The sequence below is a fragment of the Pseudorca crassidens genome, chromosome 9 (assembly GCF_039906515.1).
Source record: "Pseudorca crassidens isolate mPseCra1 chromosome 9, mPseCra1.hap1, whole genome shotgun sequence".
Lineage (NCBI taxonomy): Eukaryota > Metazoa > Chordata > Mammalia > Artiodactyla > Delphinidae > Pseudorca > Pseudorca crassidens.
In genome coordinates this window covers 2,543,477-2,804,795 of record NC_090304.1, presented here as the reverse complement: position 1 = coordinate 2,804,795, position 261,319 = coordinate 2,543,477, and the positions used below count along the sequence as shown (strand labels likewise).

The following is a 261,319-nucleotide window of genomic DNA, read 5'->3' as shown; positions in this document are numbered from 1 at the left end:
ACTACTATATATAAACCCTCTTCTTGACGCGAGCGCTTTCCCCAGCCCCTCTGGCCCTTGCGCAGCATCTCCTCTGAGTGTCACCTGAGCTGAAGGAGGATTTTCCAGGTGGGGATGGAGGAGGCCCTGGGGGGTGGAGGGTGGTTCTAGAAGGACCGTCCCCACCCGTCACCCACCCTTGCAATCTCTGTAGTTTTGCAAAGCAGCCCTGTCTCCTTTTCTGCCTCTGTCCTTGTGTATGATTCTTCTCACTATAAACGGGCCCATTTCCCAGATTTCTCTTTCCTGGTCACCGTCATTGTCATTCCGAGGACCTAAACCTGCAGGGATGCAGATTCGCCTCCATCCTGTGCCACCAGGGAAGGCTTCACATGCTCTCGGGGCAGTCTGCGCGGTCACCATCCCTGCCCCCCCATGTGCTGCCCTAAGGAAAGACCCCCCTGGGGGGCTGGCTGCCTGCTCCCCCCCATGTGCTGCCCTAAGGAAAGACCCCCCCTGGCGGGCCGGCTGCCTGCCATCCTTGCCAGCCTTCTCCTCCCATTTCGGTCTCACCATCCTGGGTCAGCACCCAGGTTAAGTGGGACGATGCCAGTGTGGGCGGGAGGAGAGAGCTGGGCTCTGGTTGCGGGCCTTGCGGAAGGTCCAGCCTTGGGCCCGAGCAAGACAGCTCAGCCCCCGTGCTGCTGGAGCACCAGGAATTCCTAAGAATCCCCAGGAGTATTTACAAACTGCATCAGCTTGGACTTCCTGCGCGTGTGTTACCAAAAGCCTTACCCAAGAAAAGAACCTGGGGAACAAGGAAAGGAATTTATTGATGGACGTGCTGAGCGGTCCGGGGGAGTGACGGCTTCAGGCCTGGCTGGACCCAGGGTTTGTGCCATGTCGTTGGAACTTGTTTCTCTCTTCCCCTGACCCTGTCTCTGTGCGCTGGCTTCCTCTTGTGACTGCAGTCTTGCCAACTCCCAAGTTCAGATCCAGCAGGAGATTAGCACATGTGCCTTCCCCGTTTCTTCAGTACAGGCCCTGGATTAGCTCAGTTGGGTCATATGCCCATTTCTGAACCAGTTAGCTACTGCCCCGAGGTCCTCCAAAGAGGACCACGGATGTTATCAGAATCAGGAAGAATAGATGGTGAGTTCTCCAAACAGGAACGGCCGCTGCACACACCCTCGGGCCCTGGTCCGGGCCCCGGCTCTGGACGATGGCTCCTTGGGTCTAAGCCCACGTTTGCTGGCAATGCTACTGCAGGCCCTGGGCCTGCAAAGCACGTGCACAGACCTTTCCTCGACTTCCCACAGTGACAGCAGCACCCAGGGACGTATTAATAAGACGCCAGGCTTGGGCCGAGGGAAGGGAACAAGGGCACACGCCCTCTTTCCCCGAAGGCTGCCGCCACCTTTGTATCTCCCACCCCCGGAATCCAGAAACTCTCCCGCAGGCTCGGGGACAGAATAACCCCCTCTCCCTCACCCCACCGAGGGCCACTTTTCTGTGACGTAAAGTCACTCGACATAAAGACAACCTTTTAACCACGATGCAAAGCCACATCCTGCTTGCCGTCCGGGGTCCTTCCAGAAGAGAGTCTTGGCCTTGTGGACCCAAATCCCAGTGCTATGGTCTGAATGTTTGCATCCCCCCAAAATTCATATGGGAAATTCTAACCCCCCCATGTGATGGTGTCAGGGGGTGTGGCCTCTGGGAGGTCATGGGGGCCTGAGGGTGGAGCCCCATGAATGGGATCGCTGTCCTTATAACGGAGGCCCCAGGCAGCCCCTGGCCCCTGTGCCACGTGAGGACCCAGCAAGAAGTCTCTGACCCGACGTGGAAGAGGCCCCTCCCCCGGCCCTGCCCGCACCTGGTCTTGACTTCCGGCCTCCAGAGCTGTGAGCAGTGCCCTTTTGCTTATGTGTCACCAGGTCTGTGGCATCAATATTTTGTTACAGCAGCCCGCACGTACGTACTAAGACCCCCGTGAGGGTGTTTCTCCTAAAGCAAAGGAAAAGTTTACGCTTCAAGGAGAATTCAGTCCTTCACCTTCGGGAGAATCTGGAAAGAAAACAGAACAGCAGTAGAAGCTGTTCTTCGAGCCGATGTGGCCCAGGTATGCTGATGAGGACAGTTTTGAGGACGGCCGGCGAGTGGATGGGTGCATCCCGTGCGGGCAGCCCTCCCTGAACCTGTGGGTCTCATCCCAGCGTTTGGCCCTCGTGGGTGGTGACACGGATGAGCTCAAGAGGACGTGGCCGTGGGTTCTGCAGCCTAGGGGTGACAGTGCTGTCACCTTCTGGGATGGCTGCCACCCAGGGTGATGGCCAGGCCCCTCGGTGCAGGTGTCGGCACCCCACGGGTGTCCCCCGGGGGGACGTGCACCTTGCTGACACCCTGGGGAGGAGACATCCTCCTGTCTGCCGCCCCCCTCCCCAGCCACATGCACATTCCTGAGGCCGCGGCTCCTGCACCATGTGTGCTGGGAGTGGGGTGGAGGGCTTCTGCTCCAGGGAAGGGAGGTGGAGGGAGCGTGGACACTCAGGACGGCCAGTCGTGGGGTCAGTGGCAGGGTCCTGAGCATTGTCCTGCGAGAGCCTCCTGCACTCAGGGACCCCAGGACCCTGGCCACTGGTCATCCAGGTATAGGGTAGCGTCCCCCACTTAAAAGGTAGTGTCCCCCAGCTGTAGGAAGTGTCCCCCCTGCTATAGGGTAGTGTCCCCCCAGTTAAAAGGTAGTCACCAGAGCTTGGCTGGTGAGGGGCTGTGGGTTCCTGTCTGCAGCTCCAGCTCGTCGTGGGGGATCCTGGCTCTTTTCTGAGACCCAAACATAGACAAGCCCGCCCACCCCAGCTCCTGGAGAGGGCAGTGAAGCCTCATGTCAAACCCAGAGCTAACTCGGAATCTCCTGGGGTCGCTCCTGAGAGCAAAGACTCCCCAGCACCTTCCTCTCGGTTGGACGGTCGTACACGCTTCAGCTGAAACATTTCCCTCAACAGTCAAAGCAGCCTGGGGGCCACACGGAGACCTGAGCGTCACTGCAGCGTGAGCCGCTGACGCAGCCGAACCGCACCAGCTGGACGGTGCCCACCCGCCCACCCCGGACAGCACTGGTCAACAAACCTTTATTTCACTGGAATTCTAAAGACAGAAGGAGAGAGTTTTGAGAGAGAGAGTACATTCCACGAGGTCAATCCATTAAAAGTCAAGGAAGAAAAAAATAAAACACTGTATTCAGACCCTAGAACATGCCGGAAAAATGGACGAAGGACAAGGGTGCATCATTTCCAAGGACCAGTCTACATCCGAAAGGAGTTTAGCAGCGTTTGTTATCCAAAACTGAAAATAAGCAGAATTTTAACAGTAAGTCAGAGGTTAAAATCGACTTTCTGAGGTTGGTGAGTGTGAGTTCACAAACTTTCTGAAGGATAATTTAACAGGTTTCAAAAGGCTCAGATGTGTGCATTTGGTTTCATATACACACACACAAAAAAATTCTGCTTCTGGGGCTTCCCTGGTGGCGCAGTGGTTGAGAGTCCGCCTGCCGATGCAAGGGACGCAGGTTCGTGCCCCGGTCTGGGAAGTTCCCACGTGCCGCAGAGCGGCTGGGCCCGTGAGCCATGGCCGCTGAGCCTGCGCGTCCGGAGCCTGTGCTCCGCAACGGGAGAGGCCGCCAACAGTGAGAGGCCCGCGTACCACAAAAAAACAAACAAACAAAAAAACATTCTGCTTGTGGCTATTTGTCCTCGTTTTTCACAAAGAGGAGGCTGGGAAGGGAACTATTTGGGGGTGCTGACTTGGGGAGCTCTGTGCCGCTGGCAGCGAGGCATAGGTACCACCAGGAGATGGTAGGGACAGTGCCCCAGGGACACGGATCCACTGGGAGCCCCCCATCCTTCAGAGGTCCACCCTCTCCACCTTGCCAGTCAGGGGCACCTTCCCACCCTCACCATCCTCTGTTTCCTCGCCCAGGGCTCTGTGGAGGACCAGCTTGAGGGGCTCCCTCAGCCGCTGTCTCTGAAGGCCCCCAGTGAAAAAGTAAAGAGCAGCGTTAGCCGTGCTGTTGATGCAGGATGGGAGGACGCAGGCGTCGCTGAGGGTGTGGTTTTGCACGTCAGCTACGAGGAACCTGATGACGCAGAGGCGCAGGCCGAAGAGAAAGAAGCCCGGGGCCGAGAACAGAAGGACCAGGGCCAGTGCTGCTGGGAGCTCGCCTGGACTTGGGGAGCAACAGCTCACTGGACACGCCCAGGATGGAGAAGGAAGCCCCACGTGGTGGTGGCGGTCATACGTGCAGGACAGAGCTTTGTCCTTGGGATGAATAACTGACCACAGGCACGACCTCTCAGTATATTAACCGGAAAGATCAGAGCCCCGAGCAGGGCGCTCACGTTGCCTCACGTTGCCTGACAGGTGACGTTGCCTGACGTCACCGATACCAAATAGGGAAGAAGGAGGAGAGACAGCGCTGGAAGCTATGGCAGTCATGATGCCCAGGCCAGTGAAATAGAAGAACCGCAGGACCGTAAAGGTGTCATGCAGGTGAAAGGAATAGTGAAGGAAAAGCTTCCGGATTTGGAAGTCTCTAGTTGCAAATTTGTACCATTACACAATGTACACCCAATTCCTCCAGCCCCTGGTAGACACCATTGTACTGTTTTCTGAGTTTAATCTGAGGCTTTATTGAGCCGTGGCTGCTGCAGCGGCCCACCCACCGTCTCCCAACCTTGCTCCCTCCAAGGCCCTGGCAACCAGCCACACTGTTTGCTCAAGAGCTCACATACCTCCTGATTTCAGATCACTTCTCCCTCCGTGCTTGCAGTTCCGTCCTCCCCACTGTCCTTTAGGTGTACTCCTTAGTGGGACCACGGGGTGGCAGCAGCTCATTTGGGGCCTGGACCAGTATATCAACCTATCTGTGAACAAAACCCAAATCTCCTTCTCCTCCACCAGCTGGTCTAGGTGACCCCTTCGAGAGTGAGCTAAAGCAGGGGCTTTGGTGACATGAAATGGTTCACATGTACAGAAAAGCTTTTTTTTTTTAATGGACATCCACATACCCACCACCAGGCTGAGTCACATTTTAGCATTTTAAAAATACCTATTTCACATTTTAGCATTTAAAAATACCTATTTCACATCTTTTTTTTAAAATTTTTGGCCATACCTCGCGGCCTGTGGGATCTTAGTTCCCCGACCAGGGATCGAACCCATGCCCTTGGCAGTGAGAGTGCAGAGTCCTAACCCCTGGACCACCAGGGAAGTCCCCCACATCTTTTATTTTTACCAGCGACCTTACAGGTACCCACGAAGCTTCCTGTGTCATCTCCCCAGGCCCGGGCACCTCCTTTGTTCTTCATATTTCATTGCAGGATTGTTTCTTACAGTGAAACACAGTAAAGCAGAATATATAACAAAGATGGATAAATTACAGAAGCGTCCATACTACAGAATTCTACACCACTGTTAAAATGAGTAGACATTTGGAATGGCAAATACCAAAGACGAAAAGCTGAAAACATCAAGTTCTGCAGAATGATGTATAGACCATGATAATATTCACACCTTTTTTTTTTTTTTTTTTTGACGGAGCCATGAGGGGTGTGGGATTTCAGATCCCTGACCAGGGTTCAAACCCATGTCCCCTGCATTGGCAGGCAGACTCTCAACCACTGCGCCACCAGGGAAGCCCCGGGTCTGTTGTTATAATCAATCCATTGTTCAAGGCCATGAGACTCGATTCACTGGCAGATCCCCACCGCCCGCCCTGCCCCGCTCAAGGGTCCCTCGGGACCCCCACCCACCCATACTCTTCCCCAGGCCTGAGATGCAAGCTTCGCCCAGAGCTTCAGAAAAGCTAGTCGCCACTGGTATCCCTCAGTGTCAAGGGGGTAGGCAGAGAAACCACACTTCCTGGGCCCTTCAAAAACAACCGAAAGCAAAGAAGACGAGAAGGAGAAAATTCACGAGCTCATATGGTGGTAGATTAGCTTCGCGTGCATACGAACGTAATCTTTGTCACAACCCTGTGAAAGGAATACTCCATCTTTTTTTTTTTTTTTTGCGGTACGTGGGCCTCTCACTGTTGTGGCCTCTCCCGCTGCGGAGCACAGGCTCCGGACGCGCAGGCTCAGCGGCCATGGCTCACGGGCCCAGCCGCTCCGCGGCATGTGGGATCTTCCCGGACCGGGGCACGAACCCGCGTCCCCTGCATCGGCAGGCGGACTCTCAGCCACTGCGCCACCCGGGAAGCCCTGGAACACTCCATCTTGAACGTGAGCACACCGAGGCTCAGAGGGGTGAAGCGAGACGGAGCAGAAAGACAGGCAAGTAGTGACGCCCCCCCTCCCCAGACCACAGTCCCTCCACCAGCGGGACCACAGCCGGCTCAGGTGCCCCCAGCCCCATTCGGGCTGCCCCGACCCTCCCTCAGCCCCCAGACCCCTTTGCCGTGTCTGGGACAGACACAGCTCAGCAGCCCTCAGGAGCTCCCTCCCTCCCGGAGACCACACCCCATGTGCAGAGGTTCGGGGGGCTCTAGATTCCTCCTTCTCGGGCTCCATGGACAGGTGCGCCTTCCCCGAGGAGCCCCAGAAATGCCGCATCCTCTGGGGTCTCTATGGACCCCCGGCCTTGGGTGTGGAAGCAGGTCACACAGCGGGTGTGCGGTCCGCTGGCCGGCGCTGCTCTCCAGGCTGGACCTGCCTGCCTGGCTCCCGTCCGGTGGTCCGAGAGACCTTGAGGAGGTCTGTGGGCTCAGGGCCTGGCGGCCTCACTTGGACACCCACCTACCAAGTCCCTGGAGAGCCCGGCGCTGTGATGGAGGCCCCGGTGCGTCCTCACCTGTCCTCACTAACGCTCCCGGGTCGCTGGGAGGGAGAAAGCTGCCTTGCCGAGTCTGCCAGGCTCCCAGGGGTCCAGCTGGAGCCCATGGCTGCCCGGCGCTGCTCAGGGGAGTCTGGCACCCCAAGTCCCACCTTCCAGGCACACGGCCCCGCCACCTGAAGAAGTTTGAGGGGGCAGTGGGTCTTCCTTACAGCCCCCCAAGTGCTGGCGGCAGGCTGGGCGAGCAGGGGCTTGGGCACGGGGGTCTCAGCCCTGAGCCCTGGGGACTCCAGGGGCCTGTCCCAGTGTGTGGACTCGGGCACAATGCAGGGCCACCACCGGTGCCACTGGAGAAGCAGACACTGCTGGTCTGACCCAGGACTGGAGGCAGAGCAGGGGGTGATGGAGAAGACTTCCCCCTCCTCAAAGGCCTTGACTCTCCCACCTCGGCCTCCAGGGCCTCAGCCTTGGCCCTTCCCCACCTGCTGCTCGAGCCGGGCCACCCTTTGCACTGAAGCGTCTGCAGGGCGCGGCTCCCCTCCGGGACAGCCCAGGGTCAGGCTGGCCACAGTGCAGACGGGACGAGCTCCCACGCATCTTCAGCCAGGGGTGGACGCCACTCGTTCTCCCCCGCCCAGCCTGGGTCCACCCTCGCTCACCTGCATCCCTCCTCAGGGTGCGGTTCAAGTCCCATCATTCTGGCTGAGTTCACACTGCCCCTGCCTTGGGGCACTGACCTTTGGGTCCTGGGGAGAGGTTGACACTGGACTTTAACTCCAGAGGACACTGGGGCCGGGGCGGCCATCCTCCCAGCTGGAGCCCCAGGCCGAGCGGGCAGGTGAGACTCCAGTCTCCCCCCAGGCAAGGACACCTTCATTTCTCACCTCCCTGCCCCGCCTGCACCCCTCTGCCCTCAAGCAAAGCCAGACCTCAGCCTGTCCTGAGTCAGGCTGGGAGGGGAGGCAGCTCCGGGTCCAAGGAGGCCGGACTCCCAGAGCCAGAGCCAGTGCCCACCCTAGCCCCACCTCCAGGACCCCAGGACCCCCGGGGCTTATCTGGCCAGGACAGCGCTCCCGGCGACAGGCACGTCCCTGCTTGTCTTGAGCAGCCAGACGTTCCCGGGAAGGGTGTGGGACGCTGCCCCCTCCTCGGGGACCTGAGGGGAGGCTGCTCGGGCCCGAGGCAACCTGTCAGCCCGGGGCCAAGGGAGAGGCCCCCTCACCAGGCCCCACCCCCGACTTGGATGAAAGTTTTCAAATATCGTTTGTTTTCCTCGTGTTGAGGCCACGCTCCCTCCTCAGCGACTTAATTACATCCGAAGTTGGGAAAACACCACAAAAATATTCAACCTAAACTAGGAAATCCACTCGGGTTTTATCTTGTTTTCATGAATGGCACCATTCTTCCGGAACCCCTGCGCCCCAGTCTGGCCGGGGGGAGGGAGGGACCAGCTGGAGGGGCTGTTCCGCTCTGGGGGCTTCCGCTCGTGTGATCGTGGGCTTGGTGATTTTATGAAGGAGTGTCTTGAGAGGAAAGGCCCAATTCTTCAAAACCCTTTTTCCGGTCATTGGAGCAGTGCAAAAGGCAAGAAAGGCAACACATGCTACGTCTGCGCTGCGCGTTGTACGTGTGACAACGGCGCCAAACACGCAACACGCGTCATGTCGTGCAAACTTCCCGACCAGATCCACACGGGAGGCAACAGAGCTGAGCGCCGACCGAGGGGGCCCGGTTCCCGGGCACGGCAAGCTCCCAGTCCGGGATCTTCTGCCCCCTCCCCCCGGGGCAGCCCCTTGGGAGCCCCTCGCCATGCAAGTCCCCAGAGCAGGAACGAGAAGGGAGAAAGGAAGCAGAAGGCGCAGCCTCAGACCCGAGCCCACTCGCCCCCAGCAGTTCACAGCACCTACCTATACAAGCCCCTCTTTTATTTTCTGTGCTCCTGTGCTCTAACTTCTGGGGCCTCCTGAGCCCCCAGGGGCTGCCCCTCCCACGGTTAGCCAATTCCTAGATAGCAAACCACTGCCCGCAGCCTGCTTTGCAGATGCAAACCCCTCAAAGCCCAGCCCACACCTCCCCACCTCCCCTATGGGGCTCTAGCACTCAGGGCCACTAGCTCCTGCCCCGATGAGCCAGGGACCGCGCCTGTGCCACAGAGCCCCCGAGATGATGCGAAACAGCCAACCCTAAGCCTGCTCAGCCTGACTCACCGTTCCTTCCCGCGGAAACCACCATAAAGGCTCCTGACCACACAGCCCCCTGCTGCTGCGCCCCGACCCGACAGCGCTTCCCTGAGCGGTGGCCCCCGGTGGCGCACCCCCTCCGCTGGAGAAGTGTGAGTAACACTCTATCCACTGAATGACAGCTGTCTCCTGAGGTGCTGGCCTGGCCATTCCTGCTAATGATAATGCCTCCGTTAAGACACGCCTTCCGCAGACAGGCCCTCGGCCTGGGACACCCCGCTGCTGGGGAGTGGGGAGACCCTCCTCTGGTCCCCACTCCCCATCTGCCCCCGGGGGGGGCTGGGCAACACTGGGTTCCTTCTCTGGGTCCCAGAGTCGGACAATTGTGTCCTGAGCCTCGGATGGCATGGTGGCCACGGGAACCACAGGAACAGGAACAGTTCATGACAGGACCTCCCGTATCCCCCCACCCCCGATCCCCGCCCCGCTCCCTTTTCGTCCCAATGTGTACTCCTCACCGAGTCCCCGTGACGCGCCCGAGATGTGACAAAACCAGGTTCCAGCCTGCAGACATGGGCACTGAGAGACAGAGACACGCCGGCCTGCCCAGGGCCACAGGGCTGGGTTGAGGCTGCACTGTGTGAAGCTGCCCACTTCGTAGGGCAGAAACGGCTGAGTAGCGGCCACTTGGTGTAGTCAAGGCTCCCGCTAGCACGGTCGGGCTTGGACACAGGCCACCAGCTGTGAACAGGCTCAGGAAGGATTCGTCCAAACAAACGCACTCGGTGTTTCGGGTGGTGGCACAGGCTTCAGACAACAGACATTTCCTTTCTCGCAGTCTGGAGGCCAGAGTCTGGAATCAAGGTGTCCCAGGGCTCCAGGGGAGGGTCCTTCCTTCCTCTTCCAGCTTCTAGGGGCTCCAGGCATCCCTGGGCTTGTGGCCACGTCCCTCCAGTCTCTGTCTTCGTGGTCACGTGGCAGTCCCTCTGTGTGTCTCTCCTCTCCTGTCTCTTATAAGGACACTTGTAATTGTGTTTAGGGTCCACCTGGATAATCCAGGATGGCCTCATCTCAAAACCGTCACTTCTTCTCAGTAAGGTTCCAGGGATTGGACGAGGACGTGTCTTTGGGGGCCCCATTCAGTCCAGGACACGCACCACCCTGGTGTTTGCTGCTGTCGTTGCCAACACACCGAGAGCAGACGCTCCTCTCGAAGCTGTGCTGAGAGCCTGGCGTGCGCGAGGCCCCACTGGCAGCAGTGGGCAGAGAACCCGGGGACTGGCATGGGACATGGCGGGGAGAAAACGAAAGGGGGCAGGAGGGCAGGGCAAGCTGGGGTGTGGTGTCAAGTATCCAGGCCAGGGACAGCTCACAGGGAAGGTGGCCTTTGAGGAAAGGGGGAGGGGCAGCGGGCGAGCGTCCCAAGACCCAGCAGGCAGAGCGGGCAGGGCGGCAACAGGGCCCTGCAGGTGGAAACCTTGTCCCTGGGCCTGGAGGCCAGGCAACTCTTCACTCCTTAAAGCCACGTGCAGAAGCGCAGAGAAGCCGGGGGACCTTGGCTGGGAACCACAGGCTGCGCGGAACACTTATTCCACGGGCGGCACTTGTTACGCAAATGAATTCGAAGCTAAATCCACTTGAAAAATGTTAGAACAAACAGCATCTCTACACATAACTTCTGCCTTGCACTCTGAGTCCCCAGGGCCACAGAGCAGCCCACAGAAGAGGCGAGTCCTCGGCAGGACCAGCTCAGAGCACGTAGCTCTGCGGAATAGAGTTTAGAAAAGTATTTTAACCCCTAAGAATCTGTCAGCAGCTGGGGCCCCAGGGTTTGAGGCCGGCAGGTGGACGGTTGGGGTGGGTCCTTGGGAAAGGGACCAACATCTGCGGCCCCAGACATCCCCCAGCGGCACCGTCCAGTGACCCACCGTGTGGGATCCAGCGCCAGGCCGGGCACGAGCTGTCCAGGAATGACGACGGCCCGCTGGACACCGGCCCCCAGGCTGCTGCCCCACCCACATCCCTCAGGTGCTGAGGAAGAGAAGGGCTGGACCACATGGAGGATATTATCTCCACCTGAGCTCATCCCGTGACCAGGAGGGGCCCTCCCACTTCCAGCGACCTGGCTAAGCGCCCAGGTCCAGCCAGCCGGGCCCCGGGGACACGAGAGGTTTCAGACCCGGGGGGAGCCCTGGGCGGCAGCGTGCAGGCGAGAAGGCTTGGGGCCCCTGCACCAGACACCCCTGAGGACTTTCAGGCTCCCGTCGGACTGGGAGTTGGGGGCAAGGATGGGGAAGCAGGCTGGCGGGGTCAGCATTTAAAAGCCGGCGCTCTGGGTCCTCGTTTGAATGTACAGGCAGGTGTGCCTGTCCTGAGAGCTGTGAGGACGGCCTTCCTCCAGCCCTCCCTCCACCTCCACCTAACTCGGCCCCTCCACGTACCTCGGGGAGACTGAGGCTGGGGCACGGGGGGGCGGTCAATGCAGGGCCCCCGGGACGCCAGAGTCCAGCTCGGCTCTCTGGGGCCCGAGACACCGTCACTGCGTGCCTGGCGAGGGGAAAGCCTGGAGGGGGTAAAGGCGAGAGACCTGCCCCCGCACCTCCCACCGGGGCACAAGGACAACCACAGAGAAGGGTGTCAGCAGGGGCGCGCAGGCACAAGGCAGGGAGGCCCCAGGGGTCTGTGGGAGGCTCCAGGGTCTTAAAGGACCCTGGAGGACCTGGGTGAGTGGGGAGGGGGCGAGGGCGGTCCCGGCAGGGGCACAGCCCAGCGAAGGGGTGACTATGGGAAAAACTCAAGGTGTGCAGGTGGGCTCCCCGCCTCCACCGTGTCTCTGTGTCTCTATCTCTGTCTCTGTCTCCCCTGACTCCTCACCCCAGAGACAGGGCCCTGATGGCCCCCCCACTGCATCTCTGAGGCTAAGAACAAAAGCCATGTGGACCCCGGGGAGAGGGGCCCAGGGGAGGGAGAGGCGGCTCTGAGACCCTCCACTGCCTCTGCTTCCCTGTGACGGCGTCTCTCCCCTCGGACCAGAGCAGGGCTTGGCTTCTCGCAGGCAGCAAACACCTGTGTCAGTTTCTCCCCCAGAGGACCGGGGCCCCGCCACCATGTCCACACACCTGCTGCAGCTTCAGAGCCGCACTCGGCACCACCCGCTGGCAGCGGGAGCCCCGGGTCGCATCCCTGCCCAGGCGGGAGAGCAGGGGAGGCTGGGCACGTCCCCCAGCCTTCCCTCATCCGCCCAACCGCCTACTGCCCCCACCAGGACATCTGCACCCACCCTTGTCCACGGCAAGTGCAGGACAGAGCGTGCTCAGCAGACCCTCTGGGGCGGGGACCCAGCAGGAGTGTGGTCCTGGCCCTCCAGGGTGGGAGGGCCCCCGCGGAGTCCCTGAGTCGTGTCCTCATGAGAGCCCCCTTTGCCTGCAGAGACCTGTCCAGCCATCACTGACCTCTGCGACACGGCTGCCGCGGTGTAGCCGTGTCAATCGATCTTGGCGCATTTAATCTAAACATCCAGCCGGGGGCAGGCCTGCCCACCTGCTCGGCCATCCTCATCTCCCTGTGTTGGGTGCATCCTACCTAATCCTCCTTTTACAAAGAGGTGATGAGGCCTGAAGGGTTGGGCACTGGCCGGGAAGGCTCCCCGGGCTGGCTGCATCTGTGCAGCTGCGCCGCGATGCCACCCGCCTTCCCGGGCGGTGATAATAACGGCAACGTCTGTGGCCTCCCTCCAGGGTCCTTCCCACCGGCCGCGGAGCCGGCCAGCATGTTCGGGCTCTGGAGGACCTTCACCGGCGTGGTTTTCTACCTCACTCTGGCTGTGGGCCTCGAGGGGCTGGTGGGGAACAGGCTGGTCCTCTGGCACCTGGGCTTCCACATCAAGAAGGGCCCCTTCTCTGTCTACATCCTCCATGTGGCCACCGCGGACTTCCTCTTCCTGGGCTGCCAGCTGGACTTCTCGGCCATCCAGGCGGCCCTGGGCTCCAAGGACAGCCTCTACTTCGCCGTCACCTTTGTTGCCTTCTCTGCGGGGCTCTGGCTGCTGGCCGCCTTCAGTGCCGAGCGCTGCCTCTCCGACATCTTCCCCGCCTGCTACCAGGGCTGCCACCCCAGACACACGTCGGGCACCGTCTGCGGCCTGATCTGGGCCCTGACCCTGCCGGCCGTGCTGCTGCCCGCCAATGCCTGCGGCCTGCTGCGCGAGGGCGTGCGCCTGTCCACCTGCCCACGGTACCACGTGGCTAGCGTCACGTGGCTGCTGTCCGTGGCCTGCGTGGCCCGCGTGGCTGGGCTTGCGCTCTTCGTCTGGGTGACGTGCTGCTCCCAGCGCCCGCGCCCTCGGTTCTATGGCATCTTCCTGGGCTCCGTATTCCTGCTCTTCTTCTGCGGCCTCCCCTACATCCTCTACTGGACCCCGCACCCCATCCTGAACCTCCTGCTGCCTGTGTTCCTCCCGCTGGCCACCCTCCTGGCCTGTGTCCCCTGCAGCGCAAGGCCGCTCATCTACTTCGCGACGGGCCGGCAGCCGGGCAAGCGGGAGCCACTCCGGGTGGTCCTCCAGAGGGTCCTGGGGGAGGGGGCCCAGCTGGGGGCCGGGAGGCTGTCCCTGCCCATGGGCCGCATGTCAGGGCCGGCCAGGGTCCCCCCAACCCTTCCAGACCCTCCAGGACCATGTGTCATCCCAGCCCCCCCCAGCTCACTGGCCCTGGGGACCCAAGGGCCGGGGGCATCAGGAGAGCCGTGGTCTTGACTCCCACATGCCCAGCCTGTGGAGTACAAGGAAGGCCTGAGGAGAAGGCCAGAGGCACAGTAGCTAAGCGGGGAGTCCCCAGGACTGGGGCGAGGATGGGCACCCCAGCTCCCGCCTCCTTCCCCCCCTGCCACCAGCTGAGGGCTGGGGTGGAGGGGAGGCCGCCCCCCAAGGCCCACGTGGGCAGCTGGGCGGGGCCTGTCCTCGCTGAGGCCGTGCTGTGATCCTTCCACTATAGAGTTCTCCGGCTGCCTCACCCGCAGGCTCCCAGCGCCCAGGTGACCCCAGCAGTCTCCCCACCGGCCACCAGATGGCGCTGCTTCCTCACCAAACGCACCCATAAGTGTGCCCGCCAAAGCAGGGTCACTGCAGAGCCTGGCGCCAGCTGGGCCCTCCCCTGCCCCTTCCAGCCCTGTCGCCCGGAACGGGGGTCTTGGACACCTGCTGCCTAGAGGGTGCTCTTGCCCCCAACCCCCATCTCCACCTTCCCCTCCTCCCAGGAATCCTTTGCTCACTCATCACCCCCACCCATCCCTGCCCACTCCTTGCAGACCCTGCCCAGCCAGTGTTTGCACCACCCTCCTCCCACTCCCCTGGGCTTCCCTTGGGAAGGAAGGAAGGAAGGGTGGGAGGAAGGGAGGGAGGGAACTGCAGCCATTCCTTTTAGCTTTCAAAGAACAAATCATTGTATGTGTCTCTGATTTTTTAAAATAAATTTATTTATTTTTACTTTTCGCTGTGTTAGGTCTTCGTTGCCGCACACGGGTTTTCTCTAGCTGTGGCGAGCGGGGACTACTCTTCACCAGGGTGCGCGGGCTTCTCATTGCAGTGGCTTCTCTTGCTGCAGAGCATGGGCTCTAGGCGCGCGGGCTTCAATAGATGTGGCACGTGGGCTCAGTAGTTGTGGCATACGGGCTTAGTTGTTCCGCAGCATGTGGGATCTTCCAGGACCAGGGCTCAATCCCGTGTCCCCTGCATTGGCAGGCAGATTCTTAACCACTACGCCACCAGGGAAGCCCTCTGATGATTTTTTTTTAAATGACAGTTCATAGTCATTGTCAAGACTTTCAAGTCCTACAGAAAATATTGAAAAGATAAATCAAAACTCTTTGGACCTAGAGGGAGACACTTTGGGCATAGAACCCTCCAGCTGTGTTTATTTTTCTAATAGAGACCCACAGAAATTTCCATTTTTACCAAAAAGAAAACATTCTATATATCCTATGTGAAACCTGTTATAATAAAGCATTTTATAACTCCAGGAGAATTGTTTTAAAAAGTCCTTTTTTCACTAGAAAATGTATGTGTTGCTCATTATGGGAACTTCAGAGAACATTAAGAAATAGAAAGAAGAAAGACTTACCTATAGCCCCCCAACCCGAGACACCTTTGCAGGTTGTCCATCCTTCCCTGGGATGGGCAAGGTTCTGGCCAGTCCTGGTTGCCCTGCCTGGTCTCCCCAGACTGCCCTTACGACTGGATGACTCCAGCCCAGGGATGCCAGGGCTCTGGCAGCCTAAAGGCCATCCCGTTCGGCAGGTTCAGGAAGGTGGGTGAGGACCCCAGCCTTGGCTTTGGGGGGTAGGGTGCCGAGGGGCCATCCATTCGTGGGACCACTTCCTGCTGGACCCCAAGGAGGGGTGTGGCCTTCTCCCTGGAACGCCTGGAAATGGGATGAGGGTGAGGGCAGCTTCAGAGGGGCCCCAGCATAAGCCCCGCCCTCCCAGCCCCAGGAAATAGCTGTGAGGCCCCCTGAGGGGCCATCCATCTGTGTGCTGCCACCGGGGACAGACGGTCAGCTGCCCCTGGGGCGCGTGATAAACAGCCCAGTCTAGACAGATGGGGAGAGCGGGACCTCTGGCCCTGGAACCCGCCGCTGGGGCGAGCGGCGGCAGCCTGGGCCCAAAGAGCCAGCGTGTTCCCAGTCCTGGAGGAGTGATGGCCACCTGGAGGGACGGGGCTGTCGCAGGGCTGGGCTCCCATCCCACTGGCACCTCTCCAGCTTGGTGACCTCCAGCGAGTCACCGAATAGCGGGGAGCCGTGTCTGCAAAAGGAGAGGGAACAGCATCTCCTTCCCGGGACGCAGAGGTAGGAGGCAGGCAGCCAGGCTGGCAGAGGGCGGTCAGTGCTGGGGCCCGTCCCCACCTTCAAGGCCAACCGCGTTGCGTCCCCCGTCTCTGCCTCCGTCTCAGGGCAGTCCTCCGGATGGCCCCAGCCCAGCCTCACCTCACCACCTACGCTGCCTGCTGGCGTCACTGCTCCTGGCACATCCTGCTCGGCCATCAGGACCCGTCCTTGGGCCGGTCTGTTCTGTGACACCGGGAGCTCCCTGGCAGCAGGCGCCCTGCCCTCAGCTCCTCTGGTGCTCACCTGCCCTGGCTGAGCACCCAAGGGGACCCCCTTGCCCAGAGCGGCCTCCCACCCACCACGCACTGCATTTCCTGCACTCATGTTTGCACCCCTGTTAGTGTCCGTGTGTCTCACGGGAAGGTGGGCTCCTGGGGGGAGCTGTCTCCCTGGGCCGAGAACCGGAGGCCTGGGTGGAGGGTCCTGACAAGTATTTGTGGAATGGATGGACCTGTGATTGGGTGAACGGGTGATGGCGCGAAAGATGGGGTCAAGTGAATCAAGGGCATGGCCGAAGTGGAGCACCACCAAATGGACTCGGACCAGGTCTGTCCTGGGTCCTGGGACATTCCAGGCCAGCAGAGCCCTGACTACTGACCCGACACCTGAGAGGGGGGTGAAGAAGGGAGGGGATCTGCTCTCACGGCCGAGTCCAGCCACCACAGCCTGTCACCTACTCTCGGCCACACTCTCCCCCTTTCAGCCAGCAAACCCCAACGGAGCCAACTCGGGGCCAGGCACTAGGCGGGAGCTCGAGGGAGGGTCGTGCCATGGTGTGGCCCCGGTCCCCAAGGAGCTCAGCGTCTGGAGAAGGGACAGACACATTGACACAATCCAAGGACGGCATGTGAAGAGGTTTAGGGAGGCACCTTCTGTCCTGACTCACCCTTGACAATCATTACCTGCCCCTTTTTACCCACACGTGTCCCAGTGTGGGTGACAAATCATCACATCACCTTAGTGTTAGGGAAGCACAGAAGAGGGAGGGTCTCATGTCCCTCACTCGGAAAGCAGAGGAGGCTTCCTGGAGGAGGGGGTGGCTGCGCTGAGCCTTACAGAGTAGTGTAAGGGAAGGACTGCCATCCGTTGGGGGCGGCCTGAAAGGCCCCAAACACGGGCACTTGCTGAGAAGAAAAGAAAGACGGGGGTCCCCAGAGGAGGCTGTGGCAGCTAGATCCCGGGATGGGAACAGGTGTGCACCAACACGGGACAGAGGACACCCCAGGGGGGCATGGGGCATGAGACACACATGTGACCTTCCTCCCAGGTCTGTATTTCCTGTGATTCATCACAAATAAAATGTAGACGGTGTGGACTTCCCTGGTGCCACAGTGGGTACGAATCCGCCTGCCAGTACAGGGGACACGGGTTCAAGCCCTGGTCCGGGAAGATCCCACATGCCTCGGAGGAGCTAAACCCATGCACCACAACTACTGAGCCCACATGCCACAACTACTGAAGCCCACGCGCCTAAAGCCCGTGCTCCGCAACAAGAGAAGCCACTGCGATGGAAGCCCACGCGCCACAACTACTGAGCCCACACACCACATCTACAGAAGCCCAAGCGCTCTAGGGCCCATGTGCCACAACTACTGAGCCCATGTGCTGCAACTACTGAAGCCTGCACGCCTAGAGCCGGTGCTCCACAAGAGAAGCCACTGCAATGAGAAGCCCGCACGCCACAACGAAGAGTGGCCCCCGCTCACCGCAACTAGAGAAAGCCCACGTGCAGCAACAAAGACTCAATGAAGCCAAATAAATAAATAAATAAATAATTATTTTTTTAAAATGTAGATGGTGTGAAACAGAGGTCAAGTTTCAGCTGGTTTTTGTTTTCTTTTATTTTTTTTTTCCACGTGGCTAACCAGTCATTCTAGTAACATTTGTTGAAAAGACTTCCCTTTTCCCATGAATAACATGGACGCCTTTACTTTAAATCAGTTGATTGTATGTGGTGGGTCTATTTCTGGACTCTGTTCTGTGTTGGTCTATTTGTCTGTCCTTATACCAGCATCACACTGTCTTAATTACCAGCATTAAAGTATATCATGAAGTCAGGTGGTCTAAGTCCTACAATTTTTTATCTCTTCTTCAAGATTTGCATTTCTATATAAATTTTAGAATCAGCTTGACAATTTTTTCAAAAATCTACTGAAAATCTGACTCGGATTGCATTGAATCTATTCAGTTATTCTATAAAAAATTCATAGGGAACTGACATCTTAACAGTATGGAGTTTTTCCGTTGATAAGCATGTTTAACCCCTATTTATTTCAGTCTCTGACTTCTGTCAGGTATTTTTTGTAGTTTTCAGCATAGGTATCTTGTTCATATTTCGGAAAGTTTACCCCTGGGTATTTGAGGTGTCTTGATGCTATGCAAAATTATCTTTTAACTTCATTTTCCAGTTGTTTGATCTTGCCTTTATATAGGATTGAATAAGTCTCCTGTCAACTTACTAAATTCGTTCTAATAGTCTTTTTGAAGTCTACTTAGTTCGTGTACTATGTACACAAACATGTCATTTGTAAATAGAGATCATTTTACTACTTCCTTTTATTTCCTTTTCTTCCTTTATTGCACAGGCTAAGACCGCTCATACAATGTTGAATAGAAATGGTAAAAATGGGGACTTTCCTGATGGTCCAGTGGTTAAGACTTCACCTTCCAGTGCAGGGGATGCAGGTTCTATCCCTGGTCGAGAGCTAAGATCCCTCATACCTTGGGGCCAAAAAACCAAAACATAAAACAGAAGCAATATTGTAACAAATTCAGTAAAGACTTTACAAATGGTCCACATAAAAAATAAATAAATAAATGGTAAAAATGGGCATCCCTGCCTTATTCCCAGTCTTACAGGGAAAAGTGTTCAATATTTCACCATTAAATATGATGTTATATGTAGGCTTTTTGTATATGCCCGTTATCATATTGACATAATTTCCATCTATTCCTAGTTTTCTTAGAGTTGGTTCTTTTTTTATTCATGCATGGGTATTGAACATTATCAAATCTTTTTCTTCACTTATTAAGATGACATATGGTTTTTCTCCTTTGGTCTGTTACTTTGTTGAATTACATTGATTCATTTTCCAGTGCTGACTTTGTAGTCCTTGGATAAACCTTGCTTGGCCATAGTAGATTAATTATCCTTTTTATAAATTGATGGGTTTGATTTGCTAATCTTTTGATAATGGCATTTGCAGTTATATTCATGGGAGATGCTGTTCTCTAGCTTATTTTCTCACAATGCCCTTGTCAGTTTGGAGTATCAGGTATCCCCTGTTACTCTGTAAGAATTTGGAAAAGACCAGTACTCTTTCACCAGAGAAACCATCTTTTGTGGGAGGAGTGTAAAATACAATTTCAGTTTCTTTAAAAAATACAGGGCTACCTAGACTCTCTTTTTCTTCTTGCATCAGTTTTAGAAAGTCTCATTTCTCAGGGAATTTTTCCACTTCACCATTTGAATTTAACTTAAATGTGAGTGAGCCATCTTGGAGGTAGACCCTCCAGCCCCCGTCAAGACAGCAGATGACCACAGCTGTGATCAAAATCTTGATTTCAAGACCCTGAGCAGAACTACCCCAGATAGGTCACTCCCCAATTCTTGACTTACAGAAGCTATGAGATAATAAAAGTTTATTGTTTAAGTTGCTAAATGTTAGAGTAATTAGTTATGAAGCGATAGATTAGTAATACAATCATGAAATGTTCCTCTTTGTCTCTGGTGATAGTTCATGCCTTGAGGTCTACTTTATCCGAAGGTAATAGTTAGCTGCACTGACTATCTTGCGATTATTGTTTACATGTCATATTTTTTCATTCTTTTCTTTCAGTCCATTTGCATCTTTAAAGTGTGTCTCTTGTAAACAGCATATTATTGGGTAGTATTTTTTTTTTAATCCAATGGGAGCTCCCAAGGAATTGAGGGGTATTTGCACACAGAATTGGGGGGGCTCTCCTCTCTGTGTATCTCTCTGTTCTCGGAGTTTCTCCTTCAATTTCCAGTCCCTCTGGCAGCCCCAAATTCCAAACTCTGTCTTCCATCTCAGTAAGACTGACCACTTTCTGCTTGCCCCCAATCTTCAAAGCACCACCGGAGAAAAGCTGGATAGATGTGGAGCTCACCAATTTGTCTCCTTCCCCCCAGAATCATGTGGTAGGCTGAATAATGCCCCCAAAGATGTCTACACCCTTTGTCATAATAGCACTCCATATGAAAGCGTAGGTTGCCAGACAGATTTTTTTTTTTGAATGATACGACCATAAGCTGCCTACAAGAGACACACTTTAGATTCAAAGGCACAAATAGTCTAAATGTAAAATGATATAAAATGCAAACAATAGCCAGAAGAGAGCAGGGGTGGCTACACTAATACCAGACAACACAGACTTTAAGTAAAAAATTGTTACAAGAGATAAACCAGGACATTTTTTTTGGATGACGAAAGGATCAGCCCATCAAAAAGACACAACACCTATAAACACCTGTGCTTGTGGTATGCTGAAAATGCCCCGTAAAAGATATCCGTGCCCTAATCCATGCGACCTGTGAGTGTTCCCTTGTATGACAAAAGGGACTTTGTAGGTGTTATTAAGTGAAACATCTTGAGGTGAGGAGATTGCCCTGGATTGTCCAGGTAGGCCCAATGGAATCAGAAGGGTCCTTATAAAAGGGAGACAGGAAGACCAGAGAAGGTATAGCGAGCAGAAGGAAGACACAGGGAAGCAAAGTCAGAGAAAGAGAAGATGCTACACCAGTGGCTGTGAGTATGGAGGAGCGGACCACAGGCCAAGGAACACAGGTGCCCCTAGAAGCTGGAAAAGGTAGGAACAGATTCCCCCTGGAGCCCACAGACGAGTACAGCCCAGCATTTTAGACTTCCACCCTCCAGAACTATAGGCTCTATGATTCATAGTAAAGTTATTAATTAACTAATTCATTAATTGCCCCCAAATTGTAAGAAGTTCTGTTCCTTTAAGCCACCAAGGTCATGCTCATTTGTCAGAGCGGTGAAGAGAAACTGATCCCGATTGCGTCCCTCCAATTTCTGCCTGCACTTACCTACTCTCCTGTGTCTTCCTACAGTCGCTTTTGGGTTTTAAATTTATTTATTTAATTTATTTTTATTTTTGGCTGCGTTGGGTCTTCATTGCTGCACGTGGGCTTTTCCCTAATCATGGCGAGCGGGGTCTTCTCTTGTTGCAGAGTATGGGCTCTAGGCGCGCGGGCTCAGTAGTTGTGGTGCGTGGGCTCAGTAGTTGTGGTGCATGGGCTTAGTTGCTCCGTGGCACGTGGGATCTTCCCAGCTCAAGGATCAAACCTGTATCCTCTGCATTGGCAGTTTCTGATTATTGAAAGCAGTAGGGTTCGTCTGATTTCAGCTACTCTTCCAGCTCTCTCATTGTACGCACTTTTTTTAATGAAAAGAATAAGGATAGTTCTGAGTTCCAAAACATGTATGTCCCCAAGGGTTGGGGGCCCATACCCATCTCCTGGGGCTGCATGAGGATTAAATGAGGTGACTCACTGCACAGAGAGCACGTTACATGAGGTTTGGCATAAATCATGCCTCCAGCGATGTTAATGTCTTTGTAGGTTCAGACGGCCATAACAAGAACACCCCACACTGGGCGGCTTATATAACAGAAATGCATTTTTCACAGTCTGGAGATCAAGGTGCTGACATGGTAGGGCGAGGCTGAGAGCCCTCTTCCTGGTTTGCAGATGGTGCCTTCTCTCTGTCCTCACACAGCAGAGAGAGATGTCTCTCCCTGCCCCTTCTCATACGGACACTAATCCCATCACGGGGCCCCACCCCCATGACCTAATCACCTCCCAAAGGCCTACCTCCCAATACCATCCCATTGGGGGTCAGAGCTTCAAAGTATGAATCCAGTTCAGAGGAGCTGGTTATGGTCAGAAGAATGAAAAAGGGCAGGACCCGGACCCATGACTTACGGGTGAATCAGCTGGACTTAGCAACAGACTGAACAGGGCTGCAGCGTCGGTTTCTTCCTCCCATGGGACGCTCGTGGGTGAGCATACAGTTCTCCCAGGGAAGGAGTCTCCCGGGGCTGTCATCACCCCCCAGCAGGGCTTTTGTCCCTTCAGGCATGGAGTCTGCCACCCTCAGCTCTGTGCCCCCTCAGCCTGCAGGCCGCAGGGGCTGAGAGTTTGCAGAGTGAGTGGATGCTTCCTGGACCTCCAGGAAAACTGCTCTGAAGTCCAGGGAGGCCCTCAGCCTGTCTGCCTTCCCTCTCTGCCCTCGTGCAGTGCCCTGACATCCCACTTGCAGGCTGACCTTTGCTAGCCAGAGCTTCCGGGGGCCCGTCTGTCCGCATGATCACCCTCCAGCAGCCCCCGGTGCCAAGGCGGGGGCTTTGAGGAGAGACCAAACTCACAGTGTGGAGCTGCTGACAAGGATGCTTCAGAGCCTCAGACGGCCCTGCGCCTCTAGCGGGCATCAGGGCCCTGCTTGACCTGAGAGCTCATCAGACACCACACAGGGCAGGCCCTCAGCGGTCATCCCTGGGCCAGAGGTCAGCCACTGGGGACCCAAGAGCCTGAGGTCAGGTACCTTTGCTGGCATTCACAAGGGTTAAGTCTGAATTAGTTTCCAGCACTTAACAATTGGGAAATTTCTCATCAAAATACAGATTTCTAGCCTCTCCTAAATGTCAGAGACTGGCAAACCTCACCCACATTGCCCCTGGCCCACAAGGGAGGGGTGGGGAGGGGCCAGCCTCCTGGAGTCCCCTTCTCCACTGTCACCCTGAGACCAGGCCACACCGCTACATCACACTGTTGTTTCCTAGGTTGAAGAGGAAAGTGAATGGGTCTTTTTGCTCCCGTTTTTAGTGAAATGTGGGGAAAGACAGACCCAGGGAGCCCCCCTTTTTGAGAAAAATGGGAGGGAGCTCGTTTCCTTGTGGACGCGACGAACAATCTTTTGTGTATAATGTGCAACAAAACGTGTGTGTCATTGAACCCCCTGCAAGGGTAAGATTCCCCCCTCCCCCGCCCAGATGGGACCCCGTCATTCTGCTGATGGAGAGAGGGAGGCCCAGGCAAAGGGGGGCTGTCCCCAGTCCCCCAACTGGGCCACGGCAGAGCCGGGCCTCCTCTGACAGGTGGGTGGGCACATCTGCGACGCTGGTGCCCAGGCCCTGGGAGCCGCGATGAGGACCCTCGTGTCTCAGCCCCGCAGGTCCTGCGGACGGGGCGGGCGCAGGCCTGTGAGAGATGATGTCCCAGGCCCCCAGCCCACCCTCCTGCAGACAGGCGTGCGCACCCTCCAGCAAGGGGGCGGCAGGTGGCCTGCGCCAGGCTAATGTCCTGGAAGGATGGGCTGCAGGCGGAGGGGAGGTGGCTGCAGAGACACTGATGAAGGACATTTGGTGGCTTCCCGGGGGGAGCCAGGCCCCGTCTGGACAGAGAGACCAGGGAGCCGGGAGCAGACAGACGGAGAGGTCCCCGTGCAGCCAGCAAGGCCGCAGGGCAGTCGTCCTCCTCATTAGCTTCTCAGTAGGAGATCTCTCAATACCTGTGCGCAGAGTGAAGGCCAACCCCTCACAGGGCAGTCTTTCTGGAGAGGATCTGAGGGGTTAACTCCCTGCTCCAAAATATTGCCTCCACCTTCCCCACAGGGCCTGAAATTCCACCCTTAGCATCACAATTTGGGGGTAAAGGGGGATAAACTGATTTGCCGAATTAGAGAGGGAAACAGCAGAGTGGAGATCGACTCCCAGGGCAGGGCAGGGACCACGGCTGGCCAGAAAACGTGGAGTGGAGAGAGCAGCTTTTCAAGGTTACATATGGCCCCCACTGTCAGGCTGAGAGGAAGTAGGAGACCCACTAGGCCTCCAGGAGAGCCCAGGGTCAGAGATGCCACCTCATGTCAGGTGCCTGGCACAGCACTTGTTTCTATTGTTTTATTATGTCATCATCACCACCATCACCATCAACATCACCATCATCACCACCACCATCACCACCATCACCACCACCATCACCACCATCACCACCATTAGCATCGTCACCATCATCACTGCCATCACCACCACCACCATTACCTTCATCACCATCATCACCATCACCAGCATCATCATCACCACCATCACCACCATCACCATCATCACCACCAACATCACCATCATCACCACCACCACCATTATCATCATCATCATTGCCACCAACATCACCATCATCGCCATAATCACCACCATCACCACTACCACCATTATCATCATCACCATCATCGCCATCACTCCTCCTCCTCCTCCTCCTCCTCAAGGCACCCCCAGCTCCCTACCAAGGACAGAGGAAGGCAGGAGGAAGAGAGCCAGCCCTCACCTCCTCCATGCTCCACATCTCAGTTCACAGCCTGCCCTACACCCACCTCCACACTCCTCGCTCCCTCCCCAGCCCCATGCACACTCAGCCTCCTCCATCGGACAGGTCCCCAGGTTCCCCTGATGTGACCTCATCAGTCTCTAAATTGTAGCCTGAAACCAGCCTCCTCTGCAGGTATATGCACCTGTTTGCAAGCTCGGGTGAGCATGGGCGTCAGGAGCTGTGTTTCTCACTCGGCACTGCCTGTATTGGGCCCGGGCCTGGTAGGTGCTTGGTAAACACTGAATAGAAGAGACTGGGGAGGGCATGTGAGAGGAGGGAGGGAGGGAGAGAGGAACTGATACTTGAAGAACAGATCAAATTTTCACCGGGTCGCAAAAAGATCTGGGTCCTAGGGAAAGCCTTGGATAATCTGCAAAATTCTGATGGTTCGTGTGAGCTTGGACACGGACGTGGCTGCTCTGCTCTGGTCCAGCCCAGGGGCAGTGGTCCCATTCCAGCCCCTCAAACCTGCTCGGGCTGCACCCCCTCCCTTGGGAGGGTGATGTCGGTGATGGTCCCATACCCCACTTTGTGACTGTGACACCTGAAAATGGACAGGACGAGCATCTCTGAGGAGGGACAGTGCTGCCTCGTGTCTGTCTGGGAGTCGAGTTGTCACGGGGCTGGGTAGGGCATGGGCTGCCCACCCCTGCTCCTGTGATGCCAGGGATCCTGCAGACCAGCCTGGAGCAGCCCCCCTGCCCCCCGCTGCACCAGCATCCACCAGAGAATCTTCCCCTGGGGTCCCAGCATGCACCAGGGCCTGGAGGCTGAGGGCGGGGCAGCTCGCAGAGCCCTGCCTTGACCGGAAGCTGTCCTGGGTCCTGAGAGGCCACTTTGCAGCCAGAGAGGTTGAGGGACTTGCCTGGCAGGTGGTGGGTGTGCCAACAAAACCCAGGCCATGGACCTGCAGGGTATCCAGCCTCCACCTCCACGTGATACGCTGGGGCACAGGAGGGGTCCGAGGGTCATGTTTATAAGACCGCTCAGGGCAGAGGCAGGAGGGGCCGCTCTAGCTGCCCAGGCCGCCCCTCTGAGCCCACGACCTGAATCCTGCAGCCCATGGGGCACTCGGGGCCAGCCGCAGAGCTGAGCATGTTAAGGAGAGGCTGGCATCTCGGCGGCAGAGACCAGCCGAGGGCCAGGGATGGCATTACCAACACATCCCAGTGTCTGTCCCACTGCCCTCCCCCCCAGCCCCCCAGGAGTCGCCTGCGTCCCACTGCCCTCCCCCCCAGCCCCCCAGGAGTCGCCTGCGTCCCACTGCCCTCCCCCCCAGCCCCCAGGAGTCACCTGCATCCCACTGCCCTCCTCCCCAGCCCCCCAGGAGTCACCTGCATCCCACTTTTCTCCCCCCCAGCCCCCCAGGAATCGCCTGCATCCCACTGCCCTCCTCCCAGCCCCCCCAGGAGTCACCTGCATCCCACTGCCCTCCCCCCCAGCCCCCCAGGAGTCACCTGCATCCCACTGCCCTCTCCCCCAGCCACGCCCCCGCCCAGGAGTCACCTGTATGTTGGGGACCTGCAACTCTCCCAACCCAGCTTCCAAAAAAAGGCTTGTCAGCTGTTGCTCCTGCAGTGCTGCAGGCATTCTGTTCTGTTGGGCAGAGCCAGGCAGGGGAGGGGTGAGCAAACCTGTGCTGGGTTGAGGAGGGGGCCGGGGGGTGCAAAGCAGGGATGAGCATGGCTGGGCTGGGCTGGGCTGGGTGCTGGGAGGGAGCTGGGCGCCCAAGAGGACGGAGGATGACACTAGAATACAGGAAGACGGGGCTGAATTCCTGGTGCCCCTAACTTGCTGTGTGACCCCAGGCTGTCGTTCACCCTCTCTGTGCCTCAGGCGCTGCCCCACCTCTCCCCGGAGGAACAGAGCACACGAGGTCAGGGCAGTGTCGGGAGGATTTTCTGGTGTTTAATGATGAACCGTCTGTTTCCCACTGTAATCCCTAAACAAACCTGCCAAGGAGGAGGCGTGGCTGCCTCGGGATGTTAGGTAACACCCCAGCCTGCACCTCAGACCACAGCAGAGGCTGGAACCAGACCTCCCTGGCGCCCGGATGCAGCTGCCGCAGCTAGTCCTGCTGGTGGCGGCTCGGGGTTGGAGGGGACAGCTGCAGTCTCCAGAGGAGCGCGCTGGGGGCAGCTGGGATGCCGGTCCCCTGCACACCTCCTGGGAGTCGCCGGTCCCCACAGTGACCCCCTGGCCCTCGCTGCACAGCCTGCCACACCTGTCCGTGGCCCAATCCCGGCCACCACTCAGACACTCCCCTCACGACTCTGCCAGCTCCGGTGCTCCAGGGTGCCCACCAAGAAGAGCCTGGGCTGGGGGCGGCCAGCGTCCGTGGCATCGGCTGAGCCGTCTGCTGGGCGAGCATAGCACCCCACCCCGTCCCCACCCACCCCCCGCGGGGGCAGCAGAGCGCAGTGGAGACTCCGGAGGACCAGCCTGGAGGAGGCAGCGAGCCCACGCCCTCATGCCCTGCTGCAGGGTGAGTGCTGCCCGCCTGGGGAGGGACTGGGCCCCAGAGGAAGGGCTGCCTTGGATGCTGAAGGAGGCGTCTGGAGCCGCGAGGGGAGGGGCCGGAGAGCGGCAGGTGGCCGAGTGCAGCGGTTTTCTGCTGACTTCCTCCAAGTTCCCCGGGAACTGACACACAGGCCGGGTGGGGGCCGGCTCTGGCCCCCCTCCCGGCCCCCAGCTGTGCCCCCCAGTGGGAGCGCTGGTGGGTCCCAGGGCACAGCGGGCAGTGCTGCATTGCACCCACGTCCGGGCTCCCGCGTCCCTCCCCGGGCAGCTCCGGCCAGCACCTCCTGGAGGGGAAGTCCGGCAGGGCAGGAGCGTTGGGACGGCCGCGTGTGAAGAAGCTTCTGTCCCGTCAGGGCCTTGGACATCTGGCCTCTTTGCCCACAGCAATTTCTTTTTTATAAACCAGACTTGAAAAGGGGTATGTCTGAATTTCTGACCTAACGTTGCGTTGGCAGAATGGAGGACAAAGCTGAGAGGTCCTCTGGGTAGTGATGGAGGACTTGACCAGAACTTTGGGTGCAGATGGGGTCCTGGGAGCAGAAGGTGGGGTCCGCAGGGCTCGGCTTCCCCAGTCCCCGCCTGTGCGCACCAGGTGCCTGGGACGGTCGGCGCCTTCGCCCCCATGGGGATCGGAGGCCAGGAGGGGCGTGGCCACCGCTGCATTCTGTCTTCCAGCATTTGCATAACGAGGCTGCAGCCCTGGGCCTGTTGTTTCAGAACGTGTTTGAGGAAGGCTCTGTCAGTGCAGCGGGGGCAGTAGCGGCGGCTCAGGGCCTTGGGGAGAGCCCCGGAGCTGGATGAAGGCAGCCCTAGACCGGGCTAGCTGACCAGGGAGGCCTGTGCGGAGGCACGGTGGGCCGAAGGTGATGTTCACGGTGCCTGGTTCGAGTCCCTGGTTCTCCCCAGCTGCATGTCCCTAGGCCTGTGTCTTTCCTCTGCCTCGCCTTCCCCGTCTGTGGTATTAACAAAGCCCGCCTCACCGCCGCGTTTATGAGAATTAGATGAGCTCCCAGGCGTGGGGCGGCTGGCGCAGCATAACGTGATGCTGTAGGTGTGTTGCTCGCCACCAGAAATTAATGGAACACTCATTAATTTTGACGTTACATTTTTCTACTCATCTTTGAGAGCCAACAGATGTACTTGAAGTCTCAGATAAGTAGGTGCCTCTTGAAAGGCTGTGCCCACAGGCCAGGCAGCAAAAAGCCCCCTGGCTCGGGGCATAAGGGGGCCCCCGGCAGAGCTCAGTAAGCACAGAGCTGCGCTGGCGTCTGTCCCGCTGGGCTCTGCCACAGGGTGCGAACCACCAGGGTTTGCAGCAGCCCGCCCTGGATCTGAGGCTCCCACCGGGGCAGGTAGGACACCACCCCCCCAGGCCAGCAGGGGAGGCACCCAGACCTCCTACGGACCAGCCCCCCACCCCTTGCAGCCAGGGGACCGCAGCTCTGCTCTGCCCCCCTGCCCCCCAAGGAGCCCTGGGCTGGACAGCGCCCTCCCAAGGGATGCCGCCCGCTGCCCCTCGGGGGCCTGGGCAACCAGGTCCTGGACATTCCCACTGCCTCTGGCTGACTCCTAGTGGGCGGCAGAGGAAGTAAGGAGAGGAATACTAATTGGGCCGAGGGAAATAGTGAAACATTCATGACTCAAGCTCTCCTCCCGAAGCCAGGGGGGGGGGCAATGCTGAGCACACACTCCGGGGGCCCCAAGGCAGGGGCTGCGGGTCGTGGGTCCCTCCAGGCCTCCCCCGGGGCCCCCCACATGCTGGGCCTCTCGCTGCAAGGAGGGATCACAGAACCACAAGAGATGCCCTTCCAGAGCTTTGGCTGAAGTCACTGGCTGGTGATTTTTGGTGAAAGACCCTCTTTTCCTAAAGGGAAACCCGAGGTGATAAGCAGGGGTGGGGGGCCTGGGAGCTGACAGGAGCTGGGAGAGGGTGGTGACCACGTACCAGATACTTTGGGGGTGCAGATGGGCTGGTGGGGGGAAGGAGCAGGGCTACTGGGGGATGGGACAGTGAAGGGGGCTGGGCAGCCCCAAACCAAGCCCCCCTGGCTAAGCTCCTGCCTTCCTTCCCAAGGAGCGCCCATGGGGCCCCCAGGTCCCACACGGGTCCCTGGGCCCGGACAGTCTGAGTGCAATGTCCCGAATTGCTTGACCTCACCAGCCCCGGGGGTTCCCTCCCCTCCCCCAGACCAGACCCTCCCCGCCTCCTGCTCTCCAGCCCTGCGACACACCAAGGGTCAAGCAGGGCTCGCCCCTCCTCACACCGCCCTGGGGGAGGCCGGGCCAGGGACAAGGATGCGCCAGACCCCGCCAGCCAGTGCCCAGGGCCGGGGTGACCCAGGTGTGTCCTGGAGCCCTTCTGGGCCTTCGTTTCCAGCTGGCAACGTTTGCATCTCAGCTGTCTGGCTGAGTCAGGAGCCAGCGTTCCCTGGCTGGCAGCCCTCGGCTGGCCCGTAATTTGTCCTTGTCACAGACTTGTCGTCCTCCAGACCCCTGTCCAGCCCGGGAGCCCACGGACCTGGAGGGGCCCCGAGGACCAGCTCAGCGGGAGGGCAGCTCGCGTGCCAGGGAAGGCGGCCCCACCTCAGTAAGAGAACCGTCGCAGGTCTGCACTGTCTTCCTCAGGCTGGGGCCGCGCATTAATGCACGGGGCGCACCAGACCCCACGAGGGACCCAAACCCCTGCTCTGACCAAAGCTCACTTGTCCAGCCATGAGTATTTTCACCAAACATTTACAGGCTTCACTCTGTGTTAAACCTCCTTGGGGGCCCAGGAGATACAGGAAGAGCTGGACACCCCCAGCCGTAGGCCTGGAGGAGGAAAGACTCAAAGCCAGTCATTAACGGAGGCATGAAGTGAGCAGGTTCAACGGCTGCAGCCATCGTGAGCTGCGCGCGAGGTGCTGTGATCATCAGAGTAGACCCCCCGACCTCCACCTCCTGAGTGCAGCTGTCCTAGGGACTTCGTGTCCTCACCCTCTTAATCCCTACACCCCCCTGTAAAGACCGTGACGACCCTGTCATAGCTGGGGAAACTGAGGCATGGGAGGTTATGCAGCTACTGCCACCTAGCAGCTTAAAGTGGCTCCTGCCACCGCTGTTATGTCCTGGAGCCAGCGGCCCACGCTCAGCTGGGGCCTCTGTTCAGGGCCTCACAGACAGAAATCAGGGCACCTGCCAGCCGGTGCCTTCTGCAGCCCTGGGGAAAAGCTTGCGCCCACGCTCGTTCAGGCCGTTGACCGAACCTGGTTCCTTGCAGCTGTGGGACTAAGGTCCCTGTTTCCTAGCTGGCCAGCAGCAGGGCCACCCAAGTTTCCTACCACGTGGCCTCCTCCATCTCCGATCCGGCCATGGAAGCCTGCCTCCTGCCCCAGCCTCCCCAGTCCCTGACCTCTGCACCCAATAGGCAGACCTACCACACTCATCATTTGACTGACCGAAGTCGATGGACCGGGGGCCTCAGTGACGTCCACAAAGATCCCCGTTGCCGGGTCACGTGACGTCATCACGGTACAATCTCGCTCGCTTGTAATCACAGGTGCCACCCACACTCAAGGGCAGGTTATTATGGGAGGGAGCGTTGGGTCGACCTGCAATTCTGCCCATCCCAGGGGTTCAGTAACGTTCAAGGTCAAACAGCCAGTAAGTGGCGGAGCTGAGGTCGCCCCCAGGGGGTCTGGCTCCAGGAATCGTGCCATCAGGGACGGGAGGGCTTCTTCCCAGGTAAGAGGGCACCTGAACTAGGGCTGATGACACGTGTGTGACAGAACCCCGGGGGCAGCATCGGAGCAGGAGAGGGCGCCGGGCCCTGCCACAGGACGGGGGCATCCAGGGCCTTCCCCTCTCCCCCATCTCAGACCCAACAGGAGGCTGCACAGTGAGGGGCCGGCCAGACACCCCCGGGGGCTGAGCAGGGGAGAGGCCCCCGTCCTGGGCCGAATCCCCGGGGGTCTACAGTGGTCACAAAGAGCACAGCTGCAGCTGCTGCTGCCCCTGAAGTTTGGGAGCAAGCAGGATTCCCAAGGTCCACCGGGCAGCCTGGTAATGCCACTGCCCTGCAATGCCACAGCCTGGTGGACTGACCGACTGCCAGGCCACCGCCCCGCAGCCCACCTGCAGAGCGGGCGGGGCTCCCAGGGGCCCCTCCAAGGCAAAGGAAAGCCAGCAGCCTGGCCGTTCCCCGCGGGTCTGACGGCCCGCACACCCTGGGACAGCAGAGGCCACCGTCACAGGGCTCAGCGCCTCCTGCCCGGGCCTGGGGGCTGTCCCCGCCGCTGGCGCCGGTGCCCTGCAGCCCTCTGCAGCCGCAGGCCTGCTCTTAGCCGTCCTTGTGGCTGTGTGAAGGGGAAAGGAGGTCGGGCGGCCTCCTGGCACAGATGCGGCCTGTCAGCTGCCTTAAATTACAGCTCACCCCACCCAGCCGGCCAGACCTGGCCCCTCCTCCTCTTCCTGCAGGGACTCTCACTCATTCCTCTCTGCCCTGACGGGGTTCCCTGCGGTGTCCCGAGGGCACGGGGCACAAGGTGTGGACCATTCCCCACTCCTTGGAAGCCAGCCCCCTCCCCTTCTCGAGCAGGGGTGCGTGCGGGGAACACCCACCAGGTGGAGGTCAGCGCATCAACGTGGAAGTCACGAGTGTCCCAGGCCCCCGGCCCAGGGCTTCCCACACGCGCCGCGCCGAACGTGTGGTTGACCGGCCCTTGCAAGCCACATTACAAGGCAGTGGGAGGAGGACTGCAGAACCGCAAGGGCAGCATGCCAGCCTGGAGCGCCGCTCCCCCCCGCCCCAGTCAAGACAGAAAACCAGCAAAACCACCACAGAGGGCTGGGGGGGTTGGAAGGCAGGCCAAACAGGAGGCTGCCAGGAGGCCTCCCTGGAGGAGGCGGGCGGCCCAAGGCCAGCAGATCCCAATAAGCCCCCACCCCTTTTCTCCTGCACCTGAGACGATTCCGCTTTCCTCCAAGACAGAAAAGGGGCCAATCACAGGCCACGGGGTCAAAGGCCAGAGTCACTCCTGTGCCACCAGCATCAGTGCCCTTGGGACACCTGCTTGCCACCTGAGACCCCTGTCAGAGCCCTGGGATGCCTCGATCTCCCCACCTGCACGATGGGTATGTATCAGTTTCCAGGGGCTACCGTAGCCAAGCACCACAGATGGGAGCTTAAACAATAGATATCTATCCTCGTGCTGTCTGGGGGCTGGAAGTCCAAGACCAAGGCATCTGCAGGGTTGGGTCCTCTGGTCCAGGCCCCTCCCCCAGCTCCCGGTGGTCTGCTGGTGATCTCTGCGGTTTGGTGGTTTGTAGAGGGATCACCTGATCTCCACCTGGTGTCCCAGGCTGGCTGCTTCCTGCGGGTGAGCTGAGCCGGCAGGTGTTAGTTGCCTCCTGGTCTTTCAGTGGGGCTCCCCTCTACCAGACCCAGACCCATACACCTACAGGGAGACTTCCGGCCGGTTGTCACAAAACCGAAAGACGCGAGCCCTTTGAGAAGTCTCTGGGTGGTCCAGGCTCGGGCCACCGTAGCCCTGGACACCCAGGCAGGACCAGCCTTCCTTGTTCTTGGCCCAGGGGATGTGCCACGAGTTTTCCCTGGTTCCCCATCTCTCCCCAGAGCATCTTCCTTTCTTCCCAGCAGGGGTCACCGTGGAGCGAGGGTTTTGTCGCATCTCCACGTTTTTGGCGCCAGCACAGGGAGAGGTGGACAGACGGAAGGATGCGAGGACAGGTGTGGGGAGAGCTGAGACCCGAGCTGTCCCCGCTGGAGCCAGTGGCTACCATGTCCACGATGTGACCGCCCGTGGACGTGGAGCTGGTGATCATACATTGCTTTTGGATCAAAATGATTCAGCTTTTGTTCCCCAGTAAGAATGCAAAGCTTCTTAATGAAAGATTTGAGATACGCCACTAGCAATCACTCACACCCTAGGATGAATTAGGAGGACGTGCTGTTAGGACCGGTTTGCAGCAGAATAGGAATCAGAGCAGTGGCTATCCAGAGGCCCTTCAGCATAAACAGGGAACCCCATCCTGGATTTCAGAGGGGGCTTTCTAGGTAAAGGGTACCCCCTGCAAGACAGCCCCAGGAAGCAGCAAAAGCCCAGCCGGCTGGCGCAGCAGAGAGAGGAATGTCCACCCGCAACCCTGCCCACCATGAGACAACGAGTACCTGGCATGGCCGCCGAGCTGGACCCCTGGTGCTGCCCTAAGCATTCCCTACACCCCTGTCTCCAAGGGGCCTGGGCCACTCTGGTCCTCACAGACACACATGCCCTCCAAGGAGGCCGTCTCCATCCCCCAAGGCCCTGCACCGGGGCTGGGGTGCAGGTGACCTACGGGAGGGCCCCCTTCCTGCCGCCCCTCTCGCTCACCAGGAATGCAGAGGCCTAACCTCCAGTGGGGGGCGGGCAGGGCTAACAGTTCCAAGAAGATCTCTGCCCACCTTTCCTTCAGCCTCCTGTTTGTCAGAAAGGATCTCACCAAGGGTCCGCACAGACCTACCCTAGTCAGAAAGTGCTGGAGAGACCGCATGGGCGGGTGGGAAAGGGTGGAGCTGGCCGCAGGCCTGGGGGCCTCCCTCCCAGTTGCCTGGTCGGGGGCCCCAGCCGTGCCCCCTTGTCCACACGGCACCGGGGCCGTGTGGCCCCCGGAGATTCCAGGGCAGTGACCTTCTGGGACAACAGACCCCCGATGGGTCTCTTGACTCCTCCAGGAATCCCTCCCCGCCTCGGTCTGGAGCTGAAATCCCAGTGGCCCCAGGGGTGGCAGAGATCACTACGCAAGTGTTTTGCTCCACGTGACCTATTTATCTGGTAGACAGGCAGGCGTTGGTGCATGTGTTAGGGACAGGGGCCGCGTGCCCTCACCCACGGGACTTCCTGCTTCTGTGAAAGGAGAGCCACCGGGCCACCCCCTTCCCCTGCTCCTTCCATTCTGGGACCCGACCCTCTAGGGGTCGGGGAGACTTCTCAGCCCAGAACCTGAGTGTCCAGCGCTCGGTCCCCTGGGCTACGGCCCCGGCTCAGCAGAGGAGCCCACCACGTGAGCCGAGTCACTGGGGCCCTACCTGCCACGTCTGGGGGTTGGGGGCTGCCCCAAGGGACCCAATTCATCCTCGCAAGTCCTCCACCCCACTGTGCAGTGGCCTCACCTGGGGCGCTTGTAAAACTCCTGAGGCCTGGACCCTGCCTGCCCCACGGCCAATTAAACAGGAATCCCCAGGGATGGGAGGGAGGCCCTCTCCCTCTGCAGCCCCAGGAGGGGCGGGGGTGGGGGGGGGTGGGGTCTGGGCCCTGCCTGTAGAAGGGGCTGAGCCTGTTGAGGGGAGGGGCTTTATGGAAGGAGGCAGGGGCTCCCAGAGCACAGGAGGACTATGATCCGACTTGGAAAACAGGCCGAAAATAAGGAGGAGGGGGCAGAAGCAACCATGGGGGTTGGGGGGCTCTAGGGAACAGCCGGTCTTCCCCACACAGGCCACCACCCTGCCACATCCCACCTCCTCTCGAGACCCAGGGGGGAGGCAGGTGCTGGGGGGATGCTGCACAGCTAAGATGTGCAGAGGTCCCCCTCCCCGCCCCACGTGATCCCCGTGCACGTGGGTGCTGGTGCCTGCCCACCCATGGAGGGCAGATTCATATTTACACAACAGGCGTGGACAAATGGAACAAAACCTCCCCAACCAGAGCAGGAGGGTAAAAACTCCCAAGGACACTGGGGTCCCCTCTGCTCTTCCCCATGCCTGCTGGACGCGGAGCCATTCGGACCCTGACAGACAGACCCAGACAGACAGGCAGCTGCCTCCCTGGGGCTCACAGCCACATCCGCTCAGCTCCAGGCTTGGGGGAAGTGACTGAGCTGCGGGATGTCCAGGAGGGCTTCCAGGAGGAGGCGAGGCTGGAGCAGAGTGGGCTGAAGGAGGAGTGGGCTTACTAGTAGAAGCGGTGCAGGCTGGGAATTGTGTGGCCCCGTGGAGGGGGGCACCAGGTGCCAGCAGGGCTGAGGGGCGCGCCCTTCCAGTTGTATAATTCATTTTCCCTGTGTGTTCTTGGCTCACGGGCAAACCAGCCCTGGCGTTTAAGTTCCACACTCACACCTCTTGGCTTCATTCTAGGAGCGGCAGGTTCCCAAACAGCTCTGCCCGTTCCCTTCCTCTCCCAGAGCCCCGCATGGTGCTTCCTTCCAGAACCTTCCCTCTCTGGTCAGCTGCCCTCTGCAGCCCTGGATCTTAGGTTGACTAAGCATAGGATACTGACACCCTGGTCCCCTCCAGAAACTGGTGGGTCTCCCCAGGGACCCTGGAATCTGCATTCTGTGGCTCTGTGTTGGTGGGCCCCCAGATCCTTATCACCGAGGCCGCATCTCTGCAGCCCCACGTGGGAGCGTGTCTGGTTACCAATGGGCATCAGCCCTTCTGAGGAAGCCAGACCGGTGGATGGACACAGCTGCCCCACCAGGCCTCTGCCCATGTGCAAATATTTACCAAGGTGGATATGCAAAGACCCCCAATACTGCCCCCGCCGCTGATCACAGATGCTTGTAATAGAGCCTAGGGCCTCAACACACCTCCCCAAGGTACGGAAAATTTCCGCTACTTACAGTGAATAAAACTGGAGTTCTTATGGTTAAAACAAGGGAGCAGACCCTAAGCTGGCCCACCTGGCCCAGCCCAGCCCCCTCTTTATTCCGGGGGACATCCACAGTCTTCAAACACTAACGTAGCAGACGAGCTAATTTTTCTGTATGATTTGCCCATTATGTTATAAAATTTCCGTCTACTCCAAAAATTGCATTTCACCGCACAGGATGCTGCCTGTAAGTGGCCGGTCCTTCCTGCCTCCCAGGCAGTGTCACTCCCGTAGACTTGACCACTCATCACCTCTCGGCAGCAGCGGTTGCCAGGGACGACCCAGCAGCCCAAGGCAGCTGTCACCCACTCCTCTGTGGGGAAGGGGGTTCAAGAGAGAGACCCCGGGCAGCTAGGCACAGATGCTGGGGTCACGGTGTCTCCAGCAGCTGATCTAACTGGGGATTTCAGCTGTGCTGTCACGTTCGCCTGGGCCAGACGTAGCTGGCGCTTTAGCTGAATTCTGAAGCCCACTGCACCGCCACCAAGATGCGTGGCACTGCCTGGGCCAGCAGTCCTTGCCCAGTGACAGGGCAGAACCGCTTCCCCCCGGAGCTAAAAGCGATTGACCAGGCAGGACGACAGCAAAGGAGGCCACAGCAGACGCACAGGGTGTCATCATCAGACAGCTGCAGGGAGGCGGCGACGGGGCCCAACCAGGTTCCCAGTCTCCTCCGTGTGCCCTCAAAGGACCTTGCCGAGGACCACCCTGCTGGACCCGCCACCCCTACCCAGACCTGAGATCCACACCCGGAGGCGCACGGCTCCGAGTGACCTCCTCCCAGGGAGCTTCTCCCCCTCACCCCGCAGGAAGGCCCTGATGGGCCCCCTCCAGGCTCACCCGCACGCTTACTGTGTTGCGGGTTCTCCAGAGAAACAGAAGCAGTGGGATGTGTGTAGGTCCGCGTAAGAGGACACGGAGTGTAGGAATCTGCTCACGCGGTTAGGGAAGCCCAGTCTTGCACCATCCATTGCAGTGATGTAATTCAGCCCGAGCCTGAAAGCCCGCAAACCAGGAGGTCCAGTGTCCGAGGGCAGAAGATGACCATCCCAGCTCTAGAAGAGGGCGACTCCACCCGTCCTCCGCCTTTTTGTTTCATTCGCCCCGATGGATTGAATGACGCCCGCCTCCATCGGTCAGGGTGATCTTCCCTCAGCGTACAGAATCAAATGCTAGTCTCTTCCAGAAACACCTCCCAGACACACTAGAAGTCATGTCTCACATCACATATGTACACACATTCATCCAGCCAGGGGTCCCCAGCCCCGCGGTAGCAGCCCGTGGCCTGCTAGGAACTGGGCCACACAGCAGGAGGTGAGCGAGCAAAGCTTCATTTGCGTCTCCCCACCGCTCGCATCACCGCCTGAACCGTCCCTCCCCCGCCCCTCCCACCCCCCCGCAGTGGAAAAACCGTCTTCCACAAAACCGGTCCCTGGTGACAAAATGGTTGGGGACGGCTGCATCGCGCTATCTGAGCAGCCCTTAGCCCAGCCAAGCTGACACAGAAAATCAGTCATCAGGGTGGGCATTCGTGACAGCTTTCCTTCCCCACCTCCCCCAGCCTAAGAGCACCTTGAGGACGCAGCTGCGTCTCGCTCCTAAGTGCGTATAGAACAAAGAGCTCATGAACAAAGGAACGGACGAACACGTGAGTGCGTGAAGGTGTGGTCACAATGTTAAACCCACCACGCGCTCCACGGCGTCGCGCATGGCCTCCATTTGCATTTCTCTGATCACTAGTGGTGTTGAGCATCTTTTCACGTGCTCATTCGCCATTTGTATATCTTTTTTGGAGCGATATCTATTCAAATCCTTGGCCCGCTTTTTTTAAATAAATTTATTTATTTTATTTATTTACTATTTGGCTGCATTGGGTCTTCGTGGCTGTGCACAGGCTTTCTCTAGCTGCAGCGAGCGGAGGCTACTCTTCGTTGAGGTGCGCGGGCTTCTCATTGCAGCGGCTTCTCTTGTTGCAGAGCATGAGCTCTAGGCGCGTGGGCTTCGGTAGTTGTGGCACGAGGGCTCAGTAGGTGTGGCTCGCAGGCTCTAGAGCGCAGGCTCAGTAGCTGTGGCGCCCGGGCTTAGTTGCTCCGCGGCATGTGGGATCTTCCCAGACCAGGGATCGAACCTGTGTCCCCTGCATTGGCAGGCGGATTCTTAACCACTGAGCCACCAGGGAAGTCCCCTTTGCCCATTTTTGAATCAGGTTTTTCCTGCAGAGTTGTAAGAGGATTTTTTTTGTTTCTTTAATCTATTCTGAATATTAATTCCTTCTCTAATTTGCAAATATTTTCTCCCGTTCCATGGATTGCCTTTTCACTCTGTTGGCAGTGTCCTTTGATGCACAAAAGTTTTTAATTTGATGAAGTCCAGTTTATTTTTTTCCTTTCATGCCTGTGCCTTTGGTGTCATATCCAAGAAATCATTGCCAAATCCAGTGTCATGAAGTTTTCCCCGTTTTCTTCCAAGACTATTACAGCTTTAACTTTTACACTTAAGTCTTTAATCCATTTTGTGTTAATTTTGTATATGGTGTGAGGTAAGGGTCCAGCTTCGCTCTTTCACATGTGGAGATCCAGTTTGCCAGCACCCTTTGTTGAAAAGACTGCCCTTTTGCCTTTCATTTATTTCTTTTAAAAATTTTTATCGAAGTCTAGTTGACTTACGATGTTGTATTAGTTTTAGGTGTACAGCAAAGTGATTCAGTTATACACACATACGTATATATATTCTTTCTCATATTCTTTTCCACTTTGGTTTATTATAGGAAATTGAATATAGTTCCCTGTGCTCTACAGTAGGAACTTGTTGCTCATCTGTTTTATATATAGTAGTTTGTATCTGCTAATCCCAAACCCCTAATTTATCCCTTCCCCACCCCCTTTCCCTTTCGGTAATAAGTTTGTTTTCTATGGAAAAGACTGTCCTTTCCCCCTTGAACAGTCTTGGCACTCTTGGTGAAAGTTTTTGGACCATAAACGTGAGGGTTTATTTCTGGGCTCTCTATTCTAGCATGTTGGTCTATGTGTCTGTCAGTACCGCAGTATTTTGATGACTGTAGCTCAGTAGCGAGTTTTGAAATCAAGAAGTGTGAGGCCTCCGTTTTGTTCCTTTTCAACATTGCTTTGGCTATCCTGGGTCACTTGAGATTTCATATGAATTTTTGGATGGATTTCTCTATTTCTGGAAAAAAGCATTTTGATAGCGTTGCGTTGAATCTGTGGACTGCTTTAGGTAGCATTCACATCTCAGTGGGTAATTCCGGACCCCTTCCACCTGCTAACCGGGCACAGAGTCTGAAGGCAGACAGGTCACCGCAGAAAAGCAGATAAAGTACTTTTCAGAGTCCAGACCTGCACTGTCCATCAGAGCAGCCACTGACCACACAGGGCTGTGTAAACTGACACCTTCACGAGGTAAACTTCAGATACCCAGAGGCACAAGCCACTCTAAGCACCCGGCAGCCCCTGTGGCCAGTGGCTCCCACCTAGGTCACATAGCGTATCAACATTTCCCTCATTTCAGAAAATTCGGTTGAACGGTGCCACCCTAGATGTCTTTAAGGGGCAAGAGGCCTAAAGCAGAAACGTAAAGGTCCCGAATCTGAACGAGCTGGGATTGTTCCCACAAAATATGGCCACAGATAGAAACCAAGGCCATTGTGGGAAGGCAGAGCCGCAGTGCTGGATGGGTGTGGACTGCAGGGAACACGTTACAGGGAGTGGAAAGGAGAGGGTGTGATGGGGGCTGGTGGTGTCCGGGCAGGGCTTCCTCCCCAGCCCCCTCCCACCCCAAGTCCATCAAGGCCAAGACAGCAGCTGCAGGCCCAGCGCAGCCCCTCGTGCAGCCAGGTCAGGAGACCCGGGCCCTGCCCGCCCCCCGCCCGAGTAAACACCGTCCTCGAAGGCCCCACCTTTTTCTTCAGCAAATGAATTGGTGAGGAGCCCCCCTTTCCTCCTGTGCCCCTGCCAGGCCACCACACGCCCCTCCTCCTGGCCAGCAGCAGCAGGTGTTGACAGAGCTGGCCTGTCCTAGGACCCTCCCCTCCCCTCACCCCTGGCCCCACAGCTCCGGGGAACAGGGCCTGGGCAGGGCCTGGGCAGGGCCTGGCCACCGGCCTCAGCTGCTTACACCTGCCCCTGGGAACGGAGCCAGAGCCCGAGCCAGGAGCCTCCGGGGGGACAGCCCCACGCACACACGGGGCCAGAGTCCTCTGGACAGGGCCAGACAGGGGGCCCCTCGGGCCTGTGGTGACAGGGGCAGCTCCCCTCCCAGCCCAGCATGAGGCCATGGTCATTTCCCTGCCAGGCACCCTCTCTCCAAGTTCCAGGGACCCTGAAGACACCCAGCACCCGTGCTCATCCAGCTCCCGCCCTGCCCTCTAGAGGCCACTGGCAGCCCCCCAGGCCTGCTGGCATCGGCAGGCACCCTTGTCCTGAGCTGGCCCGACAGCAGGTCGCACCAGCCTCGGCTGCTAACCGACGTCTCTGGGTCTCACCCCCAAGTCCTGGGAGCCCTACCTTCGAGGGCTTGGATTGCCAGCCCCACCCTGGCAACGAGGCCCCAGGCACACCAGGAACAGAAGCGTCTTTTGACAGGGCCAGGTCTAACCCTGCCCACACTGAGCCACTGCCCGCCTCTGTGCACACCAAGCCCATTCACACACACGTCCCTTTAGTGTACAGGTTGCCTTTCTTTACTTTCAAGTTGGTGCTTACCACATATATATACCTTTTTCAATGCCCCATTGATATGTTTTTTTGAGGTGTGATTATATTCTGTAAAGCTCCACATTTTCAGTGTGGGTTTTGATAAATGAATACAGTTGTGTATCCACCACCACAGTCAAGATAGAGAACAGTTCCAGCACCCCCAAAATTTCCTGGCGTCTCTTCGTGGTCAGTCCACCCCCACGCCCAGCCCCTGGCAGAACTGATGGGTTTTCTATCCCTAGACTTTTGCCTTTTCCAGAATGTCACATGGATCCTACAGTGTGTAGACCTCTACATCTGGCTTCGTTCACCAAGCAGAAGGTTTAGAGATTCATCCACGTTGTTGGTATATCCGTAGTTTGTTCCTTTGACTGTTGAGTACGTTTCCACTGAATGGACGTACCACATTTTTTTTTTACCCATTCGCGTTAAAGAACATTTGGGTTGTATTAGTCCTGGGCGATCATGAATGAAGCCAGTATAACATTTACGTGCAGGGTTTGGGTGCATGTAAGTTCTCATTTCACTTGGGGAAACACCCACGGGTGGAACGGCCTGGTCCCACGGTCAGTGTATGTTTTCCTTTACAAGCAATGACCAAACTCCCAGCCAAAGTGGCTCTACCGTTTTGCATTCTCTCCAGCAATGCGTGAGGGTCCTGCTGCTGCACGTGCTGGCCGGCAGCGGGGACTTATTGTCTGTGGTGCTGGTGGCGGCTGTAGTGGTAGTTGTTGTAGCCATTCTCACGCGAGGGACGTGGTATCTCATCGTGGTTTTCATCTGCAGTCCCTAATGATCGGTGACGTTGAGTGTTGTGCCACCTGCTTATATTATTGGCAAAGTGATTGTTCAGATCTTTTGCTCATGCTTTATTGGGATGTGTGTTTTCTTAGTATTACATTTTGAGAGTTCTTTATGTAATCTGGATACCAGCCCTTTGTCAGGTATGTGTTTTGCAAACGCGTTCTCCCTGTCTGTGGCTTGTCTTTGGGTTCCTTTAACACTGTCTTTGAAAGAGGAGAAGATTTTCACTTCGAGGAGGTCCAGTGTATCATTGTATTCTGGTATGGCTTATGCTAACCCAAAGTCACAAAGATTTTCTCCTGTGTTTTTTCTAGAAGTTTTATACTTTCACATTTTACATATAGGTCTATGATCCATTTTGAGTTCATTTTTGTTTAGGGTGCGAGGTATGAGCCAAGGTGTGTGTATGTTTGCATATGGACATCCAATTGCTCCAACACCATTCGTTAAACAAATTATCTTCCCTCCGTTGAGTTGCCTTTGCATCTTTGTCAAACATCAATTGACCGTATATGTGTGGGTCTGTTTCTGGACTCTCTACCCTGTTCCGTTGATCTCTGTGTCTATTCTTTTGCCAATACTGTACAATCTTGATTTCTGTAACTTTAGAGTGAGCTTGAAATCAAGTAGTATGAATCCTCCGATTTTATTCTTTTTCGAAGTTGTTTTGGCTCTTCTAGTTACTTTGCCTTTCCATATAAATTTTAGAATCAGCTTGTCAATTTCTACACCAAAAAATCCTGCTGGGATTTTGATTGAGATTGCAAAATACTGAGTGTTCAAACTCGTGAACATGAAACGGAGCAGGACCCTATGGTCCTCACCCGCCCCGCACCCCATGTCCTTAGCCTGTCTTTTGTCTATGGAAAAACTTCAGCCAAAGAATAAGTTTGTTTCTGCATGTAGCCCCCTCCCTCCGCCTACAAAAGCTCTTGCCCACTGATTGTCTGCGGGGGGAGTCGGCCTTTGGACAGGAGTCCACCCTCGCCTCCCCTGCCCCCCGGTCGCCAGCCTCCAAAACAAAGCAAACTTTCCTTTCCACCAGCCTTGTCTCTCTATTGGCTTTTGAGCGGCGAGCAGCTGGACCCCCCTTTTGGTTACATAGTATGTCTGTCCATTTATTTAGGTCTTATTTTATTCCTCTCATCAGCGTTTTGTGTCTTCAGCAGATTCTTTGCATATCTTATTACATTAAATTTAAGTATTTCATGTATTTTAGTGTTATTTTAATGGTATTATAGTACTGAGTTTTTATTTATTTTATTTTACTTCCAAGTATTCATTGCTAATACATAGAAATACAGTTCCTCTTTGTGTATTGACCTTGTATCCTGACATCTTGTACGACTCACTTACAGGTTTTTTATCTGTCCTGTAGAATTTCCTACACAGACAAATGTGTCATTTGTGAACACAAACAATTTTATTTCTTCCTTCCCACGCTGTATACCTTGTGTTTCCTTTTATTGTCTTATTGCACTGGCTAGGACTTCAGTCTGCTCTTGAATAGGAGTGGATAGAGTGGAGATCTTTACTTTGTTCCCAGTCTGAGGGGGGAAGCACCAAGTCTGTCACCATTAAGTATGATGGTAGCTGTGGGTTTTTCACAGATGCCCTTTATCAAGTTGAGGAAGTTTCTAATACGAATTTTCTTAGACTTTTTATCATGAATGTATGTTGAATTTTGTCAAATGCTTTTCCTGCCTCCACTGAGATGATCATTTGGTCTGTTGCTGTGGCCAAGTACACTGATTGATTTTCAAATGCTGAAGCAGCCTTGCGTTCCTGCGATGAGCTCCAGTTGGCGGTGCTAGGTTTTCCTTTTTATACGTTGCTGGATTGGATCTGCTAATAGTGTGTTGAGGATTGTTGCATCTATATGCATTAGAGTTCATAGTTTCACTCACGTGTGAAGCACCTACCTTGAGCAAGGTGTGGGGAGACCCACTGGAGAGGAGGTCAACTCTGACCTCAAAGAGCTCATGCTTGACCCCCAGGGTCACACGGATTGTCTGACCTCATTGCAGAAGATGATGTGGTTCAAAAAGAAAAAAATGTGCTTCCCATCGGCTATCTCTTTGGAGTCTCAGTACTCCCTTGAGAGCTGAGAGGTACATTATCATCTAAGGACAAGGTGGGGGTGGGGGGAACTGAGCCACCAAAAGATCGAAGACATCTAGCTGTGGGCGGAGCCAGCGAGAACCCCAACTCCTATCCCAGCCCCTGCTGACTTAACTGCCTTTGACCGGAAACCTCTGCTGTGAACTGAATGTTTATGTCCTCCCAAGTTCACATGTTGAAATCTTACCCCCCATGTGATGGTTTTAGGAGGAAAAGAGGTCGTGAGGGTGGAGCCCATATGAGTGAGATTAGTGTCCTTATAAAAATGACCTCAGAGAGCTCTCTCTCTCGGCTGTGTGAGGATACAAAGAGAAGGCGGCAGTCTGCAACCCAGGAAGAGAGCCCTCACTTGACCCTGACCATGCTGGTACCCTGATCTCATTCTTCCAGCCTCCAGACTGTAGTAAGTACATTTGTTCAGAAGCCACCTCATCTGTGGTGTATTGTTACAGCACCCTGAGTTGGCTAAGACACCTTCCCACCCCATCCCTAAGGCCATAGGCTTGGGTGGATAACTGTTTTACTTACTTTCAAAATATACCTGAATCTACCCACCTCTCCCAACCTCCCCTTCTACCATCCTAAAGTAAGACTGGACGACACAAAATCTTTCTAAAAGACACCCGGCCTCCATTCTTGAACCTCTATATCCAGAGACATATTTTTTTTAAATCAGATCGTCACATTCCCTTCTCAGAACGCCCCCTGCAATGTCGCTTCCATCACAATCAGACTAAAATAAAACTCCACACGTGGCACAGAAAGCCATGCATGGGGGCCCCCGCCAGTCTGCATGGCCGCACCTGGTACCCCTCCTCCATCACTCTACCCCCTGGCACACTGGCGTCTGGCCATTATGTGAACACACCAAGCCCTTGTCTGGGCACCTGCTATTCCTCTGTCTGGAAGATGCTCAGCCCCGAGGTGCCAGGGTTCAGTCCTTCACTCCACACAGGTCTCCCGCTCAAAGGTCCTGTTCTCAGAAAGTCCTCCCTAGCCATCCTCTCCAGAGAGCCCCCAACATCGCATGCCTCCTACCAGCCCCTTACATGACTACCTGTCCTTCATAGCATGGGTAAGAGCAGGGGCTGCCTTGCTAGGGGCTGCCTTCACGCACTTGTTTTCCATCTTTGTTTGTGAGCTACACGCAGGCAGGTGCCTTGCTTTCCCATTCACAGTGGACTCCCCTGTGCCTGGAACACTATTTAACACTTAAGAGATGTGCTATCAATATTCAGTGAGGGAGAGGAAGGATGGAGGGGCCCACTGGGAGCGTCCCGAGTCCAAGAGACAGAGCTGAGCGGTGGTAGAGGCCACGCCCACCTCTGCCGTCTCCTGCACAGGTCTGGCTCATCCCCCCACCTCCGCCGCCAAGTCTCAGTCCCAGCAGCCTCGGGCCCACACGGAGGAGGGGGCCATGCTGATGGGGGCAAGCATTCATCTGGTGGCCCTCTTGCAGGCACTGGGGCAATGTTTTCACATGCAACTCACCTGCACCAAGATGGGCGTTATTTCAACGCTTGCTCTACATGACTGAGAGGATTAAGAGAGTGCGGACAGGCACCTCTCCCCGTGCCTGGGGCTTAGTGGGTGGTCAGTAATCATAACTAGTATCGTTACAAATATTCGCAACTAACAACTGGGGACTAAGCAAGCTTGAGCAACTTCCCGGGATGTCCACGGAGACAAATAGATTGGAGTTCGGAGCCCGCTCCGTCAGGGGATTTTGTTTACCTTGTATAAGCCTCAGTTTCCTCTCTTGTAAATATGGATAATGATACCGACTTCATAGAGGTCTCTGGCAAGTGGAGATAATGACTATAAATCACTTACTACAGTGTCCGGCACATAGCAGATGCTCAACTAAGGGTAGACGCGATCGTGATGATAATGATGGTGATGGTGGTGGCGACACTGGTGGCGTTTGTGGTTCGGTGGTGATAATGATGGTGATGGTGGTGGTGACCGTGGAGGTGGTGGTGATGGTGGCCGTGGTGATAAAGATGTGACAGTAGTAGACGAATAGGTGAGGATGGCAAAGCCTACATTCACACCCTGTTCTGACTCCACTCCCGTTCCAGCTTTTTCCGGAATCGTTTTACTCCACCTCCTGGCACGCTCTACATCAGTGGTTTTCAAAACTTTTCGTCTCAGGATCCTTTCCATTAATAACAAAAATTATTGGGGACCACAAAGGTTATTTGTTTCTGTTGCTTAGTCTATCAATATTTACTCCGAGTTTTAAAAAATATTTATTTACTTATTCCTTTAAAAAGAACAACGATAAGCCCATTATGTTGTTAACACAAATAACACATTATTTATGAAAACCAACTCTCTATTCCAAAGTAAAACTATTTAGTGAAAAGAGTAGTATTGTTTTACATTTTTGGAGTCTTTTTAACGTCTGGCTTCACAGAAGCCAGTTGGATTCTCACATCTGTTTCTGTATTCCATCTATTGCAATATCACACATATGTAGTCTCCAGAAAGCTCCACTGTTAAGTTGTGAAAAAATAAAGGTGGAAAAGGAAAAAAGCATCCTAGTATTTTGATAGCAGGAGGTTTCACGTCTTGGCCCCTAGCAGGGTTTTAAGCTCCCACTTTGAGAAGTGCTGCTCTAAGACCCTCCAAATGAAGTGGAGGCGTTCTCAGCTTCAGGTTTCCCGGTGTCCCTGCAGGGCGACAGAAGCACCCCGGGGCCCATGCACGCTCCAGTGCAGACTTGCCACGTGGCCTGGGTGATGCGCTTCCCACCTCGAGCTCTCGGTCACCTTTGCATAACATTGCTGGGTTTCTCTGAGTTCTGCCTGCTAACCAAACCCAGCTCACGAAAGAGGGACAGTTGGTGGTGGCCGGTGAGTGGGAGCAGGGTCTGAGACCACCGCCAGACCCAGCCCTGCGAATCTGCAGAGCATCCCTCCGGGACGAGTTTCCACATCTTGAGAAGAAAGGGCAGCGTGGCCGCCCCGCATGCAGGTTCCCGAAAGCAGATCCTGCCGTGGAATCTTTTCCTTTTCCTCGGTTTCCGTGGCATCAGGCAGCAGCCCCGGACCCTCCCCCAGATACTGGGAGAATGTGCCAGAGTCCTCATGGACCTCCCAAAGTTAGGCTGGAGAAAGCCAGCCCTCAGCCCCAGTGTGGGTTTGCCAAAACCCTGCGCTTCAGGGTGCTCCAGCCTGGCCGGAAAGTCAGCCCCCAGCCAACGCTCAGGGCATCGGTGCCGGGGGAAAGCCCTCACCGCCCTTCCATCCTCTGTAACTGAGGGCAGGGGACAGGCTTCTGGCTTGGGGCTCAGAGACAGGAAGGGGCAGAGCCTGGATCAGCTCCAGTCCACAGCTTGCAGGACCCCGAGGCCGTGTCCTCAAATGAAGACTCAGAACAAAAGCACTTAGAACAGGGAAGACGTTCAACAGACTTCGGTCTGGCTCAGCAAAGCAGACCGCAGGTCTTCAAAGGGAAAGCAGATGCAGGATGCCCGAGGGCCCCTGTTGCAGTGGGCGAGTCGTGTCCCCCAAAGATACATCAGTGTCCAAACCCAGCACCTGTGCGTGTGACCTTATTTGGACATACGGTCTTTGCAGGTGTCATTAAGTTAAGGACTTCCATACGAAATCCTGGATGATCCTGGTGGGCCCTAAATCCAATGACTGTATCCTTTTAAGAGAAAGGAAAGGAACACTCGAGACAGGGACACACAGCAGTAGAGGAAGTGTGTCAGTGAGCCAGAGAAGGGGGTTGGGTGTAGAGGGGCCGGCGTCAACCGAAAAGAAATGCACAACCTAGAAGGAGAGAATTGTGTTTTATTTGGCGAACTTGCTGAGGACTTAAGCCCAGGAGACAGCCCCTCAGATGGCTCCGAGGAGCTGCTCTGAAGAGGCAAGGGAGGAACGAGGATATACAGGGGTTTTTGCAACAAAAGCCAGGCGGCAGGAACATCAAAAGATGGCTGTTAATGAAAGAAAAACCAGACACCTCAAGTAATGAATTTAGCGCTTTTCTATGTATGGGAAGATGCAAGAGCCTGGGCTCATTGGAACTGTTCCCCTGACGTGCACCTCAGCCACCTGGGGCCAGCATCCCGCTTTTCTCCATCCTGAGTCCCCGCAGGGTGCACAGTCGGGCGGCTGCAGTGGCTGACAGCTTGGGGGCTGCGACACCCTTTGTTTGCTGATATAGCAAGTGACATTCTCTGTCCACACCACGGGAGCGAGCTGCACCTGCTCTCTGGGGAATGTCTACCTCATTGGACCTCAGGGCACCCCAGGCACGTCACCCCCACTCACGGCAGTGCCCACCACGGCCCACGCAGGAGGGCTAGAAGCAGAGGCTGATGGCCCGCATCTCACCTCCGTGAGCACGGGGAGGTCTGGGTGCGGGCACAGTGGCATGTCCAACGGCATCCGGCACCATGCGCTCCCCATGGCCGCTTCAGTGCTTCCTGTAAAGTCCCTGGAGGACTTGCCCTGTAGATAACACCTTCCTGTCCCTCTAGGTAGGAGAACAAGTATTGGGACCAAGAGAGAGGGAAATTCCATGCCTTTATCTTTATTTACTATCAGGGGTTTGCCTGAATCAGGGGTTTGGATGTGACCTTCTGGAGGACAGGTGTGTGTGTGCGTGCATGTCTGTGTGTGTGACACAGAGAGACAGAGAAGCAAAGAGACAGGGAGAGAAAGAGACAGAGACAGAGAGATGGAGCCCTCCAGGCAGCCGGGTGCCCACGTGACTCAGAATTCCAAAGAGAGACTCTCCAGCTGAATTTCATCACAGGTTCCTCTGAGAAAGGACAGAAAACAGCCACTGCTTGGTCCCCACACCTGGCTTGGTGACTCAGCCCGGGAAGACATCACCAGACAGCGTCTCCCCAGCCAGAGGCGGAGGGACAGGTCTGGGGATGCGATGCTTCCCTGTGGGAGCTGAAGCCACAGGGACAGGGCTGGAGGACGGCTCTTCCCCATGTGCCCAGCCCCAAGTGTGGGGAGGTTACAACTCCAGGCGTTTAGTCCTGCCTTGGCCACTCCCTAGCGGCCTGGCCTGGAGCCGGTCACTTAACCTCCATGGGGCGGGGAATGGTGACCCCGCCACCAGGCGGAGGAGGGGATGGAATCCCGCAGGCGCGGAAAGTGGGGACGTGGTGCCCGGCACAGGACGAGCGATGGATAAATGCCGTGATTGTTTTTACGATTAGCTGTTGTGCTCTGGACACCTCCACATACCCCTCGTGGGGAAGTTACCTCAGCCCTGCTGCACAGGTAAGGAAACTGGGACCCGGGCGCCGAGATGTTCTGGAGTTGTCCCTGAGTCTAGTCACACCGTTAGGATGGATTTGCCCTCGGGCCAGCAGGGGACAGCGGGCCCAGGTTCCCCTGCCCTGGCTGAACCCCTGGGCCGTCCTGCTGCCACCCTGGGCCCAACTAGGAGTCAGGGGTTCGGCTGCACCCCTTACTACTTGGGGCTCAGTTTCCTCATCTGAGAAACGGGAGAAATAGTCACTGCTGCTTCCGTTGGCTCGGCAGGTGTGAAAGCACCTGGCACCTGCCTGGCTCGGGCCCCCCACCCCGGTGGACCGGCCCAGCCAGCGCTGGCCCTGCAGGGGTCCGAGCCCCCGCAGCCCACCCGGGAGGCGCCCTCTCTGAGACGGGCGTGTGTGTTCCAGCGTGTTCTGGCTACCCACCCTTCCCAGTGGGGCAGCCGGTGCAGCAGAAGGGGCAGGGCCCCCCAGGGGTTCCCCTCTGAGCCTGTGGGTCGGAGCACAGCTCTGGAGCAGGCTGCCGGGGGATGCTTACTTTCCGCTCTGTGCCTCTGTTTCCCCGCCTGTAAAATGGAGCCTATCAGGACCTGCCCTCTGGGACTGCGGGAAGGATTCGAGTCCATATGTCTAGAGCCCCTTGCCATGGAATCGGGGACAGGGTGGGGGATCCATCAACAGGAGGCTGTGGGTCTCCCGCGATCCCCACGGACCGACCGCCCAGAAGGCGCGACCCTAACGGTGACAAGTGCACTCGCTCTAGAGCGGGGTCTCTCGGCCTCGGCACTGCTGACGTTTGGGGCCTGATCCTTCCCCCTGTGGGCCACCGTCCTGGGTGTGGATGGGTGTTCAGTGGCCTCCCTGGCCTCCACCCACCAGATGCCAGTAGGACCCCCAGCTGTGACAACCAAGGATGTCCCTGGACAGCACATGATGTCACCTCCAGAGGGGAGGCAAAACTCGCCCCGCTGAGAACCACCGTTCTCCAGACTTGGATGGAAACAGTCTTAACTTTAATTACATCCCGCCTGAGAAAGAGTAAAGTTCTCCGTATTTGTAAAGGCACTTTAAAAAAAACTTACCTCTCACAGACAGATCATATGAATTAGCATAAATTCAGAACCGAGTGAGAAGCCAGTGGCTATACTTCAGAGACGGTACCAGCCACTTCTTCCCCTGGGTTCACTAGGGGAGTCCTCTCACCCCGGGGACTCGCGGCAGCCTGCAGGGTGAGATGCTCTTGTGCCCCGCCCCCCTTGACAGGTGGGGAAACCTGAGCACGGAGCTTCACGAACTTGCCCAAGCCCCGACAGCTCCTAGACGGCGAAGCCCACCCAGTGCGTCCCCAGAGCCATCACCAACAGCCCCCAGCTCTGCCCATCTCTGTGTCTTTTCTGTCCCATCCCTGCACTTGGCCACGTGTCCATTTGACCTCAGCAGTGTCATTGCATAAACTCAAGCTCGCTTCAAACAGCCAGCATCAACAATGACTGAGACTTTCCCTAGTTGGGCCCTGAAACCTCCACCCCAGCGGACAGAGGCTTTGTTTTCTTCCCCAAATTCCCTGTGGATTGGCCCTGACAACCAGCCATGGGCCAGGCTGCCAGCAGCCGCATCTAGCTCCACGCAGAGGCTTCAAAGAGCATCCGGGCGGGTCTCGTTGGCCCCGCGCTGCACAGACCCTCCCCTGAAGAGGCAGAGGGCTCCCACCCTGGCCCTGAGCATCTTGTCTGAGCGGTTCTGCATCCAAAGGCCTTGCAAGGTGACTGTGGGGCGGGACCGGTCCCGGGGGTGAGCCCAGGGCTGCCGAGGCAGCACACCACACCCCTTAACCCGGGGTGCTTTGGTGCCCTGGAGGAACCACCACCTGGCCCAACGGGGTGGGCACGATGCTGAGGCTGCGGGCAGTGTGGGCCGGGGCCACCACTCGGCCGGCTGGGGCAGAGCTAAGGTAGGACTTCCTGCAGCCGCTCCCCTGAGAGCCTGCTCCAGCTCGAGGGTCTGGAAGGGGCCTCCCTGCGTGGCTCCGTGCCCCGCCTGGTGGTCAAGCTGCACCCCGCTGACCACCAGTCTCCAGGGCTGCCCTTAAGGTACGCTCCACCCAACATAAGTGCTGGGGTTCTGCGGAGGGTCAGTCCTGTCCCTTGGAAGGGAGCAACTGACAGATTCCGTTTGGAAAAGTCCCCGCACCCTACCTGGTCTGGGGTGGCTGGCAGTGGGTGGACCCAGCTTCAGCTGGAGCGGGGGCTGGCATTAGAGTGTCTCATCTATACAGGAAGGCTTCAGGGGTCTAAAAAGCTCCCTGGGGGCAGAAGGGGTGAGGGGAACTCACACAGGAGGAAATCCACAAGAAGGTGGGCTCCTGGCCCAAAAAAATCATCCTCAGAAAGAGATGCACTGAGAAACATGGGTATGAGGCAGGGGTCCACACGTGGGACAAGGACAAAGGGCTCGGGTGTCTGGGTTTCCTCTTGTGTTCCGGTGGCTTCCGCCTGGGGGAGAAATGGTGACAGTTTCTCGGGGTCGGAAAGAGAGGGGGTCCCCCCCCACTCTGGCTAGGGTGGGCTGGAGGCCTGCAAGAAGCTGTGATCATGTGCCCTCCCGCACCCCTAACCCATGGAGGCTGACCCCACTCACCAGCGCTCGCTCACCCCGTTTCGGGAGGGACGTCCGAGCGCCGGGCGCGCCAGGCAGAGGGCGGCGAGGCAAGGCCGCGCCAGGCAGGGACTGGGGTCGCGGCGCGCCCGCTCCGCTCGCCGATCCCGCCCGGGTTTTGCGGCCGCCGCGCCCTCCGTCCCTCTCCCCGCCTCCTCTCCTCCCTCCTCCGCTCCCTCCCTCTGCTCCCGGGGTTGGATCAGTCTTCTGGCATTTCCTGCAGCCGGGCCGCGCCGCCAGCTGAGCCCCCGCGCGCCCGGCCCGGCCCGGCCCGGCCCGGCCCAGCTTCTCACGGTAGGAGCGCGGCGGGGGACGAGGAGGGGACGAGGAGGGACCGAGGAGGGGGCGGGGAGGAGGCCGCGGCCCAGAGGGCCGGGAGCGTCCAGGGGGCCGCCGGGGGGGAGAGGGGGCTGCTGAGGGGGCTGGGGGAGCCCCGCGCCGGAGCCCGCAGACCCCGGGGACTGGGGCGTAGCCCGGCCGACCCCGACAGTGGCCGGAGCTGGGGAGCCCCGACCCGGGCCGTCGCTCGGGGAGCCCGGGGTGATGCGGCTACGATCCCAGACACGGGCGGGCGGGTTGGAGCGCGGGTGGGGCCGGAGTGTGGGAAGCGGCGGGCAACCGGGCTCCCCAGTTTCGGGGCTTGAAGGAGCGGGGAGGGGAGGGAGGGTGGCTGGGTCCATCTGCGCGGAGTGGCCGGGTCTGTGTCCCCAGCTCAGCCCAGACCCAGGGGATCTTGAAGGGGCAGGGTCTGCGGGAAGGGGACCTGCCGCCTCTGGATGGGGTCTGGGATTAGCGTCTGGCCTTCCAGCGTGGGGCTTGGTCTGTGTCCACAGAGTGAGGGGCTGCGTGAGCTGAGGGGGAGGACCTCTGCTGTCACCCACCCCCCGGGCCCTCCATCTCTAGGCCACTGAGCCCCTGAGACAGGGAGCCTTGGAAATTGTTCAGGGGACATGAGTCTACACGAGGGTGCCGTGCACTTGACGATTCCCGCGGGCCAAGGGAGGGTGGGACGTGGGGGTAGGGGGCTGTCAGCAGCTGGGGGGGCCAGCCACTGCCACTTGGAGCCCCCAAGCTGGGCCGAGTGCCGTCGGAAGACCCTGGAATTGGGATTCTGAATGGCTCCTGGGGGTGTGGACAGGGCCCACCACGGGGAGGTGGGCTTCTCTGCCCCCGCTCATCCTTGGTCTGAGCCAGGCCCAGCCCAAGCAGCTGGTTGGATTTCTGCGCTTTTGCCATTTGGGGGTCCGTCTACACCAGAGATCTTTTATATGTGTGTCTGCCCGTCTGCCTGAGCCTTCAAGGTACCTTTCACAGGCCGACCCCTGTGGTGTTCCCCCAGGCCAGGTCCAGAGGCAGGACCGGGCTGTCACAGCCTGGGCCGTGGGCACAGCCTTTGGGCTGGATGTGGACGCCCTTGCAGATGTGGGCGCCAGGTGGATCCGGGCCCCGGACAGCAGGAGCCCTCCCCTCGAGTGGTTTGTCGGGTGGCTTTTACGCACTTTCTTGGCTGCGAGGCCTTGCCGCTCCTTGAACTTGACAGGCTTCGCAGGCAGCTGGCAGCCCAGGGGCGTCAGGCTTCAAGCTCCAGGTCCGCGATCCCATTGTCTGCTTGCGTGCGTGTGGGGCAGGGCCCGGGGCGCCAGGAGGGTAGGCACTGAGTGTGTCTGTCTGGTCTGTCCTGCCAGCTGTGTTTAGAGATGGTGACAAAGCAGATGGGCCCGGCCAAGGCCCTCGAGTCCAGGCCTCGTCCTGTGGAGGCTGCTGTGCAGATGTGGACCCGTGGGCGGTGCTTCCTGGACGCCAGATGGAAGCCCCTCCTTCCTGGGCCCAGGGGTCAGGCTGGCCTGAGTTGGGCCGGGGATCAGCTAAGTCTCCAGAGGTTTGCTCCCGGCTCTTTTCAGAACGCCGGCTGCAGCCCCTCCCCTAGAATGGTCGTTACTGTGCTCAGAAGTTCGGGGATCAGTTTCTCTCCTGAAATCTTTCTTCCTGGAAGCTCCCTGAGCTGTGATAGTCATCTGACAAGCTGCACCTGGGGGTGGGAAGAAAGACTGCGTGACAGGCCAGTGGTTTGAAGGTTGTGGTGTGTCTTCGGCAGCTGTGTTTGGGGGACTTGCACTTTCTGATGATTCTGTGCTTAAGTCAGCGTGGGCGCGCATGCACGCGTGCGTGCATACACACACACAATGCACAGGTGGACGAGAACGCACCCAAGGTGATGGGAGCGTGCTTGCCCCCTCCCCATTCATTCAGGGGACAGGTGTGCAGCCACAGCTGGGAAGCAGTGTAGCTCACGGTTGCACGGGTGAGACCTGAACCCCAGGACTGGGGACTGTTCAGGGGTGCACGGTGTGCGTCAAAAGGACCCCCGTCGTCTGGACTTGAAGGGAGGTGCCACGTGCAGGGCCCACCGTGGGGTCCACGGGTCGGAGGGAACCACCTGGCGGCTCTCAGGAGGCAGAAGCCCAGGTGGGCACTGTCGGGTCGGGGGCCAGGGGTTGGGAGGCGCAGAAGGACGGTCACCAGGCGTGCCGCTCGCAGCTGTCACCAAGGAACAGAGTATTGCTGTCCGTGCCGGATTTGCCCCACGACGAGGGGCAAACCTCCTCCCCAGGACGAGGCCCGGACTCGAGGGCCTTGGCCGGGCCCATCTGCTTTGTCACCATCTCTAAACACAGCTGGCAGGACAGACCAGACAGACACACTCAGTGCCCACCCTCCTGGCGCCCTGGGCCCTGCCCCACACGCGCGCAAGCAGACAATGGGATCGCGGACCTGGCGCTTGAAGCCTGACGCCCCTGAGCTGCCAGCTGCCTGCAGGTTGAGGAAGCAGAACTTACAACGGGGGATGAGCTCTCTGTGGGTTTATGGCTGGCCTTGGTGGCTCGGTAACCTGCACCAGCTCCCCAGCCGTGTGAGCAGATAAACTTCTCCAGGGATGGTAATGGTGATCGAGGACAAAGGACTTGGACTTTGGATTATGTGTCCTCTTAGCATCACAGTTGCTCCAGGCCAGGGCTCCTGTGTGCCCGTGGGTGTGAAGTTGGCATATATTGGCGTCTGTGCTGAGGGCAGTGGGCACCCGCTGTGTGGTCAGGACCTGCCCCATTGAAGGCCAGGCTTGGATGGGACTGCGTCTGGGACACGAGGTCTCTGGCTTAGAGTTCTCTGTCCGGTGAGGTAGCTGGGGAATGAGCCGTCAAGGTTAAGAAATGCTGCAGGACCGAGACGTGGGGCTGCCGGGAAGTGCCCCAGGGATACCCAAGAAGGGAATCCCTGCGCCAGCATCACACACCCTTGGGATTCAGAGAGGGAGGCTCGAGGACCATTGGGAAGGGCCTCGGAACCACCGGGCCAGGCCCCTGGGGAGGTGAGAGAATTGCCAAGGTTATCTGGGTCATCCAGCCAGTGAGAGACCGTCCCCACCACTCAGGACAGGAGCCTGGTTGGCCCGCGCCAGGGGACTCACAGGACCTTTGTCGAAAACCTCAGAGCTAGTACTTTGCTGAACTCCCAAGCCCACCTCACACCCACTCTTCTCTCCAGACTGGCCTCTGCTCCTGACTGAAGCCTCCATTCGAAGGTGCTGGGTTTCATTTTCTCAGCGCCGTGATCCATGCATTTCTGGAACCATCTCCATCCTGTATCTGTTCAGTCGAGCGGGCGGGCACTGTTGGCACCTGGGTCACCCTTCACTCATTGCCTGGATGTCTGCTCGGGGCTCTGCCCCCGGGCCTGGCACACAGTGGGTGCTCATGGGAAGCTGTAGAATCGTCTTCGCCCAGGGATGCCCCATCCTGCATCTACCTCGGGTCTGTGGACCTCACCGGCGTTGACAGGCAGGACACCTGACCAGCCCGTGCCCTCTGTCCTAGGAGGGATGGACCCAGCTTGCCCGCCTTCCCAAGGGTCCTGCCATTTCTGGATTAGAAGTATCGTGTGCAGAGTTCACTGGGCGAATGGAGGTGGCCTGGACTGTCCGGGCCCTCCCTGGCCCTGGCTGGGATGAAGGGCTGCAGGGGGGTGTTCAGGCCTCACAACGGAGCAGTGCTGCCCCAATCCCAATGAGAGGGATATCTCACAGGCTTAATGAGCACATCAGGAGGGGATCTGGGGCCGCCCCGTCCCACAGGCTGCTGACCCTTGTGACCAGCTGGGGGTCACTTTCTCTTGTCCAAGGCCGAGGAGGGGCGGAGACCGGGAGTAGGCAAACGCCCAGGAAGGCAGAGGGAGGGGATGGCCCAGCAGGGACGGGCCAGGCTTCTGAACCAGGAGGGAGGGAGGCCGCCCGATCCTCGGCCAACAGTGGGCAGGGGCGGTGGCTGGCTTGGCCACAGCCACCATGAACCCGTTTTCAGTGGCTTCCACTCGAGGAAAGGCAGTCCGCCAAGGGGAGGGATCACGCGGCCGTATTGATGTGCCCGCCTATTGGGGTGAATGCGGCGCAGGGGAGGTGGCTTAAAGGGCCAGGCCTGCGCAGCGGCGCAGGAGTGGGGAGGATGGGGCGGTGGGGGATTCGGTGCCCGCCTATTGGGGTGAATACGGCAGAGGCCATTAAAGGGCTGGGGGTCTCCCCGGGGTCTGTCACCGGGGCGGCGCCGAGGCTGCTAGGGCGGCTCCAGGTGGCTGTGTCCTCTCCCGCTTCCCCAGGAGGCCAGAGGGAGGGGCCGGAGGGTGAGCAGCTGGGACAGGAAGGCCGACTGCCTGCCCTGTAGGATGAACCTCATCCCCACCCACCCCACTCAGGAGTCACCCAAATCCAGCGGGATCGGGGTGGGGGGCGGGGAGTGCGCACTGTGTCTGAGGTCTGCAGACCTGAGGACCGAACGTTCTGGGTCCGAGAGACCAGGGACAGGCTTTTTGTTATTTACCGACACGTTTACCGAATGTGTTTTTATCCCTTTGCTGCTTTTAGAGACAAGAAGGGTCTCTGGACCGGGGGTGGGGCGGGCTTCATGGTCAGTCCTCAGCCGCCCTTGGGGTGACACCCAGGGGTCGGGGGCCCTTGCAGGTCCTCCCATGGACCCTGGGCTTGTGGGCTTCTCACCCCAGCCCCAGGAGACAGGGGATGGGGGGAACCCCACGCCTCCCAGTTGGAACCTAAAGGCCAGTGTGGCACCTGGCGCAGGGCTCTGAGAACGTGGTCAGGGGTGGCCGTGCACGGAGCCCCCGCCCGTTCAGGACGCCTCTGCGTCCACCTCTGCAGTGGCCCTGACCGGGGCCCTCTCCGGGTCAGCACTCAGCCAACCCAGAGCGACAGGACAGGCTCTCCTGCACAACCCTGTTCCCGAGGGGAGCCTGGATGCCCGCCGCCTCCTCTGCCGGCCCGGCCTGGGCTGAACTGAGCAGGCCCCTGGAGCCCTGGTACAGGCCTGGGGCTGGAGGACGGCGCAGAGGCTGGCCAGGGTCCCAGGGGTTGATGGTGTCAGGGATCACGGTGGATGTGGAGGCCAGGCCAAGGAAGCGGCTCAGGGATTCTTAACCCCAAGTCCTGGGGCCAGCAGTTTCTACCCCCTAAAGCTCTGTTTCCCTATCTGTAATCCGGGCCCACAGCAGTCCCATGAGAAGTCATGAGACGGGTGACCATTGGCCCCGTGTTGGTTCTCTGCCTTAGCTCCTTGTGGGTTAGGAACCAGACCTCCTTGTAGGCCGGAGGCCAGGGGCACGGTAGGGCCTGGGGGTGCTGGGGGTGGGGAGGGAGAGCTGGAGCTTCACATTAATGCCCAAAGATGAGCTCAGGTGGAGTGAGAACCCCACCCCCAGGACTGAGAGCTCCAGTCCCCAGCTGACCTTTAGCATGTGCCCATCTCCTGCGCGGAAACTGACCCACAGAAAGGGGCCTCGGTCCTAATGCTTTGTTCTCTGGCTTCAGAGTGAGTGCAAAGCTCTCACCTGAGCCCTCTTGTCTCCCCTCCCCAAACAAAGCTGAGGTTGAGGTCCAGGGGCTCACAGGGTCCACCCAGCTTCTATTAGAGAGGCAAGGAGACCGCAGCCCAGAACATGGCAAGATCGCCGTGCTGTCCTCACCGGGCCTCCGTTTCCCCGTCCGTAAGGCTCCCCGATCCCTGACATCCTGTGTTCCACATTCCTGTGTCCCCCAGACAGGTGGTGATGGGGCAGGAGCTGGGAGGGAAGGGGCGCCCTGAGCCCCAGCTCACTGCCCGAGGCCCAGGTTCTCTGGACGGCTCAGGTCCCCAGCACCTGCCCTTCCAGCTGTTTTAGCCTGAAGTTACACAGCAAGTTTTTGGTGTGTTTTTTTTTTTTTGAATTTTATTTTATTTATTTTTTATGCAGCAGGTTCTTATTAGTTATCTATTTTATACACATCAATGTATACATGTCAATCCCGATCTCCCAATTCATCCCACCCCACCACTTCCCCCCCTTGGTGTCCATACGTTTGTTCTCTACATCTGTGTGTCTGTTTCTGCCCTGCAAACCGATTCATCTGTACCATTTTTCTAGGTTCCACATATATGCGTTTATTTACGATAGTTTTCTCTTTCTAACTTACTTCACTCTGTATGACAGTCTCTAGCTCCATCCACGTCTCACAGCAAGTTTTATATGGAAAAAAGTTTCCACCAGTTTTTAAAAGTGTGAAAGCCACAGGAATTCTCTGGCGGTCCAGTGGTTAGGACTCCACGCTCTCACTGCTGGGGCCACAGTTCAGTCCCTTTTCGGGGAACAAAGATCCTGCAGGCCATGCAGTGCGGCCAAAAAAAAAAAAAAAAAAAAAACAGGGTGAAAGCCACAAGACCGATGGTTGGAAAACTCTCCTCCTCTCCCTCGGGCACCACACATGACTTCCGGTCACCAAAGCGGCTGCCTGCTGCTGGCCCCTCACCCCTGCCTCCCTGCAGTCCGCCCACGTGGGCCACCCGGCGTGAGCCCTTTGTAGAACCTGCTGCCGCTTCTGTCATCCTCCACCCCCTTCTCCTGGAGCAGAGAGAGAGCAGCCCACTTTGAAGGAGCCCTCGCCCACTCCAGCCCACCCACGCTGTTTCCGCTTTGCGCTCCTGCGACAGAGCACAGGTGGCCCCTGCTCTGAGGCCTCCATGCTGCCTCTGGACTGCAGCCGCCCCTGAAGGGCAGGACCCCTGGAAGGGCAGAACCCAAAGGGTAGGACCCCAAAGGCTGCCAGGAAGAGACCCAGCCCTTGGTCCCGGGAGGCTGGGTTAGTTTGGGTCTGCAAGAAGATGACACCTTGACTCAGAATGTAAGACTGCAGCCCCACGGTGCGATCCTGAGCGTGAGGCCGCCCGGGGACAGGGCCTGGTTGCTTTCCAGCGGCCACTGTGGGTCATCCTTGCTGGTCAGCAGGCTGGCTCCGGAGGCTCCCAGGGAGGGGGGTAGAGGCGTTCCCCTCCGAGGGGCAGTCTCAGTGCTGGGCCTGACCATTGGGACCCCCTCCATGCCCTGCATGCAGCCGTGCAGCGCTCTCTCCCTGGCAGTGGGCATCCACCACCAGCCACTGCAAGGCCCGTCCTGCAGGAGAACCTTCCAGCTGCCCAGAGCTGGCCAGGCTGGGCCAGCTTTTCTTCGCCTGATCAGAGGGGAGAGTTTCTCAGTCTTGGGGCAGGGCCCCGCCCTCTGCTCTGCTCTCGCAGATCGCCAGGCGTTCGCTCTGATGTGACTTAGCACCTCTGTGCCTTAGCGTACGCTGATCCCTTGCCTGGAAAGCCCTCCCTCGGCTCCGTCTCGGGCGCTGACTCTCGGGCACAGTGGGGTCGGCGTCCAGGCTGTCGTGCAGGGAACACCAGGTGCCTGGCCAGCGCAGCCCTGGCCAGCACTTTGTCTGTGGGCCCTGCATGGGTCCACCTCACCCCTTATCTGCCCTTCTTTTTTTTTGCTAGAAAATACTATATGTAATATTTTAAAGATTTTTTTAAATTGAGGTAACATTGGTTTAAAGCAGCACGTAAGTTTCGTGTGTATATATAGTGTGTACACTGTGTTTCGAGCTCTGGATACAGTACCACATGCTCACCACCAAAATGGTCTCCATCCGGTCCCATACTGCTGGTCCCCTTTACCCGCTTTGCACCCCCGTGCCCCTCCCCCCTACCAACCACTGCTCTGTTCTCTGTATCTACTCGTTTGTTTGGGTTTGGTTTGCTTTATCGTTCATTTTGGGTTTTTTGTTTGTTGGATTCCACATGAATGAGACCCTACAGCCTTCGTCTTTATCTGTCTGACTTGTTTCACGTAGCATAGTGCCCTCGAGGTCCCTCCGTGTGGTCTCAAATGGGCAGGATTTCGTCTTTTCTGGTGGCTGAGTAGCATTCCGTTGTGGACACACCACTTCTTTGTCCTCTCAGCCTTCTTCTCACGGGCTGGGGGTTGGGTCTCCAGCCGGAGCCCCAGGCCAAGCCCTCGCCTCCTTCCACTTGCTGGGGAAATGTCACTTGTTTTCCTGGCAAGTCAGCGAGCTGCTGCTTCTGTTCGTTGGTTTGGGTGTTTCGTTTTCAGGCGGAGGCAGGGAGCGCGGTTAAGCCAGATGCCCGAGTCTGTAAACAGCACCCCTGGAAAAGCGCTCCTGACCTGCCGTGGGGGCTCTGGAGCCCCCCGTCTGACCACGTGGACGCCGAGTGGCGTGGTGGTTAGAGCGTGGGCTCCGTGGGAGTCCCCCCCACTCGGACACGTCACTAGCCAGGGAGCCCTGGACAAGTCCCTTAAGCTCCAGGCCTCAGTTTTCCCGTCTGTGAAATGGGCATGGCAACGCCGGCCTCGGAGGCAGGGGGAGGATGTGCTCGAAGCCCAGAGCCGGCCCCCAGAGATGCTGCAGCCACCGGCCCTCATCTGGCCGAGGCTCTGCCAGCAGGGAGGGACCATCTCCTTATCACTGATTAAAGCTTTGATTAATGAGTGGGAAAGATTTACACCTAGAAACCACAGAAAAGAGTAAAACCGATCCCGCCTCATCAAGGTCCTGTTCTCTGGCTCTGCCTGCTTCAGGCTGGGAGCCCAAAGTTCCAGCGCAGGACGGGCCCCTGACCGCCCTCCCCCTGGGGGTTGCCAAGCTGACATCGCAGAGTGCTTTTGTGCTGTTGCTATATATGGATGAATCCACAAACAAATACAGGACCCTCTGGCTCCTTGACAGATGTCGCATGACTGCCGCTCTCCCTTCACGCCCCTGCTTATTTCCCATAACTTCAGAGTCACGGAGAAGTTGCAAAAACCCATATACACAGCCTTTTGCAACGTCTTTTGAGCCGTGCAGTTATGAGTGCCTCTGCCTCGTTCCCTATCCTTATTTTCTATGTATAAGTCAGGACTTATTTCCACTCCTCTGTCGAAGGACTTTGGGTAGTTTCCGTCTTATCCCTGGAGCGTGTCCTGCGTTGGGTCTCCTGGGGCACGTAGACGGGTGCTTCTCTGGGATATTGGCCTGCGGTGGCGTCTCGGGGTCCCAGGGTGAGCACGTGAGCAGCCCACTGGGTGTGGCCAAGTGGCTGCCACTGATGCCCCAGCACACGTGGGGGGAGCCGGCCTTTCCCCTGCAGCAGATGGAGAAGGAGGACAGCCAGTGAGCGAGAAGTCACAAAGCTCCCAGCACCGGCGTGGGGTGGGGGGCTCTTCCCAGGGCCTGGCCCAGGTGGGTGGGCAGGGGCTGCGTCTCCCGGTAGGGCGGGGTCCTTGGCTCACCGTTCTGGGGTTGAGACAATCTTTCTAAGCCAGTCCGTAGACTCTCCTGGCCTTGGGGACCCGCCTGCTGTGTCACCTCTTGAATCCCACTGGACGGAGTTCTTTCTCCCCACCTCTGCCTGGGCTGCCGGCTGAACATCGACTCCCAAGGGCCCGCGGAACAAGATGTTTGCCAGGGTCTCCCAAGGGGTCGCTCAGCGACCAGCACATTCTGTTCATTAAAAACAAGAACTATATGTAACATGATGCCCGTAGTTGATGACTCTATTGTATAATTGAAATTCACTAGGAGAGTAGAATTGAAATGTTCTCACCAAGAAAAAGTAAATAACGGGTGAGCTGATAGATGTGCTAATTAACTAGGTGGGAGGAAGCCTTTCTCAGTGGAACGTGTATCAAATCAGTGTGACGTACACTTTCAATATTTTACCGTTTTATTTGCTGATTATACCTCAATTAAGCTGGAAAAGAAATAGGCTGAACCTGAGACGGCAAGGGTCCGGGGAGGGCGGGTCTGGCTGAGGCTCTGCGGGCCCTGCCTGGAGCTGGTTAGAGCACACAGGTGCCCAGCTTGAAACACAGCCCCACCCCCCCCATGCCAAAAATGGGGCACAGATGGCGGCCAAGTCCCAGACCACGGTATTTCCACGTGGCTGTTACGCAGAAGCAGATCACTGGCGGGAGGGCTGCTGCCTGGTTGTCTGGTCTCCTGGGGCCTGGGTGCAGAGACCATTGGTGATGCTGGTGCACCAGCGCTTTGGGTGCTCGGGGCCACTCTGGTCCACAGCCACCAGCTGGAAAGTGGCCCAGGCAGGATTTGGGCCCTTCTGCGGCATCCATCCTGGGAGAGAAGCTTCATCTCCTCCATCCCCCAGGTATGGCCAGGGAGATGCCCCTTTTCCCAAGGGTGCTGGCTGCCGACCCATCCATCTCGGGGAAGCCTGCTTGTGTGTGTGTATAGGTCGGCCAGGGTTGCTATAGTAAACACCATAGCTGGGGCGGCTTAAACAACAGACATTCATTGTCTCCAGCCCTGGAGGGTGGAATCCCAGATCCAGGCGTGGGTGGGGCTGAGTCCTCCTGAGGCCTCTCTCCTCGGCGTATAGATGGCTGTCTCCTCCCTGTGTCCTTACGAGGTTGTCCTTCTGTGTGTGTCTGTGTCCTGATCTCCTCTTTTTATTTGTTTATTTATTTATTTGGTTGCGCCGGGTCTTAGTTGCGGCTCTCTGGCTCCTTAGTTGCGGCAGGCAGGCTCCTTAGTTGCGGCGTGTGAACTCTTAGTTGCGGCATGTGTGTGGGATCTAGTCCACTGACCAGGGATCGAACCCGGGCCCCCCGCATTGGGAGCGCAGAGTCTTATCCACTGCACCACCAGGGAAGTCCCCTGACCTCCTCTTCTTATAAGGACCCCAGTCCTGTGGGATTAGGACCCACCCTAGTGACCTCATTTTACCTTAATCACCTCTTTAAAGACCCATCTCCAGAAACAGTCACATCTGAGAGACGGAGGGTTAGGCCTCCAGCAAATGAATTTGGAGGACACAATTCAGCCCTGACCGTGGGTAGTGGGGTGGCCATAACCTTGGGTGCCCAGCACAGTGGGAGGGCTCATTAGCAGATTCCTGGGCTGCGATTCTATTTTTATTTCCTGTGCAGCCCACATGTTTGCAGGGAGTAGGATTTTGAGGCCATCAGAACCTTTAACACCCATAAATGTGCAGAAATGTTTTCAGATTTCACTCCCTTGGATCTCGACTGTTTTGTAGCTGCCCGGGTGCCCTTGGCCAGCATTTTCAGCGCGTGCACCGGGGATGGAGCCAGAGGCCCACACCACACGGTACGAGGTTCACACACACATGGACCCGGTTGCGCTTCCCTGGGTCTGAGCTCCACCTGTGGGCGTTCGTAGGGTCGGCACGCCTGTGGCCGTCAGGTCCTGCTGCCCTCTGGCCTTCCCACCTGCCAGGCCATCCTCTCCCGGCCACAGCATCCCAGGCCCGGGTCAGCTTCCCCATCACCACTGCCCGCTGTCCAGTTCAGCAGACACCTTCTGCAGTGGCCCTTGGGAAACCAAATGTGGCCTTTCCTTTGGGCCAGGTGGACAAGGGGACGCTGCAGCAGTGGGCCATCCGTTCTGACACTCACAGACCTTCCTGTACCAGCAGCTGTGTGCAGAGTCCTGAGAGCTGGCCGAGTGTGCTCTCCTGCCCTGTTCTCTGCAGTGCTGGCGGGGGTCCCCAGGGGCCCCCTGCCCCTCCCTGTTACCAGACCTGATGGGTGCCCTCTGGGCGCCGCGTAGGGCCTGTGGAGACCTCCACCCAGAACTCAGGAGGGGGAGCAGGTGCTCAGCTGTTGGTAGCAGATGCTGTTTCAGGAGGTGGTCCCGGGGGTGCCCACTAGGCCTGACCTTACGGGCTTCCTACTGAAGCTCCAGATACAGCAGAAAAGGGAAGAACGGCTTCTTCCACGCCAGGTGGGTCCCTGAGGGGCTTCCCCCACGTGCGGCCACCACCAGCCCCGCTGAGCGCCCGCCAGCTCGTGCTTCCCCCCCACCCCGGCCCCGGCCACCGGAGCTGCAGGCTGGGCTGGCGGTCAGTTTTTAAACTGCGGTTTAACAAATAATGGGAGGAAGACACACAGGCAAATGACTGCCCTCCTGCCTGTTCATTATTTTTAAACTGTGTCTGCTTTTCAGTTTATTTTTAAATCTCAAAGGCACAAGGAACATGCTGTTTATCTCCGGCAAGCCTGCTCTCTCCGACGTGACCGTTCACCACTTCCCGGCCAAGCCTGGAGCATCCCGCCTCTGGCCGGGCCCCAGTTGGCCTGATGGGCAGGAATAACCCCGCAGAACCCATGGATCCCGGACACCCGCTCCTTCAGGCCGTGGGGGCCTCTCCCCGACCAGGGCCGCTTACCCGGCTCAGCTGCCGGGTATCGTGGGCTTCCCCGGTGCGCAGTGGTTGAGAGTCCGCCTGCCGATGCAGGGGACACGGGTTCGTGCCCCGGTCCGGGAAGATCCCACATGCCGCGGAGCGGCTGGACCCGTGAGCCGTGGCCACTGAGCCTGCGCGTCCGGAGCCTGTGCTCCACAACGGGAGAGGCCGCAACGGTGAGAGGCCCGCGTACCGCAAAAAAATAAAAAAAAAAAACCTTATCGTGTTCAGGGGAAATCTTTCTATACTGCTTTACCCACGTGATGCCTTGCAGGCTTAAGGTATAAACGAGAAATAATTTAACCCTTTTCCTGGTGACTTGGGTCATTACAACGATTAATTTTTTTCTAATGCTTAACATTTTGCTGAGGGCCCTTGACATGGTCTAGCTCCTTTAATCTTTAAAACCACCGTATGTGGTGAGTTGTGTTACCACCCCCAGTTCACAGGTGGGAACGCTGAGGCTCAGAGAGGTGAGGAAGCCTGCCAGAGTCACCCCCCGCCCTCACCGTGGTACATGACAGGCCGGGATTAGGCCAGCTCACCTGATGACGCTGCCGTGACACCGAAGCCCTGGAGGGATGCCGCCTCGTGCGGGGCTGTTTGTCCCTGTGCTAAAAGGCCCCAGACACCTTTTCTTAAACGTCTTGTCGGAGGGGTTGTCAGTTATTTCCTTCCTTAAAACACAACTTGTTTCGGCTTCTGGTCCACCCGTGTCTGGGATGGACTTGATGAAGGAGGTTGTTCGAAGTGTGTGCAAGCCAAGAGCGAGCAGGAGCTGAAGGAGGGCCGAGATGTGCCGGGGAGTCGTGAGCAGAACCGCAGCCGGGGTGTTCTGTGATGTGACGCCTCCCTTCACCGCTGCTGAGAGACTTGCTTCTGTCCGTGTTCTGCATCTCGTTCAAAACCCAGTAGGGCTCTTCCGGGTTGTTCGCAATAACCGATGGGTATCCAGTGCCCACTGGAACCCAGAATTTCGGGGTACAGTACAGGCACCCCCTCTGTTCAAACTCAGGACCAGCTGTGAGGTGCCTGGCAGCGCCAGCTTCGGGTGTGAAACCAGGGCTCAGAGACGGTCCGTGCCTTTGCCCGCGCCGCCAGCTGGTGAGTCCAGGAGCCCCTCGCAGGTCGGACACCGGGTGCCCCAGATCAACTGAAAGGCAAAGGAAGGGAACGAGGGGGACCGCAGATTAAGAGACTTAGAAGGGGGCCTCACAGTTGGACGATGAAATCGTAAAGGTGAAGGTGAGGGTCTGGGAGGACCGGCGGCGGGGCCGTGGCCAGGACTCGTGCCGGATGGGCTCCTGGGGTGACTGGGCAGCGCTGACTTCTGACCTGGGTGGTGGTTGCAGAGTGCTTGTCTAGAGGAGCTCGTGAGGCCGAACGTCTGTGTGGTTTTCTGTATTTACATTTTATTTTATAATAAATGGAGCTTAGAAAAGAAGCTGCTCTGGGTGGAGCCCTGGGAACGGGACCCGTGACAACCCAGGCCGGGTCCCTGCTCTGGGTGAAGGGACCACGGGGGCCTCCTGACCAGGAGGGGCCACTCGGAGCAGCTCCCAGCATTTTCGGAACAGCTTCCCGAGTTCCACCTCTGTGGTCCAAAACCACCTATGCTGGTATTTTAGAACATGGTTAAGTCCACCCACTTATTTTTACTTAAATAAGTGTGTATCTAAGGGAAACTTTAAGCCGTTGCTGCAGTTAGAAAGGCTTCCTCCCACGTAATAAACAGCAGGTAATATAAAAATGCACAAGCGAGCGTGAAACACCAGACTGTACCGGCGGTCGCTCTCCTCGTTTTGTCTGCCGTAGCTTTGTGCCCGAGGCTGCCCTGCTTCTGTTAAGTAGAGAGATTCGCGATGATGGAGCTGCAGTAAAGACCCAGACTTCTCTCCCTTGACACCCTCAGGAGGCTGGAAAGAGAAATGAAAAAAGAGACGCTTTCGCACTGAGACCAGTGATGACTAATGCGCCCCGGCGTCACCTGGCTGCATCCGGTGTCTGCCCACGTTTTAGAAACGCGTGACGTGCTTATTTCGGGTCTGGCTCAGGACGCAGAGGGGGCTTCGGTGGCCGATTCGAGGGGCTTTGAGAGCTGGCTTTTTCCTAGGGGTGGACAGGGTGGGACGGAGACCCTGCTGCTCGGAGACTGGGAGGTGACCTCAGCGACGGGGCCACCAGGGTGCCCAGCACAGTGTCGCCGCGTCGCCTGGAGACCCCTCCCCAGGGATGGGCTGGCATCTGCTGAGTCGTGGGCCCTTCTCCAGGGAACACCGGCTTCCTCTGTTGGGTTCGTGCCGGGATGGTGTGCTCCCCCTCAGCCTCGCTTCTCGTGCGGGACGGACAAGGCAGGGGCTGGCGTGGACGTGCCCCCGATGGGGAACAGGGAAGAGGCGCCCAGGTCAGCTTCACTCGAGGTCTGCACATCTGCTGCATGGAGCAGTGACTCTCCTGCAGTCTCAGCAGCGCCCAGGGGCACAGGGTCCCTCGGCGGCGTCCTTTCAGTGTCCACACACTCACCTTTGGTTCAGGCCAGTTTTGAACCCCTAGTGTGAGTGTCCGGGGCGGCTGTAACAAAGGACCACTCGTGGGGCAGCTTTTTCCAAAAAATATTTATTTATTTATTTGGCTGCATCGGGTCTCTAGTTGCGGCACATAGGATCTTCATTGCCGCGTGGAGGTCGTGCTCGCGGGGCGGCTTTAAAACCACAGAAACTTGTTCTCTCCTGGTTCTGGAAGCCAGATTCTGAAATCAAGGTGTGGGCAGGTGTGCCGCTCCTTCTGAAGACTCTGGGGGAGGAAGCTTCCTGCCTCTCCCAGCTTCTGGGGAACCCGGGCATCCCTGGACTTGTGGCCGCGTCCCTCCAGCCTCTGCCTCTGTGGTCACCTGGCCTCCTCCTGTGTCTCTGTGTCCTGTTCTCCTCTTATAAGGATACAGTCATTGGACCAGGACCCACTCTGCTCCAATGCAGCCTCATCTTCACTCGGTCACATCTGCAGAGACCCTATTTCCAAAGAAGGTCACCTTCACAGGTCCCAGGGGTTGGGATGTCGACATACCTTTTGGGGGGGCCTCATCCCACCCGCCGCACCAAGGAGTGGGTGGCCACAGTGGGCAGTGGCCAGGAGCTTGCTGGGACTCCTGGAGACGTGGTGGTTAAGAGCTGGGCTCTGACTGACCGAACGGTGGGAAGGAGAGGGGATGGCACTCTGGAGACAGGGGTGACATCACGGATGTGGCCACATTGTTCTCCCAGCGATCCTGGATGCGGGGTCAGGGGGCTGCCTTATTATACAGACGAGATCGTTTGGGCCTCCGGAGAGGCAAGGACCGCTCGGGCGCCTGGCTGAGCTGGGTGTGACCGCTGGGGAGGCCTCCCCGCCAAGGGATGGGATGTGTCCTGCTGCCCCTGGACCAGCGTTCGTCCAGTGAGCTCTCACAGCACCCACACCCGCGGGGCACAGGTCGCTGGCCCCGGCATCTGGAGGTGGGACATCGTGGTCCTTGGCCTCCTGGCTGCTGACCTGCGCCTGAGATGTGAACCCCTCCAGGTCCACAATTCCCTGTGTCCTGCTAAAGCGATCGGCCTGGGGGCACCAGGCATGCTCACCCCCGGGCCAGGTCCTCGCTTCGCGCTCAAGGGCCCCTGGTTCCTCCCCTCCTGCGAGACTCTCAGCGGGTCCCAGGCCCTGGGGAGTGAACCGGGGGAGAGTAGCTGTGCTTGTGTCACCTGTGTTTACCTGGGAACCGAAAAACACTCTTTCAAAAGAGCCTCTTAGAAGGCAAGAAACATGCCAGCTCCTCCCCTGGGGCCCTGGGACTCTGGTTCCTGAGGGCAACTCCTGGCTGCCTGGTTGCGGTAGGAGCTGCCCTGGGCACGCCTCTCCCTGGTCCTGCAGCCCTTTCTTCCCAGACCTGGGGCGCTGGCTCCCGGGCCGCAGGGACCACTCGGGAGGCTGCGGTGACACGAGCGGGGGAAGTGGCAGCAGATCGGGTTCAGAGGCCTGCGTCATCACGTAGGGGCGCGGGGGTGAGCGCTCAGGGTGGAAAAGGGAGACAAGGACCTTGCACAGCTGTGTACCAGCACCCGGCACTTGGGGCACCCTCGGCAGGGTCCAGTGGCCAGGCTGGCGGTACCCCAAGCTGCCTGGAGCCTGGCCAGGGCAGTGATTGCCCGCTGACACGTCGGCGAGAGTCGGGTCGTTTTGATGATCAAAGAGGAAGAAAGGGAGCAGGGCTGGGGGCTGCCCTCACCTTGGGGGCACACAGGCGTGTGCCAGCGCGGGGGCCGAGGGCTCGAGCCACCCGACCCGCTGGCCGTCGGCTCTGGTCAGCGCCTGGCCTCACCTCTTGGTGGTGGGGTTGCCTCCTAGGAGGTCCTGGAGGACGTAAACCCGGGAGCCTGGGAGAGGCTGCGGTGGGCGCCCGACCACAGTGGGCACAAGCGTGCTGTTGGCCGTGAACCATCCGTACAGGCTGCGCGGGCCCCGGGCCCGCTGACCGGCCGCACGGCAGCCCCGCGGGCGGGGCCGAGGAGCGGGGTCCCGGCGGCGGTGGTGGTGGGGAGGGAAGGGACGAGGGGCTCGCTGCCAGAGTCCCCTGCCCCGGCACGTGTCGCAGCGCTGTCTGGGCCGCCCGGCAGGGCAGCCTGCTGGAGAGGTGGCCTCCGAGGGGTGACCGCCCCCAGCCCAGGCCGGTGGGTGCTGAGGGCAGCACCCGGGCCCCCGCTCCCAGCCTCTGCCAGGTTCCCGGCTCGGGGCCTCTGGTGGGTGTTGCTGATCTTGGGGGGCTGTTGTGAATCAGGGGATACGTCCTGGACAGCCGGGAGACCCACACAATCAGGCCGGAGCCTGTGAAAGGCCTAGGGCAGGGCCGGAGGGCCCCAGGCCGCTCTGCAGTGGGCGAGGCGGGGGCCCAGCCGCTGGGGTCCACGCTCTCGGGACGCTGCAGCCCACCGAGCGGCTCTTCTTCCCACTCGTTACCTGGCTGACCCCGAATCTGGATCGCCTCGTGGCTCTAACCTCCCCCGTTTTGGGGAGGGAGCACTGGCGTTTCCCCGGGGTGCAGCCTCTGATCGCCTGGCTGTCACCTTTCCAGTGTCCTCAGAGGCACCTGGCTTGTTTTTAGTCTTTTAAACTCTGAGCCTTGTTTGGGGGGTGGGGTGAGGACAGGACTGTAATGTTATGTGAATTTCTTCTCTCGTTTCAAGGCTTTTATTAAATTCTCCCTTTAAGCTTTCAAGAGAGAGCTTTTGAGCCTCTCCTTTTTGCCTCTGTATCACGGAAAATGTGAAATACGAAGGCGGAGACGACGGTGTAACAGAGGCTCCCTCGACGCCCCGCGGTCCCCAGAGCCGACCCCCGACGGACGCAGCTGCACCTCATCTCCATGAACTCGGGTTTAAAATAGAGCTTCGTGCTCACCTCCTGACCTTTAGCCCCCGCTTCCTCCTTCTTTTGTCGCCGGCCTTCATAACTGCCGTCAGAGCGCGTGTTCAGGGTGGAGGTGTCCCAGGTTCCCCTCCAGGTCTGTCTGTGCGGGGTTTCCAGGGCAGGGCCCCGTGGCCATCCACACACAGTGCTGGGGAGCAGAAGGCAGTGGGGAAGGTTCTGGAAGGTCACACCCCGGACAGCCCCCGTGACCTCGAGGAGCTCCTGGAGAGGTCAAGCCCACCCTCCCCGAAGACCCTCAGGAGAGACTCCAGGTGCTGTTTCCTCCCTGCCTGGCGGAGTCCCGGGATGGGCCTCTGGGCCGTGCGTCCCCAGCCTCTGTCTCTGCTGTGCTCCCCCATGTCCCCCCTGCCTCCTGTCTGTTCACGGCCCCTTGGAGCAGCTCTGAAGGTGGAGAGGTTCCTTCCTTAGTCAGCCGAGTCTGGTTCCTGAGCGCCTAATGGATACACATCCCACTCGGTCAGATCACCCCCACCTCCATCCCCCCCCCCAGGAGCATCACCGTTAGTACCTGCTACTTGCTGAATGCTCCCTGGGCACTGGGGCTGCAGGGACAAGCCGGGTGCCCCACCTGGGGTACTGCTCCCAGGAATGGAGGAGATGCCGCAGCAGAGGTTCTGAGACCTGGTGTGGGGTGGGGGGTGGGGGCGTGTGAAGAACAGGAGACGAAGAGCTAGGATCGGGGGAACAGCCCAGGGGAGTGGCCCTGGGCCAGACACCGGCCCTGCCAGGTGCTAGGAGCTGAGGGCCTCTCGGTGAGGCTGGGGCGGCCGTGGGCATCTGGAGAGCAGGCTCCGGTCCACTCCGGCCTGGAGGTGGAGGGGCCGTGCAAGTGGGGGGAGTATGGGGTTGTTGGCTCCCAGAGAGGGGGTCCAGCTGGGCGAGAGGGACCCCAGGCTTCCCCACGCTCCTCCAAGGCCCTCGGGCCACCTGCCTTTGCAAGACCACGGTCTCCCGAGTCTGGGGCAAGAGCTCCTCCCGTCCCCCTGGAGGCCCGGCATCTCTTGCTGCTTCTTGTTTGCTTTCGGGCTGCTGACAGCTCTGCTGGGGGCGTGCTCCGCAGTAAAACGGGCGCGCGCTCTTCGTGGAGAGCAGACAAGACGGAGAAAGTCGTATGGACCGATGTACACACTCACGGGCTGATGGCTTCCGTCACTGCGCCCTGGAGTCGCCGAGGCACAGCCCACTCCTTGGTGTATCCCTTCCGAGTCCGCAGCGTGGTCTCCGTGGCCACGTTTAGCATCCGCTGCACCCACATCCCTTCGTTTACTCACCACCTACCGTCAATGGGTATTTTCACTCCTGAAAATAGCAAATCCTCCCACACGTGTCTCTTGGAACAGATATTGATTATTTGGATTTCACGCCCCATAGTAAATTTCTGGAAGTCGGATCATTGGCTCGAGGGACGCTCGTGCTTGACACTTTGATTCACGCTCACAAACGACCCTCCAAAGAGGCTGTGCGCCTTCCCCTCCCTCCGTCCCTCCTCAGGGCTGTGTGCTTATGGGGTGTCCGCTGGGCTGACCCATAGGGCACAAAGGAGCAGCCTGAAAGCAGGGGGCTTCCCGCAGAGCAGCAGGCCATAGTCTGTCGCCCTGGGCCGGCCTCGGTCTGTGACTGGCCCTGCCTGAGCGCTCAAGGTCGGGTCAGGTTGACCAGCAGAGGCAGGTGCTGTGCTCAGCCCTTGGGGACACAGAGTGTAAAACACATCCGACCCCGAGGGCTGTAGCCGAGCGCCCCCTCCTCCTGGGACCTCTGCCAGGATCACCTGGACCCCTCCAGACCGCTGTCCAGCCCAGCCCCTGGAGCGGGCCTGACCAGGCTGGCCAGACCTCTGCCACTGGAGAAGGAGGGGCTCGCTGAAGCTACACGAGGGCAGGCTGCCTGAGGCTCGGCTGCAGGACGACACCCGCCCCCGTGCCCTGGGGACCCAGCGAGTCGTACACCTGGTCACACACGCCCGGTCTGCGCAGAAGCCACCTTTCCAGTGACCGCGACTCATCATTCTCACTTTGGAGCTGGGGGGAGGGCTGAGCCCGTGGAGTCCTTCTCCCTGAAAACTGAAGCCTGGGCAGGATCCCCGGGGGCAGAGCTGGGGCCTGGACCCGCCCCACCCCCTGGCCTCCCCCAGCCGTGCCCGTCCCCTCTCTGAGGAGCACGGTCCTTACTCATCACCGGGCTTTGGGGGGCACTGGGGCAACAAGACCCCTCTGTCCCCAGCCGAGCCACGTCTAAACTCTCAGCTCCCCCTGCAAACCAGGGGCGCGGGGGACGCGTGAGCAATAGAGGCGCCAGGCCCCCTCAGTTTATGGGCTCCACGCCCCTGATACTCTCGTGGTCCGTGCTTCTCTGTGCCAGGCCCTGCAAAGGCCAACGCCATCCTCTCCCGGGCCTTGGAGGGACCCCAAGATCAGCCCCCTTCCCGAGGAGAAACCTACCTGCTCCCCAGCACCACGTGCCGGCGGCTCAGCGGTCCTGCCGAAGACACGTAACCCAAAGTGCAGCGGAAACCCAGGGCCCAAACCAGCCGGACGGTGGGAACCAGCCAGACGCCCTGCCCCCGGGTCCAGCAGCCATGCCCACCGGGGGCCCCGGCCACCACGTTGCTGCAGCCCAGCCCCCTCTCAGGCTGGGGTCTCCACATATATCTTCTCTCCCCCTCCCTTGCGAGGGCCCTCAGGTCTTTAGGGACCCCTTTCCACCCTCCCACAGAGCACACTGCTCACCTCCCGGGCCTCCACCAGCTCCAGATGTCCGTCCGGGTTTCCCCGATGTAAGCGTCAGTTAGAAATGATCATCGGTTGCTCTGGGCTCTGGGGCCGATGCTGCTGGGGCTGGCGTGACCCAGGGGGGCAGCGGGCAGCCCGCTCCACTGTTCTCTAACGGGGACTCCCCAGACAGCCCCCTCAGCCCACCCGAATCATCGGGGAGCACCGCTGGGCAGTGTGGCTTTCCTCCAGTGATGACACAAAGAAAGCACGTGATGGACCACTGCTCGTCCCAGAAGGGCCACAGGCCTGGGTTCCATTCAGACCCCGTCAGCCTCGGGCCCCCTCCCTGCCCAGGCCTCGCCTGTAAAATGATACTCGATTCTTGCTGGGTCGGAGTGGGGGGCTCGAGTCTGTGATAGCACCTTGAGAAGTCGGCCCCCGAGAACACACCCCTGGGAGGCTCGGGCCCCAGGGGACACAGCCCTTCCCAGCCTCGGGGTCCCCAGCCGGTGCTGGGCCGGAGCCAGAACAGATCTTCGCAACCCTCGAGAACCCTGGTGGACCAGTGGTTGGGATTCCGCGCTCCCAGTGCAGGGGGCCCGGGTTCGATCCCTGGTCAGGGAACTAGATCCCACAGGCCGCAACTAAGACCCGGCACAGCCAAATAAATAAATACTTAAAAAAAAAAAAAAAGGAAGCGGCAGCTGGCGGGCGGGACCAGCTTGTTGGAAGGCTCAGGGTCGGGGTGACACTAAGCTGAGTGCTGGGGCCGGTCCCAGCTCTGGAGCGGGGTGTCGGGCAGCGGGGAGGCACCGCTGGCCCAGGGACCCGGGCGGCCAAAGGCAGGGATGCGTGAAGCTGCCTGGCATTTGGGACCTGGTACCAGGGCCGCCTGCATGGCAGGAGAGCTGCCACCTCCCAGGAGCTCCCCGGGGGCTCCATGTGGAGGGGCGGGGGCGGGAGGGTCTGAGGCTTCATCCGGGGATGGAGCCCCAGGAGGTTAGCCAAGGGGTGACAGGGTAAAAGGTGGCTCTGCTGAGGGTGATGGGACAGTGGGAGGAGCTGATGGGTGTCGGCCTGACCCAGGTGAGCGGGAGGGGCAGGTGCAAGCGGAGGGGACAAGGGGCCGAGAGCCGCCGGGACTCCTGCAGGCCGAGGGGGGCACTGCGTACCTTCCCGTGGGTGGCGAGGTGCTGTTACGCCTCATCCCCACCCCAGGTCTCTGCTGGGCTGGGTGCCCCTGAAACTCCCTGCAGTGAGTTGAATGGTGACCCCCAAAAGATATGTCGAAGTCCTAACCCCAAAAGCCGTGAATGCATCCTTACTTGGATTCAGGAATTTGCAGGGGTAGTTAAGGGAAAGGTCTTGGCCGAGGTCATCCTGGATTATCTCGTGGACCTTAAATCCCGTGGTTTAGGAGAAAGGGAAGGAGAGGGAGGTTTGAGACATGGACATGCAGGGGAGGCCACGGGAAGACAGAGGCAGAGACTGAGGGATGTTTCTGTAAGTCACAGAGTTCTTGGGGCCCCCAGAAGCTGGAAGAGGCAGGAGGGAGCCTCTGAGGGTGTGGCCCTGCCGACACCTTGATTTCAGACTCTGACCTCCAGAACTGGGAGAGAATCCGTTTCTGTTGTTTATAAACTGCCCAGCGTGTGGTCCTCTGTTCCGGCCGCCCCAGGACACTGATACAGCCCCTCTCTGTGGAAACCTGTTAATTCTCTCCAAAAAGCCTCAGGACGCAGTGAAGCTGCCGCTGTCACCGGCCACCTCTACAGTCAGCAGGTGACAGGGGACACTGGCTGCTGTGACCTCTAACCTCCAGAAGGAGAAGGCCCTTCTGGGTCAGGCCCTGATGTGTGAAGCCACCAGTCCCTCTGTCTCCTTGGACTGGCCTTCACTGGCTGGGGGGCAGAGGGGAGATGTCAAACCTCCTCCCCAGTCAGAAAGGACAGACTGGAGGGGGTGGCCCTGTGGTCTCAGCATGTAGGCGCCTCCCACACATCAGATGATCCAGGAGCCTGACCTCTCATGGGGCCAGAGAGGGCGCCGCCCCGGGCGCTGGGATGGGGCTGTCTCTCGAAACCAAGGGAAGGTATTTTAGGGCGAATGATGGGGCCCGGAGGGAGCGCCGACTGGCAGGCTGGGTTCCCTGGGGCGTCCCCAAAGGCAGGCATAGACGAAGGGGCAGCAGGCTGTCTGGGCAGGTATCTGTAAAGCTCATCTTGAGCCAGAGGGACACGGCTGACCCCGAGCCGGCCTCCAAGCGGTCGCTGTGTCCCCGTCACTCGCGGGCTCATTTATAGCTGTCACTTTCTGCTCACGAGGCGCCGATGCAGTGTCACGCTTTAGAACTTGTCATTTCATGGCGTGACCAACGTGTCAGGGGACAGACCCAGATTTAGGTCTCCGAGCTTGGAGGACAAGCCCTGCCTTCTCACCTCTCCCACGGGGCCATTTCTCAGCCCCAGGGGCCTCAGGGAGCCCTGACCTCGGGGGTCGTCGGGGGTCTCTGGACCCTTCTCCAAACCTCAGTATCTCCACTGGACAAGGCACGGTGGCGGGACTTGGGCTGGGCGGCCGCCGCTTCAGTGTCTGGAGAACGGGTCAGGTGTGCTGACTACACACCTGGTGAGAGGGCCATGGGTCCACTCCTCGGAGCTCAGGATTGGCCAGAGGCTGGCAGGGCCACTGGCCACTGTGATTATGATCAATGGAAGTGTGATAAGTCCTGCAATTTTGACTTTTTTTTAAAGAAACAGCATCCATCATCACTTCTGCATAGTGCCTTCTAGACGGCTCCTCTTAATGAATTCAGCGTGAATTCCTTTCCATGTTGAATAATATTCCGTGGCATGGATGGACCACAGTTTGGTTAGCCGTCGATCAGCTGATGGAAGTCTGGGCTGCTTCTGCTTTTTGGACACGTGTGTGCACGCTGCTTGTGGATAGAGGTTTTCATTTCTTCCTTGTTTCTCTTTTGGTCTCTTTGTGAGCCCTTGGCATGCCCCCCCCAATGTCTCGTGGTTCAGGCCGATGTCACACTGACACTTTGGCACCAGGAAGCCGGACGCCCTCAAGTGGGGTTTGCTTGGCCCCTGACGGTGGGCTGGAGGGTCCAGTGAGCAAAAGGGTCTGGAGGCAGGGCTGGGGGTCCGCAAGCTTGGTGACCACATCCCTGCTGAGATGTCAGGTCACCTTCCTGGACTGTTCCTACCGTGGCAGGACAAGGAGGGGCCCTCGGCCCGGTGCCAGTTTGGTCCTACCTGACCGGCAAGGCCACTTTCTCTGCCAGGCGCATGACAGCTGACAGAACGGGTTTCCCCAGAAACCACCAGGGAGTGGCAGGTGGAGGCTGTGACCGGGCGCCCACAGCCTGACTTGGGGGGTCACTGGGTCGGGGGGCTGCCTCTACTGGTTATCCCAGAAGGGCCTGGAAGGCAGGGCTTCCATTCCCACCCAGCAGCTGCCCGCCCAGCGGGTCAGTGCTGAACAAGGCCTTGAACTGGACGCTGAAGGGGCGCCAGGAGCCATGCAGGAAGACCCCGTGAGCTCCAGCCGGAAGTGCAGACAGCCCCTCCCCGAGTTAAAACCTGCGGGCTGGGCTGCAGGAGGGCCAGGGCGGCGGAACAGCGCACAGTAGGTGCTCACGGATCGGGCTGCAGGGGAAGTGGCTGGAGGAGCACGGGACGTGGGGGAGAGAAGGGAGGCCATCCACCCAGAGGGGTCCTGGGCTCTTGCAGGCGGCGGGGCCGGGAAAGCTGGGGACATGGCAAGGAGGCAGTGGGCTTCCCTGCCGTACGGACCTGCAGCCCAATAAACGTTCTCTCCCTGGAGTTCCTGTTCTGGCTCTCAGGACAGTCCCGGCAGATGTGGGCAGCCCTTCCCCTGGGATTGACGCCGAGCGGGGGGTCGGGGGGCAAGCACGCCTGCCCCGGGTGAGCTGGGAGTCGAGGGGGCGGTGCCACCTGGCCACATGTCCCCGGGTGAGTCAGCTCACCCTTGGGGCCTCAGTTACTGCATCTGTAAAATGCAGAAAAGGCGGGAAAACAGAGCACTGCAATGCTTGTGGTCATTTTTGCTTCCAAGACCTAGGATCCTCCCAGCCCCTGGACAGGGTGGGAGGCCGGCAGGAGGGGAGGAGGGGCATGGTGCTTGCAGGATGTGATGCAGGGGGGCGTGCGCCCCGGGGGGAGCTGCCGCTGTGTGAGGATTGGGACCGTCCAGCAAGAGGGAGTTTTCAGTTTATGCAAGGATTCGCCCTGGACGTCAGAGAAGCTGGGCCCCCTCCTGCCCTCTCCACGCACTCAAGTTATGACGAAACCCCCCAGAACCCAACTCCTGGAAACCTCGGTGAGCCCTGCACCCCAGGGCTATGTAAGAATGAGCTCCAGCCCTACTGGAAACCCCACTGGCCCAGTGCTGGGTGGGAGGGTGTCGGGGGTCCATGTCCTCCCCCAGTGCAGATGCTCCTGGAGGAAGCTGGGTGCCGGCCATTCCCAGGTGAGCAGGGAACCCGGGGTCTTCGCCTTCTGGTACTTGGGTCCTGAGAGCCATGTCCCGTCCTCGCCAGGAGCAGTCATGACAGGGGCGGTGAGTCCCACTCAGTGAGTCCCCCGGGGCTCCCCGTGAGCGGGGAACCCGCTCGTCTGAAGGCTCAAGGGGAAGCAGTTTCCCCTAAGCGAGCAGGTTGGGTGCACAGGAATGGGACCAAGGCTCTCAAGGGTCCCGAGAGACTGGTCATTCCCAGTGAGGCTCTGTTTCCCCCTCCGGCCTCGAGGAGCAGAGGGGGTGGCCCGAGGATGCTCCGCTGCATCTGGGGCAGAGAGGGGGCCCCAGCCCTGGATCTGGAGCTCGTTTCCTTCAGAGAAGAGATTCGGGGGGGAACAGTTAGGAAAGGAGGTTTCACCCTCCACTCAGACAAGGCCAGGGAGGGGTTTTGTGGAGTCCGAAGCCAGCTGGGCATTAAAAAGAGGAAGCAATAGAATTGTATGTTAAGCCAGGTGGCCTGGCTTCTATAGTAAGTGTTGTTTGGTTTTTTTGTAAATTTCAGACCGTCTTTTTAAATTGAAGTATAGTTGATTTACAATGTTGTGTTAGTTTCAGGTGTACAGCAAAGTGATTCAGTTATACACATATATACTCTTTTTCAGACTCTTGTGCTATAGGTTATTGCAAGATATTGAGTGGAGTTCCCCGTGCTGTGCAGTAGGACCTTGTTGGTTATCTGTTTTATACAGAGTGGTGTGTATCTGTTAATCCTAAATTCCTAATTTATCCCTCCCCGCCCTTTCCCCTTTGGTGACCATAAGTTTGTTTTCTCTCTGTGAGTTACAGTGTGTGTTGTAATTAGTTGGTCCTTGGCCTCAGTTCAGTTATTTTAACCCAGACCGTGATCACGCTTCTCTGTCTCAGCCCTCCGGGGGCTACAACGTCGACACCAAATAAAGGGCTGGCAGCCGCGTGCCGGGCTGCACGTCCTATGGGGTGTGGGGAGCAGGGAGGCGGGTCCGCTTCCCTGAGATCACGTGCTCGGTTTTCCCACACGTTGTGCAAAGTGTTTTCCACCTGCAGTGTGGCCGAGGCTGGTTTGGGACAAGACTGGAGTATAATTACTGCACGGCGTCTGCCCACCCGGATCCCCGGGGCCAGCAAGCAAACCAGCTGGGGAGCCGGCCACGGGCCCACGCGTGCATGCCTGACCCTCATGTTTGTGTTCCGTGGCCCCGTGGCGGTGTCTTCCCAGCTCTGTCGGGAGCCCACCTCTCAGCCTCAGTCCCCCAGAGGGCTTTGGTTTCCCCATGGACGGCTCCCCGGAGAGGGGCCTGTGCTGTCTCCGTCCGGCCGCATGCCAAGCCTGCCTCGGCCCCGGCCATCGCTGCACTCCTGACGCCAGGCTTGTCTCTTCAGGGCTTGGTGCTGCAAACGGTAGTACTTCACGTTTGTTGGTGCTGCTGTTCTAAACCCTCTGCGAGCCTTGACTCCACAATAACCCTACGACGGGTGCTGCCATCAGCCTGTTACAGACGAGGAAACCGAGGCACTGAGTAGGTGCGTGGCTGGTCTCCCCACCCCGTGGTGCTGCCTCCCCGCCGGCTACACCTGTGCTCTTATCACGGGCCCCTGTGCCGTGTTGTCAGTGATCATAGCAGGAGGAGAGGGCAGCCTGACGTCCGGGTGTGTCGGTCAGGGTTCTCTGGTGTGTGTATCTGTAGACGTATAATCTATACGTAATAAACACATATATATAGAGAGAGAGAGAAAGAGACTTATGATAAGGAATTGGTTCGGGGCTTCCCCGGTGCGCAGTGGTTGAGAGTCTGCCTGCCGATGCAGGGGACACGGGTTCGTGCCCCGGTCCGGGAAGATCCCACATGCCGCGGAGCGGCTGGGCCCGGGAGCCATGGCCACTGAGCCTGCGCGTCCGGAGCCTGTGCTCCGCAGCGGGAGAGGCCACAGCAGTGAGAGGCCCGCGTACCGCAAAAAAAAAAGGAATCGGTTCGTACCGTCACGCAGGCTGCACAGCCTGAAGATCTGCGGGTGGTCGCAAGCTGGAGACCCGGGGGCACTGGTGGTTTAGTTCCGCTCCAAACGCCAGCGGGCTCGAGACCGAGGAAACGAGCGGATGCTTCAGTTCAGGTCTGAAGGCAGAAAAAATCCAACACCCCAGTTCGAAGGCACCAGGCAGGAGAAATGCCCTTAGTCGGGGAGGCTCAGCCTTCTGTGCTATTTAAGCCTTCAAGTGATTGGACAAGGCCCGCCCACACTGCGGAGAACCACGTGCTTTACCGAGTCCACCGATTCGGATGTTCAGCCTCATCCAGAAACACCTTCCCAGACACACCCAGTATCGTGTTTGACCAAATGTCTGAGCCCCCATGTGGCCCAGTCAAGTGGATGCATAAAATTAACCAGGTGCCCTCCTTGGGACCTCCTTGGTCTCAGAAACGAGGTGCCCACAGCCAACCCTGGGCTGCCGCGAGCCTGGGCATCAGGGAGCCTGGACGCCCCAGCCAGGCCCCCAGTCTCCGGCTCGATGCTGTACAGCATGGTGGGTGGGGAGACGTTGCCCGTCCCCGGGGGTCCAGGCTTTCTGGGTCCTCGGTGCCCCTCTCTCTGGTGGGGGAGGGCCCCGAGGCCAGGCCGAGCTGGTGGACACCGTGCGGGGATTACGCTCTGTCGATGTCCCAGAACCAGCCTTGGGCACAGTCCGGCTGGGGTGTGCTTTGCACGACTTGTGGGAAAAGCGGGCGTTGGATTTCCGTGGACCTCACGCACCCAAGAGCACAGGACCAGGGGCTGTTGAGAGTGGGTCCTGCGAGATCAGGCCCTCATCTCCCCTGAGCGAGCCAGCGTGCACCCCCGACCCAGCGCTGAGCAGCCGGGGGCCAGGCTGGCTGGCATTTAAGGTGACCCACCAGCGAGCCTGTGAAGGTGGCACGTGAGTGAGGGCGCCTCTTCTTGGCAAGAGGCAGGGTTTCTCCGCACTCAGAACCAGCCCGGGTCAGCCGGGCTGGGGTAGGAAGGAGGAGACGGAGGCTGCACCCCCCCACCCGATGAGGCTGAGATCCTGGTGTTCGTGTGGGGTCCTGAGCAGGTTTGGGGGCGCCCTGCCGCGCCGTGCTTCAGCGTTCTCAGCCAGCAGGCGGGGCGGCCACCTCCCTGCAGGAGCTACAGTGATGCCTGCTCAGGTGTGGCCAAGGTGCTGGATGAGGGGCGCCCGACCCAATTCCAGGGACGCTGCAGGGCTGGGGCATGGGCAGGGGCTGGGGGAGAGGAAGACTTTGCTGCACCCACACCTCTGGATCCCACCACCATGACCTCTGTGGGAGACCTGAGCCTTTTCGGGGGCGGGGGCCCCCCACCCAAGTTGGGGGGCCACATTGCTGAGTCTCTTAGGGAGCTTCTAGGTGCTTTCAGGAGCCCACCCACCTCCGCACACGCTTTGCCTTTTCCTGGGCTGTGGGCGCCACAACTCCCCTTCCCCAGAGGGCGGTTGTCTGAGCCCCGCATGAGCCCGGCCCTGCCTGGAGCTCACACCATCGATCACCCGAGGGACACAGAGGAGAGCTGGGCTGTGTGTGCCCTTCCCAGGTGGCACCGCTCCCCGGTGGCACGGCCCTGGCCCTTCACAGAGCATTCCTTTGGGCCACCCCTTGCTGAGACGCGCAGGGCAGAGCCCAGCAGTCTGACCAAGGAGGGCCCGCTGGAATCATCCCCTCCCTTTTTCTGGGGGCCTCACTCTGGGTTAACACAGTCCGAGATGGTGGGTGTTGCTTAGGGAACCTGGGCCAGATTCTCCCCTGCGGAGGGAGATCCTTGACAGAGATGCCCTGAGGTAGAGCCCTGGCTGTGCCCATTCCCGCCCTGCACCGCCGAGGGCCAGTGCCCCCCTCCGGGGACCCCCAGCAGGCTTCGGCCCCACCCATCCGCTGGCAGCCCTCCTGGCCTGTCTCCTTCTGTTTACTGGACGACTGCGCCTCCAGGGGCCGCGGCTCCTACCTACCTAGTTTTCAGGCCCGCTCAGCGCCCGCCCCAGGGCCACCAGGACAGGAGCAGCTGCGGAAGGTCCCATGGGGGGAGCACGGGTGGGCAGGGGGAGAGGCTGAGGCTGGAGGGGTCTGGAGGAGAGTGCAGGCTCACTCGAGCCCCCAGAATCCTCTCAGGGTCGGCGATGACCCACCACTTCCCCTCTTCTCCCAACCCCCTCCATGCCCCTCCCTGCCTGCTGGGAGGGAGGCTGGGCCACAGCAGCCCCTGGCCCACTTTGTTCTCCTTTTCTTATTGGAATTTCTTATTGGAATTTCCCTCCCAGGCTCGGCCCTGCAATGAGGGAAGATGGGCGGGTGGCCATCTGTGGCCGAGTGACCCCCAGGGCAGCCGCCTAACTGCTGTCCGTCAGCCACCACCACCCAGGCAGGCAGCGGCCTGGGGGGTGTCTCCCGGGGGAGGGGGCACGCAGAGCAGAAGCCCCGCTGGGAGAGCCAGGCCACAGGGGATGTCCGGGAGACATCAGCACCCCTGGGAGAGCCCCGCAGTGTGCGGAGGGCTTCATGTCAGCAGCCAGCCCCGCGGCACGGGCAGTGCCTCGGGCGTGAGGTCGCCCCGGGGGCCCAGATCCAGCTGCCTGGTTCAGATGCTGGACCTGAGGGTGGGCAGCCCCGACCCTTGACCCTCGGCAAGCCCCTCTCCTGGGGGGCTCCTGCCTCCCCTCCCCGTCGTCCTCCCCGCTGCCCTGCACTCCCGCCTGGTTGCACAGCACCCGTCCTCTCACCGCCCCCTCCCCGTCCCAGAGCACTGCGACCAGGATGCAGTTTGCATCAGAAACTCAAACTCTCATTTGGGACAGGTGGGCGGGCAGGGTCTGGGTAGGACAGGGTGGGGTCAGGCCTGCAGCGGGGACCACATCCGATCAGGCCACAGTGGCCCGGGCTTCCCAGAACTGGGCGGCAGTGGCCTGATGCAGAGGAAGTGGCAAGTGGGCGGTGCCCAGGCCAGCCGATCGTGGTACTGAGTGTGCCAGTTGGCCCCGTGTCGGTCAGGAAGCCAGGTGGGCGGGCGCCAGGGCCTGGCCCTACCCGCGGCCATGTGATCTGGCTGAGTCAGCCGAGAACACCCAGGCAAGGCCTCGAGCAGGGCAGGCCGCTTCCTGCCCCTCTCCGCAGGGCTCAGGCACCCCGAGGTGGCCTGTCTGGGAACTGTCTCTCTAGGGGAGACCCGGCTCCCACCACCTCCCCCAGGATCCTGTACCCCGCTTCCTTTCTGCCCCTGCCCTCAGCCATCTTCAAGGTGCACGGGGACTGGGGGCGTAAAGCTCTGCCACCTCGCGGGGACCCGGGCACGGTTCAAGCCACTGGACCTCAGGCTGGTCTTTTCTGCTCTCGGGGCCTCTTTAAAATGAGATCTGCTACCCTCAGCTCTCCGATATCATAAGAATCACATCAGGTGGAATAATACCTATGAAAGGGCCTGGGACGCGTCAGGGGTCCATCAGCACAGGTCCGAAGTTCTGAACACCGGTCTGGACCCGTCAGGGATGCTCCCACATGCCACGGTGCGCTGAAGGGGCTGCTGCTCCCATGGGGGCTGCTCAGGCTGCCCAGTTTGAGCCCAGATGCTAGGTCCAGCTGGGGGACGGTAGCCAGGACATGTTTCTGGACCCTCATGAGGGGCCTCCTGGCAGGGACTTCATGGCCACTAGCCTTGGGACCTTAGCGAGTTTCTGGAAGGCAAACGTGTGGTGTTGACATGATGGCTGCTGTACTTTAACTGATGGCTGCTGTCCTTCCCTGGGATCTGCTGACCTGTCCACTGGGTGTGCAGACAGAGAGCCAAGCGGGTGGGTTCACGAGGCTTCATCCCTGAGCTTATCTGTGATTTCAGAGCATTTTTCCCCTCGCCTTTTACGATCCGTTTTGTTCAAGCAGAAGTGAGTGCACTGTGAGTGCAGGCACGTTGGCGGTGGCCGGGCTGCCAGTGCCTGCTACTCCTGCACCCACCAATTAACAGAGGAGCCCCCCGTGGCCCGAGCCGCACCTCCCCTGCCCAGGAACTCTTGCCCTCCTGCCCTCTAGCACAGTTAGGCCAGTTGTGACACTCAGCCACTGGTGAGAAAGCTAACCAGGCAGCCAGGAACTCACACTGGGTTCACCGTCTCGGCCTCTGCAGGGGACTTTGCCACCCCCACTCAGAGGAACCCCCCCCCCTTTACAAATAGGGGCTCAGAGACGAGCATGGCCAGCTGAGGCCACACAGCCAGTCCCACAGGCAGGACTGGACCTTTTCCCAGGCTCAGAATTGTCCCCCCCACCTCCGCGCCTGCAGGTGGGATGCGAAGTGAGTCCAGGATTCTGTTGGATTCCTTCTCAGAGCCTCAGCCCTTCCCACCGAGAGCTGCAGGCGGCTTCGCGGATTCTGGCCCCAGATAAGCGGGCTGGGCATCCTGTCTGTGCTCGCAGATAAGGCACAGAAGACCTTTCCTTACAAAGATCACATTGTTCTGGCCCGAAGGTGGGCCTCTGGTGGTGGAGGGAGGGGACAGTGTTTAGAGGCAAATAACTGCTCGGAAGGCAGCTTCCAGTGGGGGAGGGGAGGGGCAGGGTGCAGGCACCCAGGTGGGGCAGGGTGGGCTCTGTGCAGCTCTCCAGGCCTTGATGTTGGCCAGGCGGCCTTGTTTAGGGACAGAGAGCTTGTCACCTACCAGGTGCCCGAGCAAGTGCTGGAGCTCAGGGACATGGGGCTGGCCCGGGCGGGGCCGAGCCTGACCTATACCCCGTCTACTCTGGGCCAGCACCACGTGGGACCCGTCTGCCCCCGACGCTGGGGGGCCTTCGTGCCCCAGAAGGGAAACGGAAGCCGAGGAGCCAGCTCAGGCCGTGCGGGGTGAGGGCGGCCAAGCCGGAAGTCGGAGCTGCCTCCCGTCCTGGGCTCCCCTATCTGTCCCCCTCATCTCCCAGGTGGCCCGGGAGTGGCAGTGGGGCAGGAGGAAGTGGGGAGCCCTAAGGAAGCAGACCAGGAGGCTCCTGCGGTTGACAGGAAGACTCCTGAGCCGGGGTAGAGCTTGAAGTTCAGCTTGTCCGGCCCCTGCTGCCGGGCAGGGCTGCACCCAGACACCACCCGTGGATATGTCCCGCCTGCGGCTGCAGGACCCTGATGGCTCCTGGCAGTGATGTTTCACTCGAGGCCCCCATGGCGCCCATCAGCCCGGGCCTTCTGCATCCTTGGGGTGCAGGCGGGGCACAGGAGTCTGGGGCAGGCTGCAAGGAGGCTGCTGGGACGCAGAGGACGCCGGGGAGGCGGGTCCATCCCTGGATGCCTGGACAGCCACTACCTTGCCCAGAGCAGGGCTGCAGGAGGGGCCCCTGCCCTCCTTGCTCTGGGCCCCCAGGGCTACTCCCTGGACCCGCGACAGCCCTGACCCCTCGCAAGCCCCCTTGCCAGCGTGAGCTGATTCATTCTGGAAATGCTGCATCGGCCCTACGGGTGCCCGGCCTGAGTGGGTACCCAGGGGTTCAGGCAGTCGAGGAATCAGCTGGGATGTGCCCCACGGCGGAAGCCCAGCCCGGCGGGGAGTTAACGCATGGACCGAACTAAGACACGAGGGGTGTGTGCCTCGGGCCCCAAGACGGGCAGACGTGCTGCCCCCGAGAGGGCTAGGGTCAGGGTTCCTTCCCTCTGCGGGGACCAGCCGGGAGGAGGAGTGGTGGGAGGCCAGCCCTGCCTGTCCTGGAGCTTCTCGGGCCAAGGGGTGGGCCCGCCTAGACGCCTGCCTCCATGGGAAGGAGCTTGCTCAGACGGACAAACCTGGCGGTCCCAGGGGCGGGGGGCTTGTCCCCAGGGGCACGTGTGCCTCCAGGGCTGGGATTCCTGCTTGCTGGGTGGGCCGCGAGGGCTCCGGCAGCAAACCACAGCCCGCCGTCCCCCAGAGGTGCCACCACTGCCAGGGCCTGCAGGAAGCTGACCACACCTGCGCCCTCAACCCTGCAGGTCAGCGTGGGAAACGCTGCCACGCCTTCCCAAGCCCCGAGGCTGGCTTGGTCTTGGGTCTGAGCAGGGGCTGCAGCGGCTTCCCTGCTGAGCTCAGGCCTGCAAAGCCCTCCCCCGAGGCTTGGCCAGGGCTGGGCAGTCCCAGGCCACAGACCTTCTCCCCAGCCGCCGCCCCTCCTCCCGATTCCTGAGCTCCCCCTTAGGGGGCCCGGGGGCCTCTGGGCTGGGGGCCCCCTCTTGCTGAAACACCCGAGGCTCCCGCACAGGGATGCCAGGGCCCCTCACGCTCAGGCCCCCTCACGTGCTGTGTCAGGGGCCGTCTCACCGTGTCAGGGTGCCCTTGGGCTCCTTCCTCCAGACCCTACGGTGTCCCCTCAGACACCTGGACTTCATAATAACGAGGGCCAGGTGAAGCCACGGCAGCCTCATTTCTGGCAGCGGGGGAAGAATTTAGGCAACTGTAGGCCGAGGGCGAGCTGTGTACGGGCAAGCGTCACCCCAGTAACCAAGTGTAACGGAGCCCCGGTAACCAAGGGTAACGGAGGGCTGTTACTGTGGTCGGGGCACAGGCCAGCCGTCAGAGGTTGGGGAGGCCAGTGAGGGCAAGGCACATGGTGGCCCGAGATGTCTCAGGCGGGCAGAATCCAGGCTCCAAGGGCCCAGGGCTGGGCCCAGAGACAGCGTGCCCTGAGCCCTTGGGCAGCTGGAGCCCAGGCCAGGACAGAGGGAGATAGCTGCCCGCCGCGGGTGTGGTCCCTGGTTGCTGGCTCAGCCTGGCAGTCTACTTCCTCATCCGCCTCCCTCCCTCCTCTCTCCATCCTCATGGACTGGCTCCCATCCTCACGGGTCTGTGCTCCCTGGGCTACGAGCCTTCAGCTTTCCCTGTGAGGTGCAGAGCAGCAGACAAGGTCATGGTCAGCCCAGCATCGGGCTGACGGTCCTCCCAGCTTGGAGCCTCCAAGGGTCCGCAGACCCGCCAGGTGCCGGATTCCTCCTGCCTCCTGCCAGTGCCTGGAGGGCAGGGCCTCAGTCCTCGGCCGCACCAGGCATGGCAGGAGGCCTGGGACAGGAACCTCACCAGGGTTACCGTGAAAATCGGCCCCCAAGCTGACGCTGGCCAGAGGTTCCTCCCCTAACCCGCAGAGGAGGGACGAAGCCCAGGGGCGTTTGCTCCGCTGCCTTCATTCACCCCAGGCTCTGGGGTCCCCAAGCCCTGGAGCGGAGTGGCGCCCACGCCCGCTGCAAGTCCCTGCTCCCGGCCCTGGGGAGACTCAGCAAACGGGAGGGACAGTGCTGTCCCCTTTCCTGGAACTTGCATCCTGGGGTGGAAGAAAGTTGACACAGAAGAAGGAATGTAGGAGCAACGGTCCAGCGACTTGGACTGTTCCCCGGGGATGTGGCATTGTGCGAGACAGAGGGGTGGCAACCTTCTGGGAAGGGACATTTGAGCGGAGAGTGGAATTTGAGAAGGACCCAGCCACACGGACGGACGGAGATGTGGGCGAGGGCGTTCGGTGGCGGGGGACGTCAGAGCAGAGGCCCCAGTGGGCACGGGCTTAGCGTGTTCAAGGAACATAACGGGGGCCAGTGTGTCTGGGGCAAGTGGGTGACAGAGCCAGGCAGGGAATGAGGTGGGAGGAGCGGGCAGGGGTCCTGACGGCCTGGAAAACAGGGACAAGGAGACAGAGGCCGGACTGTGTTCTAAACACAGTGTGGAGCCTCTGGCGAGACGGGCCCTGGATTTAGCTCTGAAATGAACGAAGCAGCATCTCTCCCTCCTTGACCCCAAACGAGATCAGAGACAGCAGCCAGGGGTGGGCATTGGGAAGGCCGAGGGGCTGCGTGTACACCCTGAGGCCTTGCCGAAGGAGAGGGGCCACCTCGCTGTCCGAGTGGGTCAGAGGGGGGCCTTTGGGGGCCCGCGCCTGCTCTGGGGTGTCAGGACACAGAGGGGGTATCCACGGGTGCCCGCCGGCACTGCACTCGGATCTGTGGGGGTCTGTTCTGGACCAGCTGTTCAGCCATTTGGATGTCACCTCTGATGTACCTGATTATTGGGCAAATAGGAAGGAAGGGGGGAAGGGAAATCAGGCTGCTCTTCTGAGAAGAGAGATTCACGGAGGAGGGAGGGGAGAGAGTTTGGACGGATGGATCGATGGATCGATGGATGGTTAAATGATTGGATGTTTGGATGGATGGATGGGTGGCTAGGCAGTTAGATGGATGGACAGATAGGCAGGTGGGAAGATGGGTGGCTGGCTAGCTGGATGGATGGATGGATGGAAAGGAGGGAGGGAAGGTGGAACGGAGGATGGTATATATGAGCAGATGGTGGGGCTCACAGACTAATGAGTCCCACTGGCCGCTGGTGGTTAGCTGTGCTGGGGGAGGAGAAAGGCAGCCAGTGACCTCTGTGCCCTCCCCACCCTGCCCTGGTAGAGCCGGGGTGCATGGCCAGATGGGGGAGCTGAGATGTGTGGGCAGGAGCCCCTCTCCCTGCCCCAAGTTTGCAAGACTCAACCCCTAAGAGACATGCAGCTCCAGGTGAGGAAGGCCTACCTGTGTCATCCCTCCTCACGCGTCCTGGGGCCTCCAGGGCAGGAGCGGGTCTGACTCACCGCGGCTGCCAGCCAGGTGCTTGGAAGATCTCAGCTACATGAGGAAGACGCGGCGGACCTCCTCTCAGGTGCTGGCTCCCTGGCCTGAGACACGCCTGGGGAGTCAGTGAGCGAGCACTGAGACTCTGCAAGCAGGGGCTGGGCTTCCAGACTCCCGCCCGCTCCTCCCCACAGTGGGTTTGCTAGAAGCTAAGCTGAACTGGTGAGAGGGGGGGACTCGGGCCAGGATTGAGAGTCAGCCTACTTGACTCAAACACAGCCGTTGCCAATGAACAACTGTGCGACCTGGGGCCCCAAATCCCAACCTCTCTGAAACCAGTTTCCCCCTCTGTGAAATGGCAGAGGTGACAAGCTTAGCCAGGTGACACGGTAGTGATTAGGAAGGGTGGGGCCCCTGGGCCCACTGCAGCCTTGGAGCCCCCCCACTCTGACCCCTGGGCAGGGAACACAGAGGAGTTTCCGGGGCTGCCGACGGAACCCTGGGCCACCCTGCCTACTCCTGAAGCCCTGCCCGGGTCCACTCGCCCACCTGTCACAGCAGGAAAGGCTCTGTGTTTCTGCCGCCCCGCCCAGGAAGGCCCAGGGCCAGGGGAGAAAGCGGGAACTTTGTCCTGGGCTTGGCAGGAGGCCACCGGCCCACCCGGGAGGCGGCAGGAGGCACCCCTGGGCCTTTAGAAATCGGTCACTGGGCCTTTACGCAGCACGTCCTCAGGGAGTGGAAAGAACCCAGGATTCCGAGCCGGAGTTCCTGCTCTGCCAACATCGGCCAGGCCGTGACCACAAGGCGAGGTCATCAGCTCTTGGAGCCATGATTTTCTCATCCATAAAATGGGCCGACGTCGGTGGCGGGGTGCCGTCCACTGGGAACTGCTTGCCCCAGCCCCACGCAGGGCGGGGCTGCGAGGGGGCAGGAGACAGAGGGAGCTGCCTCTTTCCTGATCTGGGCAGACCGGGGCAGCGGCAGGGCTTGGGAGGGCGCGGCAGGCACCTGAAGGACTGGCCGTCGGGCTCCCCGGGGGCCGCTGCTTCCTTTGGGACCGGACGCTGGTTTGGGCAGTGCTGTGGGGCAGGAAGGTGATGTCTTGGGTGGAGCGTGGGTTCGGGTGCACCTCACCGTAAGCACGCCTGCACTGCCTCTCCGAGTTAAGGCGCTTTGGGTGCAGGGATCAGAAACCCAGCCGGGAGCTGAAGCCGGGGAGGGCAGGAGGCGGGGTCTCGAGGCGCCCTTAGGTGGGATGGGCAGGCCAGGTTCAGGGACGGCCCCAGCCCCATGCCAGCTCCCCCGAGGGCTCTGTGGCCGCCTGTCTGGCCCGCCTGCATCCCCCTCTCTGGGCAGCCCTTGGCCCCCTCCCCTGCGTGCACCGGTCACTGTCTTCCCACCACGGAGCTCCATCCCCTAGCGGGGGAAGTCTGGTGGCCTGGCATGGGTCAGGGGCCCACCTCAGCTCCACTTCACCGTGTCCAAGGTCCTACAGAGCTGACTTAGTGCCGGGCCTGGGGGGCAGGGGGTCCTGCCACAGCTGTGACAGCCAAACTTCCAGCGGGGCCGGTCCGGGCCTGGCTTCTGCCATGGGCCCTGGAAAGCCTGAGCTTGGCCGTGAAGCCTTCCCTGGGTGACCCGCAGGCCCCTCGGGCCCTTGTCCCATTTCTGAGACGTACCCTGAGTGGGGACCTGACTATAAGACACGGTGGCCCCGGCCACTAGGCCCTGGCTCTCTGGCGGGTCTCTGGTCCCCTTGCCAGGGCGGGTGGAGGATGCCCCCTCCAGGCCCCAGGCTGCCCCAGCCTCAGCGTGAGGCGTGACCAGTACTCTCCCCTCCTTCCTTCCAGAAGCCCCCCAGTGCCCACGCCATGAAGGAGGAGGCCTTTCTGCGACGACGCTTCTCACTGTGTCCGCCCTCCTCCACCCCTCAGAAAGTCGACCCCCGGAAACTCAGCCGCAACCTGCTCTTGGGTGGAGAGAATGAGCTCGACTCTCTGGGTCCAGGTCAGCGTCCACATGGGAACCCGGTCACCTGGCACGTGGGCCACGGGTGGGAACAGGTGCCAAGCCTGGGCCCTCCTCAGCTTCGAAGCCCAGCTGTGTGGCCTCAGGCAGGTCCCTTTCCCTCTCTGTGCTGTCCGGGTTGGGGAGGGAGGGCGTCGGCCTTGCTGTGCTCACACCCCAGCCCCTGGTGCCTCCCGGTCAGGATGGCTCTCCCCTAGTCATTGCTTCTCCACTTCCTGCAAGGACCTGGCAATAAACCACCAGCCACAGGGAGCGGGCGGGAGTGGCCCGTCAGGCGGCCTCAGGCCTCCTCTGAGACCATGGCCTCTTCTTCCTGCCCGTGAACCTGAGTTTTAGAAACCCGCTTCAAAACAAACGGAGCTATATGGGATCTAAAAAAAAAAAAATGGTTCTGAAGAACCTAGGGGCAGGACAGGAATAAAGACGCAGACGTAGACAATGGACTTGAGGACACCGGGAGGGGGAAGGGTAAGCTGGGACAAAGTGAGAGAGTGGCATGGACATATATACACTGCCAAATGTAAAATAGATAGCTAGTGGGAAGCAGCCTCATGGCACAGGGAGAGCAGCTCAGTGCTTTGTGACCACCTAGAGGGGTGGGATAGGGAGGGTGGGAGGGAGAGGCAAGAGGGAGGAGATACGGGGATGTATGTATACGTATAGCTGATTCACTTTGTGATACAGCAGAAATTAATACTCCATTGTAAAGCAATTATACTCCAATAACGATGTTTTAAAAAAAAAAAAACGGAGCCGGGCACGGGCAGCCGCTCCCCCCAGGGTCGAATCCAGACACCTCACGCCCCCGTCCCTCCCCTCAAGGGAGCTGGAGAGGAAGCCTGCTGGGAGGGGCGCGGGGACAGTGTCCGGCCACCTCCCTCCGAGAGCCCAGCACTGGGGAGCAGTGGAATTCCAGCCAGCGGATTTGGGGCGTGGGGGGAAGCCAGGCGAGGTCTGGGTACCCTGAACTGAAAACAGGGGGCCTGTCTTACAGACCCCAGAGGGTGTGCCACACCAGCGCCCAGGGGACCCGGGCTTCTCCCAGCGGTGACACCCCCTCATGACGCTGACTGGTGCTCATTAGCTCTCTGGTCCCGCAGCCACCGCCTGGGCTGGCTTCCTGCCCCGCCCAGGCCACCCGTGCCGGTGCCCGTGCCTCGCCTGCCACACACTGGGCAGCGGCGGAGGGGCTGCCCGGCAGCCATGCCCCGGTCCTCATGCCGGCCACTCTCTTGCAGGGAAGGACATGGAGCCCAACAGCCCATCGCCGCCCAGAGATGAAGGGCCCCCGACCCCAGGCTCTGCCACGAAGGTGCCACCGGTAGGAGCCCGGCTGTGGGAGGACCCAAGGCAGGGAGCCTGCCCTGGGGACGATGGGAAGTGGCTGGAGGGAGGGGACAGCAGGGCTGCCGGCCGAACCCACCGTTGCCAGCCCTTGGCTCTGAATCAGGGAGGCTGCTGGAGCCGGGGACGGAGTCACAGAGCTTGTGAGTTGTTTATCAAAGCCATCTTCTTGAGTAACACAGGTCGGGGATGCAGGGCCCGGAGGAGGCTGGGGCTGCCAGGGGGCCTCAGGGACAGAAAATCATGGTAAAAGGAGGCCCCGGGCTCTTCTGTCATAGGGAACCTACCCAGGTGTGAGCGCATCCTCCCTCTGCCTGTGTCTGTGCTGCGCCCTCCACCCGTGCACCCTCTTCAGGGCAACGCCGAGTTCGGGGAAAGGGCACGCGCACACACAGATACACACACAAATGCACATACAGATACACAGATATACACACACACAGATACACATATACACACAGATACACACAAATGCACATACAGACACACACAGATATACATACACACAGATGTACACACACACACATGCACGTACAGACACACAGATACACATACACACATAGATACACACACACATGCACATACAGGCACAGAGATATAGACACACACACATATAAATGCACATACAGATACACACACAGATACACACAGAGGCACACACACAGACACAAACATACACACAAATGCACATACAGATACACAGATGCACACACACGGGTGCATACCATACATGCACACATGTACACATGCATACACACAGATGCACATACACACAGATACACATACACAGATGCGCATACACACAGATGCACACATATACGCACAGATATACACACACAGATGCACACACAGATACACACACGCACACACACACACACACCACGTGCTCCCCAGCCCAGCGCCTCTCAGCTGGGGCCCAGCTGTGTACCTCCAGGCAGAAGCTCTGGTCCAGGGAGGGTGTGGGGCCCCAAGTACAGGTGCCAGGTTGTAGACACGCCCTTCCTTCCCCCAAGGGCCTCAGGCCAGGGGAGCCACGGCCCCCAGTTCTGGCGGTGCGGCTGGGGGGCTGGGGGCACATAGAAGCCAGTTCTCCCCACCCTGGCTGCCCCGTGAGACCCAGAGTGACAACCGCCTGCTCCTCTGGGACCCCACGCCCTCCTCTGTCCAACAAGGAGTGTGTGGTGGTCCTCCCTGTGTCCACTTCCGGCAGGGAAGAAACCGGACCTTTCGTGGGTCCCCCCTCAGCCAGCGTTTCCCCGCCTCGGTCCCCAGGGCTGCCAGCTGCTGGGAGTGCAGTTGGAGCGCCTGCATTTGTGTGTGTGGAATTTTTTTAATTAAAAATCTTTTTTAGATTACAGTAAAATACTCATAACAAAATGTACCATCCTAACCATTTTTAAGTCTACAGTTTAAGTACGTTCACATTATTATGTCACCATCACCACCATCCACCCCGAGAACTTTTTCATCTTATAAAACTGACAGTCTGTCCCCATTAAACACTCACGTCCCACCCCTTCCCCAGCTCTGGGCCCCGCCGTCCTACTTTCTGTCTCTATCAATGTGACTCCTCTAGGGACCTCCCGTGAGTGGATCGCACAGTATTTGTCCTTTTGTGTCTGGCTTATTTCACTTACTATAATGTCCTCATGTTCATCCAGGTTGTAGCTGGGTCAGAATTTTCTTCCTTTTTAAGGCTGAATAATATTCCACTGTGTGGCTGGACCATACTTTGTTTATTCAGTCATCTGTGTACGGACACATATATTTTTTTAAGACACAGATTTATTTCATGAAAACATGGCTCTTCCTTCTACAACCCAATAAAACATTAAACCCGATAAAACCACATCAAATGCTATCAGGAACACTCGGTTCAAATTTCAGATTTCACCCATTCAGAAATGATGTCTGGGCATCCTCTCTGGGCAAGGCCCACACCGCGGTAGGTGCTGGGGATGGAGTCATTGGTAAAAGAAAGTCCGTCTCTCCTGGAGCTTGTGTTCTAGAGGGAAGACAGGCACCAGACAAAACAAGTAAGGTCTAGAACATGTCAGAGGCTGAGGGAGGAAAGAAAGGACAGCTCTGGACACCCCCAGGTTCTTTTCTTTTTTAACAATTTTTTTAAATGTATTTATTTATTTATTTTTGGCTGCGTTGGGTCTTCGTTGCTGCGCGCGGGCTTTCTCTAGTTGTGGCGAACGGCGGCTCCTCTACGCTGCGGTGCGCGGGCTTCTCACTGCGGTGGCTTCTCTTGTCGTGGAGCACGGGCTCTAGGCGCGCGGGCTTCAGTAGTTGTGGCTCGTGGGCTCTAGAGCGCAGGCTCAGTAGTTGTGGCACACGGGCTCCGTTGCTCCGCGGCATGTGGGATCTTCCCAGACCAGGGCTCGAACCTGTGTCCCCTGCACTGGCAGGCGGATTCTTAACCACTGCGCCACCAGGGAAGCCCACCCCCCCCCCCCGAGACTCTTAAGAGCGACTTGAGACTGTTCTAAAAGTCACAGCTTGGGGAAAGATACAAACTCTAATATATATATGATAAATATAAAGTATTTAATATATTAATATTAGATATCATATAAATAGAATATAGCATAACACAGTATAATATCACGTATAGTAACATATCAGATATGTAATATACCAGCAGTTCTTTATGTATACACACACATATGTGTATATATATTATATAGTTTTTCCATGAGATAAAATTCAAATAACACAAAATTAACCATTTTTGATGAACGATTCAGTGACACTTAGTGCATGCACAGTACTGTGCAACCGTCACCTCTGTCTAGTTTCCGTGACCCCAAACAGACACCCTCGCGGCAGTCATCCCTGCAGCCAGCCCTGTGCTTTCCCTCTCTATGGATTTGCCTCTTCCGGACATTCCATATAAACGGAGCCCTGCGATGTGTGGGGTTTTGTGCCGCGCTCCTCTCCCTGAGCCTCATCCAGGCTGTGGCAGGTGTCCGTGCCCCTGGAGGGTTGGACCACAGGCGGCTCGTCCGCTCGTCAGCGGGAGGACATTTGCACCGTTTCCACTTTTCCGCTGTTGGGAACAGAGCTGCTACGAACACGCATGTACAAGTATCTGAGTCCCTGTTTTCAATTCTTTGGGTTTATATCTCAGAGTGGAATTTCTGGGCCATCATGGTAACTCTGTGGCAAGATGGAATTCTAGAAAGTTCTATAGTTGACTTTTGGGGGAAGTGCCGAAATGTTTTCCACAGCGGCTGCCCATTTTACTTTACAGCCCCACTGGGGGAGAGTAAGGGTTGCCGTTTCTCACCTCCTCAACAACACTTGTTTCTGTTCTTTTTTAAACCCAGTAGGTGTGAAGTGATGTCTCACTGTGCTCGTTTGTTTGTTTGTTTTGCGGTATGCGGGCCTCTCACTGCTGTGGCCTCTCCCCCTGCGGAGCACAGGCTCCGGACACGCAGGCTCAGTGGCCATGGCTCACGGGCCCAGCCGCTCCGCGGCATGTGGGATCTTCCCGGACCGGGGCTCGAACCCGCGTCCCCTGCATCGGCAGGCGGAGTCCCAACCACTGCGCCACCAGGGAAGCTTCCTAAATCACTCTTTTAAAGGCATTTTTAGGTTTTTGGTCAGACTCCCGCGTTCATGGTTCTGAGCAGCATGTCTCACTCCTGGGGGTGCTGCATTATCGCCCCACTGTGCCTTGAGGTTCAGTGGCCCTCGGGAACGAGCAGAGGGGTCTGGTGGGCCTTGGCGGGGTCCCCAGCATGGCTCTAGGATGGAGGAGTAGGGGCACTGTCTGCAGTGACCCAGCCCGGTGGGGCTTGGGGGGCCCAGGAGCAGAGGGTTGCAGGGCACAGACGCCCCATCCCGTCCACCCCCCAGCCCCGCTGTCCCCAATCGCACCTCTCTCTTCCTCTGTTGCCCCCAACAAGCTCCTTTCAGCCGCATCTGGTGGAAAGCTGGGCGGCAGGGAATCGGCAGAGGGTTCATTCACTCATTCACTCATTCATCCATTCATCCAAGATGCTCACCGAGCTCCCAGCCGCTGGTGCCAAGGGGATGCTGGGATGAAGCCGAGCCCAGTGGAGCTCTCGACAGTAAGCAGAACCGTCTGTGTGGCTGTCACTGCAGGAGATGCCCAGCCGGCCAGGGGTGGCTGGTGTCATCAGCGTCTGATGCCAGCAGGGTGGGCAGAGCCGTCTTCCTCCCGGGGAAGCAGCTCAGCGGGGCCTGAGGAAGGCGCACGGGTTGCTCAGCAACAGGGAAGAGCATTCAGGCTGGGGGAACAGCACGTGCTAAGGAAGCTGAGGGCACCAGGCATAAGAATCCCAGCTCCCCGGGAGCTGGAGGGTCAGCCCGGCCCCCAGAGGCCTGTCACTCAGCTCCTTCTCACCACTCCTGCTTCAACACAGAGGGTGCTTCTAGAGCAGAGTCCCCCAGGTGCCTCGTCCCATGTCCCTGTCTTCCTGGGATCCCTGCCTGAGTTCAGCCCCAGCTCGGCCCCTCGCGAGCTGTGTGACGTCTGGCAGGTTCTGAGCCTCTCTGTGCCACAGCCTCCTCACCTGCAGGGCGTGGGTAGTAAGAATGCCTGAAGCTGCGCTGGTTCCCGTGCACACACATGCTCTCCAACCCCCTCTCTCAGCCCCTGCTCCCTGGGGGCGGCCTGTCCCTCTGTTCTAACCCCAGCACCCCAGCACCCGAAGCCATGCCTGGCACGTAGTGCCGTGGGGACAGCCGGTCCCCGGGACAGTTCCGGCTGCAGCCCTGCCCCTGGCTCTGCAGCCTCGGGGGTCACTGCACCTCTCTGTGCCTCAGTTTCCTCATCCATCGGATGGGGGTAGTAACTGGGCCCGCCTCCTGGGTGGTCGTGAGAAGTAGGTGAGCAAAGGCAGTAAAGACCTGAGAGGACCTGGCAACGGCAGAGCGGTCAAGAGCATTGCCTTGCGCAGGGAGGAAGCTGAGGGCCGTTGGCCTCTGGTCCTCCGGGCCTCCCTCCCTTGCCTGGAGGCTCGGGGTGGAGGCACTCAGCCCAGAGGACGAGCAGGGCAGGCAAATTTCTGCAAAGGACCAGAAAGGGAACGTTTTAAGCTCGGCAGCCACACGAGCTCCATCGCAAGAACTTGCTGTGGCCGTTAGAGCCAATGCAGCCACGACAGCAGGCCAACAATGGGCGCGTCCGGTGGCCACGATCACCTGATTGGTGGATGCGGAAATCTGAATTTCATCATTTTCACATCTCACGTTGATTTTTTCCCCCCCATCCCCTTAAAAATGTAAAACCCGGGACTTCCCTGGCAGTCCAGTGGTTAGGACTGTGGGCTTCCACTGCAGGGGGCGTGGGTTCAATCCCCAGTCCGGGAACTAAGATCCCGCAAGCCGTGCAGCATGGCCAAAAAAAACCCAAACAAACTGTGAACCCCATTCTGGGCTCGCAGGCCCACAGAAGCAGGCCCATAGCCTTTAGTCCTGGCTTCTTCTCCCCACTCCCCCACCCCGGCTGCCATTTCCCCGTCTGTTAAAGGACCGAGGCCCCACCCGCTCCCAGATCCCTGGATGCAGCTGCCTGGTGGGTGTGGCCGGCTGCACCTCCTCCCTGCAAGCGTCGGGAGAGGGCCTGGGCGTTGCCCCACCCAGCAGCTGCTGTCAGGGCACTAGGGATGGGGGTCCCCACTGCATACGTGCGCCCTCCCTGACCAGAGGCTGGGCGCCAGGTGATGGCTAAGATGGACGCCTCCTGGGCACCACGGGGAGGGTCATTGCTGTGTGCCCAATGCGGGCCCCCAGGGAGGGGTTCCACAGACACGCCCCCGGTGACCCACCCCAGCTCGTGTTCACATGCCCACCTCCTGAGGCCTGTTCACGGCCCCCACCCCCGCGCCCCGGGGCAGGGAGGGGGAGGGACGCCTTTCTCCCACCTCCTGCTTCCTGCGCCCGGCACCACCCCTCACCGCCGCACACCTGTCCTCTTCTCCCCTCCCTCCAGCAACCCGAGTCTCTCTTGCAGGCGGAATACAGGCTGTGCAATGGGTCCGACAGGGAATGTGTATCCCCGACAGCCAAGGTCACCAAGAAGGAAGCTCTCAAGGTGGGCCCAGGCCTGGGGAAGGGGCACGGTGTGTCGTTTGTTGGATGAATGGGCACCCCAGCCAGTGAGGCCACACCTCCACCCCAGCCTGCCAAAGGGAGGGGGACAGAGTGCACCCTGGCCACCTCCACACCCCCTCTTCCTGTCCTCTCCCTGCCCCCCTCTTCGCCCCTGGCTAGACGTGGAGGCCCTCGCGAGTAGAAGGCCCCCCGGGAGGGCCAGCCCAGGGCCTTCTCCCCTGACCCACCTGCGGGTGCCCTGGGCCCAGGCACAGAAGGAGAGCTACCGCCAGGAGAAGAAGCGCGCCACCAAGCAGCTGCTCAGCGCCTTGACAGACCCCAGCGTAGTCATCATGGCCGACAGCCTGAAGGTGAGCGCGTGTGTGTTCCAGCACTGGCCAGGCTCCCGCGGGAGGCCTCCCCCAGGGACAGTGCAGGGTCACCAGCCACTCGGGAGACGGTGCGGCATGCTGGCTGCTGCAAACTGTATGTGTCCTGGGGCTGCCCTGACAAATGACCACAGGCTGGTGGCTTATGACAACCGAAGATGATTCCCAGGTCCAGAGGCCAAAGTCCAAACTCAAGGTCCTGGCAGGGCCAGGCTCCTTCCCGAGGCTCTAAAGGGGGGTTCTTCCTGCCTCTCCCAGCTTCTGAGGGCCCCAGGCATCCCTGGACTTGTGGCCGCGTCCCTCCAGCCTCTGCCTCTGTGGTCACCTGGCCTCCTCCTGTGTCTGTGTCCTCTTCTCCTCTTATAAGGACACGGTCATTGGACCAGGGCCCGCCCTGCTCCAGTGCAGCCTCATCTTCACTTGGTCACATCTGCAGAAACCCTATTTCTAATTAAGGTGGGGGGCCCTGACCTGCTGGCGGGGGTCCCAGAGTGCCCATAGAGCCCCCTGCTGGGATACAGGAGGGAGGTGAAACTCGGACTTTGGGAGAAAGGACCAGGGTTGTGTTCAGACCTCACTGAGGCAGCGAGAGAGTCCCTCAGCTCCCAAGCTTCGGTTTCCCCCTCCGTACAGAGGGGGTAAAGCTGCTGTATCCCGGGGCTGCCACGAGGGGCAGAGGAGACAAGGGGACCAGGGAGCCTGGGTTTCTACAGAGCCCTGGGCCCGCGTGGCTCCTTTTCTCTGCTCCACGAATAAAAAATTAAGTACAAAAGTGAATATTTAGGATGAGAAAAGAAATGATCACAGGTTTCAAAATCACACAGCGGACAATTGCAACAGTCACATCCGATTCCCAGTTCCCCCAGGGCCCTGGCAGGGCCTTGAACTTGAGCTCCATGGACTTCACCAGTAAATCTGGCTACAGCATCCTCCTTTGGATTCACCGTCATTCAGAGTTCCTGTTAAATCCTAAAAGAGAACTCTGCCCGGAGCGCAAAGCCCTGTGTATCTGCCCCTCCCCGAGCCGTCCAGATGCCCCTGGGTCCCGGGCAGGCATGGACGGCAGCGCCCCTCCCCCCAGATCCGTGGGACCCTGAAGAGTTGGACCAAACTGTGGTGCGTGCTGAAGCCGGGGGTGCTGCTCATCTACAAGACGCCCAAGGTGGGCCAGTGGGTGGGCACGGTCCTGCTGCACTGCTGCGAACTCATTGAGAGGCCCTCTAAGAAGGACGGCTTCTGCTTCAAGCTCTTCCACCCGCTGGACCAGTCCGTCTGGGCCGTGAAGGTACCGCAGTGCGAGCCCTGGGGCTCGGGAGGGCCAGGCGAGGAGAGAGCCCCCGGGGGCAGGTGGCTGTGTGGGAGGAGAGCACAGATGGGCAGTCAGGAGGCTCACCCTGGGGCCCCAGCGGCACGGAGTCCAGAAATGGGCGGACAGTTCCAAGGGTTAAGTCACTCAGTGGCCAGGGGATCAGATGTGGTCACTGGAGGTTGGGGGCGCTCAGGGCCTGGGGGCCCCATGGGATGAGATCACACCTCGAGCCGTGTCCAGAGGCTGAGGAACGCGGCCATGTGAGGGCAGCTTCTCTGAACCCAGACCTCACCCTCATAACCTGGGGGCTGCCCAGCCCAGGACCAAAGGGGGTCAGGTTGCCAAGTGAAATCCTGAATGCCCAGTTAAATTTGGATTTCAGAGGAAGATCAGAAAGTTTTTTTAGGGACTTTCCTGGTGGTCCAGTGGTAAAGAATCCGCCTTCCAATGCAGGGGACGCGGGTTCAATCCCTGGTCAGGGAACTAAGATCCCCCATGCCGCAGGGCAACCGAGCCCGCGCGCCACAACTACTGAGCTCACGTGCCTCAACTAGAGAGCCTCCATGCCGCAAACTACAGAGCCCACGCGCCCTGGAGCCTGCGCGCCACAACTAGAGAAGAGAAAACCCGCATGCCACAACTAGAGAGAAGCCAGCGCGCTGCAATGAAAGATCCCGCGTGCCTCAACGAAGATCGTGCGTGCCACAACTAAGACCCGACGCAACCAAAAATAAATTAAAATAAATAAATCTTTTTTTTAAAAAAAGTTTTTTTAGGATAAGTATGTCCCAAAAAGAAATGAAATGGAGTTATTTGTAGTGAGGTGGATGGACCTAGAGACTGTCGTACAGAGTGAAGTAAGTCAGAAAGAGAAAAACAAGTACTGTATGCTAACACATATATATGGAATCTAAAAAAAAACCACACTATGTCCCAAATCTTTCATGGGGTATACTTATACTATGTATGTAATTTTTCTGAGATTCAGATTTAACTGGGTGTCCTGGATCTGTACAATGCTAATTCTGGCCACCCTAAAGTGGGGGGCTCAGAGCTGGAAAGCCAAGGGTGGGACCACCAGCTAAGAAGGGGGACCGAGCACCGCGCCCGTTCACCTCTCTTGCCGCCTGCCACGTCTGCGTGGTCAGGTGCCTGACCCTGCCTAGGGGTCCTGAGGCCCCGGAAGCGTCCACGCGTGTCTGAGTGTGGGTCCACATGACCGCACAACCTGTGTTTCCACCCATCCCTGGCCCATCCCTTGGGTGACGCCGGGTCTCTGCCTCTCCAGGGCCCCAAAGGTGAGAGCGTGGGCTCCATCACACAGCCCCTCCCCAGCAGCTACCTGATCTTCAGGGCCGCCTCCGAGTCGGACGGTGAGTACCTTCCTGCCCTGCTGGTCTCCATGGTGACCCCACCTGAAGCACCCCTCCCCTTGGTGGGATTTAGGCCGGGTGTATGGGACCCCGGTTCGGACCCCTTCACCGCCATCCAAGGAGGCAGCCTGGTGTCAGGGGACGAGCCCGCTATTCACCAGCCCCCTCTCTGGAGCCTCAGTCTTCCCCGTGGGCAAAAGATGAACAGTAGCACTGTCTCCCCCGTTGCTATGCGAATCTGATGACCTTATTTAAAAGCAACCAGATAACAGTTACTGGGTGCCAACCACGTGCCAGGCACCACTGAATCAGCAGATGCTACTGTTACCATCCACGTTTGACACATGCGGAGACAGGTTGGGTGAACTGCAGGTGAGAAAGTGCTGGAGCCGGGACGAAGCCAGGTTCCCAAATCAGCGCACGTGTTTGGAGCGCCCTCTAGTGGCTGCCCCGAGTAAACGCGGCTGCCCCCACACACACACCCCGACCCATCGCCGAGCCCTGAGGGCCGGCGCCTCCCAGGGATCTGGTGGAAGACTCCCACCCCACCAGCAGTTCAGGGCAGGCAAGGTCCTGCCCGAGGCAGCCTGGCCTGACCACTGGGCTCCGGCCCTCCCGGCTGGGAGTCTGGGGCAGGCGGCCGTCCCTAAGGTGCCATGCCACCCCCTGGTGGCCAGACGCTGCATCCACGCTCCAGGGGGCCGTCCTGAGTCCCTTGAATGCCACCCTCATTTCCCCAGCCCGCCACTCGGTGCCAGGCCCCTCGTGGGCCCTGGGACGGGATGGGCAGCTAGTGCTCCCATGGAGCCTGCAATCTAGTGCGAGAGAACACCAGCAAACCAGCAGACGAGGCCAACTGGGCTGAAGCATGAACTGAGTCCCTGATGGGGTCGGGGGCCGTGGTCAGGGAGGAAGGGCATCCACAGCCCCTGTGGGTATCAGGGTGGGCTTCCTGGAGGAGGAGGAGGAATGGACTCGAAGGATGCGTGCTATTCAGGATGTCTAGTCCCTTGGGGCAACCACAAAAAACGCACGTCAGGGCCCCGGGCCCCACTCAGCAGGTGTGGGTTTCCCAGCTCTCGCCTGCGGGTTCTGCTCCCATGAGCACCCCACCTTCCACCACCATGACCTTTCAGCCCTGGCTGAAAGTTGGAAGGTTGGTATCCAGCCAAGCCTGCAGTGAAGCCCCCCCCCGCAGGGTGCCGGGTGTCCTCCTGATGACCAGGAGCCACCCCCCCTGCAGGCCCCTCCTCCACGATCCCCTGCAGGCCCCTCCCCCACGATCCCCAGCGCCCCTCCCAACGCCAGGCCCCGGGATGCACCACGGAGAGTTAGGGAGGGAAATTCACTGTCTCCAGGAGGGAGACACTGAGGCTTTGGAGAAGGAAAGAACTGAGTTCAAGGTCCTTCAATCCCAGGTCCAGCCCGCGGGCGGCCTCTACCAGCAGGGCTGCAGGGGGCTGAGGATAAGGGCTGGGGGCTGGAGGCGGCTGGCTCTGGCCACCCCACCCCGCCTCCCCGCCCGCCTGGCCCTCCCCTCCCCCCGGAGCTGTTCCAACACCAGGGGCTGCCTGTCTGCGGCCTTGGCTCCGCAGCCCCTCCCCAGCCTGCCAGCCCCCCTCCCGCCCTGTGCTCCAGGCCAGGAAAGCCCTCAGCGCAGAGACGCCCTCCTGCCCCGACCCGTGGGGGCCAGTCTCCATCAGGAAGGGCCCTCACCCTGACGCCACAGGTGGGAGCTCGCAGGGCCAGTTTCCATCAGGAAGGGCCCTCACCCTGACGCCACAGGTGGGAGCTCGCAGGGCCAGTTTCCATCAGGAAGGGCCCTCACCCTGACGCCACAGGTGGGAGCTCACAGGGCCTCTGTGCAGAGTGGCCTGAGCTTGCTACACGTATGACCTTGGGGGGGTCACTTACCCATCCTGGCCTTAGCCCTTGTCTGTGACGTGGGTGACTGACAGTGTGCTGGGAGTGGGGTGCTCCTTGTTGAAGAACGGAGGGATGGGGGCGGGCAGGCTCCCTGACAGAGGGACAGGAAGCTCCCCAGTGTGCAGTGGGTGCCTCCCCAGCTGGGGGCTGCTCATCGCCCCTGACCCCCCCCCCCCACTACAGGCCGCTGCTGGCTGGACGCCCTGGAGCTGGCACTGCGCTGCTCCAGCCTCCTGCGACTCAGCACATGCAGGCAGGGCCGCGACGGGGAGCCTGGGTCCTCGCCAGATGCATCACCCTCCTCGCTCTGCGGGCTGCCCGCCTCGGCCGCCGTCCACGACCAGGACCTGTTCCCGTGAGCAGGGGCGTGGCGGGCAGGGACCAGCCTCTCCCGGGAGCCTGCTGGGGACTCCTGGGCCCGGGCCCTCCCTGGCACCACCGCACGGGGTCTCCTTGTACGTGGGGAGAAGATGGGGGGCAAACGCCACCGAGGTCTGGCTGCCCAAACCCCAGGCCAGGAGGCAGGCCTCCTCCACTCGAGGTGGACCGGGGAGCCTCAGGGTGTTCGCCTGTGAACTGGGGCTTATTGTGTCAAATGCCCATCGCTGAGGCTCTTCAGCACAGGGATGGGGCTGAGGCGCCCGGCAGCGAAGGGTGCCCCGGGTGAGGGTACTGGGGGGTGTGCCCAGAGGTGGGCGTGACCAGCAACCCACGGGCGCCGTCCACCTTCCAGACTGAACGGGTCTTCCCTGGAGAACGATGCTTTCTCAGACAAGTCAGAGAGAGAGAACGCTGAGGACTCAGATAAGGAGACCCACGACCGCAGGCGGAAGGCCGAGAGCGGGGGCGAGCCGTCGGAGGCCCCGGGGCGCCCCGCGCGCAGAGGGACCACGTACGTGGTACAGGAACACGAGGACCTGGGGGAGGTGAGAGCCCGCCCTGCCTGGAGCTCGGGCGCCGCCCAGCACCCTGCATCCCTGAAGCGATGGAGGCGACGCCTGGCCGTCCCCTCGGGGAGAGCCCGCAGGGTCTGCTACACCCAGAGGGCCGGGGCACGGGAAGGCCAGGATGGCGGGACTCAGGGAGAGCCGGGAGGGCCGCGGGGCTCTAGTGAGGGTGCTGGGGGGGCCACAGGGCAGGTTCAGGTGGCGGCCTGCCAGGGTCCAGGTGAGACCTTCAGAAGGTCAAGGGGCAGAGGTGGAGCCTGGGACCCGCTAAGGAGGAGCTGTTGTCTGGACAAAGCTGACGGTGCCCTGGACCCGGGTTGGGGTGGGGAAGGGAGAAGGGGTTCAGGGCGCGTCCAGAGGCAGACGGGCAGGACCCAGCCTGACGGCGATGCCACCTGTGAGACCGGTGCTCTGGAAGAAAGAGCTGGCGGCTGGGGGTGGGACCCGACTGTGTCCCAGGCTTGGACGTGCAAGGGAGACGCTGCTGCACGGGAGGGTCTGGGGCTCAGGGGGCCGTCTGGACATAGGGCAGCCCAAGGGGCCCAGGCACCCCAGCCTTCAGAGGCTGAGCACAGGCGGGGCTCCGCAGAGGAACCCTGGGAGGCGTGGCAGGGAGGGGAGGGGTGGCCTCAGGGGCAGCTGTGCTGGGAGCTGGAGGAGAGACAGGGTGACACGGGGGTGGTGGTGACTTTCACCAGGGCACTTTTGGTGGAGAGGAGGGGCAGAAGCCAGAGGGAGAGGGTTAGAGGGAGTGTGGGTGGGATAGGGGGTGCAGGGGATTCCCACCTGCGGCAGCTGCCACGCGCGCCCCGAAGCTGGCCTGGACATCAAAGCCAGGGAGCCACAGCCTCATGGGGGTCAGACATGACCGTGCCTCTGGGGGCTTCCCCTCCCCTCGGTGCCCAGGCGAGCTGTCCAAGCGAGTGCCACTAGGCCTCCGCCACAGCTGTGCAGACACAGAGAGGCAGAGTGGCTGCCTGAGGTGGCCCAGCAGGGTGGTGATGGGCCCTGGCGCAGGGCTGGCTGCTGGCACACCATTCTGCTGCCTCCCTGGGGTCAGGAGATGGGGGTCCATGGGGAGGGGAGGGGGGCTTGGCGTTGGCCCGAGAACTGCAGCTCGATGGCAATTCCCGAGACGGGAGGGTCCCCGATGCACAGCCCTGCCTGGGAGCACCTGCCCCGCCAGCCAGCTGTCTGTACACAGCTGCATGACCCTTTCTGAGATCACTCTGCCCACCTGAGGGTTTGCTGGTTGGTGCGGCCTGGGAGATGGAGCCCCCCACCCCCCTACCCTGCCCCCTCGCCCCCTGCCCAGACAAAGCCCAAAGCTCCGGGGCTCAGTCTCTCTGTGGCACAGTCTCAGGGAAGAGAGGAGGGGCCCAGGGCGGCCCCCTCTAGCCGTGCGATCCTGGACAGGTGAAGACCCCCTTCTGAAGGGGGTGCAGGCCTGAAGCACCTGTGTCACCCCATGAAGACAAGATGGGCTGGGGGTGGGAGGAGGTCTCCTCGAGCACGTGGCACCTGCTGCCGCGGCACAGGTCATGCAAAGTCCACAGACAGGTGTCAGCAGCCACGGTGGACGTGCACCAGCCGCGGGGAGGGCCCAGGCTGGCCAGGAACCAACCGCGGGGAGGGCCCAGGCTGGCCAGGAGCAGAGGCAGACGGGAGCCGGCCTGGGCCAGCAGCTGCCCCTCGGGTCTGCTGGAAAACGCAGGGCTCAGCTGGGGCTGGGACAGGCCCTCTGGGTGTGGCGGCCCGGCCAGGGGGTACGCGTGGCCGCCCTACCCCCCATCCCGCCCCCTCCAGGCTCCCCGCCCAGCTCTGGCTGCAGCCTGACCGCGGTCCCTCTGCCGGCAGCTGGGCGAGGCATCGCAGGTAGAGACGGTGTCTGACGAGAACAAGAGTCTGATGTGGGTCCTGCTGAAGCAGCTGCGGCCGGGCATGGACCTGTCCCGCGTGGTGCTGCCCACCTTCGTCCTGGAGCCCCGCTCCTTCCTCAACAAGCTCTCCGACTACTACTACCACGCCGACCTGCTCTCCAGGTGAGCGACGGGGAGGTGCCCAGAGACACCCCCCCCCAGGCTCCCTCAGCCCCTGCCTGCCCCACAGAGAGTCCTAAGGGTCCCCAGGAAACTGTCCCTGAAGCCTCTGCCTCCAAGGGGCCCGGCCTCCATGGGAGGAGCTGGTAGACAGGGAGGACGGGGCAGCCCCACGTCCGGTCAGGGCCACCATCACAGGTGAGCCCAGCACCTTCTGTGCACCTGAGCCCTGGCATTGGCTCCCTCAAGCTGAAGAAGGCAGAGGTTGGAAGGGGGGCTGCAGGCTCAGCAGCCCACGCAGAGGGAGCTGGGTGAGGGCGAGAGCATCCCGGGGGCTTCCTGGAGGCGGCACCCTGCCGGCCTCGAGCCAGCAGCACCCTCTCTGCCCCAGCACTGGAGCCACCCTGACATTTTCCAGTTCCGTGGAAAACCCGATTCCCTGGAGTGTCGGGGGAGGGTGGGAACCTCCTTTTTGGGGGCTGGGCAGCCGGGGAGGGGCCTGGGTTTTCAGCAAGTGGATGGAGGTTGAAACGGAAGGAGAGAGGGCGCCGGGAAAGGGCAGAGGGCGGCCCAGGTCCCCCAATCTGGAGTGAGGGCATTCCCCCACCCCATCGCAGGGCCGCACTGGAGGAGGACGCCTACAGCCGGATCAAGCTTGTGCTGCAGTGGTACCTGTCCGGCTTCTACAAGAAGCCCAAGGTGAGAAGCACCGTCCGGGGAGGGCGCAACTACAGCCCAGCCCTGCGCCCTGGCACCCAACCCCACCCAGAGTCCAAGGCCATCCCCTACCCCGCGTGACCCTGAAGGATCCTGGTCGTCCCCACAGTGGTCCCGGGTCCTCCGAGATGGGGGACTAAGCCCTGACTTCCCACCCAGGGAAGCGACTGAAATAGCAGGGCTGGAGAATTGGGGCTTTAACTTGAGAGGTCATTAGAAGCCACAGGGGGCTTTGAGTGGGCTGTGCACTGGCTTCCCCTGAGGTCCGGGGAGAGCTTGATGTGGTTAGGGTCTCACGTGCCCCTCAGAGCCAAGAAGTGGACAGGGCACCTCGTAGGCCGTCCGCCCAGAGCGTAAACCAAGGGTAAAGCATAGTCTCCCCAGACCGGGAGTGGGGCGCTGTTCCCAGATACTGGTGGGAAACTAGACATCCCTTCTAGAGACCTCCTCCCTGCAGGTGCCCGGGGCTGTGGGCAGCAGGCAGCCCCTCTTGTTGTCCCTCGGTCCACACCCCGTCCCAACTGGCATCTGTGCCCCACCCACAGCTTCTCACACAAGCCTCTTTGTTCACTGCCTGCAGGGGATCAAGAAGCCCTACAACCCCATTCTGGGGGAGACCTTCCGCTGCTGCTGGTTCCACCCCCAGAACCACAGCCACACCTTCTACATAGCTGAGCAGGCAAGGGCCCGGCCACCCTGGGCTGGCTGCTGGGCTCTGCAGCGGACGGGGCCCTGGCAGGGGGCAGGGGGCGTCTGACCCCCAGGCACGTTTCTGGGTGGCTCCACCTGCGACCACTGGAAGAGCTCTGGCCTCACTGCGGCCAGCGGGGATTCTCCCAGGAGGCACAGGCACCATCTCGGCTGTGACAGCAGAAAGTGTTTCCTTAGGGAGGGGGACAGCGCATCCCGTTTTCCTGGGGGGACGCGGGGATGGCATTCAGCTCCCCCCCGGGCCCCAGGACTCAGGCCCGGCTTCCCTGGACATTGGGGCTGAGAGATGGGGACTGCCCTCGCGCCTGCGCCTGGCACTGGGAGGGATGTGGTGGGGGACCGGGCCTGCCTGCTCTTGGGGCTGCCGCAGGAGCCACCTCTCCACCCACAGGTGTCCCACCACCCCCCCGTGTCCGCCTTCCACGTCAGCAACCGAAAGGACGGCTTCTGCATCAGCGGCAGTATCACAGCCAAGTCCCGGTTCTACGGTGAGGGGGGCTCCCCTGGGCCTCGAGGAAATGGGGGGAGGACTGACCTGCCGCACTCGGTGGTCACCGAGACCTCCCCCGGTGGCCATGTTCGTGTCCCTCTCCGCCTCTCCTAGCCAGGGACTACGAGGGGTAAAGTGCTCAGAGCCTGGGGTCAGGCAGAGCCCCCTCCCCCCGGCCTCTCATCCCTCAGCCGTAGAGCTGCACTGATGCTGGGAGGATTACGGGAAGAGCCATGTGAAGGTACCATCTCGAGCTGGCTGTCCAATTCAGCACCACTGGCCACACGTGGCTGTTTGAATTGATCCAAACGAAATACAACCTAAAAGGCAGCTCCGCGGTTGCTCTGGCCGCAGTGCAAGTATCCGCGTGCTGCGTGGGATAGAACAGTGTCATCATCACAGGACAGGCTATCGGGCAGCACCCCTCGAGAGCCTGGCACCGTGGGTCTGTCTGCATTTTTACGTCCTGTCGACCTTCCTGTTGTTCTCACTGGTGGGCAGGTGCTCTGAGTGCCTCTGCGTGCCCAGCAGACTGCAGAGGGCGTACAGGCTCGGCCCACCTTTTCCACCCCTGTGCTCCCGTCACCGACTGTGGCTGTGACTCTCAGCCCTGAGCGGGCCGTACCCCCTCTCCGCTGGTGTTTAAAATCAGAGCAGAGGCCCTAGTTTGAAAAGGTTTGAAGGCTCCACCCTAAGAATCCCTGCTTTAGTAAGGGAAATAAACATGAACACATGGCGACTTAGGTAACTCCTCAGGATGAATGACTTGTACGACCTGGATGGGGCCTTTACAGAATCCGAGGCTCAGAGAGGTTAAGCAACCCGCCCAAGTCACACAGCTGGAGGTGCCTGGGACTCTTTCCACCTGTTGGAAGGGAGCTCAGGTCCTGTGACTTGGGGTGGAGGTGGGGGCCCAGGTCCCGAGGATTGGTCTCATCTCACTGGTCCCACTGCCCCGTCTCTGCAGGGAACTCACTGTCAGCTCTGCTGGATGGCAAGGCCACCCTCACCTTCCTGAACCGGGTGGAGGATTACACCCTTACCATGCCCTACGCCCACTGCAAAGGTGAGAGGCCATGGTACTCCCACCCTGGAGGGCAGAGCCCAGGCCGGCTCCCTCAGGGAGAGCACCCTGGTTCTTGTCTATTTGAAGGTGTCTTATTTGACCCTCACTCTTCCATGACTTTTTAGCTGGGTATGGAATTCCAGGCAGATTGTCCTTCTGTCCTCTTTGGAAGCTTGTTACCACCTTCTAATTTCCATTGTGGTTGGTGATCAATCATCTGTTGGCCTGTTTGTTACATGTTCCGCTTTTCTCTGTAGCTGCTTTTAAGATCGTCTCTTGTCTGTGGTTTTCTGCAATTTCACTGTAGTAGTTCAAGGTTTGGATTTCTTTTTTTTTCCTCTACAGTGTTGTGTTAATTTCTGGTATACAGCAAAGTGATTCAGTTATAGGATTTCTTTTTTATTTTTTAATTAACAGACTTTCTTTTTTACAGTGCTTTTAGGTTTACAAAAACTTTAGCAGAAAGTGCAGAGAGTTCCATATACCCCACCCATCCCAACATGCACACAGACAGGCGCACACACACACACACACACACTCGGATCCCCTAGTGTTAACACCTTGCATTGGTGTGCTACATTTGCTACAATTGGTTAGTTGATATTAACACATTATTATTAACTTAAGTCTATAGTTTACATTAGGGTTCACACTTTGTGTTGTATAATTATATGGATTTGGACAAATGCATGTTTCTACCGTTACAGTATCACAATAGTTTCACCACCCTAAAAAATCTGAATAGATGAATTCCCCTATTCATCCCTCCCCCCTTCCCCTCCCCCCTCCCCCCTCTCCCTCCCCTCCCCCTCCCCTCCCCCTCCCCTCCCCCTCCCCTCCCCCCTCCCCCTCCCCCTCCCCTCCCCTCCCCCCCCTCCCCCCTCCCCCCTCCCCCCTCCCCCCTCCCCCCCTCCCCCCTCCCCCCTCCCCCCTCCCCCCTCCCCCCTCCCCCTCCCCCCCCTCCCCCCTCCCCCCTCCCCCCTCCCCCCCCCTCCCCCCTCCCCCCTCCCCCCTCCCCCCCCTCCCTCCCCGCGATGGCTGAAGGCAGCGTGGGCTGTGATGTCTGTGCTTCTTGTCCTGAGTGGATCCCTCTGGGATCTGTAAGGTCATCAGATATACCCCTCTGGGATCACGCCCACTCTGGTCTTTTGTTTCATTTCACTTTGGATTTTTAGGAATTGCTCTTTTAACTTCGTTTTTTAAATAATTTTGTAAATGAAATATGTACCCGGTTCCAAAGTCAAAACTACATAACAAGGTATAGACAGTTCTAGGGTCTCTCAGACCTCCTCCCCCACCCCCCGCAGTAGAGAATCGGGCCCTGCACACGCGGCCCTGCAGCTGCTTCTCTGACTCTGCGTTAGTGTGTCCTGGAGAGACACCAGAGCAGCTCAGAGGCCCGACTCCCTTCCATGTAGCTTTTCCACCCTGTGCACAGGGGAATTTGGGGGTGATTCCAGCCTTTTTGCGATTTCAATTAGCTTGTCTTTTTAAATTTTTTTTTAATTAGTGCTAAATCTTTTTTTTTTTTAAATAAAGTTATTTATTTATTTATTTTTGGCTGCGTTGGGTCCTCGTTGCTGCGTGCTGGCTTTCTTTAGTTGCGGCACGCTGGCTTTCTCTAGTTGCGGTGAGCGGGGGCTACTCTTGGTTACGGTGCATGGGCTTCTCACTGCGGTGGCTTCTCTTGTTGTGGAGCACGACCTCTAGGCACGCGGGCTTCAGTAGTTGTGGCTCATGGGCTCTAGAGCGCAGGCTCAGTAGTTGTGGCACATGGGCTTCGTTGCTCCGCAGCATCTGGGATCTTCCCGGACCAGGGCTCGAACCCATGTCCCCTGCATTGGCAGGCGGATTCTTAACCACTGAGCCACCAGGGAAGTCTGTTTTTTTAATTTTTGGAAGACTTATTTTATCCCACATCTCTAAGTGTTTTCAAGTGAGAATGATCCTTTCTTTCTTCCTTCTCCTTCCTTCCTTCCTTCCCTCATTTCTTTTTTTCTTTTAGAGTAAGCCCTCCGTAAGACCAGAAATAGAAGACTCATGCTTTCCTTCAGTAATTAAAAAATATATGTATTAAGTTAAAAAAAAAAGAAAACCACGTGGGCCCGTCCTGGGCGCAGCAGTGAGCAGGGAAGATGCAGCCACCTACATCGGGGCAGGATCTGCGGAACGGAGTGACAGGCCTTGACAAGGGTCTCCCGGGGGCAGTGGGGCTCCTGGGAGCCTGGAACAGGGGCTGCTGGAGGAGGTGACCTAGTAAAGGGTGGGGATGTCTCCCAGACTTAGCAACTCGCATGAGCAAAGGCCCTGGGGCCAGAGACCCCGTTCGCTGCAGGGAGCTGGTCACTGCGGAATCAGGCCCGGTCACGGGCTCTGCTCACCTAACGAGATTCTCCCCCTCCTGGCAGCACTGCCCCCAGAGCGCCTGCCCCCTCCCTGCTCCCGTCTCGCCCTCCGAGCCCTGACAGGGGCCTCCCCGGCTCAGTGTTGCTGGGTCAGGACTCAGCAGAGGTCTGGGGACTCGGCTGGCCAGGGGGTGGCCCTGACCCCTCAGTGCGGCTGTGTTCCAGGCATTCTCTACGGCACCATGACCATGGAGCTGGGCGGCAGAGTGACCGTCGAGTGTGAGAAGAACAACTTCCAGGCTGAGCTGGAATTCAAGCTCAAGGTAGCACTGGCCTCAGCACCTCGGCCACCCAGGGGCCTTGGGGGGCGTGGGGCTTGGGCCGGGGAGAGGCGAGGCCTTGGGTGGCCCCCTCTTGCCCTCTCAGTGCCCCAGGGATGGTTTCCTCACAGGTGCACATGGACGAGCAGCTCCTGGCTTCCCTGTAGCACAGCGAGGCTCGGAGAGGGGAAGGGGCTGCCCACAGGCCACACAGCAGAGCTAGGACAGGCCCAGGCCCCTTCCCCACCACGGGGCACAAAGCCCTGGCAGGGACCCAGCACCCTTGAGCTCAGGCTGGACCGTGGGCGAGCATGGCCACCTCCAGCTTCAGTCCCGTCCCAGCCAGCCCCCCATGCACTGGGGCTGGGAGCTCACCTCCCACCCACCCATGAGGAAGGGGCCCCTCCTCCCCAGCTCCACGAGGGGGCCGTGGCTGCCGCCCTCACCAGCGTCGTAAGGGCATCGTCTCGGGTGTGTCCCCACAGCCCTTCTTCGGGGGCAGCACGAGCATCAACCAGATCTCCGGGAAGATCACATCGGGCGAGGAGGTCCTGGCGCGGCTCACGGGACACTGGGTGAGAGGCCGCCTCCGGGCAGGCGCGGGTGGGCCCGGGGGCAGCAGAGGCCACGGCCGGTACCTCTGACCTGCCCGGCTGTCTGGGGCAGGACAGGGAAGTGTTCATCAAGGAGGAGGGCAGAGGAGGCGCCGAGCTCTTCTGGAACCCGAGCGAGGAGGTCCGCGGGCAGCGGCTGAAGCGGCACACGGTGCCTTTGGAGGAGCAGACAGAGCTGGAGTCGGAGCGGTAAGGCCCGGGCGCCGCAGGACCCCTGACCACGGCTGGGGTGGCCGGGCCGGCAGCTGCTGTCTCCTGGGTGCACGTCCCCTGGATGTCTGTGGCAGGGAGGATGGACCTGAGTGGACCTTTCTGGGCAGAGGACACATCCAGCTGTGGGCAGCTGGAGAGAGAGCAGGGGAGGCCTGGGGAAGAGCAGGCTCCAGGGCAGATGACCTGCAGTCCACAGGGAGGGCCCTGCTGGTGGCAGGTGTGCGTCCAGCATAAGAAAGAACCATCTCAGGGTAAATCAACAGTGCCCAGGAGACCCGGGCACCCTGAGAGGCAGTGAGCTCCCTGTCACTGGAGGCAATCAAGCGGAGGTTGCTCTGAGGCTCCCCTCTAGTGTGAGGGGACGGGACTGCCCAGGTCCCCCAGCTCAGAACGTGTGCTCCGCTCGCAGGCTCTGGCAGCACGTCACCAGGGCCATCAGCGAGGGTGACCAGCACAAAGCCACACAGGAGAAGTTTGCCCTGGAGGAGGCACAGCGGCATCAGGCCCGAGAGCGCCAGCAGAACCTGGTGCCCTGGACGCCGCAGCTGTTCCACCTGGACCCCACCACCCAGGAGTGGCGCTACCGATACGAGGAGTGAGCGCTGGCAGACAGCGGCCTGGGCCCCGCGGTGGGCTGGGTAGCAGACCCCCACCATCCTGGCCCTGGGTGATGGGGAGGGAGGGTCACACAGGGGCTGCACACAGGTGCAGGCAACGGTCACTCCCCTGGGGATCTCCGGTCCTGCTGGGAGGCTGAGGGCTGGGCCGGGCTGGGGCCCCCTCACTCCGAGGGCCACCGCCCCTGCCAACAGACACTCTCTGGACCCTCCAGCCACAGCCCCTGGGACCCCCTGAAGGACATTGCCCAGTTTGAGCAAGACGGGGTCCTGCACACCCTGCAGCGGGAGACCATGGCCGGCCAGACCACCTTCCTGGGCAGCCCGGGGCCCAGGCACCAGGTCAGCACCACCCCCAGGGCCCCTGCTGGGTCCCTCCAGGTGTGGCCCCATGCCCACCCTCACACCCACCTGCCTGGCCCCCCTCCTCTGGGTCCCCCACCCTGGCACACTCTGACCCACGTCCTAGCAGCGTCTCCTCTGGCATCCCCCTGCCTCCCTGTCCTGCCCTTCCCTGCCCAGCATGGGGCCTGGACGCCTGGATTTGCAGGACGCTCAGTTCCCAGGGCACCCTGGTGTTCAGGGCACTGTGCCAGGGTGTATGGTCCTGGCCCATCAACCCCCAGAGCCGCCCTCTGCGGTGCGGGCAGCATGCTATCCCATTCCACAGATGAAAAAACGGAGGCTCTGGGCAGTCCAGGGACTCGCCCAAGTAGGAGCAGGAGACGGCACATTTACCCAGATGCCTGGGCCTCAAAAGTGTGGGAGAGAGGGTGGGAGGCGCGGGCGAGGGCAGGTGGGAGGTTCTAGGAGACACGAGGAAGGAGAGCTCCAGACAGAGATGCCTTTTGAGGGAAGCCTGGAGTGGCCCCCACCACGTGGGCAGGTTCCACGTGTGGAACAGCACACGCTACACCAGCTAGGCACCCACTGTGCACACGGCCGGGGGGCACGGCCCACCCGGGGCAGGGAGGGGAGGACTCCCCATCTTGCCCAGGGGCCCCAATTTTCCCAGCAAACAGGGGCCACAATATCTCACTAGCCACGTGTGTCCCACCCACCCTTCCGCCACATTCCGCGGCCCCTCGACCTCGACCAGATGGCCCCGGCCCCTCGCACACGTGTCCACCTGATGCCCCTCTGTATCGTCCTCCTTCACTTAAGCCTTTCCAGTCGGCTCAGGCCCCACCAAACCCCAAAACCTGTCCCTGCAGCAAAGTCCACCTGGGTGGACTGCCCCACCCTCCATCTCTGTCTGCACCTCCCATCGCTGACCCCACCCCCCAGCACTGACCCCACCCCCATCGCTGATACACATCAGAGCCACAGGGCCCTGATGCAGAGCGTCCAGGCACCATCCTGGGCCCGTCTGTTGGACACAGGCCTGCTGTCACCTGGCCACTCCTGTACTCAGGGGGTTTGTTTGAGGCCGGCCAGCCTGGGGGTCCCTCCATGATGGGGGAGCCCTCAGCTCACACACTGAGCGGGTCCCTGGCCCCACCCCCATCATCTCCGCATGTACTGGGCAGGACCTCGTGACGGTCCCCAGGCCGCCGCAGAGGGGCCAGCAGTCTGCATTACCCCTGAGGACCCTGAGGCCCGGGGGGAGTGAGGCTCCAGTCCAGGCAGGGCCAGACCTCCTCTGTGCACCCAGAGCCAGCAGTTCCCTCCTCCGCCGGCCACCTCCTCCGGAGCTGCCCTGGCATAAGCCCACCACCACGTCCCCAAGGCCAGCGACACCCCAGCAGGTCCCCGAGGGCACGGCGGGCGCACGAGGGTGCGGTGGGTGTGGGTGAGCTCCCGGCCACAGCCGCTCCATCTCCCTCCAGGGGTCTGGCCCCGACCGGCGGCTCCGCAAGGCCAGCGACCAGCCGTCTGGCCACAGCCAGGCCACCGAGAGCAGCGGCTCCACGCCCGAGTCCTGCCCAGAGCTCTCTGACGAGGAGGAGGACCGTGACTTCGCTCCCGGTGAGCCCTCCTGGGCCAGGCCCTCTTCAGGGCGGGAGGACAGAGAAGCCGAAGGGCAGAGGGGGGTGTGGGAGGGGGCAGGGCTCCCGCGTCTGCACTCAGGGGGCGGGGCCAGAGCGAGGGGCGGGGCTGTGACCTGTCCATCTGTCTGTGACTCTCCGGATTGGCTCCTGCCTCTCTGCCCCCTGCCCTCAAGGGCGTGCCTGTCTCCCCAGCTTGGTCCCCGCCTCTGGGCGAATCAGAGGCCAGCGGAGCCCGGGGTTCCCTCTGGAAACATCCCTCGGCACCACCTCCCTGTGTTATTAGCTTCACCTGAAGGCTCCTGTGAGGTGGGACACGGCCCCACGACCCCACCTGCCGGCTCCCCAGACATCCCCGCTCATCCTCACTTCTCCCCCCCACCCCGTGTTCCCTTGTCCCCCGGGTCCTGCGTCCCAGGCTGCAAGAGCCTGTGCCCTCGGTGTGGGAAGGAAGCGTGGCGGCTGCAGTTGCTGCACGAGGGGATCCTGTCCATCCGGGAGGCCCAGCAGGAGCTACATAGGTGGGCCATGCTCGGGGGTCCAGCCGGGGCTCCGGGTCAGAGAGCAGGAGAGCCAGAGCCGGCGGGGGGTGAGGGCAGGCGTTCACCTGCACTGTCACTTGGGCTAGAACCCTCAGGACTTCAGCCAGTCTGGCTACTGGGCGAGGACAGGGGACCTCCTGGGTTCTGCCCTCTGCGAGGGGCGGGCAGGGCAGAACGCGGCGTGTGAACAGGCTGAGCTGGCAAGGAGGATGCTGGGTCTGGCGGGGGCTTGATGGAGTCCAGGTGAACCAGGGCAGGGCTGCCCGTGCTTGTGGCGGGTGGAGCAGACAGAAGCTGGAAGGAGGTGCTGCCAGCACCGGCTCCCCCGAGGATGCCTCCTACCGCCCCGCGGTGGCCCCAGCTCCAAGAATAGTGGGTCCTCGGGAACAGCTGGGTGAGTCATCGCGGGGAAGACTGGGAACACACTCTATTTGCCGGCACCAGGAGGCAGAGCCCTGCTTGCCAGCTCTGCCCCAGAGCCAGGCTCCCGGCTCCAGCAGGGCTGCAGGACTCCCGGCCTGTGGGACCTCGGGCTGTCCCTGCCTCAGTCTCCCCATCTGAGAACTGGGGTGACAGCAGTGGCCCTGGGGCGGGAAGAGGATGGAGCAGAGGGATGAGCTCTGTGCCTGGCACCCAGCGAGCACTTAACCAGCTGTTAGCATCGGAGCCACCCTCGGAAGCCTAGAATTTCATGCCTGTGACCCACCCCTATGCGGCATAGAGGCGTTTCACACCGTTTTAGCACCCCACTCCCCTGCAGGCTGTGTGGGGCTGAGAGAGGGAGAGGAATGCTGTCTCCATGGTCAGGGAGGGCTTCCTGGAGGAGGATGCAGGTGGGCAGGGAGGAGCTGCAAAGGGGGAGAGCAGAGGCCAGCACTGAGAGCAGAGGGCACCACAGGTGGGCCGCTGTCGGGAGAAGGGCGAGTCAGGTGAGGGGGCGGAGATGGTGGAGCTGAGCCCAGAGGCCGTGGGAGCCGGGGTGGGGGGGGGGGTGTCGGGGTGGCCATCTAGCACCACAGGAGGAGACTAGCTGCGAGGCGGGTGGCTGGGAGAACCGCCGGAAGCTTCTGCTGAGGTCCAGACACACACTGACGTCAGAGTCCAGGGCGGGGCTGTGGGTTTCCTGGGCTGCCATACAGAGTACCACAGGGAAGCAGCTTCAGCCACAGACATTTACCTCTCCCAATCCTGGAGGCTGGCAGTCCAAGATCAGTGCAGGGCTGGTTCCTCCTGAGGCCTCTCCTCGGCGTGTAGACGGCCGTCTTCTCCCTGGTCCTCACGGGGTCGTCCCTCTGTGTGTGTCTGTGTCCTGACCTCCTCTTCTTATAAGGACAGCAGTCCTACGGGATTAGGGCCCATCCTAGTGGCCGCATTTTACTTTATTCACCTCTTTAAAGGTCACATCTCCAAATACAGTTGCATTCTGGGGCGCTGGGGGTCAGGATTCCAACAGAGGATTTTGGGGGACACAGTTCAGCCCATAACAATGGAGGTGGGAGGGAGGATGTAAGAGGCCCAGCTCCCCCAGGCTTGACCCCCCCCCCCGGAATGTGTGCCCAGGAAGCGCAGTGCAGCCACTGGGCCCTGGGTCCCTCCCCCCCTTGCACCCCGGGGCAGGGACGTGCCACCCTGCCTGGGCTGGCCCCAGCTGAACTGCGGTGCCCTATCATTCCAGGCATCTCTCGGCCGTGCTGAGCTCCACGGCACAGGCCAGGCAGGCACCAGCCCCAGGCCTCTTGCACAGTCCCCGCTCGTGGTTCCTGCTCTGCATGTTCCTGGCGTGTCAGCTGCTCATTAACTACATCCTCAAATAAGAGCCCTTCGGGGACGGCGTGGGCATCGCCTGCAGAACTCGGGCAGCCCCAGCCTCCCTCCCAGGCACCTAGCACTTTAAGCCAGCCCCGTGGAGGCAGAGACCCAGCGAGCACGGCCTCTGTGGACAGAGGGGCCCAGGGCGGCACAACAGCAGGAGGGACCTGGGGGGCCACACGGGGTCCTCCCGGGGAGGCGCTGGCCTTAATGCTGAAGCCAAATGCCACATTCGTCGTGCACTGCACCCCCTGGTGACCTCGTCCCATCCTCCCTGGTCAGCCTCAGGGGATTGATGGCGGAGGGGCAGGAGAGCCTGCAGGTCTCTGGATGTCGTTCCCCAGCAGGGGTGAGTGGGGGCGTTGAGGAGCAAGCCGGGACCCCAGGCCCTCCTTGGGCCTGACACACAGGCCAGCCCTTCCTGAGACCCTGCCCACATTGCCCTGGAGGGGCCACGGGTGGGCTGCTTCGGAGAGGGCGCTTGGGGCTTTATTCTGCCTTTGTGCTGTCTGGACAGAGCCCAGTTCCTATACCTACAGGACCCGCCCCACCTCCCTCAGCCAGGACGTGCCAAGCTGGGGCGGGCACACGTGAGCACGGCGTGCCTGGGGACAGCGTCCCCGGCCCGGAGCCTGAGTTGGACACTTTGCTCAGACTGATGCACGGTCTTCTCCTCCCACACGTTTTTAATAAACGCAATCGCAATATTTTAGGCAGGCTGCAAACAGCGCCTGGCGTCTGGCCTCCATTCCTGTGTCAAATGCCAGGGTGTGTGTGTGTGTGTGTGTGTGTGTGTGTGTGTGTGTGTGTGTGAGCATCTGCACATATAGATACACACGGAGCCTTAAACTATGTTGTGACGGTGTCATCTGAGCTGATTGTCCAGTTTATGTACCCATGTTCTTATCCTCCCCCAGTTTGGGGACATGTCTTTGCTCCATCCCTTGAAATAAACAAGACACACATATTGTGTGTGTTGTCTTCTTGGGGAACTTCTGGAAACTGGTGGGGGTGGGATGTCTTTCAGGGGAGAAGCTCAATGCCAGCAGAAGCTGTCTGGGGCTGGAGGGGCCCAGGGAAGGGTCCGAGGCCCTGAGGATGGAGGGAGGAGGTCCGTGAAGGATGGGGGTGCAGTTTGCAGGGAGCAGTTAGAAGCTGCCCACCCTGCTGAGCCAGCGCCAGGAAGCTGGGGTCCTGTCAAACAGCCGCTGAGCCAGCTGAGGACACGGGAGGGGCGCTGCCCACCGGGGCCTCCAGGGTGGCCCTCAAGCCCATTTGGCCTGGTCCCTTCTCCACAGTAACAGCCCCCTCCCTGCCCTGCTGCCCCCAGCCCAGCCCTTCAGTTCCACTGTGGCCACCATTGCCAGTACTCACAAACACCAGGGCCAGGTGAGTGGGCCTCCCTTTTCTGGGACAGCCCAGGATACCCCTGAAGGGGAGGGTGGGGACAGCTGACCGCAGACCCCATGCACCACAGTACAGGGAGACTGCAGCCCAGCCCTGACAGTACATGAAGGAGGAAAGACACAGAGGGAGAGGCCACAGGACAGGATGGACTTGGACTGGAGCCGAGGAAGGGGCAGGTGGGCACTGCCATCCCAGCCCTCACGCCTGCACCAAGCAGACGGGACTCCCAGGATCCCGCATCGAGGGCAGTCCCCCTAGACTGGCTCTGGATCCCACGTGGCTGTCCCTCCCTGCTGAGGGTGGGTGCTTTCCAGGTGGAAGTATTCTGCACCTTGTTACTGAGGCAGGCTGCTCTGGACCCAAAGCCCTGGGCCACCTATCTTGCACCCTGACCCCTTCAGAGCCAGACGGGGCCACCCTGCTGCAGCCTGATCCACCAGCCCCTCCAACCCCTGACCCCTGCAGCCTCGGAATCTCCTCCAGAATTCTCTTTATGTCCTTGGTAGGCCAAGAACTACTCTAAATAACGAGGAAAAGAAAGCTGGGTGGGCATCGTCCCAGGGGAACAGGTGGCCAATGCCCAGAGGGGTGGCTGCAAGGGCATCACGCAGCCCCTCCGTGCAGTAAAAACCTGGACGTGGTTTCAGGGTCCATCAGCCAACTCTTGGGTGTCCAGATGCTGGTGGTTAAATCTAGAATGATGTAGGGTCCAGAGCTGGGCCTCCCACCCTCACGTCCACTCAGTACCCATTTCCCCGCCCCACTGACAGTGTGCCTGGCTTGGCTCCCAGGGCATGTGGGCGGGAAGAGGATGTTGCAGCTGGACTAGGAGAGTGGAAGCTCAGGAGGGCCTGTGCGGGGGCCCCACCTCACCCTCTAGGAGACTCAGAGCAGCAAAGAGAGAGGCTGAGGAGATGCACTTCCTGGGGACACAGTGACAGTCACCTCACCTTGTCACCTCCTTGGGTGAACAGCCAGCAACCTCTAGTAGGAAGAACTTCTAGCAGAAGCGACCTGGGTCCCAGACAGGGCAGAGAGACTCAAGCAGCTGAGCGGGTCCCCTGGAGTACGGGATTCCGGGTGGGGGCGGGGGACGTTGGAGGAGGTTGAGGAGATGAAGGGGCGCGAAGCTCCCTGTGGATGTGCCTGGGCTGCATCCTGCTCTCCCCACGAAGGAAGGGTCTCCTCCCCTTGAATCCCTCTCATCCACCTCACCCGCCTCCCTCATCAACGTCGCTCCCGCGGGCAGCTCAAAAGATGCTGTGGGCTGAGGCGGGGAGGGAGAGACAGACGCTCGGTGTGCGGCGTCCACCTGAGCCCAGGTCGGAGCCCCTGGGGCATCTGGGGCCGAGGGCGCAGGAGGGGCGGGTGAGGGGGGACCGGCGGTCGGCAGCGTGCTCGCCCAGGAGGGGCTGGGGAGGGGGGCGCGGCAAGCGAGGCGCTCCGTCCTTTCCTTTGCAGCGGGGTCTGTGCATACACCCTGCCCTCCCCCGCCCCCTCGGAAGCGACTGGGCAACAAGTTAAACTTGGGGGGAGGGCCGGGAATGGCCGTCCCGGGGGCACCGAAGCCCGAAGCCCATCGGTGGCCCCGGCGCGGCGACGGCCTGGGCTGAAGACCTCGGCATCTGAGGCGGGAGGCGCGGGGTCCAGGGACGGGCAGGGCCGAAACGCGAGTCTAGGACCACCGGTCCTAGGCGTCTCCTCCGCGTGGCCGACCTACGAGAATTCGGAGAAGCGAAAAGTACCGCTTCCAGCTGGGAGGCGCGGCAACTGGGAGGCGGAGCCCGTGGGTGGGGCGAGGGGAAGGCCGTCCGCTCCGATTGGGTACTTTGGTCAGAAGATCCCCTCCGATTGGCTGTGACGTCAGAAACTCCTCAGTGAATGGGGCCCGGGGGGTCGACGGGTAGCCAGGCTTGGAAGTGTGACCGCAGTTGTCAGCTCATCCGGAGAGGCGTCGCGATGGAGGCCCGGGCGCGCGCTGTCCTGGCGGTGCTGCTGCTGCTCGCGGCGCAGGTGGGACGGCGGCGGAGGGGCTCGGGGGAGGGAGGACTCTGAGAACGGGAAGGGGGCTGTGGCCTGGGCGCGCGTCCGGAGCGAGGATGACGCGGGCGGCGGGACATCCCGCACCCGGGTTCCCATCCGGAGCAGGTCTCAACGGGAAGTTTCCTGCACCCAAAGGCCCAGGCGGGGCCGAGCCCGCTGCACATCCTTGGTGACTGAGCGCGGGGAGCCCCAGTGGAAGGGGGGGGGGGCATGCGAGGGACGGGACTACGGAGGGCCGGGGCTGCGGGGGGCTGAGTGTGTGTGTGTGTGTGTGTGTGTGTACATTCAAATATATAATACAAAGATGTACACATACACACTCAGATCCCCGTTCCCAACCCATAGACAATATCCTTTCTTAACACAGTCTATATGCAACAGGTGAAGCAATTAACTATAGACTAGAAAAAATCAAATACTAAATTCCAAAGGTTTACTACCACAAAGGGTCTAGTTCTGGCCATGCAAATAAAATAGGCTCCTACCATCTAAGTAGTCAGCAAATCCACATGCATTTGGGAACTGAAGAACATATTCCCCCCAAATAATACTGCTCTGTATCGCGAGTGGAGCAGCACGGAGATGCTCCCCCGAGGAAGCCCACTTCCACGAGGGAGGCAGTGCTCCAGGTTGGGGGGTGACTGCCACTCCTTGCTCAGGGGCTTCGGTGTCTGCTTCCATCAGCAGCAGAGGCATCTTTTGATAATGTCAATATCCTCTTTCTGATTGAAGGTGACCATGGCAACCGGGGAGACCCGGTGTAACCCGCGCGAGTATGAGGTTACCAGCCTTCGCCGCTGCAGCAAACTCTGCCCGGCTGGTGAGTCTGGGACCACTTCCAGAGCCTTCCGGGGCAGACCCTGCCTGGGAGGAGGGAGGCAGCAGTCCCTTCGAGCAGAGCTGGGGGCTACCTGTGGGGAGTACCTGGCTGTCTGTGGGTGGGAGGGCCTCTCCTGGGCAGCTGCCCAGTGCCCCACCTCTGCACCCACCTTGGGGGCTCTCGTGTGAACAGAGTGGTGTGTGCTTGTTTTGAGATGGGTGAGGTGAGTTCAGCAGGGCTTGGAGGACAGAAGTGAGGACCCATGCCCAGGCTGGACACGCCCACCTTCCCACCCGCACCCCATCCACACTCAGACAGGTGTGCCCACGTGATCAATGAAAGTCCCTTCATGGCCTCCTCTTGTAAGGGTCCAGCCACACACCTGTACCATCACCATGGGCATCGTCCACTCACACACACCTGCACACGTGCCTCATTTTATCCGGGAAAGTGTGCCTTCCGGGGCTCCTGGTTCAGAGACCAAACACCCAAAACCTGGACACTCAGCCCCGTATCCTCCCCACACACACACGTGCACACCCACCAGTACACACACTACATACCTCTATACACACACATCCATGCATTCACACGCACACCTACATGAACCACATGTAGGAAAGAAAGGGACACAGTTGGTCCAACATGAAATCTTGTGACCTCTGCCCAGCACCCACATACTGCATGTCATCAGTAAAAGCCAAGGGGCAATTCAGGTCCCCGGTTTCTGGGACACCTGTGGCCTCGGATCAGTCCAGAATGTTCCAAGGAGACGGGAGGAGAGGGGTGGGTACTGTGCAGGGCGTCTGGCCTCCAGGTGCCTTGGGACCTCCTCATGCAGAGGCCTCAGAGACCAGGCGGGGTCTGCGGCAGAGCAGGACAGCCCTGGACACCCACCTCCCCTCCGTGTACCACCTGCCACAGGCTACTACGTCAGCAAATACATAGACCAGGACCACAGCGTTGGAGAATGCAGGAAGTGCGAGTCTGGAACCTTCCGGGCCCACCCCAGTAAGGAGAGCAGCTGCGTGCCGTGTTCCCAGTGCCGGGAGGGTGAGTGGGCTGCCGTCCAGGCAACGTGCCCCTGTCGACTGGCCCTGTGGGAACCTCCCCAAAGGAAATTATCACAGAGGAACACGGGGATGGGGCTGCTAGAGCAGACATCACAAAGTGCTTGTTTTTTTTTTGGTTTTGTTTTTTGCGATACGCGGGCCTCTCACTGTTGTGGCCTCTCCCGTCACGGAGCACAGGCTCCGGACGCGCAGGCTCAGTGGCCATGGCTCATGGGCCCAGCCGCTCTGCGGCATGTGGGATCTTCCCGGACCGGGGCACGAACCCGCGTCCCCTGCATCGGCAGGCGGACTCTCAACCACTGCACCACCAGGGAAGCCCCAAAGTGCTTGTTTTTATCATGATGCTGTATGTATTGGCTAAAGAATCAACCTACAGGTCATTAGGATTTCAGAGTTGCTGTGTATAAGGATGATATACAGAAGTTCTTCCAAATCTCTGTATATCAGTGACATTGTTTTTTAAAATGTAATTGAAAAATGCCACTTCCATTAGCAAAAAAACCCCAAACAAACAAGATTCTTTGGAATAAATCTAGCAAAGCATGTATAAATGTGTAAGTGAACAAACAACATTTAAGGACATCTAAATACGGCGAGGAGTACCACAAGGTAGTAAGCAGGAAGGCTCAACGTTTTGTTGGGGGGTTTTTTGGGCCGCACGGTGTAACTTGCAGAATCTTAGTTCCTGACCAGGAACCGAACCTGGGCCACAGCAGTGACAGCGCTGCGTCCTAACCACTGGACAGATAGGGAACTCCCTCAGTGTTTTAAAAGTATCAGTTTTCCCAGGAATGGTTCTTAGGTTTAGTGCATTCCCAATGAAAATCCCAACAGAATGTATCAACTTATCATGCCATACACCTTAAGTAGATACAATTTTTATTTTTAAAAAGTAAACTATCCCAATAGGAGATTTCATAAAACTGGCTATGCTGACAGTTGCCAAAACAACTTCCTTCTTTCCTAAAGGAGGAAAACAAGATAGCACACTGGCCCCCCCAAGTACTAGGACTCTGTACAGAGAGACAGTTCAGCAGTGTGATATTCCCGTGGGGGTGGACAGTGGGCCCCGTGGAAATAGCCCCGTAGATGTGAAGTGTGGGGTGTGGCCCCATGAGCGAGCCCGTCACAGGCGAAAGGCGGAATCCCCCAGTGATGCTGGGAGAGACCGTTCAGTGTCCACACTGAGTAGTGCTCTTCTGATCTTTGTGGGGCAAACGAGATGGACAGAATGATTTGGGGGTGTTTCTGAGCAGTTGGCCCTGTGCCCCAGCCCAGATTGCAGGGGCACCCACGGGCCCCTCCACAGACACTCCGGATGCAGGGGATGAGGTCTGGCTGGTCCCTGTCTCCATCCCTGCTGGGGAAGGAGGGGGGTGACGATTCTGAGGCTTTGACTACGAACCTGGACGTGGCCGGCGTGGGCAGGACAGAGTCCAGGCCCCTGTGACTGACCCTCGGCCTTCCCTCCAGCAGATCAGGAGGTGGTGACTGAATGCTTCCCAACTAGCGACCGGCTATGCCAGTGCAAGCAGGGCCACTTCTACTGCGACTCCATGGACTGCACAGAGAGCTGCTTCCGGTGCAAAAGGTGTTGGCCTGGGGTGTGTGAGCTGATCAAACAGGCCTGGGCGTGGGTTCCCTTCCTCCATTTACTGCCTGTTTGGCTTTGGGTCACTTATTCTTCCGTCCCCTTCCCGGAGCCTCCGTTTTCCCATGTGTAAAATGGGGCTAATGGTAGCACCTGCCCCACAGAGGTGTCCTGAAATTAAGTCAGACAAGTCACCTGGATGTTTCCACCTGGTGACGGACTGGAGTCAATGCTCCTTCCTTCCTTCCTTCCTTCCTTCAGGTGTGATCATGAGCCCCGCTGTGGCCTGCAGGTCTTATGGCAGGCCTGGCGCCCCCAGCCATGGTGGAGACCATCCCAACACCTATACAGTGACAAGCCCATGAGGGACAGAGGGGATGCTAGAGACAGCTCTCTAGAGCAGATGCCCCATGAGGGAGGGAGGGAGGAAGCTCCAGGCAAAGGAAACCACAGGCAGAGAGGACGGCAGTACCACGCCCTGAGGCAGGGTGGGATGCCCACTGTCATGGTAAGAGTCTCCTGGGGCTGCTGTAACAAAGCACAAGTGGGTGGCTTTTAATCAACAGCAGAAATGTATTCTTTCACGGTTCTGGAGACCGGAAGTCCGAAATCAAGGTGTCAGCAGCCGTGCTCCCTCCGAAGACTCCCAGGGAGGAATTTCCCTCGCTCCCTCAGCTTTCCGTGTTGCCGGCAGTCCTTGGCGCTCCTTGGCTTGTAGACACATCACTTCAATCTCTGCTTCCACCTCCAGGTGGTCTTCTCCCTGTGTGCTTTTGTGCATCTGCATCTCCACGTGGCCTTCTCTCTGCCTGCGTACAATTTCCTTCTTCTAAGGACGCCGGTCATGGATTCAGGTCCACCCTGATCCAGTATGACCTCATCTTAACACGATGACATCTGCAGAGACCGCATTTCCAAATAAGGTCCCATTCTGTGGTTGCGAGTGGGCACAGATTTTGGGGGGGCTTTGGGGAAGACACTTACAGCGGTAAAGCCACTTGTAAAATCGTTCACGTTTGTAGACTACTAAATACAACTCAGACCATGTTGAACTGTTGGCTTGGGAACCGGACAAGTCCAGAGTAAGGACTGCCCTCGGGTCTGGTCTGATCAGGGCTCTGGCTTCTCTGGACTTGCTTGCCTGTCCCCTTCTCCATGAGCTTCGTCTTTAGGCTGAGTTCCCTCTTGGTAGAGATATGGCTACAGCAGGTCCAGTCCTCATAGCCACGCACATCTCTATCCGGGAACAGAGCCAGAGGGAGGCCCCTCCCCTATATATCAGAGAATCCTCAAGCTTTATTCTCATTGAGCCAATTTGGGCCAGGTAGCCCAGGAAATGCCAGACACTGATGGCCTGAAGCCTGGTGGGGCAGCACAGGACCCGGGGCTGGTCCCTCGAACCCCTGACGGGTGGGTTTTAAGAAGGATGCTTTGGGCTGGGCCTGGGCGGGGAGAAGTAATGCTCAGGGTTTCTTTATTCTTCCTCTCAGGTGTGAAGACAGCACCATCCTTCAACCCTGCAACGCCACAAGGGATACAGTTTGTGCCGTAAAAATTCATCCAGAGGCTGGTAAGTTCTGATTCTGTCTCTTAAATCCATAAAAGTAAAAAGTTGAGGCTCTGTGGGCCCTAAGGTCCCTGTTGTCACAATTTAACTCTGCTGATGTTGCTTGGCTGTGTGTGAATAAAACTTTATTTATAGCAGTGGACAGGACTTGGCCCATGGGTCACCGTTCATACACTCCTGTCTTGAGTAAGCAAATAGAATCCTTGGGGACAAGCGGTGGCTCTGCCATCCTTGTCCCCATGTTGGGGCCGTGTCGGCTCAGGCACTATTTTTTTTTTTTTTTTTTTTTGCGGTACGCGGGCCTCTCACTGTTGTGGCCTCTCCCGTTGCGGAGCACAGGCTCCGGACGCGCAGGCTCAGCGGCCATGGCTCACGGGCCCAGCCGCTCTGCGGCACGTGGGATCCTCCCGGACCGGGGCACGAACCCGCGTCCCCTGCATCGGCAGGCAGACTCTCAACCACTGCACCACCAGGGAAGCCCCATTCTTTTTTTTATTATTGAAGTATAGTTGATTTACAATATTGTGTTAGTTTCTGGTGTACAGCAGTGATTCAGTTTTATATATATATATACATACACATATTCCTTTTCAGATTCTTTTCCATTATGGTTTATCCCAGGATACTGAATATAGTTCCCTGTGCTATACGGTAGGACCTTGTTGTTGGTCTATTTTATATATAGTAGTGTGTATCTGTTAATCCCAAACTCCTAATTTATCCCCCCCTCATCCCCCCTTACCCTTTGGTAATCATCAGTTTGTTTTCTACGTCTGTGAGTCTGCCTCTGTTTACTAAACATGTTCATTTGTGTCATATTTTTAGATTCCACACATAAGAGATTTCATGCGGTATTTGTCTTTCTCTGCCTGCCTGACTTCACTTCATGTGATCATCTCTAGGTCCATCCAGGTCCCTGAAGATGTCTTGCCCATTCTTATACTCGGTTGTCTGGGGTTTTCATTTTCTTATTTTTGATGATTATTTATAAACGTTGGTAATTATTTATAAGCTTGGGTTACAAGCCCTTTGTATCGGATATCTGCAGCCACCTCTGCCCCCACCTCTGCCCCCGAGGGTGCCTTTTTACTCGCTTTATGGGGTCTCTTGTGGACAGAGGTCCTTCATTTTAATGAGGTCAAGTTTGTGGCTGTTTTCCACTATGTTTGGTACTCTTCCTCTCCCGGGTGAGAAATCTTTGCTCACCCGGAGAAAGTATTCTGCTCTGTGATCTGCCAGCAGCTTCGTGGTCTTACCTTTCTCTTTTTCACTCTACACGACCCTGGAATTGGTGTTTTGCGAGGTGTGAGGCAGGGGTCTAGGTTCAGTGTATGTTTTCCCACTGCACATATCGACTACCCCGTTTTGTGTTTTGAAGACGATCCCTTCCCCGCCCTCAGTGTTACTTGGTCATAACTGAGCGCCGTGTCCATCTGGGCTTCCTGTTTGTCTGTTCTGGGGCCAGTGCCACTTTCCTGCCAGCCTTGCCATTGGAGCTGAAGTCCCCCTTGCCTCCTTCCACAGGGTCGTCAGGCCACCCTTGGACTCAGCACATCCACTGAGACTTAAAAATCAGCTTGTCAGTTTCCTTCTGTTTTAAATAACATGCAAGGACCTTTTTTCTTTAAATTTTTACTGGAGTACAGTTGGTTTACAATGTGTTAGTTTCAGGTGTACAGCAGAGTGAATCAGTTATACGTACACATATATCCACTCTTTTTTCCCATATAGGGCATTACAGGGTATTGAGTAGAGTTCCCTGTGCTATACAGTAGGTCCTTGTTAGTTATCTGTTTTATGTATAGTAGTGTGTATGTGTCAATCCCAATCTTCCAGTTTATCCCTCCCCCCCTTACCCCTGGTAACCATAAGTTTGATTTCTGCATCTGTAACTCTGTTTCTGTTTTGTACATAAGTTCATTTGTACCCTTTTTTTAGATTCCACATATGAGTGATATCATATGATATTTGTCTTTCTCTGTCTGACTTACTTCACTCAGTATGACAATCTCTAAATCCATCCATGTTGCTGCAAGTGGCATTATTTCGTTCTCTTTTATGGCTGAGTAATGTTCCATTGTATATATACCACATCTTCTTTATCCATTCATCTGCTGATGGACATTTAGGTTGCTTCCATGCCCTGGCTATTGTAACTAGTGCTGCAGCGAACACTGGGGTGCATGTATCTTTTTGAATTATGGTTTTCTTCAGATATATGCCCAGGAATGAGTTTGCTGGATCGTATGGTAGTTCTATTTTTAGTTTTTTAAGGAACCTCCATACTGTTCTCCAATATGGCTGTACCAGTTTACGTTCCCACCAACAGTGTAGGAGGGTTCCCTCTTCTCCACACCCTCTCCAGCACTTGTTGTTTGTAGATTTTCTGATGATGCCCATTCTAACTGGTGTGAGGTGATACCCCACTGTAGTTCTGATTTGCATTACTCTAATAATTAGTGATGTTGAGCATCTTTTCATATGCTTTTTAGCCACCTGTATGCCTTCTTTGGAGAAATGTCTGTTTAGATCTTCCACCCATTTTTCGACTGGGCTGTTTGTTTTTTTAATATTGAGCTGCATGGGCTGTTTATATATTTTGGAGATTAATCCTTTGTCTGATGAGTCATTTACAAATATTTTCTCCCATTCTGAGGGTTGTCTTCTTGTTATGTTTATGGTTTCCTTTGCTGGGCAAAAGCTTTTCAGTTTAAGTAGGTCCCATTTGTTTATTTTTGTTTTTATTTTCATTACTGTAGGAGGTGGCTCAAAAAAGATCTTACGTCAAGGAGTGTTCTGCCTGTGTTTTCCTCTAAGGGTTTTATAGTATCTGGCATTACATTTAGGTCTTTAATCCATTTTGAGTTTATTTTTGTGTATGGTGTTAGAGAGTTTTCTACTTTCATTCTTTTACGTGTAGCTGTCCAGTTTTCCCAGCACCCCTTATTGAAGAGGCTGTCTTTTCTCCATTGCATATTCTTGACTCCTCTGCCATAGATTAGGTGACCATGGGTGCGTGGGTTTTTCTCTGCACTTTCAATCCTGTTCCATTGATCTATAATTCTGTTTTTGTGCCAGTACCATACTGTCTTGATTACTGTAGCTTTGTGGTATAGTCTGAAGTCAGGGAGCCTGATTCCTCCACCTCCGTTTTTCTTTCTCAAGGTTGCTTTGGCTCTTTGGGGTCTTTTGTGTTTCCATACAAATTGTGAAATTTTTTGTTCTAGTTCTGTGAAAAATGCCATTGGTAATTTGATAGGGATTGCATTGAATCTGTAGATTGCTTTGGGTAGTATAATCATTTTCACAATATTGATTCTTCCAATCCAAGAACATGTTGTGTCTGTCCATCTGTTTGTGTCGTCTTTGATTTCTTTCATCAGCATCTTATAGTTTTCTGAATACAGGTCTTTTGCCTCCTTATCCCTAGGTACTTTATTCTTTTAGATGTGATGGTAAATGGGATTGTTTCCTTGATTTCTCTTTCTGATCTTTCATTGTTGGTGTATAGGAATGCAAGAGATTTCGGTATATTTATTTTGTATCCTGCAACTTTACCAAATTCATTGATGAGCTCTAGTAGTTTTCTGGTGGCATCTTTAAGGTTTTCTATGTATAGTATCGTGTCACCTGCAAACAGTGACAGTTTTATTTCTTCTTTTCCAATTTTTATTTCCTTTTCTTCTCTGATTGCCGTGGTGAGGACTTCCAAGACTCTGTTGAATAATAGTGGCGAGAGTGGGCATCCTTGTCGCCTTCCTGATCTTAGAGGAAGTGCTCTCAGCTTTTCAGCGTTGAGTATGATGTTTGCTGTGGGTTTCTCATATATGGCCTTTATTATGTTGAGGTAGGTTCCCTCTATAACCCGCAAACACTTTTAAAGGCTATTATAACACCAAAACAGAAGGCAGAATGAGGAAGGGCCTGATCAGAGAGTAAAGAAGAGCCTTTAAGCAGAACAGTGGCACCACGGGAAAGACTCGCTCCTTCCTCCTCTGTCCTTGGTGACAGATGGCATCAGGGTGGCTGAGCGTCCACGGCTCTGATGGCCCGCCCCGCCCCCCGTGTCTGTGTGTCCACGGCTCCTGTCGGCGCTGGGAGCTCAGCAGGGTGAGACGGAGACACCCCAGTGGTCACGCCAGAGGTCTCCCCAGGGTGGACCCTGCCCTGTCCCTTGGGCCAGCGTGGCCCGGCCCTACTGCCATGAGGACTGGCCATCCCCTCCGTCCTCCCAGCCTCCTCCAGGCTCTGCCTGCTGCTGACCCGGTAGTAGATCCTGCAGCTGCGACCACTCACACCTGAGCCCCATCCCGGGATGCCAGGGCCTCTTGCTGCTCTGCTGGCCGGTCAGACCTCCTGCTGCTTCCAAGGATGTGAGCAACAGCCCAGGGCCTCTGAGCCCAGGTCCTGTCTGAGCAGGAAGGAGGAGCCTGTCGTGCCTCCTGCCGGGGAGGTTCGTGGCGACAGTCGTCAAGAGAGCACTTCGGGGCCTGGAGAATGGCGGTGCTGCCACCACGCCCAAGAGCTGCACGTCACTTGGATGGGGTAAGCGTGCCTGACACTGCGACAGCATTCTCTGTTTCGCCTCCTTGCAGGGAACCGAACGTGGCTGTGGATCCTCCTTGCTGTGATTGTGTTCCTTTGCATCGCCGTGCCCATCATCTTCGCCATCACTCGCCTCTATAGAAGAAGAGGTAAAGCAGAGTCATGTTGATCCTTGAGGAAACCAGGTCAGCAAGGGCACCAGGAGCTCAGAAGTGGGGGCCTGGGGTCAGTGGTTCCTGACGGGAGCCTGTCGTTTGAACACAGCTCTGCTCACTTTCCATCTCGGGGGCCCTGCATGTGTCTGGGCTCGGAGCCGCCCATGGCGTGCTCCCCGATGTGCAGGGCTTGAGACCAAAATTGCAGGGCAGCTGCTGGGGACAGGCGTCCAGGGCACCGGGGGCCGGGAAGCCAGGAGAGATGGGTGCAGCTCCAGCCAGGGGGTCTTGGAGGAGGCGGTCCCTGGGTGCTGGGGAAGCTTACCAAGTAAGTGCCCCTCCTGTGTTTTCCCAGCTGCGTGGTTTTTCCAGTCGGTTGTGGTTTTGGGAAACATAAGTCCACTTTCTTGACTGTGAATTCGAGGCATTTCCTCTCCTCACAGAAGTCGCTGTAATAGTTAATATCAATTGTTTTCTGTTCTCTCTCTTCTTTTTGATTTGCAGAAAATCCAAAGCAGCCAGGCAGCCCTGTAAGTATCACCCTGGGATTTGTCCAGTGAAGCCCCAGGGGGTGGAGGGGTGGGGGACAGCCCCAGGCCTTCCCCGCTGCGTCCACATTTAGCCTGTGCAGTGGTGTCTGCGCCCACCTTAGCAGAGCCCTGGGACATCTGTGCTGGAAGATTTAAATTCTGCTGAGGCACAGGGGACAAAAGGCTTTCTTTGGTATCCCAGGGCTGCTGAGACAGATCCCCATAGACGGGGGGCTTCAAACATTACGAGCTTACTGTCCCACAGTTCTGGAGGCCAGAGATCCGAAATCAAGGGGTTGGCGGGTTTGGTCCCCTCGGGGCTCTAGGGGCAGGTGCTTCCTCGCTTCCCCTGGTTGGGGCTGGACGTGCTTGGCGCTCCTTGGCTTTTGGGCGCGTCACTCCGATTTCTGCTGTCTTCACACAGCCTCTCCCCGTGTGTCTCTGAATCTCTCTCCTTTTAAGGGCACTAGTCATAGGATACCGGTCCCACCCTTATCCAGTATGACCTCGGCTGAAGAGACCCTATTTCTAAATAGGTCCCATCCACAAGTACTGTGGATTAGGATGTGGGTCTCTCCTTGGGTGCCCACCATTCAACCCACCACAGGCTTCTCTTGGGATCCCCCGAGGAGTCGGTGGCAGAGCAGGGACCTGACCCCGTGCAGTGTTCCTCTCGAAAATTGCACAGGCCTTGCTTACCTATCAGACAGTTGGCATTTCTTTCCCTGAAAGTGGCTTGGGAAGGGCCTGTCCTGCAGGCTCCTGTCACCAGAAGAAATGACTTTGTTCTTTAGTCGCCTAGAAGCAGCCAGCCCAAGGAGATGCAGATGCCCATGGACCTTGAGAGGGGCCAACCAGCCCCTGGTGTGGAGACCAGGCCGATTTTGGAGGTAGAGGACTCAGCCCTGGAGCCCGAGGCCAGGACTCACCCGGGACCCTCCAAGGACGCTGGGGAAATCCTAGAGCTACAGGAGCTGGGGGCCAAAGGAAGTCCAGCAGCCCCAGAGCAGACACTACAACAGACTCAAGCTCCCGAGGCCCCCAGGCCCCCAGGCCAAGCAGAGGTGTCCCCTCCCCTCCACAGCCTGGAGCAGGTAAGTGGACCGTTGGGAGGGTCTGATGACCAAGCCCCTGCTCGCTGAGTGCTGAGTGCAGGGCTGTGTGTGGCGCTCTTGCAGAGTTCTTGTCTGCGTTTCCTGAGGCTGATATAACGAAGTCCCACAGCCCAGGGGCAGGGAGGAGGGTGTTTAAACATCAGACTTTTATTGTCTCATGGTTCTGGAGGCTGGAAGTCGGAGATCAAGGTGTCGGCAGGGTCACTTCCCGCCGAGGGCTGTGAGGGAGAATCTGGTCCAGGCCTCTCCCAGCTTCTGGTGGTTTCCGGCAATCTGAGGTTCCTTGGCTTGAAGGAGCATCCCCCCATCTCTGCCTTCATCTTCACGTGGCCTTCTCCCTGTGTGTGAGTCCCTCTCCAAATTTCCCCTTTTTATAAGGACCCCAGTCATATTGGATTAGAGGCCACCCTAGTGACCTCATCTTAACTTGATCGTGAGCAACAATGCTGTTTCCAAATACGGTCACAGTCACAGGTACTGGGAGGACTTCAGAACCTTTGCGGGGACACAGTTCAACCCATAACCTTCCCCAACCCTACCTGCTGTCTGCGGGTGTAGCAGGGAAGAGCCAATTCTGGCTCCACGTTGCATCTGCTTCTTTGACTTTAGCCTTCGCTTTTCATTGCTTTTGTTACTATAATCATCGATAACGGCCTGCCTCGGGGAACCCTGCCCCCCTGCCTGAATATTAAACTAAAGTGCCTCTGTTCAGCTCACAGGGAGACAATCTGACCCTGCCCACCTGTGAATGGCTGCAAGAAAGAAGAAATTCATGCATCCCCTCCTCAATTCCAGGAGATGATTTGCAAGACCGACGGCCGTCTTTACTTTACTTCCCCACCGCCTCTCCCTCTCTATTCTGCCTTTTTACTTTACTTCCCTGATTCTATAGAAGAAAATGGCACCCAGACTCCGATAAGGTGGTTATTTTGAGACATAAGTCTGCCATCTTCTCGGTCTGCCGGCTTTCCGAATAAAGTATTCCTTGTCTCAACACCTCATGTCTGACTTATTGGCCTGTGTGCGGTGAGCAGCACGAGCTTGGACTCGGTAACCAGGGGACCATGGCACCCGGGGGGGGCAGAGGCTCAGCGTGTGTCCTCGCTGGGCCCCAGGGCTGGGAAGCAGCAGGACCGACGAGGCACAGCCCGCTGGTGCTGGACCTGAAGCCTCCTGCGCTGTCAGCAGAGCTGGGCCAAGCACCCCCTGGGTGCCGGGCTTGGCATCTGGAGAACACGGGGCTGCAGGGGCAGGGTGTGGGATGGATCCCGAGATGGGTGGGATTGTCCCCGGTGGGCCGTGTCCAGACGTGCACAGCAGGAAGCGACGGTTCCTATCCTCCGCTGGGGGGCTGCTGGGGGCTTTCCCGAGTGGGTGACACCTGAATGGGGTTTGACAAATGATCAAACACCCACTAAGTGGCCCTGCGGGGGAGGGCCAGGGTTGCTGAGTGATGAGCAACCCTAAGGCAGGGCAAGGTCAGGGGCTGAAGAAAGGGGAGACTGGGAGGAGATCATGGACCCCTGGGCCACGCTCGCACAGACACGGGGCTTGAGAAGTCCAGAGACTGTAGGTTCCATGGGTCGTGTGCCATTATGCATCATTTCAGGGAGCCGGCCTGTGACTTTTGTCGGATTCTCCAGGGCTCCTGAGACGAATAAAATGCAGAAGTTGGGGCCCCTGCCGAGGGTCAGGTCAGGGTGACATGCTGGTCCCTGGGTGTCCCTCTGGGGCTGTGCTGTAACAGGGCAGCTGTTCTTACCCTTTTTACCAGCCATGGGACAGAGTGGTGAGTCCTTGCCGGCCGTGGGCAGAGGCAGAGCTGAGATTTGAACCACGTGGTCAGGCTCCTGGCCTCAGGCCCGGGCATCTCAAGGAACGCCTGGCCTCATCCAGGGAGAAGCCCGTGCTCGTGGCAGCTCCTTCAGACGGGTGGTCAGCTTTCATCTGTCTGGTGTCCCGTCCACGCTCGGATTTCCCTGAACTAGGAGGCTGTGTGGATAAGTCCCTAATATTTGTCCACAGTGCATGTCTGTAGACCTGTGTCCTCTCCATTGTCTTATCCAGAGAGCAGGTCACCGACAGGTGACATCGTTCAGCTGTTACCCGCACCCCCCGGGGGGGAAGGAGCAGGGCCTGGGTCTGGGAAGAGTCAGGAGCACATGCAGAGCAGCAGGGACCCCCGCCCGCCCAAGCAGGGGCAGCCGTGACGGCACGGTGTCACCCGCACGCCCAGGCCGTGTCCCGGGGGAGCGTGACCCAGAGGACACGCTGGGCTGTGAGCTCTCTGCTACCCGTGGGGGGATGGAGTGGGGGTGACTCCCCACGGGCTGACTCAGGGGTCTTATCATGTTGATAGAGGCCCACCGGCCCCACCCACAGCTCCCACAAGAAACCAGGTTCTGGTTCTATTTCCGTAGAATTCCTCTAAGAGGCCGCACAGGTTTCTGCTCCTGGAACCATTTCATTCTCTTCTCTCTGCAGGAATATGAACAAAAGTAGTTTTTGAAGGATGTTTCCTGTGTTGGTAAGCAGTCTAAATTCCTCATTTTCTTTTTTTATTTGTTAACATTTTTTTTGGTTTTTTTGTTAACAAATTTTTCTCGTTTATTTGTTTAGGCTAAATCTTCCTTGTTGGGACTTCCCTGATAGTCCAGTGGCTCCCAATGCAGGGGGCCTGGGTTCGATCCCTTACTGGGGATATAGATCCCACATGCCACAACTAAAGATCTCGCATGCTGCAACAGAGATCCCGTGTGCCGCAACTAAGACCTGGTGCGGCCAAATAAATAAATATATGTTTTTTAAAAGTCTTCCTTCTTTGACATGAATGCTAAGGCCTAACGTCTTTATTTTTGAGACGGGGGACCACCTGCCTACCCGAAGCTTAGGGAACTTTCCTGTGGACTTGAGATCCACTTTTTCACATTCACCAATGACAGTAGAGAAACAGATATTTGCCAGATATAAGTTTTGTGGGGTTCATAAAGAAGGATTGGATGTTGTTTTTATTTTATTATACATTCTTGTTTTTAAGAGAAAGTATGAGTGGGTGATGGGAATACTTATCTAACCCTAGATCAGTGGGTCCCCATGGCTGGGATGCTATGGGCTTAGGGGCAAAAAAGGCAAGATTTATCGAGCACATGCTGCCTGCCAGGTGCTTTTTATAATCTTATTCTAACAGCTCTGGGAGACTGCCCCATTTTACAGATTTAAAACACGACAATCCGAAGCTCAGAGAGGCTACAAAACTTGCCCCAGCTCTCAAGGCCTAACCTGGTCCCCCCGCTGACGCCAGGAGGCCTACCCATCCGGAGCACCTCACAGCCCATGGCTGCGTGGCATGTGAGAGGGGCAGGGCAGGGCGGACGTCAGCAGATGCTTTATCCACAGGGCTTCTGACTTGCCTGGGGTTCCTTCTCCCAGGTTCATTGGCACCAGTAATGAATGAGCAACAGACGTGTCAAGAGACACAGCAGGTCATGGCCAGACCTTGGCCTCCTGGCCCCTGGGCCTGATTCCTTCTGTGGGATCATCTGGGCTGGCGCAGGGCTTCCCAGGTCGTGGGCTCAGGGCAGGTGGAAGCACCTCTAGGGCCACACTCCCGGGAGCCGAGTTACAGAGGATGCTCCACGGGCCTCCCAGGAATGTAAACAAACTCTCCCTTTTTGCTTTTATTTTTTTCATCCATCAATAAGATCTATTGTGAATTCAGACATGAGGTTCCAGAAAGTAACTGGAAGATGTTATGGGGTTTACTGGACTTGAAGAAAATGATGAGATATGGGAACCCCAACATCCAGGAAATTTGGAAGAGCTCCTCAGGCGGAGGAATGGGCTAGGGAGGGACATTTCTGTATTTAACTCATGGCTGCCCTCCATAACACGGAGCTACAGATATGTTCGCAAATTATAAACAAATTGCTTGCAGAAGGTATCTTAGGTAGGCATGCAGAGAGCTCCCAATAAACTCTTTTCTGACACAGGGCTGTTACTTTACGCAGTGTCCTGGGTGGGTAGGGTCTGAGCTTCTTTTTTTTTATTTGCGGTACGTGGGTCTCTCCCGTTGTGGAGTACAGGCTCCGGACGCGCAGGCCCAGCGGCCATGGCTCACGGGCCCAGCCGCTCCGCGGCATGTGGGATCTTCCCGGACCGGGGCACAAACCTGTGTCCCCTGCATCGGCAGGCGGACTCTCAGCCACTGCACCACCAGGGAAGCCCAGATCTGAACTTCTTTTCCAGTTCTGATCCCACCAGAAACTTCATGAATCCCAGATGGAACTGCGGTCCTTATCCAAATGGATTCTGTATAAACTTCCAATGGGGACAACAGCTCTGCCCACAAGCAAAGGTGCTTCTCTGTCAGGGGCACTGCCTGTGGCCAGTGTGGCAGAGATGGGATCCCAGGGGACTGCTGATTGCACTGGATGGGCTCACGTTCCTCGGAGCATTTCCCTAGGCTCTGCGGCCAGGAGAGTTTGGTGGTTGTCCTTCTGCCCCCACCAACTCCTTGATCTCAGAGTCACCATGACGTCTGCATGACCTGGGACAGGGCGTGGCATTGAGCAGGTGCTCCATGAATAGGCACAAGGAAGTTGGTGACAGGCAACCCACAGGCCACTCTGAGTAGTCAGAGACGCTGGTCCATACCTGGCCCTGGGACCAGACTATCCCTATCAAAAAGGGGCAGAAGGCTCTGCTCAGTATTCTGTGATAACCTCTATGGGAAAAGAATCTGAAAAAGAATGCTTATATGTATATGTATAACTGCATCACTTAGCTGTATACCTGAAACGAACACAGCGTTGTATATCAACTACACTCCAATATAAAAAATAAATTAAATTTTTTAAACTGGGCAGAAGAAACAACAAAACAAAGCAAAAAATGGGCAGAAGACCTAAACAGACATTTCTCCAAAGAATACAAACAGATGGCCAATAGGCACAGGGAAAGATGCTCAACATCACTAATTATCAGAGAAATGCAAATCAGAACTACAACGACGTATCACCTCCCACCGGTCAGAATGGTTGTCATCAAGAAGTCTACAAATAACAAATGCTTGAGAGGGTGTAGATAAAAGGGAATCCTCTTACACTGTTGGTGAGAATGTAAATTGATGCAGCCACTATGGAGAATAGTATGGAGGTTCCTTAAGAAACTAAAAATAGAGTTACCATATGATCCAGCAATCCCACTCCTGGGCATACATCTGGAGAAAACTCTAATTCCAAAAGATACATGCACCCCAATGTTCACAGCAGCACTATTCACAATAGCCAAGACATGGAAGCAACCTAAGTGTCCATCGACAGAGGAACGAACGAAGAAGATGTGGTATACATACAATGGAATATTAACTCAGCCATAAAAAAGAATGCCATTTGCAGCTACGTGGATGGACCTAGAGATTGTCATACTGAGTGAAGTAAGACAGAGAAAGAGAAATATCATATGATATCGCTCATATGTGCTATCTAAAATATAATAGAAATGAACTTATTTACAAGACGGAAACAGACCCACAGACACAGAGAACAAACTTGTGGTTGGCAAAGGGGAAAGAGGGGAGGGATCAATTAGGAGTATGGGATTAACAGATACACACCACTATATATAAAATAGATAAACAAGGGCCTACTCTATAGCACAGGGAGCTATATTCAGTATCCTGTAATAACCTATAATGGAAAAGAATCTGAAAAAGAATATATATATGTATGTATAATTGAATCACTTTTCTGTACACCTGAAACTAACACAAAGTTGTAAATCGACTATACTTCAATTAAAAGAAAAACAAAAAAAAAACCCTAAGACTATCCCTCTGCTCTTGTATCTGAGGATCAGATTGGAATGTGACCAGCTTTAGGCCCCAGCTTCCTAAACCAGAACTAGCCAGGGTGGGGCATGGTGACAGTCACAGAGACCTTTTTTAAGTACCTGAAACTATTTTTTTAAGGAATGGATATCATTATAAACTTTTTGAGATAATCATAGATTTACATGCAGCTGGAAGAAATAACATGGAGAGATCTCCTCACCCTTCACCCAGTTTCCTAAAATGCTAACATTTTGCACAATTATGGTACAATATTAAAGCCGGGATAATGACACTGACACAGTGAATATACGCAACCTTTCCATCATCACAAGGACCACTCATGTTGCCCTTTTTTTTTTAATGTTGCATCTTTTTTTTTTAACTTTATTTTATATTGGAGTACAGTTGATTGACAATGTTGTGTTTGTTTCAGGTGTAGCCGCATCCACCTTCTTCCCGCATTAACTTCTGGTATTCACTTGTCTTTATTTCTATGATTTTTGCCATTTCAAAATGTCAAATAACTAGAATCACACGGTATGTAATGTTATGAGATTTTTTTCTTTGCATTTAGCATAATTCTTTAGAAAAGTAGCTTAAACTGTTGAAGTTTTAATGCCAAAGATACGCTTTTGCCAAAAAGTTGTACAATTTAGCAATACTTGCTTTTATACTTTTTCTTTACCTAATAAAATTTCCATCCTAAGTGTTTCTTTTCATTCCCTGTGTGTGCAGAAGCTTGAGTGTGATGTCCTTGGGAGATGGTATCTTACACAGAGGAAGGGACAGGCCCTGAGGATGTGATCTGTGGGCTGAGGGACTCTAGAATGGGGATTAAACGCCAGAGAAGCCTCTTCTCCTCGTTTGTGTTATTCCCCCCGGGGCCTCTGTCTCTGGGAATGACAACCCTGTCCATACAGAGTGTGTGCTCCACCCTGCCCCCCTTTCTCACTCACCCCAAACATCATCAGTCCTTGGAAATGCTGACAAACCAGCTGCTTTCTTCCACCCAGCACCAAGTGTCTTCAAGTTCATTATTAAAGGAAATGCCATAACCACCAGTCTCTCTCAGGACTGAAACGTGGGTGTCATCCCCGGCCCTCACCTCGCTCACCCGCCCCACCCCATCCCAGCATCTGCTGCCCCTCATGGCTCTCCCAGATCTGCCTGCTCACCCTGCTGGTCCAGGGCACCGTCTCCTCTCCTACAGACTATCGAAAAGGCTTCCTGCCAAGTCTTGCTTTCCTCCTGGCTTTCCCTAATCCACTCCACCGCCACACAGCAGCTGGAATGAGAGGTCTACAGCACAAATCCAGTCAAGCCTGCTGGGTCTCTGCCATTCCTGACTTTGCTTACAAGATGCTTCAAGAAGCGCCAGCCCTAGCCTTTGCCCCAGGCCCCAACTCTCGCCAGGGCTGCTCCAGCCTGCCCTGCGGTCAGGCTGAATTTCTCAGTGGCATGCTCTCTGTTGGTATCACTTGCAGGACAGTACCCTCTGCATGGAATGCACTTCCCACCCATTCCCAATCCCCTCCTCTAAGCCTCCTTCCAACTGGTCCTCCCTCCCCGGACCCTGGGAGACAATTTTTCCACGGAAGTGGGTGGGTGGGCGGATGGTTCAGGCGGTAATGCGAGAGATGGGGAGCGGGAGATGAAGCTTCGCCCTCCCGCCTCTCACTTCCTGCTGTGCGGCCCGGTTCCTAACAGGCCGCGGACCGCTACCGGTCCGCAACCCGGGAGCTGGGAACCCCTGCTCAAGGGCACTGGCCGCAGCGCAGTAGGAACTACAACTCCCAGCATGCCCCGGCCTGCGGCGTCTCGAGCCCGCGGCGGTTGCCTAGCGACTGGGCGTGTCCCGGAAGGTGCACCGCCTCCGGCGGGACTTCCGGGGCGGTGGTTGCGTCAGATTCTGGGAAGCTGTCGGCGCGGTCGCGAGTGCGGCGTTCCAACGATGGCAGGTTCCTCCGCGGAGCACGGTGAGTGCGCGCGGCGGGCGGGCCAGCGGGGGCGACCCCGGGCCGAGGGGCGGAGGGGCCACCGGGGATCTGAGGGGGCGCCAGGTCCCTGAGGAGCGGGTCTGAGGGCGCGCAGAGGGCGGGGCGCGACCCCCGGGCGCCCCCGGCAGGCCCCGCTCCTCCAACCTCGCGGGGACCCGACTCCGGACCCGGAACTGCCGAGGCCACCCCGTCCCCAGACTCGGTCCCCTCCTTGGGTCCTCCAGGTTCCATTGCGCCTTGACCCCAGGACGTGGCCCTGCGTTTCCCCCGCCGGTCCCTGGGCCGGACCTCGCCCCTCCTGTCCCCTGGACTTTGGAGGACAGGCACAGCCCTAGGGTGGTTTTCGTTTCCGCCCAGCCCGGGCAGCACCCGGGTTGGCACTTAGGAAAATGAGGCCGAGGAAACAGGGTACGCGGACATACAGGAAAGGGCTTGGGGTTTTACGAAGGCTTTCATCTGCGGCTGCAGACAGTGGCCATTGGGACCTGCGTGGTCACAGCGTTATTGCCGCCTCCGAGGTTCCGTGAGCAGCGCTGGATCTGCCCACCAGAGTCACTCGTGTCGCCAGCCGGTAGACACGCCGCCCACAGGCAGACTCCAGGGAGCGCTGGGCCCTTGCTCCCCTCCCTCAGGCGAGATTGTAGGTGCCAGACAGACCGGAGGTTGTCCCTGGATTCCCTCGTCTGGAGCAGACTTTCTTCAGGAAGAACTCTGAGTGTGTAGTATTTATTCCCCGGGCTGCCGGGTTTAGGCTGTGCAGGCTTCCTGGAGCCCTGTGATCCCTCTTGCTCCTGGGGTTCCAGGCGGGAGCTCTGACCACCTGGGTAACCCAGTGACGTGGGCGGCCCCTGCTGACAGGGCTGCTGTGGTACCCACCTTCCGGGCGCCCCGCATTCCACCCGACAGGTGCGCCTGGATTCCAGCGCCATCTCTACCCACCTGGAGCCTCGGCCCTCGGCCCTCAGAAGTGCACCCGGACTCCTGTAACATATCAGCGTGGTTGACACCCCAGTCTTCTGAGCGAGCCGGGCTGGGGGCCCACCTCTGCCCCTTCCTCACGTGCAGCAGGGTAACACGTCCCCGCTCGGAGGATGTAGTGGGCATTAAAGGGGCTGGTAGAGGTTAAGGGTTGAGAAGAACACTTGGCATGAAATGGGGGCTGTGTCCGGGTTGAGAGCCCGAGCTTGTTTCTTTTCTGTCTTCCTTCCTTCTTTCCTTCCTTCTTCATTTGTGAACACAACTGACGTATTTGATTTTGGGGTTTTGGTTTTTTAATCGCTTCGGAACTTGAGGTTTCCAGAGCCTTGGTTAAGAACTGGCCTGTTTCTGGAGATTGGTACCAGAGTTCTAGACATTCTTGGTTTCCGGGTTCTGAATGCTTTTCATTCTCAAGGTTGGATTTATCGAAAGTGACCATCTTTCTGGACTTTTTAAGGAGACCCTCGTCTAGAATATTCTTCCCATTTCTGGTCATCTTCCTTAAGTTGGCTCAGAATGTCCATTTGGTTCCCTGCCACTGGGGTTAAAGCTTTTCCTTTGTAGCTTGAACGTGCAGCCTGTTCCAGGGCCCAGTGTTGTTAGAAAGACGAGTCTCATCCCCGAGGACCCCGGGGTGGATGGAGCACGTGTCAGAGGCTTTGCCCTGCAGATCGGGCCACTTTGGTGGCTGTGTGTTAGGTCAGATTTGCAGTTTATTTTTTTATGCAGTTTAATTCAAAGGTTCTTCGTAATAACAATGCAGCTAGCTTTTTTTCTTAGCATGAGTCTGTGCTAAATGCATCTGCGGGGGGCCTGTAATCCTCAGAGCAGCCCTTTGTGGTCGATACTGCCCTTATCTTCCTGTGCAGGCGAGAATCCTGAGGTTCAGAGAAGCTAAGTGATTGTCCAAGGCCACACAGCTAGCCAGGGCCTGTGTGACTGCAGCAGGGATGTTGACTACGCTGCCTTGCTGCCTTTGATGACTCTATTCAGATGAACAGCAAGCACCCCAATTCCAGAGGGCGTCAAGGCAGACCAGAGGAGGAAACACTTTCCTGTGTTTCCCAGAGAAAAAATGAAACGTACATGTTTATAGACTACAGACATTTGCTCATCCCTGAACCCACAGTCTCCTGGTATTTACGCCTTAAGAGTTGTGAGAGATAGTGTCCTCGGGGGGAGATTAAACCGTTCCCAGTGTCCACACTGCTGTCCCCGGGCAGTGGTGCCGTCTGATCACCTGTGTGTCCTCAGGGCATCAGGTCATGATGCTTCTCATGACCTAAAAATCCCACGTGAAAGATTCACATCTGCTGTTTCTGTGGGAAATTGCCCGAGTGGTTCAAAATAATTTCCTTAAATAGATCTGTCACTTTATTTATTCAGTAGATCTGCTTCAGGCACCGGCTCTGCCGGACGCTGCTGGGCGTGGAGATGCAGCATGCCTGGAGGAGCGTCTCGGCCTTCCTGGGCCTTCCGTCCAGCGGGGCAGGGTGGCCGGAGCCCAGAAGCCCAATGCCTCCCCAGGTTGCATGGGCCATTCCTCTCTTGGTCACTCCCCAGTGCGTGTGCTGCCGGGTGGCCTGAGTCTATGGAGGTGGTTCAGGGCCCACAATCTGCCAGAAACTTGGCCGGGTCCTCCTCTGCCAGCTGCCCTGTGGGCAGGGCGGAGTGCAGGGAATCACGCCGGAGGCCCTGCTGGGGCAGGTCCGGACGCTGCTGTGGGCATTAGCCTCCTGGCCAAGCCCAGCCCCGGAGCCCCGAGACAGAGAGCCTGGGTCTGGGGAGCCCCCTGTGCTCTGCTCCTGAGGGAGGGCCTGGCTGCAGGGCAGGTAGGGAGCCTCCCGAGAGAGGCTGGAAGCTGATCCTAGAGAAAAAAGAGGAGCGGGAGTCCTGGCAGAGAGCACCTCGTGCACTAAGACCTGAGGGCCAGCAGCACTGCTTTCCGGCAAGTTCCTGAGGCCAGAGGGGGAAGGGGGCTGGAGATGGGCCACAGGACCAGGTCTGCAAGGGCCTTGCGCACATTTGCGGAATTTGGGTCTTGTCTTTGCGTTCTGGCAAGATATCTGCCCCCTCCCCCGCGTGTACCAAGGCAGGGAGAGCAGGAAGAACCCAAGACGGTGGTAACCGGCGGCCTGGGCCCGTGGCGGTGGTGGGTGTGAGAAGTGGACAGTCTGGGGAGGACCGGGGCAGGTGCTGGGTTTGCTGTGGGATGAAAGAAACAGCCACCCAGCTTCAGACCCAGTGGGGAAGGTGGCTGTACCGTTCCCGGACTTGTCCCCAGTTGGAGGGCGAGACATGATGCTTGGGAGCACCCTGTGGACACGTGACCGCTGGGCCTCCAGGGCTGGTGCTCAGGACGGAAGGGGGCGCTAGAGAGGGCCTGTGGGAGGAGGTCCTGGGTGCCGGGAGTGGGTGGCATTGCCGCCAGGTGCATGCACCTCTCTCCTTTATGAGATTCGTGTGAGGAGGGGATGCATTCGTTTGAGAAGGCTTTTCCAGTCCCCGTTCTGAGAGCCACCTGGGCAGGCTGGGAAGCCCCACAGGAAAGAAAAGTGGGCCTGAAGAGGGACCCAGGGGGAGGGGCAGCTGCAGAGGCGGGCCAGGGAAGCTGGAGGAGCCTTTGCAGAAAGGATCTGATCCACAGGGCCGGGTGCCGCCGGGGCCTTGCAAGGTATGGACCCGAGAGGCCTTCAGCAAGTGCGGGAGGGGTGCAGACCCCCGCTGCGCTGGGCCTGGGAGCTTAGGAGGAGGGCAGACCTGCAGTGAAGGGGCCTGCGCTTCAGCAAGCCGCCTGGGGGCTCCTGGCAGCTGAGCTCTGCACCCGCCCCACCCAGGTTCCGATTCCAAAGGTCTCAGGTGGGCCTGGAACGGGTGCTTCCAGGAGCTGGCCCTGCTGCCACTGCGCTGGAGCCTCACTGAGCGGGAGCCTGGCTGGAGCGGAGGAGGGGGTGGGAGAAAGCAGGCCGCGGACTGCTGTCCAGCAGGTGTGAATGCTGACGGGAAGGGGCCAGGGGAGGTGACGGCTTGGTGTGAATTCGGTTCCTTAGCTGGTTCTTGCGTTTGTGCGAGTTCAGTAAGCGTCTTCTAAACTGTGAAGACCACGGTCCACGTTTAGGGCCTTCCCACAGTCAGAAGGTGTGTGTCCTGCGATGCATTTCTGGATGGACCTGCGGTGGACCTGGCGGTGGGTGTGGCGCGTGCGTGGGGCTCCCTGGGGAGGGCCAGCGTGGCCAGTGGGCGCCCTGCTCGGGAACCATCTCCTCTCATCTTGGCATCACGGGCTGATAGCCAGACCGCAGTCTGGCCCAAACCCAGGGCCACTTGAAAGCTGACCAATTTTTAAATTTGTTTCCTCAAGTCACGCTTAGCCACAGCTGCCACGGTGACCCCATGACTGTCCCGCTCTGCCCTGCGGGCTCCCTGCTCCAGACGGGGCTTTTTAAATGCGTGTGTGACCCCTGGGTAAACGCCTCCAGGCAGTTTCAATAGTAGTAACACAGGAGCGATTAAAATAAGAGTAATGGCAACTGCCGGGCGCCGGCTGTGTGCCCGGCATATTTCAAACAGTTTACAAGTGTGATTTCACTAACGCTCACCAGCTTTACCAGGCGTGTGTTGTGTGAGCCTGATTTGCCCTTGAGAGGAGCCCGCCGGGTGAGGGAGGGGTGCAGACCCCGCTGAGCCCTTGTCCCCTGAACTGCTTCATTAGTGCTTCAAAGCCATCGTGTTGGTAGAATGGTTGACATGTTTCTCATTGTAAAAATAACATGTGCTTATTGTAGAAAATGTGCGCAGCGAAGAAAAGAGAGGGAAATAACATGCCCTGTGAGCGTACTCCTCCAGGGTAGCCAACGTCAAGGCCAGGCAAGTTCCCGGGGGTCTGTGTTCCCTGGAGTAGTTCCGGAGTGAGGGAAGTCTGTCTGTCCAGTGCTGTCCTGGGGGTAAAGGGGCAGGGGGAGCTGGGAGACCACACAGCTTCTCAGAGAGGGGCTGTCACCTCTGCTTCCTTCCCCTCCCTCCTGTGTCCTGGCATAGATGGCTGCACCAGAGGGATGCTCGGAGACGGGCAGAGGGAGCTTGGAGGGTCGGTGTCGGGTGACCAGCTGCCGAAGGATGGCCTGGCCCGCTCCGGGATGCGTCCCCCCACCCACTGCCCCGGCTCTGTCCACCCTCTGGCAGGTCCTCTGACCTAGCTTTCGTGAACTGAACTTTCTCCATCACGAGAAAGGAGCACGCTTGCCGACTCCTGACGGGCTGGCAGGGCTGCCAGGGAACCGTGCCAGGTGCAGTAAAGTTCCCTGGAAGGAAGACTCCGTGCCAAGGAATTTCTGTAGCGTTAGGTTTCCCGGTGCCCAGGGCCGCCCCGGCAGGTGCTGCTTCCTTCTCCCTGGGTGGGACAGAGCGGTCCTGTCAGAGAGGGGTGGGGGGCACGGGCCCGCCTGGCCTTCCTTCACTGTCTCAGAGGGGATCTGAGCCCTCAGGCTGGGTCCCTAGAGCCAGCCACCTGCTCCCGGGAAGGAAGGCGAGCTGGCTGGCGCTGCTCCAGGGCCCTCGTGGGTTCCCCAGGCTTCCCACTGGCACCTTGGGCGGGAGGGGCCGCCTCTGTGTCTCTCTTTGCTTCCTCCGACACTTCCAGGAACTGGAGTGGAAAGCAGCTGCTTCTCCTGCTAGGTCAGGTGTGGAACAAAAGCAGCGCCCCCTGTAGGTGTGCGCCCTCGGGCAGCAGGGCCCCAGCGCAGCCCGCCACGGGTCAGAAGCCTTCTTACACTCAGCCGGGTCCCCACCCTGGTGTCTGGGTACCGGGTGCTTCCCGGGAGAGGGCTTACGAGGCCCTGGAGTGACAGGTGATGCCGGCCTCCCGCGGGCAGGCCTGCACTTCGAGGTGCATCTGCCGCCCATCCACTCGTTCAGCAAATTCACTGAGTGTCTTCAGAACGTTCCAGGCTTGGTTCTAGAGGCTGAGCATATGCTGAGTGCATGAATCGGATAAAATCCCGGGGGGTGGGGCAGACAGTAAAGGAAAGAAAGCAGGGAAGTGTGTGTGTTAGAAATAAGCGCTATGGAGAAATAAAGCAGGAAGGGGTCGGGGCCCCGGGGGGCGGGGGGCTCACTTGGAACAGTGCCCGGGAGGACCCAACGGAAAAGGGGACACCCGTGGAACCCCGAGGAAGGGAGGGAGGCTGGCTGTGTCTGGGGGAGGCTTCCAGGCAGGCAGGGCAGGGGGCATGAGGGGCGGGGGCGGGAGCTGAGGTCAGAAGGGTGTGGTGGCCCTCCTGGCCGGCGCGAGGACCACTCTTGGTGGGACGGGGGGTCTAGAGAAGGAGCATGGGCCACTCTGGCCACGGTGTCCTGTGAAGCCCGGATACCAGCAGGGGCGCCTGCATCCCAGGGGCCAGGCGAGAGGAGGGCTGGACCTGCCATGGCAGTTGGGGTGAGAGGGCTGGGTTCCGGGTACGTTTAAAGGTGGAGGCCTGCAGTACCCAAGGGCGTGGCGCTGGGTGCTCTGACGGTATTCTGTAACGGGCAGAAGGGTATTCCTAGCCGTGCGCCTCAGGGCCACCCTGGGCTGGCGCCCCCGCGGTGCGGTGGGCAGGCAAGCATGCCGGTCTTCCTGGAAAGCCTGGGCTTGAGAGCCCAGGGAAGACGTTTCCCTGGTGCCCATGCCTGTCCTGGGGATGAAGAGGTCGGGGTTCAGGAGGTCCCCGAGAAGCCAGCCTCCGGGAGGCTGGGCCCTGGATGGTCGCAGCCCCTCCGTGGGGCACCTGAGGACGTCCGGAGATGCTGCCGGCTTTGGCCCTTCTGTTGGCTCCTTCCGTCTCACCCCCGTGCCCAGGAAGGCAGCTCCAGGTAGGCCCTGACGGAAGGGTTTCCCGCGGTGGAGACGGTGCAGGAGGGTCTCGTGTGCACAGCTGCTTCCCCACACGTGTGCTCTGCTGTCTGTTTGCAGGCGTCCTGTGGGCTTGGTCGGGGCGAAGTTCCTGTTTCTGTGCCAGGCCTGGCCGGTGTCGGCCCATATCTCCTCCCCGCTCGGAGCCGTCCCACTCTGGGTCCAGCACGGTGACCCAGGGATCTCGTGGTGTCAGGCAGCTGGCCGCGAAGGGCTGCGGTGTCAGGGTGTCTGCCCCGTTCCCAGGGAGAGTGAGAAACCGGGCTTGTGCTCTCCCACTCGGAGCCGACTCCGGGGCTCAGGGTGTGTCTGTGTGGAAGGGAACAGGCGCTGGGCCCTGTTCACACTCGTGGACTAGGGGACCAGGCTCCCTCTTGCAGCTTCAGGGACTGGTCTGCGCCCCTCCCCCCGATCTCCTACTGCGCCCCCCCAGCCAGCAGGTGATGAACGCATCCGCAGGGTAGTTGGAGCAGTGATCGGGGACGTAGGGAGGAGGTGAGGGTCTCAGAGGCAGCAGGGGGGGAGGAGGGGCTCAGTGGAGTCAGTGCCGTCTGCCGGCTGTGCTTGCTGCCTGGTCCTCGCTCGGGCTGGACTTCTGTCCTCCCACATCCTTCCTGAGGATTCCAAGGCAGAGGAGTGGCCTCAGGTCCCTGCAGGGGGGCAGGCTTGTGCCAGGTGCTGGCTGGACGGTTGGCCCCCTCTGGCAGGCATTTCCGGGGGCGGGGCCGTGGTCCTCCCAGGAGCTGGGCCTTGGCTGCTAGAAGCCTCACCGGTGCCAGGTTTGGAGAGCTCTGCAGTTCTTAGGCGCCACCCATCGCCCACCCAGGGACGGGTCAGCACCTGCCCTCCCAGCACCCAGTGCACAAAAGGGTGTGTGCGTGTGCGTTTCTCTTTAATTGAGGTGAAAATCACCAACGACGAAACTAACCATTTTAAAGTGCACAGTTCAGTGCGTTTAGAACCTTCACAATGTTGTGCGACCACCCGCTCTTTCTAGTTCTAAAACATTTTCGTCCCCAGATGGGAACCCACTGGCAGTCACTCCCCACTCCATCCCCCAGCCCTGGGCACCCGCCCGTTCTGGACATTTCCCAGCCAGAAGGGTGACCCTGGGACCCCATTCTCTGGACTCACCCAGGCCTCCAGCCCCACTGACGCGTGTGCCTCTGTCTTTGCAGCTCCCGACTACAGGTCCGTCCTGAGCATTAGTGACGAGGCAGCCAGGGTGCAGGCCCTGAACGAGCACCTGAGCACGCGTAGCTATGTCCAGGGCTTCTCCCTGTCCCAGGCGGACGTGGACGCGTTCAGGCAGCTCTCAGGCCCTCCTGCCGACGCGCAGCTCTTCCACGTGGCTCGGTGGTTCAGGCACGTGGCCGCGATCCTGGGCAGCCCCCGCGCCCCAGCCCCGCCCTGTGGGCTCCAAGCAAGTGAGTAGCAGAGCGGCTCCCCGGCCGTGAAAACCTCCCCTCGAAGTTCTGTTCACACTCGTGGGCTAGGGGAGCCCACGAGTGTGACCTCCCTCTGAGGTCAGGGCCCTGAGGGTGCGAGGCGCCCGCGGGGGAGCCCGCGGGGCTGGCACTTGTCCCCGCACTCAAGCAAGCAGACTGGGGGGCCTGCCGGCGCCCCCCGAGGGGAGATGAGGACAAAACGCCGAGAGGTCAGCCCCCAAGGATCACGACTCCGGCAGCTGCTGTAGCAGAGCCTCTGGGAGGGCGGAAGGCCTGTGCCCCTCTCAGGGCCGCCTTGGCCGTCAGCTCACTCCCGACCTGGCTCGGATTTGATTGGCTTCTTTTCCTTTATTCTTTCCCTAAGATTGCAGGGTGTGTGTCCACCAGATTTAGAATTATTGGATCTTAAGGAAGTATTCATGGACATGAACTCTTTGGAGACCAGAGAGAAGGCGTTTCTGGGCTTTGAGATAAGACCAGTCTTGCAGCTCTGGCCCCCACCTGTCGGTGTGATGTGTCTGGACCCTGTCATTTCAGGGGCGATTCTGGAAAGTCTCTGGGGCGCATGGTTCCTGGGTGGTCTCTCTCCTCCGGTGAATCGAGGTGCTTCTCCCATAATCGCCAGTGCCCTCAAGCGGCTCGGCCCCCCCGGGGGGGCTTCGAGCACGCACCCAAGCAGCGAGAGGGGTCCAGTGCCGTCTGAGTCGTCCCTGCTGGGCTGGGCAGCCTGCGGGGGCCTTTTCCAGATCCCTTCAGCTGGGACATTTGGACCGTTTCCCAGCTTCTGCACCTCTGCCTGGTCTCTGCTGGGTTCCCCTCTGTAACGGGGCAGAGGTGGGATGTCGTTTCTCCAAGCGTGGGGTGTGTTTTGGTTTTCTCGGTGATCCTGCAGCAGACACCCCTTCCCCGGCATAGGTGGGAGCCTTGCTGTGTAGAGCGTCTCCTCCCCGTGCTTCCAGGCGGTGACCCAGGGGTGTCTGCGGTGGCAGGGCTCAGTTGTCAGCTTGTCCCCCAGGTCCCCCCTCCCGAGGCACGGCCTCTGGGGGTGGAAGTCAGGGTGGGTTGGGGGCACGGCCTCGGCACGGCCTGTCTGGTGTTCCGTCCGGGGAACTTGTGGGGAGAGTGACGCAGACACACGTGAAGGAAAGGCGGGTCTCTGCCCTGCCAGTCGGGGGGCCTGCAGGTTCACCAGGGCGGTGAGGGAGGCACCTGGACAGCGCCAACAGGACTATTCACCTCCTTCCATTTCCAAGTCCCCCGTCACCAATGCCTCCCGGGGGCCGGCAGGGACCCTGAGTGGCCGGGGACGGCGGATGGGCTGGTGCCCAGAACCCCCAGAGCCGGTGTCCTAGGCCGCGTCCTGGATGCCAGTGGCCGAGCGTCCGCCTCCCCGCATTGCTGGCCCGTCTCAAACATCTCTCCAGCCTGTCCTGGGCGGGAGTGCCCCCTCTCCCAGCCCCTCGATCCACAGTGCCCCGCCGGCCTTCCCTCCATGTCCCACTCCTGCTTGAGACCCCCAGCTGGACATCTCAGCACCGACATGCCCACAACTGGCTTGTCACCGTCCTCTGCGCTGGCCCAGCCTAGGTCCCTGTGCCTCTTGCCGTGGCCACGGGCCTCAGCAGCCCCGGGGAGCCACTCAGACACAGGAGGTGGACCAGGGCTCTGCCTAAGCCCCTTCCCCACCTCTCTGTTCCTTGTCTCACCCCCTCCCCATCTTGTCGCCTCCTCTCTGCGGCCCCAGCAGGGAGGGTCCACTGTGCTCAGGGTTTCAGCCCTGCTGTGCTCTGTGTCTGGAGTGCCCCTCGCCCAGAGCGGGGCTCAGTCCAGACGGCTCCTCCTCCCGGGGTGCCCTCTGCCACTGGGCCCCCCTCACCCCCCTACCCGCCCTCCTGGGAAGGATCTTCAGGGCCTGCCCTTCACTGAGGAAGGCGTGTTAAGTCCCCCGGAGCGTGGGTCTGTCTGCGGCTGGGTGGGGTCTTCAGGGATGTGAACCTCCCTGCTGCCCCTCCTCCGAGGCTGAGGTGCGCCCTGCGCCCAGGGGACTGGGGGCCTGGCTGATGCATCTCCCTCCATCTCCCCTCGGCACCCTCCCTGCCTAGAGCCTCGTGCTCAGGGCGTCCCTGAGCGGCACGTGCAGGTTATGTTGTCAAAGGTCAGGAGTGTATTTCCCCACAGCAGCCACGTGCCTGGGGCAGAGCCAGGGCAGGACTGGGGGTGCTAGCGAGCAAAGGCATGCACAGTGTTTCGCACAAACCAGAGGAAGGGCAGCCGCCTCAGGAGTCTGTGTCGGGGTGGGGAGGGTGCTGTCAGTGCCGTTGTCGGGCAGGGAACCGCGGAGGGACTCTGGTGAAGCGTCCTTCTTGGTAAACCGAGGTAACCTCCCGATTTTCCCCTTTGGCAGATGGGGGTCGTGTGTGCTGGTTGCCTTGAACTGTCACCGGCTGTGTGGCTGTAGCCACGCTTCGGGGAGCAAGAAAACCCAGGTGTGACCCGGTGTCCTGGACAGTGTCCCGCTGGCCGGGCTCCCTGGCTGCACCCTCAGCTGTGTCCTGTCACTGCCGTCTTTTCAGATGAGCCTTCGTTCCCCCAGACCCCGAGCCCCCCACCCCGGCCCCTGGCTCAGGGCAAGCACGGTGGTCGTCAGGCTCACATCAGTGTGTGGGCAGCTCTCGCCGGCGTCCCCTGTTGTCCCAGGTGGCAGCTCTGTCTTTGTGTTGGGAGCCGCAGCATCTAAGCAAGGGGAGGGGTTGATGGAGTCATAAAGGGGCAGGTGGAGCGTCATCGAATCGTTTGCTGCGTTTACAGTGAACCCTTAGACCACGCCTGACCTCAGGAGGCATTCAAAGTGTCAGGGGGACTTGGGCTTGGCCACCTGGGGGTTTGCTGGCGCTCCCTGGGGTCAGGAGCTGCTGGATAGCGCTGTCTGTCCCCCTCCCCGTCTGCCGCTCTCTGCCCGCCTGTACACATGTACACACACACACACAGCCACCTCCCACCCCCTTCACCGGTCAGTTACGTGCATCCTCTGGGTGGCACGTGGCCAGGCCCAGGGCTGAGTGCTCCGTGACCCGCAGTAGGGAGCAGCAGGTGGTTGCCTGGTGGCCACGCTGGACGTGGATTCTGTGCCGGGAGGAGGGAGAATCGCTTTGCAGACACAGAGGCAGGGGTCGGGGTTGGGGGTGGTGCCGAGAGTGGGCACCTGTGCCCTCAGGTGTGCAGGCGGTGTGCAGCCCGCGCTGGCGCCAGGAGAGGGCTGCAGAGCACAGCTGGGTTCTGGGTGCAGGAGCAGTGCCTTGGGGGTAGCTGGAAGGTCACCAGATGCCCAGGGCCTGTGAAGACTCAGCTTGGTGGCTCTTTCCGGCCCAGGGACGGAGCTGCACCCCGCCAGGCTCTTGGGGCGCAGGCTGTGTAAGGCCTGCCCTTCACCCAGCGGGAGGCGTGTGCGCATGAGCAGCAGGGGCAGGGGGTGGGGCTGGAGGAGGAGGAGGTGGGGCTGCCGGGGGACTGTGATTGGAGAGGCTCAGCTCCGTGAGGGCGTGGGGAGGACCCGGAGCTGCTCCCAAAGGCCTCCGGGGCCCACGTGGAGCCATGAGTGCCGGCATCAGCACCGTGTCCGGGAGCCTACATGTCGTCCGGGTCGGGGACAGGAACTGCGCAGGGAGCCGGCCACTGGCCCGCAGCTGTTTCCGTCCTGACCTGGCTTCTGCGCCCGGAGGTGGCCCACGTCCTGGGAAGCCTCCACGGAGCCCGTCCTCCTGAGGGGGTGGCCAGCTGCGTTGCGGTCCAGGCATGCGGCCGGCCCGTGTGCAGGGCCCGCGCCTCCCGTGCGCCCTCAGGCTGGGTCGGGCGCCTCATGCTTGGAGCCGGTGGAGGGGAGGCTGGGTGTAATGGGCCTTCTCCCGCCCCGTGGGGTTGGGACTGTGGGATGCGCCGCCACTCAGACGTGAGCAGGCAGAGAGGGGGCACGAGCGCTGGACGCGGGTGACGCTCTCAGGGTCCACTTTCCCCTTGTCCCGCGGGTGACCCAGCTGTGCTCTCTCCCTGGCAGGCAGAGGCCGGCGCACGCAGCCCCCGTGGTCTCCTCCAGCCGGGTCCGAGCCGTGCCAGCTCCGCCTGTACAACAGCCTGACCCGGAGGAAGGTAGGGGGGCCCTGGGGGCAGGGGCGGCAGCTCTTAGCTAGCGAGCGTCCTCTGTGTGGCCGGGGCAGGACTGTCCTCAGAAGCACACCTGGCACGCCTCAAGGGGCCTGCCCGTTGGCGCTCTGGCTCTGGCTGTGCTCGGGGCCAGGCCCGAGTGTAGATGCTCGTGGCTGCTCTGAGCCAGGCCAGGAGCCAGCGTGCTCTTGCAGGGGACCTGTGGTGGCAGCTGGTGTCCCAGTGCCAGCCAAGCAGGGCCTGTTGCTGTCGGGGGCCCAGCAGGTGTGGGGACGAGGGCAGTATCGGCCGGGGCCGCTCAGCAGGGCCAGTGGCTCCAGAGATTTTGAAAAGGACTCCGGCCGAGGGCTCATTGGATTGCCATCAGCAAGCACCCTGAGCAGATGGGAGACGGGGTCCCCCTCATGGACTTAATTGGTGACAGCGGCCCCTGAACTGGTCTGAGACCATCGGGCTGTCGGCGGGAGGCCTTGCTCTCTAGGCCGGCTCCTCTGGGATTGCGGACCCCTGGGCATCTGAAAGGAAGCATCCCTGCTCACGTCGTTCCTGGGGGCAAAGGCAGGGCAGTCCCTGCGCTCAGCACGGGGCCTGGCTCGCAGCAGTGCTTGATGAACGGAAGAGCAGCAAAAGCAGGAGCGTCCGTCTCCTTGACCCCCAGCTTGCGTCCCCGAGTGGGATCCCAGGGAGGAAGGGGCCTGCCCCCATCCCAGATGACTGTGACTTTCCCGTAAAGCTAAGCAGTCCTCGTGGAATGTGTATGAACCATTTGTCTCTGGCGGCTGTGGTCCTGCACGGTGCCTCCTGCATCCTTTGTGACGGTCATTCCTTCATTTCCAACCAAGGACGTGTTTGTACCTCAAGACGGGCGGAGGGTGACGTGGTACTGCTGCGGGCCCACCGTCTACGACGCCTCCCACATGGGGCACGCCAGGTAGGGCTGCACCTGGGCGCCGCTACAGGGACCCAAGCTCTGAGAGGAAGCTCAACGCCCAGCCTTTCCTCTTATTTTTAAGAAGAAAAATTTTCATTCCATCAGTACTACATATTCACTGTAGAAAAACTAGAGAGACCAGATAACCAGAAAGAAAAAGCCCACAGCCCCGATGTTATCACTCTCCTGGACTCTGACCAGATACTTTCCTCCGTGTGCCTGGCAGTTCCTCCTCATCCGAGGCTCTGGAGGTGGGGGTGGGGGGTGCCCGGTGCTGGGATCCCTGACACCCACACCCGTGGCCAGTGTGCAGTGCCCCCTGCCCCGCAGTCACGAGTGGGGTGGGCATGAGAGTAGCGGTTTTGGGGGGAAATGCGGGGGATCTTTTTCCTTGTACGTGTTTTAACTGCAGAGCCAAGGTGATGTGCGTGATGTGCTGTGTGGAAAGGTTTGTCTTTTTATTGTCCTAGGTCCTACATCTCCTTCGATATCTTGAGAAGAGTGCTGAGAGATTACTTCAAATTTGACGTCTTTTATTGCATGAACATCACAGACATTGATGATAAGGTAAAGGGAGTTTTCAAGGTTAAATTTTAAATACAGTGGACGGTACGAGGGAAGAAATGACTTTGGGTAAGTTAATAAAGTAACGTGGGCTTGAGTGCCCTCAGCCCAACACATGCTGTTTGAATCCCCTCTGGGACTTGTATCACGGTTTATGCAGATGATGATGTCCTGTGTTCAGCTGTTTGGATGCTGTTGGGAAACCTGGGGAAATGTAATAACACGCGGTGCCCCAGGGAAGGCGCGTGCTATAGTGTCTGGCGCTGCGGGGAGGCCGGGCCTGGCTCAACATGCTCGGACAGTTCCAGCGTCGGTGGCGGGGCGGTGTGTGTGGGTGTGAGCTCAGGCGCCGCCCGGCACTCTGCACAGGGACCCGGCAGGTGCCGAGCTGACCCCATTGCCCTCCTCTGCTCGCAGATCATCAAGAGGGCCCGGCAGAACTACTTGTTTGAGCGGTATCGGGAGAAGCAGCCCCAGGCAGTGCAGCTCCTGGAGGACGTGCACGCTGCCCTGCAGGTGGGCCCCCGGCCGCTCCTGGGTCCCTACGTCCCCACGTCCCCACGTCCCCGTCCCAAGCGCAGGGGTCGTCCTCAGCGCGCTTCATAACGTGTAGGGTCATGATGTCTCGGTCGCAGTGCTCCCCTGGCCCACGGGGGAAGCCACCAGGACGGACGCACACGGGTGGGGCGGGGGGTGGGGGTGGGTGACCGTTGCTGCCGCTTACGGGAGAACCTCAGAACCGGTCGCGGCGATCTGCGCCGACTTGTGAATCTTCCACGTGGAGCTCACGAGCAGATGACACGCGTGTGACCAAGACGCAGAAGCTGTGCTAAGCTTCTCAAATGGGTGGTGCTGGAAATTTCTGGAATTATTTGAAGAAATTAGTTCTTTCCAATTTAATATTTTTGTTTTGAATAAACAGTATTACAACTGATGGTGTCAGACAGTGAGGTCAGGAAAAGGCATTTTCTTCTGTTCCATAATTGTTATCTTTAGTAATTGCAGTAACGATTGTTGTTGTGCTTTTCATGTATCTCTGGAAGAAAAATGTAGGAATAAAATTAGGGCTTAGCAATCCTCTAGGCGGACGAGGGGGGCCCACTGGGCGGTGGTGCCTTCGTGGTGGCAGGTGACACCCGCGTGGCCCCGGGCACAGCCTTAGGACGCTGCCACGCCCGGCTCACTCAGACGAGGCAGCGCAGGACAGCCTGGGCCGCAGGCCAGGGTCCCTCTGGGGTGACACTCCACAGACACAGACCTCTGGGTCGCCACGGGCAGTGGGCAGAACTGGCCTCGTGCGTGGAGTCACCTCTGCACACGGGGTTCTGCTGAGCGGGCATAACAGCTGTGGCCTCTCCTCACGCTCGCAGCCGTTTTCAGCAAAGTTACGCGAGACCTCGGATCCCGACAAGAGGCAGATGCTGGAGCGCCTGGAGCGCGCCGTGAGGCTGGCGGCGGAGCCGCTGGAGGAGCCGGCGCGGCGCGGCCTGGCGGGGGAGGAGCTGGACGGCCGCGTGCAGGTGAGGCTGAGGTGGGTCCCGCCGGCCCCTCGCCTTTGCCCCACTGCCTTCAGGGAAACAGCAGGCGCTCTCGGGGCGGAGCGGGCTCCTCAAGGTGCTTCCCACTCGCCGGGGACTCTGTCCAGCGTTGGCACTGGCAGCACCTGGGGCAGGCGGAGCGACAGATGCCGGTGGGCCTGAGCTCCGGGGCCGCGGGGACCCGCTGGGCTTGAGCCTTCCCCGCGGCGGCCTTCCGCCCCTGAGGGCGGGCTCCGGGTGCCCGGCCTTCCTCCGGTCCCGACGGCCCTTCTCCTCTGCGCCGGCGCCCCCTGCTGGCCGCTTGCAGAACCGCGGGAAGGACGCAGCCAGGGAGGCTGCGGCCGAGGGCGCGGACGTGTAAGGGGGTGGCCGCCTGCAGGGCCCCCCTCTTCTGGGGCCTCGCGGGGCAGGATGCTTGGTGTGCTTGTCCTGAGCTTCGTGAGGAGTCAGGCGCACGGGGTCTTGGGGACGAGGGCTATCCCGCTGGCGTGCTTCTGAGACGGGCCACACGAGGTCCCGCCCTCCCTGCAGTGGCCGCCTCGGGCCCAGCCGTTTCTTTCTTGTTTCTTTCTTCTCCTGAGAAGCTGGTTACGTTTCCGTGTTACCAGCAGTGACGCTGGGCATTCTCTTCCCAACGATTCCAGTGAGGTCCTTTTTGTTAAAATTGTGGTGAAGTACGCATAACATACAGTTCACCACTTGAACCATTTTTAAGTACATGTGTTCACATGGTTGCGTAAACGTCACCACCGTCCATCTCCAGAAGTTCTTTCGTCTTCCGAAACGGATGCTCTGTCCCCATGGAACGCTCACTCCCCTCCCCTCCCCCAGCCTGGGCCCCACGTCTGCTTCCTGCCCCCATGAATCTGGCTCCTCCAGGGACCTCACACAAGTGGGGTCACACCGTGTTTGTCCTTTTGTGACTGGCTTATTTCCCTCGGCAAACTGTCCTCGAGGTTCAGCCACGCTGTAGCCTGTGTCAGAATGTCCTCTCTTCTTAAGACTGAGTACTGTTCCGTGATGTGGGTGGACCACGTTTTGTGTGTCCTGTCATCCTTTGGTGAACGTTTGCGTTGTCTCTTGTGAATCATGCTGCTATAAACATGGGTGTGCAAGTATCTGTTCGAGTCCCTGCTTTTAATTCTTCTGTGGGTATACCCCCAAAAGCAGGTTGTACGCCAGCTCAACTTTTAATATTCTGAGGCACTGCCGTGCTGTTTTCCATAGTGCACAGGGGTTCCAGTGTCCTCACAACCTTGTCAACCCCTGTGCTTTTCTGTTTTCCTGACTTTGCAGGACATTTGGTCCATGCCAAGAGGTCCTTGAAATTTGGTCCCATCCAAAACGTCCATGGTTATATCTGGTCCATGCCAAATGGTTTTAGATAGGACCACACTTCAAAGGCTTTTTGGTGTGGACCAAACGTCTTATGGACCAGATGTCTTACATGTAAATGTATCCTCCTACTAACATGCTGCCAGTGTCCTGTTAATTTGCCTATACACCAGCACTTTGTGTTGCTGGATTCGTTCCTTTTTATCAATGGAACGTATACTGTAAAGTGGTAATTACTGTGGTTTGAACTTGCATTTCTCCAGCCTCTCCTGAGACTGAGTATCTTTTCACATGTTCACTTGCTGGCTATAATTCTGCACATGCATCTTCTGCCCCGTTTTCCACTGGGCTGTTTGTCTTCTTACTGGTTTGTAAGCATCCTTAGGTTTTCCCTAGACACTAATCCTTTCTCATTTAAATGTGTTGCAAGCACCTTCTCCTAATTTGTGGCTCTTCTTTTCACTTCCTTTTAATAACAGAGGGTCTTAGTTTTAATGTATTCAACTTTATCTGTTTTCCCTTTTATACTTGGCAGTTTTGTGTCTTAAGAAATCTTTCTTGCCCTGAAACGTGAATATATTCCTCAGTATTTTCTTCTGAGGATTTTAAAGTTGTACAGTTCACATTTAAGTCTTTGATCCCCCAGAATTAGTTTTTGTAAGTCATGTGAGTAGAGATCCAATCCCCTCTCCCCCACACAGATACGGGAGGCCCCCCTTTCCTAGCCCCTTTCTGTCGTGTGTCGTGTCTCAGTTCTGTTCCATAGGTCAGGTTAGCCACTCTGTGTGAGTCTCACTGCATCTGTCACCAATGCCTGGAGAGGTAGGAAGCCTCACCTTGTTTTTGTTCTCCAGGTATGGTTTTCTTTTTTAAATATTTATTTATTTAATTTATTTTTGGCTGCGTCGGGTCTTAGTTGCAGCACGCGGGATCTTTCGTTGCCGCACGTGGGCTTCTCTAGCTGTGGCATGCTGGTTTTCTCTCTCTAGTTGTGGCGCGCTGGCTCCCGGGTGTGTGGGCTCAGTAGTTGTGGCTCGCGGGCTTAGTTGCCCTGTGGCATGTGGGATCTTACTTCCCTGACCAGGGATTGAACCCACATCCCCTACGTTGTAAGGCGGATTCTTTACCGCTGGACTGTCAGGGAAGTCCCTCCAGGTATGTTTTGAATGCTCCTTGCTTGTCGAGTCCCATACAAGATACTGCTGGGGCTTTATTTATTTATTTATTTATTTACTTATGGCCGTGTTGGGTCTTCGTTGCTGTGCGTGGGCTTTCTCTAGTTGCGGCGAGAGGGGGCTGCTCTTCATCGCAGTGCGCAGGCTTCTCATTGCGGTGGCTTGTCTTGTTGCGGAGCATGGGCTCTAGGCACGTGGGCTTCGTAGTTGTGGCACATGGGCAAAGTAGTGTGGCTCGCGGGCTCTAGAACGCAGGCTCAGTAGTTGTGGCGCACGGGCTTAGTTGCTCCGGGGCATGTGGGATCTTCCCAGACCGGGGCTCGAACCCATGTCCCCTGCATTGGCAGGCGGATTCTCAACCACTGTGCCACCAGGGAAGCCCTTCAATATTATATATTGAAGGATCATTTCAGAGCTCCACCTTTGAATGTGTTGATCCTCTCTATTCTATTTCAAAAAAAATTTTTTTAAAGAGTTTATCGTTTTAGAGCAGTTTTAGGTTCATAGCAAAACAGGTTTCGTGTTTTGATAAATAAAGGTTTCCTGTGTACCCCCCACCCCACCCCCATACACACAGAGCCACGCCCACTGTCAGCATCCCCCCCCCCAGAGCCGTATGTTTGTTACAACTGGGGAAACTACACTGACACGTTGTCATCACCCACACAATAGTTTACATTAGGGTTCTGTCTTGGTGTTGTACATTCTGTGGGTTTGGACAAATGTATAGTGATACGTATCTGCCCTTAGAGTCTTCCACACAGTAGTTTCCCTGCCCTAAAAATCCTCTGTGCTTCGCCTGTTCATCCCTCCTTCACCCCAACACCTGGTAACCACTGATCCTTTTACCGTCTTCATAGTTTTGCCTTTTCTGAATATCACAGAGTTGGAGTCATGCAGTATGTGCCCTGCTCAGATTGGCTTCTTTCACTTAGTAATGTGAATTTGAGGTTCCTCCGTGTCCTTTCATGGCCTGATAGCTCACTTCTCTGTAGCACTGAAGGTTAGTTCATTGTCTGGACGGACCACAGTGTATCTACGCACTCACCCACTGAAGGGCATCTTGGCTGCTTCCAAGTTTTAGCAATTAGGCATAAAGCTTCTGTAAACATCCATGTGCAGGTTTTTGTGTGGACACAAGTTTTCACCTCTTTTGGGTAAATACCAAGGAGCGTAACTGCTGGATCATGTGGTGAGAGTAGGTTTAATTTTTTTTTTTTGCGGTACGCGGGCCTCTCACTGCTGTGGCCTCTCCCGTTGCGGAGCACAGGCTCCGGACACACAGGCTCAGCGGCCATGGCTCCCGGGCCCAGCCACTCCACGGCACGTGGGATCCTCCCATACCAGGGCACGAACCCGTGTCCCCTGCATCAGCAGGCGGACCCTCAACCACTGCGCCACCAGGGAAGCCCCTAATTGTTGAAGAAACCGCCAAACTGTCCCCCAAAGTGGCTGCACCATTTTCCACTCCCACCAGTGGCGGATGAGAGTTCCCGTTGGTCCAGATCCTCACTAGCCTTTGGTGTTGTCAGTGTTGCAGATTTTGGCCATTGAAATAATGTACGGAGTATCTCGTTGTTTTAATTTGCATTTCCCTGATGCCACACGATGTGGAGCATCTCTTGATATTTATTTGCCATCTTTATGTCTTCTTTGGTGAGGTGTCTGTTAATGTCTTTGGACCTTTTTTTAATCAGGCTGTTTTCTTATTGAGTTTTGAGAGCTCTTTGTATATTTTGGATAACAGTCCTTTATCAGATGTGTCTTTTGCAAATATTTTCTTCCGGTATGTGGCTTGTCTTTTCATTCTCTTGACAGTGTCTTTCCCAGAGCAGAAGTTTTTAATGGTGATAAAGTCCAGCTTATCAATTCTTTTCTTTCATGGATCATGCATTTGGTATTGTGTGGAAGAAGTCATTGTCAAAGCCAAGGTCATCTTTGAAGTGCGTAAGGTCTTGGTCTAGATTCATGGTTTTTGCATGTGATGCCCAGTTGTTAAGCACAGTTTGTTGGAAACTGTTTTTGCTCCTTTGCTCCTTTGTCAAAGAACAGTTGGCTATATTTATATGAGTCTGTTTCTGGACTCTGTTCTGTTCCATTGCTCTGTTTGTCTGTTCTTTCACCAACGCCACACTGTCTTGATTACGGTAGCTTTACAGTAAGTCTTGAAGTCGGGGAGTGTCAGTCCTCCACCTTTGTTCTCCTTCAATATTGTGTTGGCTATTCTGGGTCTTTTGCCTCCTCTCCATATACACTTTTTTAAAAAAAATATTTATCTATTTATTTATTTGGCTGCGCCGGGTCTTGGACGTGGCATGTATGATCTTTTAGGTGCGGCATGCATGTGGGATCTAGTTCCCCAGCCAGGAATCAAACCCGGGCCCCCTGCGTTGGGAGCGTGGAGTCTTAGACACTGGACCACCAGGGAAGTCCCTCCATGTACACTTTAGAATCAGTTTGTCAATATCCATAAAATAACTCGATAGGATTTTGATTAGGATTGAATGGAATCTACAAATCAAGTTGGGAGGAACTGACACCTCAACAGTATTAAACCTTCCTATCCCCAAACATGAAATGTCTCTCCATTTCTTTCATCAAGAGTTTTGTAGTTTTCCTCATGTAGATCGTGTACGTATTTTGTAAGACACATATGTATTTCATTTCGGATGCTGATGTAAATGGTATTGTGGTTTTAATTTCAAATTCCACTTCTTATTTCCTGGCCTGTAGTTTTGTCTTCTTTCCCAGTCAATATACAGACGGTCCCCGACCTCTGACAATTTGACTTAGGATTTTTTGGCTTTACGATGGTGCAAAAGCAATAAACAGTATAAACCATACTTTGAATTTTGATCTTCTCCTGGGCTAGCGATATGCAGTCCAGTACTCTCTTGGGATGCGGGGCACCATCAGTGAGCCTCAGATCGCCAGCGTGAACAACTGACACACTTACAATTACACTGTGCCCAGACAACCATTTGTTTTTCACTTTCAGAACAGTATTCAATACATTACATGAGATATTTCAACACTTAATTATAAAATAGGATTGGTGTTAGATGGTTTTTCCCAACTGTAGGCTAATGTATTCTGAGCACATTTAAGGCAGGCTGGGCTAAGCTATGATGTTGGGTAGATGAGGTGTATTAAATGCACTTTCAGCTTAATGATATTTTCAGCTTACGATGGGCTTATAATCCTGTATAATCCTCTTTTTTTGCCCTTTTCTTGCCTTATTGCATTAGCAAGGACTTCCAGTATGATGTTGGAAAGGACTGGAGAGAGGGGACATTCTCGCATTATACCTCATCTTAGTGGAAAAGCTTCCGATTTCTCACCGCTAAGTCTGATGTTAGCTGTAGGCTTTTTGTAGCTGTTTTTTGTTTGTTTGTTTATTAAGTTGAGGAAGTTCCCCTCTATTCATTTACTGAGAGTTTTTATCATGAATGGGTGTTGCATTTTGTCAGATGCTTTTTCTGCATCTATTAGTATGACCTTGTGGTTTTTCTTTTTTAGTCTGTTGATGTGATGATTTACATGAATTGATTTTATAAAGTAGAACCAGCCTTACATACTTGTGATAAATTTCACTTGGTTGTGGCGTATAATTCTTTTTATACTTTTGTGGATTCAATGTGGTAATATTTTGTTAAGGATTTTGCATCTGTATTCATGAGAGATTTTTTTTTTTTTTTTTTTTTTTGCGGCACGCGGGCCTCTCACTGTTGTGGCCTCTCCCGTTGTGGAGCACAGGCTCCGGACGCGCAGGCTCAGCGGCCATGGCTCACGGGCCCAGCCGCTCCGTGGCATGTGGGATCTTCCCGGACCGGGGCACGAACCCATGTCCCCTGCGTCGGCAGGCTGACTCTCAACCACTGCGCCACCAGGGAAGCCCCCACGAGAGATATTGATCTGTGGTTTTCTTGGAATGTCTTTGTCTGGTTTAGGTATTAGGGTAATGCTGTCCTCCTAGAAGGAACTGGGAAGTATTCTCTTTGCTTCTGTCCTCTGAAAGAAACTGTAGGAAATTAGTATAATTTTTTCCTTAAGTGTTGGCAGAATTCAGCAGTGAATCCATCTGGGCCTGGTGCTTTCTATTTTGGAAAGTTATTAGTTATTGATTTAATCTCTTTAATAGATACAGGCTTATTCAGATTCTCTGTATCATGTCGTGTGAGTTTTGGCAGATTATGTCTTTCAAAGAATTGGTCCCTTCAGGTTATCAAATTTAGGGGCACAGAGTTGTTTATAATATTCCTTTATTCTTCTTTTAACTTCCATGGGATCTGTAGTGATGTCCCCTCTTTCATTTCTGATATTAGTATTTATGTCCTCTTTTTTTCTTAACTTGGCTCATCAATTTTATTGATCTTTTCAAAGAACCAGCATTTGGTTTTGTTGATTTTCTCTATTAATTTCCTGGTTTCTGCTTTAATTTAAAAAAATATTTATTTATTTGTGTGGTTGCACTGGGTCTTAGTTGCAGCAGGCAGTCTCCTTAGTTACAGTTCAAGGGCTCCTTGGTTGCAGCTCGCTGGCTCCTTAGTTGCAGCACGTGAGCTCCTTAGTTGTGCATGCGAACTCTTGGTTGCTACACGCACGTGAGATCTAGTTCCCTGACCAGGGATCGAACACGGGCGCCCTGCATTGGGAGCGCGGAGTCTTAACCACTGGACCACCAGGGAAGTCCCTCTGCTTTAATTTTTTATTATATCCTTTCTTCTGCTTACTTTGAATTTTTTTTAATTGGCAACAAGCTAACTTTATTTATCTTTATTTTTATTATCACTATTTTTTCGGCTGTGTTGGGTCTTCGTTGCTGCACGCAGGCTTTCTCTAGTTGCGGCTAGTAGGGGCTACTCTTGGCTGTGGTGCATGGGCTTGTCACTGCAGTGGCTTCTCTTGTTGCGGAGCACGGGCTCTAGGTGCGCAGGCTCAGTAGTTGTGGCACGTGGGCCCTAGAGTGTGCGGGCTTCAGTATTTGTGGCGCGTGGGCTCAGTAGTTGTGGCTCGCAGGCTGTAGAGTGCAGACTCAGTAGTTGTGGCTCACAGGCTTAGTTGCTCTGCGGCATGTGGGATCTCAGACCAGGGATCGAACCCACATCCCCTGCATTGTCAGGCGGATTCTTAACCACTGCACTACCAGGGAAGTCCCTAACCATTTTTTTTTCAATTAATGTAAAGTTAATTTACAGTATTGTGTTAGCTCTAGGTGTACAGCAAAGTGATTCAGTTATATATCTCTTTTTCAGATTTTATGGTTCAGTATATATCTGTTTCTATATTTTTTTTTAAATGGGTATTGTGGTTGTGACTTTATTAAAATAAGTTTATTGGCTGCATTGGATCTTTGTTGCTGCGCACAGGCTTTCTCTAGTTGCAGCGAGTGGGGGCTACTCTTCGTTGCAGTGCGTGGGCTCTAGGTGCGAGGGCTTCAGTAGTTGTGGTGCGCGGGCTCAGTAGTTGTGGCTCGCAGGCTCTAGAGCGCAGGCTCAGTAGTTGTGGCACATGGGCTTAGTTGCTCCGTGGCATGTGGGATCTTCCCGGACTGGGGCACGAACCCGTGTCCCCTGCATCGGCAGGCAGACTCTCAACCGCTGCGCCACCAGGGAAACCCTTAATATTTATTTACTTATTTATTTATGTATTTATTTTGGCTGCGCCGAGTCTTAGTCGCGACAAGTGAGATCTCTGTTCTGTTATTTTTTGTCAGCCTCTGAGAACAAAGGCTTTTTGGTTTTCAGTTTTGGAGGCTGCTACTGAGATCTTCTCAGGCTGAGACTCCTTCCTCAGTCACGTGCAGTCAGGCCCATCGGAGACGTTCTTCGTTTCCATTTCGGTGCTTTCCCCTCTAGCATCTCCGTTTGGTCCTGTCTTGGGATTTCCGTCTCTCTGCTTACATTCCCCACCTGGCTTCGCGCTGCCTGCTTTGTCCACTAGGGCCCTTAGCATATCGGTCACGGTGGTTTTAAACCCCTGGTCTGATAATCCCAGGATCCCTGCCACGTCTGGTCCTGTTGCTCTCTCTGTCTTTTCAGAAAAGTGGCGTTCCGGCTTTCGGTTCGCCTTGTGATTTGTTTCCATGATAGTTAGTACATGATGTACTGGGTAGAAGGAGCTGCTGTCAGTAGTCGTGTGGCGAGGTGTGGGGAGGACGCCCTCTGTGGTCTTGTGATGGGCCTCAGTCCTTCAGTGGCCTATGCCCGTGGCCTGTGAACATCCCAGGTGTTTCTGGGTTTCTCCTCCCCTCCCCCTTAGATGGGGCAGGATGTGTGGGGGGCCTGGAGGTGGACGTTTTCCTCCCGCAGGTCAGTTAGGCTCTGCTGGAACCCCAGCAGCTTAGGTTCTGGTTAGCTGGTTCCTCCTGAGGGCAGTCTTGTTCGGAACGGAAGGCTGTGTCATACTTCCGAGCAGCTCCTTTCCCTCTCCCCCTGCTGGAAGCATGAGGGCATTTTTCTCCAATATTTACTGTGAGTAACCGTCAGGGCTCCTAGAGGTAAATCTCACAAATTTGTGGGGCCCCAAAGGCTGGGTCGCCCTGGAGTTTTGATCTCAGACTCGTCCACACCGAGCCTCCAGCGGGTGGTCAGTTTCAGTTCCGGCCTCCCTGCCCGTCACTGGGTCCCAGGCGCTTTCTGCCCCGGTAAATGGCGGTTCTCTGTACCTGCCCGTCTCTCTGCAGTTCAAGGGGCGGCAGTTTGCCCTGGGCCTCTTTCCCTTACGGATCTAAGAGGAGTAGTTGCGCAGCCTTTCGCTCATTGTCGGGACAGAGTGGCAGCTCAGGACTTCAGCTCATTTTCTGGTTTAAGCATTTGAGGCCATAAATTTTCCTCTAAGTATCATTTTTGCTACTTCCACGTATTTTGACATTATTTGCTTCTGAACGGTTTTTTATTTCCATTTTGATTTCTTGTTTGGAAACCCAAGAATTATCTAGAAGTTTGTTTGATTGGAATCTCATTCTTCTGCTTGGTCATGATCTGTGTCGATCCCGAGGGCGGGGGTGGGCTTTCTGCCCCTCCGCATGGGGCAGGCTCTGCCCCTGGGCACCAGCCTGGTCCTGGGAGGTTTCCCCTGCTGCCCTCCAGCGCAGCAGCACATGAGCGGCTCTGTTCTGTCTGGGAGCTGCCACAGGGGGTGCCCTTGCCACCGCTTCCACGCCCAGCTTCCCTGCGCCCTCTCCCTCCACCCTTTGGTCTTTGCCTCCGCCCCTGCCAGTGGACCGCAGACCGCCTGCCTGTCCCCACGTCTGTCGGCTCCGGTTAATGAGCAAAAACACTAGATTCCTCCAGGGCAGAGCTCCAGGTCCCCCTGGCCTTCAGGACTCCGGATGCAGCCCTGATGCTGTCACATCATGTCTCAGATGGACGTTCCTGCGTGTGGCGTGAGTGCTGCGGCGACAGGACGCGACTCGTACCCATGCTGCACCATTGTGGTCGTAACACGGGGCCTTTGGTCAATGGCATGTGGCCGGCAGGGCGGCGTGGCCTTGGAGACTTCCCACCGGGACGTGGCTCCACCTCCTGTTGTGACCCTCCCCTCGAGCACTCAAGTGTCCAGGCTGTGGGTGACCACACCACGTGCTCTCCCACCCTGCCCCAGGCAGCCCCACTGCACCGCTGGGCCTCCCCAAGCCCACCCTGACCCTCCGGCGACATGGTCAGCGCTCTGAACACTCCGGCCTCTTAACCGCCAGGCCATCCGTGGGAGCGCCGTGGTCTCTTGGGTTGGGGCCGCGTCTTGTGCATCCGAGGCCTTGAGCGACACGGATTGACCGCGCCAGCTGTGAGCCCGTGAAACTTGCATGTGTGTGCGGATGTTGTTTCTGTTTCTTCAGGTGCTGTTGGAAGAAGCAAAGGACCTGCTTTCTGACTGGCTGGATTCCATGCATGGCAGTGAAGTGAGCGACAATTCTATTTTCTCCAAACTGCCCAAGTTCTGGGAAGCGGAGTTCCACAAAGACATGGAAGCCCTGAACGTAAGTGTCGCCGACTGTCTTGACCTTGCTGTCTTGGGCTGAGGATCCCCCATGACCAGAAGGCCTTGTGGGATCCAGACCATTTCGCTTTGCAAGTAAATTCAGTTAAAGATGAGCGTGGGGTGGGGGGTGGGGGGGCTTCTGGGCGCCAGCAGTGCTGCAGCTGCCCTTGAACCAGGACTTTGTCATTGTCCCCAGGTCCTCCCTCCAGATGTCCTAACCCGCGTTAGTGAGTACGTGCCAGAGATCGTGGACTTCGTCCGGAAGATTGTGGACAACGGTTATGGGTGAGCTTGGGGCCCTGCTCGGGGCTGCGCAGCATTCCAGGCAGGTTTTCCAGGGAGAGCGGCTCTCCTCTGGCTCCAGACCAGGAGCAGGGAAGTGCACGGTTTTGCTGCTCAGGGTGGTGGTGCCCTGGGGCTGCCGTTACAAAGCACCACGCGGCAGACAGCTCAAACCACAGAAGAGTCAGTGCACAGCTCCAGGGGTTCCTTGTGCGTGCACACGTGCCGCTCGTCCCTCCCTTTGTGTCCCGATCTCCTCTTATAAGGACACTGGTCGTACTGGATTAGGACCCCACCCTAATGGCCTCATTTTAACTTGATTCCCTCTGTAAAGACCCTCTTTCCAAATACAGTCAGACTCCGAGGTGCTAGGGGTCGGGGCTCCAGCGTGTGATCTGGAGTACACGGTCGAGCCGTAACTTCGCCTTATCGGCAGCCGCTTTCCTCTGTGCCACTTGGTTCTCAGCTTCCCAGTTGTTTTGTAAGAGAACCCTCTGGGTTTTCCTTGGTAGTGGCGGCTGTTCAAACAACCATTTAGCTGTACGGAGGCCATGTCTTTGTTCCAGGCAGGAAGGGGAAGCAGGAGGGTGGTGCTGGCTACACCCAGCCTGTCCCCGAAGCCCCCGGCAGGTTTGGTCATACAGCTTGGGGCCTAGTCCAGGACCTGGGGCCACCCCCACCCAAGGGGCTGGCCAGCACCTCTGCCCAGGCCCGTGGCCTGCCCTGGGGACCACAGTGAGAGATGCTGTAGGTACCACCTGGCCCCTGGTCCACTGGGAAGCTCCCAGTTAAGGCCACGCGTCACCAGGTCCCCAAAGCAGCACGCTGTTGCCCTGGGCACCTCCAGGTCTTTGGAGACGCAGGCCACATGGTGTGGGCACTCAGAGTCTTCCTCGTGTCGGGTCCCAAGGCGGGTGGCCTTTATCCTTGCCGGGCCGGGATTTGGCCCCAGGTTACCGTCCTCACCATCTGCCTGCGTGGAACGCTTTTCATGTCTCTGAGTCAGCGTTTTCAGAAACAGGCAGCAAGTGGACCTGTGGACGGGGGCCAGGCGTCTGTGTGCTGATGCCAGGCCCCCGCCCAGGAGAGCTGCGATCCCCCTCGCGCGAGGTGAGGCGGGCGGGGGCCTCGGAGCAGCAGGAAGTGCCTGGCACAGGGACCAGGCCGTGGGTTCTCGCGAAAGGACAACAGCTCCTTGCACCACCACCACCGCCACCCCCACCCGTCACACGGTCACCGTGGGGCAACTCCAGACTGCCAAGCTGAGTGACATGGGCAGGGCCACGGCGAGAGGAGACAGGGCATCCCGGCCTGGAGTAATCCCCACGCTCCCAGGAGGCAGAGCCTGGCGGGCCGGGCAGGTGGTGGCGTGTAGACAGAGGCAAGGGTGGCAGGGCGGAGGGACAGGCTGTCAGGGAGTGTGGAGTCCCTGTCCCGGCCCCTCTCAGCCCACACAGCAGCTCTGTTTGAACAGCCTCCTGGCCTCCCTGCAGCGTGGCTGAACCAGGGGAGGCTCGCAGCTGGAGCAGATGCCCCAACGGCCTGCGGGTGTCCAGGCCGGCCCGCGAGCGCCTCATCACACCTCCCCCAATGGCTTTGTTTTCCAGCTACGTTTCAAACGGGTCCGTCTACTTCAACACGGTGAAGTTTGCCAACAGTGAGGGACACTGCTACGGGAAGCTGGTGCCTGAGGCCGTCGGGGATCAGAAAGCCCTGCAGGAGGGGGAAGGTAAACGGACCGGCTCGAAGTCAGAGCCAAGTGGAGCCGCGGCCTCACCGCACACGATCGGGGTCACCTAGGTTCACGGGGACCGTGGTTTTTCACCTAAAGGGATTTTAGGAGCTCTGTGCACTAAGCCCCTGAAATGTATTATTACTTAAGAAACAGAAGAGTGAGTGGCTGCAGTGCCATCCTGAGAAGCGCACAGACCTCGGGGCCTCGGCCATGGGGCTGGACTTTGCTGGTCTCTCGGCACCCAGAGCACCCAAGGGTCGGGTGGGCTGTGCTGGGCACCCAGGCGGGTGTGTGGAGAGGAATCAGATGGTGCTGAACCACGCGGGGCAGCGGGGAGCCTGCGGAGGGAAAACCCCAGGGTGCTGTGGTCGAAGGCGTGCAGTACCCCCAGTGAGGGAGTAGACATAAGATTGTTTACTTACCGATCCCACGAGGAGGGCCGGAGGTGGGCACTGGGCGGGGAAGGGCAGTCCCCCATCCCAGGGCAGGAGCGAGCAGCTGTTACTTGTAAGGCGGCTGTGGGAAAAGGAAGGTGGGAACTGAAGCCCGGTCCTTATCTGGAAGTCCAGACTGTGGCTGTGGGCAGAGCTGTCCTGCCGTGAGAAGCTCGGGCAGCAGCTCAGAGCGGCTGTGTTCTCAGCGCAGAGAGTGTGACCATGTATAACGACAGCCCCGGGCCCATCTTGATCCAAACATTTTAAACAGAGACACAGTGCCTTTTCTGGGCCAGGCGGGATTCTACTTGTCTTTCATAAGTGTTTACTTTCACCCCCTCAGTGTATCGGGGGGAGCAGTGCAGGGGCTGCTCTCACACTGCCGGACACACGCTGTTTATCCACCAGCGTTTCTGGGATGCACTTTGGCCATAAATATGTTCATCTTTTTTTAACCACGGGTACAGTTTTCGCTTTTATCGTCCTTACATTTATTTATTTATTTTTTAAGATAAAGGATGTTCTTTTTTTTTTTTTTTTCCTTTGACTGTGTTGGGTCTTTGTTGCTGTGCGTGGGCTTTCTCTAGTTGCAGCGAGCGGGGACTATTTTTTGTTGCGGTGTGGTAGCTTCTCTTATTGCGGAGCACGGGCTCTAGGCACGTGCGCTTCAGTGGTTGTGGCGCGCAGGCTCAGTAGTTGTGGCGCATGGGCTTAGTTGCTCTGTGGCATGTGGGATCTTCCTGGACCAGGGCTTGAACCCGTGTCCCTTGCATTGGCAGGCGGGTTCTTAACCACTGCACCACTGGCAAAGTCCCTGTCCTTATTTAAATTTCACCATTAGGTATACTTAGAGCATAAGTATATACCAGCCTTATGTCCAGATTTTCAAATGTGACGATAAATGGACAGGTAGCTGTAAAGATGTGATGTATTAGACGTTGTAGAAGATATTAAACAATTAGAGGGTCTAGTGGGTGGTAAACTTCTGTCTGTATGCCGTTGCGTGGTCAGCGGCCAGGCAGACTTGTGAATTTCCGGGCTGCGGTTGGAGGAGACACTGTCCAGGACTGAACTGAAGTCCTGGGTTGCTGACAGAGTCTCCCCAGACTTCAGGCCTTAGACAGACTCAGGAGTCTTTGTCAGGACACAAAGGCAGCTTTACTGTACAGGTTACAGTGCCGTCAACGTACGACTGTACGATGTTCGTACGTTTTGATCAGGTATCCTTACCTCAAGGGCTCTGTTCTAAAGAGATATCAGAACTTAAAACAGGACGACACAGAAACATGGAGGAAAGACAGACCAAGTTAGTTTAACAGCGTGACCCTCCGACCCAACGGCGTTTCAGACTCACGGCCGCTGAGCAGGGCCAGGCATCGGAGGCGGACCACTCAGATCATGGCGCTCACGGTGGGAGAGCCACGTCAGGGGACCAGGAATGACACCAGGAGGGGGAAGCAGAGGGATCGTGTGGTTTCTCTCTCTTCCGTACAGAATCAGGAGCGAATAGCAAGCGTTACCAGGTAGTGACGTTTGTGTCAAATGCGGAGTGGGGGAAGGGCGCGTGAGACAGCAGATCCTCTGTTACAGAATTTTTCAAAGTTAATTTTTAAAGTTAGATACATTCATGAGTAACCATGTTCATTATAAAGAAAAGTTTAAAACCTCAAGGTATGTTATCTGTCCGGTAAAGGGTGGGTAAAAGAGAAGGTCCCGGCGCCAGGTCAGATGACGTTTTTGAGTAACTGCCGTCGCCGACGCCGTGGTTAAAATGCGCACGGTGAGAAAATAGATACAAGACCAGGGTGGCGCTTGTCCTGTTTGCTGGGTGTGTCTGTGTCCTTCTTACATGGATTAAAAACCCACAAACCCACAAGTCAAGACACCAACATGTTAATAGCAGTTACCCCTGCGTTTCCAGCAACATGTTAATAGCAGTTACCCCGCGTTTCCAACAACATGTTAATAGCAGTTACCCCTACGTTTCCAACGACATGTTAATAGCAGTTACCCCTGCGTTTCCAACGACATGTTAATAGCAGTTACCCCTGCGTTTCCAACTGTGGCACCTTTTCCTGGTTCTTGGTCGTGTTTTCCAAGTATTCTGTGTTTAGTGCCTGTTTCACCGTCACAGTCTTTGTGTTCAGCAGTGCCTCCGTCTGCACTGTGTCCCTCCCAAAGTGGCCTTTTTCCAGTCATCCTGCGTTTGCAGCCTGGACAGGAGAATGAGAGTCATTCCTGTTCTGGAGTTTTCCAGCAGGCGCCCTGGTGAGGCCCTCTAGGGCCTGAGTGCCGGGCAGGCCCCATCACCCAGCAGGCAGCCCCCACTGCCTCCCCACTCAGGGATGCTCCGCCTGCAGGCTGGGCTGACCGGTGGGTGTTCATTTTCAGGAGGCTGATGTGTCCGTGGCCCCAGCACGTGGTCTGGGGACGTCTCCCGTGGGGCCGTGGATTCCCGTTCTGGCTGGCTTCATCTACGTTCAGCGGGTGTGGGGAGGGAGAGGGGGAGGGTCTTCCAAGGAAACGGAACTTGGCCCAGGGAGCAGTGCTCCCGTTCGCTCTTGGGGTTAGACTGGTCCATAGCCTCCTTCCCGCAGCTGCCCTGTGTGGACACGGGAGGCCCAGTGAGTGTCCTGATTTGCCACCTTCAGGCTGGGGGCGCCACACACAGCAGCCTGGTCGCCCTTACGCCCCGCAGAACCACAGCCAAGAGGCCCTCCGGGTGTTAGTACAAGATCCCGCCTACACGAGCCCGGGTCCCCGAGGCAGCCCATGAGAACAGCGCCTCACACTCTGGGCCAGGCGCTGTCGTTGTCCTAGACGAGGGGCCGAGGTGGGGCGGCAGTGGAGGCAGGGGGTGCGGGTCCAGGTCCGGGGGTCGTTGCCCTTGGACGCCGGCTTGTGAGGCCGTGGCTTCTGAGCTTGCGGTTAGGGCTTTGTATCTAGACCCTGGGCAACTCCAAAATCTGGTCACAGTCAACTTGAAGGAGTGCTTGACCAAGTTAACAAACAAGTACCTGAATCGTCCCTGGACCGAGACAATTCCATCCACCGAGTACCCGCCTCCCCTGTGTCCGCAGGCGACCTGAGCGTCTCGGCCGAGCGCCTGAGTGAGAAGCGGTCCCCCAGCGACTTCGCCCTCTGGAAGGCCTCCAAGCCCGGGGAGCCATCCTGGCCGTGCCCCTGGGGAAAGGTGAGCACCCGGGATGGGGCCCCGGGCCTGGGGCCGTCACCTCCCTGCCTTCCTGGGACTTGCGTCTTCCGCTGCATGGCTGGGGTGGTGGCACTGGACCGCCTCGGAGGCCCCTCTGTCCCAACAGTCTCTGACCCGGGGTACTAGGGGACGGATCTGCCCTCCGACATCCCCTGTGACAACAGTCCTGGTGGCCCAGAGCTGTGGGAAGAGGTGTCGGGAGCGGGGGATTCCTTGGCCTTCGCGAAGCTTGTTGTGACTTTTATAGCCTGGGGCCCTATTCATCTTTTCGTGTGCGGGACTTGACCCTCGTTCCCATAGAGCTCAGGGGTTCTGAGGGTCGTGGACAGGGGAGCGAGTCCCGGCCCGTCACAGGGGGCGGTCAGGGCGCTCACCACGTTTGGGTCCCTAGGGGCGTCCAGGGTGGCACATCGAGTGCTCGGCCATGGCAGGCACCCTCCTCGGAGCCTCAATGGACCTTCACGGAGGGGGCTTCGACCTCCGCTTCCCCCACCATGACAATGAGCTGGCGCAGTCGGAGGTAGGGGCGAGGTTGCCGTCCTGGGCACACACGGGGGGCGGCGAGGTGCTCCCCAGCAGAGCCTGGCCTCCACGTCAGGGGCTCTGAACCGCATTACTTAGTCCGGCTCGCGTGTGAGCAGCCTGGCCCTTGGCAGCACAGGCCCGGATTCATGCTGGGCGGCACTCCTTCTGCACATCAGGTGCCCAGAAAGCGGCCGGCACCCTCTGTCCGGCCCGCAGCGGCGCCCCTGACCCCCGCGCCCGCCCTGTCCACTCAGGCCTACTTTGAAAACGACTGCTGGGTCAGGTACTTCCTGCACACGGGCCACCTGACCATCGCCGGCTGCAAGATGTCCAAGTCGCTCAAGAACTTCATCACCATTAAAGACGCGCTGAAGAAGCACTCAGGTAAAGAGGCCTGGACGCTTCTGTTGTCGGAGGCACGGGGTTGGAGCTGCTCGGGAGGTAAGGAGCCCCGCGCCTCTCTCCCCAGCCCGGCAGCTGCGCCTGGCCTTCCTCATGCACTCGTGGAAGGACGCGCTGGACTACTCGGCCAACACCATGGAGTCGGCGCTGCAGTACGAGAAGCTCCTGAACGTGGGTCCCGCCTCCCCGAGGCAGCTCTGGGCCAGCACAGGGGGAGGTGGTGCCTGCTCCCCATGTCCCCCAGAGGGAACGGGACGTGGCCAAGGCCACTAAGCTCTGGGGGGAGGCCAGCTCCGCGCCACCTTCCCAAGACACCTCATGTCACGTGTGGCGCCTCTCATTCAGCCCCACCCGCTGGCTGCACCTCGGGCCCCCAAGGCTGAAACCGGACCCACTTGTCTCAAAGGAAAACCTTTCCCTTCCCTTCCTACACCTGTGTGACGTTCAGATCGCACCTGCAGTGGAGGCACGTCAGTAGAACGGCTCTTTCCCAGATTTCTCTGGGATGGAAAGGTCTGAATGCTCTTAAAAGGAATTTTCATATTTTAGGAGTTTTTCTTAAACGTGAAAGACCTCCTCCGAGCCCCCGTTGAGGTAGCCGGTCAGTTTGAGAAGTGGGAAGACAAGGAAACAGAGCTGAACAAGAGGTGAGGCGGCGCCTTCTCTCTGGGGCCCACGGGCGGTCCCCGCAGCACGCCCGCCAGTGGGGAGGCCGGTGGCGCCGTCCCTCCCACTCGTGCAGAGCCACGCTCAGAACGGGCCGCCCCGGGAAGGTCGTCTGTCTGACGCCCCCCGCCTTCCTCTTCCGCTTCCCGTTCAGCTTTTACGACAAGAAGGCCGCGGTTCACGAGGCGCTCTGTGATAACGTCGACACGCGCACCGTCCTGGAGGAGATGCGGGCTCTGATCGGCCAGTGCAACCACTACATGGCAGCGCGGAAGGCCGCCAGGAGGAGGCCCAACCGCGCCCTGCTGGAGAGCATCGCCCGGTACCTCACGCACATGCTGAAGGTGAGCCCCCTGCGACCGTGCCAGTGCGGGCCCGCGGGTCACGGGAGCCGCGCCGCTCTGTTCTCAGGTCCTGCCACGCCTGTGCCCGAGACAGCAAGCCCCCCGCCCCTGCCCTCGCTCCGAGCAATTTCGCCTCTTTGCCTCTGCTTTTCCCCTCCTGTCTGGAGGTTTGAAAAGCACAAGGGCTTTCTCCCACAAGTGGCCCTAACATGTTGTTCACCACGCCCACTTCGTGCTGACAAGTTCTGGGTCCTCTTCAGGGGGCTCCGTGGTCCAGCGGCTCAGGCTGGGAAGGGGCCGGAAAGGCAGCGGGAGCCAGACCTCGTCCTGGGTCAGGTGCGGGGGCACCCAGGCCTAGGTTTCCATCTCTCCCCACCCGGCAAGGCCGTCGGCACTTAGGCCCACCCCTCCCGGGCGCAGCGGCGTGTTTCGAGGACCAGTCCCCGCCTCCCACCTCTCAGGACCTCCTGTCCTGCATGCCTCTTTCTTCCCTAGATCTTCGGGGCCATAGAAGAGGAAAGCTCCCTGGGTTTCCCCGTTGGAGGACCTGGAACCAGCCTCAATGTGAGTAAAGCACACCTGGGCCCAGAGAAGCTCCCTGCTGGCCGCCCCGCCAGTTTGGTGTTCCCTCCTGGGGCGTCTGAGACCAGCAGTAGGTCCCATCCTGCCCTGGGCCCTCCAGCCTGAGCCCCACGTGGCCGAGTCTCGGCCCGGCTGGGGAGTTGGGCACAGTCCGCCCCCGTCCTCACCACCAGCTGTGTTGTCTTTGTGAGCTCGGTCCCAGGAGACCAGGCTGCACGGGACGGTCCTCAGCCCCCAAGCATCTGAGCCATGGCCACGGGGCATCACCACGGCCATGGGCATCACTATGGCCATAGGGCGTCAGGAGTCCCACGCCCGCGTTTCCCGGTGTGCGTGCACCTGTAGGCAGACAACATGTGGAACCGTCTGTCCAGTGGGTCCGTGCAAGTGAGAAAACTCGCCAGTGGTTGTTGGTGTCTCCTTCGAACTTGGCATCCGGGCAGACACACGGTTTCTGCTGCGGGAGGAACATCACGTAGGACAGGCACACACTCAGGTTCATCTGAGACGCGCTCGCCCTCCTCCCCTGGTTGGGAACGCTCTTTAAGTATTTGGTTAGAAGGCACATATAAATGCTTACACGTAACGGGTCAAGTCCAAAGTAAAAAGGCAAAACCTTTTAAAAGTCCTGTTACCCAGTGAGGGACGGCGTGAGGCACTCTCTCCTGCGGACGGAGTTTAGGGGTGTTTCCCCAGGAGCTGACTTGCACCCCAGGAAACAGAATGCCAGGCCCTGTCCCCGGGCCCCTTGTCAGCCTTGGAAGTGGCTGTTGCTGTGGTACTTGGTGCTTTTTAGGAAGGAAACCCACGCGGTTGCTTTGTTTTCTCGTGTAAGCAATACTAGACGTGTATTATCTTTAAGGAGAAACACACACTAGAAACACCTTGGAAGGAAGTCTGCCTTTGAGCTTTAAAAAAATGTGTCCAGGGCTTCCCTGGTGGCGCAGTGGTTGAGGGTCCGCCTGCCGATGCAGGGGGCGTGAGTTCGTGCCCCGGTCCGGGAGGATCCCACATGCCATGGAGCGGCTGGGCCCGTGAGCCATGGCCGCTGAGCCTCCGCGGTGGTGAGAGGCCCGCGTACCACAAAAATAAAAAATAAAAAAATGCGTCCAGCATCGGATGCCTGGTGTTTCTGGCCCCCAAGCCTCCTCCACCCGCCCTTTGAAGACAGCTGCCTGGAATAAGCGGCCCCGAGAAGCGTGGTGGGTGCCGGCTGGGCCGAATGACAGGCCCGAAGTCACGCCTTCCAGAGTTCACGGCTTTACTTCCAGACCTGCATGGTTTTAGGAGCAGGTCTTGAACCACCTAGTACTGAGCGGTCTACAGCGTGTGCTCGGGTAGTGTAGTCAGCTGGGCCGCTGGGGGTGCTGGCCTGAGACCCTCCTCCAGGCCGACCTCAGGCACGCTGGCCAGCTCCCCGCAGCGAGGCTCCCCTGCGGCCGTGTACGTGTGTGGGTGGGTAGGCGTGTCCTCAGCCCACGCGCAAGATTGGGCCTGAAGTGGCTTAGGCCGTGCTGAGGGCTTGGTGGCCTCACTAGCCTTTGCATTTGATCGTTGGGATTTTGGTCACTGAGCTGCACGGAGGCACAGAGACCTTGCTCAAAAGTCTAGTGGAAAAATATGGTAGATGTAACAAAAAAGGTTTTCCATAAAATTGTTATTTCTCTGGTTTGGATTCGCCCTCTTGGGTTTTCCTTTTCCAGTGGGCTTTGCGTCCCACAGCCACCTCTGAGTCACCGCGGGTGGTTCAGTGTTGCGCAGACGTGAGGGTGCATGTGGACAGCAGACAGTTGATGGTACACAGGCGTGTGTGTGGCCTCAGGTCGGACCCAAGCACGGCCGGGCTCTGTGGTGCCGGCCCCGGTGGAAGGGAGGCCCCAGCCCAGGAGGAACGGCCTCAGCCTCAGAAAACCATCCCTCCTGGGAACGCTCAGTGTCACCTTACGGACAGGCTTTTAACAGCCGTGTGTCTGCCTGAGACAAAGGGGCTCCTGTGAGCCACTGGGCGGGGCCGCCCACAGGACTCAGTTCGCTGGGGGGAAGGGGACCCTCTTACTGTGCTGTCCGCGCCGCCACGCGGGACGCCCCCGCGTCCATGAGCCGACCGTCGGGGATGGGCACGCGCACCCTGGACGCGGGTCACAACGGGGCGTCCGCCAGCCACACGTCCCTTGGCAGCCCTGCCCTGCGGCGCGTGTACTGGGCTCTGTCCTTCATAAACACGAGGGTGGCTGGTCTCTCGGTGACCCAAAATGTTCTCTCCGCAGCTCGAGCCCACAGTCATGCCGTACCTGCAGGTGTTGTCGGAGTTCCGGGAAGGAGTGCGAAGGGTCGCCCGTGAGCACAGAGGTGAGGCCGTCACGCGCTCCGTGGCCTGGGCACGCCTGGCCGGTCCTCTGCTGCACGTTGTCCTGGGTGCTGTAGGCGATGAGCAGCGTCCCTGGCCTCTGATCACGAGATCCAGGGACCCCCCCCCCCCGCCCCAGTCAAGTCCTGGCCTCTGATCACTAGATCCAGGGACCGCCCCCCGCCCCAGTCAAGTCTTGGCCTCTGATCACGAGATCCAGGGACCCCCCCGCCCCAGTCAAGTCCTGGCCTCTGATCACGAGATCCAGGGACACCCCCCCCCCGCCCCAGTCAAGTCCTGGCCTCTGATCACGAGATCCAGGGACGCCCCCCGCCCCAGTCAAGTCCTGGCCTCTGATCACGAGATCCAGGGACGCCCCCCCCCCCGCCCCAGTCAAGTCCTGGTAGCCACGCAGACGTCTAGACCAAGTGCCCCTACGGTCAGGGCAGCTGAGCAGAGCCTGGGGACACTGAGGGGCCAGCGTTTCCTCACCTCTTTTGTTTGTGGTGACTCGGTTCTGCTCTCTGGGGCGTCCGCAGGGTGAGGACTGGAGGTGTCCTTGTCCCTGCCCTGCAGAGGCTCCGTGGTGACTGCACAGCCTCTGCTGGGGACAGTTCTAGGTTCTGCTCGGGGCCTCGCCAGCGGCCCTGGGGACTTGGGATGAGCTGGGATCAAACGTGTTGTCTTTGGGGCCAGTTTTGAGCAGTTGTTAAGCGGGCGGTGAGTGGCCTCAGTCAGGCAGTCTGCTTCTTACTGTGGTGGTCTGGACTCACAAATGACCACCACGGCTAAAACTGACCTTGCGAGGTTCCGGGCCTGGTCCAGCTGCTGTCCTCACGTTGCTTCTTTAATGTTCGTGATTGGACAGAGGTGGGCAGCGAAGCCCCTGGAAGGTAGAGGCCTCGCCTGGGGTCACGTGGGGGTCGGGGCAGACCCCCACTGTCGTCGCCTGGTGTGCTGTGCCCCCCCCCCAGTCCCCTGTGTGATGAGAAGTCACACCTGGAGCTCATCCGGGTGGGGCCTCCCAAGGGTGGAGCCGGCAGAGGCCAGATAGGCGGTCAGGGAGCCTCCAGGGGAGCTATGCCTCAGTGGGGAGTGGGCAGGCCCCGGGGTGGGGCGGGAGCTGGCCGGGGCCTGTCCCAGGGCCAGCAGAGCAGGGGGGCTCTACCGACAGAGAAGAAAGAAGCAGTTTCTCCTTTAGTGCCCACAGTCCATTTGGCCAGAGAGCTCAGGCCTGGCCAGCAGGGATGTGGAGTGTGGGTGTGTGACCAGGAGAGGCTTGGGAAATTGGGAAGAAGTTAGAAGGGCCGGGACGGGCACACGGTCAGAATGGGAGACCGGCAGGGCGTCACTGGAGAGATGGTAGCCATTCGCTGTCGTCGTTCTTTTATTGTGGTTAAATGTACACAATGCAGGAGTTTCCACCTCAGCCATTTCTAAGTGTAAAGTTCAGTGGCCTTAAGTAATTCACATTGTTTTGAACCATCACCCCCATCCATCTCTAGAACTTTCCATCTTCCCAAACATCTGTCCCCGTTAAACACGCACTCCCCTCCCCTCCCGCAACCCCTCATCCCCACCGTCTACTTTCTGTCTCTCTGGATGTGACTTCTCCAGGGACCTCATGTGAGTGGAATCAGACAGCGTGTGTCCTTCTACGTCTCGCTTATTTCACTGAGCGTAACGTCCTCAAGGTTCATCCACGTTGTAGCTTGGGTCGGGATTCCCTTCCTTTTCTTAAAAAAAAAAATTATTTATTTATTTTTGGCTGCACTGGGTCTTGGTTGCTGCACGCGGGCTTTCTCTAGTTGAGGCGAGCGGGGGCTGCTCTTCGTTGCGGTGCGCGGGCTTCTCATTGCAGTGGCTTCTCTTGTTGCGGAGGGCGGGTTCTAGGCACGCGGGCTTCGGTAGTTGTGGCTCACGGGCTCTAGAGTGCAGGCTCAGTAGTTGTGGCGCACGGCCTTAGTTGCTCCGCGGCATGTGGGATCTTCCCGGACCAGGACTTGAACCTGTGTCCCCTGCAATGGCAGGCGGATTCTTAACCACTGCGCTCTTCCAGGGAAGCCTCTCCCTTGCTTTTTAAGGCTGAGTAACATTCCATTGTGTGGATGGACCATATTTTGCTCATCCGTTCATCTGTGGGTGGAGCCCGTCTCCTTTTGTAGCATCTCCAAGCCTGCGCCTGACAAGGTCTCCCTGCTCACTGCCCATCTGCTTTCCACTCCCGTGTCACAGCCCCGCCCCACAGTAACCAGCCCTGATGGATGCAGGCTGCCCCGCCCTGAGCCTTGTGGCTCTATGGACAGTACACACGGGGAAGGGTGCGGACCGCAGTTGCAGGGTACGGGGAGGTGCTGGCAGGGGCATCCAGCAGATGGCCACACATAGACACGCTCCTTCCCTTCTAGAGCCTGGAGTCAGAGCCCCTTGGCGTCTGCAGGGCTGTGAGGTTCCCGGGGCTAGCACGCTTTGCCAGGTGCCCTGGGAAAGTCGCCGCCTTGGCCCACGTCCAGGGAAACCTGTTTTCCTTTGCTGGGCTCCGTCGTGGTGGTGCAGCTGCTTCCTTCCAGAAGGGGCCCTGCCAGCCACCGGCTGCCCCGTCTCTGTGCACCCACCACTGGGAGCCAGTCCACACAGATCCGCCCATCCCCACTGCTGTCCCAGTGCCTCTTCTCCACGGGGCAGCCTCCGCTCCTGTCTGGGCCTTGCATGAGGTTCCATCCCAGCCCCAGATTCAGTAGCCGCAACTTCAGACCCGGATTTGCACAGCATTGGGAAGACCCCAAGAGCCTTGGCTTCACTCCTGCTGGCATGGCAGGTGGGCGGGGTGGGGGACGGCATCTTCTGTCTCCATGTACGGGCTTCTCCCCGCACCCCACCCTGGAGGCAAGCTCCCCGTCTGTGCTCTTTTAAGGTTGCATTAGCTGTTCTGAGACCTTTGTTCCATATGTTTAAGAGTTGGTTTATTGAATTCCTCGAAAATATCCAGCTGGGGTTTTCCTTTAAACAGAAATAACTTATTGAAGTGAACTCGTGTAACGTAAGCCTGGCCGTTTTAAAGTGAACCCTTCAGTGGCGCTGAGTGCCTTCCCAGTGTTGTGCAGCCACCGTCTCCTGGTCCCAGCATGTTTCCACCCTCCAGGGTCACGCCCCCTGCCCCAGCCCCTGGCAGCCACCAACCTGTGTTCTGTCTCTGGGTTGACCTGTTCTGAGCATTTCACATAAATGGAGTCACACAGTGTGACCTCTTTTCTCTGGCTTCTCAGCAGAATGTTTTCGGGGTTGTCCACACTGTAGCACGTGGCGGTGCTTCATGTTTTTAGGGCAGAGTGATCACCAGATACGTGTACCGCTTCCATGTATCCATTCAGCCGTTGATGGGTGTTTGCACCTTTGGTGAACAGGGCTGCTGTGAACATGCATGTGTAAGCATCAGATTGGGTCCCTGTTTTAGTTGTTTTGGGTACACACTTAGGAGAGGAATTGTGGGATTACACGGTAATTCTGTGTTTAACTTTTTCAAGACCCACCAAAGTGTTTTGCATGGTGGCTGAACCATTATGTGTTCCCACCAGCAGTGCGCGCGAGGGTTCCGATTTCTCCACATCCTTGTCAGCCCCTTTTATTTTCTGTTATTGTTAATAGCCGTCCTGGTGGGTGTGAAGGGGAATCTCATTGCGGCTTTGATTTGCATTTTCCCTGACGAGTAGTGACAACGAGCTGCTTGGCCGTCTGAACCTCTCCTTTGGAGAGTTGTCTATTCAGGCCCTTTGCTCGTTTTTTTTTTTTTTTTTTAAATAATTTTTTAAAATAAATCTATTTATTTTTATTTATTTATTTTTGGCTGCGTTTTTTGGGTATTTGTTGCTGCGCGCAGGCTTTCTCTAGTTGCGGCGAGCGGGGGCTGCTCTTCGTTGTGGTGCGCGGGCTTCTCATTGCGGTGGCTTCTCTTGCTGCGGAGCACGGGCTCTAGGTGTGTGGGCTTCAGTAGCTGTGGCACGCGGACTTAGTTGCTCTGCGTCATGTGGGATCTTCCCAGACCAGGGCTCGAACCCGTGTCACCTGCATTGGCAGGCGGATTCCTAACCACTGCACCATCAGGGAAGTCCCCCTTTGCTCATTTTTACTTGGGTCATTTGTCTTATTGAGCTATAGGAGCTCTTTCTTTATGGTGGGCACTAGACCCTCTTCAGAAATGTAAGTCGGGAGAGGCTGGAAGAGAAAGCCGGCTCCTAAAGTGAGAAAAAGGTTTGGAAGGAAATCCCGGGGCCAAGTTTGAGCTCCGTGGACCAGAGCAGGTCTCAGATGGAGGTGAGGGTCGCTCTCTCAGCCTTGTGGAGGCCACCTAGAGGATGGCGCCTGAGGGGCCCCAGGGAGGGGTGTCCCTCCCCTGGGGGTATGGCGGGGAGGCGGGGTTGGGCCTGAGGGTGTGGAGGGGAGTTGGTGGCAATGATGGCAGGGCCAGCCTGCTTCCCTTCCCGTTACGGTGAGCAAGCATCCGTTGGGCACTTGCCTGGGCCGGTGCCCTGGGGTCTCCTCAGGGCTCTGGGGGGACCCGTCTGAGCAAGGGGCCCCGAGGGGCAGAATGAGGGGAGGGACCAGATACAAAGGGCCTCGTCCCACCAGCCCTGCTGCGGGGCTGGAACGGGGCTTTTCCTTGACTGGCGCTGGGAAGCGGGAGACTGTGCGTCTCGCACGTGTGGCCGGGGCTCGGGCATCCCCTGAGATGTGTGGGGCATCGTCCGTTCATTCATTCACCCGTGAGTGGACTTGCGGGGCACCTGCACAGTGCTGTGGGAGCACCCCGGGTTCTGGGGACACAGTGGAGACAGGACAGGTGAGTGAGTGACCACGTGGGCCGTGGTCAGTGCTGCGGGGAGGGACAGCGCAGGGCGGGAGGGGTCTGCTTTGCTGGCGCCAGCTGGAGTTCCCACTGGCCCAGTTCTTAGCCCGGAGCTGAATCTGCTTCACCCTGAGGTCAGGGTCTCAGAGCTGGAATGTCCGGGTGAGCCTCTCCTGACGTCTGCATGAACGTGTTTAGTTGGGCTTGAGCCCATATGGACTCTTCAAGCCCAAGTACAAACGGGCTGGCCTCTCCCTGGTCTGGCTGGGCATCAGACACCCTGGGCGCCGTCCGTGATGGCTGTTACAGGACTCTCCCAGGCTCCCCCGAGCTCGTGGGCCTTCACCGGCCCTAACCAGGTGGTGCAGAGGTTAACACTGTCCAGACTTGAAGGGCCCGTCCCGTCAGGCCCAGAGGCCACGCCAGCCGTCTGCTCAGCTCTGCCCACTCTGGCTGCTGCGTGTGTGCCATCTCTCCTGGAAGAGGCACTTCAAAGCCAGTGGGCCGGCCAGGCTCCCCGGGCCGCTGCCCGTTCAAGCCCTGCTCTGGGCGACCACTTCCCTCGGCTGGGGCGAGGCTGGCCAGGAGCGCCAGTGCCCAAGGCAGAGTGTCACCGAGGTGGGGCGTGGGTCCCACCCCCAGGCCTTTGGCCCCTTCTGATCCCTTGCTGGGCCGGGGCCCTGGACGGTGGGACGCGGCCGCCTCTCTCAGGATCGCCTTGCCAGGGCCGCGGGGGCTCGGCGCTCCCAGGCGCCTTCCCGAGTGACCGGGGAGCTCATTCCTGTGCAGCAGAATCCTAGTGCCCCTGGGCCTGCCGCCCGCAGGGCTCTCCCCAGTCCGTGCACCTCTGCGGTCAGTGCCCGCCTCTGAGCAGGACCCTGAGCCGGTGCACAGGCCACGGGTCCAGGGGCTGCTCTGGGCTCACCAGTGGCCGCGACCTCTGTGTCTCGGCTTCTCCTGCATCTGTGGCCAGTGGAATAGCCCGGCCCCTCCAGAGGCACAGGGGGGCGCTCTTCCGTGGGGCCCGGGCGTTTCCGGGCCCAGTGGACCGAACCGCTTCCTCTGTCCACAGTCCCCGAGGTCCTGCAGCTCAGCGATGCCTTGCGGGACGACATCCTGCCTGAGCTGGGGGTGCGGTTTGAAGACCATGAAGGTGGGTCCTCTGGGCGTGACACCGGGTCAGGGGAGGGACACAGGGTGGAGATTGCTTTTGAGAGGAAGAACTCCGGGACAGGTCCGAGGACGCTCCGCCTTTTACGTGGTGAACCCCCCGTGATGTGTGGTCCTGGGGGACCTGTAGTTGTACCTTCGTGGGCATCACTGCCAGCACCTCCTCTCCTGCGGCCTGACTGCCCGGCGGCCCTGTTTTTGCGGGGCCACTGGCCTCCTTTTCTCATGGCCTGTCACGTGGGAGGCAGCCTGTGTCATGTGGATCGTCAGCAAGTTTCACAGCTTGTGTTTCGACTTGGTGGGAGTTTGGGCTGCATGGAAAATTATTGGATTTTAAACACTCAGATGAATGTCTTATTTTATGACTCCTGGGTGCTCGGTCTTGAGCAGCAAGGCCTCCCCACAGCACAATTAACATTTGACCTATGCGAGCAGGAAGGAGGCCCCGGCTTCTCTCGGGGGCCCCGTGGGCGGGAGTGGTGTGGGCAGCGCTGGGCTCGGCCTCGTCTCACGGCTGTTGGCCTTTCAGGACTGCCCACTGTGGTCAAGTTGGTGGACAGAGATACCTTACTGAGAGAGAGAGAAGAGAAGAAAAGGGTGAGTAAAACCGCAGTGACCTGAGCTGGGTGTTTTGGTTTTTGTTTTAAGTTGTTCTTCTTCTTATTTTTTTTTTTTATTGTCTGCGTTTGGTCTTCATTGCTGCACGCTGGCTTTTCTCTAGTTGCAGCAAGCGGGGGCTGCTCTTCGTTGTGGTGCGTGGGCTTCTCATTGCAGTGGCTTCTCTTGTTGCGGAGCACGGGCTCTAGGCGCGCGGGGTTCAGTAGTTGTGGCTCGTGGGCTCTAGAGCGCAGGCTCAGTAGTTGTGGCGCACTGGCTTAGTTGCTCCGTGGCATGTGGGATCTTCCCGGACCAGGGCTCGAACCCGTGTCCCCTGCACTGGCAGGCGGATTCTCAACCACTGCGCCACCAGGGAACTCCCTGAGCTGGGTGTTTATTGAAAAAGTAAATATCACTGGAGTTTTTATACTTCATCTTTAGGAGTTGGCATTTATACTCTTAGTAAAAAGACTAGATAGGTAACTACTTGGCAATTTTCTAACAACAACAACAACAAGATCCAGCTTCTGATGAAGGACCCGGGGTACAAGGGAAGACTTGTCACCTCTGGGAAACTGCGAAGCTGACAGGTCTGGTCATACCTCGCCCTCACCTGAAGTGGTGTCTCCCTGTCCCTGGGGTTGAATGTGTCACAGTCACACCTCCACCCACTCCCGCCCCCAGCACCGTCCTTCTCACGCCTCAGATGTTACTACACCTCCGTGAGCAGGGCTGAGCCAGGGACTCCGTGAAGTGGGACAGTCCCTGCTCTCGGGGACCTCAACGTCCCATAGAAAGAGAGAGGCAGGAACAGACGCAGTGCCTGTCAGATCTGCTGGGCACAGCTCGCTGGGTGCGGGGCCCGAGAGGCCTTAAGAAGAAACCCCAGGGAGAGGAGTTTGGGAGGCTGGGAAGGGGCCTCGACAGGTGTCCACAAGGAGAACTGACGGGTGGGTGGGTGGTCAGGGAGAAGAGCGGCGAGGCTGGCCCGGGGCTTCGCTGGGCGCCGGGGACGCTGGTGTGGACGCCAGGAGGGGCCGAGCTTGAGAATTAAGGAGCCCGGGTGCCGGGGAAGGTCTGGCTGGAGTCAGGCTGGTGTGAGGTTCCGGGAGCTGGGCTTTGACCCCAGTCCAGGCCCTTCTTGGCCCCTCCCCCCGCTTCCATCCCGTTCGGTCACCCCCGCTGGCGTCACGTCCCCTGGGTTGGGTTCTCCCCATCCTTGGACACCGCAGCGTGTGGGCCGCCCTGGCCCTTCCCCGGAGGTGACGTGGGGCTCACTCCCGCTCTCCCCCCAGGCGGCCCGGGGAGTAAAGACGGGGCAGTGAACTTGGATCGGTCACCCCTGCCCATGTCTTCACTGGCCGTAAGGCCTTCGCGGGAGGGATTTGCCATACACCTTCCCCCTGGTAGCTCGAGTTTCCAGTCGAGGGAATCCCACCCCAACCCCCGTGTGTGGAGGCGCCTGGGACCACGGCCTCGTAGGCGGTCTTCTGCTCCCCCAGCGGGATAAGCACCTCTGGTCTCTAAGTGGAAAAGCAAAAGCCCTCGGCACCCGTCTTCCCACCTCCCAAGCTCCGTGCCGGGTCCCTCTTCCTCCGTCCACCCTCAGCCCCTCCTGCTCTGCTCAGGTTCTCCGGTGACAAGGCGCATCCTGGGGCGGCCCCGCCCTTGACCCCTGCTCTCTGGGACCCTCCCTTTGCTTCCCCCACTGCACTGCCTGCATTTCCCGCCTCTCTGGCGTCCCCCCCCAGGTGACCTCACCCCGTCCCAGGGCCCCTCTGCCACCTGTGTGCCTGTGACCGCCGAGTCCTCTCTGGCTCAGACTCCTGTGTCCAGCCGCCTACCTGAGGGCTCCGCTTGGCCAGGAAGCACCCGAAACCCAAGACGTCCAAGAGGGAACGCGTGACCTTCGTTCCCCAAACCCGTTCCTCCTTCCTGTCCGGGGCACACGCCGTCCACATGGTGGCCCGAGCCCAAACCTCCCGAGGCAGCCTCGGGCCCCTCCTCACGGGCGCCCAGCCCAGCCCCCTGGCCCTCCCTCCCTGCCTCCTGCCCGGACGCTGCCTGCCTGGTGGGAAGTGGGCTCTGGCTCCCACCCGTCTCCTCCAGCCAGCCCCCCTCCCGCCCTCCCCAGGTGCCTGGGCCCCTCAGGGTTGGCCCTCGCCGTGCTGTCCCTGGTCCCGCACCCGACCGCAGCCCCCCTGCTGCCGGGCAGGTCTGGTCCTTTCTTCATGTTGGTTGTGCTGCAGGTGACCTCACGCATGGTGTCCAGTCACCGCCCCGTGTCGAGAGCAGGGCTGGGTCAGAGCCCAGCTCACAGGGATGGGTGGGGGGACGGCAGGGAGCTTGTCCTGTCCCTCTCCCACCCAAGAGGGGCCTGGGCAGCTCCAGCTCACGGGGCGTTTGCTGTCCCCCAGGCTGAAGAAGAAAAGAGAAGGAAGAAAGAGGAGGCCGCCAGGAAGAGACAAGAGCAGGAAGTAACGTCTGCTCAGGGGCGGGCTGCTGGCGGAAACGCACTTTGACCCCATGCCCTACCCCCTGTGCCTCCTTGGGGCCCAGCCGGGCGCCCCCTCTGCCTCTGTCCCCAGCGGTGGCCCCTCATACAGTGCCCCAGGGAGGCCGGGAGCCCTGGGCAGGGACAGACGTGGCCGCGAGCTCCAGGACGGCTTCTGTGGCCTTGATCCTGCTGTGCTGCGTGCACGGCCGTACCCCTGTTCCTGCAGAAAACACCTGGCTCCCTCCTTTCACTTCCCTCTGCCCAGCCGTCGCTCCCTGAACCTGGGGGCTGGGGTGGGAGCCGACACGGGGTCACGGGCATGGGTCACGGGCATGGGTCCCCACGCGGGCTCGGAGCAGCGACCCCATGTCTGTGTTCCAGGCGGCAAGGCTGGCCAAGATGAAGGTTCCGCCCAGCGAGATGTTCTTGTCAGAAAGCGACAAGTATTCCAAGTTCGATGAAAACGTAAGAAATCCTTTCTTTCTTTTCAGAACGTTGTTAGACCATTAAATTGGGATGACAGGGGTTTTCAAACTTGGCTGAGAAGATTCTCTGTCCAGGGTGCTGTTTGCAGGAAGGCGGGCTTATGTGGGGCTGTTTCAGGTCCAGCACGTGCAGCCCAGTACCCAGGGCCGCCCCTCCCTCACCGCGGCCCAGCGGCTCTGGTGCCGGGTGTTGTGGCCTGGGCCGGTTGATGGATTTGCAGGGACTCACCCCACAGACAATCCAGAAGGGCCATGGCACAGATGTGCCCATTGCTCCAGGGGCTCTTCAGCGTGGCTACTCATGGCTGCTTGGCCTCGAGACCCTCAGGCCTCCCTCACTGGTCTTGTACGTATTTGCTCGTATCAGAACCATGTCGACCTGGTGGGGAACGGTGCCCCTCACCCCTCAGGCAGGGGGGCACCCCAGGATGGTCGCTTCCCAGAGGCTAGCACGGGCACCTCGGAGCAGTGCGCTGGGTCCAGAGCGTGGCGGGGAGTGGATGCCGGGCAGGCGGACTGGCCTGGTCGGTGGGCGGTGACCGCCCGTGCTCTCGCCTTTCAGGGTCTGCCCACACACGACACGGAAGGCAAAGAGCTGAGCAAAGGGCAGGCCAAGAAGCTGAAGAAGCTCTTCGAGGCCCAGGAAAAGCTGCACCAGGAATACCTGCAGCTGGTTCAGAATGGAAGCATCCCGTGAAGGTGGGGCCGAGGCTCCACACCGCCCCGGGGGCACCAGCTCCCCGCCCCGGGGACTCTGCCGCCCGCCCTCGGGGCCTAAGTTAAGGGTTCTGTCCGGAGAGGGCTGGGCCACCTCCGGCTCTGAAACGTCAGCAATAAAGTCTTCCCAACGCGAGGCCGGGCTCTGTCTGCCGTCACCCTGCATGGTCAGCGCACGAGGGGGCCCGGCCGGGCTGCGTGGTCAGCAGGTCACGACACGGGAGCTCAGGCCACTGAGCGGCTGCAGCTGAGGACTGTCCCCCCCCGCCCCTGCCCCCGTGCAGATGGCTATCGGCTAATCACTGGTGTGTAGGCGCATTAGGAGGCATTTGAGTAGGAAAAAGACAGGCTCAAGCTGGCAGAGCCCGCTGGCGCCTCGCACAAAGGCTGCTCGGCCGGGTGCCCGGGTCCTGCTGGGTCAGCTCGGCGCCCTGTCTCTGCAGCGATTCCGCGGGCGGGCGGGCCGGCTCAGCACGGCTGGCGATGAGATGGGAGGAGGGGGGATCTCAGCAGCACAGGGCAGCGATGTCCCCAGGTCCCAGCCAGGCGAGCGTGTCCTCACCAGCCTGCTCTCGCATTCTTACTCCCGGGGCTGAGAATCCCCACCTGAGCTCCAGGCCTGGATGGAGCAGGGTGGCAGCGAGCCGGGACCGGCTCCACCTGCAGAAGCGCGGGGCCAGGTCAGATCCGCGAGAACCGGCGATGGAGCCCTCAGGGCTGGGAGACGACATCCAGGTCTCGCTCGCGGCAATGGCGAGGCAGGGGGCTGGGGTCGGGGTTGGCACTGTCCAGTGGTGGCCACGCTCACCCTTCACCCCCGCGGCCTGCTCGTAGGAGCATCACCCCCAGAGCAGGCGGGGAGCAGCCTGCTGGCCGGTGCCGGCTGCTCTGGGGGGCTCCCACCCACCCAGCCACACGTGGAGCACGACAGCTGTGACCCCACGAGGACAGGCCCTGCATATGTTCGACTTTTGAACCTTGTAAATGTTCTACGTTAAAAAAAATAAGCCAGTAAGAAAAAAGGCCCCAAAACGAAGTGGAGCAAACCCAGGGCAGTTACCTACCTAACAAGTCACCCCAGCATTTAGTGCCTGAAGTGACAACGAGCTTATTACTGACCCTGGGGGTTCCAGGTTGACCGGCTCCTCTGGGCGGGTCTGAGTCAGGGCCCCACACCGGGTGCGGTCAGAGGGCGGGGGGTCTGCGTGCTCATGCCCGGATCCTGGGCGGGGGATGCTGGGCTGTGGCCTCCAGGTCGGCAGCCTCTGCGGGTCCCAGGAGAGTTGGGCACCACGTGCCCTTTGGGATCTAACCTCAGAGGTCACGCGGACCCCCTCCATCCTCCCTGAGGGGAGGCTGCCCCAGGGCCCACCTGCAGGCCCCTCCCTGTGACGGCAGTGGCAGGGGCCGGAAAGGGCGGCAGCTGTTTAGGGAAGCGCCACCTGCCGCAAAACCGCAAATCAAACCGGTGAGAAAAGGGCCCCTTTGGTTGGTTTGAGAACCTGCCGCTTCGCCGCACATCTTTTGGAGGGTGTGTCCTGAGGCCAAAGCCGTGCAGAGAAGTCAAACTTGGTTCCATTGTCGTGTCGCTGGGCATGGTGCTGGCGTGGTCGTCACCCTCCGCTCTGTGTGGGCAGTGGACACGTGCCTCGACATCAGCAGCCCCGCATTCATCCATCGTGAGGAAAAGCGCCAGAGGATCACGTGCTGTTAAACACGAACGGAGGAGACAACGGAGGAACTGACGCTTGACTTGTAAACAGTAGGTATTTCCCGCCATGCAGGCTGAGAGGGGACCACCCCGGTGGCCACGAGCACCCCCAGGGCCAGCTTCCAGGCTCTGAGTGCCATCCTCTCTCCTGGGAGAAGCGGCCAATTCCAGGCCGAGGGCGAGCGCACGTGGAGGCCCAGGGCATCCCGGTACCCTGAGGGGAAGCGTCCCAGACGGAGGGGTTGTGTCAGAAGGACACGGGACAGACCAGGAACACACACAGCAGCCAGGAGAGTCTCCAGAGCATCGGGGCAGGGGGTCACACGCAGTGAGATTCCAGTGAGATGACTCGAGAGGACAGAACCAGAGAGAGCGGCGTAGCGGTGCCAGGGGCTGGGTGGGGGCCGACTAGGGACAGTCCGGACCCTTCACCCTTCGACCGCAGTGGTGGCTGAGGACTCTACGCCCGTGGCCACGTGACACCAGGGCTGGTGTCCCAGGGTTCATCTTTGGCAAGATGGAGCTGTCAGGAAACCATGTGAAGGGCACAGGGACCCCTCTGCTGCAGCTTCCCGGGAACCTTTCATGATTTCAAAGTAAAAAGCCTCAGGAGCTTCCCCCGGCTGAGTCTGCGAAAACTGGAGCCCTGAAAAGAAGGGGTCATTGAAATCCAGGCATCCACACTTATTCTCAAAAGCAAAGAAGACCAAGACATAAGAACTGGTCACCACTGGAGGTGACACCTGGTCCACAGACTTAGTTATTTATAAGTGGCAGGATTGGGACTTGCCTGGCGGTCCAGTGGTTAGGACTCTGTGCTGTCGCTGCCATGGCCCTGGGTTCAGTCCCTGGTCGGGGAATTAAGATCCCGCAAGCTGTGTGGCGTGGCCAGAAAAAAAAAGTGGCAGGATTAAACGTCTCCCACCCTCCATGGAAACTATTTCAGAGCCACCAATGTCCCTACTGAAGGGGGCAGCAGTGCCAGCGAGTAGAAGTGGACGAAACAGGACAGTTGGAACGCCTCTGTTCTGGGGCCCCGAGTGCAGCCCCGACTCCAGCCAGGGCTGGCAGTGGACGCCGAGACCCCTGCTGAAAGTTGGGAGCCGACTTTTCATGACGCCAAAGCGTCCCCTCGCAGGTGGCTTGTCGGTCACAGGGGACCGGGAAAGGTACGCCTGTCACCTTACAGCTCGGAGCTCTGCCCATCACCCCCTCCCCCCAGCACTCAGTCTCAGCATCCCCCGAGAGGGACATGTGGGCCTGAGGGGTGGCCTGCAGGGGGGAGCCCGGCCTCACCTGCACAGAGGAGTCTTTCCACTAAGAACACGGAGTAGGTACTGAACGAAGCTTTTAGCCGTGCTGCCCGGGACCTTGTTAAATCACAGACCCTGGCTCGGATCTGGGTGGAGCTGGAGGTTCTGCGTTTCCTCCAGGTCCCAGGGTCATGCCCCTGCCTCTGGTCGGGGGCCCCACCTGGAGGAGGGACTGTCCGTTTCACTTCCTGCTCACCGGCAGTACTGGGGACCGAGACACAGGCGGCAGGTGCCACAGAGAGGCAGGCAGACTCATCGAGGAGGCGGCGCCCTCCTCGGGACTCGGGAGAGATTCGAGAAACAAAACCACCACCTCCCGTGTATGAACCTTGATAGCTTTGAACAAGCCGGCCACAGAGATGTTTGGGGACACGTGCGCATGGGCGTAGTGTGCTGCTAAGGAATCTGGTGAATTTTGTTCGTGCGATCGTGCCGGTTGTGTCCACACATGTCCTTGGTTTGGGACAACGTGGCGTGGGAATTGAGTCTTCAACAAAGAAAACTCATGAAGCAAATTAATACAGATGCTTCTGGTCACACCTGAGTGGCCGGCGTCTATCTGTGCCCCAGGTCATCCTCTCTACCTTCCTGTGTTCCAGACTCTTCGTGATCAAGTGTTGCTTAAAACATGCCGCCAGGAAACCCTCTCGTCTTTAGTGGACGACCGGGGTGGGTCGCGGCACCTGCAAGGGGTGGCCTGGGGGCTCCTGGTCAGGAACGTCCTCACTGTCCCCTTTGCATTCGGCCTTTGCACCGTTACAGGCTGCAGCAGAACCTTCTGGAACAAGATGGGGTGGAAAACTCCTTTAACTTGTAAAATGTCAGTTCACCTGTAAAAAGTTTCTTCTGCGTGTGTGCATGAAACCTCTTTCCAGCGGTAAGAGCCAAAATTGTCTTCGTGCTTCTCCCCAAAGAGAAATCTTTCATGTTTTCATTATTAAAAAAATCACAGGTTCACGATTTAAAAATCGAATCATGCAGAAGATTACCAGACTAAAGTAACGACGGAGTGTCCCCTTAAGGCCATCTAGAGCGAGCCTGTAACAGTTTGGGGATAGGCTCCCGACACCTTCCTTCTGAGTTTACAGATAGCGGCCCTCTCCGCACGGAATAGATGGTGGCTATTTTCTGATGTCATCTGCTTCTTCCTCTTGTCTCCATGTGTCCTTGTCATTAGAGCATCATGACCTGGGGGCCACCGCCCTGGGGAGGGATGTCGGGTGCTTCTGGGGCCCCGGGCTCCCTCTCTTCTGCCAGCTCGGGGGGTTACTCATTGAGCAGTGCCCACGAGAGGCGAGGGGCAGGGCCCCTCCAGGGCCAGGTTGGTTGTGGGCTAGCCGTTTTTGAGCTGGGGGGCTGAGGGAGTCATCCAGCCCATCTCTATTTCCTCCTCTGGAGGTGGGACATTGCTCAGCCAAGGCCTTGCCAGCATTCAGTGGCCCCGAGATGAGGCACAGTCTCCAGGTGGGAAGGAAGACGGGGCGCCCGTCCTCCTGAGCTCAGTCTGGGGGGAGCTCAGGCCGAACAAGGAGCAGAAACCGAGGGCAGGGCCACCCCTGGAGGGTAACCCCCTGAGTTCCCCACGGCCAGAGGGCGAGCCAGGCTGGGGACCTGCGTAGAGGGGCTGTTAACAGGTGTGCGTGAGCTCAGAGCCCGGTGGCGTCAAAGTTACGACGGTGGGAAAACGAAAGCCACGAGGTGGCCAGGGGCCTTGGAGTTCTAATCCCAGCACCTCTCAGCCCTGGTCTTACTTAGCACATCTGGGGACTTTTCAACGAACTGACGCCCGCTGTGCCTGCCCCGTTCTGAGTTCACTGGGGGCAGCAGGGATCACAGAAGGACGCTGGGCAGCAGAATGCCACCAGTGTGCTGGCGGGCAGCGTGGAGGATGGGGCGGCAGGAGGACGGGCTGTGACCTCCAGCCAAGGGCACGAGGGTGGCCTTAGCCCGTGAAGAGCTGGGACCCTCCTGGTTGAGGAGGAACCAGCCCAGTGGAGATCCGTTTGCTGGTGCTTCTGCTGTCAGTGGGTAGTCAGAAAGGATCGCGCCCACAGAGCAAGAGACGCCACTGCAAGGCTCCGGTGTCAGAAAAGCCTGGGTGTTTGTCAGAATGAACGTGTCTTGAGGGACTTCCCTGGTGTTCCAGTGGTTAAGACTCTGCCCTTCCAATGCAGGGGGCGCAGGTTCAATCCCTGGTCAGGGAACAGTAGCCAAAACAACAAAAAAAGACACAAGGCCCCACATGCTGAGAGTGGTTTTTTCTTTCTTTCTTTTTTTTTTTTTTTGGCCCATAGCATGCGGGATCTTAGTTCCCCAACAAGGAATCGAACCCGCACTCCCTGCAGTGGAAGCGCATAGTCTTAACCACTGGGTTGCCAGGGAAGTCCCCTGGGAGTGGGTTTTTAAAGCTGATATGGCAAGGCAGGAAGCGCAGGCAGCCAGTGGGTCTGCTGCCGGAGGGCGGGCGACTCGCCCCGGGTCCCTGGGGACGCTGCCGGGGCCTGGGAGGGTGAGGGCAGATCCCTGAGTGGGAGGTGGGCAGTGGGAGGCCACCCCCCAAGCCCCTCAGCCTTCACATCGTGTAGAGGCTCCAGAAACTCAAGGACACCTGCAGCAGCTGCCCTGTTGTACTGGACTGAACAATGCAACCCCGCAAATCCACGTCCACCCAGAAGTCCACAGTGTGAGCTAATCTGGAAACAGGAGGCTCTTCGCAAATGTAATTACTTAAGATGAGGTCCCACTGGAGTAGGGTGGGCTCTAACTCCAATATGAACGGTATCTTTGAAAGAAGAGGAGACAGCCACGGGGACAGGCCACGTGAGGACAGAGGCAGAGGCTGGAGGGACGCGGCCACGAGCCCGGGGACACCTGGAGCCCCCAGAATCTGGAAGAGGCAGGAGAGATCCTCCTCTATAGCCTCCGGGGTGGGGGCGGGGCCTACCTACAACTCGATTTCAGACACGACTCTCCAGAGCTGGGAGAGAACACATTTCTGTTGTTCAAGCTGTGTGGTTTAGCACACTTCGTCGTGACGGCCCCAGGAAACCAACAGGACCTCCACCCTTGTACCTTCAGCCTCTTGAACAGACAAACACGTTTAATATGACTTAATGCCTCATTTAAACAAATCCACTTGTGATTATAATGGGGGGGGTGGCAGGAAAATATAGTCAGACTGCAGGCAGGCGAGGACTGTTGCCTGATTTCAAAACAGATACGAATAGAACGTGGTGCAGGTTCCCAGGAGCCGCTCCGCACGAGGCCAGCTGCAGGGGACTCCTATTCCCGTTTCCATTGGGGAATCTGGGAATCAGGGCCTGAGAACCGAGAAGACGTCAGACCCAGGGAGGGGGCTTGCGATGGCAATGCTAGCGTCACTCTGAGCCTGGCACCCGCCCATCATGCCCACGGGCAGATGAAGACGTGGCGTGCAGCCTGGCCCAGGCATCACCTTGGGGGCACCTGCCCAGGCTCACCTCCTGATGGGGCTCCCACGTGCTATCGTTAGGGCCGTGAGCCACCCTGAGCTATTTGCAGGTCCTGGAATGCGCTATGCTCCCCTCCTGGCCTCTCCTGCTGGTTCTCAGGTGTCAGCTGGGACACCACTTCCTCCTGGAAGCCTCCCTGATACACTCCTTCTAGTGGTGGGGATGGGGCAGGAGGTGGGGATCAACATGCTCCCCGTCAAGTGCCCGTGGTCAAGAAAGCTGGCAGTGGTGCCCTGATGGTAATAAGCACGGGGGTGGCAGCGGCAGGATATTCAAGGAAGGCCCCTCAGAGGAGGTGACTGGACCCAAATGATGGCAGGAGCCCACAAAGGGACATGTGCACAGAGAGGAGTTTTAGATCATTCACAACCTCCCAAAAGGGGCCTTTCTCCAGACCCGTAAGAGCCCTGAAGGGGACAGGCCAGGGGGCGTGGACGACCACAGGTGTGGACAGGTGGACTCCACCATCCCAGGTCCGGCCTGCTTTCTCCAGGTGGCGTCTGGGCCACAAGCAGACCCAGGAGTCAGCCCTTCTGGCCCCTCAAAGGGCGGCTCCGAGTGGCCCCGTACTCAGTGTGCAGGCCCCACTGAGCACCAGGGCCTGGGGCTGCCAGGGACCAGATATCACCTGGGGCAGGATGCAGGCTGAGCCCTTGGAGGAGAGGTAAGCCTTGGGGAGCAGGAACTGAAGGGCAGGTTACCCACTCCCCGCCCTGCCCCTGTGTCCTCAGGTGCTGAGTCCCCTGCCCGTGCCAGGCGGCTGGGGTCATCAGAACAGACACCTGCACCAAGGCGACTGCTCACCAGCACTGTTCCAAGTCTCCCCCAGCCCCATGAAGCAGGTGCTGTTAAGTGTTCCCATTATACAGATGGGGGAACTGAGGCACAGGCTCTCAGCCAGGCCTGCCGGCTGGAATCGGGTAGAGCAAGGATTTGGCCCCGGGGGGTTGGACCCAGGAACACCTGCCCCTCTCCCCCTGCTCTCTGCTGCATGGCCTACTGGCCAGGACCACTGCCGGGGCACCGCCTTAGTGCGACGTGGACTGAATGGCAGCCTCCAAATTACAGGTTCAACTCCAATTCCTGGAACCTGGGCATGTGACATTCAGATATTGGGGTTTTGCAAATGTAATCAAGTTAAGATGAGGCCATTAGGTGGGCCCTAGGACAGTGACTGGAGTGTCCTTTTAAGAAGAGGACACAAGAGGGCTTCCCTGGCTGTCCAGTGGTTTAGACTCCACGCTTCCACTGCAGGGGGCATGGGTTCAATCTCTGGTTAGGGAATGAGGTAAGAAGAGGTGGTAGTGGCTCTGAGAATAAGAATATGCAACTATGTAATTTTTCATTGAGCAAAATGTTTTTATATACATTCCCTGCATTGAACTGTATAACCTAGCATCACAGAATGTTAGCACTAAAAGGTACCCAAAAGATCACTTATCTCCTCTAGCAGATAAGGAAATTAATATCCAAGAAGGTAAATGTCTTTCTCAAGATCATAAATCCAGGACAGGATGACTCTGTAGATGGTTAATGATTTACAAGGGACAGTGGTCCCAATGTCAGCAGGGAGGGTGAAAGTTACCCTTGACAAGACTTTAAATCACTCCTAACATACAATGTAGCGACAAAGCATTAGCAAGTGAGTCCACCAGAACATTTTCCCCTAATAAGGAAACACATCGCTTTTTTTCCCATTGAATCCCAGATGAATCATTTGGCTTGGTTTTATGGGGCTAAGTTGCATGGGAAAAAAAAAAATAAATTTAAAAAGACATTATAAGAAATACCTGGGGTGGGGGGCTTCCCTGGTGGCGCAGTGGTTGAGAGTCCACCTGCCGATGCAGGGGACACGGGTTCGTGCCCCGGTCCGGGAAGATCCCACATGCCGCAGAGCGTCTGGGCCCGTGAGCCATGGCCGCTGACCCTGCGCGTCCGGAGCCTGTGCTCCGCAACGGGAGAGGCCACAACAGTAACAGGCCCGCGTACTGCAAAAAAAAAAAAAAGAAAAAGAAATACCTGGGGAGTAAGATCAACTTAGGAAGTCGCCCTGTTATGTTCTTTGGGTGAAAAAGTGACTTGAATAGCCCATCTTTCTTTTATACTTCTACTTGTCCCCTAATTGTGTGCTCTTTTTTTTTTTTAATTTGCTTTCCTGAGTGTATGGAGAGGAATTTATATGCTACATTTTTAAAGAATGAAACCTTACTGAATAAGTGACTTAGAAGGTTTAAATGTTTGGGTTTCAGACGGCTGCGATTTCCACTCTAATGTATTAATATCACATACGGGTTGCATGGTCCTGGTTGCACTTGATAATTTTTGTTATTGTCCTGCTATAGTTTATTCTGCTGATCATGTTATCAGTAAGTCTTAACCTTAACCGGAAGCAGCCACCAGCAAAACCAGTATCAACATAAGCTCCACACCCTAGGCTCTGTGTCTTGGGATCTCTGCAAGAGTAACCACAAAGAAGGAACTATTCATCAAACCTAAAATTTGGATGATCATTGACACTTAACTGTACACCGAGAGTATTGTATTTGTTCCGAGGTACCTCAAAACTCTTTGGAAGTGCACTATAGGAAGTGGGAAAAACGAGTAATCCCATTTTAACAAGAATGTATACAGATGTGAAATAGGAAAATAAGGGTTCCGGAAAATTGTTATGGTCCTAGCCTCATGTAGTTTATATTTATTTAATTTTTTTGGCCATGCTGTGAGGCATGTGGGATCTTAGTTCCCCAACCAGGGATCGAACCCGTGCCCCCTGCAGAGGAAGTGCAGAGTCTTAACAGCTGGACTGCCAGGGAAGTCCCTCGTGTAGTTTAAAATTAAAGTCTGTGCATACAGAAAATATCTGCAAGGTAATTATTAGAATAACGGCAAGAAAAGTCAGGGAATCCTTTAGATTCAGAGTCATGACTTACTTTTCAAATGGAATAGACTCAGCTAGTGGCAGTTTTGCTTCTAGAGTAACGTGGCCTCGAGAAAGCCACTTCACCTGCTTCTATGGATTCATCTGTTACCTCCTATAGACTCCATGCCACATTCATACATCTCATCTTCCCTTCATTATTTCAGTGGTGACAGTGGCAATTTAGGTTTACATCTTAGCACCTAAAACTCTTTGGACTAAAAAGTCCTAAATAAAAACAGTCGTTAAAAAACAAGTTTCATGTAAAATTACCCAGCGTCTCAAAAGTCAATGAAAAGTTACCCAGGGACCCTAAGGCAGAAGTAGTATTTGAATCTTTAAACACAAATGCAGTGAAGTGTGTCAGTAACTAATAAGTTGCCTCCTTTGTAATGCTTTCCATTTTTGGATTTCATATGTCAAAACAAACTCCTTCGCTTAGCTTGTGAGCATAGTAATTAGACAGTGTTTCAGATAATTCATTTTTGGAGCACAGAACTAATTAACAACTAACCCTGTTATAACAGGCTAAAATGAGAGTAATGGTTTCCTAATACATAATTGTATTTCTGAACTTGAGTAGGGATATTTTGAGCTGTTTGGTCACATGTTAAATATTTTGCGCTTTTTAAAAGATTCCTGATAATACTTCTCAATTCTTTCCCATGAGCCCTGAATGTAATTCTGATCTTATAATATTTTTCAAAATGATCTACGGGGAATTCCCTGGTGGTGCAGTGGTTGAGAATCCACCTGACAATGCAGAGGACACGGGTTCGATCTCTGGGCCGGGAAGGTCCCACACGTCGCGGAGCAACTAAGCCCGCGAGCCACAACTGCTGAGACTGCGCTCTAGAGCCCATGCTCCGCAACAGGAGAAGCCACCGCAATGAGAAGCCCGCGCACCGCAATGAAGAGTAGCCCCCGCTCGCCGCAACTAGAGAAAGCCCGTGCGCAGCAACGAAGGCCCAACGCAGCCAATAATTTAAAAAGTATATATAAAATGATCTTCGTCTCCCTTTATTGGAAAATGTCACTTCATCAATCCTTTAGCAATTAAACTCCTGCTGTGGCTTGACCAGCGTGTGTGGGGGGAGGACCCATAGAGACACAGAGAAGGCCATGTGATGCAGCCACAAGCCCAAGACGGCCCAGAGCTCCCAGAAGCTGGAAGAGGCAGGAAGGACCCTCCCCTGGAGACTCTGAAGGGAGCCCAGCCCTGTAACGCCTTGATTTCTGCCTTCCTGCCTCTAGAACGGTGAGAGAACACAATGCTGTTGTACTTTCTAAGCCCCACGGCTTGTGTCCCTTTGTTGTGGCAGCCACAGGAAATTAAAACACCATTCTCAGTCCTGTTGCAGAAAGGCTGTGGACAATGTCGCCCACCTTCCCACCAACTCACTGAAGTGACCCAGGGAGAGGCCACTACTCCACTACAGCCGTTCCACCAAGGGCCAGGCCCAGTGGCCAGCACACAGGCTGCTCCCCCAACTGGCGCCGGCGTGCTGCACCACCTGCTCCAACCCCGGAACAGACAGGCAGGGCCAGATACAGTGGCCTCGTGGATATGCGCCTTTAGTAAACAGGAGGAGGACAGACCTCCAAACTTGAAAATGCTGGTGCTCTTTTCTTTCGTAGTTTATTGCCTCCTCCCCCAGCTCGGCCCCATCCTCAGCAAAAACAAAACAAGGTCACTACAGAAAAGTCAGAAAATCCAAGTAAGGCAAGCAGGGATCCCACACACGCCCTCTCAGTACAGATGCGGGGCAGAGGCTGGTCCCCGCCGTGTGGGTCCCACCTGGGCACCTGCTGGGCACCCTGCGGCTGGTTAACTGACGTTACGTCCTTAACAGCCCCATCCAACAAGAGCCTCTGGATGCTTTCAAACTCCTCCCCCCCGCCCCCTTCAAACTTGATGAAAGTTAGAACGGGTTTCAGAAGCGACCCCGCTCAAAGAAAGGACAGTTTCTGAAGAAACGGACAAAAATAATCAAAGACCCCTCAACGGAAGATAGCGCCCAGAAACACACTCTCAGAAGCCCGGGCCTGGCGGATGTGGGTTTCCACCGAACTGTCGTCTTACTCAAGCGGTTTTCAGATTAACGCTTTTCCAGGAACTGTAACGTGGAGAGGCCGGGGTCAGTACCCCGGCCCCAGCCGCCCGGCCCTTTCTTCTGTCCGGTGGGTCTGTTAGGCCCGAGCCGGGCTGAGACGCTGGGGACGCGGGCCTGGGCGCTGCCCTGGGAGAGCCCGTGAGTGCGCGGCATGGGGTGGGGGAGGAAGAGGGGACCCCACGCGCCAAGACCAGCAGGCAGCACGAGCCCGGGGATTTGAGGGGGGAAGCCCAGGCCATGGGGTCGCGGAGGTCGGCGGGGTCAGCGCGCGCGTCCCTGGGGCTGGAACTCAACTGGGGTGGGGGGGGAGGCAGGGGTCGCGGGAGGTGGGTGGGCCCCGAGACAGCGCCCAGTCCCACGGGGGGCTGGGGAAGGGGGGTGCACAGGCCGGCGGGTGGACTGCGCCCGAGCGGGGGTGATCGGTCGGGGTGGGCTGTTGGGATGGGGAATGGGCTGCGCAGACCGGGATGAGTGTGGGGCCGGAAAAAGGGTGCGCCCGAAGAGAACACGCCCCCCACACGTGACCTCCGCGCGCCTCCGGTCCTTAAAGGGGCGGAAGGAACGCGGGCGCGCGCCACGCTGACGTCACACATCCCTATTTGCATCCGGCCCGCGGGTCTCAGCCCCGCTCAGCGCGGCGCCTCCTGGGCGGCCTCCGATTGGCCGTCACCGGCGGCGCCGAAGCGTAGTTGACTTGCGCCGCGCCCTCCCAATCGTAGCCCGCTTTGCTCGAGGAGGGCGGGGCCAGGAGACTCAGCCAATGGGAGGCGGCGTTGTTGGCGGCCACGGCGGCGCACTCCCGGAGCGAGCGAAACCCAGACGGCCGCCGCCACTGCCGCAGGAGGCGTGAGGTGCGGACGCGAGGCTCGGCCGGGTAACGGTGGTAGTGGCGGCCGGCGGGGCGGGGACCGGGGCCGGGGCGGTGGGAGCCGCGGAGGAGGCCCGGGGCCGCTATCTCGGGAGGCCGGGGCGGCAGGGGCGGGGCCGGGCCCGGAGCGCCCGGAGCGGCGGTGGGGAGCGGGCGGGCGGGAGCGGGCGACGCGGATGCGACCGGGGCACGCGGGGAGCCGGGCGGGGCCCGGCGGCGGCGGCGGCGGCGGCAGGTGTCGCGCCCCGCCCCTCCCGCGGCGGCCTGAAGGTCAGGAGAGCTTTGTTCCCGCGCGGCTCCCGCCCGCCGGCCCCGCGGCGTCCCCGGGAAGGTTAAGGCCACGGGTCGAGCCGCGAGGACCCGGGCGAACGCGGAGCCGCCCAGGGGCCTTTTGTTTTCGGAACCGGAGCCTTCCCAGGGCTGAGTGACCGTTAGCCGCGGCTGCAGCGGGCTCCGGTCCCGCGTCCGACGGGTGGGTGAGGCTGCCGCGTGTGCCGGGGCGACACCAGGACCTTACACGGTCCTGGGTGTTGTCGGGGACGGGCGGCGACGTGCGCTCGCAGCCGTTAACGGACGCGCCGGGAGCCGGACGGGCCCGGCGTGCCCGGCAGGGTGGCCGCCGAGTCTGCGCTACTTTACTGCTTAACGTCATCCTGCGGACGGGGAAGTGGGGCCGTCCGAGAAGTCCGTGAGCGTCACGGATGGGACGTTGCCTTGCGCGTCTTAGTCCGGAGGTGGTGACAGCAGTCACATCGGTGTGTTTGTACCTGATTGCTGGGCCACTCCCCCGCCCGCCCCCTCGATCCTGTGTTTTCCGAATGCTTTCTGTTAATGATTAGACTTCCCGCCGTCCGCAGTTATCCCCGGTCTGTATAAGCCGAGTCCTGCAAGAAGCCTTTGGGCCCCGAAGAAGGCTGTGTCGGGTTCCTGGCGGGGTTGCTCCTGCACTCACCTGCCAGCAGGGCTTTGGTTCACATGTCCCCTCTGTTTTACTTGCATGTCGCTGTAAAGTATAAAAATAGGCTTGTGAAAATTCTCAGAGTGAGTTGTTGAACTTAAAAGTTGTCTTTTCAAAAATTACTGCCTTCCTGTAGAAGTAACTGTATCTCTAAGTGATTAATAGCTGTCCTGCACACCAGGGACTCCGATAATCTCTGCCTGCGTTGACTCATTTCATAATAGTCTAATAACTTATGCGATAAGCACTGTTGTTTTCCCGTTTAACCACTCAGGAAGCTTGCGGCCCTGGAAGATTAATCCATAACTTGGATTAAAATACAGGCAGTTTTAATTTTGCCCAGCTTTACTGTTTCTGTAGAAGAGATGAGAAGTTTTAATAAATTGTTTTTGTTATTGCGCTGAGCCTCACTGAAGTCTAGTTTTTGAGCATCACTGATGCTGGTTGATCATTTCCAGCTCAGAATTCTGTGATTCCACAGAATGCTAAATGCTTCCCATAGTAGAATCTGGAAATGATTTCAGACGGTGATTAACAATAGCTAGAGGGATAAATGATATGCAAATGTAAAATGAACTTCCGAGAAAGAAAGGTGGTGATAGAGTAGGGATATATTTAAAAGGTTAAATGAGTGACTAAAGTAGAGGGAGATGGCTTAAAAATTAGCGTTATCTATTAGTGGTTAACTTGTTAAGAGTTGACAGGAAAAAGAAACCCCAGAAAATGAATTTTGTCAATTTATTAGCTGCCTTTTTTTTGTTTTGTTTTGTGACAAGGAAAGTTTTTTCTTTCATGTTTTGAAGGTAAAGTATTCTATTCTGAGATTTGGAAGGATTGAAGATAAGACTCTTGGTAAATAAAAATACCATTACAAAACTTAATTTCTTATAGAATTATAGTGACAAAGGGGATTCGTTTTATAGATAAAATAGGTATAGGAATTGTGACCATTTCAAGTTTACTTAGGAACACTTTCACTAGAAGTTTGAGGCCTCTTCTCGTGGTAGAGTAATTATTCTCAAAATAATTATAATTATATAAATAATTTCAACGCTGTAGTGCTGTCTTAAATACCTGTTATTACACATACATTTACAGTCTTTTTTTTCCCTGGTTGACCCGTGTTACTAATTCAGAATGTCTGCGGTTATTTGTGCCTCTGTATTATAAAATAACATCTAAATGCTTTTGTGACTTTTGCATTACTTTTGAAAATACTATAGAGAATAGAGATTGGAGAAATTGATTGAATTCTTTGCAGTAGCTGATTTTATCACTTGGTTTGATAATCTCAGTAAACTGAATTCTGGAAAGGATACATGTGCTTTAGGGTTGTGTCCTCTAAAAGTTTACAGACATTGTAGCTTTGTGAATTGACCATTTAGATTATCAGACCCTTCTATGATATTCTGAGTTGAGAGATTTTAATCTGTATGAGACAGTTCAAAATTTTTTAGAAATTGAGTGCTTCGAGTTGGGATGTGTTCATCAGTACGTGACAGTCTGAATTCATACTTGAATCTTTAGTTAAAATGTTGCCGTTAACCTGTCAGGATTTTTACCAACCTCTTGATATTGAGAGCATATTAATTCCCTGTATCTGCAGTTCTCTGACCAGCTAGGGTTCAGAGTGAAATCTTTTCCTTTTTTCTTTGAGCAGTTGATAGTCTTCTAGCATCAGGAGGAGGTGACCTCAAATGTAAATGTGTGCGTGGGGTCATAAGAGTTACGAATTACTTATTTTCAGAGCGGCTTTTCTTTTCCTGTTCATTGTCCACAGTTGTAAAATGGTTTAAAACTGTTCTGATAAGCTCATGTTGTACTTCCAAAAGTTTTATTGGAGAACCCAGGGGGGTTTTTTGGTTTGTTTTTTGTGGGATTTTTTTTTTGTGGTTTTTTTTTTTTTTTTTTTTTTGATAAATAGTATCTGTAGGCCGAGGGTGGTTTAAATTCCCAAAGCCCTAAGGGCCACCAACCAGTATGAAACAGGGAAGAACCATTACTGCTCAGAACCAGTGTTCCCAGTGATGGCATTTTGAATATCAAGGCAGCATTGAGGAGCGTTGGGAGGTTGGTCTGGGATTGCTGTCTAAGGAGTGCTGTTTTGTTTTCTAGAGGTAAAGGTGTTTAGGCATCCAAAGTAAAAGGTTCATATTACTTAGTTTGACTAGTCTGCCACTGGGATGGTTTCAGAAGTAGAAGGTAGCTGGTGCGGAATTATTGCAGGAAATTGCTCTCCTCCAGCCTTAGCTTAATTTACACAATTTCTCCTAGTTCAGTGAATACTTGCCTTCCTAAACTGCAATTGTGAGATTTTTCCTTGAGCACAACCCTTATTAATGGGTAGTGAAGAATTTTATGTTTGACTGTTACGGAATTTTCAAAACAGACGACGTAGGTTTGTTTTTGTTTGACAGCCATTGGTTTTCTACCCTGCCCTCTTCAGAGAAAGCAGGGCTGCTTTACACTGTTTGCCATTGAATTTTAAATTTCATGAGTATTTAGTAACAGGAGAGGCAGTGTATTTCTGTAGTAAGAAAACTACAAAAGATCACTTAATGAACTTTACCTTTTGATATTGGCCCCTCACTGTGTAGCCTTGAAAATTTCCTCTTAAAAGTATACTGTCAGCTGTTATTAAAGGTGCTTCCATTCTGGGTCTGTGGGACTTTTTTTTTTTTTTTTTTTAGTGTATGTACTGTGCATTTTATTATTATCCCAAAAAGCCTGTTCAAAAACAAGAGAAGATGATTTCTGTGTAATAGTTGTGTGGTGTGGTAGAAAGATCGACTATACAATTTAAATACATGCAAAGGGTGTAAGTATTGTAATTTAAAACGTTACTTGTTTACCCAGTTATCCAAAGTAGCTTTCAGTGCTTGGCATCTGTTCATCCACGAATGCCATCTCTCTGCTAGGCACAGTTCTAGGTACTGGGGTATTTTATTGCACTGAACAAAACAGACAAAAGATCTTGCCCTCAAGTATTTCCACACTGGGAGACAAACAAGTTAGACAGTGGTAGGTGCTTTTGAAAACAAAAGTAGAGAGAAGGAATAGGGATTTGGGTTTTAAATAGGGTGGAGAGGGTAAAGCCTTACTGACAAGGTGACAAGACCTTGGATTAAGAAAAACCTTCAAATATTTGACTCATTCAGTCATATACTAACGAATTGCGGACGATAGAGTGGAGGAGGAAATTGGAGCTATAACGATGAAGAACCAGTGTGCCTTGAGTAAAAATAGACTGTTTTGGTTAAAGAAGGGAAACTTTTTTACTTTCTTCCTGAAAACTGAGGACTTGGTCTCTAGCAAGCTTCTGAAAAAACAGTCCACCGTTGTCTCATGGCCATTCGATCTTCTAAGCAGATGTGACTTCCTGTGTGTCTTCCGAACCTTCTTAGGAGCGGCTAAGGTGTGCCTAGGGTCCCTGACACCACCATGCTGTATACAGGTGACACACGAGCAGATCATCACTCAGCAGCGGTGAGCGAATGGGTGAAGCAGATTGCTTGGCCACTGTCTCCTGCCTAGTCCTGTGCTGGGCCCAGGGACTGCTGCGTTGAGCAAGTAGATAGATCTCTGCCTTCATGGAACTTACTCTTCAGTGGGAGGCCAGAGATGGATCGTTCATCCATTCTTTTTTCAAAAACATGACAATAAAAAGTTTCAAACATATGTAGAAGTAGTGATTCCCCCATATGTACCTAACATTTAGCAGCAATAATTATTTGCCACTTTAGTTCATCTGTAAACATGTAATATATGTGATTTTTAAAATAGATTTTTCGATCGTGGCAAAAGAAGAAGTGCATATGTATTAGATTATCAATCATTACACGTGATTGAAATCAGAACATAATTCTAAGACCACTGGTTTGAGTTTAGAATCTGAACACTTTTTTTTTTTTTAACTTTTGAGAGATTACAAGTATATTGAAGGGTTTGTTGATTTACAAGGACATTTTCCATTATTTCAGCTATTTACATAAGTTATCTGGTTGTTTATTTTAGATGTTTTGACTTACCTGCTGGCATATTGAATCCAACGCAATTAACTCCCAGTACTAAGGAATGCAGTGACAGAGACTGGATAAAGAATCTCCTGATTAGGGCTTTGTGTAGTGGCCAGGTTTTGTGGGTAGAGACATTGGGATGTCCTGTGGGGATATCCTGATTCCTTCTTAGAGCAGATGAATGGCTTCTTTGTCCTTTCTGATGTGTCCTAAGCCAAAGTATGGTCTGGTACTCCTGGAGGATTTGGACCTGTACCCTGGGACTGATCAGACTCCACGATGGGATCGCCAGCCCTCAGACTTTTATGTGAACCAAGTGATTATGCTGTGGGGTTCATTTAACTGCCACCCTAATTTAATAAGTATTATAGACTATATTGAAATTCTAAAGTCTTAACAGAAACATGTTGATTACATTTAAATTAATTTTAATCATCTCATGGGAAGATATGGAGGACCTCTGACTTAAGACAGCTAATAAATGTATTAAAAGTTTTGGTTATGTGAAGGGCGACCATGTTCCCCAATTTACACCTTCTTTGTCTCTTGAGAGTGGCCCAATTTGAAATTATAGGATTACTCTCTAACTGTAGGCTAAATGTTTTCAGTTAAAAATTAAGAATTTAAAGTTATATTGGATAACTTGCTACAAAAATAAATTTTTTTCCCCTAGGAAAATTTTTTTGTTTGGGGTAAAAATAAATTAATCCATAAATCGGATTGTGAGGTAGCTTATATAAATAAAAGCAAAACATTCATTTGTGTAATCATGGAAATTTGCATGTCAATCCAGATTTAGAATTATAGGCTCAAAGTTTTTGACCCTGGAAGGGAAACTGAACAGCTGTATTCTTTTGAAGTTTTAGAATGTTCTTTTGCCTGGTATTCCTTTCATATGTCAACTTGATTGCCTTTTAGAAGTAAGAGACCCTTTTGATGAGGCTTGGGACTGTGGTTTCATAAAATTAATATTAAACGCAGTATGCCACCATTTAAAACAAATGGATGGTTATATTTCTCACACTTGCAAATTTGGTAATTCCTTATAATTTTCTATTTTAAGAAAGCTTTGTTTGATAGTGATTGCTAAACAAAAGCGAATAAATTGTGGTGTGAAACTTGAGTAACTGAACTCCAGCTTGTTTGTGATATGTCACCACTCTACATTATTTTTTCTTAGATAAGGGTAGCAATGTTTAAACTAACTCGATTTGTTGGTTTCATATCAAGCAATAGATAGGATGATTTGTAAGCGGTTATAAAAGTGGAGAGAGACCTGGAGTAGATCGTGTACTGGGCACTTCCTGTGTTTAATTCCGTCTTCACAGCAGCCTCTCAGGTAGGTCCCTTCTAGTTTATGGATGTTGAAACCGAGGTTACACGGCTAGGAAATGATGGAGATGGGATTCAAACCCGGATCAAAACCATATTGTTTATAGTGTGTGTGCTTTGCTTTAAACATTGATTTCTGGGTTTGTGTTGTTGTTTTGACCTCAGAGTATTTTCTTTTCTATTGTTTAAACTCATTATTTTGTTTGTTTTTCTTTCCTTGATTTAACTCCTTTTGGGGGCGGAGAGAATGTTTTGTTGGGTTTAACTTAATTGCTTTGTCATCATGTCACCGAAAATAGGATCATTGTATCCATGGGATCTTTTAAATTGGAGTGGTGTCATTCTGTGGGAAAGTGAACGTCTTTGGCCTCTATTCTGCAATAGAGTGTTTATTCGTTCACCAGGTATTTATTATGTCAGAGGCTGTTTCGGTCCCAGAGACTACTACATAGTGAACAGGATAGAAGGAGTGGCTTCACACTCTACTTCTAGACAGTGGGTTTCTTGGGAATGCTGCTGAACTGCAGGATCCTGACCCTGACTGAGCTGTTGATTGTCATCTATTCCAACAACAGCAACAGTAATTTTGAATTGAGCAGGTGGAAGTGGTGGCAGGAAGTGAAGTGGTTGGTGGGGGTAGGGAAAGGTCAAGAGGGTCTGGATCTGAAATGTGAAAGGATTTTAATCTAAAATGGAACCAGAGGGTATGAACGGGTAGCTCTCATGCATGCATCCTCAGGAAAATGAAAGTTGAAGACTGTGAGACTGATTTCCCAAAATTGCCTGCTTTACAGAAGATTGAGACTTATGCTATAACCGGTGAGTGTCTTCCAAGAATCTCTCTCCATCTTCAAGTCAGTGAACTTGCTGCGTGGCTCCTAACCGGGTTTTCCCCTTTTGCACTCTTTGCCTGTAAAAGCAACCTGCCCTAAACCTTCAGGCTCACCTGTCACTCACTGCAGTTTAACGTGTCCCAAATTGCAGTTCTTCTGCTATTCCCAAATAAACTCGATTTCTGGTAACTTGAGCTTGCCTCAGTTTACCTCCTTTCTTTTAGGTTGCCATTACATGGTGTCAGAAGTGGGATCCAAAGGAGATACCCACCAAGGAGTGGCAACCCCCAGAGTTGAGCAAGGTACCCACACTTGAGCCCTTTGTGCTCTTCACTTTCACAAGTTGCCATAACTTGGTTAGGCAAGTCTCCTCGTGGATCTCAAGCTCCCTCGTTTTGGTTGAGCTCTCTGGCTTTATTTGGGATCTGGATAGGGACAGACTGTCCTTCTGGCGAGTACTCTTGTGTTCTGAATCCAACAATGGGATACCAATCATCTAAATGTTTTAGAGGTGGCTCCCTTCGGGAACTCTGATGTGTTTTTGTTTGGCTGTTTTAAATATTTATTTATTTATTTATTTATTTACTTGGTTGCACTGGGTCTTAGTTGCGGCAGGTGGGCTCCTTATTTGTGGCATGTGAACTCTTAGTTGTGGCATGCATGTGGGATCTAGTTCCCTGAGCAGGGATCGAACCTGGGCCCCCTGCATTGGGAGCGTGGAGTTTTAAACACTGCGCCACCAGGGGAGTCCCTCTGAGGTGTTTTTTAATTAATTAATTAATTTTAGGCTGCATTGGGTCTTCGTTGCTGCGCGCGGGCTTTCTCTAGTTGCGGTGAGCGGGGGCTACCCTTCACTGCAATGTGGTGGCTTCTCTTGTTACAGAGCACGGGCTCTAGGGCACGCGGGCTTCAGTAGAGGTGGCACGTGGGCTCAGTAGTTGGGGCTCGCAGGCTCTAGAGCGCAGGCTCAGTAGTTGTGGCACTTGGGCTTAGTTGCTCCACGGCATGTGGGATCTTCCCGGACCAGGGATCGAACCCGTGTCCCCTGTGTTGGCAGGTGGACTCTTAACCATTGCGCCACCAGGGAAGTCCCACCTGATGTGTTTTATTGATCTTTATATGATCTTTCCTCATAGACATTTTTGACTAAATGGACCAGTCTTACTAAGGATAACTTAGAACTTCAGTGGCCGTTACAAGAAACCCTTTATGTCCCCAAACTTGTTTTTCTCGGAACCAAGTTTGAAGACCATGGTTACCAGATTAAACCATCCACATAGGGTAGTTATTTTAATTGTTATCTGGAGGCTTCTAAATGGGTTCAGGATTATAAAATTGCCTCCTTACCAAATACTGTTTCCAAATTGAAGCAAATAAGCAGCTAAAGGTGGATTTTTAAAATGTCACTGGCCTCTTTCTTGGTGTGAGCTGAGGTCCCTCCTACCCTTACTGCTCCATCTCCTTTGTACCTCTATCTTTGCTGCCTCCTTATCCCTCCCCTCTCTCTGAACTTCCTTTCTTTCCTGTCACTGAACCCTCACCTGCCAAGCCCATTAAAACTTCCCTTTCAAAATTAGACCTTCTGAGCATCCTGCTAAACCATAGCAAACTTCCTGTACCCCATGGGCAAAGGTCAAGCTTAGGGCTAGGGACTGCCCTGGTGGTCCAGTGGTTAAGACTTCACCTTCATGCAGAGGGGGCACGAGTTCTACCCCTGGTCGGCGAGCTAAGATCCTACATGCCTCATGGCCAGAAAACCAAAAAGCATAAGACAGGAGCAGTATTGTAGCAAATTCAGTAAGGACTTTAAAAATGGTCCACATCAAGGATATCTTTAAAAAAAAAAAAAAAGGGCTTGGGGTTATAAGGACTTTCCCAAGGTAACATGGATCCTCATAGATTTGGTGAGGAATTCAGTATCGTAACCCTGATTTACCAGCTTGGTCCCTCCAGTCTCTATCAAACAGTCCACATGCTTGTCTAAAATAAGTCAAGCCCAGCACTGGACTAAAACAACCAGTTGAGAAAACCCTGAACCATCTCTTAGGCTCCCTCCCCCAATTTAAATTTTGATTTATTTATTTTTATTTAATTAATTAATTAATTTTTGGCTGTGTTGAGTCTTCGTTGCTGTGAGCGGGGGCTGCTCTTCGTTGCGGTGTGCGGGCTTTTCATTACGGTGGCTTCTCTTGTTGCAGAGCACGCCTCTAGGCGCGCGGCCTTCAGTAGTTGTGGCATGCGGGCTTCAGTAGTCGTGGCTCGCAGGCTCTGGAGCACAGGCTCAGTAGTTGTGGTGCACGGGCTTAGTTGCTCCACGGCATGTGGGATCTTCCCAGACCAGGGCTCGAACCTGTGTCCCCTGCATTGGCAGGCAGATTCCCAACCACTGCACCACCAGGGAAGTCCGATCTCTTAGGCTTAAACGAAACCAACCACCAGCCCTTTCATGTGATCAGGCTGGCAGTACAGCCAGAAGCCTGCATGAAGCCATCCCTAGAGTCTTCCCCTAGTCCATGGACTGGAACAAGATTCAGGCATGCACCCAAAAGCCTGCTGTATCTGTCCATAACTGTTAGAGCAGGCTCCAGATTGTTTTCAAGGAAAATTTCAGGCTTCCCACAGATGCCGAATCCACCCAGGTGGCTTTTAATTCCACGTTTGTATATGATCTAACCAAGGACTCACCCTGTTAGTCAAAAGAACCTGTATAGAATGGGAAACAGTGTCTACCCTGATCTTGTCACTTTGGCCACTCAATTGGCTCGTACCCCAGAAGATGACACCAAAAGAAAGACAACTCCCGCAGATGGAGACTCAAAGCAAATCTGGCCGTTGGAAAAAGGATTGCTGTAAATTGAAATCCAAACACTTGCAACCCTCCAAGAACCGACAGCCAAACCCACCCCAAGGATGTGACTCAGAGGACACACAGGGACTGTTCCCTGTCCGTCCATTAAATAGCCTGGGGAAGACTCTTCTCCAGATCAGAGACAAGTTCCTTATAGTATTAATTGGCACAGGGGCTGCTCTGTCAGCGCCCAGCCTAACTACAGCAAAACAGTTCCTTCCTCACAGTATTACATACGTTCCAATAGTGGGGACCTCACGCTGCACCATGTCCCTGTTTCCCAGCCCATACCTTTTTGTCTGGGGCCTTTGCAAAACAAACACCCATTTCTCCTCAGCAGTGTGGCTCCTATACATGTATTAGGATGAGATTTCCTGGAGAAATAGCATGCTGCCACTTTTTCCCTCAAAATCAACAGTTCAAATCAACACTTAGGAAGATTAAACCCCTTTTTGCCTTTATTACATTGCAAAGCTAAAAAGACCAAGCTTTGGACTTACCCACTATTAAGGTACCCCTCCCCCCCACTCTTTGGGCAGAATCCTCAACAGACATAGGCAGAATTCATAGTGCCTCTCCTATTAAGACATACAATACCCTATAAATAAAGAAGTCTTCCAGGACATAAGTTCTATCATAGAAGATGGTAAGGCCGAAGGACTCTTTGTCCCTTGCACTAGTCTTTGTAATAGCCCTGTCTTACCTGTAAAAAACCCAGCAGCCAAGGAGGGAGATTTGTGCAGGACCTTTGGCAATAAACAGCATTGTAATTCCTTGCCACCCTGTCACCTGCAATCCCCACGTGCTGTCAGTGTTCATCTCTACGGGAAGCAACTTTTTCACTGTGGTCGACTTAGGCAGTATGTTTTTTTAGTATTCCTGTTGATAAAGAGTCAATATCTTTTTGCCTTTACCTGGGAAGGACAACAATATACCTGGACAGTCATGCGTCAGGGCTTTACTGAGGTTCCTCTTCTGACAGATTTTAAAGGCGACTTAAATGACGTAGAATTCTCTGGAGGCACCACCTTACTGTAACATGTAGATGATTTGCTTCTTTGCTCGCCCTCCCAAAATTTCCACAGAGACATTGTTCACCTGTTAAAGATCTTAGCCATTAAGGGATATAAGGCCTTGAAGGAAAGACTGCAATTTGTCCAAACTCATGTTTGATATCTAGGACATTTAATCTCAGAATGGAGACTACACCTAGATCCCGATAGGCTTCAAGGCATTTTAAACTCTCCAAACCCCCAAACCAAATGTCAGTTACAGAGTTTTCTTGGGCTAGCTGGTTATTGTTGCAACTGGGTTCCAAACTTCTCTTTAATGATTCTGCCCCCCATATGCTCCCTTTTGTTGTTGGCCGTGCCACATGGCACGTGGGATCTTAGTTCCCCGACCAGGGATTGAACTCGGGCCCCCTGCAGTGGGAGCCTGGAGTCTTAACCACTAGACCACTGGGGAAGTCACCCTATATGCCTTTCTAAAGAACAGCATACCTGACCTCATTTTTTGGGATGACCAAGATCGTTTAGCCTTTGAAGGAAAGTTTAATAAATCCACCGACCCTTGAATACCCAAATTATCAGCTACCCTTTTCCTTATTGTTTATGAGAAGGAAGGGAATGCCCTCGGGATATTTACCCCAAAATATGGGGCTATCACTGACCCCTGGGTTACTACACCCAACGGTTAGATCCCTGGCCTGAGCATATGGCATGGCTTAGAGCTATGCCTGCTGCTGTCCTCTTAGTAAAGGCTACCATCTTTGCACCTCACACCGTTGAGGCTCTCTTGAGTTCACACCACACTCAACACCTCTCAGCAAGCCATTTTACCCCTTTGAAATCTTCTTACTCGCTGTGCCCGCATCACTCCCATTCAGTGTAACAGTCTCAACCCTGCAACCTATCGTCCCTCCTCCACTGATAAAATTCCCCATGACTTCCCATGATGACACCTCATGACTACTTACAGGAAACCTCCTTGATGAATCCTGATCTTATGTGGTTTACTAATGGCTCTTACCTGAAAAATGAAAATGGTGAATTTTGTGCTGGGGCTGTGAAGTTATTGAGGCTGCCGCCCTGACTTTGGCTGCTTCAGGTCAACAAGCTGAATCACACAGGCATACCTTATTTTGTTGTGCTTTGCAGATATTGTGTCTTTTGGTAAATTGAAGGTTTGTGACGACCCTGTGTCAGCGTCGGTCAGCGCCGGTCAGCGCCATTTTTCCAACAGCATTTGCTCACTTCATGTGACTGTGACATTTTGGTAATTCTCACAGTATTATTGTATTTGTTATAGTGATCTGTGGTCAGTGACCTTTGACGTTCCTACAACTCGCTGAAGACTCAGATGATGGTTAGCACTTTTTAGCAATAAAGTATTTTTAAATTAAGGTATGTACATTGTATTTTAAGATATAATGCTATCGCACACTCAACAAACTACCATATAATGTAAACATTTATATGCACTGGGAAACCAGGAAGTTCATGTGACTCGCTTTACTGCAGTAGTCTGGCACCAAACATGTAGTACCGTGGAGGTCTGCTTGTATACCCTCACTCAAACATGCATTTTAGTCAAAGGCAAGACAGCACACCTCTTTACTGATAGTATGCCTTTGTAGAGTGGTGCAGTGCTTTGGAATGTTATGGAAACAACAGGGTTTCCTTACTCCCAGTGGAGATAAAATTAAGCATGGCCCTTATGCCCAAAGTCTGTTGGACACCATACTGCTGCCGGCAGCTCTAGCTATCATTAAAGGGCCTGGGCATTGCAAGTCTGATTCACTGGAAGCCAAAGGAAACCACCTCCCTGATACCTCTGCAAAAAAACACTTCCTTTATGATACCCATAGACCAAACCTCCGTCATGGTCCAAAAGGCTCTTCCCCCTGCAAAGACCTAAGAGAACTAGCCAGGGGAGGATAACAGCTGGCCTCTGAAAGAGAAGAGCACAACTGGAAATCTGAAAGGCTGACTGTTGGACCCATGAAGAAAAGGGGCTCTGGTTTGAACCCAGTAATAAGCTGTTTCTGCCAGAAAATCTAAAACTTCCCTTATTGACCACTGTACATGGATTAAACCATTGGTCCACTGAGAAAAGGTAACCTTTATAAATCAGTGTTGATAGAGAAACACCAGCAAGACCACAAAAGGCACTTGTCTTGCTTGTTCTACTTGTCATACATTGAGCCCAAGGAAGCCTGTTTGTCCCGCCTCAGGACATTTTAATGCACCAGACTGCTCACGCTCTGCAGGTGGATTTCATACAGTTGCCCCCACTCATGGGTATAAATATGCTCTCGTAACGGTTTTCATGTCGGACTCGAGCGTTTCCATGTAGAGTGGTGACTCCCTCTTCCATAGCTAAAGTCCTTGTAGAAAAGATCCTTCCCACTTGAGGACCTCTCCCGCCCCTGGAACTCCAGGGGACCTACTTCACTGGGCGGTTTCCATCAGGCTTATCATCCTCAGCCTTCAGGGCTGGTTCATGCAAGTGTAATTGTAAAGAGCTGGCTGGCTGAGTTAGTTGAAACCCTCCAGATACATTGGCCAAAAGTAGTGCTCTGGTTCTTCTGAATCTTAGATCTACATTTGGGACTCATAAATTCTCACCCTTCGAAATAGTCACGGATGGCCAAAGCATTTAGCCTCTGCTTTGTTTGACCCCACAATAAAAGGTTACATACTTCACATTTTGCAGGGATCTAAGATCCATTGAGAATAATCGTGCTGTAGTAGAGCAGTCTTTCTGCAGTGTGCTCCCTGGAGATGAAGATGTCAGTTTACAGCCTGGAGACTTCAACTACTGGAAGAGACCTATGCATAAAGACTCCCTCCTCCCTCACTGGAAGGACTTCTACCAGGTGTTACTGACTAATCCCTGTGCCACGAAGCTCCCAGAGTTAGACTTCTGGATTCATGTGTCCCATCTTAGAAAGGACCCCAAACCTGAGTGGACCTGCAGCCCAACTCAAGACTGAAAGCTAAGAATTTCTAAGGACTGAAGCAGACAGCTTTCCAGAGATCAGAGATATCCGGCCCAGGCCTGTGAAACCTGTTTCAGCCAATTCTGTATCACTCAGCCAAGTCATGCTGCTATAGTTGTAATTGTCCTTTCTTTGGCCTCCTTGCCGCCCTCTAGTTTGGCTGTAATGCACCCCTGTGCTCCCACCTTACAAGAACTCTCATTCCACCAACCTTACTGATTGCTGGTGATGATGAACCTGAACTGGAGGCCTGGCCATTATCCTTAGAAGGGTGGTGAAACCTGTCTGGCAGAGATACAAGGTTTTCCTTTGGCATCTTTGTGGCTATACTTAAATTGGCACCTGACATTACAGCATTCCATTGGGTGCCCCACCCCTAAAGGAATCCCTCTCACTTAAGCCTGGACTCTTACCGAAAAGCTTTCCAGTGTTCCAGAAGCATTAATGGGACTGGTGAATCTCTAGGCTACCTCCTGCACCCTTGTAACACTTGTATGTGATTCAGATGGCCATGGGTTCATTCCCCACTGGAATCTAGGAGACTGACGTCTCCTCCAGCATGTATCTCTTCGGTGGAGTGATGAAAATTTTAACGATACAGGGAGTAGAAAGCTGATGTGCTTTCTCCAGTGGCGCCTCATGGGGAGCTGAACAGAGATCTGTTGAGTGGTAGGAACTAATTCACCCTAGCTTGTCCCTGGCAGATCCCCAGCCTCCATCAGAACCTCACCCACAGTAACCAAACTCACCTGTTACTCCACATATGTTGAACTTTAAGATGTTGCTCTAACTGTCCTCACGGCGCTAAACAGAACCACTTACCATGCGCTGTTGGTAAATGACCGGCTTTGACCGCGAGAGCTCTTTTATTCCAGGAAAGGGAGCCTGTCTTCAGAAAACACTGGTTATTCCCTCCGTGTGGAAGGAATGCATACCCCACACTTGCCCTAAATGGGAAGTGCGCTTGGAGCCCTGTCCTCACTCCTGATGCTGGAGTTGGGAAACCCTGCCTTCCATCGCCCTTGGGCCCAATCTGGGTTCCTTCTCCTGCCGTCTTGAGAGAGCACATCGTAGCTGGGATGGATACAATTTTGGGTGGATGCCTACAGATACGCTCCTGGTAGATAGAAAGGGATTTGCCCTTTGGACTTTTTCCCTTGAGTTGGAGTAGCAGAACTTGAAAAGGCAGTTAAGAATCTCATCAGATTCATGGCTGCTACCTTAATGCTTATGTCAGAGCTTTTGAATATCAACAAACCCAAGTAGACAGCCTAGCAGAAGTTGTCTTACAAAACTGCAGAGCCCTGGACGTCCACACTGCATAGCATGGGGGAACCTGTGCCCTGCTTGAGGAAGAATGCTGGGGGGTTTTTTGTTTTTTAAAATTTTATTTATTTACTTATTTATTTTTGGATGTGTTGGGTCTTCATTGCTGCACGCGGGCTTTCTCTAGTTGCGGTGAGCAGGGGCTACTATTCGTTGCGGTGCACAGGGTTCTCGTAGCGGTGGCTTCTCATTGCAGAGCACGGGCTCTAGGTGCGTGGGCTTCAGGAGTTGTGGCACACGGGCTCCGTAGTTGTGGCTTGCGGGCTCTAGAGCACAGGCTCAGTAGTTGTGGCTCTAGAGCGCAGGCTCAGAAGTCTTGGGACTTCCCTGGTTCTTAACCAGGGAAGTCCCAAGAATGCTGTTTTTATGTTAACAAATCGGGAAAAGTAACACAAGACTGAAAGTAGTGAAAGAGGGCTTCCCTGGTGGCTCGGTGGTTGAGAGTCCGCCTGCCAATGCAGGGGACACGGTTTCGAGCCCTGGTCCGGGAAGATCCCACATGCCACGGAGCAACTAAGCCCACGTGCCACAACTACTGAAGCCCGTGCGCCTGGAGCCCGTGCTCTGCAACAAGAGAAGCCACCGCAATGAGAAGCCCATGCACTGCAACAAAGAGTAGACCCTGCTTGCCACAGCTAGAGAAAGCCTGCATGCAGCAACGAAGACCCAACGCAGCCAAAAATAAATTAATTAAAAAAAAATAATAAAAATAATGGAAGATAATATCAAACTATTAACTGAAATAGGCCATACCGCCGGGACCTGGGCCATTTTTGACCTATTAAATATAGGCAGCTGGGGAAACAGGTTGAGAAGTTTATTCTAGTCAGTAGCTATAATTGGACTTCTGGCCATGGGAATAATCCACATGGTTAAATTTCTCCTGTTTTGTATCAGCAGGCAAATGTCTTTCTGCCAGGTGTATGTACAAAATAAAGTTGTTTTTCCTGTATGTAACTACAAAATAAAGGCTTATCCTGAAGCTCAGCTGACCATGGAAACTGAACTGACCACGTCAGAGGAACATAACTGAGGTTCCCCATTTCTCAATTGTTTTGTTAAAATGAGGCCAAGTATCTGCTTGCTGTTTTCCTCTTCCGTGGGATGAGACATCTGAGGATGGTCCTCCTCAGCTCCGAGAGACCCATAATCCACGTGCAGCTAATGGTGCCTCTGACTAAGTGAGATACCCACACAGTAAGACTGATGAGCAGTGCTTTTTGTGAAAGAGTTTAATCAAAAGGGGGGATGTGAAAGGATTTTAATCTAATATGGAACGGAAGGATGTGAAATGGAGAATCTCTTGCGCATGCACCCTCAGAAAACATGTACCCTCAGAAAACAAAGATGGTGGGACTGATTTCCCATAAATGCTTGACTTATGAGAGATCGAAATTTATCCTCCAACCGGTGAGCATCTGCCAGGAATTTCTCCGCATCTTGGAACCACTTGCTGCATGGTCCCTAATTGGATTTTCCCCTTTTGCACTCTTTGCCCAAAGAAGCACCCCACCCCAAGCCTTCAGTGAACTCACCTGTAGCTCGCTTCAGTATGTGTGTCCTGAATTGCAGTTTCTCTGCTGTTCCCAAATAAACTCTATTTCTGGTAACTGGAGTTTGCCTTAGTTTACCTCCTTTCTTTTAGGTTGAAAGAGACCCCAGTCCACACCTTACTAGCCAGGTAACCTTGGGTTAGTCACCTCACCCTTCCCATCCTCAGTGTCCTGTGCACTGGGGATGCACCCTCCCTGCCAGAGTTGCTGTGGGTATAAATTGTGGGAAATTGCCTGTCACATGGGGACCTTGCTAGTACAGAAGGTGTTGGAATTAGGTGTGTGGCTTGACTGGGTGGGGAAAACGGGACTTTGTCCGTTAAGCTGGCAGTGACAGCTGCTGCAAGAGAGAGCAGTTGGTGTGTGTGGTCTACACAGAAGGTGCTGGTGGACATAATTGTTAGACAATGGAGACTTTAATTACATAGCCAAATTGTAGTTGGTTTCAGTGTGTAACCAGTTTGGCAGTAGGTGTCAGTATCCATTCCTATTCTCTGACCCAGAAATCCTACAGTCACAATCCTACTATTGCCATATAAAGAATTACTTGGGATGGGAAGCCATGTAAACTAAGATGTGTTCATGTAGATGTTATCCGAAGTATATCGGGGGGAAATCTTCAGTATTTAACAACTGGTAAAAGGTAAGTGTATTAGCTCTTAAAATGTTGTCATCAGATGTTATTTTGAAGACCTGCCTGTCTCATGTTTTGCATTTGTAATATATGAAAAAGCAGGAATATAAGCTTGGGAATCGGGCTTCCCTGGTGGTGCAGTGGTTAAGAATCCCCCTGCCAATGCAAGGGAGATGGGTTCAAGCCCTGGTCCAGGAAGAGCCCACGTGCCGCGGAGCAACTAAGCCTGTGCGCCACAACCACTGAGCCTGCGCTCTAGAGCCCGCGAGCCACAACTACTGAGCCCGCGTGCCACAAGTACTGACGCCCGCGTGCCTAGAGCCTGTGCTCCGCAAGAAGAGACGCAACCGCAATGAGAAGGCCGCGCACCGCAACCAAGAGTAGTCCCCGCTCACTGCAACTAGAGAAAACCCGCGCGCAGCAACGAAGAACCGACGCGGCCAAAAATAAATACATTTATTTATTTAAAAAAAAAAAAGATAAAGCTTGGGAATAGCCCGGGTGCGGCTGTATGTATGCAGCAGATTGCGGAGGAGCTAAGCTGGGAGGTGTAGGAATTCGGGTTTCTGTGTGGAGTGACTTTGGACTCAGCAGAAGGTGATGGGGACCGTTGGAGGGTTTTTCCTCTCCTGATTTTCATTTGTTTCCTTAAATCATTTAGCTTTTTGAAAAAGATAATGTAACATTTATGTAGTGTTTCGAATTTTTAAAGTAATTACAATGTTTTATTTTGAAATAGAATTACCTAAGAAAGATGCACTTAAAACAATCGTAGTTCATACATTCCATTTGGAGCTGTATTTCCTAACTGAAGCGTTATTGTTCTCTTTGACCCTGAAGCACTGATGAAGGGGTCTGGGCTTTGCTCAGATACCTAAGAATGAGTCATCGACCAGTTGTCAGCTTGAAACCACCCCTCAGAGGAGCATCTGAAGTGGATTTACGACATCTAGGACTAAGGAAATGTGATCACCAAGCCTGACTGTTTTTAGCTCTGCATTTAGATAGGGCTTTGAAATTGTACTAATATCAAGTTCTGTTTAAGTCATAAATGTCTTAGAACCCACCTTTAATATTTATAGGTAGAAAGTCACCTAATCTGGAGATAATCTTTTTTTATATGTCTCTTGTAAAAGTGGGATCATAATTGAGTGTATTACATGATGTTTTTACACAAGTACTGCATCTTCAGTGTAGAAGTAGTAGAACACACAGAATAAACAAAATTTTAAAATCATTCTGAGTTAGGGTTTGAAAGGCAATGTGAGCACCAGTAAATTCTTTGAATTGCTCTAAAATAATTGGTCTAGCATAAATAAATGTTCCTGTTTCTGAAACTTACTATAGACATAAGGCAAGTTAAAATTGATGAATTGTCTTTATTCTGAAGTCTGGTCATTTTAGTGCCAACAAGAGAAATTTTTTATGAGTAAATGTGCTTGCACTGAAAGACGTATAAGTTTTTAATTTGATGAGTTTTCACAAGTGTGTGTATGCAAGTAACCAGTACCCCATTCAAGGTCTTGACATTTCCATCACCCCAGAGCAGTCCCTCTTGCCCCTCCTTACGAGGTCCTCATCCCCCACTGAAAATCACTGTGAAAAGAGTACATTTGAAAATTTTTTTGTCTGTGAATTTTTAGTAATGTTAATTCTTTTTTAATTTGTAGGAGATAAAAACATTCAGATGGCAGATAACAGGTAAGCCAAAATGGACTTTGTTTATTGGAGTTTAAATTTTAGTTGGTGAGCAAGAGGCAAGCCTTATTTCTGTAAACATCATTAGGTGCTCCAGGTGATGGCTCTTTTTTTCCCCTCTGTGTTTTTGAGCCCATAAAGAACTTGCTTTAGATGTGAAAAGTGTGTCATATATTGATACTAAAAACCTTTATGTTTTTAGAGACTGTGTGTGGCTGTCCCACAGAACCACTGTGGGCACTGTCCTAACAGCTTGGCAAGGTGGTTTTTTTTAATAACGGTGAGGAAAGTATTTCATAGGTAACACGTGTGTGTCTGTAGTTGTCTTCTGCTCAAATCTGAAGTTACTGTGGAGACACCTCTTAATGTGTTAAATAAGAAAAACACCATTGTGGTATTTATCTGTGAAACTTTTTTTAGAGTAATACTTTTTAAATATATTGTTTTAGTTTTTCAGATGGGGTTCCTTCAGATTCCTTGGAAGCTGCTAAAAATGCAAGTAATACAGGTCAGTTCACTGCACATGGGAAAGTGAACCGTTGGAGAGTTTGCGTGCAGAGCAGGGAGGCTCCTACTCAAACCTCGGAAATCAAGTGAATAGCACAGTGCACCTCTACCTGCCGTCTCTCGCTGTTAGCGCTGATTACCAGGCGCTCAGGCTTTTTTCACCTGTGCCTTTACTTCTCTTCCCGTGATTATTCTGAAGCACGTCCCAGATATCATATTATTTTGATATGATCATAAATTCTTAGATATATTACTTTTCCTCCATTTTCTTTTTTTTTTTTAATACATTTATTTATTTATTTTTGGCTGCGTCGGGTCTTCGTTGCTGTGCACGGGCTTTCTCTAGTTGCAGCAAGCGGGGGCTGCTCTTCGTTGCAGTGCGCAGGCTTCTCATTGCGGTGGCTTCTCTTGTTGCGGAGCACGGGCTCTAGAGCGCATGCTCAGTAGCTGTGGTGCGCGGGCTTAGTTGTTCCATGGCATATAGGATCTTCCTGGACCAGGGCTCGAACCCATGTCCCCTGCATTGGCAGGCGGATTCTCAACCGTTGCGCCTCCAGGGAAGGCCCTTTCCTCCGTTTTCAAGTATTTATCTATGCTTGTTTTTCCCTCTGAACTGTTTGAAAGCAAGTTGTGGATATTCTGGCTTTTTCTTCCTAAAACAATTTAGTATAAATTTCCTAAAAACTAGGATAAAGTCTCATAACCACAGTGCCATTACCACAACCAAGAAATTTAATGTCGGTCCAATACTATTAGCTAATGTACAGTCATGTTCATATTCTCCTGGTTTTCTCAGCATTTCTTTTACCTCCATACCCCACACTCAAATCCAGAGCTGGCCGAGGATCACATATCACGTTTAGTTCTGTCCCCTTTATTCTAGAGTTGTCTCCCCACCTTTTTTACCCTTCCTCGCAGGGACACATCAGCAGGCTGTGTGCTCCAGCTGTCTTGTAGAATGCTCTGGATGGGTCTCGTGGTTTTCTCCTCACTAGATTCAGGGTAGATGTCTTGGCAAGACAAGCACATAGGCGACCTGATGGAGTGGAATGCAGTTAGGCCTGTGATGGGGCTCCCGAGAGTGCTGACGTGGTGAAGACAGTGTCTGCCGGTCTCTGCCCTTAGGGTCCTTGGAGTAAAGAAGCTGTTGGGCACCCTGCGGGAATCCTGTTCTCCGTAAGACTCTTACGTAGGGATTCGGGCACCACTGATGATCCTTGCTGAATGCGTGATGACGTTGGTGGTCACCAAAGGGTGTTTTTCTAATCCTATGAATCTAACATATTAACATCTATTAAAGAAATACTTCCCTATTCCCCCGCTACCCCATTTTAATGTTACTATAGACTCATGGATTAGCTTTTTATTCAGTGTTTAATCATTTGCCATCATTATTCATTTTTTAATAAATTAATTATTTTATACAGCAGGTTCTTATTAGTCATCCATTTTATAAACATCAGTGTATACATGTCAATCCCAATCGCCCAATTCATCACACCACCAGCCCCACTCCCCGCCGCTTCCCCCCTTGGTGTCCATATGTTTGTTCTCTACATCTGTGTCTCAATTTCTGCCCTGCAAACCAGTTAATCTGTACCATTTTTCTACGTTCCACATATATTTGTTAATATACAGTATTTGTTTTTCTCTTTCTGACTTCACTCTGTATGACAGTCTCTAGATCCATCCACATCTCTACAAATGACCCAATTTCGTTCCTTTTTATGGCTGAGTAATGCTCCATTGTATATATGTACCACATCTTCTATATCCATTCATCTGTCGATGGACACTTAGGTTGCTTCCATGTCCTGGCTACTGTAAATAGTGCTGCAGCAAACACTGGGGTGCATGTGTCTTTTTGAATTATGGTTTTCTCTGGGTATATGCTCAGTACTGGGATTGCTGGGTCATATGGTAATTCTATTTTTAGTTTTTTAAGGAACCTCCATACTGTTCTCCATAGTGGCTGTATCGATTTACATCCCCACCAACAGTGCAAGAGGGTTCCCTTTTCTCTACACCCTGTCCAGCATTTGTTTGTAGATTTTCTGATGATGCCCATTCTAACTGGTGTGAGGTGATACCTCATTGTAGTTTTGATTTGCATTTCTCTAATAATTAGTGATGTTGAGCAGCTTTTCATGTGCTTCTTGGCCATCTGTATGTCTTCTTTGGAGAAAGGTCTATTTAGGTCTTCTGCCCATTTTTGGATTGGGTTCTTTGTTTTTTTAATATTGAGCTGCATGACCTGTTTATATATTTTGGAGATTAATCCTTTGTCCATTTGATTCGTTTGCGAATATTTTCTCCCATTCTGAGGGTTGTCTTTTCGTCTTGTGTATGGTTTCCTTTGCTGAGCAAAAGCTTTTAAGTTTCATTAGGTCCCATTTGTTAATAGTGGATCGAAAAAGATCTTGCTGTGATTTATGTCAGAGTGTTCTTCCTATGTTTCTAAGAGTTTTATAGTGTCTGGTCTTACATTTAGGTCTCTAACCCATTTTGAGTTTATTTGTGTGTATGGTGTTAGGGGGTATTCTAATTTCATTCTTTTACATGTAGCTGTCCAGTTTTCCCAGCACCACTTATTGAAGAGACTGTCTTTTCTCCATTGTATATTCTTGCCTCCTTTGTCATAGATTAGTTGACCATAGGTGCATGGGTTTACCTCTGGGCTTTCTATCTTGTTCCGTTGATCTGTGTTTCTGTTTTTGTGCCAGTACCATATTGTCTTGATTATTGTAGCTTTGTAGTATAGTCTAAAATCAAGGAGTTTGATTCCTCCAGCTCCTTTTTTTCCCCTGAAAACTGCTTTGGCTCTTTGGGGTCTTTTGTGTCTCCATACAAATTTTAAGATGATTTGTTCCAGTTCCATAAAAAATGCCATTGGTAATTTGATAGGGATTGCATTGAATCTGTAGATTGCTTTGGGTAGTATAGTCATTTTCACAATATTGATTCTTCCAATCCAAGAACATGGTATATCTCTCCATCTGTTGGTATCACCTTTAATTTCTTTCATCAGTGTCTTATAGTTTTGTGCATACAGGTCTTTTGTCCCCCTGGGTAGGTTTATTCCTAGGTATTTTCTTCTTTTTGTTGCAGTGGTAAATGGGAGTGTTTCCTTAATTTCTCTTTCAGATTTTTCATCACTAGTGTATAGGAATGCAAGAGATTTCTGTACGTTAATTTTGTATCCTGCAACTTTACCAAATTCATTGATTAGCTCTAATAGTTTTCTGGTGGCATCTTTAGGATTCTCTATGTATAGTATCATGTCACCTGCAAACAGTGACAGTTTGACTTCTTCTTTTCCAATTTGTATTCCTTTTATTTCTTTTTCTTCTCTGATTGCCGTGGCTAGGACTTCCAAAACTATGTTGAATAATAGTGGTGAGAGTGGACATCCTTGTCTTGTTCCTGATCTTAGAGGAAATGCTTTCAGTTTTTCAGCATTGAGAATGATGTTTGCTGTGGATTTGTCATATATGGCCTTTATTATGTTGAGTTAAGTTCCCTCTATGCCCACTTTCTGGAGAGTTTTTATCATAAATGGTGTTGAATTTTGTCAAAAGCTTTTTCTGCATCTGTTGAGATGATCATAATGGTTTTTATTCTTCAGTTTGTTAATGTGGTGTATCACATTGATTGATTTGCTTATATTGAAGAATCCTCGCTTCCCTGGGATAAATCCCACTTGATCATGGTGTATGATCCTTTTAATGTGTTGTTGGATTCTGTTTGCTAGTATATTGTTGAGGATTTTTCCATCTATATTCATCAGTGATATTGGTCTGTAATTTTCTTTTTTTGTAGTATCTTTGTCTGTTTTTGGTATCAGGGTGACGGTGATGGCCTCATAGATTGAGTTTGGGCGTGTTCCTTCCTCTGCAGTTTTTTGGAAGAGTTTGAGAAGGATGGGTGTTAGCTCTTCTCTAAATGTTTGATAGAATTCACCCGTGAAGCCATCTGGTCCTGAACTTTTGTTTGTTGGAAGATTTTTAATCACAGTTTCAATTTCATTACTTGTGATTGGTCCGTTCATATTTTCTATTTCTTCCTGGTTCAGTCTTGGAAGGTTATACCTCTCTAAGGATTTGTCCGTTTCTTCCAGGTTGTCCATTTTATTGGCATAGGGTTGCTTGTAGTAGTCTCTTAGGATGCTTTGTATTTCTGTGGTGTCTGTTGTAACTTCTCCTTTTTCATTTCTAATTTTATTGATTTGAGTACTCTCCCTCTTTTTCTTGATGAGTCTGGCTAATGGTTTACCAATTTTTTTTATCTTCTCAAAGAACCAGCTTTTAGTTTTATTGACCTTTGCTATTGTTTTCTATATTTCTATTTCATTTATCTCTGCTCTGATCTTTATGATTTCTTTCCTTCTGCTAGCTTTGGGTTTTGTTTGTTCTTCTTTCTCTGGTTCCTTTAGGTGTGAGGTTAGATTGTTTATTTGAGATTTTTCTTGTTTCTTGAGGTAGGCTTGTATAGCTGTAAACTTCCCTCTTAGAACTGCTTTTGCTGCATCCCATAGATTTTGGATCGTCGTGTTTTCATTGTCATTTGTCTCTAGGTATTTTTTGATTTCCTCTTCGATTTCTTCATGATCTCTTGGTTATTTAGTAACGTATTGTTTAGCCTCCATGTGTTTGTGTTTTTTACGTTTTTTCCCCTGGAATTGATTTCTAATCTCATAGTGTTGTGGTCAGAAAAGATGCTTGATGTGATTTCTATTTTCTTAAATTTACTGAGGTTTGATTTGTGACCTAAGATGTGATCTGTCCTGGAGAATATTCCATGAGCACTTGAGAAGAAAGTGTAATCTGCTGTTTTTGGATGGAATGTCCTATAAATATCAATTAAATCTATCTGGTCGGGCTTCTCTGGTGGCGCAGTGGTTGAGAGTCCGCCTGCCGATGCAGGGGACACGGGTTCGTGCCCCGGTCCGGGAAGATCCCACATGCCGCAGAGCAGCTGGGCCTGTGAGCCATGGCCGCTGAGCCTGCGCGTCTGGAGCCTGTGCTCCGCAACGGGAGAGGCCACAACAGTGAGAGGCCCGTGTACTGCAAAAAAAAAAAAAAATCTATCTGGTCTATTGTGTTGTTTAAAGCTTGTGTTTACTTACTAATTTTCTGTTTGGATGATCTGTCCATTGGTGTAAGTGAGGTGTTAAATTCCCCCACTATTGTGTTACTGTCGACTTCCTCTTTTATAGCTGTTAGCAGTTGCCTTATGTATTGAGGTGCTCCTATGTTAGGTGCATATATAATTGTTATATCTTCTTCTTGGATTAATCCCTTGATCATTATGTAGTGTCCTTCCTTGTCTCTTGTAACATTCTTTATTTTAAAGTCTGTTTTATCTCATATGAGTATTGCTACTCCAGCTTTCTTTTGATTTCTGTTTGCATGGAATATCTTTTTCCATTCCCTCGCTTTCAGTCTGTATGTGTCCCTGGGTCTGAAGTGGGTCTCTTGTAGACAGCATATATATGGGTCTTGTTTTTGTATCTATTCAGCGAGCCTGTGTCTTTTGGTTGGAGCATTTAATCCATTCACGTTTAAGGTAATTATCGATATGTATGTTCTTATTACCATTTTCTTAATTGTCTTGGGTTTGTTTTTGTAGGTCCTCTTCTTCTCTTGTGTTTCCCACTTAGAGAAGTTCCTTTAGCAATTGTTGTAGAGCTGGTTTGGTGGTACTGAATTCTCTTAGCTTTTGCTTGTCTGTAAAACCTTTGATTTCTCTATCAAATCTGAGTGAGATCCTTGTGGGGTAGAGTAATCTTGGTTGTAGGTTCTTCCCTTTCATCACTTGAAGTATATCATGCCACTCCCTTCTGGCTTGTAGAGTTTCTGCTGAGAAATCAGCTGTTAATCTTATGGGAGTTTCCTTGTATGTTATTTGTCGTTTTTCCCTTGCTGCTTTCAGTCAATTTTTTTTGTCTTTAATTTTTACCAGTTTGATTACCGTGTGTCTCGGCATATTTCTCCTTGGGTTTATCCTGTATGGGACCCTCTGTGCTTCCTGGACTTCGGTGGCTGTTTCCTTTCCCATGTTTGGGAAGTTTTCGACTATAATCTCTTCAAATACTTTCTCGGGTGCTTTCTGTCTCTCTTCTCCTTCTGGGACCCCTATAATGCGAATGCTGTTGCGTTTAATGTTGCCCCAGAGGTCTCTTAGGCTGTCTTCATTCTTTTCATTCTTTTTTCTTTATTCTGTTCTGCAGCAGTGAATTCCACCATTCTGTCTTCCAGGTCACTTATCTGTTCTTCTGCCTCAGTTATTCTGCTGTTGATTCCTTCTAGTGTATTTTTCATTTCAGTTATGGTGTTGTTCATCTCTGTTCTTTAATCGTTCTAGATCTTTGTTAAACATTTCTTGCATCTCCTCCATCTTTGCCTCCATTCTTTTTCCGAGGTCCTGGATCATCTTCACTATCATTATTCTGAATTCTTCTTCTGGAAGGTTGCCTATCTCCACTTCATTTAGTTGTTTTTCTGGGGGTTTATCTTGTTCCTTCATCTGGTACATAGCCCTCTGCCTTTTCATCTTGTCTGTCTTTCTGTGAATGTGGTTTTTGTTCCACAGGCTGCAGGATTGTAGTTCTTCTTGCTTCTGCTGTCTGCCCTCTGGTGGATGAGGCTATCTAAGAGGCTTGTGCCAGTTTCCTGATGGGAGGGACTGGTGGTGGGTAGAGCTGGGTGTTGCTCTGGTGGGCAGAACTCAGTTAATCCGCTTGTTTGCTGATGGGTTGGGCTGGGTTCCCTCCTGTTGGTTGTTTGGCCTGAGGCGACCCAACACTGGAGCCTACCCAGGCTCTTTGGTGGGGCTAATGGTGGACTCTGGGAGGGCTCACCCCAAGGAGTACTTCCCAGAACTTCTACTGCCAGTGTCCTTGTCCCCCTGGTGAGCCACAGCCATCCCCCACCTCTGCAGGAGACCCTCCAACACTAGCAGGTAGGTCTGGTTCAGTCTCCCCTGGGGTCACTGCTCCTTCCCCTGGGTCCCGATGGGCACACTACTTTGTGTGTGCCCTCCAAGAGTGGAGTCTCTGTTTCCCCCAGTCCTGTCAGAGTCCTGTAATCAAATCCCGCTAGCCTTCAAAGTCTGATTCTCTAGGAACTCCTCCTTCCCTTGCTGGATCCCCAGGTTGGGAAGCCTGACGTGGGGCTCAGAACCTTCCCTCCAGTGGGTGGACTTCTGTGGTATAAGTGTTCTCCAGTTTGTGAATCACCCACCCAGCAGTTATGGGATTGATTTTATTGCAATTGCGCCCCTCCTACCATCTCATTGTGGCTTCTCCTTTGTCTTTGGATGTGGGGTGTCTTTTTGGTGAGTTCCAGTGTCTTCCTGTCGATCATTGTTCAGCAGTTAGTTGTGATTCTGGTGTCCTCGCAGGAGGGAGTGAGCGCACGTACTTCTACTCCACCATCTTCCCTCACTGTCCATCGTTATTCTTTTTTGTGTGCAGATTGTCCCATTTGCCAATGGGGTCCCTGTAAGCTGGCTTCTGTGTCCTTTTGCTGCGTCCCCGTCCATTTTGAGTTCTCTGTAGCTTTGTGGCATAGGCGATGGTCCATTTTCCCGTGAACTTTCCTTTCCCCAGACCTGGAATCTACATTTATGCAAGGAGGCCTGTATCTTTTAGTTGGGACAGAGATTTAAAAACCAAAATATAAATCCCGTCTGCCATTATTTCTAGACCTTTCAGTGGCCAGAACCAGCGATGTGTGTGTGTGTATATGTTTAGTATTTACATGCAGTTTTGTATATACACAGTTACATATGTTTTATACACATACACGGTGCTTCATGTTAATGATTGGGATTGTAGTTAAAAGGTAAAATTGAGTGCATACACGTTGTATTCAGCTTGCCCGCATCACTGTCTTACAAAAGGTGGGGGAGAACTCTAGGTCTGCGCTGCCTTTTGAGTCGGGTGAGGGCCCTAAGTTTGGGTTTCCATACAGTGTCGCTGAGAGGGAATCTTTTCAACACAGAGCCTGTGCCGCGAGCCAGGTGTGAACCAGTCTGTGGCACAGCTGACCTCCCTCTCAGCGTCGTGTTTGTTCTTCAGGAGTCGGTACAGTGTGTGTGAGCTGTCGAGGTCGCAGGGCAGAGGGGCGGGGGCTCCTGGGAGGAGGCGGGTTTGGGCAGGAGGGCAGGGTGGGTGAAGGTGGAGGCAGAGAGCGCCTGGAAGGTCTGGTGCCCCCAGGGAGCTGGTGGGAGTCGCGCTTTCCTGAGCTGGGGCACAAGTGCGCGCTGATTTCCTGAGCCACGGGCACCTTGTCCCCGTCCTCGGCTTCCGGAAGGGAGGTAGACTGCCTGAACTTAGCACGTGACAGTGTCCTCGGACCTCGGAGGGGACTGGGGCTTGTGCCGCTAAGGTGAGGAGCAGAACTCTCCAGGTACCCCCGGTGTGTTTGTAACGATCCCCTCAGTGATTAACACGGAGGGTCGAATGCCTTTACAAGTAAATGTTTTTGAAACAGATGTTGTTTCTTTTTAACTCTTGATAGAAAAGCTCGCAGACCAGGTGATGCAGAATCCTCAAGTTTTGGCAGCTTTACAGGAACGACTTGACAGTGTCTCCCACACTCCTTCGAGCTACATCGAGACGTAAGTATGCTGCGAGGGAGACGACGCAACTTTAAGAGACAGAGAATAAACCTCTCCTGGTTCCTTAGACTAGGAATAAGTATGTTTTTCATTCAGTAGACCTTGCCTGCTGAGAGCCAGGCTCTGGGGTCCCGAAGGTGACTGCTGGGGTCAGAGCCTGGTAGAGGCTACAGGCCTGTGAGGGCCAGGGTAGTGCGGTGTGTCAAGTTATGGGCGAGTGTACGGTGCCAGCCTGCAGGGTGAGAGGCCTTCACAGGTCCCGTGAGCAGGCGGACTGGGGCGTCAGCAGGGGGCGGAGGTACAGGCAGATGGGGGCAGTGCTTTCTCTTCACGGTGGCTCCTGGTTCGCTAAGAGACCCAGTCCTGCCCGGCTCACCTATGTGAGCCTGCAACAGCGAAACGTGGCTTATTTGGACGAGGTCTGTGTCTCTGTTGTACTGCACAGTGAACACCGTAAGGATGCCCACCCTCCAGGCCCTTGGACTGCTCGTCTCGGGGCCTCAGCTGCTCCGGGCTTCCCTCCTCCGGTCAGTGCACGGCTGCGTCTCAGAGAGTTACCCCGCACACACACTGGCTGGCCCACGCGGGGCTGGGGACAAGGGGGCACAGAGGGGGCACGCTTGGGGTCTGCTCTGCCCATAGAGAGGGTTCTTCCGGGGGGTGACCTAGTGGGGAAGGTGGGGTGTGGTGATGCTGGGTGCAGGTAGGAGAGCTGAGTGTAAGTGGTGCTTTCTAGTTTCTGGCTTCAGAAACTGGGTGAATGGGGTGGGTGGCATTCACTGAGAGGAAATGGGGGAGGGGAACAAGGTTTTGTGCGATAGAATTAGTTCAACGTTCCATGCTGTACGTGACGTGCCTGTTGTGGGGAGAAGAATGGTGTGTAGTTACTCTTACTGTCTGGAGGCTGGCTGGGGAGGATATCTGGGTTCAGTTGGCTTAGAGGTCCTTGTATTTTTACTCCATTAGGAAGATTAGGAAGTTAGGAAATAACGTTAGGTTGTGTAATTAACGTAGAAAAGAAGTACAGATGTCAATGTATTCAGCGTTACTAAATTCTTACTCTGCTTTTTCCTTGTTCTCTAACTAGCAGTAGTTCTAGAACGGTTTCTGTAGTTGGCAGTCTGTAGTGAAGGACCTTTGTCCAAACTGAGGTTGCCGTGGGTATGATTATACCAGGACAGGGTCCTTTGTGATTCAAGGCTTTTCTACTACACTTGACCCTCTGTATCCACGGGTTCCCTGGGTTGTAGATTTGCAGATTCAACCAACTGTGGGTCAAAAATATTGGGGGAAAACTTTTCCAGAAAGTTCCAGAAAGCAAAACTTGAATTTGCCTCACGCCAGCAACTATTTACATAACATTTACATTGTATTAGGTATGGTAAGCAATCTAGTGCTGATATATAGTATACGGGAGGATGTGCTTAGTGTGCAAACACTATACCATTTCATATAAGGGACTTGGGCATCCATGGGTTTTGATATTCACAGGGTTCTGGAACCAGTCCCCCTTGATGGCTGTATTTTCTAAACAGTGCTGTGCTCGGGAGCTGCCTGGTACTGTATACCATTAGACTAATGCCAGCCCTGCCCTTGAGGAGTCAGCCCACGTGGAGGAGGACTCAGAGGGCAGGACCCAGGCCCACCAAGGGGGATAGTGTGGGTCTTTGTGGGGCCCAGGAGTCTGCTCTTGTTTTTAAAATATTAATTTATTTGGTTGCACCGGGTCTTAGTTGCGGCAGGCGGGCTCCTTAGTTGCAGCATGTGGGAGCTAGTTCCTGACCAGCGATGGAACCTGGGCCCCCTGCATTGGGAGAGCAGCGTCTTAACTAACCACTGCACCACCAGGGAAGTCTGCAGTAGTCTGCTCTTTGTTCCAGATTGTGACTCAGGACTTCAGGTTAAACAAATGATTTTAATGGGTTTAAAATGTTTTTTCCCTTCTGATTTATAAAAGTAAGGCATACAAACTAAAATGTTTCTTAGAAGGTAAAAAGTATCAAAGGGCTAAGGAGCTGGTAGTTGTCTGACTCTAGACTAGAATGCACGCCTTGTCTCTGTCATCTCTGGTTTTTCCCTTGCTGTGTCAGCAGGAGCTCGTCCTGTGGTGCTGAGTATTCCTTGAGGACACGGTTGTGGACAGGCCGTTTTAATCCTGCTCATCTTGTCATTGTTCCCAGTCTTTCACTTTTACGAATAATACATCAGTGGTCACTCCAGCACATAAACATTTGGTTATTTCCTTAGGATAAATTCTTAGAAGTAGATGCAAAGAATATTTTCAAGGTTCTTGTTTACCCTTAAGAAAGATGAGTCAATTAGAGGGCCTCTGCCCTCAGCCTCATCAAACCTGGGAATTTCTAAAATTTTCTTCTCTCTTTTATTTAAAAAAATTTTTTTGACTGCACCTTGAAGCTTGCGGGATCTTACTTCCCCGACCAGGGGTTGAACCAGGCCCTCAGCAGTGACAGTGCAGAGTCCTAAGCACTGGACTGCAGGGAAGTCCCCCCTGGGAATTATTTTTTAATTGCCAATTTGGTAAGGAAGAGACAGCAGTTCTTTTAAATTTACATTCTTTTGGCTATTTCATGAGATTGGACCTTTCTTCCGTGTTTCATTACCTGTATTTTTTGTGAATTATCTTTCAGCTTCCTCCTCCGCCACCGCCCTGCTTTTGGTGGGGGGGCGGGGAGGTGGTGTTTGTCCTTAATGATTTTTAGGAGCTCGTTTTCATGGTAAGGGTGTTAATTCTATGTTAATGTTAATTTATTTTAGTAAAAAATAAGCATGCCGCCTTATTTTGCAGGCATATGGATGTTTTATTTTTTATTCCCTCTCTTTTAGTTTACCTAAAGCAGTAAAAAGAAGAATCAACGCACTGAAACAGCTTCAGGTGAAATGTGCTCATATAGAAGCCAAGTTCTATGAAGAAGTTCATGACTTAGAAAGAAAGTATGCAGCATTATACCAGCCTCTCTTTGACAAGGTAGGGAACTCTGTTAGTAAACTTAATTAGTATATTTCAGAAAGTTCTTCAGGCAAAACATCCAGATGTACCCAGTGAATCATTGAATGTTACTCTTTTTTTTTTTTTTTTGACATCTTCATTGGAGTATAATTGCTTTACAATGGTGTGTTAGTTTCTGCTGTATAACAAAGTGAATCAGCTATACATATATCCCCGTATCTCCTCCCTCTTGCCTCTCCCTCCCACCCTCCCTATCCCACCCCTCTAGGTGGACACAGAGCACCGAGCTGATCTCCATGTGCTATGTGGCTGCTTTCCACTAGCTATCTGTTTTACATTTCATAATGTATATATGTCCATGCCACTCTCTCACGTCGTCCCAGCTTACCCTTCCCCCTCGCAGTGTCCTCAACTCCATTCTCTATGTCTGCATCTTTATTTCTGTCCTGCCCCTGGGTTCTTCGGAACCATTTTTTTTTTAGATTCCATATATATGTGTTAGCGTACGGTATTTGTTTTTCTCTTTCTGACTTACTTCACTCTGTATGACAGACTCTAGGTCTATCCACCTCACTACAAATAACTCAATTTCGTTTCTTTTTATGGCTGAGTGATATTCCATTGTATATATGTGCCACATCTTCTTTATCCATTCATCTGTCAATGGACACTTATATTGCTTCCATGCCCTGGCTATTGTAAATAGAGCTGCAGTGAACATTGTGGTACATGGCTCTTTGAATTATGGTTTTCTCAGGGTATATGCCCGGTAGTGGAATTGCTGGGTCGTATGGTAATTCTATTTTTAGTTTTTTAAGGAAGCTCCTTGCTGTTCTCCATAGTGGCTGTATCGATTTACATTCCCACCAACAGTGCAAGAGGGTTCCCTTTTCTCCACATTTATTGTTTGTAGATTTTTTGATGATGGCCATTCTAACCGGTGTGAGATGATATCTCATTGTAGTTTTGATTTGCATTTCTCTAATGATTAGTGATGTTGAGCATCCTTTCATGTGTTTGTTGGCAATCTGTATATCTTCTTTGGAGAAATATCTATTTAGGTCTTCTGCCCATTTTTGGATTGGGTTGTTTTTTTTTGCGGTACACGGGCCTCTCACTGTTGTGGCCTCTCCCGTTGCAGAGCACAAACTCAGCGGCCATGGCTCACGGGCCCAGCCGCTCCACGGCATGTGGGATCTTCCCGGACTGGGGCACGAACCCATGTCCCCTGCATCGGCAGGCGGACTCTCAACCACTGCGCCATCAGGGAAGCCTGTTTTTTTTTGATATTGAGCTGCATGTACTGCTTGTAAATTTTGGAGATTAATCCTTTGTCAGTTGCTTCATTTGCAAATACTTTCTCACATTCTGAGGGTTGTCTTTTCATCTTGTTTATGTTTTCCTTTGCTGTGCAAAAGCTTTTAAGTTTCATTAGGTCCCATTTCTTTATTTTTGTTTTTATTTTCATTTCTCTAGGAGGTGGGTCAAAAAGGATCTTGCTATGATTGATGTCGTAGAGTGTTCTGCCTATGTTTTCCTGTAAGAGTTTGATAGTGTCTGGCCTTACATTTAGGTCTTTAATCCATTTTGAGTTTATTTTTGTGTATGGTGTTAGGGAGTGTTCTAATTTCATTCTTTTGCATGTAGCTGTCCAGTTTTCCCAGCACCACTTACTGAAGAGGCTGTCTTTTCTCCATTGTATATTCTTGCCTCCTTTATCAAAAACAAGGTGACCGTAGGTGCGTGGGTTTATCTCTGGGCTTTCTATCCTGTTCCATTGATCTGTATTTCTGATTCTGTGCCAGTACCATACTGTCTTGATTACTGTAGCTTTGTAGTATAGTCTGAAGTCAGGGAGCCTGATTCCTCCACCTCCGTTTTTCTTTCTCAAGGTTGCTTTGGCTCTTTGGGGTCTTTTGTGTTTCCATACAAATTGTGAAATTTTTTGTTCTAGTTCTGTGAAAAACGCCATTGGTAGTTTGATAGGGATTGCATTGAATCTGTAGATTACTTTGGGTAGTATAGTCATTTTAATAATGTTGATTCTTCCAATCTAAGAACACAGTATATCTCGCCATCTGTTTGTATCATCTTTAATTTCTTTCATCGTCTTATAGTTTACTGCATACAGGTCTTTTGTCTCATTTGGTAGGTTTATTCCTAGGTATTTTCTTCTTTTTGTTGCAGTGGTAAATGGGAGTGTTTCCTTAATTTCTCTTTCAGATTTTTCATCACTAGTGTATAGGAATGCAAGAGATTGCTGTGTGTTAATTTTGTATCCTGCTACTTTACCAAATTCATTGATTAGCTCTAGTAGTTCTCTGGTAGCATCTTTTGGATTCTCTACGTATCGTATCACGTCATCTGCAAACAGTGACAGCTTTACTTCTTCTTTTCCAGTTTGGATTCCTTTTATTTCTTTTTCTTCTCTGATGTAGCTAAAACTTCCAAAGCTATGTTGAATAATGGTGAGAGTGGACAACCTTGTCTTGTTCCTGATCTTGGAGGAAATGGTTTCAGTTTTTCACCATTGAGAATGATGTTGGCTGTGGGTTTGTCATACATGGCCTTTATTATGTTGAGTTAAGTTCCCTCTATGCCTACTTTCTGGAGAGTTTTTATCAAAAGTGGGTGTTGAATTTTGTTGAAAGCTTTTTCTGCATCTATTGAGATGATCATATGGTTTTTCTCCTTCAATTTGTTAATATGGTCTATCACATTGATTGATTTGCATATATTGAAGAATCCTTGCATCCCTGGGATAAACCCCACTTGATCATGGTGTATGATCCTTTTAATGTTCTGTTGGATTGTTTGCTAGTATTTTGTTCAGGATTTTTGCATCTATGTTCATCAGTGATATTGGCCTGTAGTTTTTTTTCTCTGTGACGTCTTTGTTTGGTTTTGGTATCAGGGTTATGGTGGCCTCGTAGAATGAGTTTAGGAGTGTTCCTCCCTCTGCTATATTTTGGAAGAGCTTGAGAAGGATAGGTGTTAGCTCTTCTCTAAATATTTGATGGAATTTGCATGTGAAGCCATCTGGTCCTGGGCTTTTGTTTGTTGGAAGATTTTAAATCACAGTTTCAATTTCAGTGCTTGTGATTGGTCTGTTTATATTTTCTATTTCATCCTGGTACAGTCTCGGAAGGTTGTTCTTTTCTAAGAACGTTTCCATTTCTTCCACGTTGTCCATTTTATTGGCATAGAGTTGCTTGTAGTAATCTCTCATGATCCTTTGTATTTCTGCAGTGTCAGTTGTTACTTCTCCTTTTACATTTCTAATTCTATTGATTTAAGTCTTCTCCCTTTTTTTCTTGATGAGTCTGGCTAATGGTTTTACAAGTTTGTTTATCTTCTCAGAGAACCAGCTTTTAGTTTTATTGATCTTTGCTATGGTTTCCTTCATTTCTTTTTCATTTATTTCTGATCTGATCTTTATGATTTCTTTCCTTTCCTGATTTCTTCCTGCTAATTTTGGGGGGTTTTTTGTTCTTTGTCTAATTGCTTTAGGTGTAAGGTTTGGCTGTTTATTTGAGATGTTTCTTGTTTCTTTTTTTTTTTTTTTTTTTTTTGTGGTACACGGGCCTCTCACTGTTGTGGCCTCTCCCGTTGCGGAGCACAGGCTCCGGACGCGCAGGCTCAGCGGCCATGGCTCACGGGCCCAGCCGCTCCGCGGCATGTGGGATCTTCCCGGGCCGGGGCACAAACCTGTGTCCCCTGCATCAGCAGGCGGACTCTCAACCACTGCGCCACCAGGGAAGCCCTGTTTCTTGTTTCTTGAGGTAGGATTTTATTGCTATAAACTTCCCTCTTAGAACTGCTTTTGCTGCATCCCATAGGTTTTGGGTCGTCGTGTTTTCATTGTCATTTGTTGCTAGTTATTGTTTTATTCCCTCTTTGATTTCTTCAGTGATCTCTTGGTTATTTAGTAGCGTACTGTTTAGCCTCCATGTATTTTGGTTTTTTTTACATATTTTTCCCTGTAATTGATATCTAGTCTCATAGCATTGTGGTTGGAAAAGATACGTGATATAATTTCAGTTTTCTTAAATTTACCAAGGCTTGATTTGTGACCCAAGATATGATCTATCCTGGAGAATGTTCCATGAGCACTTGAGATGAAAGTGTATTCTGTTGTTTTTGGATGGAATGTCCTATAAATATCAAGTCCATCTTGTTTAATGTATCATTTAAAGCTTGTATTTCCTTATTTATTTTCATTTTGGATGATCTTCTGTCCATTGGTGAGAGTGAGGTGTTAAAGTCCCCTGCTATGATTGTGTTACTGTCGATTTCCCCTTTATGGCTGTTAGCATTTGCCTTATGTATTGAGGTGCTCCTGTGTTGGGTGCATAAGTATTTACAGTTGTTATATCTTCTTGGATTGATCCCTTGATCATTATGTAGTGTTCTTCTTTGTCTCTTGTAATAGTCTTTATTTTAAAGTCTATTTTGTCTGATACGAGAATTGCTACTCCTGCTTTCTTTTGATTTCCATTTGCATGGAATATCTTTTTCCATCCCCTCAGTTTCAGTCTGTATGTGTCCCTAGGTCTGAAGTGGGTCTCTTGTAGACAGCATGTATACAGGTCTTGTTTTCATATCCATTCAACCAGTCTGTGTCTTTTGGTTGGAGCATTTAATCCATTTACATTTAAGGTAGATATCAATATGTATGTTCCTATTACCATTTTCTTAATTGTTTTGGGTTTGTTATTGTAGGTCTTTTCCTTCTCTTGTGTTCATGCCTAGAGAAGTTCTTTTAGCATTTGTTGTAAAGCTGGTTTGGTGGTGCTGAATTCTCTTCGCTTTTGCTTGTCTGTAAAGCTTTTAATTTCTCTGTCAAATCTGAATGAGATCCTTGCTGGGTAGAGTAATCTTGGTTGTAGGTTTTCCTCTTTCATCACTTTAAATATGTCCTGCCACTCCCTTCTGGCTTGCAGAGTTTCTGCTGAAAGATCAGCTATTAACCTTATGGGGATTCCCTTGTATGTTATTTGTTGTTCTTCCCTTGCTGCTTTTATTATTTTTTCTTTGTATTTAATTTCTGATAGTTTGATTAATATGTGTCTTGGCGTGTTTCTCCTTGGGTTTATCCTGTATGGGACTCTGCACTTCCTGGACTTGATTGACTATTTCCTTCCCCATATTAGGGAAGTTTTCAACTATAATCTCTCCAAATATTTTCTCAGTCTCGTTCTTTTTCTCTTCTTCTTCTGGGACCCCTATAATTCGAATGTTGATGCGTTTAATGTTGTCCCAGAGGTCTCTGAGACTGTCCTCAATTCTTTTCATTCTTTTTTCTTTGTTCTGCTCTGCAGTAGTTATTTCCACTATTTTATCTTCCAGGTCACTTATCTGTTCTTCTGCCTCAGTTATTCTGCTATTGATTCCTTCTAGAGAATTTGTAATTTCATTTATTGTGTTGTTCATCAGTGTTTGTTTGCTCTTTAGTTCTTCTAGTTCCTTGTTAAACATTTTTTGTATTTTCCCCATTCTATTTCCAAGATTTTGGATCATTTTTACTATCATTACTCTGAATTTTTTTTCAGGTAGACTGGCTATTTCCTCGTCATTTGTTTGGTCTGGTGGGTTTTTACCTTCTTCATCTGCTGTGTATTCCTCTGTCTTCTCATTTTGCTTAACTTACTCTGTTTGGGGTCTTCTTTTCGCAGGCTGCAGGTTCGTAGTTCATGTTGTTTTTGGTGTCTGCCCCCAGTGGCTAAGGTTCATTCAGTGCGTTGTGTAGGCTTCACGGTGGAGGGGACTGGTGCCTGTCTTCTGCTGGATGAGCCTGGATCTTGTCTTTCTGGTGGGCAGGTCCACGTCTGGTGGTGTGTTTTGCGGTGTGAACTTAGTATGATTTTGGGCAGCCTCTCTGCTGATGGGTGGGGTTGTGTTCCTGTCTGGCTAGTTGTTTGGCATGGGGTGTCCAGCACTGGAGCTTGCTGGTCGTTGAGTGGAGGTGGGCCTTAGCGTTGAGTTGGAGATCTCTGGGAGAGCTTTCGCCGTTTGATATTACGTGAGCCTGTGAGGTCTCTGGTGGACCAGTGTCTTGAACCCTCCTACCTCAGAGGCACAGGTCTGACACCCAGCTGGAGCACCAAGACCCTGACAGCCACACGGCTCAGAAGAAAAGGGAGAAAAAAAGAAAGAAAAAGAGAGAGAGAGATACAGAGAGAGAGAGAGAGATTTATTAAAATTAAAAATAAATTATTAAAAATAAAAAAATGTTTAAAGTAATTTAAAAAGAAGAAGAAAACAAGAAAGAAGAGAGCAACCAAACCAAAAAACAAATCCATCAATGATAGCATGCGTTAAAATCTATACTTTAAAAAAAAAAAGGACAGACAGAACCCTAGGACAAATGGTAAAAGCAAAGCTATACAGACAAAATCACACGAAGAAGCACATACACATACACACTAACAAGAGGAGAAAAAGGAAAAAATATATATATATATATCTACATATATTAAAAAAGAAGGAAGACAGCAACCAAATGAATAAACAAATCTACCAATGATAATAAGCTCTAAATACTAAACTAAGATAAACATAAAACCAGAAACAAATTAGATGCAGAAAGCAAACCCCAAGTGTACAGTTGCTCCCAAAGTCCACCCCCTCAATTTTGGGATGATTTGTTGTCTGTTCAGGTATTCCACAGATGCAGGTACATCAAGTTGATTGTGGAGCTTTAATCTGCTGCTCCTGAGGCTGCTGGGAGAGATTTCCCTTTCTCTTCTCTGTTCGCACAGCTCCCGGGGTTCAGCTTTGTATCGGCCCCGCCTCTGCATATAGGTCGCCTGAGGGCGTATCGCTCATACAGGACAGGGCTAAAGGAGCAGCTGATTAGGGGGCTCTGGCTCACTCAGGCTGGGGAGAGGGAGGGATACGGAATATGAGGTGACATTACAATAGCCTGAGGCACACCGTGTGTTCTTCCGGGGAAGTTGTCCCTGGATCACAGGACCCTGACAGTGGCGGGCTGCACAGGCTCCCGGGAGGGACGGTGTGGATAGTGACCTGTGCTTGCACACAGGCTTCTTGGTGGCAGCAGCAGCCTTTGCGTCCCATGCCCGTCTCTGGGGTTCGCGCAGATAGCTGCGGCTCGCAGCCGTCTCTGGAGCTCGCTTAGTCAGTGCTCTGAATCCCCTCTCCTCGCGCACCCCGAAACAATGGTTTCTTGCCTCTTAGGCAGGTCCAGACTTTTTCTCGGACTCCCTCCCGGCTAGCTGTGGTGCACTAGCCCCCTGCAGGCTGTGTTCACGCAGCCAACCCCAGTCCTCTCCCTGCGCTCTGACCGGAGCCCCCACCCGTCCGGCGGTGAGCAGGCAAGCCTCTTGGGCTTGTGAGTGCTGGTCGGCACTGATCCTCTGTGCAGGGAATCTCCTCGCTTTGCCCTCCGCACCCCTGTGGCTGCGCTCTCCTCCATGGCTCTGAAGCTTCCCCCCTCGGCCACCCGCAGTCTCCGCCCGCGAAGGGGCTTCCTAGTGTGTGGAAACCTTTCCTCCTTCACGGCTCCCTCCCCGAGGTGCAGGTCCCGTCCCTATTCTTTTGTCTTTGTTTTTCCTTTTTTCTTTTGCCCTACCCAGGTACGTGGGGAGTTTCTTGCCTTTTGGGAAATCTGAGGTCTTCTGCCAGCGTTCAGTAGGTGTTCTGTAGGAGTTGTTCCCTATGTGGATGTATTTTTGATGTCTTTGTGGAGAGGAAGGTGATCTCCGCGTCTTACTCCTCTGCCATCTTGAATGTTTCCCCGTATGTTATTCTTTAAGCCCCAAAACTTAGAATCTTAAGCTATAAAAGCATCCAGTTTTCAGTCTTTTTATATACATTATTTACAATTTCACTGTCTTCACTCTCAAGTTTCTGAGTAACTGAGTGTAACAGTAAGAAGATCTCGTTTTTACTTAGAGAAGGGAATTCATCACTGGTGACGCCGAGCCGACAGACGCAGAATCCGAATGGCACAGTGAGAACGAAGAGGAGGACAAATTGGCCGTAAGTTTTTTTTAATGAGCGCCACTTGTGTTCTGTTTCAATGCTGTTAGAAATAAGATGGTTTGGGGTGGTGGTCTAGTGGTTAGGATTTTGCACTTGCACTGCTGTGGCCTGGGTTCAATCCCTGGTCTGGGGAACTGATACCCCGTGCAGTGCGGCTGGTGGGGAAAAAAAGAAATCTGGTGGTTTTCTTTTACAAAGAAAAGAGCTCCTAACAGTAGGTGCGGCTTCAGCCTTAGGATGTTTAGATTTCTTTATGACAGTGAAACTGGACAGCTTGGTTCTGTTAGTTAATGTGGTGAGCCAGACACAGTCCCCTTTTTCAGCCGTCTGTGGCACCTCTGCACAGTGGTACAGTGAGATAAGGGATCAGGGGAGTGGAGATTAAAACATCAGAAAAAGTCTTAGTCGAGAGAAAGCAAAAACCCTCAAGGAGAGCACAGCTGTGTCTGTAGAAGGGCAGATACTAGAGGGTGGGCGGTGGTGGGGAGAGCATACTGGAAACATCCGTGCCATCCTGCTCGGGGACCAGCAGTGACAGTGAAGTAGCCCCAGTGCATCTCACCACTTTACATTGGTAAATGGTCCTTTTGGTGATGTGCCCTGTCCATCACCTGCTTGCAGCCTTTTTTTTGGTGATGGGTATCATTGCAGTGCCACGGAAAGTCCCAAAACGACAAGGTGAACTTTGTTGACCTGATTTTACATTTGGGAGTGGCTTTTCTATCCTATAGTATAAACTTCTGGGGTTTTTTTGTTTTTGTTTTTTTAAGTGTATGTTAGTTTTGGTAGCTGTACATCTTTCTGATCTTTTAAAAACATGTAGAATCTGGCGTAGTTGAAGCCATGCCTGTGGATCAATACAGTTGTGAATCAGTTCTTCGTCGTGCGAGGAAAATCTGCCCCTGTTAACTTAAAAAGCCCCTTGTGATCATGTCCTTCTAAGAATCACATGTCAGGCCTGTGATGTTAGAAAAGACTGCCCTCCTCGTGGCTACATCGCCTTTCTCGTCACCCCCCTGATGTGCGCATGGTGCCTCTGTCCCAACATCTCCGTATCATTGGACGTGCAGCTTGCGGGGCAGTTTCTTGTTGCTGGAGATCCTGGAGTATCCGTCTGGTGGTTATCCCAGGAGGGACAGCGAGCCAGCGCCCCCCAAGTCAGGGGGGCATTGTATCAGCTCTTCAGCTCTTTTCCCCTTGGTCTGGAGTTACATCTGGCTGGAATGCCTTAAATGCTTTGTTCCTCAGAGACGTTGGAAACTGTGATGGGCACAGTGGTCTTGGAGATGCAGTTTCAAAGAGCAAGGGTTTTTGATAGAAGTTTACATGGGATTCTGAAAATATGGTCTGTATTAAGCCATTCAGTTATTTGTAAAGTTGTTGCTTCATGATAAGTATCCAATTTTGCATCTTATTTTTCTAGGGAGACATAAAAAATAAAGCAGTCATAGCGGAAAAAGAAGCAGCAGCAGCAGAAGAGCCAAACCCAAAAGGAATTCCAGAGTTCTGGTTTACCATCTTCAGAAATGTAGATATGCTAAGTGAATTAGTTCAGGTAAGCACACAGGCACATTCCCACTTTAGAGAAGACATTATTTATTTGTGAACTTTCAACCGCATGTCTAGCAGTTGTTGACTGTGGGTGGAAAGGTGCCTTCTGTGACCATAACTCAGGGGAGTCAGGGTCCCCGGGAGGCCTGGCTGCAGCTGGAGCCCCCGTGTGCCCTCGTGTAGCGGCCCTCACGGAAAGGCCTGCCACGCGGAACCTCAGCCGAGCTTAGGGTCGCTTTGTCTCCTGTAAAGTGTCTGTTGTCTCACCCCAGGAAGCTTGTTAACAGATTCCAGACCCTTCTCTACCTCACAGTGATGTGGACAAGCGAGAAGCGTGAGGGCGAGGGGTGAGAGTGGAGGAGTTGATACTGAGCGGTGAAGTGTGCGTGCGTGCGTGTGTGTGTACACATGTACCCATGAGCACGTTTACACACAGGCGCACGCTCGCTGGCACGCAGCCTTCTGTTTTGATTGATTTTTGAAATTTGAAATGGACCTATTGTGCCGCCTTGCTAGTTGTACAAGTATTTAACAAGTTGCTAATAATTTCTAATCATTTTCCTTGAAAAAGTCTTTTTTTTTTTTAATGGGAATGGTCAAACTTTCTTTGTCTTGCCTTGTTGAGCTTTCTCTAATGAAATGGTGAACCAATTAAAAGGTAACAAATGTGACTTTCCCTGAGCTCAGTTATGGTAGAAGTTTCCAGAATTCAGAAATAGGTACTGCTCAGAAGTCCACAGAGGGGGCCATCTCTGCATTTGGACCTATTCCAGACGGGTCAGCACAGTGCTTTTATATCAGAGCACGGCCACAGGTGGCGTGCAGCTAGCTCGCTCTACTGCAGTTTGCAGAGGTTTCACAGCTGCAGTCAGAATGGTTCCAGAGAGTTGCTGCGTTGCTGTGTCTGCTGCCTGCCTTGTTCAGTGCTTATCTGTAAGCCAGAACTGAAGAAAAGGTGGAGGGGATGCGTTTCTTACTCCCCTTCCAGACGGGGGGAACATTTAAAATACATGACTTAACAATAGCCTGTGTTTTCTTGTCTCATGTGAAAAGGTGCGGTTTAAGAATACTAGACCGTTGGGAATTCCCGGCGGTCCAGTGGTTAGGACTTGGCCCTTTTACTGCCAGGGCCCGGGCTCAGTCCTTGGTTCAGGAACTAAGATCCCATAAGCCGAGTGGCATGGCCAAAAAAAAGAAAAGAAAGAAAGCATACTAGACCAAGAATACTAGAAGACTAGAATGCCATGAGCCAGAAATTTATTGGGAAAATTGAGTAATATATGCTAGAACCAGATTCACCCTGCCTATAGGTTAGTCACTTGGGCAACTTTTAAAACTAAATAGCAGCATCAGTGCCTCCCCACCCACAGGTCAGCGAGAGTTTGAGGTGTTTGTAGAAGCTCTCATGATTCCGATGTACCCCCAAGGGTTGAAAATCCCCATGCCGGCAGACCAGATGGAGAAGGGTGTGTGTGCCTGTCACTGGGACGTCTCGTGGAAGTGCAGGCTCTGAGTCAGGTCTGGGTGGGGCCTGAGGATCTTGGTTCCTGATGTGTCCCCCAGGTGATGCCCATGCTGCAGGTTGGGGGCACACTGTGAGTGGTGGCAGGGGTGTCACGAGGTAGGCTTTTTGGTGCTGGTTAGGCGACTTGATTGGGAGACCTAGCTCCTGGTGTTGCCTGGCCAGCCAGTTAGTAACCCAGGGATGGCGCTGCTGCTTCATCTGTAGCATTTCTTTGGTTTCAAGTACGGTCAGCTGTACTTGAATGAGGTGTCTCTTCCGTTCTCCCAGCACCTCTGTCTTAGTATCAGTGCTTCAGTATTTATGCCACAGAGTGTCTCGCTGCTTTTTGTCTTACGGTTGTAAAAAGACGTGTCATTTTTTGAGTACTCATGTAGTATGCAGAGAGTGATGAAATCTGGTTTGGGCTGTTTATAACCTGAAGCAAGTAATGGTAGTAGGTTCCATTTTGGTCAGACATTAAATCCCAAAGGTGGGTTTGGCTGTAGGTCCTTGGGTTCTCTGTTGGTGGTAGCCAAGATAGGTCCAAAAGCAGAGTTTTGAAACTTAGGGAGAGCAGCTTTAAGTCAGTCCCTGAGTTGCTTCCACTGTTGGCCCTGAGTTTTGAGCCTGCTAACTTAGGGCTTTGCGTTGTGGTCTGGGCCACAGAAGGTCCTTGGCCCTCAAGGCATGAGGTTGTTGGAGGAGATCAAGAGCATCATGGCCGTCTCCTGGCCATGGGGCGGCACCCGTGGTGCTGCTAGCTTGACTGCAGTGGGCTTGAAGGTCCCAGTGCCGTGTATTTGGAAAACATACTGGTGATACATTCGCCTTGGTGATTCTAGAACTAGGCATACGTGCTCAGTCACTGATACACGTGAGCCAACACTCGGAGCCAAGTGTTTTCTGGCTCTAGAATTTAGGATTTGACATCTCAGACTGATGTGGCCTTTGAAAACTGCTTTGGACTTAACTTTCTGTCTAGAGACTTGGAAGGTGCCTTTGTTACTGCTTTTTTTTGGGTTTGTTCTATGCAGGCAGACCTCGGAGACATTGTGGGTTTGGTTCCAGACCCCTGCAATAAAGTGAACGTAGCATTCAAGTGGGTCACATGAATTTTTCGGTTCCCCGGTGCGTCATAAAAGTTAGGTTTACACTGTACTGTAATCTACTAAGTGTGCGATAGCATTATGTCTCAAAAATGTACGTACCTTAATTTAAAAATACTTCGTTGCTAAAAAACCCTAACCATTGTCTGACAACGCAGGGTTGTCACAAACCTTCAATTTGCAACAAGAACAACAACCAAAAAACCCCCAAAACCCCACCAAAATATCTGTGAAGCACAGTAAAGTGAAGTGCATTAAACGAGGTCTGCTTGTGATGTAGAAAGAATTTAAAATTGGGAAGTTGGTAGTTATCAGGCTCAGCGGAACCTCAGGAAATCCTTCCGGTCCAGTCCCCAGACTTCCAGGGTGAAGTGACTGTTTCACAAATAAAGCACCTCTCGTGAGTATGTGGTCACTGGGTTTCAGGTCCTGTGATTTTTTTTTTTTCTGAGTTTTTCTCAGTTGGCCTTTCTCAAACGACAGGCCCTGGTGAACTTCCGTGTTTGCATAATGATGACTCGTAAAGGCATAGAGCCATCGTTAGAGGCTCTTCCATAGTGCCTGCCATTAGGTCTCAGACTTGCTTTGTGAGTGTCCTTGACTGTGTGTGTTGCTGGATTTGGGCTGTTTTATCACCACGTGCCCTAAGCGGGGGGAACTGGCCGCCAAGGTCAGTAGCTTGTCCAGGTATTTCTTCTGATTCTGTCTCTTAGGAGATGCTGCGGACCAGCAGTCTTAATTGACGGCATTTCCGACCCTGTCTATACTGGCAGCTGGTGGGGCTGTGAAATCAGTCAGGGCTCTTGCCCCTGGCAATGAGCGCGATGCCCTTCTGGCTTGGCATTGGTGGTTACCAGTGCTCCGTGCCAGACAAAGGTGGCACCTCATTGCTGCCACCCTAAGACTGCTAGTGACTGAACAAATTTGGGTGGCTTCCTGGGAGTGACAAGGACAGAATTCCAACAGGGCTAATTATCCAGTGTCTAGGAGTAGGTGCAACAGTGACTCAGTGCGAACATGTGTGTTGTCTGTAAAAGCTCAGCAGAACTTTCTTTTCTTCTCTTCATGGTTAGGAATATGATGAGCCAATCCTGAAGCACCTGCAGGACATCAAAGTGAAATTTTCAGACCCTGGACAGCCTATGGTGAGTACTGATTGTTTGAACTCCTGGCTGGTGTCAGAAAGGGTCAGGCCACTAAGGGTAAAGGGCTTAGAGCCAGAAATCCACACCCGGCCATTCACTTGCTGGGTGACTGGAGTGCGACGTGTGTTCTCACATTGCATCCCTGGGCCTCACCCGGCAGTGTGCACAGCCGGACAGTAACTCAGTCCACCAGCTGTTCGGGGGCAGGCGCAGGAGTCAGGCACAGGAGGGGACTCCTCCGACGTGGCCTCCACTGTGCCATGCTGTGGCTTCTGGGCTAGTTTGTTTCCTCTGTCAGATGGGGCGATGTCCTCCTTCTCCTAAGCGTCTCCCAGGTTTGTGAGGGTGGAATGTATGTAAAACAGGCTGCAAAGGATGGTTGGTACGTATTCAAATATAAGCAGCACTTTAACAGAAATCCAAGATACTAGTGAAGGAAATGTACTAGGTTTTACCTTCAAGAATCACTGCGGATAGATAAGACTGAAAAAATGTTTCCCTGCTCTTTGATTTGTCTGGAAACACATCTATCCAGAATACTTGCTCTCGTAGGCTGCCTCCCAGTTAGTGAGGGGAGTTTGACCTAAGCCAGCCTGTCCTTTTCTGTGAAGCAGCCTTGAGACGGTGATGCCTGAGCTGGGGTCCTCGGGGAGCACTGTTCGTGACCTCCCAGTCTGCCTGTGGCTGGTGGGTTCCATTCCAGTGCCACAGCAATTCCAGCACCACACAACTGACTGCCTGCCTGGTGGCTCTTGGTTTCAGGTTTTGAAGACACAGTGCCTGAGGGCCGTGGGGCTGAGGCCCGGTCTCTTCCCACTTCCCCACCACAGAGCAGTGTGAGCGGGATTCCCTCTACCCTGGCCTGCGGGTGATGCCTGCTGGGGGCAAGGGGTGGGGGCACACACACCTGTATCTGTCCCTTTCCTGGTCTGCTCCACTCTGGAGGTGACATTCACACATCCCTCCGCAGCAGGTGGGGTGTGGACACCAGCCAGAGTGATGCCTGCTCACAGGTTGGGGGTCACTCTGGTAGCTGAGGGAGCCCTTTCTTTCCTACGGCACCCAGGTTATTGCAGCGCCTTCCTCTTGTCAGTTTCTTCCCAGTAATCGCTCCTCACCTGTGCGAGGCTTGGCCACAGCATCCCCTAGAGGCCTCCTGTGGCAGAGTGCTGTAGTTTGCTGTGATGGGTGTGAATTCTCTTTTCGTGTGTGTGCGTGTGTGTGTGTGTGTGTGTGTGTGTGTGTTGCGCACGCGCACACACGCACGCACCTGTTTGATGATTTCCTTGGTCCATTCCCTTTCTTCCTCAGCCCATCTGTCTTATATTTTCCTTGGTCTCTTCTGTGGCCCATAGACAGGCTGGAGCCCTAGCTGTGGTAGACTAAGTCATTGTGAAAGTCATACGTGCTTGCATAAGAAAAGTTAGAAAGTATAGAGAAGTGTACAGAACGCTGTGCACTCTTTTAGAGATAACTGTCAGCAGCTTAGTGAATTTACCCATAGTCTCTGCGCTTTTTAAAATTGTTATGAAACGGGGTCTTCCCTGCCTGCCAGTACAGGGGACACGGGTTCGAGCCCTGGTCCGGGAGGATCCCACATGCCATGGAGCAACTAAGCCCATGCGCCACAACTATTGACCCTGTGCTCTAGAGCCTGCAAGCCACAACTACTGAGCCTGCTCTCTAGGGCCCGCGAGCCACAACTACTGAGCCCCTGTGCCACAACTACTGAGCCTGCACTCTAGGGCCCGCGGGCCACAACTACTGAGCCCGTGTGCCACAACTACTGAGCCTGTGCGCCTAGAACCTATGCTCCTCAACGAGAAGCCACCGCAATGAGAAGCCCGCGCACCACAACCAAGAGCATCCCCCACTCGCCGCAACTAGAGAAAGCCCGCACAGCAACAGAGACCCAACGCAGCAATCAATCAGTCAATCAACAAATAAATAAAATGTCTAAAGAAAATAAAATGAAACCACTTTACTTCAGAGGGAAACACAGCCAGGGTGTTTGCCCCTCCCCAGGGTCACTCTCCAGGGTCACCATGTTTGTACCTCAGCAAAGTGGAATCCCAGTGTGTGGACAGTGTTGCACTGCTCTCTTCACCTCACGTAGGCCCTACGGGGTGGAAAATAGTTGCTGCATCTGTTGGCTGTAAAAAGGTTCAACAGGGCTTCCGTGGTGGCGCAGTGGTTGAGAGTCCGCCTGCCGATGTGGGGGACGCAGGTTCGTGCCCCGGTCCGGGAAGATCCCACATGCCGCGGAGCGGCTGGGCCCGTGAGCCATGGCCGCTGAGCCTGCGCGCCCGGAGCCTGTGCTCCGCAACGGGAGAGGCCACAGCGGTGAGAGGCCCGCGTACCGCAAAAAAAAAAAAAAAAAAAAAAAAAAGGTTCAACATTCCCCAGAATATGCCACTGCCACCACCACCCCGTTATAAATTGTTGCGTTATGATCAGCTTACTTGTGCCCCAGGCTTTTGTTTAAATTTCTGATGATTTCCTCAGTTTAGGTTCCTTTTAGTGTATAATTACTGGGTCGAAGGAGACAAACCTTTATAAGTCCCAAAGGTGGTTCAATTTACACTCCTGATGATGCTAGTGGTATCTTTTTACACTTTTCTTTTTGTAATAATAACATTTCTTGGTTTCTTTCTATGTTGAAATAATTTCAAGCTTAGAGCAGCACTGCAGCAACAGTACAGAGAATCCCCGTATGTCGTTTGCCTGGACATGAGTTGTCTGCTTTGACCACATGGGCAGCATTGCCTGGGGACCGCCTCCTCTCTGCTCAGCACAAGTGTCGGCAAAGACAGTAGCAGCCGTGTTTACTTTGCTGGGCAGAAGAGATGGAATTTTACACTTAATTGCGAGTGTGGCTGGGCATTTGTCATATGTTCATGGCTGACTTGGCTCTAGCGGGGTGTGAGTGAGGTCGCCTCGTCCTTGGGCCCTTTTCTGTTGGACTGTTAGACACTTTCTTTAAATCATCCCCAGTTGTGTTTGACTCATTCTTGACTAAACAGAGGCCTAGGGAAAGAAGGAAAAGTAGGAAAATATGAAGAAAGGAAGTAGCACCCTTGGTTTGGAGAAATGGCAGGAGAAGGAAATGGGGAGAGAGAGAGGAAGATAAATAATTCTGTCCATATCTATATGGACATAATGAAGGACGGAATAAAACAGTGCCATTCGTTAGCCCAGCCCAGTCCCCAAGGTGGGTCATCCACATCTGTGGTCACCACCCTCAACAGTTCTCAAGTAATAGCAGTCTCCACTGACTGAAGTCCAAGATAAAGATCGGGTTTATGGGGCCTGGGGTCAGGTCCAGGAGAGCCGTGGAGAGGGATTCCGCCGATGTTCTGATTCCCCATAGCTGCCTTCCTGTCCTCACTGCACTTTGGTTTTGCCAGCCTAGTGACTTGTGGGTGTTGACCTCCCTTCCCCTCCAGCCCACACCACGCTGGCAGGGGTCAGTGGAGACCTGGCCAGATCCCTGCCATCCCTTCTGAACACTGACAGGACTGCCTCCAATCCTCTTGGCCACTTGTGTCTGTACTTCCCAGGCCCTTGTGGCCCTTCTCTTCCTCATCCCCCTCTTGGGGGAGTTCTTATTTCACTTCCCCTTGTGGAAGTGGCTTGTTTTTAGTCTTCTTAATTTTTTTCTCAACTGATGGTTGTACCATTACAATAAAAATAGAAATAGCTAACATTTAGCAAGTAATGCCTGTAAACCTGGCCCTGTTCTAAGTGCTTCCATAGATTAATCCTCAAGTGAACTCATGGAGAGAAAGGGTTGTTTATTCCATTTTGCAGGTGAGGAAACGAAAGCATAGGGACGTGGAATAGCTTCCCAGAATCACGCAGCACTGACAGGCAGAGGCTGGCCAGACCCAGGGCCGGTCCTTTAGACTGTTGCTTACTTCCCCCAGGTTGTCTTGTCAGAAGGGCTGAGGTCAATATCTTTGCACATGCTGCTGCATCCATCCAGGTATCTTCCTGAAATAGGACACATTCCTCAAAACAGAATTATTGGCTCCCAGAATGTTTTTTATTTTGTTAATTTTTTGATATTGCCAAATTGCCCTTCACAAAGCCCTTTACAGTATATGAGTGCCCCTGGCTTCCCAAAACCCTTGCCAGTACCATGTGTTCTTTGGACATTTTGCACAGAAAGGGGGCGTCTCATTTTATTTTTCATCTATTTCGTTACTGTGCACACGAATATCTTCTGATTTGTTACTACTGCTCTGTACACCCGTTTGTCCATTCCTCCCGTGCGTGTCTGTAGGTCTGAAGAGTGCTTTGTGAGTGAAGGGTGAACTTGTCCTTGGTGTGGTTTGAAGAGGCCCAGTCAGTGCCTCCCCTTCTCTCCCCACGTGGAGTCTTGGCCCTTTCGCTGCGCGGCAGAGAAGGAGCTGCTCTGCCCAAGAGAAAGGAGAGGGGGACAGGGTTCTGCTGTCGCCTTCTGCCTCCAGACCCCCGCCCTGCTGTGCTCTCGGGGAAGGGAGGGTGGGGCGGCAGGGAGAAGCCACACTCCTCAGGAGAGCTTGTCCTCCCTGGGGGGGGGTGGCGGGGCCCGAAGGGTGACGGGTATTTGCCCGCCTGCTGCCCTGCTTTAACTCTGTGCTGGTGCTTTTGCAGTCAGCAAGTTCTTACGTGGCAACACCTGTTGAGCTTTTCAGTCATGGTTTCTGCCTGTGGTGTCATGCTTAGGGAAGAGCTGGGTTCCAGTAAGTACTGTGTGATTCATAAAGTCGGTCGCTAATTAGTCATAGATTTTAAGTGGTGCTTAGCCCAGTTTCTGTCTTTTTTTCCAGTCTTTTGTATTAGAGTTCCACTTTGAATCCAACGACTACTTTACCAATTCAGTCCTGACAAAAACGTACAAGATGAAGTCAGAGCCAGATAAGGCCGATCCCTTTTCCTTTGAAGGTCCTGAAATAGTTGACTGTGACGGGTAAGGAAATGCCATTGCAACTTCTTTTTCTGAAACAAAAGCAGGAGGTGGTTTTACAACTTTACAAGTAAGATGGAAGTTAGGAATAAAGCAGAAAGCCTTTAATCTGTTTAAAAGCCCAAAAGACAAAGATGGAAATTAAAGAGTCTCTCTGGGAATATGATGACTGGCGCTGGGAAATGTATCATGTGGTTACGTGGGCCAGGGTTTGGGGTGGTGGCCCGATTTCCTCGTTTTAATGAGGGCATTGGGATCTCCAGTCACCGTAAGTGAAGCAGTGATCATTGAACTGATAAATTGCTCTCAGCGGGTATTTGTCGAGTGAATGAATGAGTCAGTGCAGCGCAGCACTGACCGCGGTGAGGCAGCATGAGCGTGGTTGGCCTCAGGGCTGAGCGCCTTGGTGATTGCAGCCTGCGGACCACCAGGGAGAGTGGCTTGGAGTTCACTCCTCTTGGGTGGTTTGAGACGGTTTGGGAAATTGTTTTATTCTTGATTGAAACAGTTATCCTTATTCACTGAACCAAGTACTTATCCTGATGAATCTCCCTGTGTGAGTAATACAGAACTCTCTTAAAATCCTGCTAGACTGAAATGGCCAGAGTAATGTAGATTGTTTCCCACGGCCAGGCCATCGGGTGAGAAGGCCTGCCTTTCCAGGCATGTCCTTGAGCAGACGCTGTTCAGACACTGCCAGGGCTTACCTGTTGGTCCAGGGTGATTCAGAGTGCTGTCCCCACCAAGGGCCGCTCAGCACACTTGGAACATTGTGTCTTGCTCCGGTCACCAGTGTTTGCGGTAGCCACCTGCTTGCTTTCTCCAACTTGTCCCACTCGCTTAGCTAGTTGTCTTGAGAATTCAGGCGCCTGAGTGGGTGGCTTCCTGTGCGCTGTGGGGTCTGCGACGGGGCAGCAGGTGACAAGCCCTTGAGCGGGCGTGGTCACGGGAAGAATGTTGGAGGACCCCTGCGAAACGTCTGGGGGTTAAAGCTGTGCAGCTCCGGGAGCTGCCGCGCTGACAGCCAGCCTGGCGGGGCCCTCCGCCTTCACTGGCCTTCGCGTGAGCTCACCGTGTGCCGAGTGCTCGCTCACAGGTTGTTAAGTTGTTTTGGGGTTAAGCACAGAGCTGTGATTTGCTTGCTGGACACACGTGTGACCAGTTTTTCTCATGGAGTGTGTACCCCCGTGATCACGGTCTTGTCCCTGTAGGTGTACCATTGACTGGAAGAAAGGAAAAAATGTAACAGTCAAAACCATCAAGAAAAAGCAGAAACATAAGGGCCGAGGCACCGTCAGAACAATCACCAAACAAGTCCCCAACGATTCCTTTTTCAACTTCTTCAGTCCGCTGAAAGGTGAGTGGGCTGGGTGGTGACTCCAGGTTACACACAGAATGACTGTTAACATCAGGAAGGCGGTTCTGGTCCTCTGGCGAGCGTTGGGGGGCGGAGCCGTGGCTGTGCGGGCGGGCCCACGGGTGCCTGTCCTGGCAGGAGGGTGAGCCTGGGCAGCTGGCGGAGCTGCATGCCCCCGCCCCCAGGGGGAGGGCTCCGCGTGGCTGCTCTGCTCCCACCCCTACAGCCTGCAGGGCGTCGGCCCACCCCTCCCTCTCCCCGCCCTCTCAGGTGGGTTTTTGGTTTTTTCTTCGAGCCTTGGTATAGAGCTCAGGGGTTTGGGAACTTACATATTGTGACAAACACAGACTTAGGACAGAATCATAGCTTGGACGCTTGCTCTCTGCTCCCTGCTCCCACCCTCCAGTAAAAGAGAGATGGAAGTAGTAATGGCTCAGCCGCTGGTTTTGAGGAAAGTTACTTGGAAGTCTTTACATAATTTCCTAATCCTGAGAATTCGAAGACCAGACCCGCTGGCAGCATTAAAATATGGATATGAGGGGAAAACATTTTCTCTCTATTTTCCGTGAACAAACAACAGTTGGAGATGAATGTCGGCTCTGATCTAGGTCATTGGTGGCCCTTTGGGTTGTTTGTCGGGGCCACGGCGTGGCTTCCGTCTTCACTCTGACTCTTGTGCCGAGTTACCAAGCTGCCCGTCGCCATGCAGTCCATTGTCTTTCACTCTTGTGGCTATTTTCCGTGACTTGTCTTCGAACCTGGAAGATGCCGATGTATATCAGTTTTGGGGACAAGAACAGCCATAAATGTAGTTCTTAAATTTCCTTTTTCGGGAAGATCCCTTTCAGAGCCTCACATATGGGAGGCTTCCTGTGTGAATTCACCGTGAAGCAAAGGGGCTTTGATTCCTAAATTCAGTGGCTTTTTTGGATGTTTTAAATAATAACAATTAAAATGGAATCAAGTAGATTCAAGAATTGGGGGGTGATTTTGGGGGTTCTAAAACTGTATTGTGGTTGCACAAGTCTAAAAATGTATGAGAAGTCATTGGATTGTATACTTAAAGTGGGTGAATTTTATGGTATATCACTATTTTTAAAGTAATTGAATAAACATAATATCAAGTGATATGCTCTATGAAAAGGAATAGAGGATGACAGTGGGGGAGGGGTGATGGAGTGGTCAAGGAAAAAAACCCAAACTGCTGAAATGCTTTTTGAAATGAAGGAAGTAAAAGATGGCTAGTCCAGCAACCTGTTTGGCTTTAATCCTACAAACTGGCCCAGAAGTCAGGTGAGGAAGTCCTTGCTGTGATTGTTGCCGCCCCTGAGTCCAGAGGCCCCGAGCCTGCATCTTAAACAGCAGGTGGGGCTCTCACACGCCGAGGCTCGGGCCCCCCACCGCCCACGGGGAGGGGTGCTCACACCAGCACCCGCTCCGCCGTGGCTGAGATGGCGCGTGCCCCTGTCTGTGCTGGCCACGGAGACAGACCTTGCAGCAGAGGGGCGACAGGGAAGACACAAAGGCAGGGTGAGCCCGGCAAAGGGGACGCGACGCCTGGCGAAGCGCCACTGGGCTTCACTGAGCATGGTTTTAAGGCTGTGTCTTCCTGGTTCCGTGTTGGGCTGTAGTTCGGCACCGAGGTCTGTAGGGCCGTGGGTGCTGGAACCGAATCTCAGCTCACCTTTTGTGTGGAGCGCGGGCCTCTGCCGTGGGTGTCGGTGAGTGACGTCGCCCTGCGTGCTGCAGTGTTTGCGGGAGGAGCGGCTCCGCACTACCTTCTCCTTCCCCTTCGCAAGCAAGCAGGGATGCAGCTTCCGCCTAGCTGAGATGCAGCGCCTCGGTCGCACTGAGGACTTACAGCCTTAAAGTGCTTCCTGTTTCTCTACCGAAGCGTCGCTTGTAGTTTTGTAGGACACGGGTTAAAACTCCGCTTAAAACAAAAATGCCCTGAACGGCCACAGTCTGGGCAGCCGGTTCACCTTTCCATCTGCTGATGCTTTAAACGTCTGTAAATTCTCTTCTGAAAGTGGCCTTCTCCAGCTGGGCCTGTGAGCATTACTGGGTACCGGCCTTTGGCCCTTGATTGGGGGTGGGGAGAGGGAAGGGGGCCTAGCGGTGCTGGGGCCACAGCTTCAGCCTGCAGCAGGCGGGGGAGTGGGGAGCCGGCCAAGGGGAGGCACAACGCTTAGGCAATTTCTAGTGAGCTGTTCCATTTTATTTGTCAGCTGAGCTTCCTGTGTGGGCCTTAGAAGGCTTTGGTTGTCGATGTAATGCAGATGTGTTCTGTCTTTTTTTCTAGCATCAGGGGATGGAGAATCACTGGTAAGTTGTGTGTCATTATCAAAAAAGTATGTTGTTTTGCTGTTAAGGTCCTTATTTCCTGAGTAGTTTGCTACTTTCTTTTTAATCTGTTCTTACTGCCTAAAAACCAAGGGTGAATTTGTATTCCCTGCACCGTGGGGGTGGGATAGCAGCGCGCGTGCCGCGGGTGGACCTGAGGGCAGGCGTCTCCTTGAGCCTCACCCCCGCGCACATGTGGCTCTGGGCCCTACGCTTTCCTGCCATTTGGCTGCAAGGGTTCCTTTAATACGGCCTAACCTCAGAGATGCCTGTCACCCAGCAGTGCCCGCACTGGGTGCGTTATAAGCCGAGTCACTGGAAGTGGGGGGTCAGGCATGGGCAAGGGAATGTGATGTTTACCCCACTGAAGCAAGTTAGCACTTCGCTTTTCCCCTCAGGATGAAGACTCCGAATTCACGTTAGCCTCCGACTTTGAGATTGGACACTTCTTCCGTGAGCGGATCGTGCCGCGCGCCGTGCTCTACTTCACGGGGGAGGCCATAGAGGACGACGACAACGTAGGTGGCCTGTGGGAGCCGCTGGGGTCAGAGCGGGTGCTGGCTTGGGAAGCCCAGCCGAGATTTTCATGACATCCTCCACCAGGTCCACGGGGCACTGCCCTCTGGAGTTTGGAGGAAATAGACTGGGCAGGGAGATGGCAGAGGCGGGAGAAGCAGGTCTCTCTGAGGCATCTGAGCACCACACGCCCGCGTGGGCCCGGCCAGTGACTTGTTTCCGAATGTCCTCTAAGGACCCAGGGGTTCGCTGCTGCACACGAGGTCTGTGGCTTTGGGTGACTTCTGAACACGAGGAAACTCCTGTTCACCAAGCGACGGCCAGCAGAGCCGAGTCGTGCTGGCATGTGGCATATCGACCCCAAAGAAATAGAACCCCACACTCCACAGAAAAACAGCCCGGCTGCGCAGGCCACCTTCCCCTCTGCTTGAAGGAACTCGCCCTCCCACAGTCAGAACTTGGGAGCAGGACCCCTGAGCACAGCCTGGCCAGCTGCCCCGGGCTGTCACCTGAAATGGTTCTCCATCGTGACCAAGGCCCGTTTGCCACGAGCCCTCTTGTTGTGTGGAGATAAAGGTCTGTCCTGTGGCGTGTTGCTGGAAGTGTGCTCAGGTGCTGTTTGCTCCCTTGTGTTGAGTGCTCTGAGGTTCCTTTCTGGCGAGGTCTGTTGTGGCTGCTGGACAGGTCCGAGCTGCTTCGTGCCCTCCTTTGTGCTGAAGGCCCCCACGCAGCGGGAGTGGGCCAGCCCAGGGCGTACTGGCTACATCGCCTGACACTGGTGAGCTGCTCAGGTGCGGCCTGTCCATTCCCGGGCTGGGAGGTACTTGTGGGAATCCGGGAACACGGACACACACAGCACAGCGCAGTTTGGGGTCATCTTAGCGCTCAGGTAGTTGCTCAGACTTAAGTTTTAGGAAATGCTGGTTATGCAGCAAATTCTGGACCAGCGCTGTCCAGCGCACCTTCTGTGATGAGGGAGCTGTGCTCTGCCGCATCTGCTGCAGCAGGACTGGCACCACGTGACGCTGGGAGATGGAAGGTGCGTCCCTTGGCGGCTGGGGAACCAGGGTTTGCATTTATCTAATTTGACCAAAAAAGATCGAGTGGCTACACACAATGGGAAACTCAGCTCTAGACCAGTGGTCTCAAGCTTTTTTGATCATACACCCGTCAGTTTAAAAACTTAATTAGCAGCTCATATATATTTATTTATAGTATAGGCAGCATAGCAACTCCTGGTGAGCAATACAGTGTGTTTGCCTGTAACATCCGTGTCCATGCTCATTCATAATGCCTTTGGTGCAGGTACCGCAGGTGCAGGCACCGCAGGTGCGCAGTGTGGTCCAGGGGCTCACGTCAGCCTGCGTCTGCTGCAGCCCCAGCTCTGCCGGTTCCCACGCTTGGACCGGGGCTGGTGGTCGTCACTCCAGCTGCTCCTCAGGCTCCTGGCAGAGGAGGCTCGGTGGTACTGGGACAGAGATGAGTGCACTGACATCAGACACGCTAGGGACGATGTGGACACTGGGCATCGTTATGGGGTGAAGTGGGCGGAGGAGGAGTCCTGGTTTCGTCTTCCACACTCAACGTGGGTCACCTCACTCGTCCCACGGGCTGCACACCCCACTGTGGAGCCTCTGCTCTGCCTGAGCGTGAGATGCCCGCACAGAGCTCGCTCAGAAGACGGGGCCAGGGTGAAATGATGGCCTTAGAACCTCAGAAAATGGGCACTTGAGCCTGTGTGAGACTGGTTCCAGTGCGACCTGGAATGCTGCAGTGACAGTCTTGTCGACTGCAAGACACTGAAAGGTCTTCTTTGTCAGAGGCCTGGAGGAAAAGGTGCCAAGACACGGTCAGATCCCAGGCCGAGCGCACCAGGCCCTGCCCGCACTGCGCTCTTCTGAGTTCCCTTTGAGTCGTTGCTGACGAGTGGGGGCGGCGGGGGGCTGCAAGAAGAAAGGGTTATAAGAGAAAGCTTGCTGAACCTTCATGTGTCTGTGTCAATGCAGCCTCCAGGGACGAGGGGTGTCTCGTTCTGTCTGGCTTCTGACAGCAGTCTGATACTCGGGACTTGGCTGAGAGCCTGGCCAGCAGTGTCTTTGGACACACAAGACATTGAGTTGAGACGCTCACTCAGCTACCCTGTTGGAGTTTCTCCCATGCTCACTTTTTCTGACTTACTGTAAAGATTACACACCAAGATTTTATTACATTTCTAAATACAGATTAAAGATTTCCCCTTGTCCGAGTTATAAAATGACATTGAAAGTCCAGTATGTGATAAAATTAACGCTACTGGTTTGCTTAGATCAGCCAGTTTCCCAGTTGGACCCAGCGCACACCCAAGCCAACGGCTTCCTTTCTTCACCCCGTCTCCATCCGTAGTCTTCGTTTTGAGTGGTTTTCGGATACCTGGTATCCTATTAACATGGCAGGGCTTGTGAGCAAGCGGCCCCGCAGTTCTGGCCCTGGCTTGGAACAGAGGTGCCGGTGGCAGACTGGCCTCTGCTGAGAGGCCAGGCCACTTCCCGCTCTCCTTAGGCCCTATACCCCTGTGGGCGTTTGACGGGCTGTGTCTGGGTCAGGTTGCCTGGGTCACGCTTTATAAAACCTAAAAACGGGCTTCCCTGGTGGCGCAGTGGTTGAGAGTCTGCCTGCTGATGCAGGGGACACAGGTTCGTGCCCCGGTCCGGGAAGATCCCACGTGCCGCGGAGCGGCTGGGCCCGTGAGCCATGGCCGCTGAGCCTGCGGGTCCGGAGCCTGTGCTCCGCAACGGGAGAGGCCACAACGGTGAGAGGCCCGCGTACCGCAAAAAAAAAAAACCAAAACCTAAAAACCTGTTTCCTTTCTTTTCAGTTTGAAGAAGGTGAGGAAGGAGAGGAGGAGGTAAGACATGGTTTTCGTTAGACATCATTCCCCGAGGTTGCTTTAGGCCTTCTCTGTTTGAGTGGATGAAGGTTATGAAGTCAGGGGACCACTTTAGACTCGTCTTGTGGGAAGCTGCCTTTGAAGCTTTCAGCCCTATTGAATACTACGGAAAGACACGGCAGATGGGTAGCAGTGTCCAGTTTGACCCTGCAGTTGGCTTATGAAAATGCATCTTAGAAAATAACCATTTAGCAAACCAAATCCACTTTTTCAGCAGTATGTTTATTTCAGGGTTATTTGCTAGAACAAGAAGTGTCCAAAGGAGGGGATTTAAAGAAGTATGGCTAGCAATGATTGTAATTGCTTTCCTTCAAAATCAGAGTATTGCTTTATTTGTGGCTGGTGGATCCACAAGAACTTAAGTCCTGTCTGTTCAACTAGCTCTCACTCCTTTCAATGCAGGAATTAGAAGGTGATGAGGAGGGAGAAGATGAGGACGATGCCGAAATTAACCCCAAGGTTAGTTATTTGGGGCTTCCCACGCCTGTGTATGCTACACTGTGGACCTTTTAAAACACGTTGCCCACTTTGAGGTAGTGGTGTTACAAATATGTACCTGTCATTCTCTAATTAGGAAAGTTAAAATGCACCAGGAAAATACTTGGATGAGGAGCTATTTAGACACCTGGTGTATAATTTGAGTGTTAAGTATGAGTACTAAACTGCTTTCCCAAGCTATATCTTATTTGTATAAACTTGTTCAGTAGAGCAGCTTTACATTCCATAACTTTAATTCTTTTAAGATAATGATTTGACTGACAACATGAATAAACTTTTTTGTTTTGTGTGTTTGTTTTTGGAAAAGGTACAGAGACGGGACTTGGTGGGGGGCTTGTTTTGTTTTGTTAATGATAGGATAATGGAGTTGTAGGCATAATTTTACAATTGTACATGGGCTGAGAATACTCAAAAGACATGTCTCGATAGCTCAGATATTTGAAATAAATTAGGAAGCTTTGCAAAAAACAAAACAACCAATTAGGATGAGTGGGCAGTCCCATTAATTTTACGCCTGTCTTGAGTTTTTACTTACGGACTCAGATGAGCGTACATCAGGGACTTTGCCACTTGACACATATTTTAAATACAGAACTGTTCTAACGCTGTCCTGAAGCTGTAATTGCTCACGTGAAATTTATAGTTCACCTGACTCTTAGGACCAAATGTATCACAGGCTGTCAGAATACTAACATTACTTGGCATTGTAGAATCTTTATCTCTATTTAAGTAGATGTTGTTTGTTTGTTTGTTTACCCCCGTTGTGCCTGAAGTGGACCGTGCACTAAGCTGTCGTTGTGTAGCTGGGTCTGATCACTTTATAGCACCAGATGTTCCTATGAATGCATGCTTACAGCAGTAGTTCCTTCTGGGGAAGAATTCATGGTGGGTTTAAATCCTCACTGTGCCTTATAGATACTGCTCTGGGAGTGGGCTCGGGCATGTTCATGTTTTCAAAGCCAGCCTGTCTGTTGGGGCGTCGCCGTATGGACGGCGCACCTGTGCTCAGTTCCTGAGCTGCGAGCCTAGGGCCCTGCCTTGAGTGGATCGCCCTTCACTGTTGGGTAATAATAGAACCGCGCCGTGCCCGGTCCCAGGTGTCTGTATCTGGCTGTTCTTCTGCGCTTGGGGGGCGCTGATGCACACGTTCACGGTGGGGCTTCTAGAGCAGAGATGGCTGGTTACAGTGTCCACTGCTGGACTCAGGTGCCCTGTCTCTGGTCGCTTGTCTCACTGACAGCGGCTGCTCTGTTCCCCATTTCTTGTTGTTTCCTCCTGTTGTCCGTCCTCTCTCTCCCCTTGCCAAACCTTCTGTCTCCTCTCACGTCTGGGTTTTCTAGAGAATTCTCCCCAAGTGATCACAGATAGCTTAACAGAAAGTAGAGACATGTCAGTAGTAAGCCTTCGTGAAGCCTTCGGTCTGTTGTGTTGGCTGGGAGTGGGCGAGGTGCCTGAGGAGGGCCCCTCGGTCAGCCACGTGCAGTCGAAATGCCCTAGTCCTGTCCCCTGGGGTCGTGACGTGACACTTCTGTTCCTCCATGTGCACCTCCTCAGGGGGCGCAGTCACATCACAGTCTGTACAAGCACAGGAAGATCAGGAAGAAGTGTTGCGGTATTAAAGGTACAGATGGGTGTTGAGGTTTCCCATCTCAAGGTCGATACTTTTGCAGCCCTTTGTATCATGAGAAATGGTGGCTCTTTCCTCCTGTATAATTTTGTGCATTTCATTTTCGTTCATGCTGACAGTTCCTTTCAATTTTTTTCCCCATTTAGGTGTAATTTTTGTCTGTTAATCATTCATACGTTTCTAGGTAAGGTGGAATTCCATTCATTCCTAACTTCCAAACTTCTGGTCTGTGCTTTGTAGCAATGCCATGTTGTCGTGACTCGGTGGAGCGTCCGGGCGCACTCAGCACGTGCTGGCCTGGACAAGGGCTTTCTGAAGAGCAGTGTTTTTGTGCAGGTGTCTGTCGTGTGTGCTTTTAAAACCGACAGAAACCACGTCTGGCTCCTACTTGCTGAGCCCAGTGTTTGTCGCTGACCAAGTAACAGAGATGTAACTGGTGTGAAAGCTTTGTTGGTGATGGGGCTGCCGCCCCCCTCCCCACACCCCCCACACCCAGGAAGAGGACAGAACAAGAGGGCCCTGGGACCAGGATGCACAGGTCCCCCAGCCATGCTGGCCTCAGCAGGACGAGGTCTGCTGCCTGCTGTGATTCTTCTCGACGTGTGTCTGTTGCTTGTTTATACTTTTTAAATTCAGGAATTCAGGTGCTACGCAGACCAATAGATAATAAAGGGGTAACTTGAATGCGCCAGGATCTTCTCTCTCAGAAGCTGCCGGCACCAGGTTTCACATCAGCGCTAGTAAGTCTGTCAAGGTTGCTGAGGAGTGTACTGCTCGAGTAAGAAAAGGACCTGTTGTAGGTCCAGGTGAGCGTTGCAAGTCCCAGGAGCCGCCCTGTCCCCCTCTGGGGGTCATGGGTCCTCGTAGCTCTGCCCCAGTCACGAAGTCCCTCTCGTACGACACCGTCGGCTTTTGTGGGGCAACGGAGGAGGGTGCAAACAGGAGAGCCTGTGAGAAGCCAGGGCGGCAGTGTCAGCATCTAGGAGAGAGCAGGGGCTGCCCGCGTTGAGCTAAGCAGGCCAGCGGTGTGGGAGCAGCTCCTGGGAGAGCAGAGCTGTGTCTCTGCACCGCAGAGCCGTGGTCTGGGGGTCTGTGAGCCCCATGCCTTCGCGGGTCCATCTGCATCGCCTTCCTGTCTTACTCGGGCGGCTGGCTTTCTTAGAAGACTAACGGGCAGGTGGGCAGACTTGGGCTAAAGGAAGCATTTTAATTAGATGAAGTGAATGTACACCTGGGATCTTTTCTGTTTTAAAGGGTCAGATCTGATCATTTAGAATTGTGTCTGCTTACTGTCTGATTCCTGCTGCCCTGTGTGTCTGAGGAACGTGTCAGCCAGGCTGGTTTGGCCTGAAGCCCCACTGCTCCCCACCCTGCCCGTGACTGCGAAGCGTCCATAAATGGTCCAGCCTGTACCTCTGGGCGAGGAGGACTCTTCTGTGGCAGAACCACAGCCGTGCCGTCTCGCCTGTGTCGTCAGGCGCCCCGTGGAGGGGGTCGTGTCATGGGCTGTTGGGCAGGTGCTCAGGCCTCAGGCCCCCAGCCCTGAGGCCATGGTGGTGGCGTGTGCTTGCTACCAGCAGTGCAAGCCCTTCTTTTCAGTGCCCGCCCCCACCAGGCAGGGTGTTGACTGTTAGTTTGTGCCTTTGAAGCACCGACTCCCGCCCCTTGACGAGCGGCAGCATGAGAGACTGGGCTTCCAACAGCTTCGTGCCGTGGGGCAGAGGGCGCCCGGGTTAGTGCAGTGTTGCTCTGCCCTCTGTCACGGGCCGGAACTGTGGTGTCCCGGTGATGAAGCTCACATGCGTGGCTCCAGGCTTCTGGGCTGGTGCCAGGCTGGGCTGCACGTGGCCCTCGGGAGGTGGGATGCTGGTGACAGCCCAACCCTCTGCTGCCTGGCAAGCCCCACCTTCTGCCTCCTGTCTAAACACAGCGTCCCCACCCGGCTCCCACCCTCACAACAGCCCGTCCTGGTCTTGGTTTTGGCGAGGACCCTTCCCTCTAGCAGTCTTCAGCACCCAGGGAAGGAGTTCGTTGTCAACAGACAGATGATTGATGCCTTCTCCTGGTTAAAGATAGATGTGATGTCACTGAGACAGCACAGTGTAAGCCGCGTGCCACTCTGCATTCATGGCGTCCTGTACGTCCTGCGTATGTATTTACCCAGAGGATGTAGAGCAGCAAGCCCGCCGCCCTGTGCCGCCCGCCCCGCCATACCACGGCCACGGCACCGTCCCACCCACTCCCTCAGCCTCAGCTTCTCCCACCTCCTTCCTTTCTGCAGATCCAGTGATGGAAACCCACACACTTCTCCCCTGTCCACAAAAGGCTGCACGCCACTGCCCCAGCCCCTGCCAGTGCTGTCCCAGTCCTGGGGCACCTCTGCGCCTCCCCAGCGAGTCTGGGGCCGGCGTCTGATCCCCCTGGGCACAGTCTGGGCCACCTCCAGGTCTCCCCTTGAGACGACAGAGTTTGAGTTAGGTCTCTTTCAACTAGGATTTCTGGTCGGAGTATTTGTTTTGGTGCCCAGGCTCTTTCTTCAGCAGTGTTTCCGGTGAGCGTGTGATGGGCCGGTGCCATTGGCCCAGTGCTGGGCAGTGCTGGGCCGAGACCCGGGCCAGACCTGGAAGTCCCAGCTCGTCCCTGTGCTGTTACACTTACAACAAGGAGCGTAGCCCAGGGCCCCAGGTTATTGTTTTGTCTGTATGCACCCTTTACACATCAGCTTGTTCATCCCTTAGGTGTGGTTTCCCAAGGAATGACCTGTAGCCCAGCTTATTCCATGCAAGGTGTCAGTTGTGTTATCCCAGATGGTTCTTCTGAACTGTGTGGTGCGGGTTTTTCTTAAGACTCCGTAGATGTGCCAAGTTGTATTCAGAGTAATGTCATCTTCACAGCCAAGACCATAGGTTACTGACGAGTAAATTCATTTGCTAAGAAGTACTGGTGAAATGGTTACCTGTCTCTCAGGCTGCTTTTGTCCTCCACACAGCATTCATGGGGTCGCTAAGTGGGCTTCAGCGACAGGAGACGCAGCTGCCGACCACACGGAAGTGCGTCCGCTCCTTGTCTCGCTCGCGCCTTCTCTGAAAGGACGGAACTCCCAGCCGAGGGGGCTCCTGGGAGGACTGGGGCCTGGCTGTGGAGTTCTTGGTGGCCTCTCGTCCTTTGTCGGGGCGCCTCGGGCCAGGGCAGGAGGGGCTTTGCTTCAGGGCCCGGCCTGGGGGCAGGTGTGCTCCAGGCAGCGCCCGCAGCCTTGTTCACCTCGGGGATGGAGGGGAGCCAGCGCTGTTCCCCGCCTGCTCACCCCAGAGCCCAGGCGCCTGCCAGCTTTGGAACGAGGGCACTGCTGTGCGTTTAATTACGTCTGCCACCCGAGGACCTCCCTCACCTGGAGACCCTCCTGCTGAGAATTAGAATGTCTTTATACAGAGAGAGGCAGCCCCGCTGTGACCTTGTTACTGGGAAGTTAGCTGCTTATTTGTTACTATTTTTAAAGTGTATTTGTAGTGGCCGTGTTTTCAGCAAGAACGAGTGAATACTTGAGTCTTTGTTTTCGCTGTTGGTTGGAGATGCCTGGTTGGTGGAATTGCTCGGTTCTCTACAAGTCTTGTTCTCTCTCGTTGACAGAAGGAGCCCAGCCAGCCCTCGGAGTGCAAGCAGCAGTGAGGCGCCGCTCGCTCGTGTGGACAAGTGCTTACGCCTAACTTGTTTTCAAGTGCATGATTTTCACTTTAACTTCTCCTTTTACTTTATTATTTTGCTTAACCTGTACAGTGGCAACTCAGATGCATTTCAGAAACAGGAGGTTTAATTCCAGCAGCACGCTCTACGGCCTTGGGCGCAGCTCAGTGGACCCGCCCAGCCCTGCCTTAGGGAGGGCCTCGCAGACCGCTGGGGCGGTGGGGTGGGGGCGGATCACTTGACGCCGGGGGCCCGTGTCCAGGGCGCAGTTCCAAGGCGTGTAGATCCAGTTCACCCCTCCCGCCATCAGACGGGATTCCTGTTTCTTTGAAAGAAACCCACATGCAGTTTCCAGTTGTCTCGGGAGAGCCGGCCGGGGTTGGCACTCACCCCACTCACCCTTTGGCTTTATTTTCCTCGGGGCTGGGGTGAGGGTCGCGGCGCCCACTGAGCCTGAGGCGCGAGCTTGTGTGATTCATCTCGTATTTATTTCTCTCTCACGCTTGTGAGGGCTTGGGACGTGAGCTGTCCTTCGAATTTCTGAGACCCTGTGGGCACCAGAGACCCGGTGCCCCGAGCAAGAGTTGGTGGTCCGCCCGCATGGAAGAAGGCCTCCCTCCCGCCAGCCGTGGGCCAGGGCTGGTTCTCGGGACACACGGACCACGCTTGGCGCTGAGGACGGGGGTGGGGTGGGGCTATGGGCAGAGCCAGGGTTTGCCAGGCTTCGCGGGGAAGGGCTCGGGCAGGAAAGTACAGCTTTCCCACGTAGTGTGTAAAATGTCTTGCTTTCTCGGTAGCTCCCGTTTCTCAGCCTCACATTCACCTTGTCTTAAAAGCCCTGGGTTCCGAGCGACCCGTTCTTGGCTGGAATGTGGGTGTCGAGTGTGTGACCTCTGGCCCCAGGGGCATCCACGCTGTGGCCAGGCTGTAGACTGCTCAGCCTTACTTATGATACGTTTGTAACTGAATACAGTGTTTTCAATTTGTACAGACTAGTTAGAATATTCTATTAAAGTTGTGAACTGCGAGCCCAGCGCTGTGTGTGTCTTCATTGCAGGAGGCCCGGCGGGCTGGGGCACTTGGGGCGGGTGGGGCTCGGATGTGGTTGCGCAGCCTCCCAGGCCGGGTCGGGTCTCTGGAGCCCCGGGCGTGGGCAGATCCGGGACTTCCGGGCTCCTGGTCTTCTGTTTTGATTTTGAGGCTTTAAAGCCCATCTTGAGTTAGGGCTGCAGGC

General features: G+C 55.4%; 5 protein-coding genes, 1 long non-coding RNA gene and 1 other non-coding gene across 23 annotated transcripts; all 7 read left to right on the top strand.

Annotated features, from left to right (window-relative positions):
- Positions 1–2,933: 2,933 nt before the first annotated feature.
- On the top strand, positions 2,934–4,644 carry LOC137231196 (uncharacterized). The gene is made up of 2 exons (XR_010946404.1): positions 2,934–3,348; positions 3,958–4,644. It is a non-coding gene; the product is annotated as an uncharacterized lncRNA (long non-coding RNA).
- An 8,025-nt stretch (positions 4,645–12,669) lies between these two features.
- MRGPRG (MAS related GPR family member G) lies at positions 12,670–13,743 on the top strand. Its single transcript, XM_067750792.1, has one exon. It carries the CDS (start codon positions 12,670–12,672, stop codon positions 13,741–13,743), a length of 1,074 nt encoding a protein of 357 aa, XP_067606893.1.
- Positions 13,744–51,126: 37,383 nt separating this feature from the next.
- OSBPL5 (oxysterol binding protein like 5) lies at positions 51,127–116,615 on the top strand. 8 transcript variants are annotated; one of them, XM_067747954.1, is made up of 22 exons: positions 51,127–51,253; positions 88,643–88,799; positions 90,059–90,141; positions 96,154–96,234; positions 96,503–96,604; positions 97,704–97,907; positions 99,220–99,304; positions 101,414–101,585; positions 101,964–102,156; positions 104,035–104,219; positions 104,834–104,915; positions 105,514–105,612; positions 106,036–106,132; positions 107,102–107,200; positions 109,771–109,868; positions 110,351–110,440; positions 110,532–110,668; positions 111,102–111,287; positions 111,525–111,651; positions 113,139–113,277; positions 113,716–113,818; positions 115,515–116,615. In XM_067747954.1, exons 2-22 carry the CDS (start codon positions 88,664–88,666, stop codon positions 115,651–115,653), a joined length of 2,637 nt encoding a protein of 878 aa, XP_067604055.1. In that variant the 5' UTR covers positions 51,127–51,253; positions 88,643–88,663; the 3' UTR covers positions 115,654–116,615. The 8 variants fall into 8 exon arrangements, with proteins under 8 accessions (XP_067604055.1, XP_067604053.1, XP_067604057.1 ...); XM_067747952.1 differs by having other exon boundaries at positions 96,133–96,234; XM_067747953.1 differs by having other exon boundaries at positions 51,184–51,253; positions 88,646–88,799; positions 96,133–96,234.
- A 2,300-nt stretch (positions 116,616–118,915) lies between these two features.
- On the top strand, positions 118,916–131,490 carry LOC137229849 (tumor necrosis factor receptor superfamily member 26-like). Of its 2 annotated transcripts, none has more exons than XM_067747951.1 (9): positions 118,916–119,068; positions 119,831–119,918; positions 120,843–120,971; positions 122,468–122,582; positions 124,073–124,152; positions 128,745–128,843; positions 129,354–129,379; positions 130,174–130,473; positions 131,207–131,490. In XM_067747951.1, exons 1-9 carry the CDS (start codon positions 118,937–118,939, stop codon positions 131,240–131,242), a joined length of 1,005 nt encoding a protein of 334 aa, XP_067604052.1. In that variant the 5' UTR covers positions 118,916–118,936; the 3' UTR covers positions 131,243–131,490. The 2 variants fall into 2 exon arrangements, with proteins under 2 accessions (XP_067604052.1, XP_067604050.1); XM_067747949.1 differs by having other exon boundaries at positions 122,465–122,582.
- A 6,707-nt stretch (positions 131,491–138,197) lies between these two features.
- On the top strand, positions 138,198–185,297 carry CARS1 (cysteinyl-tRNA synthetase 1). 5 transcript variants are annotated; one of them, XM_067747946.1, is made up of 23 exons: positions 138,207–138,300; positions 146,368–146,616; positions 150,689–150,780; positions 151,638–151,726; positions 152,197–152,293; positions 152,708–152,806; positions 153,661–153,810; positions 164,179–164,319; positions 164,518–164,606; positions 166,211–166,332; positions 169,853–169,965; positions 170,378–170,506; positions 170,766–170,895; positions 170,981–171,084; positions 171,463–171,560; positions 171,734–171,923; positions 172,419–172,487; positions 174,773–174,854; positions 180,768–180,848; positions 181,395–181,462; positions 183,880–183,939; positions 184,341–184,424; positions 185,007–185,297. In XM_067747946.1, the coding sequence occupies exons 1-23, from the start codon at positions 138,276–138,278 to the stop codon at positions 185,139–185,141; spliced, it is 2,496 nt and encodes an 831-aa protein (XP_067604047.1). In that variant the 5' UTR covers positions 138,207–138,275; the 3' UTR covers positions 185,142–185,297. The 5 variants fall into 5 exon arrangements, 3 of the variants coding, with proteins under 3 accessions (XP_067604049.1, XP_067604047.1, XP_067604048.1); XM_067747948.1 differs by lacking the exon at positions 146,368–146,616 and having other exon boundaries at positions 138,198–138,300; XR_010945879.1 differs by lacking the exons at positions 184,341–184,424; positions 185,007–185,297 and adding an exon at positions 183,234–183,763 and having other exon boundaries at positions 183,880–183,927.
- A 12,140-nt stretch (positions 185,298–197,437) lies between these two features.
- On the top strand, positions 197,438–261,113 carry NAP1L4 (nucleosome assembly protein 1 like 4). 5 transcript variants are annotated; one of them, XM_067747944.1, is made up of 16 exons: positions 197,524–197,558; positions 209,873–209,967; positions 216,749–216,779; positions 217,226–217,284; positions 225,806–225,905; positions 228,750–228,891; positions 236,791–236,877; positions 238,304–238,435; positions 242,115–242,186; positions 247,001–247,140; positions 248,349–248,494; positions 250,797–250,819; positions 251,236–251,355; positions 254,208–254,237; positions 254,682–254,738; positions 260,032–261,113. In XM_067747944.1, exons 3-16 carry the CDS (start codon positions 216,766–216,768, stop codon positions 260,068–260,070), a joined length of 1,161 nt encoding a protein of 386 aa, XP_067604045.1. In that variant the 5' UTR covers positions 197,524–197,558; positions 209,873–209,967; positions 216,749–216,765; the 3' UTR covers positions 260,071–261,113. The 5 variants fall into 5 exon arrangements, with proteins under 5 accessions (XP_067604043.1, XP_067604044.1, XP_067604045.1 ...); XM_067747942.1 differs by lacking the exon at positions 209,873–209,967 and having other exon boundaries at positions 197,438–197,558; XM_067747943.1 differs by lacking the exon at positions 209,873–209,967 and having other exon boundaries at positions 197,476–197,581.
- On the top strand, positions 242,837–242,963 carry LOC137231362 (small nucleolar RNA SNORA54). Its single transcript, XR_010946486.1, has one exon. It is a non-coding gene; the product is annotated as a small nucleolar RNA SNORA54 (small nucleolar RNA).
- Positions 261,114–261,319: the final 206 nt, after the last annotated feature.

Coding starts and splice junctions, on each gene's coding strand:
- OSBPL5 (XM_067747957.1), top strand. CDS start 93,914: ATGGCTCTAGGATGGAGGAGTAGGGGCACTGTCTGCAGTGACCCAGCC. Junction 97,908..99,219: donor AGTCCGTCTGGGCCGTGAAG/GTACCGCAGTGC, acceptor CTGCCTCTCCAG/GGCCCCAAAGGTGAGAGCGT. Junction 113,278..113,715: donor GGACCGTGACTTCGCTCCCG/GTGAGCCCTCCT, acceptor CCTGCGTCCCAG/GCTGCAAGAGCCTGTGCCCT.
- LOC137229849 (XM_067747949.1), top strand. CDS start 118,937: ATGGGGCCCGGGGGGTCGACGGGTAGCCAGGCTTGGAAGTGTGACCGC. Junction 119,069..119,830: donor TGCTGCTGCTCGCGGCGCAG/GTGGGACGGCGG, acceptor TTCTGATTGAAG/GTGACCATGGCAACCGGGGA. Junction 119,919..120,842: donor CAGCAAACTCTGCCCGGCTG/GTGAGTCTGGGA, acceptor CACCTGCCACAG/GCTACTACGTCAGCAAATAC.
- MRGPRG (XM_067750792.1), top strand. CDS start 12,670: ATGCCACCCGCCTTCCCGGGCGGTGATAATAACGGCAACGTCTGTGGC.
- CARS1 (XM_067747946.1), top strand. CDS start 138,276: ATGGCAGGTTCCTCCGCGGAGCACG. Junction 166,333..169,852: donor AGCCCTGCAGGAGGGGGAAG/GTAAACGGACCG, acceptor CTGTGTCCGCAG/GCGACCTGAGCGTCTCGGCC. Junction 169,966..170,377: donor GGCCGTGCCCCTGGGGAAAG/GTGAGCACCCGG, acceptor TTGGGTCCCTAG/GGGCGTCCAGGGTGGCACAT.
- NAP1L4 (XM_067747942.1), top strand. Junction 217,285..225,805: donor TAAAAATGCAAGTAATACAG/GTCAGTTCACTG, acceptor AACTCTTGATAG/AAAAGCTCGCAGACCAGGTG. Junction 238,436..242,114: donor TGCTAAGTGAATTAGTTCAG/GTAAGCACACAG, acceptor CTTCATGGTTAG/GAATATGATGAGCCAATCCT.